The sequence below is a fragment of the Carcharodon carcharias genome, chromosome 5, assembly GCF_017639515.1.
Source record: "Carcharodon carcharias isolate sCarCar2 chromosome 5, sCarCar2.pri, whole genome shotgun sequence".
In the NCBI taxonomy this organism is placed as follows: domain Eukaryota; kingdom Metazoa; phylum Chordata; class Chondrichthyes; order Lamniformes; family Lamnidae; genus Carcharodon; species Carcharodon carcharias.
This window is the reverse complement of record NC_054471.1, coordinates 168,322,021-168,565,813: the sequence shown is the minus strand read 5'-3', so window position 1 is coordinate 168,565,813 and position 243,793 is coordinate 168,322,021. Positions and strand designations below refer to the sequence as shown.

Sequence of the window (243,793 nt, the reverse complement as noted above, 5' to 3'; positions counted from 1 at the left end):
CCACAACCAGTTATTGGCCAGCTCCCCAACTGGCTGGATACTAATTGGCTCCATAGTGGAAACTCCCGCCAACACTCATGGTTTTGGGACATTGATTCTTATGCCCACTTCCCAAATCAGTTGCAATGGCATCCATTAATGATACAAGAAATCAGATATCAAGTTACATAACTCAAGGTGCAAGGAAACATGGCCCATAAGAGCCCATCTTAATAACTATTCATTCAACAGAATAAACCCCAACTCCCAAACTTTATTCAAGTTTTTAAGAGATACAATTTTTAGCAATTATTTTAATCAAATTTTGATAATCACAAATGAAACACCACTTATATGAAGTTACAATCACTTGAACAGTCACAAACAGCTGGCATCATGTATCAAAACAAAAATAACTGCCACACTATACAAAGATGATTCTTTGAAATGACATCAGTGCAGAACTTTACTAAAGTTTCTTTTTTCTGTAGTTTACAAGTACAAAATATTTTACACATATCAAACAAAAAATAGTCCAAAATATCGTAATATAATTTTACTATAAGGATTAAAAACAGACATTGTGAAAATTGGAAAGGCATATTTTGGTGATTATAATTCAGTTTAAGCATGTCATAAGATTAAAAGCACACAGCCACTGAACATTTCTTTCAAAGGGAACAAGAAACTATAATTCCTATCTAATGTGATATTAATAGAAAAATAAAATTGCCTACAAAGTCAGTATTTGAAAAGGTTTTTCTCCTTGTTTAAACCATTTCTGAAACCAATCCAAATGCATTTGAAGTGGTCAAATCCAATAAGCAAATTACAACAGACCCAGAGTTGTTTTCTTTTTTTTTTAAAGAAATGACTATCAATAGGAATTTAATATCTCATCTTCCTACACTGGTTCAAAAACACTTTCGGCATTTTCCTCTACTGATTTGCACAGGTATGAATTTTAAATTCAGTGCATTATCTTGTTGAAAAGCTTAATATAAATATGTGTAACTTGTAAACTTCATACACCCAGTACACCATTACAGTGTAATGGTACACCTAGATGGAATAAAAATTCTCCCAATGCTCTGCCTTAAATAGTCTTAATAATCATATCATCCATGCCCAGTACATTGAAATCAAGGCTAACTAAAAATTATGAAACAAGGAACTCAGATTGAGTTTGGCCTTCTTAGTAGCCTCCCTTGAAGCCAACGCTGAACATACAAAGAATGAATCAGATACATCACAAGTCCATGTGATAGTGTATGCTCCTTTTTAAAATCTACCTTTAGTGAAACATAATTCTTGGCTTTGTCATAATTTGTCTTACTCCATTCGTAACTTCTACTTTGAACCAATCATTTACTATGGTCAACAGCTGTGGTAAAGCTCAATGTATAGGTGCTCAATAATAACAAACTTCTGGATCTCTGGTTAAAATGGGATTTGAAGGGATATATATTCAACAAGATTGTATTGTACAATACCTGAATGAATAGATCATAATTGAGCAATTGTCGTCATATTGTTTCAGAATAAACTACAGAAATTTTTTTTTTTAAAAAACAGCTGTGATCTGATTTAGGGCCTGACATTATTCATTTCTTAAACATATACATATTCTGTGCTTAGTAGTGTTGCATTAAAATTTTATATACATCACTTATCTTAGTGAAGGAGCTCAGAGGAAAACTGGTCAAAAAGGTTCTTGGTTCCCCCTCAACTACAAAAACCCACTTCATTAAAGACTACCTATGGTTGTCAAAAATACTTCGATGACATTTGTAAGAGGAACCTTAATTATTCAGGACCTGCACAGTATCAAGAGGTCAAGTTTTAGTAGTGTTAATGTTAGCAATATCAATTTAGAAATGAATTACCCATTTATTCCTCGCAACAATTTCAAGTACTTAAGTTTTTTGTTGACCAATTTCAAATTTGACACCAGAAATTATTTAAAATCACAAGGATTCAATGAAAATGTTTATTTCCCAATATTTCCATATATCATTAAATGCTGTAAAGCATTCACAGTATTTGATACAAATGCTCTGCTCCACTTAACAGCAGTTGATGCAAAACCCAACTACAATTCGAATGTATGGGGAGGGCAAGAGCCTATAATATGAACCATCTATTCAAAAAGATTATAGCAACTAACTGTGACATATGTTTGATGTGGGACTTAAGTTTTCATGCTGTAACTCCACTACATGGTACAAATCGAATTTACATGACATTTCCCAAACAAAAATTAAGGTGACTACAAAAAAAAAGCCCAGAAGTCCAAGGTAATTTTTCTTAAGTGCTGAAACTTATAAAAATGAAATTTCTCAATCAACCTAAGAAACAAAAATATCTCAAACATTTTAAGCCATGATGACTGATAACCCTCCAAAAAAAAGGGAAAAAAGCTTTCAATGTTTGGAAACCACATGTGCTCAAGCAGTCATTGTTTCCACATGTGCAGTTTTGGAAGTTTTTCTTTACAAAACCTTTTTTTCAAGCCAACTTCCCCTATAGCTGAACAAGTTAAAAATACAGGTAACTGACAATGAAACCATTTTCCTTCCTGTATAGAGAATAGATCCCTCCTGTCACACAGCCTGGCAACAATCATATTAGCTGTTTATCCCTGATGTCCACTGCAAACAGATCACATCTGTTTACAGTGGGACCATCAAAAGGCTGTGGTGTATTGAAATCAGCACTTCAGATGGGTCAGCAAGCTGTAGGTTACAGGAAACGATTGCAGCTGTGTTAATAGTTTGAAATGTTGCTATCCTGCGCTCCACTTATATTACACATCTGCCGCTAATGCACTTCAATTACAGATTACTGAACTAATGACACAGAAGCCACTTTATTATGGGCATGGATTCAGGAGTAGGTTCATGATTTGAAAATTGCATTGTACATCCACTATCACACAATCTACAATATCACTAATTTCAGGACTCTATTGGACATGGATGCATGCCAGAGGGTCAGTGATTGGCCAAGTTAACAGGCATTTAAGAAAGGAGACGGGGCTACTATAGACCAGTTAACGTAACATCTGTGGTAGGGACTTGAGAGTCTTTAGGAAGAAATTACTTAACTGGATAAAAAGTAGTTGAATTGGCTTGCATGGATTTCAAAAGGAATATTAGCGCTTGACAAAATTCAGACTTCTGAGATAACAGACATGGTATTTGGGAGAAAATGTTAATATATATTTTTTAATGCCTTTGTCAAAGTACCATATGTGAACTTACTAAATAAGATTTAGAAGTATTGAGTTATGGAGAGGATAACATGCCAGATTAAATATTGCTTTGGGGTCGGGGTGGGGGGGGGGAGAGAAAACAGAGGGCAGGAGTTTTGGAGTAATGAGATGGAGATAGTGATATCTCTCTGGGCACAGTTGTGGGCCACTTCTATTCAAAGTATATATTAACGATTTGATATCAGCTTAGAGGGAGCAATGTCAAAATTTGAAAATGATACCACAATAAGAGAGAGAGTCAATTCTTTAGAATGCCAAATGAAGCTGCATAGAGATGATAAAGTGGAGAGAAGAACGAAATGGATTAAAGCAGATAGAATTTAATGTCACTGAGTGTGAAGTGATGCATTTCAGTGAAAGAAACTTCAGTAATTACACTTTGAATGGAAGTAGGCACAGTGCTGTGGAAGAGATGACGTGGGGGTACAGGTTCACAGTATGTTGAAGATAGCATAGCAGGCCAATAAGGCATCCAAAAAAAAGTGTTAATGGAATAAAGCCAAGGTAATGCTGAGCTTATACAAAATCATAAGATCTCAGAGTACATGAACAGAATATGTATCCTCCCTATAGCATAAAGTCTAAGGCTCGAGAAGGTATAGCACAAATTCACTAGGATACTAGCCTGCCATGAGGAAATACAAAGACAGATTTGAAAATTGGGCTTTTTCCTCGCTGAAACAACACAGATTACAAGGCTATACAATAGAAGCATTTGAAATTCTTGAAAGATGGGAAAGGATAGTGAATCAGGCTCTCAAATGGCGGAGTCTAGATGAGGAGTTAGAAATACAGGATTAAACATGACAGCTTTAGAACAGGAGAATCTATAAAGAGCTAATAGACAGTGGAATTTAGTTCCAGGATTAGTGGTTGTGGCAGAAACTATAATGCACGTTCAGGATTAGATTGGATAGATTAATAGAGGAAGTTGGGGAGGGGGGGTGGTGGAAGGAGAAGGGGCATTGGAAGAGGAGGGGATGAATGAATGGCTATGAATATAAACATGATCAGAACTATTTGCTCACAGAGTGTAAACACTGGTGCAGATTGGTGGGGCCGTGGCCTTTTCATGCACATATCCCAGACAGAACATTTTAAAAAAAACTGCCACTCAACACATTTCCAGTTGAAACATGCCTTTAATAAAGTTACTAAGGACAATATTGGGGGTGAGGGGGAGGGGGAAGAGAGATTATTACATGCAAGGAAGTGCTTTATGAGGGAACCAATTTCCAGGCCTTCTGTTTGAAAATGTATTTAAAAATTAAAAGCTGTAATGACAGCTACAGATCATCTTCATGAAGAGCATCAAATCACATGGGCAGAACAATGTGCAGCCAAGTGAAAAAAAACCGATTAGACCCAGTGCAACCTACAGAGTCTGGAATAATCGGAGAAATGTAAATTTCTGTGACTGCAGTGTGATATTTTAGATGTGAGAATCAAATTAATACACATATGCTAAATAGTGGACAGTGCAACAATAACAGCAAACTTTGCAATACTCATCTTTAATAAAATAAGAATTTTACTTAGATTATTTAATACAAGCTGGACTTTTAAAGATAGTTGTTTTTGGAATTATTAGTCTTGGAGCAGGAAGTTACTCTTCCAGAAAGTGGTTTTACAAAGAAAGGCAGCATTACAATGTAATTGTAGAGTATTGATATGAATCTAGTTAAAATGAATGAAAAAAAAATGGCTGCGCTAACACTGCAAGTTGAGGAGTTGCTTCCTGCAGAAAGTGCACCTGCAAAAACATTCCACACACAGGTCAACCAACCAATTAAATACAAAGGGATTTTCCGTTTTGGAGTCAAACCCTTCAATTCCCAACTTCTAAGCACACATGGAATATATAATTTAGATATTAAATGCAGAAAAACAAAATATGTCCCACCAAAAAAAACTAAATCACACAATTAAAATATCAAGTTATGAAATTAAATTCCAAATATATATCTTGGCAATTAAAAATTCAATGTCTCCATGTATTTTATTATATTGTCATTTTTCTGTGCCTTAGTGCAGAGCTTAGTGCTTCATTGAATGTTTTATATTGAAAAAAATAATTTCTTTCACTTCTCCTATCTGCCACATCCCCAAACATAATACATAGCCTCAATAGCCAATGACACTTTTGTAATTAGAGCAAATGGAATACAGTTCCCCTGAACTGGAATCAACATTTTATTCTCCTTGTATTCTACCTCATTCAACACAACAACTGACATACAACTGTAATTCTGTTTTTTTTTCAACCAATACCATCTGGTCAGGAAAGCTATGCTGTCAACTTTTAACCTGCTGGGTGCCAATGAACACAAATCTTTGCCAACTAGTGTATTTACCTGCAGCCTATTTCAATATAAGTCCTGAATGCTGCATATCACATGGTGCTGCATTCTGTCAGGTTCTAAATCACTTTATGCTACATAAGTTCAGACCACACACTGAAAAAAAATTTTAAAACCTTGTTTTCAGATTCACAATAGATTATCTCATAACAGTTAGCTGGTAATAAGTAATGAGGCTAACTCCCTGAAAGAGACAATCTTGCACCCTTTGCTCTGGAGTCAGCTCAGGCCCCGGCTTTGGATTTGTACATCACCATCACAGGTACAGATGGAGTGTAAACACATGTAGCTTAACTTACACGTGGTTTTCCAAATCTCACCAAAAAAAAAACTGGATGAAGAAAAAAGGGGAGAGGAAATAAGTATCTTTATTTAAGGAACTAACTAACCTTACCAAATGTAACTTTTTTTTTAAAATCACATAGTACACAAAAAGATGTTGAAGTCAGTTGATTCATTAAAAAAAAAGCAGAACAGGATCAATCAAGTTAACTTGCAAATTTCTAAGTTTAAAAAAAGTATGAAGCAAGTTATTTGATCACCCAATTACATTTAAGTTGGGTTAATTTTCACAAATCAACGGCAGCTCTTTGGGATGAGTCATTGTGAGCAAGACTTATCCACCTCTAGTTAGTTTAATTGGACAAAGCCATATCTGGGATCACATACAATTTTGGTTTTGTACAGAAGATCCTAATTGGACTGGCTGTACATGACCTCATATCACAACTACATGGCTTATCTAAAAGTGCGGTTATAACAACCTCAAAGGCAACATTTTAAGAGGGTAAGAAAACTGGTAATCTCTGGACTGGAGTAGTGTGCATAGTAGAGATCAATTCTAACCAGCTAACTTATGGTCAGCATGGTACACTGATCATGTATTTTTTTCGTTTCTCCTCACTTTTAGTTAAATATAAATGAGTTTTTGCTTCTGTGCGGCATTTCAAAAAATTTATTGTAGTATTTTGTGATTTCAGAATACTTTGCAAAGTCCAACAGCAGAGTACCCTCTTTAATATGCCCTCAGTAGTTAAAGAAGGTAATGAAGTTAATTGCAGTCCTAACTTCCCATTCAAATGCACTTGGTGTTCACGATGGTCTTGGTATCTGGGTTAAGTTGTTATTTGTAGCAGAATAACTGTTCATGGTCAACACATTTTCTTCTTCTAGCTGTTTTTGCTCTGAGTGATTCTGTTCATTTTCCTTTCTTCTTGGCTTCATTGGCAAAACTAATATGATCAACAGGGCAACAATGTGGAGAGAATAATACCAAGACCTAGGAAAGAAAAAGTTAGTTAAATATGGTTAGTGCAAGTACTAAACATTCATTTCCATCTAAATAATGATTGTTATACAGTCCATTGCAGGGTCAAATTAGACAGTGTAATGAGATAATGTAATCTAGGGCATCAAACATATCCCTTCAAAAATACTCTGTCATACAATTAACGTTGGTAGGAACAATGGACTTAAAAAAAAACTGCTTTACCAAGAAAGGTGGATGGTATACCAAATGTCCTATGTTTTACATAACAGGACATTTGCCGATACCCTGGGGATTATGAACTTCTATATTCAGTAGATGCATGAAATATCCTTATGAACATACGAAATAGTAGAAGTAGGTCATTTGGTCTCACGAGCCTGCTCTGCTATTCAATAAGATCATGGCTGATTTGTTTGTGTTGAGCTTTACATTCCCATCTATCCCTGATAATCTTTCATTCTCTTGCCTAACAAGAATCCAGTTACCTCTGCCTTAAAAATATTCAGTGACCCCACTACCACTGCCGTCTGAGGCAGAGTGTTCCAAAGTTGCACTACCCTTAGAAAAATTTTTTCCTCATCTCTGTCCTATAAGGGTGACCCCTAATTTTAAAACAGTGCCCCCTAATTCTGGACTCACCCAAAAGAGGAAACATCCTTTCCACGTCCACCTATCAAGATCATTCAGAGTCTTATATACGTCAATCTAGTCACCCCTCTCTTCTAAATTCCAGTGGAAGCAAGCCCAGACCGTGCAACCTATACTCATAAGAGTCTATGCTCATTCCAAGTGTCAATCTAGTAAACCTTCTCGGAACCACCTCCAACACACTTACATCCTTCTTTAAATAAGGAGACCAAAACTGCACAGTCTTCGAGATGTAGTCTCACCAATGCCCTGTATAATTGAAGCATAACATCCTTACTTTTATGTTCAATTCCTTTCGTAATAGAGGTTAACATTCCATTAACCTTCTTGATTACTTGCTGTACCTGCACGCTAACTTTGTGACTCATGCACAAGAATACCTAGATCCCGCTGAACCTCTGAATTCTTCAGCTGTTTTCTGTTTAAGTAACACTCTGCTTTTTTATTCTTCCTGCCAAAGTGAGCAACTTCACATTTTCCCACGTTATACTCCTGCTAGATTTTTGCTCACTCATTCTACTTACCTATATCTGTCTCCTTCAGTCTTCTTCACAACATACTTTCCTAACTATCATTGTGTTGTCTGCAAATATAGTTACTATGCCTTGCACTCCCCTCATCTAAGTCATTGATATAAATTGTAAAAAGTTGAGGCTCCAGCACAGACCCCTGCGGGACCTCAAAAGTCACATCAGATAAAGCTTTACTCATTTATGTATACTGTTTCCTGCCAGCCAGCCAATCCTCTATCCAGGCTAATGTTACTCCGTACACCACGGCCATTAATTTTCCACAATAATCTTTGATATGGCACCTTATCAAATGCCATCTGGAAATCCAAGTACAGTGTGTTTGCAGGCTCCCCTTTATTCAGAGCACAGATTACTCCTTCAAATAAATTGGTCAAATATGATTTCCCTATCACAAAACCATGCTGACTCTTCGAGTACCTTGTGTTTAAGTGCCCAGTTTATAATCTCCTTAATGGTCGATTCTAACATGTTCCCCACGACAGACACCAAGCAAACTTGCTTATATTTTCCTGTTTTTTGCCTCTCTCCCTTCTCAAGTAGAGGGGCTATATTTGCTACTATCCAGCCTGATGGGACCTTTGTAGAATCTAGGGAATTTTGGAAAATTAACATAAAAGCATCTACTATCTCATGAGTCACCTCTTTTAAGACCCTAGGGTGAACTCCATCTGGACCCTGAGACTTGTCAGCCCGCAGCTCCATCAGTTTACTTGGTACTGCTTCCCTAGTGATTGCAATTTCACCAAGTTCCAATCTCCCCTCCACCACCTGATTTACAACTATTACTGGAATGTTTTTTGTATCCTCTGTAGTGAAGACAGAAGCAAAATATTTGTTCATTTCAACCGCCATTTCCTTATTATCTATTAACTTCCCATTCTCTAGAGGGCCAACATTCACTTTACCTGCTCTTTTCCTCTTTAAATACATGGAGAAACTCTTGTTATCCATTTTTACATTTTCAGCTAGCTTCCTCTCAATTTCTTTCCTCTAATTAATCTTTTAGTAATTCTCTGCTATTCTATATATTCTGAACAATCATCTGACCTGCCACTCATCTTTGCACAGTTATATGCTTTTTCCTTAAGTCTGATGCTTTCCCTAACTTCTTTAGTTAACAATGGATGGTGGGTCCTCCCTTTAGAATTTCTCTTTATATAGGAATATATTTATTCTGTGTATTCTGAAACATTCCCTTAAATATCTGCCACTGCTTTTCTATTGATCTATCCCCTAGCCTAGTATCCCAGTTCTCTTCAGCTACCTCAGCTTTCATGCCCACGTAGTTGCCTTAAGTTTAAAATACTAGTCTTGGACCCACTCTTCTCCCTTTCATACTGGGTATAAAATTCAATCAAATTGTGGTCACTGCCACCTAGGGGTGCATTTACCTGGAGGCAATAATTAATTCCGTCACAATACACAATACCAAGTCTAATAAAACCTGCTTTCTGGTTGGTTCCAGAACGTGCTGCTCCAAAAAACTATCTCCAAAGCATTCTATGAACTCCTCATCCAGGCTATTACTGCCAAACTGATTTTGCCAGTTTATATTAAGATTTATATATAGATTAAAGTCACCCGTGATTCGTGCCATCCCTTATATTTCTTTACCCAATATTTATTTTTGTATAATCATCCTAGTGTCATTACTGTTAGGGGGAACTGTAATCCACTCCCACTAATGACATTTTTCGCCTACTATTCTTCATCTCTATCCAAACTGATTCTACATCCTGATCTCTTGAACCAAGGTCATCTCTAACTATTGCGCAAACACCATTCTTGATTAAAAGTGTTACCCCTTCACCTTTACCTAGCTTCCTATTCTTCTTGAAGGTCATAAACCCCTCAATGTTCAGGACCCAATCCTTCTTATCCTGCAGCCACATCTTCGTAATGGCTCAGGTCACATTTATTTACTTCAATGTGTGTTATCAATTCAGTTATTTTGTTATGAATGCTACGCACAGATACAGAGCCTTTAGTTTTGTCGTTATCTTTGTGACATCTAGTCCTGATTCTTGGTGCATTCTTAGGCTCTGTCCCTTCCTGCAATTCTCCGATCCTCATTTCCCATATTACTTTTCTCCTCTTTTGTCTCTATTCTTTGATATACCACATCTTTCTACATTCGATCCCTTGCCTTACTATTTAGTTTAAACCCCTCTCCGCTTCCCTTGTTATGTGGTTCGCAAAATCACTGGGCCCAGCATGGCTCAGGTGTAGACCATCCCAACATTACAGCCCCCACTTTCCCCAGTACTGGTGCCAGTGCCACACAAACTAGAACCCACTTCTCCTACACCAGCCTTTGAGCCACGTGTTCATCTCTCTAAATTTATGTACCCTATGCCAATTTGCACGCAGCTCAGGTAATAACCCAGAGATTATAACCTTTGAGGTTCTGCTTTTTAATTTAGTACCTAGCTCCTCACACTCTCTATGCAGAACCTCTTTCCTAGTTCTACCTATGTCATTGGTACATGCATGGACCACAACAACTGGGTCTTCCCCCTCCCACTGCAATTCTCTCTCCAACTCTGAGCAGATGTCCTGAACCCTGGCACTGGGCAGGCAACATAGTTGCCTGGACTCTCACTCTTTGCTGCAGAGAAATGTGTCAATCACCCTCACTGTACTGTCCCCTATTACCACTACATTCCTTTTTGCTCCCCCCACTTGAACGGATTCCTGTACCATGGTCAGTTTGCTCATCCACCCTGCAGCCCCCACTCTCATCCAAACAAACTGAGAACGCCTCAAATCTACTGGACAATTGCAGACGCTCACACTCCTGCCCTCTGGGTCCCCTTACCCTGCCTCACATGCAGTCACAGCCTCCTGTCACTGACCACTGACCAAATCAGAAGACCCTATCTTAAGTGATGTGACTGCCTCCTGGTATAAAGCATCCAGGTAACTTTCCCCCTCCCTGATGTGTCGCAGTCTGCAGCCCAACCTCCAGCTCAATGGCTCTGAGCCGAAGTTCCTCGAGTCGCAAACCCTAACTGCAGACGTGTTTGCCCTGGATCACAATGTTATCCAGGAGCTCCCACATGCTGCAGCCTTGACACATCACCCATCTTGCCACTCTTAATTTGTCTTAAATAATTAGTTATATTATTCATATATTTATGTTGCTTTTTTATATATTTTATTAACTTTACCACCAATTTGTAAACCATTTTAAACCCTAGGAATAGTGTGGACCTTAGCCACTCACCAGATACTCAAACAGTTTGTTCCTTTCCCTGTAGCAGAGCAAGAACCAATTCCTACAGGGGGAGGAAGATAGGAGGAGGAAACTAACACCTTGTCCAAACTCCATGTCTGCACTCAGTTTCCTCAGCTGTCTTCTGTTGCCAAGGCTGCACTAAAGAGGCCTGTATTTATAGCCAACAGAACTGAGGTTAGAGTAACCAGATTCAACCAGTTAGCTAATTAACTATTCAGCTCTCAACATTACATTTAGCCTTTTTGTCAAGCACCCTGTGTGATTTTTATTCCTCCTCTCCTGCACCATTTCATATTTATAGGACAAAGGAAATTCAGTGACATACCTCACTCACTTAAAATGCACCACGACTAAAACCCTAAAAATGGATTAAGCTTCGAACCTTGTATTACACTGAGGCTTGATAATTCCAAAATAGTCAGATTACGAACGAACAGCAAAGACCCAAGGGAAGATGCGAGGTACACTAAATATAGATGGCATCTTCATTTGGTGAATGGGGGGGCGATTAACCAGAGTGAATAATTTTCTTTTTCTTTTAGTTGCCTTACATACACTAGCTCACAACTCAAACGATCATTTCTAAGATGGTGGAAAATCCATTTGCCCAAGGTGACTTTTCCAAAGAATGAAGCTTTATTGAATTAATTGGACAATGAATTACGACATCTGAAAGTCAATCCCTGTTTTTCGCTACATGGCATTCTGATGATATTAATTATTTCAGATCAAATTCATTGATTGTCTAATTTTTGTGAAAATTGTAAATATATTTAAAACTGTTTGCGACAGCTGCTTTATAGATGTTAGCAATAAGAACTTGCTTTAAACCAGTCTAAATTAAGTTATTGCTTTTACTGGGCCAATGGTGTTATAAGGGCCATACTAAATAAATCACTGAAATTTAAAATGTTCAGGTCTGTAGGAATTATCTTTTTCTCATTTCGCTTCTTCCATCCGCCCTTCATTTCTACTCGTTATTTGATAAAGAAAGGAAGGAGGAAGCGCCATTTCTTTTTTGAGTCTTCAGGGGTTGGCATTTTATATCAACATTTGTAATTAAGTAAATGCACACATAGGTACTCTTTAGAACTGCTGCAAGAATACTGCCTAACTGTTAAAACTGTGGACACTTATTCTCAGCCTAGCTACAAATAAGTAAACCAGGCTGCATGATTAGGTCTACATAGGAGAGCTGACAGCATTGTCTGGTAATCTAATCTTGTTTAGAACAATAAGGGCAGAATTCTCCCAGAATCGCACTTTGCGCACTGATAAAATGGAGTCCTACCAGCTGATGAAAATGGCGGGTTTTCATGCTGTATCTTCTGGAACCCGCCTCATTATTTATGCATTCCTGGGAAACATCCCAGTTCCATGGTAGGTGGGCTCTCATTTGCCCGCTTGCCATTACCCCATGTTGCATCAAGCTGGCTACCATCTTTAAAAGGCAGCCACCTCATCACCTCAAGTGCTGATCACCACTGTCCAGGTGACATGGCCAGCAAAGGCAAAAAGAGTGCAGCCCCCCCTCCCAGCTCTTACACACTCAAACCCATCACACATCGCCAGTGCAAGGAACATCACCATTCACTCTTTTGCACACACACCATCATTACCTTCATCCCATCCATGGGACCACTCACCACCCACACAAGCCAGGCATAATCATCTGACCCTGCAGGAGTCCTGATTCCCTTCTGTTATGAGCCAGTTTGTCCTGCATAGATAAAGATGGGGAGTGTAAAGTTGCAGACAGGTGTAGGGATGCCCAAAATTAAAGTTCTGACAGAAATCGAAAACAGAGTCAGCTGGTTGGCAATGATCGGGGCCGTTCCCGTGCTGACGGTGAGGTCAGTGCTGCTCTACCAAGTGAAGATCCAGCAGTGCAACATCCATCAGACAACTATGCCGTGAATGATGTGCTCTCTTTCACAGGGTACTGGCATGCACTAATTGTCACCCCCTTGCTTTTGCACATCTGCCAAACAGCCGACAGAGTCCATGACCCAGGGCCTCCAAACAAACTCCGAAGAAACCTCTGAAGAAGAATTTGAAGGCACCCTCCCTGAAATCCCATCACAGTGCTCACCTACAACATCCAACAAAGAGACACAAACCTTGGTGGGACCTAGCTTTAGAGTAGCCTTGGGATCACAATCTGGTGAGCACATCGCACTTTCTGATCCACAGCAGGCAGAGGCAGGGACTTCCCAGGTCCCCAGCCCTCGGAGGACTACTGGAGGCCAGGACGTTGCTGAGTCCGAGTCAGATGACAAGCCTCTGGACTCGGTCATGTCACAGTTGTTGGAGCTGCAAAGGAAAGCTAGGGAACATCAGGAACGGATATCCACTCCACTCCTCAGATTGTAAGATGCCTTAGAGGAGTTCATCCGTCTTCAGGCTGAAGTGATAGCGCCGGCATTGCAATGCACCGAGGTCAACTAGCAGGATGGCATCCTCCATGGAGACCTTGGTCCAGGACATCATTCCTGCACTGCTGCATGGACTTAACTCCATCGCCTCCAACAGTTACACAAGAGGGGTGCTGGGCAGCTTGATCTCACTCCAGATACCCTTTCTGCTCAGTCAGCCAGGGACCCTCGGGCACCTATAGGAGGGGGATCAGCAGGAGTACATTCCGGGGCCATCCACCTAGGTAACTCTGGGAGTGACGGGCCCATCCAAATTCTATTTGCCTGTGACCTCTGGAGATCCAGTTTCACAGGCTGAGAAGGGTACCACTGCCACACAGCAAGACCCCAAAAGCAGGCTGGGGCCCTCCAAGTCTTGGCCTTCCAGAGGATGCCCACCAAAGTCACCGCAGACAGGGTGTCACAATCAGCCTCCACCTCTGCTGTGGATGACTGGGAAGCACCAAGACATAATGGCAGGGTTAGGAAAGTTAGGTAAAAGTAGTTGCGTAGCCTGACCACGGGGGTTGATCACTTGTACACACTGTTCACTATTGTCAATAAACTCCTACGAATGTCACCATGCCTGTAGCTCTTTGTTCTGATGAGCAGTGTTCTTGTCACTCAGATGTGAAACCTTTCTGCACAAGATAAAAGGCAGGTGTCTCAGTCCAGGGCCTCTTTCCAGTGCTCTGTGCAACCTTCAGGCCAGTGATGGTTCAGCCTCACACTCCCTGGAAATATTACTGATGCCTGCACCTTGGCAATGCTGGTCATTGCTGCCAGAATGTAGTGGGCAAGCACCACAGAGTTCTCATATACTCTGTGTGCTCCCAGCACCTTTAAGGTGGGGCTGGCCCCCATCACATCAGCATCAGTGACCAGTGATGCTGTGCACCAGCTCCTGAAGGGCTGAGGTGCTGAAGGTGGACACAGCATCAGATGCCGCTAAAGTTTCATGGCTGCATCTCTGAGATGGCCCTGATCACAGAGCGCAAGCGAGCTGCCCTCGGCCAGACAGGAGTCAGACATTTTCAGAGGCTATGTGAAGATCTATGGAGAGTCCTCATCACCCTCCTGCAATGGAGCAATTATTAGGGCCTCCACTGCATCTCCATGACTGGAGCATTCTCAGAGGGTATTGGCACTGCAATAAACCAGACTGGAGTCAAACATTCACAACGGTGAAGTGAGGATCTACAGGTCACCTCACTGCATGTCGTCATCATCCTCCACAAATCTGGCAGCTATGAGGGCCTCCTGAGTGCGTCTGCCTCATCTGCCAGTACGAAGAGCCTCACCCCCGTCGTCGTCACCACCGAGGACCCCCTCACCCTCATCGGCATCATCAATGGAGGAGACGTGCAGCTCCTCCATGTTCTCCTCAGCCAGCTCCTCTCCCTGTTGCAGCGCCAGGTTGTAAACGGCACAGCAGACAACAATGTGTGACACCCTCTGCGGACTGTATTGCAGGGCTCCACCAGACCAGTCTAGGTACTGGAACCACATCCTCAGCATCCTGATGGTTTGCTCCAAGTTGTGAGCTGCCACATGAGCCTTGTTATATCTTCGCTCTACTGCAGTCTGAGGCCGCTGCACGGGTGTCATCAGCCATGGCCTCCGCAGGTTGCCCTTGTCCCCAAGGAGCCAACCCTGCAGCCTCTGTGGATCATGGAAGACTGCAGTGATCTGTGAGCAAGTCAGGGTGTAGGCATCGTGCACAATCCCTGGAAACCATGCGCATACCTGTGGGATGCATTGCTGGTGGTCGCATACCAGTTGCACGTTCAGTAAGTGGAAGCCCTTGTGGTTGATGAAGTCCACTGAGTGTAGCAATGGAGACCTGAGTGCCACGAGTGCAGTCAATCGCACCCAGCAGCTGTGGGAACTCTGAGATTAGGGCAAATCCAATGGCCTTGCATCCTGGCTGTCACTGTCCAGAGCGAAATGCACAAAGCTGTGTGCCATCTGTGGCTTCATGGATGCATTTGTAGGTGGTGGATTGTGAAATCCCAGAGGTCACCTGTGGAGCCCTGAAAGGAGCCACTGCCAGAGAAATTAAGTACCACCGTCACTTTTACAGCCACTGGCAGTGAATGTCCTCCATGTCCCCTTGGCGCCAAGTCCTGCATTAATAGATGTGAACCACTGCGTCCCGAGACATAAGCACTGGTTGTCGTCGGTGGCACTGGTTCTCAGTCATCTGCAGGAATGGCAGGCAGCATCTATAGACCTTGGGTGTCACTAGGCGCCGATCAGGCTTGCTGTTGGTCCTGGGCAGCGTGTGCGGGAGCCCCTGCTGCCGCTTCATGAGGTTGCAGCTCCGGCCTTTGCACTGCTAGGTGCCTCAGTTGCTCTCTTCTCAATCTTCTACGGCCATGAGGCATACGAGCTAGGTCACCAGGATCCATGATCCTGATGTGGTCCTCCTGCAGCATGAAAGCTAGAGACGTGATTATCATGGCCGTACTTAGCACCTCTCCTGGCTCTGTGTGACTGCCCCTTAATGCTTCCCGGAGAGTACTGGTCATCCCTCGGAAGGCCAGAGATGAGTGCACTGCATGGCTGCCCAGTCAACCTCCGACATAGGGGACACTGGTCCAAACCAGATGCTGAGATTGCAAGAGGCTGTGAGCACCTCCAGCAGTGACTGCTACATGGCCAACATTGGCGAGGAGATTGTACAACGTGTGCAGTCCAACTGCTTCGCAGTCCAATAAAGTGGTGGTGGACTCAAAATCTGTGCCCTGGGCGGGGTAGGTAAGGCATGGAGCGCTTGTTGGCCCTTTGGTGCCTCCACGTTGCTTGTGTCTGTGGGCTAGAGGCCTGACCCCAATCATATCACTGTGGCCGCGCCTGATCTGTCTTAGTTGCAGAGGCATGGTCAGTTTCTACAGGTGTCACTAACCCGTGACCACTCCCCTCGCTCCCCCCCCCAGCCACCCACCTCAGCAGTGGTCTCCAGAGTCAGGCATCAGTTGCCCCCGCCCCAAGGTCTGTAAACAACAGGCAAGCTGTAGAGAAAGCTGCTGCTCACTCACCTCAGTTTCCCCAAAGTGAAGGCTGCCAAGTGCATGTCACCTGCATGCTGTTGTGAAACACGTCAGTGTGCTTTCCCGCCGAAGTAGACGGACAATATGGCAGGGTTCCAAGTGCCTGGCAGGATGGCCTCTTAATTATATGCTAATGTATCACAATTAACTCCTCACTTACCGATGGCATGAAATGTGGCCCACCATTGGCGAGCCATAGTGAAGCAGGTCGCGCCATACTTTCTGCGCACGCCACCTATCACACCCACCGCCAGTGGGCTCGGAATATTCTGCCCTAAGTCCCCGTGTAACATTGCCCTGATTTATATTGATTCACTTTAACATCAGTCAGTTTATGGAGCTTGTATTCTCGTTTACCTTTGCAGGTTTCATTTTAAAGTTGTTTCATGCCATCTGACCGAGAGCCCCACAACCCGGTCACCATCATTTTGGAAAGGCCTCTCCTGCATTTGGACACTTTCTCTTGCTGCTGTTCCTCCGACACGTGACCTATTCCAATCCCTGACTCGCTGATCCTTGCTTTTACTGAACATCCTGCCCCCGTCATGAACCCTTGCTATAAGCGAGGACTCTGGCGACAGGCAGGAGGAGAAGCTTCAAATTGCAGAAGCTAAGTTCTCCTCAAGTGGGTTTGTGATAAGCCTCACCCCTTTTTGATCAGAAATCTTCCTTTCCATCCCTGCCCAGGTTTTACAGCCACCTGGAGCAGGTTCCATGTCCATTGCATGGGTGGAGTAAGTGAGATCGCTACCCTGCTGGCTGTACTGCGGCAGAGAGGAGTCACGTCCAGACTCAATGTCTCAAACATATTCAAACCCTTGTTCAGCAAATTGTCTTCTTGTTGGGATCAAGGATCTGTTACCAGGAGATTTCTGATCAAAAAGGGAAGTCGATCACAAACCCACTTGAAGAGAACTTACCTTCTGCAAGTCAAAGCTGCTCCTGTCTCTTGTTGCTCATTTTCAGAGCCCTTGCTCAAAGCAAGGATGAAGGAGAGGGAAGTGACGAGCAGGAGAGTCAGGGGTTGGAAGTTTTCGCCGAAAGGATGGGTTAGGAAGCAAGACAGGCTGTAAGTTGGAAGGTTGGCAACAAGAGGGTGGGGTTAGGGAGTGGGAGAGGCGGCGAACCAGAGGGTCATTGAGAGGAAGTGTCTGCAGTGACGAGGAAGGTCAGAAAGGGAGATGTGTGGCGAGTGGAAGGTACAAAAAGCAGGTTTGGCGGCCAGCCGAATTGACAGCAAACAGCAGGTAAGTACAAAGTTATCACGCTGTATTTTTTTAAAAGATTTTTCAATGCATTTTAAAAACTATTTCACTTACCAACATAGAAGTACTTTACATAGCTAAATTCCAACTTGCAGGGTATAACTTTTTAATTTTTTTTTCTGATGAGCAAGGTCCCGCAGAACCTAACTACAACTTTTACATTGGCTTTAATGGGAAAATGTGACTAGCTTAAAATAGTTTCACTTAAAGTTGCACCATACAGGAATGCAACCACAACTTTAAGTGAGGACTTACTATACTATCACTCTCCAGAGAAGAGCATCTGTAATTCAAATAGACTGACTAAAGCCACTACTCATTAGCTATAAAATGACAAGTAAATTAAATTGAGTTGTTTTACTGCCTTTATAATATGATCTTATTTGAGTCGACAGACAAGGTTCAGAGAGGAATAATAAGAGAACTGCTGCAAGGATACTGCATTAGTTTTAAATCCATGGTCATTTATTCTCAGCCTAGCATTGTTAGGGCTATTCTGCAGAGCTGACAGCATTCCCTAGTAAACTATTATTGTTTGGTTTAAGTTTTCTTGGCTGCGGGCTCACAATGCCCATGATAGTAGCTGTGCTGTTCATTCAGAGTCCAAATTGTATCTGCTTAGGTAGACAAAGCCTGAGACTTTGGTATGCGTGACAGATATTTGCAGTTTCTTTGCAAATGTATGCAAGCACGCCTTATACAAGATGAAAAAAAACAGACTCAGTGTTATTGTAAAAGAGGAGTTTTGCCTAGTATGATCACAAAGGCTGCCATTTATATCCTTCAGGGAAGGAACCCGACAGACATCCCTACCTGGGTCTGGCTAGCATATGAATTCAGCCACGCATTGCCCAAGGTTTAAATGGCCTATTCCTGTTCCAATGTTCCCATAATTGACTCAATGCTCTCAGGACAAGTAGGAATGGACAATAGATACATTAAAAATTACCTTGCCAGTATTGCCAACATCAACTACAAAAAAAATTATGTACTAGTGCTTCAGTAAACTCAATGCAAATGACTGCAACCAAACAGCTTCCAACCTTAATTTTATATGCCTATTCTGCCATTAGCTGACAAAAAAGGGGCTCCCAAATCCTCTGTTAACACATTAATATTACAAATTCCTATGATCTCCTATTACAGGTCGAATATCTTTTATCTGTAATTCCAAAAACTGAACACATTCAGAAACCACACTTTTTTTAAAAAAAAACCTCTGACCTTTGGCGAAGGTTTCCAATTGTTTGTCTCCACTGTTTACCTTGTGATTTTTAAGGTGAACAGGTCAAAAAGAAGCATATTACCTGTATTTATTATTCAGGTGAAAGATCTTACTTTTCTAGCCATTTCATTTACTTTAGACTATAGGTAGCCTCGGCTTAGGCCATGGTAATGTAAGTTTACATGCAGTATTTGAAACCTGAAATGCAATTGGCCCCGAGGGTTTCGAATAAAGGATACCTGTCCTGTGTAATGAAGCTATTAATGTATAATGTTACTGGAATTTTTTTTTTAATTGAGGTTTAGTTTGTGGGTATGTGTTTTAATTGGATTAAAGCCAGCAAGTCTGGGTGCTTTGATGTATAGTAATTTTGAGATGTAAACAGTAAGGTAGAGTGCATTTGCATTTTGTTGAATATAGCATTCAAGAGTGGGAGTGAAATCTTGCATCTAGCTAGGAGACACCAAGCAATATGTTTAAATACTAATAAAATTGGTACTATGAAAGGGGTCTTATTGTTAGAAGAGGTGGAGTTCAAAGGGCCTGGTGATACAATGAGAAGTTACATTTAAAGAGAAGTGCTGGGTATAATAGAAAGCAGTTGTGTGTGTGCAGGCCAAAGGCATGTAACATCAAACCTGCTGTAAGCCTACAACTGTCTGCAAAGGAACCAAAGATAAAGGAACCTCATTTTGAATTTATAAAATGAAAATGCTTTGCCTGGAGTCTGCTATGGGTTGTTGTCTTAGTGGAGATTCATTTGGGAATTTGTTAAAAGTTATGATGGAAGCAATTTGTAGCCATATGTATATGTTTAACTTGTGTAAATTAATAAATGTCTCAGAAAGTTTGATATGAAAACCCCATCGAGAACTGGTGGTTTTATTCCCGATTTTAGAGCTGCATCTCAAACATACCACTTGAAAATATAAGTTATGACAGTTGTTTCCCTCTGGGATTTTAAATAACAGCCTTTACCAAGTGCTGTGTCATAACAATTGGGGGCTCTTGCAGGATCAAAATATTTCTGATTGGTTTGGAATTGGTCAATCTTAAGGTTACGAGTATGAGAAACACTTTGAATTCAGGAGTTGGTGAGTTTTTTTTTTAAGAAGTGGTGAGACTGCAAGATGGCTTTGGCAGGTGCTAAGACTTGTCTGGGAGTAGAAGAGATAACTCTAATTGGGTTGGAGAAAAGAATGAAAAGTAAGTAACAGAGTTGGAAGTTAAAATTGGAATCACCTGAGGGTGCTAGGAAATCAGATATAATTAAAAGTATAGCACAGCATCTACCATTGGAAGTGAAACCAGACACTAGTAAGTCACAGCTGGAGGTAGTGAGACTTCAGTTACAAATGAAGACGCTTGAATTTGAACAAGCAAAGGAACTGAAAAAACGTGAATTAGAAGCAAAAGACAGAAATGGCTTTTAAAAGGGAACAGGTAGAAAGGCAGGAGGGGTAGAAAACAGGACAGGGAATTAAAAATTGTGAAGATTGGGAAGGAGGAAAATGAGGGGGGTAAGAGTGAGCATGAGAGAATGAGCGAGCGAGCGAGGGAGCGAGGGAGGGAGGGAGAATCAGAGGGAGAGAGAGAGGGAGAATCAGAGGGAGGGAGAGACCAGTAGGTGAGGATGGACTTCTCCAGAGTGCAGCCCAGTGGGGAGATATTTCAATTGGTACAAGCTCCTCCAAAGTTTGAGAAAAAGGAAATGGAAGCATTTATTTAATTTGAGAAGCTAGCTTAACAGATGAAATGGCCACAGGAAAACTGGACATTTTTATTACAGTCTAAGTTAGTGGGTAGCGTGCATGAGGTATACACTCTACAATCAGAAGAAATGTCAGTCAATTATGATGTGGTGAAAAAGTCTATCTTGAGTGCATATGAATTGGTTCTTGAAGTATACAGGTAGGAATTTAGGAATGAGAAAACAGCCTGGGCAAACTTATATTAAGTTTGAAAGAGTAAAACAAAGTAATTTTGACTGGTGGATACGGGTGTTAAAAATAGAGACAACGTATGCAGCTCTTAGGGAAGTGGGAAGGTGAAAGGAAGGCAGGTAGTCAGGGAAGAGAAGTAGCTGAAGTTCCCAGGAAGTTTCTTCTCAGAATAAAAAGGAAGGTGCTGAAGGTAGAAGTGACATTCGAAAATTGAGGTGTTTTTATTGAAATGAAGTGGGGCATGCAAAGTCAATGTGTTGGAAATTGCAGGAAAAATCTGTGGGAATTGTTGGGGTACAGAAAAGTTCTGGAAGTAAAAGTGGGGGTTTTGAGGCTGAGGCACAGGAGAAACTGGTGGTTTGTATACAAGTGAAACAGGGAGAAACAGGTGAAGAACTGTGAATGTATTTCACAGTTTACTCAAGAGAATTCGGAGGAGCAGGTTGCAGAAATGTTTAAAGACTGTGTGAAGGGAAAGTCTTTCCATGTGTACAGGATGAAGAGGTATAAAGATGTTAAAATTTTGAGAGACACAGGGGCTAGTCAATCCTTCATGTTGTGGGATAGTGATATTTGTTATTCAGAGGGTATTGCAGGAGCAGGTAATAATAAGTGGGGTTCATGGAGGTGCTAAATCTATCCCGTTGTGGAAGGTAAATTTAAAGAGCAAATGGAAGATGGGCAAAGTTATAGTTGGAGTGGTGGAAAAATTGCCCATTGCAGGGGTTCAATTTATTCTGGGTTATGATATGGCTGGATCGCAATATGGGTGAAGCCTATGGTAGTTGAACAGCCTGTAGAAATGTTTTCCAGAAGTGTTACAGAAGGAACACCCTGGATTGTTTCCTGATTGTGTTATAACGAGATCAAAGGGTCAAAGGAAAGAACAAGAAAAACGAGAAAGGCAGACAGTTCAAAAGGCAAGGAGGTGTCAAAATCCAATTAGCTGGCACTGTGTTTGATAATATTGTTCAGGAGGGAAGAATACAGGACAATTCAGCTGAAGTGTTTAACTCAAAGAAGTTAGTGGAGTTACAGAAAAATGATTTGCAATTAAAGCAGTTATATCAGAAGCTTATTCAGAAAGAGGAGCAATGATTTCCAGTATTTATTATCTTTGGTGAGATATTTTAATGAGGAAGGGGAGGTCGGATCATGTCTCAGCAAATCAAAGCTGGAGGGAGGTGCATCAGATTGTTATTCCAGTTGGGTGTACAAATGATATACTGAGGATTGCTCAAGAAATTCCAATGGGGGGGGACATTTAGGAATTAGGAAAACTCAGGAAAAGAGAGAGGTTTTTTTTGGGCCAGGGTTGCATAGGGACATAGTCAAATTCTGTAGAACCTGTCATACACGTCAAGTAACAGGAAAATCACAAGCAGTGATTAAACCGGCACCTTTAATCCCAATACCGGCATTCAAAGAACCTTTCACCAGGTTCATGATTGATTGTGTCGGACCCCACCCTAAAACTACAAGTGGAAATCAATATTTACTGATAATAATGGATGTGTCTACCAGGTTTCCTGAAGTGATGCCTTTAAGAAATATTACAGTTGTGGAGGAATTAATTCAATGTTTTACAAGGTATGGTTTACTTAAGGAAATACAATCAGATCAGGGGTCAAATTTCATGTCACAGCTATTTAAAGTAGTAATGAACAGTTTGGGGATAAGGTAGTTTAAATCAACAGCTTAAGAGTCACAAGGAGCTTGGGAAGGATGGCACCAAACTTTAAAAACTATGATGACAGCCTACCGTCAGGATTATGCATAGGATTGGGATATATGCATTCCATTTTTGCTATTTGCTATTAGAGACAACAAGATACTCAGAAAAATGCTTTTCACCAAAGTAATCACATCCAGCTGCACTTGGAACCTGCCTTTTCTGAATCAGATAGGGAATATTCCTTCTTGCATCCCAGGGAAGCTGGAAAACCTACATTTCCACCCAATAGTATTTTTAAAATGTATCCAGCAAAGCCAGCATTTGTTGCCCATCCCCTCATGTCCTTGAATTGAGTGGCTTGCTAGGCCATTTCAGAGGACAGTTAAGAGGCAACCCCTGGAGGGTCTGGAGTTGTGTGTGGGCCTGACCAGGTAAGGATGACAGATTTCCTGCCCTAAAGGTCATTATCGAATCAAATGGGTCTTTATGACAATTGAAGATAGTTTCATGGTCACCATTAATGAGACTAGTTTTCAATTCCAGATGTCTTAATTTAATTCTAATTCCACCAGCTGCTGTGGTGGGATTTGAATCCATGTTCCCAGAGCATCAGCCTGGGCCTCTGCTAGTCCAGTGACATTATCACTACACTATGCCCTGGGTGACCTTTAGTTGTCACAGCAGATTGAAGTCACACCCTTGCTCTTTCCTATGCAGTTGTTCCAGGACAAACATCTTTAGTTGAATCTCAGTTTACTTTTAAACAGACTATTTAGAACTAAATGCAGTATCCCAAACCTCCCTTCCCTTTTAACTAAACTGACCCACACAGATTAATTTGAGCAATAAGTGCTTGAGCTTTCTGAAATGAAGACGACCATAAGACAGAGGAGTAGAAATTAGGCCATTCGGCCCATCGAGTCTGCTCTGCCATTCAATCATGGCTGCTAAGTTTCTCAACCCCATTCTCCTGCCTTCTCCCCATAGCCTTTGATCCCCTTACCAATCAAGAACCTATCTATCTCGGTCTTAAATACACTCAATGACCTGGCCTCCATTGAATCCCATAGATTCACCACTCTCTGGCTAAAGACGTTTCTCCTCATCTCTGTTCTAAAAGGTCTTCCCTTTAATCTGAGGCTGTGCCCTCGGATCCTAGTCTCTCCTACTAATGGAAACATCTTTCCCATGTCCACTCTATCCAGGCCTCTCAGTATTCTGTAAGTTTCAATCAGATGCCCCCCTCATCGTTCTAAACTCCATCGAGTATAGACCCAGAGTCCTCAAACGTTCCTCAGATATTAAGCCTTTCATTCCTGGGATCATTCTCGTGAACCTCCTCTGGACCCTCTCCAGGGCCAGCACATCCTTCCTGAGATATGGGGCCTAAAATTGCTCACAATATTCTAAATGTGGTCTGACCAGAGACTTATAAAGCCTCAGCAGCACATCCCTGCTTTTATATTCTAGTCCTCTCGAAATAAATGCCAACATCGCATTTGCCTTCCTAACTACCGACTCAACCTGCAAGTTAACCTTAAGAGAATTCTGGACTAGGACTCCCAAGTCCCTTTGCACTCCAGACTTCTGAATTCTCTCCCCATTTAGAAAATAGTCTATGCCTCTATTCTTCCTACCGAAGTGCACGACCTCACACTTCCCCACGTTGTATTCCATCTGCCACTTCTTTGCCCATTCTCCTAATCTGTCCAAATCCTTCTGAAGCCTCCCGCGCCTCCTCAATACTACCTGTCCCTCCACCTATCTTTGTATCATCTGCAAACTTAGCCAAGATGTCCTCAGTTCCTTCATCTAGATCATTAATGTATAAAGTGAAAAGTTGTGGTCCCAACACTGACCTCTGCGGAACTCCACTAGTCACCGGCCGCCATCCTGAGAAGGACCCCCTTATCCCCACTCTCTGCCTCCTGCCAGACAGCCAATCTTCTGCCCATGCTAGTAACTTGCCTCTCACACCATGGGTTCTTATCTTACTGAGCAGCCTCTTGTGCGGCACCTTGTCAAAGGCCTTCTGGAAGTCCAAGTAGATAACATCCATTGGCTCTCCTTTGCCTAACCTACTCGTTACCTCCTCAAAGAATTCTAACAGATTTGTCAGGTTTGACCTCCCCTTGATGAAACCATGCTGACTTTGCCCGATTTTACCATGCACTTCCAAGTATTCTGAAATCTCATCCTTAATAATGGACTCTAAAATCTTACCAATGACCGAGGTCAGGCTAATCGGCCTGTAATTTCCAATCTTTTGCCTCACTCCCTTCTTAAACAGGGGGGTTACATTAGCGATTTTCCAGTCCTCTGGGACCCTCTCTGACTCCAGTGATTCCTGAAAGATCACCACTAATGCCTCCACTATCCTTCAGCTATCTCCTTCAGAACTCTGCAATGTAATCCATCTGGTCTAGGTGATTTATCCACCTTCAGACCTTTCAGCTTTTCTAGCACCTTCTCCTTCGTAATGGCCACCATACTCACCTCTGCCCCCTGACTCTCTTGAACTTTGGGGATGTCACTCGTGTCTTCCACTGTGAAGACTGACGCAAAGTACCTATTCAGTTCCTCTGCCATTTCTTTGTTCCCCACTACTACTTCTCCAGTGTCATTTTCCAGCGGCCCAATGTCCACTTTTGCCTCTCTCTTACCCTTTATATATCTAAAAAAAACTCTTGCAATCTTCTTTTATATTACTGGTTAGTTTACCCTCATATTCAATCTTCTCCCCCCTTATTTCTTTTTTAGTTGCCCTCTGTTGATCTTTGTAGGCTTCCCAATCCCCTGGTTTACCACTGCTCTGCGCTGCATTATATGCTTTCTCTTTAGCTTTTATGTTATCCCTGACTTCCCTTGTCATATAAAGTGGCTGTATAATAAGCAAATGCATACAATCAGGGTAAATATCTCTGGCAGTACAGAATACTTACCCATGTAGGAGTAAAGTCTCTGTTTTGTGCACAATCAGCGATCCAGATGCAAATTGCACTTGTTTTGAGAAGTTCTTTTGCACCCCCCCCCGCACCCCTCAGGTTTCCGCATAAACTCATTTGCAAAATCACCAAACGCAATATCTGTCATGAAGCAGTGCAACTGGGCATGACTTTAAAACTTTTATTTTGAAAATGCATTTTAAAATATTTCTAGATAGTTAATACTTTTAATAACAAGTGTATTTTGGTTATCGGTGTAAATGGATTTACCACAAAAAAATGTCAATCCACCACCCGAGTAACAATTTTAAAATGACAGAAAATGACTTTTATAAATTATACAGAACTCTCTGCTGGTTATATTGGGGTAGAGAAGTCAATAAGTAAAAAAAAGTTAAAAAATTTCATTCAAAAGCTTTTAAAATGTTTCCATTAGTGTCCTTGCACCAAAAGGAACTGGTTAAATTTTAAGCCTCCTTAAAGGCCTGCAAATTAGTGGAAGCCTAATGGTGATTAGCTCAGTTTGGGGGCGCGATCAGTTCTGTGGGCAGGACCGGATTTTAGCATTGTGCTTACAGTGCTAAAGATCACAAACTTATTTTGTGCTGAACATAATTTGGGCTTAAAATTCCAAGATTTTTTTTGCGCAGGTTACAATTTTGGGCGAATAGCACCAAAAAAAAAAAAGCACAGTCAATTGGAAACTCTACCACATTATGTTCAAATGTCCCAAAATGTTTCATGCTGAACTGTTTGCTTTTGAAATGAAGTAACTTATCACAAGTACTCTGCATCAGCATTGTTCTACAAAACAGCATCTCAAATCAAAGCAGGATTACTAAATGCTGCTTTGGGCTTCAGCCTGGATAAGGTGTTGAACTTACTAGCTTCTGCCAAGAAGTGAACGCTCTACAAACTAAGCTAAGCTGACAAAGTACACAGCAATTGCTGTTTATCGATTGAACTACAGTGCATGGTATCACAATAGATTTATTTTGTATAAGCAAATCAGAAAGTTCTTGTTCAGTCTCATATACCGTACAATCAGCAGAAACAGATTTGTTTGAAAAAGCAACAATGCTTGCAAAGTATACTGCTTATACAAGAGCCAGAATGATTGGCAGTATGATGCTCAAAATAATCATATATATGCAAGAAAATTAAAATTTCCATGTACTTTTATACAGCAAACACTCATACAGCACAGAGGAAGGCCATTTAGTGTTTCTTTGAAAGAGCTCTCAAAATAATCTCCTTCCCCTCTTTTTCCCCATAGCCCTGCAAATTTTTCCTTTTCACGTATACATCCAATTCCCTTTTGAAAATTACTACTGAAACTCCTCCTTCCACCCTTTCAGTTGATGCATTTAAGATCATAACAAATTGCTGCAAAGAAGAATTTCTCATTGGCCCACTGGATCTTTTGCCAATTACCTTAAATCTATCCCTTCTGGTTACCCACCCTCCCAACAGTAGTAGAAACAGTTTCTGCCTATTTATTCCATCAATCCCTTAACCTTCGCTGCTCGAAGAAGTTTATAAACTACCATGGGCTTCTTCAGGTTATTCACTTTCTCAGCTTACCTGTAAAATTTTAGAGATGACTCCACTGACAGCAAAACGAATGGCACAACTGTGTAGCTTATTGCTATCATTGTTGCAATCCAGGTTATAACATCATAAAATAATTTGACAGCTGATGACTTGATAAAACACGATCGGAAGTTGTTTCTAATCTAGAAAAACAGGATAGTTGAGAGTAATACTTCAGATAACAATGTCTTAGAAGTAGTACTATAATTTGTTGTTCATGCTGGGAGATGCCACTGGCAGGAAAGTCACAGGCATGCACCTCACTATTTCTTATCCATTCACAGTAATGGAGAGAAAAGTACAGCTCCCAAGATGACATGTCTTGTTAAAGTGTAGAATTGACCCCATAATACTATTACACCTTGAGCGATAAGTGTGTGCTTATTCTACAAAGTTAGAAGAGCTGTGAAAAACTTGCATAGTTTTGATTGTGTGGGGAGATACTGGTTACCTACAAATAAAGGAATTTTTTTCATGAGCACAAGTCACTCCTGGCCTAGAATTTGAACAAAAACAAAATGGAATTTTTCCTATCTGACTCACATAGAAAATAGAAGGAGTAGGCCATTCAGCCCTTCGAGCCTGCTCCGCCAGTCATCATGGTCATAGCTGATCATCCAACTCAATAGTCTACTCCCGCTTTCTCCCCATATCCTTTGATCCCTTTCACCCCAAGAGCTTTTTCTAAGTCCTTCTTGAAAACATAAAATGTTTTGGCCTCAACTACTTTGTGGTAGCGAATTCCACAGGCTCACCACTCTCTGGGTGAAGAAATTTCTCCTCTTCTCAGTAATAAATGGTCTAGCCTATATCCTCAGACTGTGACCCCTGGTTCTGGACGACCCCACCATCAGGAACATCCTTCCTGCATCTACCCTGTCTAGTCCTGTTAGAATTTTATAGGTTTCTATGAAATCCCCCCTCATTCTTCTGAACTCCAGCGAATATAATCCTAATCGACTCTATTTCTTCTCATATGTCAGTCCCGCCATCCCAGGAATCAATCTGGTAAACTTTTGCTGCACTCCCTTTATAGCAAGAATATCCTTCCTCAGATAAGGAAACCAAAACTGCACACAATATTCCAGGTGTGGTCTCACCAAGGCCCTGTATAATTGCAGCAAGACATCCCTGTTCCTGCACTTGAATCCCTCTGGCTCTGAAGGCCAACATACCCATTGCCTTCTTTGCCGCCTACTGCACCTGCATGCTTACCTTCAGCGACTGGTGTACGAGGACACCCAGGTCTTGTTGTACATTCCCCTCTCTCAATTTACAGCTATTCAGATAATAATCTGCCTTCCTGTTTTTGCTACCAAAGTGGATAACCTCACATTTATCCACATTATACTATGTCTGCCAGGCATTTGCCCACTCACTCAGCTTGTCCAAATCACCCTGAAGCATCTCTGCATCCTCCTCACAGCTCACCCTCCCACCCAGCTTTGTGTCATCTGCAAATCTGGAGATATTACATTTAGTTCCCTCATCTAAGTCATTAATATTTACTGTGAATAGCTGGGGTCCCAGCACCGATCCCTGTGCTACCCCACTAGTCACTGCCTGCCATTCAGAAAAAGACCCGTTTATTCCTACTCTTTGTTTCCTGTCTACCAACCAGTTTTCTATCCATCTCAATACACTACCCCCAATGCCACGTGCTTTAATTTTACACGCCAATCTCTTCTGTGGGACATTGTCGAAAGCCTTCTGAAAGTCCAAATAAACCACATCCACTGGTTCTCCCTCAGCAACTGTGCTAGTTACATCCCTGAAAAATTCCAGTAGATTTGTCAAGCATGATTTCCCAAGCATGATTTCCCTTTCACAAATCCATGCTGACTCTGTCCAATTCTGCCACTGTTTTCCAAGTGCTCAGCTTTTAAGTGTTTTATAATGGACTCTAGAATTTTCCCTACTACCGACGTCAGGCTGACTGGTCTATAATTCCGTTTTCTCTCTGCCTCCCTTTTTAAATAGTGGGGTTACATTAGCTACCCTCCAATCTGTAAGAACTGTTCCAGAGTCTATAGAATCTCAGGTGACCACCACCAATGCATCCACTATTTCTAGGGTCACTTCCTTAAGTGTTCTGCGATGTAGATTATCAGGCCCTGGGGATTTATCAGCCTTCAATCCTGTCAATTTCTCCAACACCATTTCCCTATTAATACTGATTTCTTTCAGTTCCTCCCTCTCACTAAACCCTGTGTTCCCCTGGTATGTTATTTGTGTCCTTCTTTGTGAAGGCAGAACCAAAGTTATGTATTTAGTTGGTCAGCCATTTCTTTGTTCCCCATTATAAATTCCCCTGTTTCTGACTAAGGAACCTACATTTGTTTCCACCAATCTTTTTCTCTTCTCATACCTATATACCTATTCACATACCATAAAAATACATTCTGCCTATTCGTAAGTCATTTACGTTCATCAATTGTGACTATGAATCAGATCAATTAAATAAATTTGACAACAGAACAAATGTAATCTTTTTAATGAAGGGAATATCATTACAGACTTTCAAATCTCCATTTTTACAAGAAAAACAATTTCCCACTTAGAGTTTAGCCTCTTGGAAGCAAGAGAGAAACACTTAAAATACTATAGGTAGAAAGTTGCATTCATAAATATGAAATGATAACTTACTGCACGTGCTGCTAATGTCATTGGTATTGCTGTTAAAAATGTCATGTAATAGCCTGGATAAACTCCATGCCACATTGCAGAGAGCACAAATGTTGCTGCTGTTGGATAGTAAAGGCAGCGATCATAGCAAACTCTGAAACAAAGGTCAGTTAAATAAACTCAGTTCAGATAATGAATTAATGTAAACAACTTCTGATTAACTTAAGGAATCTCCATTAGACCAACTTCTTTATCACAAGATTTAAACAGCAAGTTCTCAAGAGGGAAAGCACGGGGCTCAACAATAGCAATGAAGACATTCAACAGTGATGACTGTTGTGCTAGCAGTTCTCTTATCTATATTGGCCCCAATCACTAATTCTAATCACCGGGTATTGGTGAAAGTTCAACAGAGTCAATATTTTTTTATTGGTTAAGTTGCATAGAAACAATTTCCCAAATTGGAAACCACCAAACTAATGTAGTAAAGGTGAATGGCTAGGCTGAAGTTGTAAATGGTTTAAACATTGACAATGACCCTGAGAACCAAGCTATTAACATGAATGCTGAGCAATACCTGTACCTGTTTATCGTATACATCAGTAGCTGTAGAAAATTGCAATAGTGAGCAAGTTAGCAAAGCTTTCCTGTTGTAAATAAAAGGATTAATTCAAAATAGTTTTTAGTTTCAGACTTTAAACTAACAATCACTAATTTAAAAGAAAAGTATTCAATTATGTAGAAAACCTGGGAAGAGCTGTGATGAATTCAACTGGAAAAAAGGAAACATTTGTTTAATTCACAGGTGCCAATTACAAACCTCCCTCCCATGTTGATTCTATGAAGTGAGCTGCTGATTTAGCAACACTTCACCACATTTAATTTTGCAACAAGCCACTGGAAACAAAGCTCTTAGAACCCCTGTGGATGGGCAACAATTTCCATCAAAACTTTTGGACCAAGGAATGTCTAACAAGATAAAAACATAGAATTTCTCACATGACAAAGGTAAGACAGCCAGGTTTTTAAAAAGTCACATTTCATTCTTCCTGCCGCCCCAAGTCAACCTGCAATCTTTCATACTTTGTAAATGTTAAAATCACATAGTAATTAATATAGTTGGCTCACAGGCACTGTTGAACAGGGATAAAATGAAGGCAGGATATAAGGTCCCAGCACACCAAAACCACAAAGCATTAGAATGTGGGATTGAATTCTGTACTTTTCCCATACATGTTCCCTATCATGACCGACTCTTCAGATCGTAGAAAAAAGATGCACAAAAGTAATTAAGTCGGCACTTGGATATCCATCTCTTTCCTAAAAGAACAGCTTTTTAGCTTGCTCGGCCATGTGCAGTGTGAAAAAAATTATAGTACCTGCACCTCATCATGTTGTTACACTTTGCTTCCTCTAAAATAGCAGTTTAGGCACAGCATTTAGAACAGTGATTACACAGTCCCAATTTGAAGGAGACAAATGTGCTTTTGTAATCTGACATGTTAAATGTTTTAATTATAATCCCATCAGAACAAGCTGCAGGAATGCCAGCAGCTTTCATCCAATTAGAAAAAAATCAATTGAGTGAGTGATACTTTGAATTGGGTGTTCTTGTTGACATTGTAGCAAATTAATAAACTTGGGCCATGATATTTGCAACATCCACTAAGAAGTAGTTACCTTTTGCCTGTGTCTATAGGTTGTAAAGTTGGCATTGTTCAGCCCATTCTTACCTGACAGAACAAGGTTCAAAGCTGGTGCCTGTTTTTCAAATTGACAGAGAATTTGCAGAAAAGCACATTTCCTATGTTGATTTTGGTTTCCTTAATTTTGAGTAGAGTAAGTTAAGCCCAATAAACTTGCACACTCATTATTCATATAAAAACTACAGGCTACTTATTTCATTGGGGAATATCTCATCTCTTTCTCTATAATATTCAAAGGCTCTATAATATTCAGTTGATGATTGCTCTGTTCAATTAACTTCTCGCTTCCAAGCTTTGAGCGCTATATTGGAACATTCAATATTTCACCTATGCTAGCTGCTTCTGCAAATAATTCTATTTTATGAATAAACTAATAATTTAGCCAATTGCAAATAATTCTATTTTATGAATAAACTAATAATTTAGCCAATTACATAGAGCATCTGGTTTGATTGCAGACCAGGCTATGGAAGCTGCTTTATTTGGTGAATATAGGTAAAAGATATTGGAAACACACTCAAATCACAATACCAGTGCCTACTTCTGCAGAAGGAAACATCATAACCAGCATCCTACCGCTGCAGCATATGGGTACAACATAATCTGCATCATATCAATATAGTACAAGAACCTATATCTAGAACTACAGAAATCTTTTAGTTATTCCTTAAAAATAGGCCATACCATTACCTTTTAAACCAGTGCGCTGTCTGTATGTTCCAGTTGTCAATGAACATTTTAAAGCTTGTCGCAAACTGTGGGAAAAAAAATGAAATGTAAATTATATAGATTACTTTTATACGCATAGAATAAATTTAAGAAAGCTCCAATGGAGTGGGTAGGGCTATTTATTTATTTGCAAAAATTTACATTTTTCAATCTTGGTGGGGAAATTTCATTGTTCGATCTCATCTAAACAAAATCTCGGTTAATTTCAATAATGAAGCATCAGCATGCTATGTCTCAAGAAAGTGCACCTTTTTGTCACAGAAGGAAGCAAGTGGAGGCCACAAGGGGATGTACAAGCATCCTACATTACTCATGCACACTTGCCAGTTTCAGATCTTGTACCCATCCCTTGGTTTATGTATCTCAGCAGTACTGAAAGGGCAGAGGGTAGGATGGGATCACTGAACCTTTACAGTGCAGGAGGCCTTCAGCCCATCGAGTCTGCACTGGCTTGCTGAAAGAGCAATCTACTTAATTCCACTTCCCTGCCTTATCCCCATAACCTAGTGCATTCATTATTTCCAGATAGCACTTCAATTCCCCTCTGAATACTTCAATTGAACCTGCCTTCACCACTCTTTCAGGAAGTTTGTTCCAGACTCCAACCACCCTCTGGGTGAAAAGATTTTTTCTCACATGACTCCTTTTTGCCCATTAATTTGAATTTGTGCCCTCTAGTTCTTGATGTACTCGAGAGGGAACAGTTTCTCATTACCTAAACTATCCATACGCCTCAGGATCTTGAATACCTCTATCAAGTCTACTCTCAGTCTTTTCTCCAAGGAAAACAACCTCTGCAATCTATCCTCATAACTACAGTTGTTCACCCCTGGATTCATTCTTGTGAATTTGCTCTGTACTCTTTCCAATGCCTTCACATCCCTCCTCAAGTATCACGTCAAGAACGGGATGCAGTACTCCAGATGAGGCCTAACTAGTGCCTTATACAAGTTCAACATGACCTCCTTGCTCTTGTACTCAATGCCCCTATTAATAAAGCCTAAGATATTATATGCTTTATGAACTGCTCTCTCAGCATGCCCTGCCACCTTCAATGACTATGTACATATTCACCGAGGTTGCTTTGTTCCTGCACTTCCGTTAGAGTTTTTCTTTATTTTATACTGTCTCGCCACATTCTTCCTGCCAAAATGAATCCCCTCACTTCTCTGCATTGAACTTCATCTGCCATTTGTCTGCCCAATCCACCAAATGTCTTTGTCCTTTTGAAATTCCAGACTTTCCTCATCACAGTTGACATTTCCAATCTCCATAGCATCTGCAAATTTTGAAATCATGCCCTGCACTCCACAGTCTAGGTCATTAATATATATCAAGAGCAGCAAGGGTCCCAACACTAACCCCTGAAGAACTCCACTACAGACCTTCCTCCAATCTGATAAACAACTATTTATCATAAACCTTTAGGTTACAGGCACAGCAAGGCCTGGAGAATTAGAGGAAAGAAATTGGGGGTGGGGCTACAAATGAGCAATTGCCCTAGTTAAAAGGCAACAAAAGTGCCAAACCAAACTGAAGTGAACCATGAGCGCCAGCTATGACCAAACCATCGCCATCTTCTCCCCGGACGGGCACCTCTTCCAGGTGGAGTATGCCCAGGAGGCGGTGAAGAAGGGCTTGGCGGCAGTTAGTGTTCGAGGAAAAGAAATGTTATCCTTGCAGTGGGAAAGAAATCTGTATATTGGATGACAATGTTTGCATGGCTTTTGCAGGCCTTACAGCTGATGCCTGGATAGCTATAAATAGGGCTCATGTAGAGAGTGTCAGAGAGCCATTGACACTCAGTGCGACTCCAGTCACAGTCGAGTACGTCACACGCTACATTGCTAGCTTGAAACAGTGTTACACTCAAAAGTAATGGGCACAGACCATTTGGCATTTCTGCACTGATTTTAGGTTTTGACTTTGATGGAACTCCAAGACTGGACCAAGCTGATTCATCAGGCACCTACCATGAATTAAAAGGTCAATGCCATAGGAAGAAGTGCAAAGGTTGTCAGGGAATTCCTGGAGAAAAACTAGTGAAGAAGCCACTGCTATGGACAGTGGTATGATAAAGCTTGCCAACCAAGTTTTGCTGGAGGTTGTACAGTTGGGTGGAAAACACATTGAACTAACAGTGATGAAGCATGAACAACTCGAGGATCTTAAATCCTGAGGAAATTGAGAATTACGTTTCAGAAATTGAAAAAAGTTGAAAAGGCGGCGGCACCAAAGACCTAAAGCGCTATTAATTAGACATAAAATATGGTCGTGTTCCCTGTTTATCATTGGTAGAAGCTGAGCATTCCACATTTTAATAATTGTTAATCTACTTGAATAAATTGAAGAATTTTACATTGTGAAACTAGAAAAAAAAATTCTCACCTCAATGTTAACAATATTTAAATTTGAAATCAAATCCCAACGAGCATTGCCTTTCTCATCATAACCATTGAAGCCAAATCCTGCAGCATTGTTGATAGCATCAGCTGTTCAAAATAAAATTGAATGCTACAATGACACTTATTATTAAAGTACTGTTCTATGAATACATTCAAAAGCTTTACTTTACTTTATACACATTAGATACAAAAATTAAAGTAAGATATAATTCTCTAATTCAGTTTTATAAATGTCAGTGTTAAGATTGCTTTTTGTTATATTATAACTTAAAGCAGAAGTTTTGATTTATCTTGAAATGTGAACTTCCAGGTCAACATCCAAGTTCAGACCTCAACTATGTACCATCCACTAAAAGCAGGACAAATCCAACCCAGTCAATTACCACTTAGTCAGTCCACTTTTGATCAAATTGATCCAAGGTGTCGTCAACAGTGCTATTAAGTGGCACTTACTCAACAATAACCTGCTCACCGATGCTGGGTAGGGCCACTCAGCTCCTTACCTCATTACAACCTTGGTTCAAAGATGAACAAGAGCTGAACTCAAGAGGTGAGGTGAGAGTGACTGCCCCTGACATCAAAACAGTCCTTGAGTGAGTGTGGCATCAAGGAGCCCTAGCAAAACTAGAGTCAATGGAAATCAGGGGAAAACTCTCCACTGGTTGGAGTCATACCTAGCATAAAGGAAGATAGTTGCGGCTGTTCAAGGTCAATCACCTCAGTTCCAGGACATCACTGCAGCAGTTCCTCAAGGTCTTGAACCACCTTCAGCTGCTTCATCAATGACCTTCCCTCCATCATAAGGTCAGAAGTGGGGGTGTTCACTGATTATTGCATAATGTTCAGATACTGAAATAGTCTGTGCCCATAAGCAGCAAGACCTGGGCAACATTCAGGCTTGGGCTGACAAGTAACATTCATGGCACACAAGTGTCAGGCAATGACCAGCCCAACACGAGAGAATGCAACCATCTCCCCTTGATTTTCAATGACATTACCATTGCTGAAGCCCCCACTAACATCCTGGGTGTTACCATTGATTGGAAACTGAACTGGACCAGCCATATAAATACTGTGGCTACAAGAACAGGTCAAAGGCTGGGAATTCTGCAGACAGTAAATCACCTCCTGACTCCCCAAAGCCTGTCCACCATCCACACGTCACAAGTCAGGAGTGTGATGAAATACTCTCCACTTGCCTGGAAGAGTGCAGCTCCAACAACACTCAAGAAGCTCAACACCATCCTGGGCAAAGCAGCTCACTTGACTGACACCCCATCCACTACCTTCAACATTCACTCCCTCCACTACCAACACACAGTGACAGCAGTGTGTGGCATCTACAAGATGCACTGCAGCAATTCACCAAGGCTCCTTTGACAGCACCTTCTAAACCCACAACCTCTACCACTTCGAAGGACAAGGGCAGCAGATGCATGGGAACATCACCACCTGGAAGTCCCCTTCTAGGCCACTCACCATCCTGACTTGGATATATATTGTCATTCCTTCACTGTTACCCGGTCCAAATCCTGGAATTCCCTTCCTAGTAGCACTGTGGATGTACCTGCACCACATGGACTGTAGCAGTTTAAGGTGACTCACCACCATCTTCTCAAGGGCAATTAATGATAGGCAATAAAGGCTTGCCTAGCCAAGAATGCCCACATCCCATGTAAGAATAAAAAACAGCTAAATCATATATTTAACTACTACTACTATCATTGGGCTGCTACACATAGCTCTTCATTGTTGCAGATTGTGTCATCTGTGTCTATATTAAAAAATGTCTCAAATGAGGACAAAGTCAGATACCACCAGACAAGCCCATCGAACACACTGAACTTCCCAGTCTTTCCCGAGCCTCAAAAGGCTGAATAATGCAGGCGCGGCTGGAGGGTGGGGGGGGGGGGGGGGGGGGGGGGGGGGGGGGGGGGGGGGGGGGGGGGGGGGGGAAGAGAGAGAGAGAGAGAGAGAGAGAGAGAGAGAGAGAGAGAGAGAGAGAGAAGAGGATTGGGACGGCTCACACCACCCTCTCGTCCCTCCCCGCAGGAGCAAAGTAGACATTGTCGCGGGGCAACTAAATTTGGGCCAAGTAGGACTTACGCCCTTCAGCTGGCTAATAGCTCCAACAGCACCAATAGCATGTCAGTGGCAGCTGCTGGGGCTGCAGGAGGAGGAGGAAGGCGGCCCATGGATTCCTGAAGCAGATAAGTCTGGGGCCTTGGACAATGAGGGTCTGGGTAAGTCAGGGGTGGGGTTTAAGATTGAAGGCAGGTAGGAAGACGGGGATCATTCTTGAGGTGGCCACCCCGCGATTGGCATAGCATAGCCCTGAAAGAGCCAACCCCCCATTCCTTCCCACCTTTTGAATAATTTAAATATAATAAAATAAAATTGGACTGCCCACACCGAACGTTTTATGGCAGGGGCAGCGTATTATCAGGGTTTAGTGGCTGGATAACAAGCCTAATTGACCCTTGGTTATTTATTTGAAAACGGTGGGTTGGCTGCTGATTTTGGTGTCCGCCCTCATCATGCATTATGGGGGTGAGCACCCCCTATTTTACATGCCACTGCCCCCACCTAAAACAAAACTGGAGGGGCATATAAAATTCAGCCATTACTCAGAATTCATCTTATCCACAAGACCCATATCCTTATCTCCCAACTCCATTGCCACTAAACTGCTGACCATCCAACTTCCCTTCCTGGCCCCTTGTTAGCTGACATTACAAATCAGATACTGACCCATCTCTTTCAAACTTGCCATCAAACTATCACCCCCATCTCCAAGATCCCTTTCCTCTCCAGTATGTTATCCCTTCCTAAAACTATGCATGAATCTCATGTTTCTGCCCATCACAAAACTGAAGTGACATTAATCAAAGTCACAGAGGACACCCAAGGTAACTGTGACCTTGCAAACTATCCCTCGTCTTCCTTCTCCACCCCCCTACCTTTTCCCACTAATGGCCATATGATCCTCCTCCAAAAGTCTCTTCTGTTGTTCAGCTCATTAGTGGGAGTACGGTCTCTTGGTTTCATTTTACCTACCCAATTCAGAGCATCTCCAGCAATGGATTTTCTTTATCATCACCTCCTGCAGCCATTTGGTACCACTGGAGCCATCTTATTTCCCTTAAAATTGTCAGATTTTTTTAAAAATTGCATTGTTTTAGACTATTGAATTTTGATGGGTGACTAATCATTACTTTTATATCATTGAAGGAAAATGAATGGCGTGTGGTGATTGGGAGGAGGTATCCGGTGGGCAGGAGAGAGGGGGGGCGGGGGGGGAAGAAGAAGGCAAAGGGTTTTTTTTAAAGATAGGTTTCTTTGTATGGATACACAATTGAGATGCATAAAATTTACTGTAACTAGATTTCTTGATAAACTTGCAGTTATATCATGATTGTTAATATTGCTATGCATAGAGCCCAGGTATCAATTTGTACTATAGTATTGTTTAAAATATACCCAATTAAGCTCCAATGTAAGAAAAACAGGGAGGAATTTCAAAAATGCTTTTGATATTTACGAATTCACCAAGGCTCCTCAAACAGAACCTTCCAAACCCATGACCACAACCATCTGGAAGGACAAGGGCAGCAGATGCATGGGAACACCATCACCTGCAAGTTCCCCTCCAAGCCACTCACTATCTGACTTGGAAATGTATTGCCATTCCTTCACTGTCCCTGGGTCAAAATTCTGGAACTCTCTCCCTAACAGCAGTGTGGGTGTACCCACACCACATGGACTGCAACGGTTCAAGGCGGCAGCTCACCACTACCTTCTCAAGGGCAATTAAGGATGGCTGATGCTGACCTCCCATGAGTGAATATAAAAAGATAAAACTCAAGCTTTTCTCACCCAAATGATGGACTGGGCTTCCCCATTGTTTTAAAGATCAGATTTTGAAGAAAAGTTCTCATCCACTCATGAATAATTAAGTTTCAGCTAGCTAATTTGTTATACATGAAATCAGATGAAAATTTTTTACAAAGCTTCTATTTATCTATTCATAGTTTTAACCACTTGAGGTCACCATTACACTGTTCTAGCCCTGGAGAGTTATTACATTAAAATGCATTTTTCAGAATTCTACGAATAGAAAAAATGCAGTCTCAAATATTTAAAATATTTGGCTCATGCCAGTCAAAAGCATTTGAAATGCTCACCAAGATTCCAAGCAAAATAGTATTTTGGCCTGGCAGCCAATAATGAAAAATACAGGTAGAACACTCGGCTAGTTAAGGATGCCGTATTCACAAAGGTTTCATCAATATTGTGTTCCACTGGGAACACCTTAGTGACTGTCAGATGAAATGACAAAGAAATTCCACAAACAAGGAGCTTGAACAGTACAGGTGTCTGAAAGAAAGCACAGAAGGAAGATAAACATCAAAATTAGTTTATAAAATAAAAACATTAAATGTACTCAGGTTTTCTAAAAATGTGTTTCTGGCATGGTTGCTCATTATTGCAATGCATGCTATAGTCAATTTTGCTTAATTCAAAGTATTTGATAATTCAACCCTTCTTTAGCACAAAAAATCCCAATTTGCTGTTTTACCCATGTTGCTCAATTCAAACTTCTGGTGCAAGAAAAGACTGAATCATTAAAAGTAGATTGTGGTCATATCAACCAAGTAATTGCCCTTAAAACTGGAAAGCATTTTTTTTAAAACAGCAGAAACAAGGAAAAAAGTGCAAATGTTGGAAATCAAAGATATTGGCAGCATTTTCTTTTCATTTCAAAACAGAAAGGATACTTGCCAGAATTTGCCTTGAGTTGTTCTAGATTTTTATGGGTGTTCTATCTGCTGTCTTCCTTGCTGTAAAACTCTCTTGCACACACTCAACCAAAAGAGAATAGGGAAGACTTATTTTTAAAAGTACATAACTCTGCAATTCTTGATCTTTTCCATATTTCTGCTATCTGCTCAAAATAATTTTATCATTCTTTTCTTTAATTTCTGCAGTCTCCTTTCTTAGCTGTCATTATCCAGTGGACTGCTTGGAAATTCTGCCCTAAAAACCCTAGAAACAACTTATTTGAACATAGCACTTAGGAGCAGCACTAGGCCAAGACTGCTTCACCATCTGATAAGATCATGGCTGATCTGATTGTAGTCTCAATTCCATCTTCCTGTCTGCCACATACCGCACCCCCCATAACCCTCGGCTCCCTCATCTATCAAAAATCTAACCAACACAGCCTTGAATAAAATGAATGACCCAGCCTCCAGTGCTTTCTAGGAAAGACTAATGACCCTCTGGGAAAAAAAAATTCTCATCTTCATCTTAAAAGGGAAGCTTCTTATTCTTAAACTGTGTTCCCTAGTTCTAGTCTCCCCACAAAAGGAAACATGCTATCTTTATCCACTCTATCAAGTCCCTTCAGGATCTTATATATTTCAATAAGATTGCCTCTCATTCTTTGCAACTCCAATGGGTGAAGACCCAATCTGTTGAATCTTTCTTCGTAAGATAAGCACATTCATTCCAGGAATGAGTCAGGTGAACTTTTTCTGAGCTGCTCTAACACAATTATATCCTTTTTCAACTAAGGAGAGCAGTACTCCAGATGTGGTCTCACCAAAGTCCCGTACAGCTGCAGTAAAACCTCCCTACTTTTATACTCCATTCCCTTTGCAATTAATGCCAGCATTCCATTTGCCTTCCTAATCACTTACTTTTTTTGAGATTCATGTACCAGGACACCCAGATCCCTCTGTAACTCAGGAGTTCTACAATCTCTTTCCATTTAGATAGTTTCCTATTTTTCTATTCTTCCTGGCAAAGGGGACAACTATATAAACAGATATAATAAAACTACTCCACACAGCAGCACAGAGTTTCATGCTATTCCAGTCACTTTTGTGATCCAAAATAAATCAATCTGACAAGGTACATGAAAAGATTTTTTTCCCCATTAAGGTAACCTTGAATTTTCCTCCACTTAAAGGTTCAAGCATGATTTTGTCAGTTATCTAACAACGAACCAAAAGTAATTCTCCTTAGTTCTTGGGGGGTTGAAGAAGAGGGCCAATCAGCTGGCTGTTCAAATGGCCTCAAACTGAAATGTCTAACAGTCTAAGTTTCGAATTAAGTCATTTGTGGTGGAATCTTCAATCTGAACCAATCAGGTTCCCAGCTGAGGGGCTGAGGAATTTGACCCAAACTTCTGGGAATGGGTCGGGGGTGCACACTAACATTACCAAAGAAAAATAGAGGGGGGAGGGGGGCAAAACAAATTGAGTACTGAAAGAAATCTTAAAGCTTTATTGATTGCAGTGTGGAACAATATCGGCAATTTTGTAACATATTTGCATGCTTGTTTAGCATGTGGTTTCCCTACAACTAGATAAGCTACACTACTGTGTCTAAAGGATACTGAAAGAAGAATTAGCTTGCAGCAAATTAAATCATGTGATTCAAAACAGACCTTCTAAAATGTCAACTAAATTTACCAGTTTGCTGTTTTACAAGAGAGTGAAAGTTTAAGATAAAACAAGAGTACCATTTAAAAACTTACCACAGGTGAAGGTTCACTTTTTCCACATTGTCCATTTCCTTTTCCATTTACTTCAGCACATTTCATGTGTAATGTCCTGCCTTCAATGAAAGCCATATAATCTTTGTACGTATATAACGGCCCTGCTAAGATACCCATGAAGTTACAGTTGTAGCTTAAATATTCCAATAGACTTGGCATGGTTCTGAAATTCAAATCACAGGAGGAAAAAAGAATTTAATTGCAGTGAGCACACCCCTAATTATCCTTACACAATACCTTTAACAATGCGAGTAAAGAGACCTAATATTTTCATGAAGCTGTGGATTATATATAAAAAAAACTTAAAATAAAAACAAGTGGGTGGAAAGAAGCACGCTGAGTAAAAAGGTTCAAAACAACCGACTGTTGAGAATCTTAGTGAAAAATGTTTAAAAGGTACAAGATTTGCACCTTTGTATTTCTAAAAATTTCAGAAATTTTCATGACTAATTTCAACTCCAACCTCCTATTTCTTCTGCACATCACATTGAGGTATAGCAATTAGTGCAGATAGACTTTGGTCTGAAACTTTGCATTTTGGGTTTTCAAAACAAGCAAATGGTATCAGCACCTACAAACTGAGGAGATTAAAGCAGTAAGTCGTAAAAGTTTAATTAAAATTTCTCCTGATTTAAAAAAAATTAAAGATATAATTGGGGATTATTTTAATCTTCTTCCAGTAGAGTTTACTATAGTTTGCTATTGCTTGATATCTCAGTCAATGGAAAGCGGGGCAAGGGGAAGAAAGGGAAATGGACAGCCCACACTGCAAATATTAACATTCAACAAAATTACCAGAGGTCTAACATTGTCAATTCTACCACACACAAAATTATTAAATTCTCAGGCATACTACTCCAAACTTATTCTACCTAATGTAAGTAAAATTTTAAGTACTCATTTCAAAACTTTCCACAGCGACCACCTCTCTTCCCTCTATAGCCATTACTTGGTAGCTCATATGAAAACCAATGGGATTTCAGGGCTATGTTTGAAGCTAGGTATTTTGTCTTGGAATTAAAAACCAACATACTTTACTGACTTCCTGCGTTGATATTAGGACTGGTTGTACAAACTGTGGACCAACTCATTCTTCCCCAGGGCCTCTCAGGCATTCCTTTCTTATAAAATCAAACTCAAAACTCAGACGCAATCCAAATCTACCAGTTCCCTTTCCTACTCTTAAGAATCATATCCCTTAATAAATAATGCACCAGGCTTTTCTCCTTTGTATGACAGTTTGTTTACAGCATCTTATTTCCCATTTCTTCTTGTTTCTTTCCCCAACAGCACCACCCCCACCCTGTCCATTTTGAAAACTGTAATCTTGAATCATTGGAGACTCATCAGTTTCTCAATTGTTATCTACTAGTAAAAGAGCATCAGTGAAAACAATTTTTTTCCATTATGCTGACTACTGAAATTCAAACAGGAAAAATCAGAACTCGAAACAAGGGCTGAGACACAGAGCCACCTGTTGCTCCTTTTCATGAAAAATTCATGATCCTCAAGCTTGAAACCAATTCAATTTCAAGGAAACTGTAACCAATATTGGAGCACATGCCAATCTTGAATTTTTAAACTCTCAACATTAAAAATTGACAAACTGATGCAGATTCACAGAATGACCAAACTTGAAATTAAGTTTGAAGACTGAGGGCGCAATTTTCCCAGATTTGCACTAAGTGCAGTAGCAGGTCTTCACACCGTCTCATCCCAAACCCGCCACATTATTTATGCGCACCAGGGAAACACGACATTTCCATAATGAGCAGGCTTTCACTCACCCGCCCGACCATCACCCTGCTGCTACATCATGCCGGGCGCCATGTTTAAAGTCCAGCTGCAAGCACACATCTCAGTGTTTCCAGACCACCACTGCTGCACGGAAGACATGGCCCTGAAACTAAAGGAGACTGCAGCCCGAGGTTCAGTGACACATTCCTCGAGCGCCTTTTGGATGCCGTGGAGGCCCAGCGGGATGTCCTCTATCCCCACACTGGCCACAGGATGGGCAGCAACAGCACTAACCCAGTTTGGGTGGTGGTGGCAGCGGTGGTCAGTACCAACATCTTTCAGAAGAGGACATCCAGCCAGTGCCGCAAGAGGATGAATGATCTCCTCTACATTGGAGAGACCAAACATAAACTGGGCGACCGCTTTGCAGAACACCTGCGGTCTGTCCGCAAGAATGACCCAAACCTCCCTGTCGCTTGCCATTTTAACACTCCACCCTGCTCTCTTGCCCACATGTCTGTCCTTGGCTTGCTGCATTGTTCCAGTGAAGCCCAACGCAAACTGGAGGAACAACACCTCATCTTCCGACTAGGGACTTTACAGCCTTCCGGACTGAATATTGAATTCAACAACTTTAGGTCGTGAGCTCCCTCCCCCATCCCCACCCCCTTTCTGTTTCCCCCTTCCTTTTTTTTTTCCAATAAATTATAAAGAGTTTCCTTTTCCCACCTATTTCCATTATTTTTAAAAAAAAACACCCCCACTAGAGCTATACCTTGAGTGCCCTACCATCCATTCTTAATTAGCACATTCGTTTAGATAATATCACCAACTTTAACTTTAACACCTATGTGTTCTTTTGTACCATTGTTGTTGACATCTTTTGATGATCTGCTTCTATCACTGCTTGTTTGTCCCTACAACCACAACGCCCCCCTCCACCTCTCTCTCTCTCTGCCCCCCACACACACACCTTAAACCAGCTTATATTTCAACTCTTTCTTGGACTCGAACTCAAGTTCTGTCGAAGGGTCATGAGGACTCGAAACGTCAACTCTTTTCTTCTCCGCCGATGCTGCTAGACCTGCTGAGGTTTTCCAGGTAATTCTGTTTTTGTTTTTGTTTTGGATTTCCAGCATCCGCAGTTTTTTTGTTTTTATTTTTGTTTTTATATTTATATGAATGATCTCCTCGTTCTGTTCGTGTAAGTCACTCTTCTCATCATTTTCAAATCAACCCCATCACACAACCACAGTGATCTCACTCACTGCCAGTTTAAGGGGCATCACCGTTCACACTCACACACGCACCATCATTGTCCTCATCCCATCTATGGGACCACTCAGCACCCACAAAGGCAAGACATACTTATCATCTGGCCTGGCTGGCATCCAGTGTACACTTTCTCCATCTCTATTCACGCAGGACAAGCTGGCACACAAGAGGGAGAGGTCGCTGACTGGTGGCAGAGTGCCCGAAATCAAAGGTCCTCATGAGCTTTGAAAACAGAGCCATCTGGCTAGGATCTGGACTGTTCTTGTGCTGACGGAGAGGTCGGCGGTGCTTAACCAAGTGAGGGTCCAGCAGTGCAGCATATGTCAGACAACCATGCTGTGAGTAATGTGTCCTGTTTCACAGGCCACTGCCACGCACTAATTATCTCCTCTTACTTCTGGAGACACATATGGGAAACAGCTGATGAATTCCATGATCCAGGGCCTCCAATCAAGCCCTGAAGAAACCTCCAAAGAGGAATCTGGAGGCAGCCCCGTTGAAGTCCCGTCACATCGCTCAACCACACCTTCCACCAGCACACAGACACACACCTCAGTGGGACCTGACTTTAGAATAGCCTCAGGATAACAATCTGGTAAGCACATTGCACCGTCTAATTCACAGCAGGCGGTGGTAGGGACCTCCCTGGCGTCCGGCACTTGGAGGACAGAAATTTGCTGTGTCCAAGTCAGATGACAAGCCTCTGGACTTGGTCATGTCACAGTTGCTGGAGCTGCAAAGGCAAGCTTGGGAACATCCGGAGCAGATGTCTGCTGCACTCCTCAGATTGCAAGGTACGGAGGAGCCAGTCTGCCTTCACAGAGGTGATAGCGCCAGTATGCCAACGCACTGAGCTAAAGGCTAGTAGGATGGCAGCCACCATAGAGACCTTGGTCCAGGACTTTGCTCCTGCACTGCTGCGCGAGCTAAACTCCCACCACTGAAGCCATAGTTGGCCTCTAACAGTGCGTATGCAAGAGGGGTGTCAGGCAGTTCGATCTCCAATTACCCCTAGGTAGCTGGAGATTGAACTGCCTGAGGCGCTATCACCTCAAGGAGTCAGCCTAGATTCCCCGGGCACCCATAGGGGAGGAGGATCAGCAGGCACACATTCCAGGCCCGTTCATCCAGGTGACTCCGAATGTGATCAGCACATCCGACCCCTCTTCCTGTGACCTCAGCAGCTCCAGCTCCACAGGCCAAGGAGGATGCCACTGCCACCTAGCAGGACCCCGAAAGCAGGCCGGGGCCCTCCAAGTCTTGGCCCTCCAGAGGACACCTGCCAAGATCATCACAGACAGGATGTCACAGTCAGCAGGCTGCCTCCACCTCCGCTGTGGCTGTCCGGGGAGCAACAACACTTAGCGGCAGGGTTAGGAAAGAGAGAATTAGTTGCACAGCCTGGCCACGGGTGTTAATCACTTGTACGTACTGTTCATTATTGTCAATAAACTCCTACGATTGTCTCCCTGCCTATGGCTCTTTGTTCTGATGAGTGGTGTTCTTGTCACTCAGATGTGAAACCTTTCTGCACAAGATAAAGGCAGGTGTCTCAGTCCAGGGCCAAAGTGATTGTCTGGCCTCTCATTCCCTGGAAACATTACTGATGCCTGCACCTCGGCGGTGCTCGTCACTGCTGCTAGAATGTAGTGGGCAGGTGCCAGAGTGTTCTCATTCTTTGTGTGTGCTCTCAGCACCTTTTAAAAGAAGGTGCTGGTCCCCATCTCTTCAGCATGTGACCAGTGATGCTGTGCTCCTGAAGAGCCCAGGTGCTGAAGGCAGACAAAGGATCAGATGCTTCTGAAGTTTCATGGCTGCGTCTCTATGATATGACCCAGATCACAGAGCGCAAGCAAGCAAGCTGTCTCCGGCCAAACAGGAGTCAGATATTCTCAGAGGCTAAGTGAAGATCCAAGGAGTGTCCTCACTGCATGTTGTCATCATCTTCCTGCAATCGATCAGCTATTAAGGCATCTATTGCATCTCCATGACAGGAGCATTATCACAGAGGATGTGTGCGCTGCCATAAGCCAGACTGGAGTTTACAGATGCGATGTGAGGAGCTATAGGGTCACCTCACTTTATGCCGTCATCATCCTCCACAAATCTAGCCACTATGAGGGCCTGAGTGCACCTGCCTCGTCTAGCCAGTGCGAGGACCTATTCCCTGTCATCGTCTCCTCTGAGGGCCTCCTCACCCTCATCCCTGTCGGCATCCTCCTCATTGGAGGAGAACTCCAGCTCCTCTATCTCCTCCTCAGCCAACTCATCTTCCCATTGCAGCGCCAGATTGTAAAGGGCACAGCAGACGATGATGATGCGTGACACCCTCTGTGGACTATATTGCAGGGCTCCAGGTCAGTCCAGGTACCAGAACCTCACTTTCAGCATCCCAATGGTCTGCTCCACCAAGTTGCAAGCTGCAGCATGAGCCTCATGATACTGTTGCTCTGCTGCAGTCTCAGGTCACCGCACAGGCATCATCAGCCACAGCCTCTGCAGGTAGCCCATGTCCCCGAGGAGCCAGCGCTGCAGCCTCTGTGGACCCTGGAAGACCATAGGGATTTGTGACTGACCGAGAATGTAGACATCATGTACACGCCCTGGAAACTGTGCACAACCTGCAGGATGTGTTTCTGATGGCCGCACACCAACTGCATATTGTGAAATGGAAGCCTTACGGTTGATGTAGTACGCGTGTTGCAACCAAGATCTGAGCACCGCAAGTGCAGCCGATCACACCCTGAACCTGTGGGAATCCCGAGATCTGGACAAATCAAGTCGCTTTTGCACCTGGCTGTCCTGGTCCAGGGTGAAATGCACAAAGATGGCATCCATGATCTCATGGATGCATTTGTGGGTGGAGGCTTGTGATATCCCACAAGAGTTCACCTGTGGAGCCCTGAAAGTAGCCACTGGCATAGAAATTGAGCACCGCTTCACAGCCACTGGCAATGAATGCCCTTCCATGTCCATGTGGTGCCAAATCCTGCAGATGTAACCGACCCGTTCACTAGGAACACGCAGTCTCCGGTGACACTGGTTCTCGGTCATCTGCAGGAATGACAGGCGGCCTGCGACGGCTCACTGTGGCTCTTGGGTAGCATGTGAGGAGCCCCAGCCACACCTTCTTCAGGAGGTTGCTGCTCCTACCTCTGAGCAGCCAGGAGCCTCAGTCACTCTCCTCTGTCGTCTTCGCTCTCTGTAGGCCATCAGACATCCAGCTGGTTCACCAGGCTCCATGATCCTGATGTGCTCCTCCTGCCGGATGAAAGAGAGATGTGGTTAATATGGGCGTACTGAAAACCTGTCCTGGTTAAGTGTGAAGGCCCCTTAATGATTCCCAGAGTGTGCTGGCCACCACTTGGATGGCCAGAGATTAGTGCGCTGCGTGGCTGCCTGAAACCCCATCCACCTCTGCCCCACTCCACCTGACCGATTGGTTGCAGCTTTGCCCATTGGAGTGCATGCTGTGTTCTCAGATAAGGCATTCTCCTAACCCATGCTGCAAAGCTGCACTGTTTGCTTGAACCACAGGGGAGACGGTCCAAACCAGGATGCTGACATTGCAAGGGGCTGTGAGCACCTCCAGCAGTGACTGCTCCATGGCCAGCTTTAGCAAGGAGATTGTACAACGCGTAGTCATCCAACTGTTCTGCAGTCCACTAAAATGCTAACAACTTTGCAGTCTGTGCTGGGAGTGGGGTTGGGGGGGTGCTTTGGAGCACTTGGTCACACTTTGATGTCACTACATTGCTTGAGTGGGCAGATAAACTAGAAGCCCAACTCCAATCATACCAATGTGGCCACACCTGAACTGTCTCAGTTGCAGAGGAATGGTCACTTTATATAGGTTTCCCTAATGTGTGGCCACTTCCCTCACCCACACTATCCCCCACCCCTAATGCTAGCACGCTATATTCAATGGCAGGCCCTTGGCAACCCCGCCAAGTTGCTTCATTGGCAGGACTGCCCTTAAGCCCAACCCCCAGTGCCCCTCAAGCTTGTAGTCTAACAGGCAACCCTGGTGAGCGCTGCACAACATTACTGTGTACTCACCTCCGAGTTTCCCTCGAAGTGCAGGCTGCCAAGTGCATGTTGCTTGTGTACTGTTATGAAACACTTCAACATGCTTTCCCACTGATGTGGATGGACAATTCAGCAAGGGGGTGGGAGGATTCTGGCAGGCTGGCCTGATAACAATATGCCAATGTATGACAACGAGGTTCCTGATGTCGGATGGTTGCAAACGTGGCCTGTCATGGGCATGCTGAGTGGATGATGGCGAACTGGTTTCACACCGTCGTAAAACCAATTGCACCATATTGTCCGCTCAGGCTCTTGCTCATCCTTCGAAGCAAAGATGACCATATTCATTATCTGGGGTGTTTGGTAGGGTTCCGGTGAGTACGTAGGTGATTGCTATGGCTGATTTTGGCTGAAAATAGAACAGCATACTGCAGACAGATGAGTTGCTGGTTTGGGTTTCCTGTGTCTCTGATATACACTTGCTTTTGAAGGAGGATGCACTGTTTTTTCCCCTCAGGTGCAGCAATCTTGAACTTATCCCAGGGCTCAAAGTCGATATTAAAACTCTCAAGTGAAGCCTTCAGAGTGTCCTTGTAAGATTTCCTTTAACCACCATGAGAGCACACCCCAGACTTGAGCTCTTCATTGAAAATTTGCTTTGGTCAGTGCGTGTCAGGCATTCTAGCTACATGACCAGCCCAACTCAGTTGTGGCCATCTGAATATGGTGTGGATGCTTGGCATTCCAAGTCAGGTCAGCACGTCTGTCTGGTATTTTGTCCTGCCACCTGATCTTCTGAAGCTTCTGAAGACAGCACAAGTGCAATTTCAGTGAACAGACAGAAAACAAGTCCCAAAGCTTTTGTTGGTTGCATGAATGGGAGGAATGAGAGAAGAAAGAAAAAAAACAGAAGAGATAAGCACTGTAGCAATATCTTAACACTGCTCTAAAAGTGTGTATTATGCTTACAGTGATGCAAGCTTACTTATATGTATTATGATGCAGTGAAACAGAACTCCACGTAACATACTTAAATGTACACACACCATAAACTTGTCTCCAACTGCAAGTTCTCCCCAAGTGACTCAACTCTATTTTTTCTTGACTAGGACAGCTGCAATGGTACAGCAGTGAACTCAATTTAAAGCCCCCTATGTGACTGATCAAATCTAAATTTCAAAGGCTGGAAAGAGGCTTTAAGGAGGCTTAAGCAAACATGGCCAGTTGGCCTAGGCCTGATAAGGCCATGATACCAGAGCTTTTCTTCTTTCCCTGCATTGTTTTCACACGAATCATTGTTGATTCATCGTGCCACAAGAGAAAATAATGGCCAGATATAGCTTATGCAACAGGTTTTGCAAAAGTTTATGTTGCAATACACAATAATTATTCTAGGATAAGGAATCTCACGTATTTGAAAATTAAGTCAACAATGGCTGCCCAAGCCTGGTGTTATTTCAAAATTAGTTCTCTAGCTACTTACCGAATAGCTAAGGATTTTTGTACTGGGGTCAGATGCTCTTCTTTTTGTGCCATACCTGAAATAAGCATAGATGTAAATTAAAGAAAAAATACTTGTGCACATTAAATGTCACAGTATCACTACCACAGACAAAAACATTCCATGACTTAACAGCTCTGATACATTAAAGTAGTACAAGCACACACAACCAGAATTTCCCAGATTGTGCCTACACAGAAATGACACTATTACACCAACTTCTAAACTGACTTACTGACAAGAACTTGCAGCCAAATTCCTGCAAATAGTATTGGCATATTCAAGAACATGAAAACTAATTTAAAACAAACTAAAATCAGCATCTTGGGGCCCAAGGAAAGCACAGAACGTTGTCACCCAGCTTCTTAAGTCCCTCTATCATATTAATATTATGACAATTAAAATTTGAAGCCATCATACCATAATTTAGACACAAAAAGCAGAGTTTTCAATTTGGGTGTGACCAAGAAATTGGGTACAATTTGGACTGATAAAGGTTACAGTTCAAATTTCTGCTAAAATTAATTTGCATAATCACAAATCTTCCATAAACCAGCACAACTGCGCTGCTAAATAGATTTTCCTTCTATGCATGAAAGAAGTACTTGTTATATTTAAGAGTGGTAATCCAGTGCAATTTTATTAACACGGTTGAATCATTTTTAAGCATGTCTGGTCTAGTCCATCAGTGAGTAACCAGATTTAAGTCACTGAAAATGACTTTAAAAATGCTGATCTAGTTACTGGTTTCATTGATATGGAGTAGTCAATATCTTAGTAATTAAATTTTTATTTTAAAACATACAGAAACTTCTAAAATGTCCCTACCAGCACTTATTTGCCTATGAAAACATGCGCAATTTGAAGACCATCCTCAATTAGTAGAAACTCTCACATCTCACTATTTCAATCTAGGGTTGTGGCAAGTTTTGTGGTTTTGATAAAGATGATTATTTAAATAAGTGACGGAGTTAGTGGAAATTTTATGTATGAAACTTGACATTACTAATGTTTAAATTTCCACAATCTTTTACAATGGCTCAGCCAATTTCACCTGGATTGCTCTGATAAAATTAGTGAAAATTCTACAGTAACAGCTTTCAATGGCTTCTGTAGATGCTCAAGAGATTCCAAGGTTCCAGGTGAGGTCTTGAAATGAAGTGTCGGCTGTGTGTTCAATCAACCCTTGAATGCTAAACGTGCAGATGTCTGTAGCAGTAGCACCTGGCAAGTTCAAATTTTGGGAATCAATAATACCAAAACTGCATGCTAAAAAATCAGACTTTCAAACAGGTGCATCTTATTAGCACAGTATATACTTAGACATTATTTTAACCCCTTCACCAAAATAGCAGCCACCCACTACATTAAGAAAACTCAACAGTGCAAGGCTTTTTTTTTTAAAAAGCCAACAGATTCTAATACTGAAAAGGGAGTCAGGTTGCTAAGCTTTTTGTCTTGCACTCATGAAGACAAATGCAAGAATGCCAAATTTCAAATGATCACAATTTATACTACAGGAGAAAAGGGCACCGATTGATTGGCCAAGGCGTTGCCATGGTGAAAGCAACAAGAAAATATAAACTCCCTAAGCTCCCAGATAATTTATAAAAGTTGCAAGGCTGGAAAATATTTCTTTCATTTGCAGAATTTAGGTCCCTGCATATGAATGTATGTTGCTCCTGGCAAGTGTAAATGAGCCACATTATGAGTTTGAGAGATTATCTTTAATTGGTTGGTAGTACAGCTATTAGCACATTCAGCATGCATCAGTAGGTGCTGCCCAATCCGGAATCACATTCAACAGGAAACATTTTGTTTTGGATTTTGCAAGTACAGACTCATGTCTTTTGCATTTTTTTGAATTACCCAGGAGCTTGGTGAGCCTACAGTTCCCCGTTGCTTTCTCCATGGCAACACCTCGGCTAGTCAGAGTCGACTTGCCAACCAATCAGCGCCCTTTCCACCTGAAGTATAAATTGTCATTGTTTGAAATTTGGCTTTCTTGCGTTTGTCCTGATGAGTGAAAGACAAAAAGCTTCAGCACCATGTCTCTCCTTGCAGTAATATTCAGATTTTGATGCCATAGAAAAACAAAATGAAAAAGATATAGAAAACACAGCACGGGCATTAGGCAGGATAGCAAAATAAAAGGCGGATATAATAATTATTTGCTGCAAAATACCAGAAATTTTGGGTCCTGGTGCAGGTGAGATTCAGGGAATTCATTTACACCTGTTCAGAAGTGACATAAATGCAGGGAACTTAGGTTCTCTGTATTTTTGCCCTTAGATGACAGTGGTTCGGGTGCGACATTAAATTGGTCAAATGTTTTGTCAAACAACGTGGAAGCAACATAAATGGTTGAGGAAATTAGTGTGTAATGACATGTTGGTATAAAACTGGTGTCAATCACTATGTGCGAATTCCCGTGGAATAACACACAGCTGCCCTGATCTTATGTCCAAGTTGCATCAAAATTTTCCAGGAAATGCCAGGCCATTGTTTAGAATCTTAGTGTCACTCTTCATCATTATACTTGTGGTGAGGGTGGGGAGAAGGAGGATCAAAAGAAAAAAAATTCACTTCGAGCAATCATTCTGCAGAAGAGTGATGAACAGCATTATTACCTACTCAATGAAACCTGGAAAAAGTTAATTTTTCAGTTTCTAACTGGCGCTTGAAAATAATTATACACTACAATGTTTTAACTTGTCAAGTACAGCAGTAGGATGCTATAACTGCTCTAAGTATTAGGGGAAGATGGTGGTGTAGTGACAATGTCACTAGATTTAGTAATCCAGAGGCCCAGGCTAATGCTTTGGGGATAGAGGTTCAAATCCCACCATGGCAGCTGGTGTTATTTAAAATTCAGTTAATAACACTGGAATGAAAAGCTGGTTTCAGTAATGGTGCCATGAAATGATCATCGATTGTTATATAAACCCACCCGATCACTCGTGTCCTTTAGGGAAGGAAATTTGCCATTCTTACCTGGACTCCAGGCCCACAGCTAAGTAGTTGTCTCCTACCTGCCCTATGAAATGGTCTAGCAAGCCACTCGGTTAAAGGGCAATTAGGGATGGGAAACAAATACTGGTATTGTCAGCAACACCTGCATCCCATGAAAGAATAAAGGAAAAAAGTACACAGTTGGATGGGGCTAAAAAGCCCTTGAAGTCCTAAGATTTGCTGCCATGCTGTGGGTCGGGGAGGAGAACAGAAAAGAGCAAAAGCTTTTTCTGGAAATAGCATCCTTGGGTGCAGTTGTCAAATAGTTTCTTGCTGCTCACAAATTAAGCTAGGGAATGAACAATAAACTGTCTGGCAGGGCACCAGAGTGTTAATGGCAACTGGAAGACTCAGTGGGAATCATTGACTTTTGGGGAGAAAACTCCACCCCACCATGGGCTCCACAGACAAAATTCAAACAGTGCTATACAAAGGCCACCTGCATTTCATAACCCAGGCTGGCCAACAGGTGTCTGCTCATCTCATCTGCTACAACAAAGGGCCCCACAACCTTCCTTCCCATTCTTACTGGCTGAGACATTTTTCAGTCTTAGGAACCCAGGCAAGGGAAACACAGTCCTTGTCAAAGACAGTATGCAGCATGGACCTCTAGCTGGTGGAACTAATAATATTGCCTTGATGAACTACAAAGCGGTGGGATTTATCATTTAACTAGTAGTCTCATAGATAAGGAGCTCTGGCCCAGGTTGGACACCTGGCCCCATCTACAATCTTCTGCTGGAAAGTCTGTACCATCGCCTACAAGACTGATCCATCTCTACATGTCCCTCTCATCCTGTGAAATCAATGCCACTGGAAAAGTGAATTATCTAGCACTGGTTTGCAGCTCACTGACCTCAGTGAAAGAATACCTCACCCAATTTTGATTCTGGACTCTGGAACCCACATGAAACTATTTTGTAAATCTTTTTTCCCTCTTTTACTGTACGAATGTAAAAGAGGCAACATTGCAACCCTCCTCCTGCGTTCGGAGTTTACGCAAATAAACTAACCCTTTGCATTCATTCTATCATGAGTTTGTTGTGGGGTTACTAATATAAATTGGATCACACCAAAACTGAGGGGTTTGGAAATACACCACCACTTATAAAAGGGGGAAGCAAATCAAAAACACCTTTCTGTTTATGGACAGGTGATGGGAGGAAAACTTAGTGCCATTTAAATTAACCCCCTTTCTGTTTGCAACACAAGAAAAAGGACTTCATCATCTGGGACAAACTCCTGTAATAACTAGACAATTTCTTATGTTAGTGCTCACAAACCACCTGGGACAAAGCATAGGCATGAGAGTGAAGCAGACACATAGAAAATAGAACATAAGGGGAATGGAGCAGTTGCCTGAAGTATAATGGATGTATGCCAGATGGAATACAGGTTTAAATAACCCCATCCAAAAAAGGTCTGTTTGGTTTTAAAACACTTATTTATATGCAAAAACCTTACAGCTAGTATAAATGAAGTTTTCTGAAATAATTAGATTTTATGAATGATTAGTCAAAATGCAAGTGCTTGCCTCCAATTACACAGTTACTGAAATAATTAAAAACTAGGAAAAGAATTATGGCAGAATAAGAGGATGAATTTGGAAATTGTCTCAACATGGGCATTAGTGCTAATCATAATTTTGTAAGTTTTGCTTCTTCATTCTCACAAATTATGTAACACAACCCCTTAAATGTTAAAAACTACAGTTCACCAGTCCTTCCTAACACCTCAAACAATATGGGAGATTAATCTTGCATTTAATTTCCTAGCAATTCCTACTAAAAACTGTCAGAATGTCAGAAGTGAACATGGCTGCAATGTACCCATTTTCTAAAATCCCAAAGGCAATGTGCAGAAGCCAAAGAAATGACACACCGATTCACCGAGGGATGATAAAAAAAACTTCATTCAAAAATAGATTGAAAAAGGTTCTTCAAGGTAGAGAGAAAAGTGAAGAGGAAAAATAATGGTTTAGGGAGGGAGTTCCAGAAAGTAGGGAAGAAGCAGCTGAACATTTTGCCACTGGCAGCAGGACAAAGGCAGATTTACATGTATACAACAATGAAAAACAACAACTTGCATTTATTTAGCCCTTTTAACATAGCAAAACATTCAAAGACACTTAACAAGTGTGTCATCAATAAAAAATAAATAACCACAGCAGGAGTTTATCAGGAAAGATGACTAAAAGCTTGGTCAAGAGTTTGGTTTTAAGGAGCACCTTAAAAGGAGGGGAGAGGTGTAAATAGGCAGAGGAGTTTAGAGCTCAGTGTCAAGGCACCTAAAAGCATGGCCAACAATGTGCTTCCCTGATTTCTATCACTGCAACAAGATACTAGAATTGAAGCACTGCAGAGATCTCAATGACTTGTACAAAAGAAGTTACAGAGGTGGGGAGCAGCAAGGCCATGGAAGATGCTGATCATAAAACTGAGGTGTTGTTAGACCAAGGTCCAGTGGAGGCCAGCAAGCACATGGGTGGATGAGTCTTGGAGTTAAGATGCAGGCAGAATTTTGAATTACCACAAATTTGTAGGATGGAAGACAGCAGGTTAGCCAGGCATGTACTGGAACAGTCATCTAGATCTAACAAAGGCCAAGTGATGAGGGTTACAGAAGCAAGTGTACTGAGACAGGGTTGATGTTACGGAGGTGTAAAGAAAGCAGTCTTGATGGTGAAAGATGTGTAGTTGGAACCTCAGCCCGGGTTTCCGGCTCCACCACGGCAGGACCTGCTACAGGGGATGCGGCAGATCCGCCAAAAGTCCATTGCCTTTCGACAGGACCGGACAATCCCAGCAGGAGGCAAGGCTGGAAAATCCCGTCCCTCGTCTCGGAGTCAAACACAACAAGATTGTGAAGGCCAGACTAAATTTTGGACAGCTGCCAGGGAGAAGGATGGAAATGGTGGTCAGGAAATTTGTGATGGGAATAAAAGAAAACTGCTTTTGCAACCTCAGGTTGTCCCCAAGTGCTTTACAGCCAATCAAGTACTTTTCAAGTGTTTATTTATGCAATGTACAAAATGTGGCAAACAACCTGCGTGCAAAGTCCAACAGCAATTTGATAATGATCAGGTAATTTGTTGAAGTGATGTTGGGTAGAGGGGTAAATACTGGTAATGGCAGGAGGGTAAATTCCCCTTCTTTTCTTGGAAAAACTCAGCAGGTCCACCCTCATGCCTTCTCCTCCCTCCCAGAAACATGATAGGGTGCCCCTTGTCCTCACTTATCACCCCACCAGCCTCCGCATTCAAAGGATCATCCTCTGCCATTTCCGCCAACTCCAGCATGATGCCACCACCAAACACATCTTCCCTTCACCCCCCCGGCGGCATTCCATAGGGACTGCTCCCTCCGTGACACCCTGGTCCACTCCTCCATCACCCCCAACTCCTCAACCCCCACCTACAGCACCTCCCCATGCAAATGCAAAATATACAACACCTGCCCCTTCACTTCCTCTCTCCTCACCGTCCAAGGGCCCAAACACTCCTTTCAAGTGAAGCAGCATTTCACTTGCATTTCCCCAACTTAGTCTACTGTATTCGTTGCTCCCAATGTGGTCTCCTCTATATTGGAGAGACCAAATGCAGACTGGGTGACCGCTTTGTAGAACACCTTCGGTCTGTCCGCAAGCATGACCCAGACCTCCCTGTCGCTTGCCCACATGTCCGTCCTTGGCTAGCTGCATTGTCCCAGTGAAGCTCAACGCAAACTGGAGGAGCAGCACCTCATCTTCCGACTAGACACTTTACAGCCTTCCGGACTGAATATTGAATTCCACAACTTTAGATCTTGAACTCCCTCCTCCATCCCCACCCCCTTTCCGTTTCTTCCCCCTCCCTTTTGTTTTTTCCAATAATTTATATAGATTTTTCTTTTCCCGCCTATTTCCATTATTTTTAAATGTATTCCACCAATGGTTTATTTCACCCCACCCCCCACTAGAGCTACCTTGCTTGTCCTGCTCTCCACTCTTAATTAGCATATTCTTTTAGATAATATCATCACCTTCAACATCCCTTTGTTCTTTTGTCTGTGACATCTTTTGGTTATCTCCTCCTATCACTGCTTGCTTGTCCTAACACCCTCCCCCACCCCCACCAAAACCAGCTTATATTTCACCCCTTTCCTATTTCTACTTAGTTCTATTGAAGGGTCATGAGGACTCGAAATGTCAACTTTGCTCTTCTCCGGCGATGCTGCCAGACCTGCTGAGTTTCTCCAGGTATTTTTGTTTTTGTTTTGGATTTCCAGCATCCGCAGTTTTTTGTTTTTACCCCTTCTTTTCTTCACTGGCCTACACCAGTTCTGAGTCTGACAACACCTCAATTTTAAAATCTTCATCCTTGTTGCAAACCTTTTTGTGGTCTTGCTGCTCCCATCTCTAACATCCCTGATATTCAAGTTTTTTGAGATCTCTGCACTTCAAAATAGTGTGTAGCTCACACCCACTTGAGGGCAGGCAGAGCCTTTATTTCACATTTTATCCAAAAGATGGCACCTTCAACTGGATCTCCGTTGATGCTTTCAATCCATAAACTCATTTCCTCTCTCCACATCTTTCCACTGTCTAGTACGTCCTCAGTACTACACAGCGGTGTCCCCTGTCAGCCTATGTTTTGTGCTCACATCTCTGGGGCTGGAACTTAAACTTACAACCTGCCAAGTTCAAGGCAAGTCGCACTTGACATCTGAATCAGGTCTGCAAAGTGTGGGAGGAGATACCAGGCTTAATGAGGTTGCAGAGAAAGGTTGGGGTGAGACAACAGAGGGGTTTGGAGAGAGGAAATTAGTACAGAGACAGAGTGTATGCGTCATTCAAGGACCTTAAACTGAAACAGGTGGATAGTGATCATGGGGTATAGTTAGAATGAAAAGAAAGGTTGAGATTGTCAAGCTTTTATTGAGAGAGACACACAACTGCAGTTTAAAGTAGAGTAAAACAGTGCTACAGGAAATGGAGTGATTATAATAGCATGGAGTCAGAAGGAATAATTGAACAGCTGGAGTAAAATGCTCACCTCTACTTGCAGTTCAGAGTCACACTTAAAGAACGACATTTTTAAGGCAGCAGAAGATGGTCAGCTGCTGTGATAGCACCAGCCCAGCACAAGTCGTCATCTCATATAAAAAAAAGTGTTTTCTTTCGCCCTTAAGTTAGCTTGTATGCACAAGAAAACCAATGCTTCAAATCACTATCAGTAAGTTACAGGACATAAAATTTGACATATGTTTAAATATAGTTAAGTACTCAAGGCATTTCGTGCCATGCATTGTTTTAATCTATAGCCAGAATTTTTAAACAGCTGATTTTACAGGAGTTGCACAGTCAGGCATCAAATAAAGCCAATGTTCCAATGGTATCTGACAAGTAGTCCTGGACTGGACTACTCTGGGCAGTTTGGGAAGAAGAAGTCAATCTTGCTAAAAATGAAACAAAAGTTCTTGAATACTTAATGAAAATGGGACCACCATACCAACAATCCTCTCTTCATAAACATGGAAAAGTCCTTAAGTAAACAGAATTCAGTCAGTCTATATGGCTTCCAAGTTTAAAATTTGTTTTGCATTCTACTTAATACACCTTGGTCATCTTCCCACTGCTTACATGATAAAAATTCTAGAATAACAATGAAATTTGAACTATTGGCAGCAGTCCAAAATACTGAAATAATATGCTCAACTGTTTAACATTTGCATGAAGGCCACCCAAATGAAACATGTGCAATGGGGACCTTTCAATAGAAAATTCCACCTGATTTTTGCTGAAATATTACGCTGGCAATCTCTATCATATGTCATTCAAAGAAGGAATCTAGTGTTGGATGACTATAGTTTAAGGATTTTAGCTAATCTATCAATTTATACAAAGGTTTTTTAGTCACAAAGAATGTTTTGAGTATTATAGCATATATTTGCAATCACTGATTTACAATATTGCCTCCTTTGCAAGAAGCAATAAACAAATGTCCACCTTTGACAAATATCTGGCAGAATTGTTTTTAAAAGCTACTGAAGTAGCAAAATGATGCATGTGATAAGAGGTTACTGTTATACAAGTTCTTTCAATTGCATTGGGAACTACAATTTATGTTGAAGGAAATCGCTGAAACATGAATTAAGGCAACCCAGAAGCTTCAGAGTTATGTAACCGTGACTGAATATCCCAAATGAAATATTAAAGAAGTAAAAAATAAAGTTAAACAAGCGCCATTGGTACTTTAACCTAATTGAATTAAGATTTGCAAAAGCAGAAAAGGAGTGCAATAGGATGGTCAAGTTTCTAGAAAAGTAAAGTTCCATTTGTGGATCAGGCATGAGTAACTATTCAAGTATTTATATATTTTAAACCTTGGACAGAGAGAAGAAACAAATGAAGTAAATCAAAGTGTTAAAAGGTGCATCATAAATGTCAGCTCATTTGTCGATTTAAGAAAGAAAATCACATCTTCAACACTTAAGTAACTAATGGAAAATTATAATTTATAATGATAGCTTTTGCTTTGAACACGTGCTCTTAATCTTGCCACACGCAAGGTGAAGTCAATCTGTCTACTGGTACTCCACATCAGGACTGACCAGAGGCTTTTTTAAAAAAAATATAAAATGCTGCATTAGCAAAATGGCTCCCATCAATAACAAGTATATTTCGTCTGTAAGTTGAAGATGAGGTTCAGATTTATTTGACGAATATCTAGTTCATGCTAATACTTTAATCTTTTCAGAACTAAACATTACTTTTAAAGTTTAACTGTATTAAGTGGGATAAATGCAACTAATGCAGCTTGGAGTCTATTACACTTAAAAGGTTGGGGCCATGCTGATTTAAGGGGTTACAGCTAGAAAGGCAAGGTCCTAAACAGAAGATGGGCTTACTTAGCTGCAGGCCTGAAGTCTACACTGTTTGCAAAGAAGTGCAGTCCAGAGAAATGTTTTATTTTAGGAGTTAGAGCTCAACTAGTTCAAAAGCATTGTGAACTCTGAAAGACTACACTGTCATGCAGATGGGTGGAGCTTAAGAAGTTTCTTTGGTTTCAATTTACAAGTATTCTGCAGCAGAGGAAGAGGCATCATACTGAAACGATGCTGCTGTTAGAAGGCTCCAGGAAGTTAGGGCTCAGAGAAGTCCTGGGGAGCTGAGAAAGTGACGGATGGTCACTAGTTCCATGTCAGGCAGTTAGGGCTCAGGGAAGCCCTCTGAGCCATGTATAGCTTGGTGCAGCCAGGAAACTGGAGTTCAGAGAAATCCAGGGGCACTGCAAGTTTAGTGAAGCTAGCGGTCTGCGAAGGGTCGAAATTGTGCTGATAATTAAAGGCAGGAGTACAGCTTTTTGAAACCTATGGAACCCAGTCTAAGGAGAAGAGATTGAACCAACTGGAGGTGAGCAGCCATTGAGGCAGTCTTTGTAAGAATGGCTTTTGAAGTAATTCAGAAGCTAGCTCTTCGAAAATGAAGAGTTGAAATCCCTCATGAGGGCAACATAATTTTAATGAGATTTTGTGATTCTCAGTCACAAAATGCAGGATCATCAGGGGAAGTTAAGCCATCTTCCGCTCCCTTTTTCTGGCATTAGCTGCTATATTTTGTTTAGTCTTCACTCACTAACAGAGTAAAAAGCTTTGGGACATTTAAATAGCATTTCACTGTTAGCAAATGGGTGTAAGTGAGGTAGTAGGTGGCAGGGGGTGGGGTGCCAGGGTGTTCACTGACATCTGGGTGGGTTGCTGAGAAATCCGTGGAACCTGGCTTGGTCGCACCTGACATTTAATGTACAGTGTGGTGCGTTGGACCAATTTGTCTGTTAATTCATATTTACCTCAGTAATTCTGAACGCTAGAGTATAAGATAGATATTATAATTGTTTACTTTGCCAGCCTTGTACAGTAAAAAGTTCATTTTGTCTGTTTAAAACCATGGAATCTTGTGGCTTTATTCTCTTGGTGGGTAACTGGGATTTAAAATTTTCGGCTGAAACTTCCAAGGAGTGGCAATCACTAGATTGCCACTAGAAAATTGCCACTCCACTCCCATTTACTTGCCTTCCATCGGTGCTCCATATTCCTCGCCTAGACTTCTGAATCAGGCCTTTTCAGAAACATGAAGCGTACTTGGCCCAGGAGTCTTTCCTCATGGTGCAGGATCATCAGGGGAAGCTAAGTTACATCCCTCTCCCTTTTTACGGCATTAGCTGCTATATTTTGTTTAGTCTTCACTCACTAACAGAGCAAAAAGCTTTGGGACATTTAAATAGCTTTTCACTGTTAGCAAATGAATGTAAGTGAGGTAGTGGGTGGCAGAGGGCAGAGTGCCAGCTAGGTAGGGTGGCAGGGGCAGATGGGGGTGGGGGGGGGGGGGGGGGGGGGGGGGTAGTTTTTTGGAAATCAATTCTGAAGAGAGCAACACAATAGTTAGATCCTGTGGGAATTCTGTAACACAATTGTCCAATTCAAATATTCATGGCACAGCAGGAGTCCAGCAAGTAGCAAAATTTCAGGAGAATTCTATAGAAACAATGTCTGGAGATGACTCCGATTTCTCAGATCTGGAGTTCTGAAGGTGTTGGCCACAATGAAAATCACATGGATATCAATCCTAAACATGTTTCTGTAGCAAATGCACCTCAATGGAGTTACATAGATATCAGACTCAATGAGACTCCTAGTCCCATGGAACTCAAACCTAAAGGTAGTCCTAAAGGTGGAACATGAGGGTCAGGGGTGGGGGTCAATGAGAGTGATTGGGGTCAGTTGTATTACCCAGAATTAGAACTGGTTTTAATTCTTCCAATTTTTCCTGGGTAACTATTTGGTAAGTAAGTTGGAAGCCTCAAAAGTCTCTGACTCTAACTCAGAGGTGCAGACTTTTTGGACGGTCTCAGGGAATTACCCATTGCAAGTCCAAACTTCCCAGGAAATTCCTGCATAGTCAGTACATTGGGATTTCCAAGGGGTCTGGTAGTGCATCTTGGTGATGGGGCAGAGGGGTGGGGTAAGGTGTGGTACCTCTAGGGAACAGCTTTCTGGAGATCAGATGTTCTGGTCCTTTGTCTACTTTAAACAAAAAAGGTTACTGGTCCCTAACCAGATCATAATATATATAAGAAGCCATAGATATATAAAACCTAGAATATTGTATGAAATTAACTCTTTTCATGATTGGAAGGCTCCTTCACAGCAAAAAATAAATTTAGACTCTGATATTAATTTATCAAATTTTATGTCAAACAAATATGAGCATTTGATTTGATTAAAAATTATGCATTTAAACTAAGCCACCTAAAGCTCCCACTTGTGCTAATTTTCTTAACTTCAGCCAGGAATGGTCATACTTGAATATATATGCATGAATGTTGCCAGCAATGAAATTAAAATCAGTCATGCAAGCTTCATTTTCCAATTAACTCAGCATAGTTTCTTGTGCACAAGTACTACAGAATGCTTCCATTAGGAGTATAACCGTCAGATAATGCTTCTCAATCATATATAACTATCTTTATAAGTGAATTAAAGTTGGACTGAAATCATGCACCATTCCATTTTGGCATGCGCCAACAACCAGCATACCATGCATACATATGAAAAATATAGCATACACTATTTGGTAAATAAATTTAATCTAGGGACAAAAAAATTGTATCCATAGACTATGAATTACCACATTGCGAACTAATTCCAAATAGTTCATAAAGAGATATTATCCCTCTGCTTTGACCTTCTGTCGGCCTATATTGGAAACTACAGAAAATAAGAAAGTATGTTACCACCTGAACAAAACCAATTATGTAACTACATATCCAATTTAAAGTGATCCCATATTTAATTCAATAAATTCTTATTAATTCAGCTACAAGGAAAATTAACTAGTGGGCTGTTGCTCATTATTCAAGGTGGTCAGCCTCCACAAAATATTAAACCAGTTTAGGGCTGCTAAATGAAGACAATTGTCAAAAGTATTCTCTGTAAGACATGCAAAATGTCTTACAGTGAATACTTTGACAGTTATACCATCCAGGCAAATCTATTCCCATTGTCAATTCCAGTAAATACATTTTCCAAGACTGAATACTTTTACACAGTAAAGCATTTTTTAAAAAAATGCGTATTTTTAAAAATTACAAGTCTGAAAAAGATCCAAGGGGCTGCTTCAGAATGTGTGAGGATGAGCTGTTTGAAATAAAAAATTGCTTACAAGGGCAGGCAATTTTGTTTTCTTCACAGGCTTGTCTTAATGATTCAGCGTTTACTGTTACTCTACAGGAGACAAAGTATTTTGTGGATTAGAGACCTACCAAAAAATATTCCCAATAATCAAAACAATGATCTTTCAAACTAATCAGGAATGCTTTAAGAAGCAACTTCAGTGATTCAACCTGCCACAAAAATAAATTAAATTTACTCTTGATTTGTAATTACATTGAGGAATCAGTGGGACTCTGGCTTCTTTCTGCAACTGAGTCCACCCACTGCTAGTTCCTAATGTTTCAGGAGTTCTGCTTCAATTGAGAGATGTTTGGATTTAGCAGCTGAGAGGTATTATTGAACGGAGGACTAGTCTTGTAACTCTTTTGAGTACAAACCCGTTTCCATCTGTTTCAGATGAAGTTACATGGTTTCATAGTCCACCATTGTGAGATCTGAACTCTTGATACTCTTTTGAGTAAACCTGTTTCCATCTGTTTCAGATGAAGTTACATTGTTTCATAGTTTTGCCACTGTGAGATTTGAACTCTTGATCTTGGGGTTACAAACCCAGTACCATAACCACTTGGCTATTTAAGCCAAGCTTGAAACGCAGCATTGGTTCTACTGAGGATCGAACCCAAGACCTTCTGCGTATAAAGCAGACGTGATAACCACTACACTATGGATCCGGGCGTAAAGCTTTTATTTGCAGAGATACAAGCATGCACCTCCAAATCCAACCACCACAATTTCAGTCTGCTCCTATAACTCTTTTGAGTACAAACACGTTTCCATCTGTTCCTATTCAGATGAAGTTACATTGTTTCATAGTTTGCCATGGTGAGATTTGAACTCTTGATCTTGGGGTTATAAGCCCAGTACCATAACCACTTGGCTATTTAGGCCAAGCATCCTAACTCCTGCAGGTCTGGCAGCATCTGTAACTCTTTCGAGTACAAACCCGTTTCCATCTGTTTCAGATGAAGTTACTTTGTTTCATAGTTTGCCATTGTGAGATTTGAACTCTTGATACTCTTTTGAGTAAACCTGTTTCCATCTGTTTCAGATGAAGTTACATTGTTTCATTGTTTGCCATTGTGAGATTTGAACTCTTGATCTTGGGGTTACAAACCCAGTACCATAATCACTTGGCTATTTAGGCCAAGCAAGACTAGTCTTGTAGACCCATCATTTGCTCTCCCATTAAATTACTTCATTGAAAGGGATCATGAACAGTTTAGCTGAAGGCTTGCTGGGAAACTCAATCTTACTAGGGACAGGTAATTAGTTTTTTCATGCAAAGTGAGTGTTGCATTATTGCTCATTCTTAATTGCCCTTGAAGTGGTGGTGAGCTGCCTTCCTGAACTGCTACAGTTCATGTGGTGCAGGCATACCCATAGTGCTGTTAAGGGAAGGGGTTCCACAATTTTGACCCAGTGACAGAAGGAGCGGCGATATATTTCCAAGTCAGGATGGTGAGTGCCTTGGAGGGGAACCTTCAGGTGACGGTGTTCCCATGTGTCTGCTGCCCTTGTTCATCTAGATGGCAGTGGTTGTGGGTTTGAAAGGTGCTGTCTAAAGAGGCTTGGTAAGTTCCTGCAGTGCAGCTTGTAGATAGTACTCACTGCTGCCACTCTGCATTGATGGTGGAGGGAATGTATGTTTCTGGATGTGGTGCCAATCAAGTGGGCTGCTTTGTCCTGGCTGGTGTCAAGTTTCATGAGTGTTGTTAGAGCTGCACTCATCTAGGCAAGTGCAGATTATTCCATCACACTCCTGACTTATGCCTTGTTGATGGTGGACAGGCTTTGGGGAGTCAGGTAGTGAGTTACATACAAACATACGAATTAGAAGCAGTAGGCCACTCAGCCCCTCGAGCCTGCTCCACCATTCAATAACATGGCTGATCTAAATGTAACCTCAACCTCACATTCTGCCTACCCAGATAACCTTTCACCCCATTGTTAATCAAGAATCTATCTAGTTCTGCCTTAAAAATATTCAAAGGCTCTGCTTCCACTGCCTTTTGAGGAAGAGAGTTCCAAAGACTCAGAACCCGAGTTGCTTGCTTCTGACCTGCTCTTGTAGCACAGTATTTATATGGCTAGTCAAGTTCAGTTTCTGGGCAATGGTAACCCCCAGGATGTTGATAGCAGGGGATTCAGTGATGGCAATACCATTGAATATCAAGGGGCGATGGTCAGATTCTCTCTTTTTGGAGATGGTCATTGCCTGGCACTTGTGTGGCGTAAATGTTACTTGCCACTTGTCAGCCCAAGCCTGGATATTGTCCAGGTCTTGCTGTATTTGGACATGGAATGCTTCAGTATCTGAGGAGTCGCGAATGGTGCTGAACATTGTGCAAATATCAGCAAACATCCCCATTTCTGACCTTATGATGGAAGGAAGGTCTTGGGGAAGCAGTTGAAGATGGTTGGGCCTAGGACACTACCCCAGGGAACTCCTGCAGTGATATCCTAGAACTGAGATGATTAGGTCAGTTTCTTAGTATATTAAGGATAGCAAGTTATACATCTGATTATGTAAAATGTAGATTAGAAAGAAAACTGTAAAAAGGTAAATCATCCTATATTCATAGAATAAGATGCTTGAGACAACATAATTCATTTAATTAACCTGTCACTCCAAAATTGCAGTTGGATGGCAAGAGGACTCTTCTGTCAAAACGCATAATCCAGATGAACAGAATTATACCTATTTGGCCCTCACACGTCCTAAATCAGCATGTGGTATATTTTTCACCCCTTAGAGGAAACATGATATTCCATGCTTATGTCAGATTGCAAAAGGTTTATCAAACAGTGAGGTATGTGAATCACCAAAACAGGTCTCTTGAAGGGACGCACAAAGGTAAAAGAAAACCCATAAAATCTCTGGCTGAAATTCTGGTGAGATTTCAAAATCCTCCCTGCAAAGCACAGTGAAGATGGCAGCAGCAATTCAACCCTCCTATTGGTTGGAGTAAAAAAATATGGAGAACACAGACACACGGGCCCACGCACATGATATAAATTGAGAGATTTCCCAACCTCTAAAAGAAATGACTAAATGATTATCCCAACAACTTTACAGAACGAATCAAAAGTATTAGGAGGAGGAACTTAATAACACAAATATCAGCAGCATTATAGGAAGTTGGGGGGTATTTATTATCAATTTAGCAGTGTGACTACACCAAGAATGTACATAAATTGACTTTGTTATAGGTTAAATATTAGCTAGAAAGTCATTCAAATAGTTTTAAATCAAGCTTGGAAGCTCTAATTGATCAAACGAACATACAAATTCAGAGCGGTAGGCCACTTGGCCCTGTGAGCCTGCTCTACCATTCAATAAGATCTGATTGTAACCTCAACTCCACATTCCCATCTACCCCCGATAGCCTTTCACTCCTTTGCTTATTCAAGAATCTACACAGGACTTAAAAATATCCAAAATCTTTGCTTTCACTGCCTTTTGAGGAAGAGAGTTCCAAAGACTCTCAACCCTCAGAAGAAATTTTTCCTCATCTCTGTCTTAACTGGGCAGCCTCTTATTTTTAAAGAGTGGCCCCTAGTACTAGATTCTCCCACAAGAGGAAACATTCTCTCCACGTCGACCATGTCAAGACCCCTCAAGATCTTAAAGGTTTCAATCAAGTCACCTCTTATCCTAAAATCCAGTGGATACAAACCTAGCCTGTCCAATCTTCTCTCTAAGGCAACCTGCCTAAACCAGGTATTAGTTTAGTAAACCTTCTCTGAACTGCCTCAATACATTTACATCCTTCCTTAAATAAGGAGACCAATACCGTATAGTGGTCTCACATAAATCTCAAGGAGCAACTAGTAGTTCTCTACTGCTTCCAACAACATAATGTCAGTTAATTTGGTGCATCCATCAGTGCTTCACCAATTAAGAATGAAACTTAAGCAAAAACAAACTTTAATCAAATTGAGATTTAATTTAGGGAGTGCGTTGTGTAGTATATAGTTAAAATTTGGCATCAGAATATGCTTTCACCATTCTCAATTAATCACACAGTCAGAGGCATTTAAGGCACAAAAGGAGGCCATTCGGCCCCACAAATCTATGGCGGCCCTCCATGCAGCAATTCAGTCTGCCACATTCACCCACTATATCTTCGTAGCCCTGCAAGTTTATTTCCCTCAAGTGCCCATCCAATTTCCTTTTGAAATCATTGATTGTCTGCTTCTACCACCTTCATGGGCAGCAAGTTCAAAATCATTACTACTTGCTGCATTAAACAAGTTCTTCCTTACATTTCCCCTGCATCTCTTGTCCAAAACCTTAAATCTGCACCCCCTAGTCCTTGTACTATGTAATGGGAACAGTTTTTCCTTGTCTACCTTATTCAAACTTGTCATAATCTTGTATACCTCTACCAAATCTCCAGGCAATCTCCTTTGCTCCAAGGAGAACAGCTACAGCTTTACCAATCTAACCTCATAGCTAAAATCCCATCTCTGGAACCATTCTGGTAAGTCTCCTCTGCACCCTCTCGAGGACCCTCATGTCTTTCCTAAAATGTGGTGACTAGAACTGGATACATTACTCCAGTCATGGCCCAACCAAAGTTTTAGAAAGGTTCCAGGCAACTTCCATGCTTTTGTACTCAATGCTTTTATACATGAAGGCCAAGGTTCCAAATGCTGTGCTACCCACTCTATCAGTATATCCTCTTACCTTCAAAAGATCTCTGCACATGCAATCCAGGCACCCCCCCCCCCCCCGTCCTTGCACACCCTTGAGAACTGTGCCATTAAGTTTATATTTCTTCTCCATATCCCTTCTGCCAAAATGCATCACCTTACTATATTAAATTCCATCTGCCACTTGTCTGCCAATTCTGCTAGCCTATTGATGTCCTGTTTCAGTCAATAAGCATCACTGTCATTGTTTGCCACTCCTCCAAGTTTGGTATCAGTGGAAAATTTTGAAATTTTACTCTGTATTCATTTATACATACACAGCAAAAAAAAAATCAGTGGTCCTAGCACTGACCCTTGGGGGAATACCACTGTCTACCATCCTGCAGTCTGAAAAATAATCATGTGCCATGACACTGTTTTTTTGTCCTGAAGCCTATTTTTAAAAATCCAGGTTGACGCTAACCCTCCTATTTCATGAGCCACAATGTTTTTAAACCAGCCTTCATATGGTACTCTGTCAACACTTTATTAAAATACATACAGACAACACCCATTGCATTCTCATCGTCAACCTTTTCTGTTACTTCAAAACATTAAATTACATTAGCCAAGCTTTAGTGCCTTTTATAAATCCATGTTGGTTGTCCTTAACTAACTCAAATCTCTAAGTGTTTGTTTTTTCCCCTTGATTATTCTTTCCAAAACCTCACCACCACTGATGTTAGACTAACTGGCCTTTAGTTTCCAAGACTGTCCTTCCACCCTTTCTTAAATAAGAGAGTGTCACGCTTGCCACTCGGGCACTCTGCCCACCTAGGGAAGTTTGGAAGATTATGGCAAGTCCTGCTATCCCCAAACTATTTCCTTCAGCAACCTGGGATACAAGCCATCCGGTCAAGGCGACTTATCCACTCAAAAGCACAGCCAGCCTTTCTAGTACCTCTGACCCCTCAATTTCCACTCCATCCATTATTTCCACTTTCTTGATATTTTGTCAGATTCCTTTTCCTTAACAAACGTATTTTGCCCACAAATTCCAAAGTGATATTGTGCCCTTAGAATAACAAACCAGAGACAAACCCAGCAGTATAGCTTTCCTATACCAGATGCAAGTTGGCCCACTGTTCTAGATTTCTCACCCATGCATTGCCACTGGGCAGAAAATCTAGCTCCTGAATATTCACAGTTATAAGATATTTAGATGTAACCACTCATTAAGATTGTGGAATGATGACTAAATAATCCTTAAAATACAAATTTAAAGTCTATGTAATGCCATGGCACAACTGATAATTACTGAATAATTGTACTGTCAAGGTTGAATTGCTTCACTGTTAAAAACCAGTCATCTCAAACTGGGCCAATATAATTAATGCACAATCACACCAAATGCTAAAATCTGGTTTTAATGTGCAATTGTCCTAAAAAATAAAAAAACTTACTGGAGATCATAATCAGAAAATGAAATACTTAAAAAAACGAATTATGCAATTTCAGTATCTTCTAAAAGCTTCCACATGCGCCCATACGCACACACCCTGCAATTAGTGCATGTGTGTGGGGTCACTGGTGTACACAAGTATGGCGATAACGGATACTGGGCCAGTAATGAGCACAGTATACATAATGGGATCATTCCTGGATAGATTGTATCCAGAAGCATCACATACATGTATGAAGTGTCAAAAGGTTGCATTATTTGAGCAAAGAAATGCTGCACCAGTTCACGACATTCCACAATTTACAAAGGGAAGGGGAAGGTTGCCTTAATCTGTCTGTGTCCCTTTGCAACTTCCTGTTCCCATCTATACAACAGAGTGCCTCCTAACTTAATGCCATCCATAAAAATGGATGTACAACTCTCTGAACCATACTTATTAATGACTCAAATGAAGGAATAAAGTAGAGGCTCCAGTATAAATCCCCGAGGAATACGACTTGTCACATCTCATGAATCAGAACATCCTCTATGTCCCTATGGTCACCCACCTCCAAGCCAATTACCAACCCATGTCACAAGATTACTTCCAATTCTATGCCATCTCATTTTGGTAATAGTCTATGTGTGGAGGCTCATGAAATGCCTTTTCAATGTCTATAAGACAACTCCCTATTGGCCACGTTCGTGACCACCTCAAAAAAATTTAACTAGAATAGTTAGACATGATCGACCCTTCAGAAGTTCATGCTCACTTTGGTCAGCTCATACTAGTCCAAATGCTCAGTCAAATTAAGCTAAAAGACTAAGAAACACGACAAAAGCAAAGCTGAAAAGATCAGTGAAAAATACTGTAATTAATGATAAAACTAAAGGTGGGGAGTGAAAAGGCTGTATGAAAAAATACAGCCAATATACAAGTCAAATAGCAACTTTTTTTATAAACACGTGGAGAAAGTGAATTATAGAGGAGGAGGAGCCACTCAAATGGGGTTGGTAATATTATAGTTGATTTAAAAATACATTAGGCAACTCAGCCCATTAAAAAAAGTGGAGGCTGACTTAATTGGCATTGGATAATGCAATAGGGAGTGATGTTATGTATGTGTGGAAAAATGAAAAGAAACAAACAATGCTATAAATTGATGAGTCCAGGGCCAGACAGCAAGCACCCAGAAAATCAGACATTAGAATGCATCAGAAACGAAACACAATTTTACAAAAGTATCCAAGACAAGAGCGATGCAGAAGGACCGGAGAACACCACATCTTAAACTTCTATTCAGAAAGCGAAAGACAGAACCAAATGGCCTTATACTATCAGGAAAACTACTAGAGACCATAATCATAAATAAATGAATACTTCGAAAGGAACATACTGATCAGATGGCAAACAAGGATGTGAATGCAAGACAGGTTTGGTTATTTTTCAAAAATTCTGTCAAGTTAATGTGTCAAGATCCTGTGGTGTTTCATACATGAAATGAAGACCAAGTGTAGTCTTCAGATGAAGTTTCAATAGAGGACAGAGGATAATTGAGTCAAAGCAGATACATACAAGTCATTGAATGAAAGCAAAATATTGAGGATGCTGGAAATCGGAAACAAAATCAGAAAATACTAGAATACTCAGCAGGTCTGACAGGATCTGTGTAGGGAGAACAAAGTTAACGTGTCAAGTTGAATATGACTCTTCAGAAACGAAGAATAGAAATATGATGGGTTATATGCTGTCGGGGCAGCCGGGGGGGGGCTTGTAGGGCAGAAAGTGGAAGAGATTTTGACGGCATATAATCGATCATGTTTCTATCCTCCTTCAGTTCTGAAGAGTCATATTTGGCATGAAAAGTTAACTCTGTTCCTCTTGCCACAGATGCTGCCAGACTTCAGTATTTCCAACACCGATTTATTAGATATAATTCAGTTCCTCATTTTGAAGTTATGCATTTTAAAAATATTTTACTTTATAAATGCCTATTTCCACATTCGCTTTTAAATGCAAACTGCCTAAGTAAACTTGTAAACAATCTCCCACTAATGAAAGCACTTCAGCCTCACCCCTGGCAGAAGGGTATAATTACCACATGAAAAGTTTATTCAGACAGTTTTCATTGTATTTATAAATGTCATCAGAGGAATTTATAAACAGTTGGCTGGAAACTTGCACAGGTTTCAGTTTTAAGACATTATTAGTTCATTTCTCAAGGCAGTGCACCTGGACAGTCAAGAACAAGTGCAGTCTTATGCCAAATAGGGCTGGAAAGTAGAAAATAGTTGAACTGGAATTTAGGTAGAACTGCTAATAAGGTACGGTGGACTGGGGAGAGTAGAGAATCTGGGAAGGGGAAAGAGCTGAGGGGACAAGAAGACAGAGGAGATGAAGACATCAAGCAGGGATTTTGAGGAAAAGAGGTTTGGTCAAATCATAAGGATAAAAACAATAGAAAAGTTACAGCACAGAAGGGGGCCATTCAGCCCATCTTGTCTGCACCAGCTGAAACAACTACCCACCCATTCTAATCCCACCAAAGGTCCATTGCCTTGCAGGTTACAATACTTCAGGTGTTGATCCAGGTACCTTTCAGAGGAGTTGAGGGTTTCTGCCTCAACCAGTCTGGGTTGTGAATTCCAGAAACCTACCAATTTCTAGTTGAAAAAGTTTTACCTAACATCCCCTCTAATCCTTATACCAATCATCTTAAATCTGTGCCCCCGGTAAATGACCTCGCCTCTAGGGGAAACAAGTCTTTCCTGTCTACTCTATCTAGGCCCCTCAATTTTGTACATCACAATCAGGTCACCTCTCAGCCTCCTCTGGTCTAAGGCAAACAACCCTAGCCGAGCCACAGAAAGCAGACCTGCGTGAGAAGGGCAGCAGTGGTGGGAGATAGAAACCGGCAGCAGAAACGGAGGTCCAGCACATGGAGAGTGGATCTGCTCACGAAGGGCAGAGGGAGATAAAAACTGGCAGCAGAAAGGGAGGCCCAGCACATGGAGAGTGGATCTGCTCACGAAGGGCAGAGGGAGATAAAAACTGGCAGCAGAAAGGGAGGCCCAGCACACGGAGAGTGGACCTGCATGAGAAGGGCAGTGGAAGATAAAAAGCTGGCACTTCAGACAGCCACTTCAACCAGTTTCTACCTGTCAGGGCCAAAGTGTGACATCAAAGGAAAACTGGTAGGTGTTTGGTGGGTCTCTTCTGTGTCTCTTGTGATTGGCCAAGTGGTTTAAATCAGGAGATATTATTACAGCTGAAAAGTACAGGTAAAAAATTCACTTCTAAAATATTTAACATCCAAATTAATTAATTAAATAGAATAGAGATGGCTAGGCAGGCGGTGTGTTGCAGCTGTAGTATGTAGGATCTGGTGGATGCCGGTGCGATCCACAGTGACCGCACCTGCATTAAGTGTTGGCTGCTCAAGGAATTTCGGCTCAGAGTTGATGAGCTGGAGTCAGAGTTGCGGACACTGCAACACATCAGGGAGGGAGTGTGTTATCTGGACACTGTTTCAAGAGACAGTCACACCCCTTAGTTTAATTACATCAAATATGGACCGTGGTCAGTGACAGGAGGCTGTGACTGCAAGTGAGGCAGGGAATCCAGAATTTAGCTTTGAAGGAGCCTCAGCCAGTGCCCTTGTCCAACAGGTATGAGATTCTTGTTCCCGGTGTGGATGAGGGCACAGACTGCAGGGAGGATGAGCGAACTGACCACAGCCCATGGTACAGAGTGCCATTCAAGCGGGGGGGGGAGGGGGGGGGGGAGAAAAGAGAATTGCAAAAGCAAAAGGGGATAGTATAGTTAGGGGAATAGATACTGTTCTCTGCAGCAAAGAGTGTCCCAAAGGCTGTGTTGCCCACCTGGTGCCAAGGTTAAGGACATCTCTTCCAGGCTGGAGAGGAACTTGGAGTGGGAGAGGAAGGATCCAGTTGTCATGGTTCACATAGTCCTACCTATATTATTGGTACCTATGAAAGAGCTTCTGCTGAGGGACAACAAGCAGCTCGGAGCTCATTTTAAAAGCAGAACCACAAAGGTAATAATCTCCGGATTACTACCTGAGCCATGTGGGGTAATAAAAAATTGGCGTAGGGTAAATAAGTTTAGAGGTAAATGCGTGGCTCAAAGATTGGTCTGCAGAAATGGGTTCTAATTCATGGGGCACTGGCATCAGTACTGGGGAAGGAGAACTGTTCCATTGGGATAGACTTCATTTGAACCATGCTGGGACCAGTGTTCTGGCGAATCATATAACTAGAGTTGTAGATAGGACTTTAAACTAATTAGTGGGGGGGTTTCAATCAAAGGGAAGTTTAAAAAAATCAAAAAGAAACGAGAGCAGAAGTACAGGATAGTGAAGAGGTGAACGATAATTAAAGTGTGACAGGAAGGGGCAGAAAATATAAGCAGAAGAGTGCAGCAGAAACTAGAACCAGAATGAGTATAAATGGTAAAAAGTCAAAGCTGAAGGCTCTTTATCTGAATGCACACAGCATTTGTAACAAGATAGAGGTGGCGGCACAAACAGAAATAAATTAATATGACTTGATAGCTATAACAGAGATGCGGTTGCAGGGAGACCAAGACTGGGAACTCAATATTCAAGGGTATTTGACATTCTGGAAAAAAAGGCAAAAAGAAAAAGGAGGTGGGGTAGCTTTGTTAATAAAGGAAAATATCAATGCTGTGGAGAGTAGCGATTTGGTGCAATAGATCATGTGGAATCAGTTTGGGTGGAAATGAGGAATAGCAAGGGGAAGAAGTCAGGGGTGGGAGTGATCTATAGGCCCCCGAAGTGTTGCCTCACAGTAGGGAAAAGTATAAATCAGGAAATAATGGAGGTGTGTAAGAAGGGCACGACAATTGTCATGGATGGTTTTAATCTGCATATTGACTGGACAAATCAGACTGGCAAGGATAACATGGAAGACGAATTTGTAGAGTGCATTAGGGACTGTTTCTCAGAATACATTGCAGAACCTACTTGGGAACAAACTATTTTATATCTAGTAATGTGTAATAAACCGGGATTAATAAGAGATATCTTACTTAAGGAACTTCTAGGGGGTAGCAATCACAATATGGTAGAATTTCAAATTCAGTTTGGGGGCGAGCAACTTGGGTCTCAAACCAATGAGCTCAACTTAATTTCAATTACAGAGGTATGAAGAAAAAGTTGCCTAAAGCGGGCTGGGAAAATAGACTAAGACAAAAGGTCAGTAGATGAGCAGTGGCAGACATTTAAGCAGGTATTTCATAAAATTCAGCAAAAATTTATCCCAGTCAAAAAGAAGGACTCGACGAGGAGGATGAACCGCCCTTGGTTAACAAAGGTGGTAAAGGGGAGCATCCCATCAAAAACTAAGGCATACAAAGCAGCGAAAACTAGTGGTAGGCCAGAGGATTAGGAATTCTTTTTTTTTTTTAAAAGGAACCAGCAGCAGTTGACTGAAAAGCTAATAAAAAGGGAGAAAATTGTTTATGAAAGTAAATTGGCAAGAAATATAAAAACAAACAGCAAGAGCTTCTACGGATATATGAAAAGAAAGAGTGGCTAAAGTGAACGTGGGACCCTTGGAGGAGGTGAATGGAGAATTGATAACAGGGAACAGAGAAATGGCAAATAATTTAAACCAATATTTTGCATCGGCCTTCACAATGGAGGACACAATAAACATCCCAAAGATATCAGATAAGCAAGGAGCTAACAGGAGAAAGATCTTGTAACAGTCTCTATCAATTGGGACAAAGTATTTGACAAACTAATGGGACTAAGGCAGACAAGTTGCCAGGGCTTGATGGCCTGCATCCAAGGGTTTTAAAGGAAGTGGCTGCAGAGATAGTGGAGGCACTGGTCAAAATATTCCAGAACTCACTGGATTCTGGGAGAATGCCAGCAGATTGGAAAAATCATTAATATGATGCCCCTGTTCAAGAAGGGAGGGAGACAAAAAGCAGGAAACTATAGGCCAGTCAGCCTAACATCTGTCGTTGGGAAAATGCTAGACTCCATTATTAAGGAATGAATAGCAGGACATTTAGAAAAGCAATCAGAGTCAACATGATTTTGTAAAAGGGAAATCATGTTTGCCAAATTTGCTAAAGTTCTTTAAGGATATGACAAGCAGAGTTGATAAAAGGGAACCAGTAGAAGTAGTGCGTTTGGATTTCCAGATGGCATTTGATAAGGTGCCACATAAAAGGATAGAGCACAAGATAGGAGCTCACGGTATTAGGGGTAATATATTAGCATGGGTTGAGGGTTGGTTAACTCACAGAAGACAGTCAGGATTAAAGGTCTTTTTCAGGTTGGAAAGACCTAACTAGTGGAATACCACAAGGGTCAGTCCTAGGACCTCAATTATTTACTATCCATTTAATGACTTGGAGGAGGGAGCAGAGTGTAATGTATCCACATTTGCTGATGGTACAAAAATAGGCGAGAGGACATGTTGTGATGAGGACATAAGGAATCTACAAGGCAACATAGATAGGTTGAGTGGGCAAAAACTTGGCAGATGGAGTTTAATGTAGGAAAGTGAGGGGTCATGCACTTTGCTAGGAAGAATCAAAAGGCAGACTATTATTTAAATGAAGAGAAGCTCCAAAAAGTGCAGCACAGAGGGATCTGGTGTTCTTGTGCATGAAACACAGGTGTAGCAAGTAATTAAGAAGGCAAATGGAATTTTGGCCTGCATTGCTAGGGGGTTGGAGTTTAAAAATAAGGAAGTCTTGTTACAATCATACAGGGTGTTGGTGAGGCCACACCTGGAGTATTATGTACAGTTTTGGTCTCTGTATTTAAGAAAGGGTATACTGGCATTGGAGAGAGTTTAAAAGAGATTCACTAGGCTGACTTATCAAGAATGGCTAAACAGGCCTTTATTCGTTAGTTTAGAAGAATGAGGGGTGGTCTTATTGAAACGTACAGGATTCTGAGGGGGCTTGACAGGGTAGATGTTGAGATGATGTTTCCACTGGGGGGGTGGGGGGGGGGGGGGGGGGGGGTGACTAGAGGACAGAGTTACTGAATAAGGGGGCACATTTAAAACTGAGATGCAAAGGAATTTCTTCTCTCAAAGGGCAGCAAATGTCTGGAATTCTCTACCCAAGAGAGTTATGGACAATAAATCAGAGTATTTAAAGAGGAGGTGGATAGATGTTTGAAATATCGGGGAGTTGAGGGCTATGAGGAGCTGGCATGAAAGAAGAGTTGAGGCCTGGGGCAGATCAGCCATGATCTTATTGAATGGCAGGGCAAGCATGAGAGGCTGAATGGCCTATTCCTGCTTCTATTTCTTATGTTATGTTCTTACCCAATCTGTCCTCATAGCTACAATTTTCTAGCCCTAGCAACATTCTTGTACTCTACCCAGGGCAATTATGTCTTTTCTATAATGTTGAAAGCAGAACTGAATGCAAAGTCCCAGCTGTGGCCTAACCAGCGATTTATACAGTTCCAGCATTACATCCCTGTTTTTGTATTCGATACCTTGTTCAATGAAGGAAAACATTCTATATGTCTTCTTTACCACCTTATCTACCTGTCCTGCCACCTTCAGCGACCTGTGGACACGCACTCCAAGGTGTGGGAGGCTGTTCAGGATAGGGGATGAGGAGAGGGAATAGAGGATGGGACAATCCAAAATCAAAAACATGGGAAGGAAAATGAAGATCAATGATTCATGAAGTTAAAAGGAGACTCAAACAGAAACACCACCAAATAAACTGAAAAAAATTGGCAATGGTGGGAATAAATTAAGACTAAATAAGTTAGGTAGAAATTTGGCAACGTGAATCAACAATGTGAGGTTAATAAACTGATGGGCACTAACACTTCCCCCCCACCCCCACCCCATTCCAGTATTAAAAATACCCATACAAAAATCCAATGGATCATTCTGCTTAATTAATCTTTGCAGCACAATCAGCTCAATGAAATCATCTCAGTGGCAAAGGAGAGAGGTAAGGCAAAGGAAGAGTGCCAGAGCACACAATGGGATGAGAAAAAGGGAAGAGCATGAAGAGCATGACAGAGGAAAGTGAAGAGAAACAGGAAGAGGAGAAACTGAGGAAAAAAGTAAAGAATGTTAACGTACTACACAAAACAATTTTGAGTAGCCACACTCATATTTGAAAAGCCAAGATTCTTAACACCCCAATATACTGGCTCTTCTATCACCATCATGAGGGCAGGAGTGGAATATAAGCCTCTGCAATTGTCCAATAGATTTGAGGTTCTCTGAGCATGCTTGGATGAGAGAGGGGGCTGCAGAGTAGATGAGCAAACTGACCATGGCACCGTGGTACAGGAAGCCATCCCAGTAGGGGGAGCAAAATGGAATGTAGTGGTAGGAGGGGACAGTATAGGAAGGGGGATTGACACTGTTCTCTGTAACAAAGAGAGGGAGTCCAGATGGCTTTGTTGCATATCCAGTGCCAGGGTTCAGAACATTTGCTCAGGGCTGGAGAGGAACTTGCAGTGGAAGGAGGATGATCCAGTGGTCGTGGTCTATGTAGGTACCAAAGACATAGGCAGGATGAGGAAGGAGGCTCTGCATTGTCAGTATAACGGGCTAGGCACCAAATTAAGAAGCAGAACCTCAAAATGTAAATTGGCATAAGACAAATAAGATTAGAGGAATGAATGTGTGGCTCAAACACTGGTGTGGGAGAAGTGGGTTCTAGTTTGTGGGGCACTGACACCAGTATTGGGGAAAATGGGATCTGTACCGTTGGGATGGTCTACACCTGAACCGTGCTGGAGCTGGTGCCCTCGTTAGCTACCTAATTAGGGAAGTAGAGGGGGCTTTAAACTGAATAGTGGGGGCAAAGGATCAAATTTGGGAAGATGCGATAAACCAAAGAATAGACACAAGGCAATTGAGACAGGTATTAATGTGGGAAATAATAGGCTGAGACAGGAAGGGACAGAAAATACAAATCTAAGAGTAAATTAGGAGAAAAGGCGAGATGCTACAAAAATAATAAAAGGAAAAAAACTAAAGCTCTATAACTAAACGCGCACACCATTCGAAACAAAACAGATGAACTGATAGCACAAATAGAAAGTAATACGATCTGATAGCCATTACAGAGACATGGCCACAAGGTGACAGATTGGGACCTGAATATTGAAAGGTATGTGACATTTAGAAAGGACAGGAAGTTAGGATAAGGAGGGGTGGCTCTGTTAATTAATGATGGTATCAGCACATTAGAGGGGGATGACTTAAGTTCAGAAAACCAGGGTGTAGAAGTGTTTTGGGTTGAGATAAGGAACAATAAAGGCAAGAAGTTAATTGTGGGAGTGGTGTAAAGGCCCCCTAATTGTAACTACACAGTAAGACAGAGTATAAAAAAAAAGAGATAATGGGAGCTTGCCAGAAAGGTACAGCAAAAACCATAGGGGGATTTTAATCTATGTATAGCCTGGAAAAACAAGATGGGAAAAGTTAGCCTAGATGAGAAGTTCACAGAATGTTTTTGGGATAGTTTATTTTAGAACAGCACGTTCTGGAGCCAACCAGAGACTATACAGAGATAAAAACAAAAAAACTGCGGATGCTGGAAATCCAAAACAAAAACAGAATTACCTGGAAAAACTCAGCAGGTCTGGCAGCATCGGCAGAGAAAAAAAGAGTTGACGTTTCGAGTCCTCATGACCCTTTGACAGAGGGGTCGAAGGGTCATGAGGACTCGAAACGTCAACTCTTTTCTTCTCCGCCGATGCTGCCAGACCTGCTGAGTTTTTCCAGGTAATTCTGTTTTTGTTTCAGAGACTATACAGGCCTGGTATTGAGCAATAAAATAGGATTAGTTGATAACCTCTTAATGAAGGCACCCACAGGTAGCAGCAATCATAATATGATTGAATTGGACATCCATTTTGAGGGAAAAATGTGCATATAAATACACAAAGGCAGGTGGCAGGTCAGGTGATTAGAAAGAATATAAAGAACAGCAAAGAAAGACAAAGACTAATAAGGAGCGAAAAATTAGTACGACAGAAAGCTAGCTAGTAATACAAAGACCAATAGTAAGAGTTTCTATAGATAATTAAATAAGAAAAGGGTTAACAAAGTGAGCTTTGGTCCTATGGAGACTGTGTCTGGGCAGTTGATAATGAAAAGTAGGGAGGATGAATTTAACAGGTATTTTGCTTTGGTCTTCACTATAGAGAACACAAGTAACATCCCGGAAATAGCTGTAAATCAGGAAACGGAAGGGAGGGAGGAACTAGGGAAAATTATAATCACCAGGGAAGTGGTATTGAGCAAATTGTTGAGCTGCGAGCTGACAAATCTCCAGGTTCAGATGAACTTCACCCTAAGGTCTTGAAAGAAGTGGCTAGTGAGATAGTTGATGCACTGGTTTTAACTTTCCAAACTTCCCTAGATTCGGGGAAGGTTCTATTAAAATGGAAAATAGCAAATATAACTCCTTTATTCAAAAAGGGAGACAGACAGAAAGCAGGAAGCTATGGGCCAGTTAGTCCAACGCCTGTCACAGGGAAAATGTTAGGAGCTAATGTTAAAGATGTTACAGCAGGGCACTTAGGAAAATTCAAGGCAATCATGTAGAGTCAATAATGTGGAAAATTGACCAGGTATGCCCTGTACACAAAAAGCAGGACAAATCCAACCCGGCCAATTATCGCCCCATCCGTCTCCCCTCGATCATCAGTAAAGTGAAGGAAGGGGTCATCAACAGTGCTATCAATCAGCGTTTGCTTAGCAATAGTTTGCTCACTAACGCACAGTTGGGTTCCACTAAGGCCACTCAGCTCCTGACCTCATGATAGCCTTGGTTCAAACATGGACAAAAGAGCTAAACCCCCAAGGTGAGGTGAGAGTGACTGCTCTTGACATCAAGGCAGCATTTGGCAGAGTATGGCATCAAGAAGCCATAGCAAAATTGGAGTCAATGGGAATCAGGGAAAACTCTCCAATGGTTGGAGTCATACCTAGCACAAAGAAAGACGGTTGTGGTTGTTGGAGGTCAGTCATTTCAGCTCCAGGAAATCACTGCAGGAGTTTCTCAGAGTAGTGTCCTCAGCCTAACCATCTTCAGCTGCTTCATCAACGACCTTCCTTCCATTATAAAGGTTAGGATGTTCGCTGAAGATTGCACAACGTTCAGCACCACTGAAGCAGTCCATGCCCAAATGCAGCAAGACGTGGACAATATCCAGGCTTGGGCTGACAAGTGGCAAGTAACAATCGTGCCACACGAGTGTTAGGCAATGGCCATCTCCAAAGAGAGAATATCCAACCATCGCCCCTTGATGTTCAATAGCATTGCCATCATCAAATCCCCCACTATCAACATCCTAGGGGTTACCATTGACCAGAAACTAAACTGGACTAGCCATATAAATACTGTGGCTACAAGTACAGGTCAGAGGCTAGGAATCCTGCAATGAGTAACTCACCTCCTGACTCCCAAAAACCTATCCATCATCTACAAGGCACAAGTCAGGAGTGTGATGGAATATCCCCACTTGCCTGGATGAGTGCAGCTCCCACAATGCTCAAGAAGCTTGACACCATCCAGGACAAAGCAGCCCGCTTGATTGGCACCACATCCACAAACATTCACTCCCCCCACCACCGACACACAGTAGCAGCAGTTGGTGCCATCTACAAGAAGCACTGTAGGAATTCACCAAGGCTCCTTCTAGAGCACCTTCCAAATCCACTATCATTACTGTCTAGAAGGACAAGGGCAAAAGAAAGATGGGGACACCACCACCTGGTAGTTCCCCTCCAAATCACTCACCATCCTGAATTGGAAATATATCCTTCACTATCACTGGGACAAAATCCTGGAACTCCTTTCCTAACAGCACTGTGGATGTACCTACACCACATGGACTGCAGCAGTTCGGCAGCAGCTCACCACCACCTTCTCAAGGGCAATTAGGGATGGGCAACAAATGCTGGCCCAGCCAGCAAAGCCCACATCCCAAGAATGAATTAAAAATAGAGAAATCACGTTTAACCAATTAATTGAAGTTCTTTGAAGGAGTCACATGTGTTGTGGATAAAGGGGAACCAGTGGATGTATTGAACTTAGATCTCCAGAAAGCATTTGGTAAAGTGCCACATCAAAGGTCATTGCAGAAAACAAAAGCTCATGGTGTAGGGGGCAACATATTGGCATGGATAGAAGGTTGGCTAGCTAACAGGAAGCAGAGAGTTGACACAAATGGGTCTTTTCTGGTTGACAGGATGTGACAAGTGATGTGTCACAGGGATCAGTGTTGGGGCCTCAACTTTTTATAATTTATATAAATGACTTGGATGTAGGGGCCAAAGGAATGGTTGCTAAATTTGCTGATGACAATATACATTCCTACCTATCTTTGTCAAGAGGACATAAGAGGCTACTAAGTGACACAGATAGGTTAAGTGAGTGGGCAAAGATATGACAAATGAAGTATACTGTGGGCAAATGTGAAATCATTCATTTTGGCAGGAAGAATAAAAAAGATCTTAAAGAAAGACGTAAACCGTAGTTCAGAAAAAGTTTGCTAGACTAATACCAGGAATGGGCGGGTTGTCTTACAAGGACAGGCTGGACAGGTTAGGCTTGTATCCACTGGAATTTAGAAGAATAAGAGGTGACTTAATTGAAACTTTTAAGATCATGAAGGATCTTGACAAGGTGGATTTGGAGAGGATGTTTCCTCTTGTGGGAGAACCTAGAACTAGGGGTCACTGTTTAAAAAAAGGGGTCATTCATTTAAGACAGAGATGAGAATTTTTTCTTCTCAGTGGGTTGAGGGTCTTTGGAATTCTCTTCTTCAAAAGGCAGTGGAAGCAGAGTCTTTGAATATTTTTTAAGGCAGACCTAGATAGATTCTTGATTAACGAGGGGGTGAAAGGTTTTTGGGGCAGGCAGGAATGTAGGGTTGAGGTTACATTCAGATCAGCCATGATCTTATTGAATGGCGGAGCAGGCCCGAGGGGCTGAGTGGCCTACTCCTGCTCCTAATTCGTAAGTTCCTATGTATCAGGAACTTAGACATCTTTGAAAGTCCATGTCTGTTCACCTATTCTATGTCACTGTTCAAGGGAAACCCCATCTCTTCCTCCTGGATTCAATGCAAGATGCAAAGATCAAGTGACCCAGGCCAGACAGCATACGGTCTAACATCAAAGAAACACTCTATTTACTGGAAAACAGTGGAAGCTAGACCCTGATATTTCTACCAGGTACAAAGAGGGATGCTGTAACCCTACCATGAAATTTTGTACAAATCTAAATATTATATACACAATGTCCATAGTAGAGGAGACTTCATCCACAATCAGTCGACAAACTCGCTGCTGGCTGAAATCATATCTAGCACAAAGAAAGTTGGCTGTGGTTGTTGGAGGTTAATCATCTGAGTCCCAGGACATCACTACAGGAGTTCCTCAAGGTACTGTCCTAGGCTCAACCATCTTCAGCTGCTTCATCAATGACCTTATTTCCATAAGGTCATAAATGGGGATATTCACTGACGATTGTATTATGTTCAGCACCATTCACGACTCCCTAGATACTGAAGCAGTCTGTGCCTATACGCAGCAAGATCTGGACAACATTCAGGCTTGGGCTGATAAACAGCAAGTAATATTTATGAAACACAAGTGCCTGGTAAAGACCATCTCCAACAAGATAGAATCCAACCATCTCCCTGTGACAGTCAATGGAATAATCATCACTGAATCCCCCACTATCGACAGCCTGGAGGTTATCTTTGACCAAAAACTGAACCAGCCATATAAATACTGTGGCTACATGAGCAGGTCAGAGACTGTGAATTCTGCAGAGAGTAACACACCTCCTGACTCCCCAAAGCTGTCCACCATTTACAAGGCACAAGTGAGGAGTGTGATGGAATACTCCCAATTTGCCTGGATGAGTGCAGCTCCACCAATACTCAACAAGCTCAACACCATCCAGGACAAAGCAGCTGCTTGATTGGCACCCCATCCACAAACATACACTCTCTCCGTCACTGATGCACAGTTGCAGCTACAGGATGCATTGCAGAAACTCCCCACAGCTTCTTCGACAACACGCTCCAAACCAAGGACCTCTCCTCCCTAGAAAGACAAGGCAGCAGATGCATGGGAACACCACCACATGCAAGCTCCCCTCCAAGTCACACACAATCCTGCCTTGGAAGTATATTGCCGTCCCTTCGCTGTCGCTGGGTCAAAATCCAGGAACTCCCTTCCTACCAGCACTGGGGGTGTACCTACCTGACATGGACCGCAGGAGTTCAACCACCACCTTCCCGAGGGCAATTAGGAATGAATGCTGGGCTAGCCAGCAACACCCACATCCCATGAAAGATTCAAACAAGATGATATCACTTAAAATTTTGCCCTTTATATGAAAACACAAGAGCTAATCATCCCTTAAGGTAGGGATGTCCAATATTTTCTAACTGTGGTCCAGATATACTTGGCAAAGCCAGCAAGTATTTTGCAAATGATTACATAAAATTGCAAGGACCCTAAGTGTACGTGCACCAACTGCTAGGGTGCTGCCAACTGTGTCCTTGCACATCAAATGTAACAGAGGCACAAAAGCAGTACGTGAACTCGAGGGGGCAAAACGGGCCTTAGTTTGACACCTCATCTGAAAGCCGGCATCTCTGACAATACAGCACCAAAAGGAAAGAAAGACTTGCATCCATAAAGCACCTTTCGAGGCACACTTTACAGCCAATGCAGCAATGTCCCACTAACAGCAATGCGATAATGACCATATAATGTGTTTTAGTGTTGTTGGCTGAGGGATAATATTTGACCAGGATACAACAGAGAACACTGCTCTTCTTTGAATATTGCCATGGGATCTTTTACGTGAACCTGAGGGGCAAAACGGGCCTCAGTTTGACGCCTCATCTGAAAGGCGGCATCCCTGAAAATACAGCACTCCCTTACTATTATATCGAGTGTCAGCTTGGATTATATTACAATTAGGTTTACAAGAATGTTGCCAAGGTTTGAAAGTGTAGCTATGAGGAGAGATTGGATAGGTTGGGGTTATTTTCCTTAGAACAAAGAAGGCTGAGAGGTGACTTGATTGAGGTGTACAAAATTATGAGGGGAATAGATAGAGTAGACAAGGTAAAACTGTTTCCCTTAGTGGAGCATTCTAGAACCAGGGGACATAGATTCAAGATAAGTGGCAGAAGGTGTAGGGGGGGACATGAGGAAGAACTTTTTTTATGCAAAGGGTAGTGGGTGTCTTGAATTCGCTGCCCAAGTTGGTGGTAGAGGCAGAAACTCTAAACTCTTTTAAAAAGTACCTGGATCTGCACTTTAATGCTGTAAACTACAGGTAAAAGGGCCGGATACAGGAAGGTGGGATTAGAAAGGGGACCTGGGTGTCCTCGGGCTGGCATGGACAAGATGGGCCAAATGGTCTCCTTCTGTACTGTAGCTTTTTTATGGTTCTATGGTATGTTCAGTTTCTGAAGTGGGCTTGAACTCAACTCATTAACACAGTGTTTACCAACCAAGCTCAAGACTGGCAACCAAAATCAAGACAGCAATTCCATTCCAGGCAATTCAAGGCCAAAGAAAAGAAAGTTTCCTTTGCTAAGTCTGTAGTCAGATGTAAAAAAAAACCCAAGCATCAGCAATCAAAAATGAAACAGTACAATTAACTCAATTCTTACATAAATAAGCTCAAAATTTCAAGATAGACATGGATAAGAACACTTCATGCCATGTTCACCCATCCATCCAGAATGCACAATCTTTTCTTCTTCCACCCCCTTTTCATAATAGTAATAAACTAATTTTAAATGATTCACAAGTTGTCAATATCAGCCTGCCTAGAGGTCTAACCCACTAGGTGATAAAACTGAAAACCTTCTTTCCTGTTGCAAATTTACCTTCTACCTTCTTAGTTTAAATCTTTGTCCCTCAATGTTGTGCGGTAAATTTACCTTTTCTATACTATTTATTTCCCTCTTATAATGAAGTCACCTCTTAACTGCCTCCTTTAATAAATTCACAAGTCTCTCCATATTTCGCAGTTGTGACCCGAGGAATCAGTCTCCTATCTCTTCTTTAAAGCCTCCATGGCTTAAATGCATGCCTTATATCTCGATAACCAGAGTTGGGCAATGCTTAGTGTGTGGATTCATTAGACCAATGTACAACTTACATACAACTTCCTGACTTGCACTCTATGGTGTTGGCCAAATAGTTCAATGATTTATTTATGTTGTTGATTATAGTAATTGGAAACAGTCGAGCACAAATTCTAAAAAAAAAACTTTTACACGCCTTATCTTCTCCCTTAGTCATTTTGACATCATTCATGGAGTACTTCCAATGATTTTTTTTTATAGTGGAAAGCATACCATTATAATCCATTTCATTTCCTTCTCTTGCCCTTCCACCAGCAGGGATGGTTTGATACTCAAACTGAGTCCTTGGGCAAGGAAAGGATAAAGAGGAGAAGAAAGAGAAGGAAAACTTTTAAAAGAGAAGTCCGGTCCAGTATACGTGCATCTGATCGTGATTATCAACACATTTTCATAGAAAGTTTAATATTTGCTTACCATCATGAATTTCAAAGGCCAGACTGGTTATCTTCTGTGTAATTATCATCATTGGACTACAGAACAGGAAATGGCAGAGAGGAAGAAAAAGTTGTCATTTTTTAAAAAACGGCTCAGAAGATAATCTGCAGGCAGGTTAAAATAGCATCTATTGAGGGACTGGGTGATGCAATCTGCAAAACAATGTCCCTTTTTCTCTGACCAAATGCAAATTCAGCAGTCTTCTTTGTCTGTTGTCAAATATAATCGGCACTTGCCACACGTGGCTAATTGGAAATTTAGAATAGGTGACTTGCATTTCTGATTAGTAAATAAAAAACAAGCAAAAGACAACAGAGTCTTGAAATCACATGCTCATTTACACAGTACATGCAAATGTAATTTAATCTTCCTGTAGATTTGTTGGTAAAATGGCAAGACAAAGCCGAGGGAAATCAATTTTTGTTCATATTGAATACAATATATCCCTGGTTACTGAGTGGTGATAGAGATATGTTTACTTAATTTTAAAAAATATATTTACCTATATCGCAAATGGGATCAAAGTGTTTCCTACCAAAATTAGTGCATGTATCTAATTTGGCATTATCGTAGCCAAGGTATTTCAGACTTGACCAAATCTATCCTGTAACCTGATGAATTTAAAGTACCAGCATGCCTTGAGAAGCCGAAGGCGGTGCTGCAAACTTTCATCAAATGGGATTGCTATAGTTTCAAGCTATTCTTGCTAAGAGATTTGAGTTGTGTGAGCAACCATCATTGTGACAAGCTACAAGTTGGTTCAAAAATCGACAATGGAATTAGACTTGAAAACCTCACCATGATGGTTGGGATATATGCACCCCAGATGAGGGAGTTGACTTAGAAAAATTGTGTAAGACAAAATGACTTTAAGTCTTTGCAAAACTAGGGGCTCCTGCAACACCTTGCAGAGATGCCGTCAAGGCCCACTGGCTATAGGTGAGGTATACCGGCAACAGACAATTGTTAACTAGATCTTGGACATGTACACATTGGGAGGCTGGCCAACTTCTGAGGTTTAAAAGCAGCAGTCCAAAGGCACACGCGGCTGCTACAGTGAATTGGACAACTTGATGGGTTGCACAGAAAGAACCCACTAATCATCGCCAAACTGATCACTCGCTGGTGTTAAGTGTTTGTATGCTTATGTTTGTTTGTAATCATTATTGATTTTAAGGAAGGAAACAGTTACCCTGAAATCTAGTTCTCTGTTCCACCAAGTACTGTTAAACTGAAGTAAAAGTATTTAGGAGTCTTACAGTGACTAGTGAACAATTTCTATTGAACAATCCTGATTTTTGGAAACATTAAAAGGAATTTGGGCAGCCCGAATTCAGCACCTTGTGGTATTAGTTATCAGCACTAAACTTTATAAATATAAAACTGTTGGTTGAAAATTTCACGTCCAATATCAATAGCTCTAGAATTCAGAAGTTCGAAAGCAGATTTTTATGTCAAAAGTTTACCATAATAGGCAGGCTTCCAAAAGATCACAATTCTAGTAGTGACTGCCTTTCCCTAAAACTTTATATGAAACCACATTAAATTAAATAAGAGCAATACACTTACCCAGTAAAGTCAGCTGAATACTGCCCATAATCAAAGAGGTATACTCTGCTAACTTGGCACAAAGTGAGGTATCCAAAAGCAATGACAAAACAAAACCTAAAAAAAAAGTAGTACTTATCACTGAATGCACAATATTAATTATTGAAAGTTATCTGCCTGCAACATGACTAGCTTTATAAGTTTCAGCTTTGTTTCCTAACGTACCCATTTCTCCAAGAGAAAGACAATCTCCAAATATTGTTCCAGGAACATCAGTTAACGTGATTCTCATATCACACTCTTAACGTGATTTCTAATTAGTTTTTCATACCAACTCTTGAGCCAATTCATTCTCCATGGAATCCAGACCAGAAGTGTGACATAGAAGAGGCTAGGTACTAAGAATGTCTTAACCCTTGTCTTAAAGACTCAAATTAAAATCTCAAATGGTAGCCATTGCCATGATTTAGTATTTCACTAGTTTCAGTCAGATTAAATGGGGATCTACAAGAAGAAAAACATCTTTGGGGTAAACTATAACAATTTCTCCAGTTAAGCAAATTTGATCTAATTGAATACTGAAGACTCAGTGAAGAAGCGGGTTTGCACAGTGTTAATATTTTCTCCCCCTTCATTGTAAAGACATTAGTGGAAGCACAAATTAGTTAACATCTCATGTGCAGGTAAATAAGATTTTTGTACTATGGCAAAAGCAGATAATAATTCGTCAATATGAATCTACATAAAGGAACTCAGGGATTCTCTCCAGCTATCCTGGCTAATTAGCCTGGAATGTGGCCAGACAACAGAGCCTTATTGTGTCAAGTTTGATGTAGCCTCTGTTCACTTTGCAGAAACTTGCTCTGCTGGTTTTAAAAGTTTTCAATGTTTGCAGTCTTTTTTGTAAAAAGGCACTGAAAGCTCACTGCTGTGAAAAACCAACAAACATTAACTCCAAAATTCTTTCCATGAAGCAAAAAAATTAAAAATACTAAAACTTGACAGGTTAAACACAGCTTGCCAAGACCATCTTCACAACAATATCCGGACAGCTGAAAAGTATCCGTTTGGATTCAGAGGCTCTCCAATGTCCCCGCTGGAAAAGATAGTTTGTAACCTGAACTATGCAAACTAGAAAGTCCTACATTTGGTTCCCATTGTGCATAATCAGAGGTGCTACAGTTGGCTCCACTGCCCCCCAAGGCCAACTGTAGTACGCAGACTGTTAACTAGCAAGTCTGTTCTTGAATGAAATCCAGTGACTGCTGTTGAAAAGTATTATTCTGTCTGCGTAAGCGTCCAGTGCAGTCAATTAATATTTGTGTGCATTATTGTAACTATGTATGATAATGGCCATTTGGACACAGTATTAGAGCAGCATCAGCACTCATGGAATTATATCGCAGCATGAATCGGTACTTCCAAGAGAGTTGGTGAGCTAGGGTTTCTAACTCTCTCGGATTGCCAGGAGCTTCCTGTAATGGGGCACAGAATTCCCAGGCATTACTGAATGCAATTATTTGAAGAGGACAAATATAAAAAGATCAGGGGGTGCAGCAGGTAATAAAATGGTGTTACAGGAGAGAATACTAGCAAAATGGACTATGCATGTGCTGTAAATTCTATTATTCTACAAAACTGCCTTTGAGTGAGAGTGCAGGAATTATTTTAAGAAATTTTGGTGTTGATTTTAGGATGATGGGTCTTGCAAGAACTGCCTCAAACACTGAGACCAATCCTTGATTTAGGCTAGTTTACTCCAGCTGGTTTTGCTGTGTGAAATCCAAGTACAGATCCACTTTGAGGCTTTCAGCTCAGAACCGTCAGCCTTCACAAAGAACCAGTGTGTTCTGGGCTTTCAATGACCGGTGGATAGCACAGGAAAAAGTGTATCTAATAGATACGTACAATATTCACACAAGGACAGTTTTAAATCATAAAGAAATGCTGTTTTAGCATTCTTCACAAAAATATATAGCCAGATTGGAGAGAGGTGGTGGCGTAGTGGTTTTGTCACTGGAATGGCAATCCAAAGACTTAGGGTAATGTTCTGGGGATTTAGGTTCGAATCCCACCAAGGCAGATGGTGGAATTTGAATTCAATAAATATCAATGAAACCATTGTCATAAAAAGCCATCTGGTTCACAAACATACTTTAGAGAAGGAAATCTGCTGTCCTCACCTGGTCTGGCCCACATGTGACTCCAGACCCACAGCAATGCCCTCTGAAGGGCAATTAGGGATGGGCAATAAATGCTGACCCAGCCAGCGACACCCACATCCCATGAACAAATAAAAAAAAATCTCAGTTGCTCATCAAGAACTTATTAATGCTACATGTCACTGAAGTAGCAAAGACAAGTCATTCTAGTAGGTTAGAAGACCATTATTTAATATCCATTATCAAAGGAGAAGCCATTTCTGCACCTTGAAAATTAAGTTAATGGCTTTCTAGTAAATGAAAATACTAGAAAATAAACAGCATTACATCAGCCATTACTGCAGTTCATGAAAAGTCACTGAACTGAAACAATAAATCTGTTTCTCTCTCCATAGACATTGTTTGGTCCAGTTTTTTCCAGTATGTTTGTTTTTATTTCATTAGTATTATATCGCTTTTCAATGAGACTTTGTGCCACAGCTAAAAATAATTATGCCATTATTAGGAGAGGCAGTCGTAATGCCGGCCAAATCAATTTATTTTGAACTAATGGAAATAGCAGTACATATTCATAACTTTTCTTGTCCATTTATGGAAAAGCTGCCCAATTAAAAATTACATCTTCATCTAAGATCCACTTATCCTAAATCTCTACAAATATAGAAATAACTGGAAAGGAAACGAAGAAGAGGGGGAAAAAACAATCAGAAAAGGGCCAACATGACAGACAAGGAGCAGAATAAGAAACACTGCAACTTTTCTTCCCTCACCCCTATAGCTTCCTGTAACAAACCAAGTTCTATTATCCACATATCAAAACTAATAGATTAAAATATATGTCGGGTACCAAGATATGGAGCTACAATTCAAGGACTTGAATATTAACTAGAGATGTATGCCACTTCTGGCATATTTGAGACTAGCAACCAATAAAACATCATGAGCAATGCAAGGAATTTACCAAACAGAACTGAAGGAAAGAAGCCAGTCCTGGATAAATCATTTTACTTCCTCTGGCATACACCAAAAGCTTCAACACAGAACTTTGGCATGTCTCCAAAGGCTGTCAGTATTAGTTATCCTGAACACTCAAACAAGATATTAAGAAGTCAGTCCAAAAAAAACATTGGAAACCAGTTCATGGGCTAAACAGGCAAAGCAGCCAGAAATCTTTGAAGGTTTTCCTGCAGAACTTGAGGGTGAAATAAATGTTTCAAAAGAAAGTTAATTGCCTATTTCTTCAGAAACAAATGGATATTGTCCCTATAAATACATGGTATAAACAGGGTATAAACCATCCCACTCACATGCAGAGGGCATACAGAAACATTTAAGAAAGCTGAAAATTGTTTATGAATGCTAAGACACTTAAACAGCCAAATGCTCAGTAATATCGAAAATCACTTGGCACTGCAAAACCCAAAATGCAGGTCATATGAAGTGTATTTTACAACAAGGCCAATATCACTGCAATGGTCCATGCACTTTTGGGAAAAAAACTAGGAGCCTTAACTTCTGAGCTCCCCAGCATTGGTTTGGGGGGGGGGGGGGGGGGGGGTACCCCAAAGGTGTGCCGGGAAGCCCCCTTTAGAACTTCACAGGTAAGCATTTACATGGCAAATGCCAAGAGGTGCAAACTTCCTCTGGACAATTTGCCTGCGCTGTCAACCATCCGAAAATGAGATTTAAAATGCAAACTTTGGATGGTTCCAACAGGGTTACACCAATACTCAGAAAAAGTTAGCAGAATTAAAACCTCTTCTAACTTCAGTGTAACTACTATAAAGACCCAGATTGATCCCCCAGAAGGACTCCCCCACCTGAGTATTCCCTCCTCACCCCAATGGGATTCCTCCCCGCTCTGCCTGCAAGGGAGTTCTCACCCGGCCCCAGCACCCAGTGGGTCCGGCTCTCAGCACCCCAGCCGCCTCCCCAGATCTGCACCTCAGCACTCTCCCCAGACCTATGCCTCTTCTCTCCCCCCACCCTCCCGGACCTCTGCCTCCCCCAACACACCCCGATGCCCAGCTCCCCCTCCCACCTCCCAAATCCTATCCATTTACTTTCAGCACTTACCTTCTCCCTGGCCTGTCAATTTCAATCAGACCTTTAAAAACTTACCTGGTTTATGACAGCCAGCCCGTAAAAAAAAGGGGCGTGTCTTCCTTCAATTCGACTCTGCTGGACTGCATCACTGGACTTCGGAGACAGCTGTGCTGACTGGATTTCGCCTAGCCTGAGTCGGTAGGTCAGGCAAGACTGGCACAGAATAAATTAGGCGTAGTGAAGTACGCATGGAGGGGCAATCTGACACTGATTGCCACTCTGAGGAAGTTACAGCCCTATGTTTTATGTTTTGATAATGGTCCCTTTAAGTGCTAGGTTTCTTATAATACAACTGGCTTACAGTAACTGATCGTGTGACCAAGTTGCCTGGGAGATAGATAACAGAAAAAAGGTCAACAAGTTAGTTAGTTATAGGTGGGAGTAGATTGTGGGGGTGTGGCCCTGATCTCTGGTCTTCAGGAAAAAATCTCTTTCATGCAGAGCTCAGTTTTCATTGTGGGTGCTGGCTAACAGAGTTAACTGAAGAACTTGCAAGAGCGAGTTTGATTTCTGGGGAGCGGGAGGAGGAGACTCCAGAGTTAAGGAATATTAGAACTAGGTGAGCTCTCATCTGAGGTTGTTATACTCAAGACATTAGCGATGCCAGTATTGAGCCGGGAGTCTATAACCATTGAGGAAATTTAAAGTAATCAGAAGGCCCAAGAAATCTCATCCCTTAGTAAGAGTGTTCATTGTACTTTTAATATCTTTAACTTAGCTGACTATTTCAGATATTAGTTCTTTGAATGTCTTTTGTTTTAAATAGTAAACCTTGTGGCTTCATTCTTTTAGTAAATACCTGGATTTTCAGATTCTAAAAAATACTTACTGGTCTCTACTAAGATTATAACGTCATTAAAATGTCAGGGCTCAATCATCAAACACCAAGTCAAAATTCTAACTTTTAGCTATACATTTACAATGTTATGAAAATGTCAGACCACATTATTAGTTTCAAGTTACCACTTAAGTCTAGTAGTTTTAATAATCACACTGAGCTTCAAAAGCAGATAATACAGGACTATCATTTTGAAAATCAGGATCATATTTTACTCCAAAAGTTTATTTAAACAAACATTTTAAAATTGCGCCAATCTGGCTCACAAGAACACAAGAATTAGGAGCAGGAATAGGCAATTTGGCTCCTCGAGCCAAACCATTCAATAAGATCATGATCAGATTGTGGCCTCAACTCCACTTTCCTGTCTCCTAGATTTCTCTGTGCGTCTGCAAGCTAGTGTCTATGTCACTTAAAAGTTGCTAACGCCTTGCAGTCTGTTTTCATATGTTTTCAATCAGTTAGCTGTTCAATATGTTTCAAAAGTTGTAATGTTGAGACAGAATGTGAGAGAGATAAAGATTTTGTGTGGATGAGTATGTTTTAAAATTTCTCCTGAAACTGATATCTATCTTAAAAGGGAAATGTAAATAGTGAAGTAAAATCTTCCATATTTGAACCTGCAGTCGATTACTGGCCAGAATCGTGATTCCAGGATATTTTGACAAACATATGGGAATTTTAATCTGGATACAAATTCACACAAGAGAGCGCCAGGTAGTTTTAATGTTTGGTAGGGTTGATTGGAATCTGGGATATTTGGAGAGATCATGGCTAATCCTAATTGGATTGGTTTTGGGTTAGAAACTTATTACAAAGTTTTGGGAATTTTGGCCCTAGAAAAAGGGAAAATTTTGAGATTGGATACTGTTAACTGGAACTCGAGTTCAAACTGCCAAAAGTAGGGGAAATATAAAAAAGAGAGCTTGGAATTTTAAACAATTGGAAGGGCAATTTAAAATACTGTGAGGAGAACGTTACGAAATTTGAGCAAGTGTGTAAACGATATCATGAGAATTCAAAATGTAGAAACAGTTCCTTTTTTTAAAAAAAAAAAATTATTTGTATTGGGCATTACAAAATTTTTAAGTTTCTCAATTGTCAAATATGTTTGGATAAATTAACCCAATTTGCCCCAAACAAAATGGATCTTTTTTGTTTTTCTTACAAGTAAACTGCAAGTAACAAGATCTGCTGTAGCTTCGAAAAAATAATCATGGACTAATGACCAAAGGAAAACTTAGAGGAATTTGGCCTTATCCCATTCAGGCCATTGGTTATTTCCCAAACAAAGTGCTTGAGTATGAGAAAACTGATGGAAACACATTGACTAATGAGCGTCAGACTTTTCTAAATCAGTACATCTGGGCACAAGAAATTGGAATTGATGAATTAGTTTTAATTCATATGGATTGGTACTCTAAACATTTTGAGGGAAAATTATCTGAAAATCAAAGGGACACTAGGAAAACAAAAAGGCAGACACAGACCATCTAGGTGATTTCTATGGATATGAAAAAGGGGTATCTTTTGAAAAAGAAATGAATTAAATATTACAAGAAATCTCTCTGCCCAACAACACTGTTATTTGGATTTAGGACAATTTTGAGTTGTGAAAAGCACAGGAATTGCAATACCCTTGAGTGGGAACCCACAAGATGGGTGAGCAACCTCTGAGTGGGAAAACCATAAGATGGATACAGATGAAGGGAGAGCCATGCATGGTCTTAATGATATTGAGTGAGGTGATCTGCAGGTTGGGAGTGTCATACCAAAAGGGGTATCAACCTAAGCTGATTTTATTCAGAGATCACATTCAAGTTACAATGGATAAGCTCTTTCACCCCAGAGAGATCAGTGATATGAGGGGTGGGTTTTGGCACTGATATTCAAATCCATCCCTGGGTCTGTATTACTCCTCATTTTTTGTTATTGCGCAATTCATCATTGTATTATATTTACTGCGTGATTTGAGAAGACACAGACGTAAGAAAGCCAGATATCTGTATGAGTATATGCAATTGCAAAGAAAGAGAAGGGATGGTATAAAATGGGTAACTGCTCAGATAAATATGTATGTAACTTAGTTAGTTAAGGGGGAGGAAACAATTGCAATTACCCATGGTTGGCAAAAGACGTGGCCGAGCAGTAACATCGCATTTTGGGTATGATATCCTGCCATTACCCGAGTGTTTAACAAAACTAAGAGGTGGAGCTTTCACAAAAACATTATTATACTCTCCAAAAGGAGAATAGTAAAATGAGATGAGGTCAGGGAGATAACTACCCCAACCTTGGTGGGATATTGGTCTCAATATCGAAGCCCCCCCTTGGAGATGAATTTGAATCTATCTTGTGGGTTCCCACAACTAAGTAATTGTACAGTTAGTTATGGTGTTATATCTACTTATACTATGTAAATTAAAACATTAGGCAAAACAGGTGAAATTGGAAGGGTTATTTAAAGGGGGGATTTGGGTTGATGGATTTAAATGTATAGATTCTGTAAAAAAAAAATGTAAGGTTTGACTGGGACTTGCAATACCTCATCCCGGCAGAAGATTCATCAGCAGTAATATCTCATTTCAGGTATTAAAGAGATATTTGCTGGGTGGATGGGGGGGGAATCCCCTCCAACTGGGAAATTTATAGAACATAATTTCAAACCCACAGACATGTTTTGACCTCATGATTGGGACTTTAAATTTCAAAAAAGGTAAGCTGCAGTCAGCAATACAGGGCTGGGCATTTAGTAAAAACAGTGACTCATCAAAAGGGTTTGGACATTGATTAATGCAATCAAGCAGTCTGATTACCCAATGCAATGGTACAAAGGACATATCATAAATACAATACATTTAAGGAATTACTCAACCAACACGCAATAGTACTGCAACAGAGTCATTCAAACCCTAATTAACTTTGGGGAGCCAGGTGCTGTTACTTTGTCACCTCAAACAGCAGGAGAATTGCTCATACAGTGAGAACTGATAATATTCGTCTGGATACATCTTCTGTGGAAAACCCTGTATTGTTTCAACTAGCAGGAGCTAATGACATTTGTCTGGACTTTGCATGGACTAAATGGACATTGGGACAACAGGAAATATGTTTTGACATGTCAGAGTTAAATTATTATAAAAAGCAGAGCAGATCTGAGCATCTGGGCTGCAATTGGAAGAAGGCTAGAGTCTGGTCACCTTGATTCAGGCCTATAGTCAACACCAGACAGACCAGACGTGTTGGGGATTTTAAGTTTCAACCAAATCGAAGTGCTATTGGTCTGAGGGTTTTGTGAAAGTTTCGAGTGAAAGATTGGTGCTTTTTTGTCAGTACCTTGTGATTTGTTTCAGCTATGTCTTGGTGATGTTGGTCCAAGGGGTTTTTTTTGTAAGTTTTAACCGAGTCGTGGTGACTGTGCTGGGTACTGCAAATAGGTTGTTTTAAATTTTGGGTCTTGTACTGAGGTTGTGGTTGATTCAATAAAGCAATTGTGAATTATAAGAAACTTGTCTCGCTGGTCATTCTGTTTAAGCCATACACTTGTGAATCTGGTGTCACAAACTTGTGTGCGGAGGGTCTCTCAGGGAAAAGTGGAACCCCTACAGATGGTAGGATGTTTACAACTAACAAGATAAATAGGGCAAGGTAATTATGTTTATTTTTCCCAAAAGGTACTGACCATATTGGCAACATGAAAGATTTTTATATTATAGGAAAAGTAAAGCTCCAAAGACATATGGAACAATAGAATTTACAGATGAGAGAAAAACGTGTATTAAGGAAGGAGGTGATGTTGTGGGGTCATATAAGAACTAAATGGAGTGTGTGAAACAGCCTCAGGGAGGCCTCCAGCCATGTATGCAGAAGTCTTCTGTGTCCAGTAACTAAAATTGGAAAAAAAGCCTTTGGAACTCCACTGTCGAGTGGGTGCTGTGGTTAATTGGCTGGCTTGTATTTAAATTTAAAATCTATTTTGGACTGTTTAAAAGGGGTATGTAGGGATGTATAATTGGGAGTCAGTTTAATTAGGAATTCTGGAATTTGTTATAATATTAAGTAACTCTAATCTTATGTATGTGGTTGAAATGTTTCTTTTTGTTAATATATGTTTTACTTTAGTTTTTAAAATCTCCAAAGGTGTTAGTGGACTTATTGCTACTGAAGTCAATGCACAATTCTTCTTGTAATAAATACAAAATGCAAAACCATTATATTAGCATGGCCAAGTTTCCTTTGTGGATTTGGCCTGCCTGGCACCTATCACCTGCCACGTCATAAAATGTAATCTCACCAACTCCCTGTACAACTGTAGCATTACTTCCTTACTTTTATACTCTATTCCCCTTGCAATAAACACCAACATTCAATTTGCTTTCCTAATCATTTGCTGTGCCTGCATACTAACTTATGATTCATGTACCTGGAGCCCAGGTCTCTCTGTACAGTAGAGGCTCAGCACACAATAGGCCAGGAACCTGCCTTTGGGCATAGCATATATGAATGAATGAATGAATTATTTCACATGACACTGTAGCTAAGGTATCAGAGATGAACTGGTGGCTCACAAACTTGACTCTGACAGTTGCTGAAAATTAATCTCCAGGAATTGGAGATAGGCCATCAAAAATATTACAAACCCACCAGCTCCCACAGCTACCTCAACTACTCTTGCTCAACACCCTACATCCTGGAAAGACTCCATTCCATCCTGAGTTTCTCCATTTGGTTGCATTTGCTCTGATGATATATCAGAAGTTTTGCTATGGAAGGTGCCTTCCATTTTCTTCAGCTGAGGATTTCCCTGCCACCGTGGTTGACAGGGCCCTCCATGTCTGCTCAATTCCTGCAGTTCCCTCCCGAAACCACATTAAGGTTTTCCCTTGTCCTCATCTTCACCCCATCAGCCTCTATATTCAACAGGTCATCCTCTGCCATTTCCACCAGCTCCAGCATGATGCCACCACCAAACACATCTTCCCCTCCCTTTTCAGAATTCTGACTGATTCATTCCCTCCACGACAGCCTGGTCCACTCCTCATTCACCCTCAACAGCCCATCCCCTTCACATGTAAGACCAGGTGTTAACATCTGCCCTTTTACCTTCTCTCTCCTCACAATTCAAGGCCCCAAACACTTCTTCCAGGTGAAAGTGGTGTGTACTTCTTTCAATTTAGTACACTGTATTTTCTGCTCATAATACAATCTGTTCTACATTGGGGTGACCAAGTGCAGACTGGATGACCACTTTGCAGAATGCCTTCGTTCAGTCTGTAAGGATAACAGTTTCCGGTGGCCTGCCATTTTAATTCACCACCTTGCTCTCAAGCTGACCTCTCTGTCCTTAACCTACTGCAGCGTTCTAATGAATCTCAATGCAAGCTCCAGGAAGACAGTCATCTTTCAATTCAGCATTCTATAGCTTTCTAGGCTCAAAATGGAGTTCCAGTTCAAGGTGAGGGGCAGAAGGTTTAGGGGGGAATGTGAGGAAAAACCTTTTTACCCAGTGGGTGGTGAAGGCAGGTTACCTCACATCCTTTAAAAAGTACCCGGATGGGCACTTGGCACGTCATAACATTCAAGGTTATGGGCCAAGTGCAAGTAAATGGGATTAGGTAGGTAGGTAGGTAGGTCAGGTGTTTCTCACATGTCGGTGCAGACTCGATGGCCGAAGGGCCTCTTCTGCACTCTGTGATTCAACAATTTCAGACCATCACCTCTGCCCCCATTTTGTTTCTTTCTCTTTGCATGTTTAAGTTTTGCTCGTTTTTGCTTTTGAATGGCAACTGTTCATTTTTCTGCCAGTCATGCCTCCTCTGAACACACCCATTCCCCCCCATTTCATCTGCTTAAAACCTATTACATCTCTAACTTTTCCCAGTTCTGGTAAAAAAGTGACTGACCTGAAATATTAACTCCATTTCTCTCTGTAGATGCTGCTTTGCCTGAGTATTTCCAGCATTTTCTATTTTTATGACAGAAATTGTGCTATGGTCACAGACTTCCCAATGCTAGAAACTGATCCAAAATCCTGGTTCAACAACTGATGGTTAGCTCTACACTTGAACTCATGAATACGAGAAAAAAAATTCACATGACACTATGTTTGAAGGCCTTAGGTGCAAATATTTAAAATAGTGAACACTATGAGGCTATGCAGTAAGCTGGCTCAAAAAGGGCTGCAGGAAATTGGGAACATCAACAGAAAAAACAACTTGGCTGTTTATATATTTTGGCAACTACTCGATAGACAACTAACAAATATACAAGAATGATCAATGATGCAGCGCAGGGAGTGAGAAAATGAGGCTGATGCTTCCATAATATATTGTCTCCATTCAGGGACATTCTTGGGCTCTAATTAGTAGGGATTGGGAACACGTAACAAGGAAGTGAAAAATTGCAAATGCTTACAAACAGTAGGCTCTAAAAAAATAAAACACTAGAGCACACTCTTATTTAAAAGAAAAGCTACTGTAATGGTATCAAGTAGAACACTGGGCAGAATTTTAACCTGCAACAAGGTGTAGGTAGAGTCACTGGGTCAAAAACCTGGAACTTCCTCCCTGACAGCAATGCAAGTGTACCCACACCAGATGGGCTGTTGTGGTTGAAGAAGACAGCTCATCAGTACCTTCTCAAGGGCAATTAGGAATTTCCAACAAATGCTGGCTTTGCTAGCAGCACTCATATCCCAGGAACAAAAAAAAAGCTAAAATAGTTTTTAAAACCATGACCAGAATTCGATCCGGTGTGTCCGCTTCTGAATTTAATGATGGAACATCTGGATGCCTGTGAGCAACTTATTGTCCCAGTGGGGACATGAATTAGTGCAGGCAGGCAGATCACAGTAATCACAGCAATTAATATCCTTGTGACAAATTAATATCATTTGGCATCGACGTTTACTTACCTTTAAATTTAACATCTCCAGCACAGGTTTCCCAGGGCTTGGAAACCCAGCAGTTTAAAGGAAACGAGAAGGTCCGGATCTAGAACGCAAGAGCAGCAATATTTGTAGGCCAGGAGGAGCAGGCATGCCCCATCCCTCAGGCAATCATGCTTCCCTTTCCATGATCAGCTTTCCTCTCCCAACTGCATGACCCCATCTCGCCCAAACTTCCATCCATCTCTTCCTCACCCACCCCCCACTCTGAACATCCATCATCTCTCCACCCTCCCACCTGATCTTTCAGTCACCATCTCTCTACCACTCGCCATCTCAACTTGCAATCCACTCGCCAACTCAACTTGCCACCCTGGCCTTCCATCTATGATCTTCTGCTCACCACCCCAACCTTCCATTGTGATCTCCTGTCCCTACACTCCAAACTTCTATCCACAATACCTGGGGCCCACCTCTCTGCATACCAGTACATGCTTTCCTGCTGGTTATCTGGCCAGCCCCTCAAATCTGGCTGGTTCCCAGGCAGGAAACTAGCAAAAATTAAATGAGGTCCTGCAGTCAATTTTGGCAGGACCTCTACACTACCAACATTTCCACAGCCACTGTCTTAGGTTAAAGCAGACCGTTTGCAACCTCAGCATCCCCTGACACTTCAGATTTACAACCTATTCTCTTTCCATCACAAAAAGTCCTAATTTCACCTATTAATTACCTCCTCCTGCTCCTACTTCAGCCTCTTCACTGCTGATGCTGTCACTCATGCCTTTCGTTGTTCCAGACTAGATTATTCCAGTGCTTGCTAGCCAGTTTCCTATACTTCACCCTTCATAAACTGCAACTAACCAAAAGCTCTGCTGCCCATATAACAAGTCACAATCAGTCCTGATCATCCATTGCCTCTGCTCAATGACGTACACTTGTACCTGGTTTCCCAATGCCTTAGAATCATAGAGAAGATGGTCATTCAGCAAGTTGTACCTTTGAAAGAGCTAACCAATTAATCCCGCTCCCATTTCCTTCCACATAGCCTTACAAATTATACCCTTTCAAATATTTATCCTGATTCCTTTTAAAAATTAATATTGAATCTTCTTCCACCAGCCTTTCAGGCATTGCCTGCTAGATCATCATAATTCATTTGGTAAACTTTTCTTCCTTCATGTTACCTGAGGTTGTTTTGGCAATTTTCTTAAATATTCATCTTCTGCCACTGGAAACATTTATTTACTCTATCAAAACCCTTCACAATTTGTACACCTTTATTAAATCTCTCTTTAATCTTCTCCATTCCAAGAACAGCGGCCCCAGCTTCTCTAATCTTTCACGTAACTCAATTATTTCATCCCTGGTACCACTGGAGTAAATCTCTGCTGCACCCTCTCTAAATCCTAATTTAGCCAAAGTTTAAATTATATTTCAAGTGTTCATCTCTTCCATCTATGCAGCCCATATCCAGCCCGACAACCCTCAGAACACTCCAAATGTGGCTGCTTGTGTATTCCTCAGTCCCTTCTCTTGTGCCAAGCCTAGGCCCTACACTCTAGAATTATTTCCTGAAACCTTGCTGCCTGGACACCTTCCTCACCTCTTAAAATCAGTCTTAAAACCCAGCTCTTTGACTAAGCTACTTGTCACCCCTCCCAATATCTTTTCCTTTGTCTCCATTGATTTTTGCCTCGATTACATTTCTATGGAGCACCTTGGGATTTTTTCTACATTAAGTTATAAAAGTTTTTATTTATGAAATATTTTCTATTGGCTTCTTCCAAATTATACCACTCCTTTCTACATTAAATTCTATGCCCTACAATTTGCTAACCTACATTGTCTTGAAGTTACTTGTTTTTCTTCAGTTACCCATAGTCCCCATTTTTGTGTCATCTTTAAATTTTTAAATGCTGCATATGCCCAAATCTAGATTATTTGTATAGACACAGCAAGGCCATAACACTTGGCTCCACTGCTTAAATCCTTCCAGCCATTTACCCAACGGTTTTCCATCTTTTGACCAACTTACCTACGATGTCACATTCTGTATCTTCATGTGTCTCAATTTAACATTAACCTGCTTCCTAAATAACAACTTATGAAAATCCATGTCATATCTACTGTGTTTCCATTATTTGTCAGACACAATGGGCTGAATTTTTCTGTTGGCGAGCTGCGGGCAGGGCCCGCTTGCTGACGCGAAAACGACGCGGAATGATGTCGGGGGGAATCCTCGATGACATCCCGTCCCATTTAAATCTTCAGGAAAGCGGGGGCACAGCTCGATCAGCTGTCAGCCCGCTGACCTCTCAATGGCCAATTAAAACAATTAAAAGACCTGCCCGTCCAACCTTAAGATTGGTGGGCAGGCCAGAAGCCCCTGCGGGGTTCTGAAAAAACATGAAACCTCATCCACTAGCAGGATGATGTTTCATGTCGGTTTTTATAAAGTTTTTGTGAAATTTATTAACATGTCCCATCTCATGTGACATTGTCGCATGAGGGGGACATGTTAATGATATTTCTATTTTTAAAGTTTGAAAACCTTTCAGCAATCTCCCCGAGGTAGCACTTTGCCTCAGGGAGATGTGCGCTCTATCGTGCACATTCGCGAAAGAGCGCACTCCCGCATTTGAGGAATCCCCCCCCAACACACACAGGAAGCACACAGTGCTTCCCAGCAGACATCATGTTGGGCGGGCCTTAATTGGCCCGCCCACTTAAAATGGTGGCGAGGTCCACTTTTCCGGTGGGGATTGGCTCCCCGCCCGCTGGAGATTTAGTTGGGCCCACTCGCCCGACAGGCAAAAAATTCAGCCGAATGGGCTTTCTACAAATCTGTGGTTATCTCTAGCTAAACAAAAAGCACAATACTGCAGGTGCCCATAAGTTTACCTCAACTGTGACTGTCAGCTTCTCATTGATCAATGAGAAGGGGATGGGAAAAGGGGAGTCTGCAGAAAGTCTCACCCTCTCACCCCAAATTTGTGTCCTTGTTGCATCAGCAAGGTGATATTCAAGTTTTGAAAAACTGGACCAGTTATGAGAAGGTGAAAGAATTAATAAGTTTCATCTTTATAGTCTTTCCAATCAAGGATATTGGGAAGTTGTACTCATTGAAATCTAGGAAACCAATCTGACAAAAAAAAGTCTTTACAAACTCTGGGTGAGTGGAGGGGTGCAGAGGAATTGCAAAAGGGGAAACTAAGTAGAGTGGGTTAATTTTATGAGGGGGAACTGCAACATCCCATTTCTTTTAAAATATATGGTTAAAAATGGAAAAAGGAAAATGAAAACAATGCTGCAAAAAAGAGCACAAATACAGAGAAAATGAGGGAGAAATGTTTTTCAGTTATTTACATTAGACTATAAAATAGTCCTGATGTTTTGGGAAAAAACTGAAAAATATTAAACCCGCTTATAATATCCCATTGATCAAAATGAAAAGCTTTCTTTTACTTACAATAACCACCAGCTACCCCCCCCCCAACCCATCACATACAGACTCTGGTAACAATGTTTACAAGAGAGCATGTACCTTCCCTTAATCAATATGTGCATGCTGACTATCTCCACAATGTAATTTTTTTCATTTTCCCCCCCTCTGCTTAATTTTGGTTTACTGTTTGTCTGTGTTTGGTGGGAGGAGGGGGTGGATATTCAATGTCTGTATGATCTAATAGGATTTACTAAGAAGAATATTAGTACTTCATGAGGTATAAAATGCACACACTCTACACCTTTGGCATTGCAGCCAAACCCAGCCCAGTCGAGTCTTGATAACATTTTCCACTTGCCAATAGCTTTAATAGCTACTATAATAAATACACTTCAGTTTTTCAGGAAATTAGTAACTCTTGCCCATTTTACTTTATTTTAGAAATTAATCCAAATTAGATCTGTTAGGTCTAAATCCTGTTCCTCCAATGATGTAATTTGTTGATTGATATGCCCCCCCCCCCAATTTAGACAGGAATACAATACCAACAAGAGTTTACGGATTTAAAAAAAGACAAGTTTTAAAAGCATTGTGTTTCCCTGATGGCTGGGGGACGGCGGTGGTGTTGGAAGGCACCATACACTGTAGCACAAAATCACAAAGGCCAGGAGTTTCCAGGATCATCACATTAGCTGGTTTACAGAGGACCAGCAGATGGGATGCTATAAATAGCCTCAAAACCCGTAGGCTAAGGAGGAAGTTTTTAAAATGAAGCCGAAGTACCACACCTGATTGTTGTTTAGTGATCTTTGCCCTTGAGATCCAAGGCAATTCGGCAAATTGGATTTAGAATTGGCTGAGTGGCAGGAAGCAGAGGGTGATGGTCGAGAGGTGTTTTTGTGACTGGATGCCTATGTCCAGTGGCGTTTCACAGGGGTCGGTGTTGCGTCCCTTGCTGTTTGTGGTATATATAAACGATTTAGACTTGAATATAGGAGGGTTTATCAGTACGTTCGCGGATGACACAAAAATTGGTGGGGTGGTAAATAGAGGTGGATAGCCTTAGATTACAGGAGGATATAGATGAGCTGGTCAGATGGGCTGATCAGTGGCAAATCGAATTTAATCCGGATAAGCGTGAGGTGATGCACTCGGGCAGAACAAACAAGGCATGGGAATACACGATGAATGGTAGGACCCTGGGAAGTACCGAGGATCAGAGGAACCTTGGTGTGCATGTCCACCATTCCCTTAAGGTATCAGGACAGGTAGATAAGGTGGTTAAGAGGGCATATGGGATACTTGCCTTTATTAGCTGAGGCATAGAATAGAAGAGCAGGGAGGTAATGCTGGAACTGTATAAAACGTTGGTTAGACCACAGCTAGAGTATTGTGTGCTGTTCTGGAATCTGCATTATAGGAAGAATGTTATTCCGCTAGAGAGTGCAGAGGAGATTTACCGGGATGTTGCCTGGAATGGAGAGTTTTAGTTATGAGGAGAGATGGGGTAGACAGGTTATTTTCCGTGGAGCAGAGGAGATTGAAGCAGGACATGATTGAGGTGTATAAAATTATGTGGGGCATAGATAGGGTAGACAGGAAGGAACATTTCCCCTTGGTGGAGGGACCAATAACCAGGAGGCAGAGATTTAAGGTAAGGGGCAAGAGGTTGGAGGGGATGTGAGGGAGAATTTTTTCACCCAGAGGGTTTTGGGAATCTGGAACTCACTGCCTGAAAGGGTGGTAGAGGCAGAAGCCCTCATAACATTTAAATAGTATTTAGATGTGCATTTGTGATGCCATGGCATACAAGGTTATGGGCCTAGTGCTAGAAAATGGTATTAGAATAGCTAGGTACTTGTTTGACTGCCACAGACTTGATGGGCCAAAGGGCCTTTTTCTGTGCCGTCGACCTCTATGACTCTATGCTGGAAACGGCATAGAAGTAGAAGTCAATGACAGTGCCTTCAAAATCAAATAACCTGAACCAGTCTAATGAAATGTCATAGACTTGGAACATCAACTTTGTTTCTCTTGCCACTGATGCCACCAGATCTGCTGCGTAGTTCAAGCTTTTTTTCCAATAAACCCCTGAACCACTTACTTCAAGGATCAAAAATAAGGCAATAGAGAGCTGCCATAACCAGTGGAACACTACCCCATCAAGGTGTTCGGACTTTCAACAAGGAACAATAGGAAAAAGTTACTATTGTAAGCTAATGGAATTTGAACTGGAGCTAAACAATTATCAACGTAAAGCATGAAATTAGAAATGTTACCGAAGAGACAAAGAAGAGTAGCAAATGTGCATTTATTCAACATACATCAAAATTAAAAGACAAATTACACAAGAACAGGGGTTCCTAAACTGTGGATTGTGAACCTCATTGGGATCATAGAACGAACAATTTGGGTCAAGATCTCTACAGGCAGCTGTGGACAGTGACACCTGTGTGGCCCCTTTAAATGTGCCCAACTTTTTTAGTGGTGGGCATGGTACAATTTAATGAGCTCTGAAGCCTGATTGCTGACAGCAACAAAGCCAAAATGGTACGTGCCCAGTTTTTCTGTGCATCTGTAACCCAGGTCATTGAATCCACGCCCCCAACCAACAATTCTTTCCTCCCGCCAAACTTTTCACTTTGGGTGTTTTTTTCCCCATTCATTCATGGGATGTGGGCTTTTCTGGCTGGGCCAGCATTTATTGCCCATCCCTAATTGCCCTTGAGAAGGTGGTGGTGAGCTGCCTTCTTGAACCACTGCAGTCCATGTGGTGTAGGTACACCCACAGTGCTGTTCTGAAGGGTTCCAGGATTTTGACCCAGCAACAGTGAAGAAATGGCATTATATTTCCAAGTCAGGGTGGTGAGTGACTTGTAGGGGAACTTCCAGGTGGTGACGTTCCCATCTATCTGCTGACCTTGTCCTTCTAAATGGTAGTGGTCATGGGTTTGGAAGGTGCTGTCTAAGGAGCTTTGGTGAATTCCTGCAGTGCATCTTGTAGATGGTACACACTGCTGCTACTGTGGTGGTGGTGGTGGTGGTGGTGGTGGGCAAAGTGAATGTTTGTGGATGCGGTGCTAATCAAGCGGGCTGCTTTGTCCTGGATGGTGTCAAGCTTCTTGAATGTTGTGGCAGCTGCACTCATCCAGAAAAGTGGGGAGTATTCAATCACACTCTTGACTTTTGCCTTGTAGATGGTGGACAGACTTTGGGGTGTCAGGTGGTGAGTTACTTGTCACAGGATTCTTAGCCTCTGATCTGCTCTTGCAGTCACAGTATTTATATGGCTAGTCCAGTTTAGTTTCTGGTCAATGGTAATCCCCAGGATGTTGATCATGCGGGATTCAGAGATGGTAATGCCACTGAAAATCAGGGGCGATGGTTAGACCCTCTCATGTTGGAGATGGTCATTGCCTGGCACTTGTGTGACACAAATGTTGCTTGCCACTTGTCAGCCCAAGCCTGGATATTGTCCAGGTCATGCTGCAATTGGACATGGACTGCTTGAATATCTGAGGAGTCAGGAATGGTGATGAACATTGTGCAGTGAACATCCCGAATTCTGATCTTATGATGGAAGGAAGGTCATTGATGAAGCAGCTGAAGATGGTTGGGCCAAGGACACTACCCTGAGGAACTCCTGCAGTGATGTCCTGGAACTGAGATGACTGACCTCCAACAACCAGAGCCATCTTCCTTTGTACTAGGTATGACCTCAACCAGTGGAGAGTTTCCCCCCGATTCCCAATGATCTAGTTTTGCTAGGGCTTCTTGATGCCACACTGAGTCACATGTGGCCTTGATGACAAGGGCAGTCACTCTCACCACACCTTGAGCGTTCAGCTCTTTTGTCCACGTGTGAACCAAGGCCGTGATGACGTCAGGAGCTGAGTGGCCCTGGCAGAACCCAAACTGGATGTCAGTGAGCAGGTTATTGCTAAGCAAGTGCCGCTTGATAGCGTTGATGATGACCCCTTCCATTACTTTACTGATGATCAAGAGTAGACAGATGGGGCAGTAATTGGCCAGGTTGAATTAGTTCTGCTTTGTGTACAGGACATACTTGGGCAATTTTCCACATAGCCAAGTAGATGCCAATGTTGTAGCTGTACTGGAACAGCTTGGCTAATGGCTTGGCAAGTTCTGGAGCACAAGTCTTCAGTATTATTGCTGGAATATTGTCAGGGCCCATAGTTTTTGCACGATCCAGTGCCTTCAACTGCTTCTTGATATCACATGGGGTGAATTGAATTGGCTGAAGACTGCCATTTGCGATACTGGGGACCTCCAGAGGAGGCTGAGATGGATCATCCACTCTGTACTTCTGGATGAAAATTGTAGCAAATGCTTCAGCCTTATCTTTTGCACTGTATGTGCTGGGCTCCCCCACCACAGGGGATGGAGATATTTGTGGAGCCCCCTCCTCCAGTGAGTTGTTTAATTGTCCACCACCATTCACAACTGGATGTGGCAGGACTGTGGAGCTCAGATCTGATCCACTGGTTGTAGGATCGCTTAGCTCTGTCACTTACTGTTTATGCTGTTTGGCACACTAGTCCTGTATTATAGCTTCACCAGATTGACACATTTTTAGGTATGCCTGGTGCTGCTCCTGTCATGCCCTCCTTCACACTTCATTGAACCAGGCTTGATTCCCTGGCTCGATGGCGATGGTAGGGTTGGGGGATAAGCCATGCCTTGAGGTTACAGATTGTGTTTCAGTATAATTCTGCTGCTGCTGATGATTCACAGTGCCTTATAGATGCCCAGTCTTGAGATGATCTGTTCAAAATCTCTCATTTAGCATGGCGGTAGTGCCACACAACATGGAGGGTATCCTCAATGTGAAGGCGGGACTTCATCTCCACAACAAATATGCGGTGGTCACTCCGACTGACAGTGTCATGGACAGATGCATCTGCAGCAGGCAGGTCCTGAGGATGAGGTAAGTACATTTTTCCCTCGCCACCTGCCGCAGACCCAGTCTAGCAGCTATGGCCTTTAGGACTTGGCCAGCTTGGTCAGTAGTGGTGCTACCGAGCCACTCTTGGTGATGGACTTTGAAGTTCCCCATCCAAAGTACATTCTGCGCCCTTGCCACCCTCAGTGCTTCCTCCAAGTGGTGTTCAACATGGAGGAGCGCAGATTCAAAAGCAGCAGGAAGGCGGTATGTGGTAATCAACAGGTGGTTTCCTTGCCCATGTTTGACCTGATGCCATGAGACTTCATGGGGTTTGGCATCGATGCTGAGGACTGCCAGGGAAACTCCCTCCCGACTGTATACCACTGTGCCGCCACCTCTGCTAGGTCTGTACTGCCGGTGGGACAGGACATGCCCAGGGATGTAGACTGTGGTGTCAGGGACATTACCTGCCAAATATGATTCCGTGAGGATGACTATGTCAAGCTGTTGTTGACTTGTCTGTGAAACAGCTCTCCCAATTTTGGCACTAGGTCTCAGATGTGAGTAAGGAAGACGTTGCAGGGTTGACAGGGCTGAGTTTGCCATTGTTGGTTCCGGGGCCTAGGTCGATGCTGGGTGGTCCGCCTGGTTTCATTCCTTTTTGAGGCTTTATAGAGGTTTGATACAACTGAGTGGCTTACCAGGGCACTTAAGAATCAACCACATTACTGAGAGTCTGGAGTCAATTGTAGGCAAGACCAGCAGATTTCCTTCCCTAAAGGATATTCGTGAACTAGATGCATTTTTAGAACAATCGACAATGGTTTCATGGTCATCATTAAACTTTTAATTCCAGATTTTTATTGAATTCAAATTCCATCATTTGCCATGGCGGAATTCAAACCTAGGGCCCCAGAGCATCACCCTGGGTCTCTGCATTACTGGTCCAGCGACAATACCACTACACCATCACCTCCATTAAAATGGGGTCACAGCAGGAAAAAGTTTCCGAATTGTCGCCAAAAACTAATCAGTTCTTCCTTGGGCCATGCCCTGTGTACTGTTTCACTGAAATTTGCCCATTAGTTTTGAAGAAATATTAACATAAATGGACTAAATGGAGCAAAAACATTATCTCTGTCCACCTTCAGAGGCAGGGGTAATAACAGTCAATGGATAGCACTCAGAAGTAAAAGGGTGTTATGTACCCATCCCTATTCCAAGGGTGCTGAGGCCAGTCCTGACTGCTCCCCAGTTGAGACAATAACATACCACTACACCTATGACTTGGTTTTATACATCTCAATACAGCAAAAGGTGCTTCCATTCACGAAAACTTATGCGGAACTACATCTTATTTTTCTAATCAATGCGTAGTCTTACATTTGTTTCTGGAGGGGTGAGGGCAAATACCTCATTAGGTTTTGCACTTATCACCCCACCCCTAGAGCCACTGTATTAGTCAAAAATAGGGTGGCAGTACTGGCAAATCTCAGAATACAACCTAGCATTTCACCTCCCTCAACCTCTAAAAAGTACTCCTCAGTCAAGTCATACCAATTTTAGCTAATTAAGTCTTCATTTAATGTCTCTGCCAATAACCATCCTTGAATGTGCAAAAGCAGTTGGTGAATCTTTCACTCCCTTCCTTCAAGTGAGCAAATACAAGCCCATCAATTTAGAAATGGATCTCTGTTTCACTATCAAAGGCATTTATTTGAGATGAAAACACTTGTCTAAAAGTTAAGTTTTACTTTTTCTTTCCCTTGGCACTGCTATTCAAAGCAATCTTTGTTACTTTAATTCATTTTACAGGATGTGGGCTTCACTGGCTAGGCCAGAATTTATTACCCATCCCTAATTGCCCTTGAGAAGGTGGTGGTGAGCTACCTTCTTGAACTGCTGCAGACCTGATGGTGTAGGCACACCCACAGTGCTGTTAGGGATGGAGTTCCAGGATTTTGACCCAGTGACAATGAAGGAACAGCAATATATTTTCAAGTAGGGACAGCAAGTGGCTTGGAGGGGAGCTTCCAGGTGGTGGGTTAGGAAGGTGCTTTCTAAGGGGCCTTAGTGAGTTTCCACAGTGCATCTTGTAGGTGCTACGCACTGCTGCCACTGTTCGTCAGTGGTGGAGGGAGTGCCAATAAAGCTGTATCTGAGGGTGGTGACTGGTACCGCACATGTAATTATATAACAATGATATTTTGCTCAAGAAACATGTTCACAGTTCAAAAGCTGAATCACAGTGTGGCTTACATCAAAAAATCCACATATAGCCTAAGTAATCAAGTTGTTACAATCCAGTTAGGGACCGATAACATTTGCTCGAACATCTTGTTTTAACCAATAGAACCATGCACAAGGTTTCACTTTTTCAAAAAAAACCAATGAACTTTATTGTATTTGGAACAGATTAAACAAAGCAAACATAATTAAGTTAACACCATAGCTTATACCCACATATGGTATGCAGGTTATATTAGATTTGGTACTGTGCAACGTCACAGGATTAATTTATGACCTCAGAGTAAAGGTACCCCTCGGTAGCAGTGATCACAATTTGACTGAATTTTACATTCAGTTTGAAAGAGAGAAGAGTGGGTCTAAGACTAGTATCTTAACTTAAATAAGGGCAACTATGTGGGGATGAAAGCTGAGCTAGCTGAAGTGAACTGGGATACAAGGCTACAGGTTAGATCAATAAAGCAGCAGCAGACATTAAAGGGGACATTTCAGAGTATTCAAAATAAGTACATTTCTACTATAAAGAAAAATTCAAATGGGAGGATCTACCATCTGTGGTTAACTAGATATGTTAAGGAAAGCATCAAACTTAAGGAAAAAGCATACAACTCCAGAAAGTTGAGTAGCAGGACAGATGATTGGACAGAATATAAAGAACAGCAGAGAATGACTGAAAGGTTAATCAGGAGAAAGAAATTAGAGGTTGAGAGGAAGCTAGCTATAAATGTAAAAACAGATAGCAAGAGTTTCTACAGGTACTTAAAAAGGAAAAGAGTAAGTAAAGTGAGTGTTTGTCCTCTAGAGAGTGACAGTGGGGAGTTAATGGTAGATAATAAGGAAATGGTGGAAGAGATGAACAAATATTTTGCTTCTGTGTTCACTATAGAAGATACAAAAAGCATTCCAGTAGTAGCTGAGAATCAGGAGGTGAACGGGAGAAAGGAACTTGGTGAAATTGAAATCACTTGAGAAACGGTACTGAGCAAATTGATGGAGATGCAGGCTGGGAAGTCTCCGGGTCCCGATGGACTACATCCTAGGGTTGTAAAAGAGGTGGCTATTGAGGTAGTCAATGTGCTGGTTTTAAATGTTCCAAAATTTGCTAGATTCTGGAAAAGGTTCCAACCGATTGGAAAGTAGCAAAAATAACACCTAAATTCAAGGGAGGGATGCAGAAAACAGAAAGCTATAGGCCAGTTAGCTTAACATCTATCATGGGGAAGTTGTTAGAATCGATTATTAAGGAGGTTATAACTGGGCACTTCGAAGAGCTCAAGGCAATTGGGAAGAGTCAGCATGGTTTTGTGAAAGGAAAATCATGTTTAACCGATTTATTGGAGTTTTTCTGAAGGAGTAACATGCACAGTGGATGAAGGGGAACCTGTGGACAGACTGTACTTGGATTTCCAGAGGCATTTGATAAGGTTCCACAAAGATTATTATAGAAAATAAAAGCACATGGTGTAGTGGGTAACATATTAGCATGGATAAAAGATTGGCTGGCTGGCAGAAAGCAGAGAGTATGCGTAAATAGGTCTTTGCTGATTGGCAAAACATGACGAGTGACCTCCCATAAGGGTCTGAACTTAGGCCTCAACTTCTTACAATTTACATCCAGGACTTAGATGAGGGGAGTGAAGACATGGTAACAAAATTTGCAGATGATAAAGATAGGTAGGAAAGTATGTGGTAAAGAGGACATGAGGAGGTTGCAGATGGATATAGTAAGTTAAATGAGTGGGCAAAGATCTGACAAATGGGGTTTAATGTGGCAAAGAGTGAATTGTTCACTTCGGCAGGAAGAACAAAGAAAGCAGAGTACTACTTAAATGGGGAGTGCTGCATAATTCTGAGGTGCCGAGGGATCTAGGTGTTCTAGTACAAGACTCACAAAAAGTTAGTATGCAGGTATAGCAAGTAATTAAGGCGACTAGTGGAATGTTATCCTTTATTACGAGAGGAATTGAACATAAGAATAAAGGATGTTGTACTTCAGTTATATGAGATCGCACCTCAAATAGTGTGCGCAGTTTTGGCCTTCTTATTTAAGGATGGATGTAAATGCATTGGAGGTGGTTTCAAAGGAGGTTCACTAGATTGATACCTGGAATGAGCGTACAGTCTTATGAAGAAAGATTGGACGGGCTGGGTCTGTTTCCACTGGAATTTAGAAGAGTCAGGGGTGATTTGATTGAAGTATACAAGATCTTGAACGGCCTTGACAAGGTGGACGTCAAAAGAATGTTCTCTTTTGTGGGAGAGTCCAGAACTAGGGGGCACAGTTTAAAGTTAGGGGTCACCCTGTTAGGACAGAAGAATTTTTCTCTCTCAAAGTGGTGCGACTTTGGAACACTCAGCCTCAGAAGGCAGGAAGTGGGGGTCATTGAATATTTTTAAGGCAGAGGTAGATAAGAGGTAGTTAGACAAGGGAATCAAAAATTAGAGGTTAGATGGGAATGTGAAAATTGAAACGATCAGCCATGGTCTTATTGAATGGCGGAGCAGGCTCGAGGGGTCAAATGGTCTACTCCTGTTCCTATTTCTTATGTTATGTTTACTTCTTACTTCCCCAAGAATTCTCTTTCAGACACATCAATCTTAAAAGGTATTTACTTCTGTAGGGACTACCCATAAGAGTGCCACTGTCCTCTGAAGAATTTTCCTCATCTCTAGCTATTCTCAGAGGCTAAACTTTATCTCTTGACTGTGGTTGCTCCGGGCCCTTGTTCTGGTTACTTTTCAATACTTCCAGGCTAATTCAGCTGATTACTCTCTCTTGCAATTAGGCACCGAGGCCCACTGTAGATTCTCCCACTAACTTCAAACTAGGCAATCTTCGAGCTTCTGTTCCCTTAAGAGTCCCTGAGATTAGGCCTCACCCACATGCCACATGGCTAGTAAAGCTAGTGTTTTACTCTGATTACATTGCAGGTCTATCTAACTGTCATTTCCTTTGGCTATCTTCTCTCAGTGAGCTGCAAGCCACACGAGGTCCAAACTGCACCCCACTCAGCAACCACTCAGAAATTGCAATCAGAGAACCTTCCTAGGTTCTACCCATCACCATGACAATGCAGCCTGCCTTGGGCTGTCCTCAAACTGACCTTTCAGTTAATTACTTTTTCAATCTGATGAAGCAAACGGGTTTTATAACCTTTCAGGGTTTACTGAATGCTTTTAGCTCTCCATCCCAAAACAAAAACACCTCTCTGCACTGCCTTTGCTCTTGCAAGCATGGTAGACATCAGATCGCCTGCTCCCATGGTGCTCCAATGAATCTCCTACCCTTAACGTTCTTTGTGGTAGAGGTTGCAAGCTTGGAAGGTGCTGTCAAAGGAGCTTTGGTGAGTTGCTATAGTGCATCTTGTAGATGGTACTGCAACCACTGTGTCAGTGGTGGAGAGTGTGAAATGTTTAAGGTGGTGGATGGGGTGAAAAGCAGGTTGTTTTGTCCTGGATGGTGTCAAGCTTCTTGAAGGTTGTGGCAGCTGCACTCATCCAAGCAAGCGGGGAGTATTCCATCACACTCCCGACCTGTGCCTGATAGATGGTGGACAGGCTTTGGGGTGTCAGGAGGGGAGTTACTTGTCGCACGATTCCTAGCCCCTGGCTGCTCTTGTAGCCACAGTATTTATATGGCTAGTCCAGTTCAGTTTCTGGTCAATGGTAATCCCCAGGATGTTGATTGTGGGGGATTCAGTGATGGTAATGGAATTGAACATCAAGGGGCGATGGTTGGACCTCTCTCTTCTTGGAGATGGTCATTGCCTGGCGCTTGTGTGGCACCGTTATTTGCCACTTGTCAGCCCAAGCCTGAATGTTGTCCAGGTCTTGCTGCACATGGGCACAGACTGCTGCATTATCTGAGTTGTTGAGAATGGTGCTGAACATGTGCAAAAACGTCCCCACTTCTGACCTTACAATAGAGGGAAGGTCATTGATGTAGCAGCTGAAGATGGCCGAGCCAAGGACACTACCCTGCGGAACTCCTGCAGTGATGTTCTGGGGCTAAGATGATTGACCTCCAACAATCACAACCATCTTCCTTTTTGCAAGCGTGACTCTAACCAGAGTAGAGCTCCACCACCCACCCCAGATTACCATTTACTTCAGTTTTGCTTGGGCTCTTTGATGTTAAGGGCAATCACTCTCATCTCACCTCTAGAGTTCAGCTCTTTAGTCCATGTTTGGACCAAGGCTGTAATGAAGTCAGGATCTGAATGGCCCTGGTGGAACCCAAACTGAGCACCAATGAGCAGATTATTGCTGTCCAAGTATTGCTTGATAGCACTGTGAACGACCCTTTCTATCACTTTGCTGATGATTGAGAGTAGACTGATTGGGCAGTAATTGGCTGAGTTGGATTTGTCCAACTTTTTGTGGACAGAACATACCTGGACAATTTTCCACAATGTTGTGTATAAGCCAGTGTTGTAGCTGCACCCCTTTCACTGACAGCATTGAGTGTTTCCTGAACCTCGCTGATAGCACAAGGCAGTCATCATATCGTCCACATATTTCCAGTATTCAAGGCCAGAAGAAGCGAGCAGCATTAATGTGCGTTAGGAAAAGAATCAGCCCTAGCTAAATGCCCTAAGGCATAGCTGCTGTTAATTGAACATTTTAAGATAGGCAGCCATAGTAACCAACAAAGTGTGGTCAGATAGCAATCCACTGGTCAAGAATCTCGTGTAACTTAACTTTAACAACTTCCTAACCAAAACCATAAAGGTCAACCCTGTCATACGCCTTTGGAAAATCAGTTGTAATATTGATTGCAATTATTCACATCAAGGGATGACTCTTTTTGAAAAGAAAAAATTTCAGCTCTCCTTGTGGAACTTACAAGAAACTTTGGATACAGTTAAATTAAAATGCAAAAAAGATGGTTTTTGCTGAAAATACTCACTTGTGCATGTGCCCCGCCCCAACAACAATCATTATGTAGTAAGAAATTCCACTCTGCACAACAAAATGCAGGGTATACCTGAAAGAAAAATAATTCAACACTACAGTTAATGAAATTCTAATTGAAATGCAGTCAATCAGCACTAAACTACAAGCTGCTGGTATAATTATAAATGACAGCCAGATACATGAGTTTCTTTTATACGCATCCTAAAAACATGGCATTTTAATAGTAAAATAGAATTCAATGAAGTTGGGGGGGGGGGGACAAGGGTTAGAATGATGGGCAGGGAATAAGAGGTTGCTTTAGGGCCAGTGTTTTCCTAACAGACTAACAACCTTTTCCTCTCAGAAACATACTGAGTATGACTTGAAGCTTACTCAATCTCTGACCACTTGCTTTAAAAAACAATTTTTAAAAAATCACTTTCAGTTAGAAAAACTGCTCAAATAACCACGATTTTGTTATATACGGGAACCTTTGTTTCTCTATAGAACCATTATTATTAATTCTTCCACCTCCTTCTGGTCTTGTTGGCGGACAAGTTCACATCTACCTAGACTGTTTTATACAGCTGGCATTGAAAGTGGCCCATAATATTTCAGATACAAGAGGTCATGGTTTATATGCTATTTCAAATCAACAGTTGAATAATGCATTTTTGAAACCATTCTAGCTAAGTGGCAGATAATTTTGTCCTCCCCCACCAGAAGATAATGCACATCGCTTTGGGAGCAATTGTTATGAGAATCACTTCAAGGTTCTATTGAACAGCTTTCACAGGCAACATGTACATGAATTTTAGTGCTCCTTTCCAATATATAATGCTGCGAGAAGACTAGAGCATGTCAAATGCTTACACTATTTAAGTCACGTACTAATCCTGGCATTGCCTTTAGCTCACTCATAACTTTCAAAACACATCATAGGGCTTTAGCAATCTCTTCCAGTTACACTATTCAATTAGTTGACAGCACTCAAAGGTCATATGAGTGTGTTATCCTTAGGCAGGGTGGGGGGCAGAGAATATTCAAGTACTGAAAGTTGTTCTATATACTCTATTAGTTTTATCTTTGCTCATTAGATTGATTGTGGAAAAAAGCACAATATTTCACTTTGTTAACATTAAATTCATTTCAACAACAGCATTGCAAAAATGCAGGACTCTTTTTCCAAGTAATTGTTCGACAATAAAATGTATTTATTTAATATGTAAATTTATTTAACTACAACGCACCTTTTTAATAAGATACAAACCTTTAGAATCCAGTTAAAACTTACACTGCAACTACAACTGAAGTGTTTAAAAGAAAAATCAATTCTCTTCTCCAAATTTCTTTCCTGAAGATACTCCTTCTGCACAGAGTAGTCCTTTCCTCTTTTTCTCCAGGCCTGCATCTCCCACCCAAAACCAAATGACTGCTTACTGGAATATGTTTCTATAAACTCCCCAGCACTCCAGTAAGCAACTCGTAGCTGGAGAACTCCCAAGAGAGATTTAGAAGATCATTCAACTACAAGGGTATTAAAGCCAAGCCTGCCCAGAAGGGACACCAGATGAGTGATCGAAGCTTCAGGGTGACCAATATTTTCTTCAACTTTTTTTGTACTTTTGTCCATCACCAATCTATCTGAAATCAGCAAACCAAAGATTGAACTTGAACTCGAAATCTTGTCCACACAGGTCAACTATTCACTACATGATTGAAAATCAAGTAGCCTTTCTTCAAGTGAGTGTTGATATTAGTCATCAAGCTATCCTACCAACTTTTGAGGGCTTTGCACAGAGCCAGAACATGTAGGTATGTATTCAGTCCAAAATGGAGCAAGCAGTCAGCTTTGTGGACACAGTGGCACTGCCATTATAAAACTTCCACTGCTCATCAATAGTCAAATAAGCTGTAGGTGAAGCTCAGATAGCTGTCAACTTAGCTCTGGGGGCCAGCATTGACTGCAGCTTCCAGAGCACTGCATCACTCCTGTGCTCTGTTTTCATGCAGAGCCATAGGAATCTTGAGGTGCAATCCATGGAGAGTGGCCTTGACTCCACAGAAGAGGCACCAATAGTCTCTCAAGATGGACAAGATACCTTCTCCTCTGTCAGTGCCACACTGCTGGCTGGGCTAGATTGCAAGTCCTGAGCAGCTTACTGTCACCCAGCATAGCCATCAAAAGGGTCCTCAAAAGGTGTTTTACTTTGACAGGAAGTACTTCTTTTTTAAAATGGCAAGATGCTGAGATGGATTGGTGTATCCTTCTATAAGAAACATAAAATTAGCAGATAGGTACAGCAAATAATTCGGAAGGCAAATGGCAAGTTGGCCTTAATTACGAGGGGGCTGAAGTACAGGAATAAGAGGGCTTGCTACAATGTACAAGGCTTTGGTGCGGCCACACAGAGTACCATGTAGAGTTTTGGTCATCTCATCAAAAAGGAAGGATATACTTGCCTTGAAGGCAGTGTAGCTAAGATTCAAAGATTGATTCCTTAGATAAAAGGATAGTCCTATGATGTTGAGTAGAATGGGCCGATACTCACTGCAGTTTAGAAGAACGAGAGGTGGTCTCATTCAAGCTTACAAGATTCTGAGGGGTCTTCACAGGATAGATAATGGGAGGCTGTTTCCCCTGGCTGGAATGAGGGGTGCATAATCTCAGGATAAAGGGTTAATCATTTGAGGCAGAGATGGAAAGAAATTTTCCACTCAGAGTTGAAAACTTTTGGAATTCTTTATAACAGAGGGTGGTGGATGGTCAGGACAAGATACAAATTTTTGGACTCTAGTGGAATCAAGATATATGGGATCAGGTGGTAAAGTGGAGTTGAGATCAAAGATCAGCCTTGATCTTAGTGACAAGCAGAGCAAGATTGAGAGACCATATAGCCTACTCCATATCCTTATGGATGAGGAGACAGCAGGAATACTTTGAGCAGAATTAAGAAAGAGCAAAGGATACAAAACTCTGGGAAGAGTTGGCAACAGACCTCTTAACAGTAGTGACATAGTAGCTGGATGCATGATGCAGAGATCAGAGGAGCATGTAACATAAGGGAAGTGGTTATAATGGGGGATTTTAATTTTGACAGGCTGGGAGAAGCACAACAGCATTCCATAAAGGCAGTAAACGCCTAGGCTGCAACTTGTCAGTTTTCTGGAACAGTACATTTTAGAACAAATAACAGACTTCACAACAGCCTCGGTCCAAACATGGATGAAAGAGCTGAATTCCAGAGGTGAGGGCACAGTGACTGCCCTTGACATCAAGGCAGCATTTGACCAAGTGTGGCATCAAGGAGCCCTTGCAAATTAGAAGTCAATGGGAATCAGGGTCCAGCAGCACCGCCGTACCCTTTTTCAAAGCTGCGCGTGCCCCCAGTTTCATTTTATCCTTCAGCTCATCCGACGCCTCAACAATAAACTTTTTCTCTTTCTCTCAAGTACTAAGGAACGCAAGCTCCAACAACTCATCGACACCAACACCCATCTAGGACCCTCCACCCCGGCCTGTCCCTCCGTCCCCACCCCATCTTCCAATCCCAACCCCAGCCGTGTATTCACTATACCCCCTGACCTTCCCCTCTCCGATGCTGAACGTTCAGTGCTCAGCAAAGGACTTAGTTTCATACCCTTACGCCCTCACCTCAATGAATTTCGGGCTCAGCATGATGCTGAACTCTTCTTCCGCAGTCTTCGTCTCCGGGCTCACTTCTTTGGGCAGGAGTCCTCTCCCAGTTCAACGGATCCTTTTACCCAACTCCAATATTCTCCCTCCACCTGGACACCTCCCTCTGGATTCTTACCTTCTCTCGATCTTTTCATTGAGAACTGTCGGCGTGACATTAGTCGTCTCAATTTCTCTGCTCCTCTCACCCATTCTAACCTGTCTCTCTCTCAACTTACTGCACTCCATTCTCTCAGGTCCAACCCTGACATTGTCATCAAACCCGCTGACAAGGGTGGTGCTGTTGTTGTGTGGTGCACTGACCTCTACCTCACGGAGGCTGAGCATCAACTCACAGACACTTCCTCCTACCTCTCCCTGGACCAAGACCCCACCACTGAACATCAAGCCATTGTTTCCAGGACTGTCACTGACCTCATCTCCTCTGGGGATCTCCCACCCACAGCTTCCAACCTGATAGTCGCCCAACCTCGGACGGCCCGCTTCTATCTCCTACCCAAAATCCACAAACACAATTGCCCCGGTAGACCGATCGTCTCAGCTTGCTCCTGCCCCACAGAACTCATTTTTCGTTATCTTGACTCCCTTCTCTCTCCCCTTGTCCAGTCCCTTCCCACCTACATCCGTGATTCCTCTGACACCTTACGTCACATCAACAATTTCCAATTCCCTGGCCCCAACCGCTTCCTCTTCACCATGGACGTCCAATCCCTCTACACCTCCATCCCCCACCAGGATGGTCTGAGGGCCCTTAGCTTCTTCCTCGAACAGAGGCCCGAACAATCCCCATCCACCACTACTCTCCTCCATCTGGCTGAACTTGTTCTCACGCTGAACAATTTCTCCTTCAACTCCTCTCACTTCCTCCAAATAAAAGGTGTGGCTATGGGTACCCGCATGGGCCCCAGCTATGCCTGTCTCTTTACGGGTATGTGGAACATTCCTTGTTCCAGTCCTACTCCGGCCCCCTTCCACAACTCTTTCTCCGGTACATCAATGATTACGTCGGTGCCGCTTCACGCTCTCGTCGGGACTTGGAAAAATTTATTAATTTTGCTTCCAATCTCCACCCCTCCATCATTTTCACGTGGTCCATCTCTGACACTTCCCTTCCCTTCCTTGACCTCTCTGTCTCAATCTCTGGTGATAGACTGTCCACCAATATCCATTACAAACTCACCGACTCCCACAGCTATCTCGACTACAGCTCCTCACACCCCGCTTCCTGTAAGGACTCCATCGCATTCTCTCAGTTCCTTCGCCTCCGTCGCATCTGTTCCGATGATGCTACATTCAAAAACAGTTCCTCTGACATGTCCTCCTTCTTCCTTAACTGAGGTTTTCCACCCACGGTCGTTGACAGGGCCCTCAACCGTGTCCGGCCCATCTCCCGCGCATCCGCCCTCACGCCTTCTCCTCCCTCCCAGAAACATGATAGGGTCCCCCTTGTCCTCACTTATCACCCCACCAGCCTCCGCATTCAAAGGATCATCCTCCGCCATTTCCGCCAACTCCAGCATGATGCCACCACCAAACACATCTTCCCTTCACCACCCCCCCATCGGCATTCCGTAGGGATCGCTCCCTCCGGGACACCCTGGTCCACTCCTCCATCACCCCCTACTCCTCAACCCCCTCCTATGGCACCACCCCATGCCCATGCAAAAGATGCAATACCTGTCCCTTCAGTTCCTCTCTCCTCACCGTCCAAGGACCCAAACACTCCTTTCAAGTGAAGCAGCATTTCACTTGCATTTCCCCCAACTTAGTCTACTGCATTCGTTGCTCCCAATGTGGTCTCCTCTACATTGGACAGACCAAATGTAAACTGGACAATCGCTTTGCAGAACACCTGCGGTCTGTCCGAAAGAATGACCCAAACCTCCCTGTCGCTTGCCATTTTAACACTCCACCCTGCTCTCTTGCCCACATGTCTGTCCTTGGCTTGCTGCATTGTTCCAGTGATGCCCAACGCAAACTGGAGGAACAACACCTCATCTTCCGACTAGGCACTTTACAGCCATCCGGACTGAATATTGAATTCAACAACTTTAGGTCGTGAGCTCCCTCCCCCATCCCCACCCCCTTTCTGTTTCCCCCTTCCATTTCTTTTTTTTTCCAATAAATTATATATTTTCCTTTTCCCACCTATTTCCATTATAAAAAGAGAAAAAAAAATATTTATTTAATTTTTTTTTTACATCTTTTATGCTCTCCCCACCCCCACTAGAGCTATACCTTGAGTGCCCTACCATCCATTCTTAATTAGCACATTCGTTTAGATAATATCACCAACCTTTAACTTTAACACCTATGTGTTCTTTTGTATTATTGTTGTTGACATCTTTTGATGATCTGCTTCTATCACTGCTTGTTTGTCCCTACAACCACACCCCCACTCCACCTCTCTCTCTCTCTCTCCGCTACCCCCCCCTCACCACACACCTTAAACCAGCTTATATTTCAGCTCTTTCCTGGACTCGAACTCAAGTTCTGTCGAAGGGTCATGAGGACTCGAAACGTTAACTCTTTTCTTCTCCGCTGATGCTGCCAGACCTGCTGAGTTTTTCCAGGTAATTCTGTTTTTGTTTTGGATTTCCAGCATCCGCAGTTTTTTTGTTTTTATTATTATTATATATAGGGGAAAACTCTTCATGGGTTGGAGTCATGCCTAACACAAAGGAAAATGGTTGAGATGATTGGCCTCCAACAAGCACAAGGTCGAAAGTGGAGATGTTTTCTGATGACTGCACACTGTGCAGTGCCATTTGCAACTCCTCAGATACTGAAGCACTCCATGTACACATGCAGCAAGACCAGGACAATATTCAAGCTTAGTCTGATAAGTAACATTTGCATCACAAAAGTGCCAGACAATGGAATTAGCCAACAAGAGAGAATCTAACCATCTCCACTTGATGTTCAATGACACTAGTATTGCAACTTCCTGGGGGTTACCACTGACCAAAAACTTAAATGGACCAGTCATATAAACATTGCATCTAGAATAGCAGATGAGAGAATGGGAATTCAGCAGTAAGTAACTCACTTCCAGACTCCCCAAAGTCTATCCGCCATCTACAGAGCACACATCAGGAGTGTGATGGATTACTTGCTACTTGACTGGAATAGTGCAGCTCCTATAACCCTCAAGAAGCTCGACACCATCCAAGCAGTTTGCCTGACTGACACCACATCCACCACCTTAAACATTCACTCCATCCACCATTGGTGCACAGTGGCAGCAGTGTACACCATCTACAAGATGCACCGCAGCAACTCACCAAGGATCTTTCAACAGTACCTTGCAAACCCCTGACCTCTACCTAATAGAAGGACAAAGGCAGCAGATGCATGGAGACAAGGACTGCAGCAGTTCAAGGCAGCAACTCACCATCACCTTCCCGAGGACAATTAGGGATGGGAATGAATGCTGGCCTTGCTAACAATGATCACATTCCAAGAACAAATTTAAAAAAAATACAAATAAACAGACCATACTAGATTTAGTATGGAGTAATGCCCCAGAGTTAGTTTACAAAGCAACAAGAAAAGGATAAATGGTTTAGCTGTAATCACCATGGTTACACGCTGATCAAGGTTGGGAAATAAATATTTCAGCTTACACATTTCAAAAAGACAGGCACAATGGAAAAGGAGGAGGAACCCTGAAAGAAGATGACCAAAGGGCAGTAGTGAGAATGGAACATAGCTCAGATGATCAAGAAATATAATCAGTATGGGTGGAGATTAGGAATAACAAGGATCAGAAAACACTGGTAGGAATAATAATAGGCCCCCTAATGGTAGTTATACCATTGGACAGAGCATTAAGCAAGAAATAACTGGAGTTTGTAACAAAGATAACATAAGTTGGTGGGGGAGGGTGGAAACTTTAATCTTCATATGGACTGGACCAATCAAATTGGCAAAGGTAGCTTGGAAGATGAGCTTTCACAACAGTTTCCTGGAACAATATGTTGTAGAACTAAATAGGGATAAAGCTATTTTAGATCTTGTATTGCGCAATGAGGCAGGTTTTATTAGCAGTCATCGTAAAAGATCCGAGGAAAAAAATGATCCTAGTACAGTTGAGTTCCATGTTAAGTTGGAAAGTGATATACTGCAGTACCAAACAGGAATCTTAAACTTAAACAACAGTTACATACGTGAGAGCAGAGAGCTGGCTAAGGTTGATTGCGTAAACAGGTTCAAAGGTATGGCATTAAATAAATACTGGGAAACATTTAAGAAACAATTCAAAATGTTCAATAAAATTCCTCCTCCTTCAGGTATCTTGCCCTAAGAGGGTGTTGGGGACTATGGACTTCCATTGGATTGGTCCATGATTATGTTTGGCAAAGTGCTGCAGTGCCTTCTGTGGTATGGATGACCAGGAAACTCACACACTCTTACTGCCTATCAGGCATACTGGAAGGATTCACAGGCTGATAATCAACCTGTTTTGCCACATTATGAACACACCTTCCATGGCCATCAAGTCCTGGAGTGGGACTTGAATCTGGAGCTTCTGGCCCAAAGGTTGGGGCGCCACCACTACACCACAAGACCTCCTTCAACAAAATTATATTCCATTAAAAAAATCTTAGCAAGAAAGGTCCAATCTTAGCTTACTAGGGAGGTTCAGGATAGTATTAGATTAAAAGAGGCTTATAAAGTTGCAAAGAATAGTAGCAAGCCTGAGGATTGGATGTGTTTTAGAAACCAGCAAAAGGCAACCAAATCGTTGATTAAAAAGGGAACAAAATACCATAGAATAAACCAACCAGGAAGAAAGGGCTGGATTGTCATATGGAGTTGGGGAGACTCTGGAGCGGTGGAAATGGCAGCTGGGACCCAATTCCAGATTCCCAACCCCATTCCCAGGATTTCTGATATTTAAGTGTTGATTTCTGATTTTTAATAGCGCTGTTTAAGAATATGGGCTGGTTCAGAAAGCAAGCCTGCACCGTGCACTCCCCGCCTAGCTGGCTCTATTATGGGGATAAGCACATCCTAGCTCTCATGCAGTTGGGGCCAGTTGATGCAGTGTAGCACCTCAGAGGTATCATAAACCATAGTCCGGATGAGAGAACCTTTTAAAAGGCAAGTTCAAAAACTCTTACCCATGCCACCTCATGTTCCTCCACCCAACCCCCATGACCCTTCATACCAAGCTATGTCCCCTATGCCACACTATGGCACTTCAATGCCTGTTTACACATTGGATAGAACCAATGAACCCTACAGTGACAACAACATGTCAAAAAAAAAGTCATTCATTCATAGCTTTCAACTTTAAAAACTCCTTTCACTATGGGCCAATAGTAGTGTCAATCACCCAGACCCTTTAAAGTATCTGCAAGCACTTGAAATTTGTGTAGATAAACACGTTAAGGGGTCAGAGTGCCAGAGCTGTCAATCAAGCAGTTTCCCTGTGGCTCAGTTATTTGGACAGTCCAATGAATGGTTGGGCTCTCAGCCAAGAATACATAATGAGGTTTGGTGCAGAGCCTAGACATCCATTAGGCTGCTGAAACAGCTGAGCCCTGGGAAAAACATTTCTTGATTGACAGCTCTGGCTTCTGATCTCTTTTGTCAATTTCACAATGTTTAATTACACAAGATAAAGAGATTTCAGGTGCTTACAGTTTCCACTATTGATATTTTAAAGGGTCTGTATGATTTACACTTTTATTGGCCTGTAATGAAAGATTTTTTTAAGAAAGTGGAAAGTTATGAATAATATTTAAAAAAAAACGACACATGCTATTGTCATTATAAGGTTCATTAATTCTATTGAGTGGATGAATAGGCATTGAAGTGCCATAGCTTGACATGGGGTATGGGGGACCATACCCCATACCAAGCTAAGGGAGGGGTGTGGGTGGGGGGGCTTAGATTGACATGGATGAGGCATGGGGAGTGAGTGGGTGAGTGTGGTGAGAGCTAGAGGGCCTTACTGTTTTTATTGTAACTGGGATGAAGTACCACTGAGCCAGGCCTTTCTCAAAACCCACCTCAACACCAAGCAGCCCTCATGATAGCCTCCAAGCTCTTTCCAGGGTCAGTTAGCCTGACTGTAGCCCACATCCGCCCCCAACACAATGAAAGTTCTGTCTTTACAGGCTCTCTCTCCTATGGCAGGCCTGCCAAGTAAGGAAATTTTCCGACTCCCACAACCTGCCTCAAAGATGAAAATCCAGCCCATAAAAACAGATTGTAAGAGCTTTTACAAATATATAAAAAGGAGCACAGCTAAAGCAAATGTTGGTCCCTTATGAAGCAATGACAAGAGAAATTATCACCGAGAATAAGGAAAGAGATGTTGAACAAATATTTTGTACCTGTCTTCACAGTAGAAGACAAGTTATATTTATATAAATATTATATTTTTTATATATAATTATATTATAAATAAATATAATATATGAGGGACTTATGAAAATGACCATCAGCAGAGAAAAATTATCAGAGAAACTTATGGGACAAAGCCAACAAATCCTCAGGACTTGATGGCCTACATCCTATGCTTCCAAAAGAGGTATCTACAGAGATAAGAGGATGAGCTGGTTACGGTTTTCCAAAGTTCCCTCGATTCTAGAATAATCCCAGCAGATTGGAAATTAACAAATGTAACAGCACTATTAAGAAAATAATTAGAGAGAAAACAGAACTACAGGCTAGTTAGCCTGACAGTCGTCAGGAAAATGCTGGATTCTATTATTAAAGAAGGCTTAACAATGCACTAAGAAAATCATAGAATAATCAGAGTCAACATGGTTTTGAGAAAGGAAAATGGTGTTTGACAAATTTGTTAGTTTTTTTTGGGGATGTAACTAGCAGAGCAGATCAAAGGGGCACAGCAAATGTAGCAAGCTTGGGTTTCCAAAGGGCATTTGATAAAGGTACCACACAAAGGCTTAATAAGCAAGATAAGGGCTCATGCAGTTGGGGGTAATATGTTAGCATGGATAGAAGATTGGCTAACAAGAAGCAAAGAGCAGGGATAAATGGAACATTGTGAAGTTGGCAGGCTGTAACTACTTCAAAGTTTCAGCTACGTACAATCTATATTAATGACTTAGACAAAGATAGTACATATAAGTTTGCTGATGATACAAAGCTAGGTGGGAATGTAACCTTTGAGGATGCAAAGAGATGTAGACAGATTAAGGGAATGGGAAACAAGGTGGCAGATTGTATAATGCAGCAAAGTGTATTTACCTTGGGAGTAAGAAAAGCAGAATACTTTTAAAGGCATGAAGCTTGTGATGTCCAGGGGCACTTGGGTATTCGAATGCAAGGAACAAAGTTAGTATTTAGGTACAGCAGCAATTAGGAAAGCAATTGGCTTTACTGCAAGGGGATTAGGGTAGAAGAATAAGGAAATGTCTCTACAATTGTATAGGGCTTTAGTGAGACTGTATCTGGAGTACTGTGTACAGTTTTGATCTTGTTATGATCCAGGTAGGATTGTAATGAGAAATTAAAGAGAAATTCAAACATCCAGTGATTAACTGAAATAAATTACGCCATAAGATTCCATAGTTTAAGACAATGAATTTTACCATTCAAGAAATAAGCAAAGCAAACACTACCAAATAAGATAAAAGCAAAATACATGGATGCTGGAAATCTGAAATAAAAACAGATGCTCTGAAGAGGAGTCATACGGACTCAAAACATTAACTCATTCTTGTTCCACAGGTGGTGCCAGACTTGCTGAGCTTTCCCAGCATTATCTGTTTTTATTTCACTACCAACTAAGCACTTGGTTGAATACTTATACTTTACATTGAAAAACATAAAACATAATGACATATACTTTAGACTTAAATTCTCAACTGAGCCTCACCTTTTCACCTTGAGTACACCATGGAAGTCCAACTGCTTTTCCTGAAGGATCCTAACTTCCTGGGACCAAGCCGAAGTGCCACAGCTCTCAGGAATTCACTGCAATTCACCTGAGTGTTCCTGCTATCCTCTGAAGTATGAGTATTCTTGGGGTCCTTCCACTAGCTTCAGCTAAATGACGCTTCAGCACTCCTTAAGCACCTCACATTTGTGGACACTTAAGAGTAGACTTCAATGCACTCCAGCTCAGCAATACCAGATTTCTAACAGACCTTTTGCTTTTGGTCTATGCTGCTTTTCTTCTCTTAGCAGACTTTTTCTTTCTCTGTCTGTTAAACTCAGGGCTAACATCCATCAGCTTCGGTGCTTTCAACTTTAACCCCAAAGACCTTCTGGAAAAATCCCACAGAACTCCAGAATTCCAACCAAGGCTCCACCCTGAATTACTCATCTTTATGGTAACAGTGGTTAGTTGAGATGTCCAATAAATTTTTAGATTAATTAACTTTTAGCTTCAAAGTAATTTTTTTTGGCTCTGGGACCCATCTGAATAATTTAAATTTCTAGTGAAGTCAGGGCAATTTTTCTCTCTTGCTGTCTGCAGTTCCCCAGCTAAATGAAGACCATCTGTATTTTTATAGCTTTCACCCTCCTAACTCTGACCTCATAAGTACACATGGAAACCTTTGAGCTGCCATTATTTGAGGTGTTAGCATTTTAATTACCTTACCCTAAAAAAAAGTAATCTTCCCAAAACTAAACATCACCTCTAAAATATTAATATGTATCATGAACTAGATGATTATAACAGCATCCATTCTTAAAAAAAGGAGACAGTATTGTATGGGAGATGGTGCTGTGAAGATTCATTAGATTGGTTCCAGGGATTAGAGGGGTTGTCCAATGATGAGATGGAGCGAACTGGGTCTAAATTCTCTGAAGTTTAATAGAATGAGAGGTGATCTCATTGAAACATACAAAATCCTGAAGGGGCTTGGTAGAGTAGACACTGAGGCTGCTTCCCCTGGCTAGGAAATCTAGAACACAGTGATACGGTGATCCTTTCTCAGGATAAGGGGTTAATCATTTAGGACTGAGATGAGGAGGAATTTCTTTACTGAAAAGGTTGTGAATCTTTGGAATTTCCTACTTCAAGGTGGTTGTAGATCCTCCATTGTTAAATATATTGAAGGGTGAGAAAGACAGATTTTTGGTCTCAGGAAATCAAGGGATATGGGAAGTGGGTGGGAAACTGGAGTTGAGGCACAAGATCAGTTATGATTGCATAGAATAGCAAAGCAGGCTCAACAGGGCGTAGGGTCTGTTCCTGCCCCAATATCTTACATTGTGATGGAGAAGTGAGAGTCACAAACTATGGTTTTAAATTCAAGTGAGGCTGACTTAAGAGGGATGAGACAAAAGCTGACCACAGTAAACTAGGCTATATGGATACTTGATGAATCTACAAACAGTGGTAGGTATTGAAAGGAATAGTTGGCACGATACCAGTGCATCCCTCTTTTTTAAAAGAAGCAAAAGCTCTAGTTGTGTAAAGCAACTGAGAGCAACAAATGAAGCAGCATATGGTATCAAGGGAAAAAAAGATGCTTACACAAATACAAAAAGTCGAAATCCTGTGGTGCCATCAGGTTCTGATCTGCAATTTTAGCTAGGGACCAGTGACAGCTTTTCTGTCAGGGGTGGGGTGTTGCCTTTCAATAGTTTTCATATAAAAAGGTGTCTTTGCAGGCCAAACAGAGGAATCCTTGGGCCTCCTATTACTCCTCCTGCTTCAAAGCTCACGTGCTTTTTAAAACTGAGGTCCAAAATATTCTTTAGTGCCTCATTAAAAGTAAGATAATTCATGTAAATTGCGATTGCTCAGATTCACATGTCTTTGGGTGTTTCTCAACCAGCATAAAACAGAAAATTTATGTTGAAATGAATTGTTGCAAATGATTATGGTTGTTGCTTGGATCTGTCACAAAGCATTGTCTCACTGTAATCACTTAGTCAATTAATATATTTACACAATGCCACTCATATGCACAATACATTTGGAATCATGAGCAGTTTTAAATAAATAGATAATTTCACAGATCTCCCGTGGTGTTCTTCACCGAGTCAGTGATTAGACAGTTTCGTCAGTCTTGTGTTTTACAATGATGTTGCCAGGTATGGTCAATTTTATCTATGAGGAAAGATTGGATAGACTGGGGTTTTGTTCTTTGAAACAGGAGGCCGAGAGGAGATTTAATTAAAGTGTACAAAAATATCAGGGGCCTAGGAAGGAGCAATTTCTGTTCGCAGAGAAGTCAATAACTGGGAGTATAGATTTAAAGTAACTGGTAGAAGGATAGGAGAGGAGCTGAATATTTTTCTACACCTGGGAGAGTGAAGCAAGTCTGGAACTCACTAACTGAAAAGATGGTAAAGGCGAAAACTCTCATCGTATTTAAAAATACACTGGATATACACTTAGGTGCCACAAGCCAAGGGCTACAAACCAAGAACTGGAAGGCGAGGTCAAGCTGGATAACTCTTTCAGCTGATGCAGACCGGCTTCCTTTGTTGCCATAAAATTTTCTGATGTTTCTATGAATGGTCTAGTTTAGCTTCAGATGGTTGCTGGCTAGGGAATGATGTTTGCAGCTAGAACCAAAGACACAAACTTGGCGTGGAAGAAATAAGTTCTGGGACTCAGTTGTCTAGAGTACTAAGACTGGAGAAGAATTTTGTGTCTTGCCATAAATAGGTGCCACCAAGCTTGCTGCACATCAAGATCACATGATGTGGCATTTTATCATATAGATCAGTGAAATCCCAAGTTTAATTATTAACCTGCAGTAAATTGGCCAATCTCAAAGCAGTAATGCACTACATTAGGTTCTCAGCATCCAATAAAGGAAAAAACAAAATTCTTACCCCTGCTCAAAGTACACATGCGGGGGTGTTGAATAAAAACAGGATCAGGCTGTGCTGTAATGGCCATCTAAGTCTGAAACGCATCAAATTCTGTCCAGTTTAATACAAACAACTGTCCTTTGGATAACCATGGAATTATACCCAGCTTAAGAGGTCAATGTGGCAAAATAATACCCCACAAACACCTGGCATTTAGGTGGAGTTTTATTAAAACCTCTAAATTTAAAAGCAATACTTACCACCCAAAGCAGAACAATGCAAGGTAAAGCCCCAGAAGCGTGGCAACAGCATGCCTGACATAGCTGCTAGTTTTACTTGGGTGAAGATAAAGTCGAAACCATACACTTGCTAGCAAAGCAAACAACTGGCACACTACAAAATTCACCTGGAAAGAGAAAATGGAGCTGTTTTAGTGCCAAACATTAGAATCAGAAATTACATTAAAATATTAATAATTTCAAAATGCATTAATAAAAATCTGGTTATTAGCCAATTTAACCACATATGCATATTGTCAACCTGGGCAAACCTCAGGTTATAGTCAATGATCATGCCCCTCCTCTCTCTTGCAGCTTTTCCCGTTTAACATGGGGTCAACACAATTCTGGTCGATCACCCTTCATAACAGCCATAATTTTTTAGATTTGGGCAGTGGTTTTACAGCTGGATGCCCTTCCTGCTGCTAATCCTCCCCATTTATCTGAGCTGGGGGCTGGCACAAATGCACACTGGGTTGCCTGCATCTGTGGCTAGTTTATAAGTCAATGTTCATATGTATGGATATTTCCGATATTTGTTGGCTTACTATTTCTATATAGTAATGAAAAATATTCTCGGCAATAATAGTCATCTTGCTTCGATATAGTCTTTGCAACATAGAGGATCCTGGAGGTGAAAGGTGTGCCCATGCAGAAAAGTTGGAAAACCATTGTTTAAGCAAGTAAAAACAAACAGTCATTAGCAGCAATATAGGAAGTTTCACAGTGCAGTAGTTCAAGGTTGTCTGGTTGAATCACAGCAGAAACATCTGCACTGCAGGAATTCAATGTCATTACCAAACAACAGTCAAGTACCATGCATAGATTTCTTTCTGTATCAAGTCGTGTGTGATAACTATTCAGGTCCACATTTCTACTAGCACTTAAATTAGCTGATTCTGATTAATTTATTGGAATTAATAACATCCTTCATGCAGTAGGGCCTGGAAGCCTGCTGCACAAGATCCATAATTTGGCACAGGAGGAACAATCTCACTCAGTCAGCACTAGATATTATTGGGTGGCGGTGGGGTGGAAAAACAGAATTCATGTCATTGAAACCTATACTGCTGAGATAGAAACCATACTCCCATTTCTAATCCAGGTCCTCCACCTGAATGAATGCCTCCTGCCAGTTTATTTTTTGAAGAAGGGAATAAGCCTTTATGCTCAGCTCTGACAGCTTCATCTTGGAAACAGATTCAAAATAAGAGTTCTTTTCTTACACTTCAATGTTTATCTTAACTATGCAATACAAAACAAATACAGAAGCAAAAATAAAAATACATAGTATTCCATTTAATATAAATTATCCAAAGATGCCTTGCTCAAATTAAAACATTTTGCCCAGTTCCCTGATAGCCTTGTGGATAAAAAGCAGACAAAGGTGCGGTACTAAGTTCTAATGACTAAAGATTTCAGGTTTGATGCCTACTCAATGCTGGCCAAATTGCTACCAACCCTGGCAACAGTAGTTTTGCTAGAATTTGCCTCTGTATCATAGACTGGAAAATAAGTCTGGGGCAGATGATTGCAAGTTTATAAAAACAAGAACAGCCCCCTGAAGATGCAATTTTTTGGCTCCTGCGTAAGAGTGCAAGTGCCAAATTCAAAACAGGCTACCTTCAGGGGTCTATGGATATGCACAACAAGGTCCTTCTGATCATCAGTACTTTCCAAGGTCCTATCATTCATAGTGTAATCCCTTGCCTTGCTACCCCTCCCCAAGTGCATTTCTTCACACTTTTCCGGGATGAATTCCATTCGCCACTGCTCTGCCCACCTGACCAGTCCATTGATATCCTCCTGCAGTTCACAGCTATCCTCCTCGCTATTTACCACCCTACCAATTTTCGTGTCATTTGCAAACTTCTTGATCATTACCCGCTATGTTTAAATCCAAATCATTTATGTACATCACAAACAGCAAGGGCCCCAGCACAGAGCCCTGCAGAACCCCACTGGAAACAGACTTCCAGTCAAAGAAACATCCCTCTACCATCACCCTCTGCTTCCTGCCTCTCAGCCAATTTTGGATCCAATGTGCCACTTTGCCTTGGATCCCATGGGCTCTTACTTTCTTGACGAGTCTGCCATGAGGGACCTTATCAAAAGCCTTGCTAAAATCCATGTAGACCACATTAAATGCATTACCGTCAATACACCTGGTTACTTCCTCAAAAAATTTGATCAAATTTGTCAAACACGATCTTCCCTTAAATTCATGCTGACTATCCTTGACTAATCTGTGTTTCTCCAAGTGCAGATAGAATTCGGAGGGACCGAATATTTCTAGTAATTTCCCTACCGAGGTTAGACTTACCGGCCTGTAATTCCCTGGTCTATCCCTTCTTTCTTGTTTTAATAATGGGACAATGTTAGCAGTACTCCAGTCCTCTGGCATCTCACCTGTGGCCAGAGAGGATTTGAAAATTACTGCCAGGACTCCTGATATCTCTTCCCTTGCCTCCTTCAACAGCCTGGGATTCATCTCATCCAGGCCTACGAATTTATCCACTTTTAAGGCCACTAAGCCCACTAGTACCTACTCCCTCTCTGTTAATTTCCTCTAATATATCACAGCCCTTCACCCTGATGTCTATACCCGCATTGCCCTTTTTCATTGTGAAGACCGATGCTAAGCTCAATAATACTCCAAGCTAATTCAAATTCATCCCACACGGAACTTCAATGTGTACCCTGCCCTATTGTCTCCTTCTTATTTTTACAATGACATATCTATCTTAATCTGGCTATATTACCACACATATAACTCGTGTTGCAGTGTCCATTCACAACTGCATTTTGGCTGCCACTCTGGGTCTTAGCCTATCACTTCTATTTCCCATTTTTTTGGTCTTATCCCTCAAAAGGCCCTTCCTTCCTGTTGCCATTACTCTTTTCATTTTTCTTTTTGAATACTCTGCTACTTCCCACCAAATCCCAACCACAGCCCTTCCTACTGTCCTACCGTGATCCTATGCTTGACTCCTTCTTGGCCGAAGTTAAGCTTTTCTCTGTACCTCTTTTGGCATCCACCAATAGGCCTTTTGAGGCACCCACTTATCTCTACCTTATGAGCAGCAACCCTAACTGCCCCAGCCTATACTCTCACCAAGCTGCTCATACCAGTTGGAGCCAATCTTTCCACCTTTGTCCCATTCACCTAGACCCCAAGGACTCTGCCAGCAGATCAACTATCACTGTCCCAATCTGTACACTCCCATCAAAATGTCGATTCACGTGAACAACCCCCTTGTCAACTATGATATTTTTTGGATGGTTGCATCAACATCATGGCTTTGATGGATTGAAACATCCTTGGTGCTCTCCTACTTCTCAAGTACAAGCTGCTCCTTAGTGGTATCATCTGGAAGCAAAGACAGGTTTCACATGTTCACTACTGGCACCCAGCTCTACTTCACCATCACCTGTCTCAATCATTGCCCAGCCTCCCATTTTTCACACTACTGTGACATCCAGCAATGGATGAACAGAAATTTCTATCAACTGAACATTTGGGAAGATCAGACCAGTGGACTGGATTTTGCTGAAGAAAAGCATTTAACACCACTTGCAGTTAGGTAGACTTCCCCCTGCACCCTTCGATGTTAAACAGCATTGTAAAAAGCTACTCAAAGTGTGAGCTGATAAAGATACAACAGGAGAATTAGAGCATATTGCACTCAAGTGAACAGGAGAATCAACAGGAAATCTCATTGGTTAAGGAGATACAAGAATTGGGAAATAAATAAATGGACTGAGAAAGCAGGTAAATTAAATGTCATATCAGGTACAGAAAAGGGGGAAAAAGGTTGGATTGAGAGAAACCACATATGAATGAAATTCTTTAAAATTTCCTTAAATTCCATCCCTTTGAGTAAGCTTTCAATTGCCTATTAAAGGTCTACTGCTTTGCCTCGATATCCATTGTGTCTCTGAAGTGCTTTTTGTTGCTTTTCTATATTAATGACTAGGTAAAAGCAAGTTGCTATTTAAGCTAATGAAAATATAATAGCTGTAAAGTAATTGAGGAAGTGTGAAAAAGCCATTATGAAGCAGAAATATTCAAGTGCACAATATTCAGAAAAAGAAGTTAAATGGGACTAAAAGTAGAAAAGTTTTCAGATGATGATTGCCCAGAATATTGAAGGAGGTTGGGGAAACAAGTCCAGAGACTCTGTTGGGAATCAAGATTGAAATACAGTTAAGAAATCCATTTTACATGATATTGTATTCAGTTTTAGATTACCCAATTGAAAGATTGCAAATAAAAAAAGTCTATAAAGATGTGTAGCATATTTTTAATTTAGTGGACACATATTTGAATTTAGATTCACTTCAAATTCAAATCACTAGAAAACTCAATTCTATTCTCAGGCCTTTCAAATGCAAACAATATGTGTGCGCGCACAATATGGGAGCATACAGGCCTAGCATATTTTGATAGAGGATGGCAATAAAAGTGAGTTATCTACACAAAAGGCTTTGGATTTGCACATCTTAGAAATAGCCTAAAATTAGCAAGGTTAGGGCCACAAGGGGGTTTAAAAAAATCAGAAGCAGAAAGTTGAGCTCAGCTGGCTGCAATCAAATTTTTGAAGATGTACCATACAGGGTGTTTGGTCACGAACGTGTGCAACATTTATATCTTTAATAAATCTGTAAATGGTTTTGGTGCTGTGCTTGAACTTACTATTAATGTATTAATGTAGACATACTGATGCAAAATCTTAATGTAACACCACCCTGTTACAAATTTGATATCTTTACATTAATAGTCTTTTGACAGTACAAAACTGCAGTATTGCTAAAAAAGAGACATGTCTAAGCTTTTCATCTTGCACTCATCAGGACACTTGCAAGGATACCAATATAAGGGGCAAAACAACATTTATACTGTATGTCAAGAGAGCACTGAATGGTTGGCAAGTGGCACTGCCTTGCAGAATTTTTCAACAATCTTTACAATTATGTCTTTGGTTTCATCATCACTACTATAAAAGATCCTTTACAACTTGCCATGCAACTTTACTGAGCTAAAAGTTGAGCAATAGCATGACCTGGGAATCGTAATAAGCCCCTCATTGTGTCTGTTTGATTCTATTTTCTCACACATGCATTCTCTTAACTTTTTCAGAAGACAGGCTGAGTGCTTGATTGAGGACATGCCCAGTTGTCAACCAACAAATACTGGTAGTTTTATTTTACAAACAGAATACAATTTTCCAGTGAGATACAGCTATTTTCCACCAGTCCTCATTTTAAAAAAAATCCACAGACACATTATTCTCAACTGGACTGCCTTTATCCCAGTACCCAACATGGCTTTGCAGACTGTCTTCTGTTCTCAAATATTACACTATGCCAAGTCAGCTCTGACCCATCTTAACTCTAATCCACTGATGCTGCTATCCATTCGCTTCCTGTGGTCATCGTCACCACTCTACTTGCCCTTCAGAACTCAATCACACTTCACACTAGGTTCGGCCAGCTCCATAAGCTACTGCTGCTTCTCCCAATCTTGTGTTGTCTTCGCCACCAGTCCACCCCTACAGCTGTTCCCTCATCAGTACTGATGCCCATCCTCCTCATTCTTCACTGTTCTTGATATCCAGGCTGCTTCGTACTCCTCTGGTATTAGAAGGCACCATTGGATTCAATTTACTAAGAGGTCACAACAAAACATGCTAAACCTCTGGAACAACCACTGCTGACTCCTCCAATCTGCCTTAGCCCTGAGTCAGGAGAACCATGTTCAGCAGCAACCTGTTGAAACTTCACTGCTTAACTGTCTCCTGGATTCACTTCCTCTCCACAACACTCTTTAAACCTTGACACTCCAAGCTATCTGCAAGTTGACTTCATCCACCACAAAGCCTTAAATATTAACTTTGAATTATTTCAAACCTTCTGCTCCCTATTCTCTTGATAACCAAGGCATGTCCCTAATTTCTGCCAACACTGCAGAACATGGATTCCCTCTGTGCAAAATATTTCCTTAAAGTCATTTACAATTCCCAAATGCCAAGCCTTTGGGGCTTCATTAAACACAACACTAACATTCAATTTATTCAACCACTCCTTTACCTCCACTTGATTCACATGTCTGCAGAAAAATCCTTTACTTTCGCAGTCTGGTCCCCATTTATGCTCCAGCAAGACCAAGGGGTGGAAACTTAAGTCTATTTGGCTCAATTTGTTAGCTAGCCATTTACCAGGTCTTGTGGATCCATCCAGCCTTACTCACCTTTGCCAAAACAATCACTCCAGGATCAGCATAGAGAGCAAGATACTCATGGCGTCTTTGCCCTTATCAGCTTAAAAGCTCCAACATGTGTAAAGTCTGGGATTTCTCTGGCTTTAACCTCTAATTTTCCCACCCTACCACTTTGCATGGCCAGCCTGACTTAGAAGTGTGACATTCCAGCTTAGATTCACAAATCATGGGTTCAAACACAATTCCAGATACTTCAACGCAAGCTAGGCTGACATTTGGGTGCAGCTCAGGTGGATACAAAACGTACTATGGAACTATTAAGAGAAGACATCTATTCCAGTGTCCTGGCTAACATTTATCCCTCAAACATTATATTGTAAACTTACCCCTATGCTATTTCTAAACCTTTGTTTGCACAAACTGGCTGCTACAGTTCATTACATTACAACAGTGATTATACTGATTGACTGTGAAGCATCTTGGAACCTCTGAAGGACGTGAAAGGCTTGACAGTTGCAAGTTCTTTCTAACCAAAGCCAAATCTCCTGCCCTTGTCCTGAAAATGTCTCTCTCATTTCTCTTCAAGCTTATTAAATGTTCAAGACAGACCTCTTACTCACCGTTTACAATAAATCACTGGCCACTCATGTCACTTCCTAGCCACAATGACAGTTAACATTGCAAATGATTCCCTCCACTCAGGTCCTGCCCTTCTCAACTTCAGAACTCTCACCTTGGAAAAGAAACAATGTTATTGCCAACCTCTTTCCTATATGAAATCCTCACAAAGTTACAGAGCAAATGCCTATTTATTTTTTCCTAATTAACACCAACTAGCCTTGACCAAAATCACAAATAATATTTGCTGTAACTACAGTGCCTTATCCATCCTCAATCTCCTGTCAGTCTTAGGAAATGGTCAACCACACCACTCCTCTCAAGAGTCCAGCTCAGTGGTACTGCTCTTATTTGGTTTAATTTCTGCATGTCCAATTGTAGCCAAAAGCTACTCTTCCCAGATCATTCCCATCAGTCCCCAAAGGATCCATCCATGGCTCCCTTTAATTAATCTACACATTTTTCCTTGAATGCATCATCTAAAGACAAAAGGTCAGCTTCCACATGTACACAGCTGACCTGTTCTACCTCTCCATCAGCTTTCTCAACTTTGATGCCTCATGCCACTGGCAGCATGAGCAGACTGCTTGTCTGACATCTAGTCTTGGAGCAGCCTCAATTTTCTCCAATTAAACATTGGAAAAACAGAAGCCATCATTCTGGCCTCCTCCACAAACTCTGCAACCTTGCATAATTCCAGTGCCTTCCTCATCTGTTGTCTCAGTCTGAACCAGATAGTCAACCTTGACACCCTATTTGAGCCAAAACTATGTTTTTGCAATGGACAGTGCATTGCATCAGATGCTTATTTCAAATTCAAATATGAGATCAAGGTTGCAAACAGTCTATTCCATATAGAGAGAGTGCAGCCAAGGAGAGGAAAGTGAATTGATGGTAAGCATATGGGATTTGTGACAAGCGCCAATGTTTACAGCTGCCATATTCTCTGTTTAGCTGGAGGAAATGGCAACTCAAGCAAGACTGGATGTCAGACAAGCAGATTATGACAGTGTAGGGGGTTGAGATAAGTGGTCAAGAGTTAGAGCTCAGCATCATCATTTTACATGTAGAAGCAAATCCTGGGATTTCACATAACATTGCCAGGAAGCAGCACATAGATAAAAAAAGGGGACCAAGGGCAGTTCTTTGGGTACCATCAAGCCTAGGTGCAGGGGTGGAAAGAGAAGCCACTGATAGAGATCTCTACCAATAATTTAATCAGCAAGGTAGTGGAACCGAGCAAGACAGTCTTACCAATTTGGGCAAGAGAGAAAAAGGCATTAGAGGATGATGGGGGGAGGGAAGGGGGCTGCAGGAGGATGAAAGGTGCTGAAGGGTGCAGGAAGATTGAGATTCAACTCTACTTGGGTAATACTCCTACTGAGGGTGCCAGTGACCAAAAGTATCAGCCAGCTGTCAGCAAATGTGGAGAAGAGAGTGGATACAAGGGGGATGGCAAGGGGGTGGGAAAGTGTGTTGCAGGGGGTTATATAGAGGCTGGTGAAGCTGTGCAAAAAAGTATTGAAAGTACCTGAAACAGTACACTATACTGGTTAAGTCACCATCCATTGAGACACCCTGCCCACCTTGTGGATTTGCCCCCATTTTTTGTAAACTGGTTTGGAACCTACAAATAGATGGAGGCCATTTAGTTCCTTCAGTCTGTTCCACCATTCATGACTGATCTTAGTCCGAACCTCATATCCCTCTATACCTTTGGTTAACAAAAATCTACCAGTCTCAAATTTAAAATTAACAATTAGCAGAACCTCAATTACCATTTGTCAAGAGTATTCCAAACTTTTACCACCTTTTGCACGTAGAAACGTTTCCTAACTTCAATCCAAAAGGTATGGCTCTTTCGTTTTGTAGGCCATGTTCCCTGGTCTTAGGCCAGCCAACCAGTAGAAATAGTTTCTCTAACTACCTTATCTGTTCCTCTTAATATCTTGAAAACATGGATTAATCACCCCTTAACCTTCAAAATTCCAGGGAACACAACCCTAGTTCGTTTTTTAATAGTTAGGCCACTCACCTCCTTTCCCATCACCCAAACCCCATAGCAAGATCAGAGACTGAAGCAAAGCGTTGTAAACATACCTGGCCCAATGAAATAAAATTTCCGCATCCTGGAAATGATAGACAAGATGATATTCTATAATATTATCACTGTGGAGGTTGTGTTTCAGCCTTTGTTCCCTGTCACAACCACCACGCACCCTTTACCCCATATCTCTCTCTACCCCCTTCCAAACAGTTATTCAGCTGCCCTAGTCTAAACATCCTGCATGCAACACCACTAGAGACTGAGTATACATTTTAAACCACTTCAGTGTTTCAGTAAATTATTAAGTACCAGAACAGAAAGACAGGAATTGGTAGCAATGGAAATTTAACTCCCCCCTCAATTCAGATAAATTAACTGTAATTATCAAAGAAATGGTATCTTATTTGAAAATGCACCAAACAGAAATAATGAGCTGTACCCATAAAGCTTAAATCACCTTAGGTCAAGGTTCACACAAGTACTGAAAACAGTATTGTTTCCATTAAGATACACCTTGGACAAGGTAACACAGGGTGCTGAAACAAAACTGTTTCCCAGCATCAACTGCCACCTTCAGTAAACCATTATGTCATTTTACAAAACTGAACAACCCAATCAGTTGATTCCACTTAGTGCAGTCAAGAGTGTGATTTGCAGTCTTAAACTGATATTTAAATTTTTACTCTGTTACTTAATGAACATCATTTGTTCTTATCCAAGCCAAGACACAAACCAAGGAGGACCATGCCATCACAGGAAGTGAAACTATAGGCCGATATGTCCACCCAACCAAGATAAAATTCTAATAGTGCAAGTTACCACTCTCTTTCCTTCCTTTCTTGGATGAGGTGTGTACAGGTGTGCAGCCTTACAAAAAAGGAATTGGTAGACAAACGAAGGCTTTAACTAGAAAATTTTAGTAACACCCCATGTCCTTGGCATTTGTCAAAGATTATAAAAATTCAGTGAGACTTCTCCATGGCCCCAACTGTACACCTGCACATAGCAATGTACATTGTTAACCCATTGAAACCTCTCCAGTCCAGAATGCTGGGGACCAAGGCATTTCTGGATTTTGGAATTTTCTGGATTACAGAATAAGCAATAGAATGCCTAACCACAAGTGTGTGAGCCAGATATAAGTATATATCTGAGACATAAAACAGTCACAAAACATTATAAAGCATTAATTAACTTTTATTTATCCAAAAACTGTACCTTCCACATTTCCAAAGTATTGTCCTGTACTAGAACAATGATGTTGAGGGAATAGGTGGATTCCAGGTGACCCAGAATTAGCATTACCAATAGGCCCTGTCTGGTGAAATTAGGGTACCTCATTGTTTACTACTATATAAAAAAACCTGAATTTATTTTCCTACAAGTGTGAAAGGCTTTGATTTTTAATTTCTACCCAATTAGCTGACTTTTCTTTCTTTGTCACCCACCTTGACTCTCTCCCTCCCCACAGCCTTCCCAAGAGCTGTTACTATTATCTTTAGTAGAAAGACAATTAGAATAACTATAAAGGCCATCACATTCACTATTTTGCCATTTGTTGCTGTGTCACATATGACGAGTCAGACAGTTGCATGCGCCTGCTCAAAAAAATTTGAGACAACAGGTGTTTCTGGATTTCAGACCGGAGAGGTCACAGTGTACTGATGGTTGAATTTAGGATAGATAATAACACTGACTGTACTCATTTTGCTGAGAAAGAACTAGGTTTTCTCATCTATTAATAAAGTATTATAGTTGAGAACAGACTTTCATTGATATTTTCAACAGTCAACAGAGAATAAAAGGAAACTTACAACAGCCTCCATTCAGCCTCAGTTATGAGATCATAGTTTTAGTTGAATAAATAGTTTGTTATGCAAATTTAAAGACCATGGATTTTTTTGTCACTAAGATTGAGGTCAGTCATTTAGCTGTCCCTGCTGCTTCCCTCCCTTCACCTAGCCCACTAGGCCAAACCCGCTGCAAAAGGTTCCTCCCCTTCCATATCCTTGAACGCACAAATTTTAATTTCACACCCATCTCCAAGTTCATCCTGGCCCTAAAATTCATCTCCTGTTCCCTCAATCCTTTCCTACTAAACTGCTTACCATCCAACTTCCCTTCCTTGACCACCTTAGCTGATATTTTCAGGGTATTTCTCTTCAAATCTGCCATCATCACACTAAAAAACCCTTTCACCTCTCTAACCTTGCAAACTACTGTCCTATCTTTAACCTCCATTTCCTCTCCAAAGTCCTCAAGCGTGCTGTCACCTCTCAAAACAATAATCCCCCGAGGCTACACAGCTATGCAGAAGTTGGAAATGGTGCCATGCAGAGGACAAACAATCGTCCCTTTAAGATAGCTACATGCATTGTAATAAACAGGATCACACACAGAGAAATTAGAGGGAGCATTACTCTCAAATCAGTGCCCATCTTTCCCCCCACCCAAGTCCAATATTTGAATTCCTCCCATTATGTTTCATTCCTGTACACAGTACTAAAACTGATCTTATGAAAATTACAAATGACATCCCATGTAACTCTGATAATGGCAAACTATTCATTCGCATCCTTTGAGACCTGGTCTGCAGCCTTTAACAGTTTCACCAGGTCAACCTGCTCCAATGGCACTCCACCAGCAGGATGGCACTGGTTCCATTCTTATCTATCCAGTCATAGCCAGAGAATCACCTGCAATGCCTTTCTTCTCACTTCTGTGCGGTTATCTATGGCGTTCCTCAAGGATTTCTCTTCGGTACCCTCTTATTTACCATGTACATGCTACTCTTGGCAACATCATCCGAAAGCACAGTGACAGTTTCCACACCACTACCACCTATCTTGATTCATCCGCTGTCTCAAAAATCAGAGTACTTATCCAACATCCAGCAATGGGTGAGTGGAATTTTTTTCCAATTAAATAAATTGGGAAGATTGAAGCTATTGTCTTTGATCACCGCCATAAACTCCATTCCTGAGCCACCTACTCCAACCTTCTGCCTGGCAAAAGTCTGAGACTAAATAAGACTATTCACTGTCTTGGTGTCAACTTTGACCTCGAGATGAGTTGCAACCACATGTCCACGACATCACTAAAACCGCCTTTTCTACTTCCGTATCATCCAACTCTGCCCCGCTTCAGCTCGTTTTCTGCTGTAACCCTTATTCATACCTTAGTTATTTCTAGACTCAACAATTCCAACGTGCTCATAGTCGGTCTCACATTTTCCACCCTTCGTAAATGTGAGGCCATCCAAAACTCATCTGCCCATGTTCTAACCTGCATAAAGTGCCATTCACCAACCATCCCTGTATTTGTTGACCTACAATGGCTCCCAGTTAAGCAATACCCAATTTTAAAATTCCCTCAGTTTTAAAATCCCTGCATGATATCACCACTCCCAACTCTAACCTCCTTTAGCCCTACAATCTTTTGATAGACGTATGGTCCTCCAATTCTTGCCTCTTGGGGTACAGTAGCACAGTGGTTATGTTATAGGCCTAGCAATCCAGAGGTCTAATGATCCAGAGACATAAATAGAAAGCTGACCATGGCAGCTAGCAAATTTAAATTCAGTTAATTAGGTAAAAATCTGGATTAAAAGCTTGAAACCACTGGGACTGTCATAAAAGCATTTGGTACACTAATCTCATTCTGGGAAGAAAACATGCTGTTTTATCTGGCCTGGTCTATGTGACTCCAGATCTACAGCAATGTGGTTGACCCACCACCACCTTCGCTAAGGAAATTCCGGATGGGCAATAAATGCTGGCCTACTCAATTACTCTGACTGAATAACCAGTGACAATTTTTTTTTTAAAAATTTCTCATTTGAATTGCGCCATTAGCTGCCAAGCCCTCCCTAAACCTCTCCCCTCCTTTAGGACACTCCTTAAAACCTACACATTTGACCCATTTTTTGGTCATCTGCCAATATCTCCTTATGTGGATGCGTCAAATATTGTTTCACATCAATTCTGTGAAGCACCTGGGTACGCTTTACTACACTGAAGTCACTATTCAAGTTGTTAACGCAAATGCGTTGCCTCATTTTATCTTCTCCTTCCCTTCCCAAACTATATATTGATGGCAACAAAAACAAAGGTAGCTGGAAAAATTCAGCAAGTCTGACAGCATCTGCGGAGAGGAAGACCGTTAATGTTTCGAGTCCATATGACTCTTCATCAGAACTAAAGAAAAATAGAAATGAGGTGAAATATAACCTGTTTGAGGGGGGTGGGGCAGGTAGAGCTGGATAGAGGGCCAGTGATAGGTGGAGATTGCCAAAAGATGTCATAGACAAAAGGACAAAGAGGTGTTGACAGGGATGATATTAGCTAAGGAATGTGCTAATGGTGACATTAAGGGTAGAAAGCAGGGTGGGCAAATGACAGATGGCCCTAGTGGGGGTGGGGTAGGGGAAAGGGATCGAAATAGGCTAAAATGTGGAAATAAAAACAATGGATGGAAATAAATTTATAAATAATAGAAATAGGCAGGAGAATAAAAATATATTTAATTTTTTTTAATTATTAAAAAAAAGGGGTGGGAATGGAGAAAAGAGCTCATGATCTGAACTTTCTACCCTTAATGTCACCTATTAGCACATTCCTAGCTAATATCACCACGGTCAACACCCCTTTGTCCTTTTGTCCCGGACATCTTTGGCAATCTCTTCTTTGCCTCCACCTATCACTGGCCCTCTATCCAGCTCTACCTGCCCCACCCCCCTCAAACAGATTATATTTCACCTCATTTCTATTTTTCTTTAGTTCTGATGAAGAGTCATACGGACTCGAAACGTTAACGGTATTCCTCTCTGCAGATGCTGTCAGACCTGCTGAGTTTTTCCAGCTATTTTTGTTTTTGTTTCAGATTTCCAGCATCCGCAGTATTTTGCTTTTATCGATGGCAGTAGTTAAACTTAAAACCTCTAACTGGATTTTCCAAATGATATCTTGCATTTCACAAGGGCACTTAAATTACAAATATATACACACTGAAATCCACTGCACAATTCCAAAACAAAATATTGAAAAAAAAGATACTTAGGAGGTAAAAATTCTAGTCAATTCAAGTTCCAACTGGTGGTGGTGAGAGATGTTACCTATATTTCAGCATGTTTCAATGCCCCACTTTTAAATCTAAAGTATTTTTTTTATTAGAGCTAAGGACAACATTTGAGATGACAGCAGAGCATGTCCACCTCTAATAACTTCCTTATAAACATAGGTAAAGTGAAAATCACATCATTTTGGACAAGAGGCATACATTAAAAAAAAAGCGCTTGGTTTGGCACGCCATGTTTTAAAAGATAGGGCTACCATTATTTGAAATGCAGTATTCCAAATGCTTGACAATGTTTCATCAACCAGCAAGCATCATTCTAGAGAATGACCATTCGCATGTCCTCTTGCACACAGCTTTTACAAGCAATGTCCTTGTATCCGCAGTTTGTATTTTTGAAATGAATACAAAAACACGAGCAAGAGTCTGGATTTGTACATCTGCAACATTTTATGAAGCTAAACACAAGGAATTCATGTAGTGAAGTTACTCAAAATACAAACCAGTCAGTGAAGCAACAGTTAAATTTTACAATAAGCAAATAACCCATCATAAACACTTTTGCCATACTGAAGCACCATTATTAAGTGAGTGCTTACAGTAATTCTTGAAATAGAAAATATTTGGATAAATGTAATGCAACAAAAACGGAATTTCTGTCTGTGGTTTCACTTACTCTAGTTTAGTTTTAAATTACAGTTTTGAAAATCACATGACATAGCAGTGACAGTATTTTGTGTCAACAAGTTTATTCAGCTGTAATACCTGGTTTACTGTGGTACAACATATTTTGACAACTCTGACAAGAACACCTTGAGTAATCTCATTTGGGCAGGCTGCAATAAGGCATATGCTGGATTTTGATCAGAAAAATCCATCAAGTTAAAAGGTGCGTTGAACCCAGCTAAAAATGGAAAAATGCCTGTCTATTGTAGGCTGAAATGGTATCAAATTTCTCAAATAAAATGTATATTTACAGTCCTCTCAGCACCCTCTTCAAAAAGCATGCTTTTTAAAAATATCCTTATTATTTCTATGTTAGCAATCCAATTTGTCTCAACATGGAGAATGGGGGCAATTTACTTAAGAACAGGATATCAGAGAAATGGTGGATGGGAACTGCACTCTGTCCAAATTAATCAGCACAAAAATGTACATCCTATAGATAACCTGTTGATTAGGAGAGCAGGAAATCCAACATTTCCTCTTTGGAAATAACACACACATGCACATCAAGTATCACAACCAAATGGTGCACTGGACTAACATTCATCAGCAACTGTTCATCTTTGCTAGCCGTGTTCTTTCTCCTTCTTTCCTAGATCTGGATGACTTGCAATCAGATGGACTGAGACAGGGTATCTTCAGAAGGTACATTCTCACTCACACGCTTTTGAAAAATCACTAGCACAGAAAGCGGAACTTTGCATTATATAGGTGGTGTTAGAGGGGTCTGCACTGGGTGGTTTACTGAGCACAAGTGAGTTGGAGCAGGTACAAACGGAAGCCTGGAAAAAGCACAGCAGAAGGCCAGCCTTCATCCTAGCCCTGCTAAATAGAACAAAGGTGCAGAATTTAGGGGCCTAGTCTTTGATAGAAGGATGCTTTCTGCATATCAGCAACTGATCAATGCACTGAACTTTGGGTCAGAGGACTTCTGCAGCATGTTAGAGTGTGGAGAAATTCACTACCAATTTGTGTGGTGTTTTGGCACATGGGATTGACACTTTGCCATTAATCCCAGAGCTGGTGGTCATTTCAATGGATGCTGCATGCTGGGCTATTCACGTAGGAATCCTGAACACTAATAATATCATTTCTCAGAATGATCATACTGGGTCCATGCAGCCTCTGACTTCAACCATATTCTTCTCTTTGGGCAAACTGGGAGATTTAAGGGATAGGGTATCTTGGCCAGATCAATGATGTCCTAAGGTCAGCTCTCCACAGATCAATTTTAGTGCGGAGTTGCTTCATGAAATGGAAATGGGACTAGGACATTAGCTACTTCAGCATGACAGCATATTGGATCTTCATAAACCTTCCCCAACTAACCCATTTTCACAGATAAATGGGGTAGTAGGGAAAATCATCCCCATAAATACTGCATTGTTTTAACCAAGGAAACAAACTTCCTTTTAAACAAAAGAACTTGAGTTATCCTATGCAAATATACATTGGTAATGATTTAGAAGAGCATTCATTAGTATAACAGAAGTAATGCTATTGTGCAGAAGACAGTGCAATGTTGAAGTTTTAGACAAAAGTTATATGTCCAATTGGAACATATTGGCAGCTGTAATTGTTAGACAAGAACACACAAACCTTGCATCTTTCACTTCCCTTACAAAATGGCTATAGTCACTAAAAAATGTTTTTACGTCGCTTGTGGCATTGCTCAGACAAAGCAAAATAAATTGTGTGCCTTTCTTCCTATATGTCTCTGCTGATCCCAATTGTTGTTGGCTTCCCATATAACCCTCATTATTTTATGCCATTCTCTGCATTTCGCCACCTCTTCTATTTAAGATGTCTTTCTCCAACTTTCTTCCCCCTTCTGTATGCCTCTCTATATGTTTTCCATTCTCTTTAATTCTCCTTCATTCTGCAAGACTCCATAAAGTGCATAGTGCCAGGGGTGGATCCCAAACTATTTTACTGATACAGAAGCAGTACTATTAGAGAGAGATAGTGAACTGCTAGGCAGCCACAAGCTGACAAATAGCAATACAGGAGGGGTGACGGGGAGGTGGAGGGTTGTGGGGGGTGTGGTGGTGGTGGTGGTCCAGAGAAAGAGGCTCCAGCAGCAGCCTGAAGCAATGATAGTGGTTAATACAAACTAAAGTCAGATCTGAGACCATAACATTTGCAATCTTTTTATTTACAATCAGTGGCTTCCCCCTGCCATGGTTTTGCATATATTTATTCAGGGGATATAGGCTCACTCTTACCAGTTATCTTCATGTTGATGTTGCTCTCAACCATTCATCCCTTCTGTTTCACAAAGAAACTTTCAACTACACAGGGTTTTTGGACTTAATAAATGCCTCAAAGTAATTCACTAGAGCATTATCAAACAAAATTTGGCATCAAACCACAAAGCAGTATTAGGTCAGGTTACCAAATGCTTGTTCAAAGAAGTGGGTTTTAAAGGAGCATCTTAAAATGAAGGTAGAGGGAAAAGGGAAAGATAGAGGTAGAGAATTCAGACAAGAAATCCTAGAGGTTAAGGTCTAGATGGTTGAAGGTACAGCGGTCAATGGAAATTAAAGGAAATTAATGTTAATCAAAGGAAACCAGGGTGCACAAGAAGCCAGAATTTGAGGATTTAAGAGATCTCACAGGTTTGCTAGGCTGGAGAGACAAGAGGCAGGGAGAGACAAGACCATGGAAGATGCAAATTTTCAACTTGAGGTATTGCTGGATCAGGAAACAATTTGGTCAGCAAACACTGGGGCGATAGGTGAACAGGATTTGGAACAAGTCAGGATACAGCAAAGGTAGAAGATGGGAAGCCAGCCAGAGCATTGGAATAAGCCAAGTCTGGAGTTAAGAAAGGAAGGATGAGGATTTTAAACAGCAGAGAGGGCAAGGCAGGAGTGGGGACAGGCAAAATCAGAGGTGGAAATAAACAGTCTTGGGTGGCAGACAGGATATGGGCCAGATTTGCTCTACCTACCCCAGTCTTTTTAGGTAGAGCTCCTGGGTGGTACTGCACAATGTGGCTTAGAAAGTGTTGTTAATCAATGCAGACTTTTTTTTTTAAAGAAGTGGTAAGTGGAAAGAAAAATAACCTCCGTGATTGATAATATAACTACCTATACCCACTGCATTTAGTATCCCCCTCCACTTTCTACCACAATCACACTCCCATTGCCCCTACCCCTCCTCTCCATCATCTCTACTTGCCCTCTACCCACAGTCCCTTCATTCCCCCGCTACACTTTCTCAAGGGGAATTAGAGATGAGCAATAAATGCTGACTTAGCCAAACAACACCTACATTCCCTGAATGAATAAAACAAAATTCAAGGGTGAACAGACAGACATCTTCATCGCATCTTCATTTTGTACCCTACCAATCCCAACTGCATTCACTTTGGACCCCTTCCCCATCCTGCCCCGCTGCTGTCCCAAGTACCCTGATTATTGCTTCTACACACTCCTATAACCACATCTAAGACCAACTCCTTACACCCTCCACAAAAATTGGCAGAATGCCCTCCCCATCTCAGTTGCATAGCTTCATCTTAACTCATGCATTCATAAGTTGGAATAGTTCATTGGGTGCAAATATAAATAGACAAGTTTAAATACAATAGTCAGGAGAGCCAGAAATAACACGATGGAAAGTATTGAGGGAAGTATATAAGGAGACTTATAAAAAGCATATAATAGACAAGTTTATAAAGTGCCTTAACATAATGAAATATCCCAAGGCACTTCACAGGAGCATTATAAAACAAAGTATGACACAGAGTCAGAAAAGGAGATATTAGCTCATAAACAAAAAAGCTTGGCCAAAGAGGCAGGTTTTAAGGAGTGTCTTAAGGAGGAAAGCGAGGTAGAGAGGCTGAGGGGGAATTCCAGAGCTTGGGGCCTAGACAACTGAAGGCATGGCCAACAATGATGTAGCAATTGTAATTTGGAATGCACAAGAGGCCAGAATTAAAACAGGGCAGATTTCTTGGAGGTTTATGGGGCTGGAGGAGATTACAGAGATAAAGAGGGGCAAGAAAACAAGGATGAGAATTTTAACTTCGAAATGTTGCTTGACTGGAAGCCAATGTAGGAACGGACTTTGAGTTAAAACATAGGTCGCAGAGTTTTGGATGCCCTCAAGTTTACAAGAGTAAGTGTGCGAGACCAGCCCAGAATGCAATTGGAATAGTCGAGTCTAGAGGTGATGAAGGCTTGGATGAAGGTTTCAGCAGCAGGTGAGCTGAGACAGTGGCAAAGTCATGGAGGTGGAAACAGGCAGTCTTAACAATGGCACGAAGATAAGATAAAAGCTCATCACAGGATCAGACATGATACCAAAGTTGTGAACAGACTGGCTTAATCTCAGACTGTTGCCAGGAAGAGGAATAGTATCAGCAGCTAGGGGATGGAATTTAGAATGGGAACCAAAAACAATGGCTTCAGTCTTCCCAAATATTTCATAAGGAAAAATTCCTTCTCAACCAATGCACAGTATAGTTTTGAATCACTCATGCTTTAATTGTTAAAAATATAATTAAAAATACTACATGAGAAAGAGCAATAAAGGTGACCATTTCACACTAGTTTCTTTTGACCTGAAACTAAGAAATAAGTATGTACCAATCTATAAACTTCCCTCAACAATAATTAACATCTAATTGGCCCAAGAACCTTGCTGTTGGGCAATTATGGACCTAAAAAGAAGAACCCAGGTTACTTTTCAATTTCTGTCATGTAACGCTGCAGTTTTAGCACAAAAAAAGGAGTGAATTATTTTTAAAGGAACGCTTTTTAAATATAAAGTCTAATCACGAAGATTGTAAATTCTAAGCAGTGGGCACTGTGCACTGATGTTTCAAATCTGTTAAGTAGCAGTACATTGTGACTTCTCAGTCATGTAGAGGTCAACTACTTTTTCAAAAGGAAGAGGAAAGACTACTTTTTGCAGTATAAGGTTCAACTGCTTTACATATTAAGTGTTATTCCCCATTGAACACCTTAAGGATAGATCTCACAAAACAATCTTCAGTTAAATTGTAACTTGGAACACAGATACTCAAACACAAACTATAGCTCACCTACTAATTTAATTGCATTTATTCTGTTGGTGAAGTTTAACAATAATTCATAATACACAAGAGAGGTAGCGTTCAAACATGAACTTATGAAATAAGAAGTGTTAAATACAGTAAAACCTCTCAATAAAGTTTTCACTTTCCTCAGATTTATTCAGAAAGAAACACTAAAAACCTTTAAAATATTTCAGGTTATTGTTTTGCTGATTGTCTGTAGGACAGCAATGAACTTTATATAACATTAACCACCAATAAATATTTGGCTGTTATGAAGGACTTATACCCATACTGCAAGATACTACAAATGGGATTTGGTGGGGGGGGGAAAAAGAGAGAGAGAAATGAAAGGTTTACTGTTTCTACTTCTAGCAGTTCTGTCAAGTTATTCCAGACAGCCACAAAATCAGTTTGTGCAAAGAGATCAAGCTCTTGTGCACATGAAGTTCAATGAATTCTAATGGAAACTGCACAACTGTGAATGTTGTACAAATGAGGCACTGCCTTTTCCTAGCCAGCATATGGGAAGTTAAGAAATCTGTGTGTTACATCTTCTATTTCAAAGAAAGCATAATGTGTACATTTTGTTCTAACCTTTTAAAAGTGATCAGTTAAATGATGTTTCTTTTGGCCATTCAAAAGGCTGAGTGTAAGACAGCATTGAAGTTGTAGGGCCAAATGTTTTCCTCAAAGACAGGAACGTCCATTTGAGCCATTTCTTGATGTTGTGTCCTCGATTTCAGGAAGTCAGCCCATTCACAAGGAATTTTCACACCAAGGAGGTGGGTGGGCAGGAGTTGCGCAAGTTAGAAGGCCTGCCTCCAGTCTGAGAATATCAGCCCAGTTCTATTGATGGTTGTTAGGTCCCCTTACTCTCAACACCCATACCCCATCCAGCCTTCCCCTCCCCTTTGTACTCCTAAGTCCCCTGCACATCCTCATAACCCCTTCACCCCCAATGCCTCTCTTCCAGTATCCACTAGGTCAGAACTAATGGATTACATAATAACACTGCTAAGTCTTTGGAATGCTCATGAAACTATCAAAATAAGCTAACATGCATTCAAAATTCCCTTGAAAGAAGCTTCTCCTTTTACAAGATCATAAAACTGTCAAAATATCTAGCATTGAGGCACAGGTGGAGTCATGCAATCTTAATTAGGAAACAGGTTCACAAAAATATCAATTATAACTCGTAAAAATTGCATAATTTTAATATTGAAAATATTTAACCATTATAAAAAAAATTGCTTTTAGTTTCAAAGGCTGAGTTGCATTGCACTCCAAAAAATGATGGAAAATGCACCTAGTTTAAAAAAAAAGCAATGCTTCTGAAGGTGGAATCATGCTTGCAGATCATCCCCCAAGGAAAAAAATATTTTGCATCTTTAATGATCGTATCCCTTCCACAAGTTCACGCTAGATCCACCTCTGAAAATGCAACTTTAAGTACTTGCAATACAACTATTGGATACTTGATGTGTTACACAGCTTAAGTTGACCCTCTGCTGTACTCCCAGCATTACCACTTGTTTTTACATTGTGAAGGACCTTTTAAAAGTTTGATTTTCGGAGACGAAAAAAAACAGTCCAACTTCTGTAAGGTAACCCCAAGTCACTGCTGAAATTCCTGGAATTCCACAGCAGTAGGATAGAATTTACTTTAATCAGTTGCTAAAGCAGTGACGCTAATCATAGGTATGTATTGAGGCCTATGTTGAATTTGTTTAGATTTTTGAGAGATTCCTAGTTTGGTATAAAAACATTTGGTGTTTATGGTTATATAGAAGGCAACATAAATCAGAAAGTAATAATTGAGTGATACCAAACTGATTTTTCAATTCTTAAGATTGAAATAGGAGGGAAATGCTAAACAGCTAATAAATTTGCAGATTTGACTTTCAAGGAAAGAAAGAGTTAAAGCAAAAGACTGGGTGAATATTCTCAATTTCAATACTGACAGCACATGAAGTAAGGACATATATTGAGAATTTAGGGAGAGAATGCAGCCAAGTTTAAAAGAGCACTATACGGTTGCTTTAACAATAGGCAAAGAATATTTCGGAGGCTAAATGCAAGGGAATCATCCATACAAAAGCTCGTTCACAATAAATTTGGCTTAGGTGTATTTAGCATTGAAACATTGAGAATAGCAGGGCACATACGAAAGGCTGCTCAACTTAACCTCTCCCATCCAGGTATATGAAAGTGTCATTTGAGAACAAAGGAGCAGAACTAGGCCAATCAGTCCTATTGACCTGGTCCTGGGGACTTGTCAGTCTTTAGGTCTAATAGTTTTCCCAGCACGTTTTCCCTAGTGATAGTGATCGTTTTAAGTTCCTGTCTCCTGTTCATTCCTTGATTTTTAAGTATGGTTGGGAAGTTTTCGAAGTCTTCCACAGAAAAGACAGACACAAAATACCTGTTCAATGCCTCTGCCATTTCCTTGTTTTCCATTATCAATTCTCCAGGCTCACTATTTAGAGGACCAACACAAGGTTTAGTTACTCTTTCCTTATTTATATATTGCAGAAACTCTTACTATCTGCTTTTATATTAATAGTTAGCTTTCTCTCAGACTCTTTCTCCCTCATTTATTGAACTTATTCATTGCTGGTTCTTAAAATTTGACCAATCTTCTGACCTATCACTAATCTCTGTAGGTTTGTGTGTTTCTTTCAATTTGATGCTATCCTCAACTTCCTTATTCAGCCATGGATGATCCTTCTCAGAGTATTTTCTCACTGGGATAAATCTTTGCTGAGAGTTATTAAATATTTCCTTAAAAGTCTACCACTAATCTCTACTGTCCCATCTTTTAACCTAGTTTCCCAATTCACTTTGGCAAGATCTGTCTTCATATCTTTATAATTACCTTTATTCAGGTTTAAAACACTAGTCTTAGACTCAAACCTCCCCTTCAAACTGAGCATGAAATTCTATCATTCTACCCTGGTGCCAGGGTCAAGGGTGTCTGAGAGGCTGCAGGGCATTCTGAAGGGGAAGGGCGAAGTGGTTGTGGTACATATTGGTACCAACAACATATGTAAAAATAGGGATGAGGTCCTACAAGCTAAATATAGGGAGTTGGGACATAAATTAAAATACATGACCCCAAAAGGTAGTAATCTCAGGATTACTACCAGTGCCACGTGCTAGCGAGAGTAGAACTAACAGGATATATCAGATGAACACGTGGCTGTACAAATGGTGTAGGGGAAGGGATTCAGATTCCTGGGGCATTGGGACCAGTACAAACAGGATGGGGTGCATCTGGGCAGAACCGGGACCAATGTCCTCAGTTGCAGGGGGTGGGGGTGGGGTGTGGTGTGTGTGTTGCTAGTGCGGTCGGGGAGGGTTTAAACTAGAATGGCAGAACCTCAGCAGGGAGACAGAGGAGGGGGAAACAAGGATTGAAACAAAAGACAAAAGCAAGCAGCAAAAATGGAAGGCAGAGAGAACAAGAGCGAAAAACAAATGAGGTCATAGTCATCTTGTCTTTCTAACCTTGCTAACACAAAATAAAGCCAAGTCTAAAGTCTAAATCTTAATGCGCGGAGCATTCACAATAAGGTAGATGAATGAACAGCACAAATAGGTGAACAGTTATGATATAGTTGCAAGTATGGAGGCATGGCTGTAGGGTGACCAAGGCTGGAACTGAACATCCAGGGATATTCAATATTTAGGAAGGACAGACAAGTAGGGAAAGGAGGTGGGATAGCATTGTTAGTAAAGGAGGAAATCAATGCAATAGTGAGGAAGGATATTGGCTCAGAAAATTGTGATGTGGAATCTGTTTGGGTGGTGATAGGGGCAGAAAACATTGGTGGGAGTTGTCTATGGCCCTCAAACAATAATGGAGATGTAAGGGAAGGGATTAAGCAGGAAATTAGAGCCACGTGCAAAATGGATACAACTGTAATCATGGGTGACTTTAATCTACATTTGATTGAACAAACCAAACTAGCAATAATACTGTGAAGGAAGATGTCCTGGAGTGTGTACATGATGGTTTTTTTAGACCAATACATTGAGGAACCAACTAGAGAGCAGGTTATCCTAAACTGGGTATTATGCAATGAGAAAGGATTAATTAAAAATCTTGTTATGCGCGATCCCTTGGGGAAGAGAGACCATAAGATGACAAAATTGTTCATTAGGATGGAGTGTGAAGGAGCTGAATCCGAAACTAGGGTCCTGAATCCAAAAAGGGAACTACGAGGATTTGAGGCACAAGTTGGCAATGGTGGATTGGGGAACCTTACTAAAAAGGTTGACGTTGGATAGGCAATGGCTCATATTTAAGGAACGTATGCATGAATTATACCAATTATTCATTCCTGTCTGGTGCAAAAATAAAACAGGAAAGGTGGCTCAACTATGGCTTACAAAAGAAATTGGGGATAGTATTAGATCCAAAGAGAAGACACATAAAATTGCCAGAAAAAGCAGCAAGCCTGAGGATTGGGAATAGTTCAGAATTCAGCAAAAGTGGACAAAAGGATTGATCAAGATGGGGAAAATGGAGAAAGAGAGTAAACTGGCTAGGAACATAAAAACTGACTGGAAAAGCTTCTATAAATATATGTGAAAAGAAAAAGATTAGCGAAGACAAACATAGGTCCTTTACAGTCAGAAATGGGGGGGAAATTATAATGTGGAACAAAGGAATGGCAGAAGAATTGAATACAAATTGGTTCTCTCTTCGCAAAAGGGGACAAATAATTTGCCAGAAATGTTAGGGAACTAAGGGTCAAGTGAGAGGGAGGAATTGAAGAACATCAGTATTAGTAAAAAAAATGCTAGAGAAATTAATGCGGTTAAAGACTGAAAAATCCCCAGGGCCTGATAACCTACATCCCAGAGTACTAAAGGAAGTGGCCCTGGAAATATTGGTGGTCATCTTCCAAAATTCTATAGACTCTGGAGCAGTTCCTACAGATTGGAGGGTAGCAAATGTAACCCCACTAATTAAAAAAAAGAGAATAAACATAATTACAGACCAGTTAGCCTAACATCAGTAGTGGGGAAAATGCTAGAGATAAATATAAAAGACCTGGTAACAGAACACTTGGAAAGCAGGATTAGGCAGTCAGCATGAGTTTATGAGAGAGAAATCATGCTTAACTAATCTACTGGAGTTTTTTTTTGAGGATGTAACTAGTAGAATAGGTAAGGGAGAACCAGTGGATGTGGTGTATTTAGATTTCAAGAAGGCTTTTGATAAGGTCCCACATAAGAGGCTAGTGGGCAAAATTAAAACACATGGGATCAGGGGTAATATACCGGCATGGATTGAGAGTTAGTTGACAGGGCGGAAAGAGAGTGGGAATAAATGGGTCTTTTTCTGGGTGGCAGGCAGTGACTAGTGCTGTAAAGTAGGGATGTCTTACTTATGCAGGGCCTTGGTGAGACCACACCTGGAGTATTGCACGCAGTTTTGGTCGCCTTACTTAAGAAAGGGTATACTTGCCATAGAGAGAGTGCAGCGAAGGTTCACTAGGCTGATACCAGGGATGGCAGGACTGTCATATGAGGAGAGGTTGGTTCAACTGGGCCTGTATTCACTAGAGTTTAGAAGAGAGGGGATCTGATTGAAATGTATAAAATTCTAACCGGGCTAGACAGATTGGATGCAGGGAGGATGTTTCCCCTGGTTGGGGAATCTAGAACCAGGGGCCACAATCTCAGGATACAGGGCAGACCATTTAGGACTGAGATGAGGAAAATGTCTTCACTCAGAGGGTGGTCAACCTGTGGAATTCTCTGTCACAGAGGCTGTGAAGGTTAGGTCACTGGGTATATTCAAGAAATAAATTGATAAATTTTTGGATATTAGGGGCATCAAGGGATACGGAGAGAAAGCGTTGAGATAGAGGATTAGCCATGATCATATTGAATGGCAGAACAGGCTCAAAGGGCCGAATGGTCTTCTCCTGTTTCTAGTTTACATGATCACTGTCACCTAGAGGCTCCTTTACAATGAGATTATTGATTAATCCTCTCATCACCAGGTCCAGAACAGCCTGCTCCCAGGTTGGCTCTAGGGTGTGCTGCTCCAAGAGTGTATTCAGGTCAATTTCTTTGAGCTCATGTTCCAGGCTACATTTGCCAATCTGATTTGACCAATCTACATGTAAATTGGTGTCATCCATGATTATAGCTGTATCTTTCTTACATGCCCAATTTATTTCTTCCTGTACGCCCGGTCCTGCCATGCAACTACTATTTGGGGGCCTATAAACTACACCCTACAAGTTACCTCTTAGCTTTATTATTTCTCTATGCAAACTGATTCTACCTCTTGCTCTCTCGAGTCAAGGCCAACGCATGCCACTGTCCAATGGCATTCTTAATTAATGGAGCTGCCCCACCTTTTCCTAGCTTCCTACCCTTTTGAAATGTCAAATAACCTTCAATATTTAATCTCAGCTTTGGTCACCCTGCAATCATGTCTCTCTAATGGCTATCAGGTCATACATACTTATTTCTATCGTGCTAACAATTCATTCATTTTGCATGCATTCAGATACAGAGCCTATAACTCTGTCTTTTTACCATTTTTGCACTCTACAGCCTGATCTGCTGGCACATTAAGTTTGTACTGTCTGACCCTTCCTGCCACACCCTGGTTTCATTATCCAAATCACTACCCTGACATATTACCTCGGTGAATCCCTTTGATTTACATCATCTCCTCTCGCATGATCTCTTCCCCCAACTTTTTGCTTTAAAGCCTTCTCTACCATCCTAGTTATGCAACTCAACAGAACATCGGTTCAGCACGGTTCAGGTTCAACCATACAGCTCCCACTATGGATTATTACCTGAGCCAGAGATTATTACCTTTGAGGTTCTGCTTTTTAAATTTAGCCCCTAGGTAATCAATCCCCAAGCAAAATCTCATTCCTAGTCCTATCTAAGCAATTGGTATCAACAAGGGCCATGACAACTGGGTCCTCCCTTTCCTACTGCAAGTTCATCTCCAACCCCGAGCAGATATCTCAAACCCTGGCACTGGGCAGGCAACACAGCCATCAGGACTCCGTTCTTGGCTGCAGAGAACTGTATCTATTCCTCTGACGATACTGTCCCAACTACCACTACATTCCTATTAACTCACCCCTCTGTTTGAATGGCTTCCTGTACCACAGTACCATGGTTAGTTTGCTCATCCACCATGCAGCTCTTGCTTTAATCCATACAGACTTCAAGAACCTCAAACACGAGGCTCGTCCACTTTTACCTTCTGGGCCCCCATACCTACCTCACTCACAGGCACACCTTCTTGTCCCTGACCAAATCAGAAGGCCCTATCCTCAGGGATGTGACTGCCTCCTGGAACAAAGTGTCCAGGCAACTTTCCCCCTCCCTGATTCACCAGTGTCTGCAGCTCAGCCTCCAGCTCAATGACTCCAAGCCAAAGCTCCTCAAGTCACAGACACTTGCTGCAGCCATGTTTGCCCTGTATCACACTGGAATCCAGGGGCTCCCATATTCTGCAGTCACAGCACATCACCTGCCCTGTCATATTTAGTACGTGTCAATTCATTTATTTTCTAAATTCAATATACCCTTATTTTTGCAAACCCTTCCCCAAATTACTTCTGAAACCCAATCAACACAAACACTGTCAAACTGAAAAAAAAACTAAAAATGCAGGTACATTCAAAGGTAACTATTTAGCTAAAGCTGTGAACTGCAATCCAAAGAGCCAGCAGCAGTGGATCAATTTTTAAATGCCCTTCATTTCTCCCCCCTCCCCATGAGCCAACCTACAAAATTGTCCCTCCTAAAATTAGCTTTTACGTTCATGCACCATCCCACAAGCTGAATTTCTAATTTAAGATGCAGATGTACATAACACATCCCACACTTGTACTGCAAGGACAAGTTAAAGCACATAAAGAGGCCATTTCTTTAAATAAAAGAGGGATGGATCTAGAAAATTTTGAGTTGCTGCTAACTGGGAGACAGAAAATGAACTTGGAAAGGGGTCATGCATATATGGGCATTTAATTCTTCTGTTCCTGTCAGAGAATGTAAGTAAATAAATCATCTAACTGGAGAAAATCAAGCAGAATCTTTTATTGTCCACAGTTCCCCGGCACCTTAACCCCATCATCACCAAGGAGACACAGCTCACTCCACAACCTGCAAAGAAACTTATTCCCTCACCCACATCCTGGATCTCTCCTAACACTGCTTAATTTGAATAATGTACCTGAGTCAAAGAAGATATTTGAAAAGGAAAAAAAGGTCAGTTAAGAAGTGTCTTAGAGGGAGACAAAGAGGTTTATGAAGGGAATTTCAGAGCTTAGGGCCTAGACAATTGAAAGAGCAGCAACCAATGCTGAAGCGAAGAAAGTTAGGGATGGACAAGAGGCCAGAACTAAAGGTTGTAGGACTGGAAGAGGTTATAGAGATACGGTGTTTGCTATGGTTTTGTGTGTGTGTGTGTTGGGGGAGGGGGGTGCATTTAGGGAAAACTCAGAAAAAAGGGCTCTAGCGTTAAAATTTCTAAAATCAAGGCACTGGTGGACAAGTGATTAAATTAAACAAGCAGTAAGTAAACAGTTTCAGCAGTAAATGAGGAATTCCATAGAGATGGAAAACAAAAACAGAAATACCTGGAAAAACTCCGCATGTCTGGCAGCAATCGGCGGAGAAGAGCAAAGTTGACGTTTCGAGTCCTCATGACCCTTCAACAGAACTAAGTAGAAATGGGAAAGGGGTGAAATATAAGCTGGTTTAAGGTGGTGGTGGTGGTGGGAGTTGTTGGGACAAGCTAGCAGTGATAGGAGGAGATAACCAAAAGATGTCACAGACAAAAGAACAAAGGAGGTGTTGAAGGTGGTGATATTATCTAAAAGAATGTGCTGATTAAAGTGGAGAGCAGGACAAGCAAGGTCGCTCTAGTGGGGTTGGGGTAAAATAACCGATGGGTGGAATACATTTAAAAATAATGGAAATAGGGTGGGAAGAGAAAAATCTATATAAATTATTGGAAAAAACAAAAGGAAGGGGGAAGAAACGGAAAGGGGGTGGGGATGGAGGAAGCAGTTTAAGATCTAAAGTTGTTGAACTCAATATTCAGTCAGGAAGGCTGTGAAGTGCCTAGTCGGAAGATGAGGTGCTGTTCCTCCAGTTTACGTTGAGCTTCACTGGAACAATGCAGCTAGCCAAGGACAGACATGTGGGCAAGACAGTAGGGTGGAGTGTTAAAATGGCAAGCGACAGGGAGGTCTGGGTAATGGTTGCGGACAGACCGAAGGTGTTCTGCAAAGCAGTCACCCAGTCTGCGTTTGGTCTCTCCAATGTAGAGGAAACCACATTGGGAGCAATGAATGCAGTAGGCTAAGTTGGGGGAAATGCAAGTGAAATGCTGCTTCACTTGAAAGGAGTGTTTGGGCCCTTGGATGGTGAGGGGAGAGGAAGTGAAGGGGCAGGTGTTGCATCTTTTGCGTTTGCATGGGGAGGTGCCGTAGGTAGGGGTTGAGGAGTAGGGGGTGATGGAGGAGTGGACCAGGGTGTCACGGAGGGAACGATCCCTACGGAATGCCGCTGGGGGGGTGAAGGGAAGATGTGTTTGGTGGTGGCATCATGCTGGAGTTGGTGGAAATGGTGGAGGATGATCCTTTGAATGCGGAGGCTGGTGGGGTGATAAGTGAGGACAAGGGGGACCCTATCATGTTTCTGGGAGGAAGGAGAAGGCATGAGGGCGGATGCGCGGGAGATGGGCTGAACACTACCCTGTCAACTACCACGGGTGGAAAACCTCGGTTAAGGAAGGAGGAGGACATGTCAGAGGAACTGTTTTTGAAGGTAGCATCCTCGGAATAGATGCGATGGAGGCGAAGGAACTGAGAGAATGGGATGGAATCCTTACAGGAAGCGGGGTGTGAGGAGCTGTAGTCGAGGTAGCTGTGGGAGTCGGTAGGCTTGTAATGGATATTGGTGGACAGTCTATCACCAGAAATTGAGACAGAGGTCGAGGAAGGGAAGGGAAGTGTCAGAGATGGACCATGTGAAAATGATGGGAGGGGTGGAGATTGGAAGCAAAATTAATAAATTTTTCCAGGTCCCAACGAGAGCATGAAGCAGCACCAAAGTAATCATTGATGTACCGGAGAAAGAGTTGTGGGAAGGGGCCAGAGTAGGACTGGAACAAGGAATGTTCCACATATCCCATAAAGAGACAGGCATAGCTGGGACCCATGCGGGTACCCATTGCCACACCTTTTATTTGGAGGAAGTGAGAGGAGTTGAAGGAGAAATTGTTCAGTGTGAAAACAAATTCAGCCAGACAGAGGAGAGTAGCGGTAGATGGGGATTGTTCGGGCCTCTGTTCAAGGAAGAAACTGAGAGCCCTCAGACCATCCTGGTGGGGGATGGAGGTGGCTTGTCCCAACAAGCCCACCACCCCCAACCTTAAACCAGCTTATATTTCACCCCTTTCCCATTTCTACTTAGTCCTCATGACCCTTCAACAGAACTCGAAACGTCAACTTTGCTCTTCTCCGCCGATGCTGCCAGATCTGCTAAGTTTTTCCAGGTATTTCTATTTTTGTTTTGGATTTCCAGCATCTGCAGTTTTTGTTTTTATCTATCGAGATGGAAGTAGACTGTTTTGTAATGGAGAGAATATGGAGTTGAAAGCTCAGGTCATTGTCAACTAGAATGCAAAGGCCTGGTTCAACCTTAGACAGTTGCCAGGGTGGAGGATAGAACTGGTAGGCAGAAAAAGAGAGTTGATGTTGAGGATAAAGACAATGTTGTCAGTCTTCCCAGTACTTAAGTGGAGGAAATTTCTGCGCATCCAATGCTGCATGATGGATAAGCAAACTGATAACACGTGGTAGTGGAGGGGGTCAAGAGAGGTAATGAAGAGGTAGAATTGAGTGCAGTCAACATTTTTAAAAAATTATTTCAGGAGATATGAGCATAGCTGGGAAGGCCAGCATTTACTGCCCATCCTAATTCCCCTGGAGGTGTTGATGGTTAAACACAGTAGTCCACCTGCTGCAGGCACACCCACAGTGGTATTTTAGGATGGGAGTTTCCAGTTTTAGACCAAGTAAAGAATTGGAAATATTAGTTCCAAATCAGGATGGTGAGAGGAGCGGAGGGGAACTTGAAGGGGGGGCAGTGGCATTCCAATGTGTCTGCTGCCCTTGTCCTTCAAGCTGGTAGAGGTCTCGGTTTTGGAAGTTGCTATTGAAGGAGGTTTAGCAAATTGCTGCAGTGCATCTTGCAGATGATACACACTGCTGTCACTGTGCAACACAGAGGGAGTAAATACTTAAGGTGGTGGGATGGGGCGCCATCCCAAGCAGCAGGGCTGCTGTCTTGGATGCCGTCAAGCTTCTTGAATGTTGTTGGAGCTGCATTCATTGAGGTAAATGGAGAGTACTCCATCATACTCCTATAGGCAGTGGTCATGCTTTAGAGAGTCAGGAGGTGAGTTCCTCACTACAGAATACCCAGCCTCTGACCCACTCTTGTAACCACAGTATTTATATAGCTGGTCCAGTTCAGTTTCTGGTTAATGGTAGCCATCCTTGAATAATGTTGTGGTTGGTGGGTGAATTCTGTGATGGTAATATCACTGAATGTCAAGCACACAGACTGTTTCAGTATCTGAGAAGTCACAAGTGGGACTGAACATTGCAATCATCAGTCAACATTTCTGCTTCTGACCTTATGATGTAGAGGAGGTCATTGTTGAAGCAGCTGAAGTTAGTTGGGGCAAGGTCACTACCCTGAGGAACTCATGCAGCAATGTCCTGGAACTGAGATGATTGGACGCCCCCCCCCACCCCCAGAAGATGGTGATGGTCTGGAATGCGCTGCCTGGGGAAGCGGGTTGCCTCACATCCTTTAAAAAGTACCTGGATGAGCACTTGGCATGTCATAACATTCAAGGATATGGGCCAAGTGCTGGTAAAAGGGATTAGGTAGGTACGTCAGGTGTTTCTCATGTGTCAGTGCAGGCTCGATGGGCCAGAGGGCCTCTTCTGCACTGTGAGATTCTGTGAAGTGCACCTGTCCTTATTTGGCATTCAATCATCTCCTTAATTATACTCACAGCTGGTGAATAACTAATTGAGATTTACTGTGCAACCATGACTACAAAAATGGGTATTCCTTGAGGGAACAGATAGTAACTAAAACCCAAAGTACCCCAGTATGTGTGGCTATATTTTAGAAACTAGAAAGGTCTGAGGAAAATTAAGAGTGTGGTGGAAGTAAGGGATTAAAAAGGAATAAGGAATTCAAAAACAAAATCATTTGCTGCTGACAATGCATTGCAACAACCCTGGGATAGGGATCTCCCTGTGAAAACCACAAAACAATGGACGTAGACATCTAAGATTTACTTTCTTTTCTGTCCTTTATATATTTGGATCAACAAGAGTGGATGAAAGTGAAGGCCATACACATGTTCAGAGACAAATTAAGCCAATTAATTTTTATTTTTCAACTACAGTATAGTATATCTAGCATGCACTTGACAATGGTATTTTAAACAGAGTTTAACTAGATATTGTGCAAAACATATCATTCAACAGATGCCACCTACACAAAATGCAACTGGCTTACTAGATGTACACCTGAAAGATCAAGCTGTTCAAGCTGAGAATTAAAGAGTGTTGATGCTGTGCCACCAACATGATTGGCATGATGGAAAGAGAGTAAAACATGACTACATGTTGAATTATATTATCAAGTATTGGGCTCTTGACAATTTGATGTAAGAGTTTGAAGAGATTCCCAGATGAAAATGTTACATTCACCAAAAAGAATACATAAACCACAAGAACCTACTTCGTGACTCAAGTGAATTGACTGCCGCTGTTCTGAAGCACAAAACAGTGAAACACAGAAACTAAGATTTTCCTCCTGCATTCATTCAGGTTTTCCAAACAAAGCATTTCCTTTTCCTGTTTACTTCTTTAGCGGGAAAATCCAATATGCTTCATACCAATGAATTACTTTAGAAGTACAGTCAATTTTGTGTGTTCATCCTTCATTGTCAAAGACAACCATGACACAAATTAGAATTCAAAGATTCAGATGCAAGGTGTTCAAAGATGACTCATCAGTCCAATTTGAGCACAAAAAGATCCATTGTATGTCAGACACACATGCATTGTTGTTACAGAAGAGGCGCTTGCAGCTCTGGACTTGCAAAGCTCACGTTTCCAGTTGGTTTGTGCTGTTCATAGTAAGTGGAGCTATTGCTGATGAGACTGTATCATACAGAGCAATCCTGTACAAGGTTCTCCTATGTCTCAGGGTGATGTTGAAACCCTTCAGTGAGACCTTCAAGGTGTCCTTGAAGAACTTTCCTGGCCTCCAAGTGAGAGTTGCCTTTCAATTAACTCGCCATCAAAAAGCTTTTTTTTTTGCAAGCACTCATCAGGTATTCTGGCAACATGTCCTATGGACAGTCAATATTATGTAAGAAACCAAAGGGCAAAAAGTTTATTAAAAAAGGGGAAAAAAATAAAAGCAAAGTAACCAGGAATGTAAAAACAGATTGCAAAGGCTTTCACAAGTATATAAAAAACCAAGTAGCCAAAGTAAGCATTGATCCTTTAGGGGCTGGCTGATGGCATGAGGTATGAGTAAATAGCAGAGATGTTGAACAAATATTTCTTGTCTGTCTTCACAGAAGATGACAAAACTTCCATACCAGAAAGAGGGAAACCAAGGGGCAAGTAAGATTGAGGAACTTAAAAGGTAATTAATATCAGCAAAGAAATAGAGAAATTTATGGGACTAAAAGCCAACAAATCCCCAGGATCTAAAGGCCTACATCCTAGGATTCTAAAAGAGGTAGATGCAGAGACAGTGGATGTAGTTTTGATTTTCCAAAATTTCCTAGATTCTAAAACGGCCCCAGCGACTGGAAGGAAATGTAACAACACTTTCCAAGAAACGAGGAAAAAAGAAAACAGGGAACTACAGGGCAGTTAGTCTGACATCAGTCATCAGGAAAATGCTGGGATCTATTAGGAAGTCTTAACAAGGCACTTATCAATCATGATATGATCAGACAAAGTCAACATGTTTACCCCACCACCTCCCCGCCCACCCTGAAAGGAAAAACATGCTTGGTAAATTTGAGTTTTTTGAGGATGTACCTGGTAAGGTAGATAAAGGGGAGCCAATAGATGTAGTATACCTGGGTTTCCAAAAAGCATTCAATAAGGCGCTACACAAACAGGTTAATATGCTAGATGAGGGCTCAATGAGTTGGAGGTAATAGGATAGCATGAAAAAAGAACTGGTTAACTGACAGGAAGCAGAGAGTAGGAATAAAAGAGACAAGAAAAAGTTGACGGACTGATCCTTTGTGGTACTCCACTTGTTACAACGATGGGGCCTTAGCTACTCTCAATCTGTATAAATGGCTTAGATACATTGCCATCGGCCTCTAAGTTTGCCAGTGATACAAAGCTAGGTGGAAATGTAAACTATGAGGAGGGTGCAAAGAAGCTGCAAGGAGATATAGACAGGTTAAGTAAAGGGTAACAAGGTGGTAGATGGAGTATGATATGGGGAGGTGTGAGTTATTCATTTTGGCAGCAAGAACAGAAAAGTTTTTTTTTTCCAAGAAAGATGTGGAACTTTAAAACATAAATGCTCAGGTAGGCTTGAGTGTACACATAAAAAGAATGCAGAAAGTTAGCAAAAAGGTACAGCAAGCAAATAGGAAGAAAAATGGGGCTTGACAGGGTAGATGCTGAGAGGTTGTTTCCCCTTGTGGGGGGCTCTAGGACCAGAAGGCATAATCTCAGAGTAAGGGGTCACCCCTTTAAAATAGATGAGGAGGAATTTCTCCTCTCAGAGGGCAGTTAATCTGTAGAATTCTTTACCGCAGAGGGCTGTAGAAGCAGAATCGTTAAGTATATTCAAGGCAGAGAAAGACAGATTTTTAATCAGTAAAGGAATCAAGGGTTATGGGGAAGGCAGGAAAGTGGAGTTGAGGATTATCAGATTAGCCATGATCTCATTGAATGGCAGACCAGACTCGATGGGCCAAATGGCTTACTTCTGCTCTTACACCTTATGGTAATTTAGCCTTTATTACAAATGGTTGGAGTACAAGAGTAAGGAAGCCTTTCTACAAACGTACAGGGCTTTGGTGAGACTACACCTGGAGCACTGTGTAGTTCTGATCTCTATATTTAAGGAAAGATATACTTGCCATGGGGGTGGTACAGCAAAGGTTCACAAAATTGGTTCCTAGGTTGAGAGGGTTGTCCTATGATGAGAGGCCAAGTAAAGTAGGCCTCTACTCTGGAGTTTAGAATGAGAAGTGATCACATTGAAATATAGCTGAAGAGGTTTGACAGAATAGACAGAGGTTGTTTCCCCTGACTGGAGCATCTATAAAACAGTATTAGGATAAGAGGTTAATCATTTATAACTGTGATGAGGAGTTTTTTTCCACTGAGGTTTAGAATTCTCTACCCTAGAGGGTTGCAGATGCTCAGAGCATATTCGAGGTTGAGATGGGCAGATTTTTGGTCTCTCAGGAAACAAGGGATATGGGGAGCAGAGGTTGAGGCATATGATCAACCATGATTGTACTGAATGATGGAGCAGGCTCAAATGGCACAATGTCTGCTCCTGCTCCTTTTTCTTATGTCCTTTTGAAAACTAAAAGCTTCTGCCAACCATAAAACCATACCCTATCACAAGCCGGTGTCATCCTGTAAGGAAGGGAAAAACACCAGAGCATTTTCTGAAGGCAATTCCAGTGGCTGACAAAGTGGAAAATGCAATCATACAACCTTGAATAAAATTTTACTTCTCTGCAGTGTGATTCGAAAGCTGAAACCAAAATCAGAGGTTACTGTATTCCCACTTAAACCTCCTGTTGACCCCTCTTTTGTTTCTTTACTTGGCTCATTACCATCGCTTTTTGCCTTGCACCAATCTTGTCATTTAATCTCTCTGCCTTCCACCCAATCAAAGACCTCATCTTTTGTTCCCACCCCAACTGAACCCTTTCCTTACTTCCATATTTATTTCAAACCAGTTACATCTCCAACTTCTTCCTGTTCTAAAGATGTCATTAACCTGAAATGTTTCACTCTCCACAAATGCTGCCTGATCTGAGTGTTTCTCTTTTTATTTCAGAGTTCCAGCATTCACAGTATTTTGGTTTTTGCATTCAGCTAGAATACCTTGATAGTCACATGCACTACATGCAAATGGGTCAATAGATAGCCAAAATGGTTTAACAAGATAAGCTATCTTCTCCTAAAACTGACTATAATTTTTTTTTAATCTAATACATGCATACAGGGACAGAGTTGCGCAAGCTGAACACATTAAAAATTGAACCAAAAATGAACATACATTATTCAGTCATGTATCAACAAACATCATGCAATATCCATATAGCCTATTTACACTTTGGGTGTAAAAATTACTTCTCTTTATTTATTACCTCCAAAAATTAATTATAAACTAAATTTAGGAAGAACAATGTAGGAAGAATCAGATACAGTAAACCAGTATTTCATTCTTCAGAGTGTAATCCAAGTCACTTGAGTTAGGTCATCTGCCACAGATAACCACCAGGTGCTATTTTTCCTTTCTCCTTTCAGCTCAATTTCTGAAGATACCACATAACTTTATCTGAGGAAAAATCAAACTATTAAGCTAACTTCCCCACTCCAGATTGCAAATGATAGCAATCCCCTTCCCTTCTGCTTCTATTCCTTACACTTTTTAAGCTTTCATTGCATACTTTGTCTTATCAGCTGATGTGTTGAACGCAAGCACTGTCTGCCTGTTCAGGTGGACGTATAAACATACACAGTAACATTCGAAAAGCAGAGGCCTGTGTATTCTCGCCAGTGGTTATCATTCAACTAACGTCTCCAACACAAAGTAACTGGTCATTTGGTATTTATTGTAATTTCCTGGGCTACTTAATTATTGTGTTTCTCTCAGCTCCTGGACCTCATTGCACAAGTTCCTCAGAGTAGTGTCTTTGATCCAACTTCAAAGACCTTCCCTCCATCATGTGGTAAGAAACAGGGATGTTTGCTGATGACTGCAGTGCTCAATTCCATTCACAATTCTTCAAATAATGAAGCAGACTGTGCCTGCATACAGCAAAACTTGAACGATATCCAGGTTTGGGCTGCTAAGCAACAATTAACTAGTGCCAGACAAGACCATCTCCAATAAGAGAGTTTAACAACCTCCCCATGACATTCAATGACATGACCATTGTCAAATCCCCACCATCAGAGCCCTGCTGGTCCCAATGGCCAGAACCTTAATTGGACCAGCACCAAATACTATGGTTACAAGCGCTGGTCAGAGGCTGGATATTCAGCAACAAGTGATTCACCTCCAGACCCCCTGAAGCCTTTCCACCATCAATTTGGCACAAGCCAGGAGTGTGACGGTGCCTAGACAAGTACAGGTTCAAAAACACTCAAGAAATACAACATCCTGCTTGGATTAGGAACCTGGCTCACTACATTTAAACTATCATACTGCTTGTCCGACATCAAGTGCTGGATGAGCAGATATTTCCTCCAACCAAACATTGGGAAAACCAAAGTCACTGTATTTGGTCCCTGCTACAAACTCTGTTCCCTAGTGACTGTCTCCAACCCTATACCCAGTAATAGTCTGTGGCTGAACCAGAATGTTCACAACCTTGGTGTCGTATTTGAACCTGAGGAACTTCCAACCACGTATCCTCCATCACTAATAACGTGTATTTCCATCTCCCTATCTCTGCAATCTCCTCCAACTCCACAGCCCTCCAGCATAGAACTCATCTAATTCTGGCCTTGGGTATCCCTAGTTTTCACTCTTCCTCTGGCAGCCATATCTTCAGCTACCTAGGCGCTAAACTCGAATTCCTGCATAAATCTCTTCCGTTTATCTTCCTTTCCTTCCTTAAGATGCCCCTTAAAAGCTACATTTTTGGCCATCTACCCTATCAGCTTATGTGACCAACTTTGCTTTATAATGCTCCTATGAAGTGCCTTATGTTAAAGGCAATATATAAATACAAGTTGTTGTTGCTAAACATTCACTCCCTCCCCCATCAGCACATCATGACAGCTGTGTGCACCATCAACAAGTTGTACTACAGTAACTCTCCAAGGGAACACCATCACCTCTAAGTTCCCCTCCAAGTCACACACCAACCTGATCTGGAAATACTTCACCTTTCCTTTGTTGTCACTGGTTCATAAACCTGGAACTCCCTGTCTAACACCACTATGGGTGAAACTTCACTACATGGACTGCAGCAATTCCAGAAGGTCGATCACCACCACCTTCTCAAAGGCAATAAAAGGACAGGCAACAAATTCTGGCCTTGCAAGTAATGCCCACATCCCATGAATGAAAGAAAACCTTTATTACAAGGTGCTCTTAATGAGCACAAGTTTACCTAACCCACTCCCAGCAAAAAATTGTAATATCAGATGACCATTTAATCAAAAAACTTATTACTGCCAATATAAAAGCTAATTTTAAAATAAAGCTCCATCTAGTTTTTAAAAAAGGCAGAGTTGTATTTGTGTTACTTAGGTTACAATGACTACCATTTCATCTCAATCAGTATATCATGTAGGTACAGGTGTGATCAACTTGCTTCTACTACTGAGCCTTACCACCCTCCAAAAATAGCTATGTTAAAACACTGTGGAGTGGGGGCAGGGGGTCAGTGACAAAGGAGGAAAGAATACAGTTGGCAAACTTGTTAAAGTCATTGTTTCTCATCTAAAACACAGTTTGTCACTTTGTGAAATATATTAACACCTGCGATGAGAGATTTTTTTTTAAAATGGTACAACAGTAAATATTACAAAACACTACTGACTCTTTAGGCACAAGGCCAACTGAGTAGTGGAGAAAACTAAGCCACACCTGCCCTTGGAATGTTTAATAGCAATTCTGGGTGGAGGGATCAAAAAGTTACTCACGTTGAACCTTCCAGCAGCTTGAAATCATAAATATCCAAGGTGCCTTGGACATGCACAAATAAAGTACATTATCTTTTGTTGACCTAATGTTAATATGTACGTTTGCGTATAAGATCGCTCTCTCACACACACAAAATAAATTAGTACAACTTGGGAGGGAGAGAGAATGCCTCGTATTTCGAAATGGGCTAGCAAACAGTAGTGGTAGGCATTTCGAGTATGTAGTTTAGTTCAAAATACACCATCATTCTTATATTCTCGGGAACACTGAGATAATAATACTCGTCCAACCTAATTCGATAGGCTGGTGGATAAACCCGAACACTGGACATTTTTCTAAACACGTCGTCCTTCTTGAAGCTTCTTTACCAGCAAGTTTAGCAGCTAGGTGTTAAAAGATATCCTGTGAGCTATGTTACATCAACCATTGATCAGATTATCCGAGGCGGGGAATTCTCATTGCTAGGAAAACAGAACATTACACAAATCAACAACAAAAACAAAAAAAAAACCAAATAAATACAAACCTGCCTGTGGGACTGCTATAGAACCACGACAGGACCGAATACTTAACTTGCGAGGCGATTTCCATGTATTTCCATTACAGGCAGGCGTAACTACTCTGATTTAAAAACTGACTGGGAGGCACTGACGCTCAAAAAGATCCAGGGAGAGAAGAAGAAAAAAAACACAAAAGAGTTTGACAAATCTGTTCATGAAACGGGGATTTTCCAAACGAAAATTGGTCAATAAGTGTTTATGAGGAAAAGCCGGGGCAGAGGCGGCGGCGGCGGCCCTGAGCTCGTCAAAAATTTAAAAACAAATCTCCCACCCTCACAAGGGAGGGGGCTGTCTAAGACATCGTCTGGCATTTATTTGGGGCAATTGGCCATGGAAGAGACATCAATGCAGTGAGATATTTGACACTCGGGGTTTAACAGCCCAGCCACGGGAACTGTTGCTGTGAAAATATTCCAGGAGCCGGCGACTGCTGCTTCGCGCCCCCCCACCCCCCTCTCCCCGGGGCCGAGGGGGGGCCGTGAGGGGGAAGACTTCGGCCGCAATTCAAACTTTAACATGGCGGCGGGGGAGAAACGGCGGCCGTGAAACGAGCCACGTACCTGATCGATGGAAAGGTTTATCGCCTCGCTGAGGGGCAGCAGGAGAGTAGAGCCGGTGGTGCCGCTGTTGCTGCCACTCGAAGCCATGTTGAACAGGGAGACGCTGCCTTCTCACAGCCATAACAACAGGGAGCAATCCCCGCCTCCCCGGCCCGCCCCAGCTCACACCGGCGGCCAATCACGACGCCCGTCTCCGCAGCAGCCCCCCCAGCCACCCCTACAACCCGCGCCCCGGCTGCAGCCCCCATTGGTCCGCGCCGCGTGTGAGGGGCGAGGCCCACAGAGGATCTCGCTTCGCTATTGGCAAATCGCGCTGTCAGTCATAATACGTCACGCAATTTTGTTGTGGATATTTTAAACCAGTGGGCTATTTATGGGCATCAGGATTGAATGAATGAAAATAGGGTGGGCATTATGTGGCATTGGAGGGCTGGTGCACCTTAATGGGCTGTTGGATAAACTGCAGCCATCCTCTAATCAAGCTAATTTCAACACTCACTTACTCTTTTCATTAGACTTTTACTGTTCTTCCTTTTAAATATTTGTATTGTGCTGAACTTTTTAACTGAGATTGGGGTGCCATTTACAAGAAGCAAAAGCAATGGCTATTTAATTTAAACGTTTCACTCCATGCTGATGAGTTTGGGTTTTTATGGCTGTTCACATCACATCTGTTCCATAGAAGAATTTTCACCTTTTAAGCTGCGTTTTTTAATCAGACTTTTGGCCTAGAATTTGCTCGACTGAGGTATCTTGTGGTGTGCCTTATTTGTTAGTTTTTCTTCCCTCTCACTTCAGGTGAAAAAATCTGGCTCTGCAAATTGCTAAAAGTGCGAGACAACAGAGCATCTGGTACCTTGGTGAATTACTTATCTCCTATTCCTTAAGGATGGAGAATTAAATGGAAAATGACAGAAGGAAGTTAGGTAAATTAGAGACAGGTTGGACACAGAGAGAGAAACAGAGGGAAAGAAAGGTTAGACTAAGAACAGGAGAGCACAGGGACAGGAAGAAAAGGTAAGAAAACCATTTTAAAATGTTAAATATTAATTTTTTAAAACCTCTAGGACCAATTTACCACCAGCGGGAATGAGTCTCCATGCAGTTTCAATTACTCCCTTTCTGGGCTAGAGAGGGTGAGTGGCATTTCAGGAACATACTCCAGTGTATTACAGAGAGAGTGCTGCACTATCAGAGGTGTGGTCTTTTAGATGAGATGTTACATCAAGGCTCCACTTCCACTTTCAGGTTGATGTAAAATATTCCATGGAGCTACTTTGAAGAAGAGCATGGCAGTTATCCCCGGTGATATGGCAAACGTTTATCCCTTAACCAACATAAAAAAACAGGATAATCTAGCCATTATCACAATGCTGTTGGTGCAGCTTACTGTGTGGAAATCAACTGCCATGTTTCCAACATTACAACAGTGGATGCACTTCAAAAAAGGACTTTATTGACTGTAAGGTGGTCTGAGACAATGTGATGTCATGAAAGGTGCTATATAAATGCAGGTTTTCCCTTCTTCCATAAATCTCATTATTAAAGGAGTGCTTAGTTACATAATTGCCCTTACTGCAAGAAGCTTATTTGTGTTCACAGCACAAATACAGTCATTTCTTGAAGCTCATGCAACTTGCTAATTGTCACGTAAAATGGCAGCATGTCCCCAATTAGGGGCACCGATTGGGAACCCGCCCACCCGCGCCCGCTCCCGCACCCGCACATCTTCCCCGATGGGGGTAAGATGTTGCCCCTGAAAACTTTGATGTTATTTTTAATTAACATTGGCAACCTTGTCCTGCCCATGGATGAGGTTTCCTCAAAAACTAAAAGGCCGCTTGACCTATTCACCTGCCTGCCAACCATAAGGTTGAAAAGGCAGGGAAAAATTCATGGGTTTAACAGCCCTCTTAATTGTCAGCGGGCACACTGCCGACTCCTGTGTGCGCCTGCCGACCAAAATATTGTGCGAGTGCGCGATGATGTCGAGATGCTTGGCCAACATCATCGCACATTATTTCACACTCGTGCATGTCGGGCGAACGCCCACAGGCCAAGCTGAAAATTCACCCAACAGTATGTGAGATGTTTGGCATCAAGTCAATTTTTATTCCACTGTTGGCAGACCTGAGTTTTAAGTATGTTTTAGCATTATCATGCCATCTCACTTGTTTGCTACTTTGCCTTTATTATTGTCGCTAGTACAGGGGGTGACAAAGTGGTCAGATGTCCATTTGTCTATCTTCGTTTGAAGTATTCATTGTCATTTGACAAGTCTTCTACTTTTCCTACCCAAAAGATGCAAGCAAATATTAAGCTATAAATATGCAGGTACTATTAGTCAATGGTCAGGTTACAGACACCCCCTTCATAAATTCCTGATTGTTAATTCATAAATGTTTCCTTATTTATTAGACTAGATGTCTTATGCACAGCGTGTATTGGAGGGTATAAATGGGCATCTGTCAGTTGCCCATTTTTGGTTATACTGGCAAAAACATGCCCATTTCTTTGAGCTAAACAGTGCCGCATACAGTTATCAAACCCATGTAGGCCTTTGCCCACCCTGACTCATATGTAAGCCTTGTTGCTACTCTTATGAACCGTTTGAGTGCATCGGTATGCTGTGGATGGTGATTCACAGGTGATCAGGAATTCCCACAAATGAGATGCAGCTCATTCAAAACCTACTTTTATAGTAGCAACAAGTGAAATTTTGTAGGAGACAACAATTGGGTTGGGGAGAGAGAGTAGCAAGGAGTTCCTGGGAAAGGTGAGTGCTGTGCCAGCATGGATTGGTATAGGTGAGTGGTTGTCAGTGACAGAAAGGGAACAATGAACATTTTACAGTATTTGATGCATTTTGAAGCATTTTTGGAGTACGCATTTACACAAGGATATGGCCAGTTTATTGGGTTCTGGATTAAATTGAGGAATTACTGCTAGAAATTAGGCTTGTACCATAATAAAAGCAGAAAAATTACAACATTTTCAAGAAGAAATTTAGTTAACACTAATCGAATTATTTACTGTTAAAATGACTGCAACAATGTTTTCCATTGGAGGATTGTGCATACATAAAAAGCATTAGACTGGAGTTACCTGCCCCTGCCATCCCCTACACCTGCCCCTACAGCCTTGCAGCAGTATAATCTTTGATTAACAGTGAACCATGTCATAGAAGAACTGCTGACCATTTCTTGATGAGACGTTTCTCAGTAAAATATTCTTTTCATAAGTGATTGAAGCACAAAATATGCTGTAGGAATTTAGGAAGCACATAAAACGTAATGAAAAAATGATTTTCCATAACTGAAATATCTGTTATGAGCTATTTTCATTAATACTTTCCCGCTAATTTATTTTAATCCATCGCTCAATTTTTTGAACTGGAACTATGCCTCTATTGAAGTCACGTGTCTTTGACCTGGCCATTATTGATGCATATTGTCAGTTAATCTTAAATTTAATCATATTGTGGTCACTAATCCCCAAAGGCTCTACTACTTGTAGATTATGAATGTAATCACTTATAAAATAGGCCTAGATGGGAATTAAACATGGCTCCACAACTAGGTCAAAAAGCAATCCAATAGTAAGAAATTATTTGTTCATCAAGAGATATAGTTATTGAAATAATTTAGAGATTCAATTTTTCCAATCTTTGCTAAAATTAGCACGAAAAGACACATGTTTAACCTACTTTCTCATTAAAATGGTCAAACACCAAACTTTACGCCTCCCCCACCCAATGTGTCATGATGAAGGGAGGGAAGCATTTTATTGTTAATCAACAGTTGCTAAGAAATATGACACATAGTTGTTTGTTTAAGGGCTATCCTTTAAACACTAGAGATTTAATGAACCTTAGTCTGTTTTTTTTAGCATTACTCAGTAGTCCAAAGAGTAACTGACATTTAATACAGTGCCACAGAATTTTAATCCCTGGGAAAAGGACAAATAACACAGTGACAGTGTTCCAACATTTTACACTGAAAGGTTGGAGCAGAAGTTGACCTGTACACGTCATAAACAGAATTATATCAATCGCTAAACTCTACAATTTAAATTACTGAAATTGGCTTTTGGAACTCATTTTCAGCCAATCAGAGGTAGTTTGTATGATTTGGTCCACTTCCAAATTGAATAACAGAACCCTCAATATATAATTTTACATTTGAAAGCATTGGGATCTCAGAGATTGAACATTGAAGCAATAAAGGGAGGGGTTTTTTCACAAAAATCAACGTTATAATTTTTAAAAAGCGAGCCAAAAAGTCAGCTTTCATTTTAGAGAACTAGCAGATAAACCGTTATGATGGAGAAAAAGGGGAAAGAGGATTTAGGTAATCTTTGCAGCAACAACTTGTATATGTGGAATGTCTCTAACATAATAAAACATCTCAAAGCACTTCACATGGACATTGTAAACAAATACAATGTCGTGTAACATAAGGAGATATTAGGACAAATGACTAAAAGCTTGGTCAAAGAGGTAGATTTTAAGGAGTGTTTTAAAGCAGGAAAAAGCAGGAGGAGCAAAGGGATTTAGGGAAGGAAGTCTTTGGCTTAGGGGCTATGCAGCTGACAACATGGCGGCCAATGGTGAAATAATTAAAATTGGGAAAGTCAAGGACCAGAATTAATGGAGTGCAGTTGGAATCATAGAATCAGAGAATGGTTGCAGTGCAGAAGAAGGCCAATCAACCAGTTGAGTCAATGCCCATGCTGGCTTTCTGCAAGAAGAGCTCTGCTCGTCCAATTCCTGCCCTTCCCTGGTAGTGCTATGATTTTTTCTCTTCAGCTCCTTTTGAAAACCATGATTAAATCTTCTCCACCACTCTCTGAGGCAATGTATTTTAGATCCTAACCATTGGCTCTGTAGAGAAAAGATTTTCCTCATGTTGTTGGTGATTCTTTTGCTTTTCACTTTATGCATGTGTTCTTTGGTTCTCAACCTTTTAACTATGGGAAAAGTTTTTCTTTATTTACTCTGTATAGACCTTCATGATTTTAAACACCTACCTCTATCAAATCTCATCTTCACCCTAGCTTCTCCAATCTGTGAGGTTGGAGAACATTGCAAAGATAGGATGGAACAAGACCATGGAGGGATTTGAAAACAAGATGGAGAATTTTAAAATCGAGGCACAGCTTAACCAGAAGCCAATGTAGATTAGTGTGTCCGTGGTAAAAGGTGAACAGGACTTGATGTGAGTTAGGACATAGGCAGCAGAGGTTTGGATGACATCAAGTTTACATAGAGTAGAATGTGGTAGACCAGCCAGGAATGCATTATAACAGCCAAGTTTTGAAGTGACAAAGACATGACGAGGGTTTCAGAAGTGGATGAGCTGAGGCAGGATTTAGTAAGAAGCCATAACAAATGATGGCTCCACTCTTGTGAACTCATCTTCTTAGAACTCTTCTAAGGGGCATTCCCATTTAGCACAACAAATGGCTAATTATTTCTCTAGCTGTATGATCATTCTTGGGGTGAAGAGTGTGGAAACTGGACTGAAGGGATTTGTGAGGGAAGCTAGGCACAAATCTAAGAGATGATGACAGGTCAAGGACTTTAGAGAAGAAAGGGAGCTCAAGGATGGTGCAGTAGCTAGAGAGAGTAGACTTTATGAGGTTATGATGATTGTGCTTTTGAAAGAGAAATGGGCAGTGTTTAATTAAAAAGACTCATCAACCAATTTGATGAGCATAAGTTGAGGAAGCAAAAGTCATTTGCACTTAAATAATATATTTGACATAGTAAATGTCCCAAAATGCTTCACAAAAAAATCGATGTTAAGCGAAAGAAGGAGCTACTTGGAGAGATGACTAGGGTTGCAATGCCTCCCAGATTGTACAGAAGCTTCCAGGAATGGAAGATTGATTGAAGATCTTCTTATATGTAAAAGTTTGTGAAACTTTAAGGTTTTTACTCAATGATAAAATTTGATTGCCTGCACCCTAAAGCCTTAGTGCTTGAGCTACCAACACTAAAAGATAACATTGCCATCCCAGCTTCAGGATCTTTGTTATGTTATGAAATATTAAGCACACCTACTGCATGCAATCTATGGGAAAATTGGTAACTTTAATGACCTATTTTGCATAATTTGTTGGGTTTATTAAGAAACACAACTCTCCCTCATTGCTGAGCCCAGGACAGCTGGAGCTATGAAAGGGATTCTTCCACCCTATAACCTTCCTCCTTCCCTCCTTTTTTTCTCCCTTTCTTGTTATTTGGTCTTCCTGCTTATTGCTATTGTAATCCTAGGATTGCAAGAAAGGGAGCAGACCATGCTCATTCCCATTCTAAGGGATTGGTAGTCATTCCTTTCACCTCGCTGCCTTTCTGTGCAGCCAGAAGCTGTCATTGAACTGGGGCTTAGGGATCGGTGTGGCTCACTTGACCCCAATGGCAACTTCACCTTCGCCAGTGGCAAGATCTGCAAAAACTGGCTGTCTCTGCTACTCACACTGCTCCTGCAGCCCTGTCACCATTTAATCTGAAAACCAAAAGGCATGGGATGAAGAGCTACACCCACCCCAACATGACAATTAAGGCATGTGTGAAAGCCATGGCTGAGGTTGTCATCCCCTCAGCCATCATTGCTGTTTCAAAAACATTGAGAATGCAGTGTTCTTTTTGAAGACCGAGAGGTTGGTACACTTAGCCCTCAAGAGGGAGCTCACTGTGAGCTGGACATTCCTGTTGGTGGATGCTTTACAGGCCACCACGCTCTGGGTCATCATTTCCAATGCCCTGCCATTTTCCTTGGTGAGCTCCTCCTTCGTTAACTGGGGTAGTGCCAATCTTGGGTGGCTTTAGGGAGGGAGGCAAGCATCTGGCACATGTTCTCCTTCTGGTGCCAGGTTTTCATTGGAAATGTTGGGGGGGGAAGTATTCTCCAATGAGCACCAGGAGCTCACTGACTGACTCTTCAGAGTGTATGGTGCCACTCATGTAAGAAGGTGGGGCATGTTTGAAAAATATTCCCTGCCTTCCAGGTTGCCAAAACTATCCAGGTGGCTGAGACTGGCACTGTCACACTTCTCCATGTCAACCCTTGGGTGTGAAGTCAGTGACAGCAGCCAACATTACCACAGCTGCCAGTGGGGAGAGGGGAATGTCCATGAAGAAGGAAGACATGATGAAAATCCAAAAACATTGAGGCGAGCCCCTCAGAAAATATGAGCCGGGCCACGAATGAGCCCATGTGAGCTGTAGGTGGGGTTGTACATCTCAGGAGCACGAGACTGATCTATCTGTCTAACCTGTAACTTCCAGGGTCGCCTGCTTGATGTTGGAGTGGAGGCTCCACCCAGATTGAGGCTGTCATTATAACCAGATCATGTGTCCGGGACGCTGATGTGATGAGGTCCTTGAGGCTGAGCCTGTCTAGCCTCAAGGACCTACTCGGCCTGACTAAAGACCATAGTGACACTGCCTGTACATGCTGGGTCACTGAGCAGTGGTTGGGGAGGGGAGAGCCCCCTCTCTCTGTCTCTGACTTTGGTAATGGTGCAATGGTATTGGGGATGATACTCTTCCCCCAGACATCTTCTGACCCAATGCTTGAGGCAGAGGGAGACTTCAAACTGCTGTGGTGCTCTGGCAGCCAGTTGCACTCAGTGTGCTGTGTGTTTTGGACTCAGATGGCGAAGGCATGGAGCAGGATGGTGGTGTAGTGGAGGGCACTGGAGACGATTTGGAGTTCTTTGCCAGCGAGGCAATGGATAACCTTGCGCCCCCTACCAAATCTCCCCAATCCCTCTCAGGAAACTCTGGGAATTCCTGGCTCATAAAGTTCAGCTGGCCATCGATCCTTGATTGGAGCTGATGCCGCTCATCAGTTTCACCCACTCTGCCCTAAAGGCCAGGGGCATGAGTAAGGACATGAACTGAAATGAGCAGCAACGGCTCAAAACATTCCTCACTAGGCTGCTGAGGGTGTCGAGGATCCCTTGTCTTCATACCCTTCTCACTGTAAAGTGTCGGTGATGGTAGAACTATGCTCTTGCCATGAAGACAACCATAGCCAGCCTCAAAATCAAGGCAGCAGAGAGCAGAGATTCCTCAACTTCTTGAGGGGAAGTTTGTGGTGTGCTTCCTGCAGGAAACTCACACCACTCTGGAAGTCAAAGCTATGTGATTCCTGAACAACATGAGTCCATTTCAATGAAAGCCTGCCCCAGTGCTAAATTCACACGATTCTGCTGAAGTTATTGATCCTGTTTCATCGATGATAAACGCAATGGAGCGGAGCGCAAATTTCTGCATATCTATTTGCAAATAGCACTCCCTTGCGTTCATTACCAATAAAACACCTGCAGTACTTAGTTTTTTCCAGTACAATAAAACGACTGAGCAGCAGAGAGCAGTATCACCAATATGTTTGAAAGTCTTGTATCTGTCAATTCTTCAAACACATCTCAGCAATTTTTGACATATACAAGAAAATCCAACATTAAGAAAATCCAACATTGCAAGCAATGGAAGTACACCGAGAAGCGAAAGAAGGCTTTAATTCTACATATATTTTCCTAAGGATCTTTTTGTATTTATAGAGGATGCAAGTTCTGTAAATCTGCAATTTGTCTGGTTGTAACTGGCTGTAATGTTAAAGTGATGGTAATTCTCTTGAGAATTATAGCAGGAAATTTAAAAAGTTTTTTTTTTAAAAAGACTATGTTTCACTGTGTTAACCAGGCTGCACTGCAACGTCTATTCACAGGCGCGATCCGACTACTGATGGGCACGGGGGCTTTGACCTGCTCCGTTTCCGACCTGGGCCGATTCACCCCTCTTTACGCGACCTGGTGATCCCGGATTCCTCCAGGGACACCATATCGATGCCCAGCTTAGTGAGGACACCTGATCGGCATAGTCCGCAACAGCCCAGAACTCCTGGCCTCAAGCAATCCGATAGCCTCAGCCTCCGAGTCGCCGGATTACAGGCGCGCGCCACCGCGCCCGGCGAGAATTCTCCTCTCTAAAAGGCTACTTCAACCTAACGTCACAAGGTGGTGCGTATGACGTAAATATGTCTGCTTGAGCGTCACTGAAGGGGGCGGGGCTCTTCCGCGTTCGACTTATCAATATTAATCACAGAGATAAAAACAAAAAAATTGCGGATGCTGGAAATCCAGAACAAAAACAGAATTACCTGGAAAAACTCAGCAGGTCTGGCAGCATCGGCGGAGAAGAAAAGAGTTGACGTTTCGAGTCCTCATGACCCTTCGACAGAACTTGAGTTCGAGTCCAAGAAAGAGTTGAAATATAAGCTGGTTTAAGGTGTGTGTGTGGGGGGCAGAGAGATAGAGACAGAGAGGTGGAGGGGGGGCGGTGGTGTGGTTGTAGGGACAAACAAGCAGTGCTAGAAGCAGATCATCAAAAGATGTCAATGACAATAGTACAATAGAACACATAGGTGTTAAAGTTAAAGTTGGTGATATTATCTAAACGAATGTGCTAATTAAGAATGGATGGTAGGGCACTCAAGGTATAGCTCTCGTGGGGTTTTTTATTTATTTTTTTTATAATGGAAATAGGTGGGAAAAGGAAAATCTTTATAATTTATTGGAAAAAAAAAGGAAGGGGGAAACAGAAAGGGGGTGGGGATGGGGGAGGGAGCTCACGACCTAAAGTTGTTGAATTCAATATTCAGTCCGGAAGGCTGTAAAGTCCCTAGTCGGAAGATGAGGTGTTGTTCCTCCAGTTTGCGTTGGGCTTCACTGGAACAATGCAGCAAGCCAAGGACAGACATGTGGGCAAGAGAGCAGGGTGGAGTGTTAAAATGGCAAGCGACAGGGAGGTTTGGGTCATTCTTGCGGACAGACCGCAGGTGTTCTGCAAAGCGGTCGCCCAGTTTACGTTTGGTCTCTCCAATGTAGAGGAGACCACATTGGGAGCAACGAAGGCAGGAGTCCTCTCCCAGTTCAACGGATCCTTTTACCCATCTCCAATATTCTCCCTCCACCTGGACCCCTCCCTCTAGATTCTTACCTTCTCTCGATCTTTTCATTGAGAACTGTCGGCGCGACATTAGTCGTCTCAATTTCTCTGCTCCTCTCACCCATTCTAACCTGTCTCTCTCTCAACTTACTGCACTCCATTCTCTCAGGTCCAACCCTGACATTGTCATCAAACCTGCTGACAAGGGTGGTGCTGTTGTTGTCTGGCGCACTGACCTCTACCTCACGGAGGCTGAGCGTCAACTCGCAGACACTTCCTCCTACCTCTCCCTGGACCATGACCCCACCACTGAACATCAAGCCATTGTTTCCAGGACTGTCACTGACCTCATCTCCTCTGGGGATCTCCCTCCCACAGCTTCCAACCTGATAGTCGCCCAACCTCGGACGGCCCGCTTCTATCTCCTACCCAAAATCCACAAACAGAACTGCCCCGGTAGACCGATCGTCTCAGCTTGCTCCTGCCCCACAGAACTCATTTCTCGTTATCTTGACTCCCTTCTCTCTCCCCTTGTCCAGTCCCTTCCCACCTACATCCGTGATTCCTCTGACACCTTACGTCACATCAACAATTTCCAGTTCCCTGGCCCCAACCGCTTCCTCTTCACCATGGACGTCCAATCCCTCTACACCTCCATCCCCCACCAGGATGGTCTGAGGGCCCTTAGCTTCTTCCTCGAACAGAGGCCCGAACAATCCCCATTCACCACTACTCTCCTCCGTCTGGCTGAACTTGTTCTCACGCTGAACAATTTCTCCTTCAACTCCTCTCACTTCCTCCAAATAAAAGGTGTGGCTATGGGTACCCGCATGGGCCCCAGCTATGCCTGTCTCTTTATGGGGTATGTGGAACATTCCTTGTTGCAGTCCTACTCCGGCCCCCTTCCACATCTCTTTCTCCGGTACATCGATGATTACTTTGGTGCCGCTTCATGCTCTCGTCGGGACTTGGAAAAATTTATTAATTTTGCTTCCAATCTCCACTCCTCCATCATTTTCATGTGGTCCATCTCTGACACTTCCCTTCCCTTCCTTGACCTCTCTGTCTCAATCTCTGGTGATAGACTGTCCACCAATATCCATTACAAACCCACCGACTCCCACAGCTATCTCGACTACAGCTCCTCACACCCCGCTTCCTGTAAGGACTCCATCCCATTCTCTCAGTTCCTTCACCTCCGTCGCATCTGTTCCGATGATGCTACATTCAAAAACAGTTCCTCTGACATGTCCTCCTTCTTCCTTAACCGAGGTTTTCCACCCACGGTCGTTGACAGGGCCCTCAACCGTGTCCGGCCCATGTCCCGCGCATCCGCCCTCACGCCTTCTCCTCCCTCCCAGAAACATGATAGGGTCCCCCTTGTCCTCACTTATCACCCCACCAGCCTCCGCATTCAAAGGATCATCCTCCGCCATTTCCACCAACTCCAGCATGATGCCACCACCAAACACATCTTCCCTTCACCCCCCTTATCGTCATTCCGTAGAGATCGCTCCCTCCGGGACACCCTGGTCCACTCCTCCATCACCCCCTACTCCTCAACCCCCTCCTATGGCACCACCCCATGCCCACGCAAAAGATGCAACACCTGCCCCTTCACTTCCTCTCTCCTCACCGTCCAAGGACCCAAACACTCCTTTCAAGTGAAGCAGCATTTCACTTGCATTTCCCCCAACTTAGTCTACTGCATTCGTTGCTCCCAATGTGGTCTCCTCTACATTGGAGAGACCAAACGTAAACTGGGCGACCGCTTTGCAGAACACCTGCGGTCTGTCCGCAAGAATGACCCAAACCTCCCTGTCGCTTGCCATTTTAACACTCCACCCTGCTCTCTTGCCCACATGTCTGTCCTTGGCTTGCTGCATTGTTCCAGTGAAGCCCAACGCAAACTGGAGGAACAACACCTCATCTTCCGACTAGGGACTTTACAGCCTTCCGGACTGAATATTGAATTCAACAACTTTAGGTCGTGAGCTCCCTCCCCCATCCCCACCCCCTTTCTGTTTCCCCCTTCCTTTTTTTTTCCAATAAATTATAAAGATTTTCCTTTTCCCACCTATTTCCATTATAAAAAAAAATAAAAAACCCCACTGGAGCTATACCTTGAGTGCCCTACCATCCATTCTTAATTAGCACATTCGTTTAGATAATATCACCAACTTTAACTTTAACACCTATGTGTTCTATTGTACTATTGTCGTTGACATCTTTTGATGATCTGCTTCTATCACTGCTTGTTTGTCCCTACAACCACCCCCGCCCCCCCTCCACCTCTCTGTCTCTCTATCTCTCTGCCCCCCACACACACACCTTAAACCAGCTTATATTTCAACTCTTTCTTGGACTCGAACTCAAGTTCTGTCGAAGGGTCATGAGGACTCGAAACGTCAACTCTTTTCTTCTCCGTCGATGCTGCCAGACCTGCTGAGTTTTTCCAGGTAATTCTGTTTTTGTTATCAATATTAATATTGAGGCGGGGCGGGAAAGAAAAGTTTCTCAAACCTACAAACTTCTTCCCCTCAGTTCTCGTGGGATGGGAGGAGGAGCGAATGTTTTAATTTATCGCCAACATTTCTTTACAGATTTAAAATATTCACTGTAGTAAAATGAATGTCTTATATTGAAAGAACAATGCAATTATTTCAAATTGTGTAACTAACTTGTCCTGTTACTGCCTTTCCCTGTGGAACAAAGGGGGAGCTTTGTTGGTAGATTCACGTTGGTAGCTCAAAATAGGCAGTTATCACTAATGTGCATCAGCTTTTGGGATGATTTCAGATGTCATCCATGCAGCACTTGAAAGTTCATGTTGCTGCCAATGTGGCAGTTCCAAAAACCCAGCCAGCTCACCTATACCCAGAATTAAGCTGTAGAAAATCTGACATAAAGACAAAACATGCTTAAATACTCAGTAGGTCAGGCAGCACCTCTGGAGAGGAAACCAGAGTTTCAGATCTGTGTTTCAAGTTCTGATAAAAGGTAACTTTAAAAATTCTGGAAAAACTCAGCAGTTCAAGCAGCATCTGTGGAGAGAAACAGAGTTAAAGTTGCAGGTCGGTGGCCTTTCATCAGGATCCCTGAAAGCTCATCAAACCTGAAAGTTTAACTCTTTCTCTTCTCATGATTTTGAGAGGTAATAAGGCTCAAATGTTGAATTGATGGTACTTTCTCTACATGCTCTAATTCTCTGGACTCCACCAGATTTTGAAATTGAGAATCATTTTTAGTAACTTACTTTGATACTTCATAAAAGAAAGTGCCTTTATAAGGTTAATGAGGTTTGTTTTTAAATTTACACTTGAGAAAACAAATGACCAGAATTCCGCCATGGTCCTCGTCGGTTCCATTCACTTATGAGGTTTAGGTTTGCTGTCAAGAAAATAGGTTTTGTACCCATGTGCTTCATTAATTTATTAGTGGTCTGGTGCCGGCATTCCCTTTCTCTAACCACACTGTGAGACAAAGTTTGGCAGGATTATATTGAAAGTTTCCATTAATGTTTGATATCTCGGGTATGACTGTACTAAACATTTTTTAGTTCATGCCGAAGCTGTTAGACATCCAGATGTTGCTTAAATTACTGGTCATGCCCCTTGGTAATCTAATCTAATCTGGACTTTGTTCTTGATGACAAACACTGAAGTTACATTCGAGCAAAGGTACTAGAACTACTTTCCCTTTTACTCCCCCCACTTGAATGTCGCCCTGCACTACAGTGCCGAGGTCAGTTTGCTCATCCATCCAGTGGTTCCTGTTCATGTCCACACAAGCTGCAAGAACATTGAATTTGTTGGTCAATTGCAAAGGATGAGGCACCTCTATTGCTACCTTCTGGATACCGCATACCTGTTTCACTTGCAGTCACACCCTCCTGTCCCTGACTATAGATCAAATCTGTAGTACCTAGCCTAAGGAATGTGACTGCCTCCTGGAACAAAGTGTACAGGTGGCTTTCTCTCTCCCTGATGCATTGCAGTGGCTGGAGCTCGGACTCCAGCTCATCAAATCTGAGGCAAAGTTCCTCCAGCTGCAGACACCTATTTTAGATGTGGTAGCCATGGATCACATAGGTGTCCATCACCTCCCACTGCCATAGCTACAACTCATCACCTGCTCTACCATCTTTATTTGTTTTAATTAACTAATTAAGTTTGAAGTTTAGTAGTATTACCCAACAATATCCTATGGTTATATGGCGATTAAGTGGTTATGCTAAGAATTTAATAAACTACTTAAATGTAGTTTACCAATTTAAACTACTTTCCCAGTTTAGAGAGAGAAAAAACTTAAAACTCATCAATTACCTATCTGCTCACCTAAACAATTCCTCTGGGCGTAAGCTGTCAGGTCATGCTGTCTTCAGCTCTCTCTCAGACCACCCCTTTTTTGTAAAAACCAGACAGCACCTCATCCCTCACTGCACCAAATTCCCTCACTTGCCAAATTCCCAGAGTTAAGCACTTGGCTTCACTGCACTCAGACAAAGCTTCACCTTTGTGACCATTGGATCCTGAGTTTAAATTCTGACAACTTTAACTTCAGCTTTTATCCTTTAAAGGAGGATAACATGAATACTGCATCTTGCCATGTGCGAGGCAGTTGAGCGCAGAGTATTTACCACATTATTGTAAGTACTTGGTGATACAGAAATAGAAAAGATACCCCCTCTTACTTTCTCCTTCATATTGCAGTTCTAGTTTCAGGAGGGCAGTCTAAGTGTTCCTCTCTTCTCATATTTACATCTAGCTGCAAAGTGATCCCTGGTAGATTGCACCTGTGCTGTTTGGCTCTGATAGTTTGGGCAATGTCATGACATCAGGAAAAGGTGGCATCATGATATCATTATGTTTGTGTACATGTGATGACACCATGTTGTCTAATGATATCACTTACCGGATCTCAGTGTCGCCATCAAAACAATGTGTTCATTCGTCTTAGGAAGAAATCTGGCAGTTGGAAGATCTCTTAAAAAATGGATCTTCTTGACTTTTGGTTTTGATTGCAACTGGCTGCACAAGAACAGCTTGGTGAAGTGTCTTGATACTATTTGTCTCAGCTAGGGTCTAGAAGGAATTTTTAAGACAAATTAGCATACTTTTAATAAGGAGAACCTGTTTAGTCAACCTTTAAAGAATTGTGGAGAACTACTTATAATTGTAGTAAAGAGAATTCTGGCATTTACAGTGCATTGTCTTTGTTGTGAGTTTGAATATTGATGTCTGGATGAGAGCCTAGTGCTTTGAGTCTCAATGGCTCAACTTCAATTTGGAGGACTGGCATAAAAAATCAGAGCAGCCTTTACTTTCACAACCACCGGCAATGGAGGCCTGCCCAGTCCCCATGGTGCCAATTCCTGAAGAATGTGGCAAATGTGAGTCATCAGATCCCTGGTCATGTGGAGCCATTAGTGGCACTGGTTCTCGCTTATTTGCGGATAAGACATGCAAGTTCTGTAGAGCCTGGGTCTTGCGAGCCCTCATGGCCAGTCCTGACCCTTGTCAAGTCCAAAATGCACATATACCATGAAACCCTCAAGGGCATGTGTCATTGCAAATAAAAGACACACTTCAGCTTCAGCACATCCTTGTTCCTATCCCATTGCTCCCTTACACATTGTCCAGAGCCTGTTCAAAGCCTCGATTACTTGCCAGAAATCACCATTTGTAATTAGCATCAGTGACCTCAGCAAGAGCTCAGGCAAGGGGATGCACAGCACTGCATTTCTAGTTTGTGATGAGAGCTTTGTCCCTACAAATAACTACAGGGTGAGAGACGCACAAGGTTGGATGTTCGAGACCCAGGGCAATAACATGGCTGAGAGGGGCCAACCCTCTTGACTTTGAAGTGGCAATGTGCCCCACTTATTAGTGAGCTTCACAGGTGTATACTCTGTTGGCTAACAGCAGTGCACATGAACTAATGGGGTCATAGTATGAAAACCCTGCCAAGAGACATAGAGCACATGGAGTTAGAGTTGCACAATTTATGATACTTCTCCATGAGTGAGCACATCTCTCCTTATACATTGCACCTTCACCTTTCAAGAATGCAGACGAGATAGGAGGACACCTCTGCCTCAATTCTACACAGCCATGAATAAACATGACATGACATTGCAAAGCATGTGAACAAAGTTCGTTCCACAAGCACACTTAACATTAAGGTCGAAAAGTCACTGATGTCAAGAATGATCTGGAAAAGGGCCACACCCTCTGATGATACGGAAGCACACTACTTTGACGAGGGGCCCATGATAGCGACATGTGCGACGTCGGGGAGGGATCATGGTGTGTCACCTGAGTGACTGCAACACAGCCCATTATAACAAGAAGACATACACAAGGGATGCGGAATGGGAGTGATTCTATTTACATTTGTGAACATTGCATACATGTTGTGAACACCCATGCCACTGTTGTGCTCTGATTATTTTCTTGACATCTAAACCTGCTGCTTCACTGGGTGCATCTCCGACATCCACAGTGGAGGTGGAGGCAGCCTGCTGACTGATATGCCCTGTTGTCTGTGATGACTTCGGCGGGTATTCTCCAGAAGGCCAAGACCTGGAGGGCCTTGGCCTGCTTTAGGCCTCTTGCTGTGGGGCAGGCGCACTCTCTTCGGCCTATGGAGCTGGAGATGATGGGGTCACAGCAAGAGGGAATTGGGATCGGCTGGGTGTTCCTGCAGTCAACTGAATGGATAGCCCTGGAGTGTCCAGCTGCTCGTCCTCCCCACTAAGGGTACCCAAGGACCACTGACTGACTCCTTGCGAGGAAGGGGCAGCTGGAGTGAGATTGAGATGCTTATACCCCTCTTGTGTTGACACTGATGGATGCCACCAATGCCTACACCAATGAAGTGCAGCTCCTGCAGCAGTGCAGGACCAATGTCCTGGACCAAGGTCTCCATAGCAATCGCCATCCTACCAGTGTTGGCTTTGGTGTATTGGCATAACGGCGCGATCACCTCAGACTGAAGGCAGATGGACTCTTCCATTGCCCATTGCAATCTGATGAATGCAGCTGACATCGCTTCCTGATATTCCCATGCTTGTCTTTGCAGCTCCAGCAACTCATTAAGGACCGAATCCAGAGGCTCGTCTTCTGACTCAGACTCACTGAATTGTGGTCTCCAGCAGTCCCCCGGCTGCCGGTGACCTTGGATGTCCCTGCCTCAGTCTGTTGTGGAACGGATTGTGTGCTGTGCTCACCAGATCATGATCCCGAGCCTGCTCCAGATCTAGGTCCCACCGTGGTGTGAGTCTCTGCATTGGTAGAGGGTATGGGTGAGCACTGTGACAAGTCTTCAAGGCTGCTGTGCTCTGGTTCCTCATCCGAGGTGTACCTCGGGGCTGAAATTGAAGATCTGGCTGGCTGAGGGCTGAGGGCACTTGGCAGAGGTGCCTATGAAATAAAATAGAGATAATTAATGCTTGGCAACCAAGTTAAAAACAGGAGATTGCCTTCACAGTAGTGTGGATTGATGGATGACCTGGGGCAGGATCCTCAAGTGGGTGTTTCCTGCCGACCTTACTGTCTCAGTTGGCATGGTTTATAATGAGACACTGTTCAGGGCAAAGTTCCCTGAAGCATTCTATTTATGTGGACTTCTTTTATCCTGTCACTTCTTTTAACTTCTCATACTTTGCTCCGGGTAAGAAGGTCTTAGTAAATCTGGCAGATTTGCTTCAGTGTTGTCACTGGCTGCACAAGATATGCATGTCAGGAGCTGACGCTGCTATCACAGCCAATGACCCAATATAAAAACAGCTTCTAAAATTTTTTGTACTTCATAGAATCCAACTATAGGTCATTCATCACTGAAATGATGAGTATTCCATCTTACGATATAGTCCTGACTGCTGAGTGATCTAGTATGTTTTCAACAGTACAGTAGGGAACCATTTTGATTTACTGTTAATATACCTTACTTTGTTATAACTCCGATATTCACAGGGTCTATATAACAGTACATTGCGTCCAGGAGCCAAACAGTACTATAAAGGGAATTTGTTACAGTTTGTCCCAACAATATGCTGAAGGGGTAGCTAGAAGGGTAGATGTCCTTTTAGATCTGTGTCAATGAGCATCTAGAGATGGAGCTTGCAGACAGTTGGTAGCATGATTAAAGGTTGCTTTCAGGCATGAGGTGGGAATTTCCCACAATGGGTTTTTCAGCCTTTCTAGCAGGAGACAAGAGTCACTTATCCCATCATCTAAATTAAAATCAACACCTCTGAAATCTCATCATGGAACTTTGCTTTACCCATATAGCTTCTGTATTTTTCTACAAAACAGAGAGTACATGAAAAATAATTTATTGGTTAAGAATGAAAGGAGAAGTACACACATACACATACAGTTGTAACATTGCAGGATCAGGGTTTTATTGAAACATTACATTCACAACTCCTGTATGCGTGTTGCTATATAGTACCTTGCTCATACTTTGACCATTACACTTAACAATAAATCATAGCAAAGCAAAGAAAAATGAAGGTGCCATTAATTGTAGTTAATCAAATATGCATACACTTAAATAAAATATGTTTTCTCTTCTTAATCCCTCAGTTATCCCATTACCATGGTTTGTTGCCTTAATTAGCTCAATACAATTCCCCATAAGCACAAATAGTGACGCACATTTCAGATAGTTATAGGCATAGATCAGTGGTTACTTTAGGCTTTGCAATATCCTCTTTCTGTGGAGATGCTTGTGTCTTGCATACCCTTACACAGCACATAATTTACAGTCCCATATTCAGCAGAAAGTTTTTAATTGTAAAGCAGAAAATTTTAATTCATCCTTGGGGTCAAAATTAATGTGTGCTGGTTCTATAGAACATTGAGGTATTCAATTAGTGTTCACTCTCGTTCCCACAGAAGAAAGGGCAGTGGAGACGTAGAGTGATTTAGGTAGGGAATTGCAGAGGGCCTGAAATGGATGCATAACTGTCAATGTTGGGGCAAAGCAGGAGGCCAGAGTGAGAGGAATGCAGAATTCTTGGAGGGTTTTAGGACTGGAGGAGGTTACAGAGATAGAACGGAATGAAGCCATGAAGAGATTTAAAGTTTTGGGTGAGCTACTGTTCACAAAGGGTGAAGTGTGGGAGACAAATAAAAGAGCATTAGAATAATTGAGTCTGGAGGTGTTGAAGACATGAATGAAGGTTTTGCAGATGGATTCAGATGGACACAGCAGCAGGCACACTTATGGAGGTGGAAAAAAACGGTCTTTGTGATGAACAGGATATGGGATTGTAGGTACAGCTCGGCATCAAGTGGGATGGCGAGGTTGTCGAAATCTGGTTCAAATTGAGACACCAGCTGGGAGGGATTTGGAGCCAGTGGCAAGGATACTGACTTTGTGACTGAGGCTGAAGACGGTAGCTTCTATCTCCTCAGTGTTTGACAGGATGAAATTGATGCACATCCTGGAATGACTGATCAACCAAGATCCTGACAGCATGGAGCAGTAGAGGGGTGGTAGAGAGATAGTGCTGAGTGTTGTTAGTGTCCAAGTTGAACGTGACTTCATGGATTGAATTTTACCCTTGATGGGCAGGTGCGATCGGCGGGCCCGTGACTGGTCAGAAAATGGGCCACCACCTGCAATTGCCCCCTGCCTGCGATTTCACACTGGCTGGTCAATTAGGGCCTGTCCAGCATGAAACTCATCTTCCCAATGGTCAGGAAAGGGCGGGCAGGAGCCTGTCGGCTGCCAGGTCTAATGGTTTAAAAACACCACTAGCAGATTCTTGAAAGCTGCCAGGGAAGAACATATTTGCAGCGTTGTGAAGACCCAAATTGTGGCCACAAGTATGATTGCAGATGCGAAGTGGGAGGGCAGGTTGGGTGGGTACTCAACTCCCCCAGTTTTTGGATGAGTGCCTCGTGGTCCTCTTGGAGGACGTGGCTGCCAGGAGGTAAACACTTGTCCCCAGAAATGGAAGGAGGAGGTCACCGCATCTAATAAAAAGAGCTCGGGAGGAGGTGGCTGTGCAGGTCAGCAGCCATGATTTTGTGCGGCACACATGGGTGCAGTGCTGCAAAAGGTTTAACGAGCTGCTGTGCTCAGGAAGGGTGAGTACCGTGTTGACATGGATCAGTGTGTTGAAGTATTAAGGTCTGGCCATCCCCGCCGTGGAACTCAGGGATGTTGGAGTCTGAGTGCCAACTGGCAATGATGCCGGAGCTGGCCAAGACGGTGAACCCTGGCTGCCTGGACTGAGTGCCTTGTGGCTCGAGTGCCACAACTCGGATGTGTCCTGCCTCAGGTGGGTTGGCCAGGCTGCAATGACGCTGCAGGTAGAGAGCGGACTAATCTATGCTCCTCTGTCCTTTCAGGAGAAGACAACCCATAACAACATTGACAGATCATGGACAGGCAGAAGCCCCTAAACCTCCTAATTGTATCCAGATTCGAGGAGGAATTCTTGGAGATGGAGAGCCGGCACGCACCTTGGTCAACCGGCCATGGAGAGGCTGGGGTGTCAGATGAAGGTAAGAGTGCAGTGCACAGAGGTGAGAGTTTCAGATGGTGCAAACATTTTTGTGCAGTGTCTTCATTGATGGGAGCCTCAAAACTGGATTCCCCATTGATCATTGAAAGATGATGGTGCCATGATGCATAAATCCGTTATCTCATCAGGGTGCCTGGCATGCACAGTGACAGTTTGATGACTTAAGCTAATGAAATTTTGTTGTTCTCCCTCAGATTCGCCAGCACGCACTCAATCACAAGACCCCGAAGAACCATCCCTGACACCAGAGGACTGCCAGGCTTCACATGTACCTGCACCCCACCCACTCTCTCAATCAGGCACCAGTGCAGATACCAGCACTTCAATGGGCATTAGATCGTCAGCTAGAGTGTCGGAGCACAGCAGTGAGGGCACTTTACACTGGCTTGAGGAGCAGGTGGGGGCAGAGAGTGCCTAAGGAGCTGGCAGTTGGAGGACTGCTGGAGACCAGGACGATGCTAAGTTGAAGGCAGATGATGAGCCTCTGGAATCGTCTATTAGGCGGCTGATGCTGGACGTCCAGCAGGGTGTGTGGAGCATTTTGCGGAAATCCATGAGGGTCTGCGTGCCATGGTCTCTGTTGTGGAGGAGTCCATGTGGAGCATGAGCACTGCGTTGACCCTCAAGGCCGAGCCCACTGCCTTCCCCATTGAGAGAGAGGTGACTTCCACGGACAGGTAGCTCCATGAACAGAGTCAGTGGTTCCTGGGGTTGCGCTTGGACCTGCAAGCCCTCACACAGGCAATGACCTCAGGTGGTCAGTGCCAGTGTGGGAGGTGGATGAGGCACCCAGTATCCCAGCTAGGTGCCCGTCCATCAATGGTGAGCTGGGAGGACCAGAGCGACCTCGCTTTGACGCTTGAGCTGCTTGTCGTCTCTGTGGGCCCCTCTCAAGGTGCTCTGGATGATGGCAGGCAGCAGCTTCTCCACCCCTGTGCTAGTGACTGTGACATCTGATGAATCTGAAATGACTGGGGAGATGCCAGCTGTGGCACTGGACGCTCCCTCCCAGGCAGGGCCAGCAAAGGCTTCACTGGCTAGAGAATGATGGCCAAGGTCATCAAGGCCAACAAGACACCAGAGTCAGCAGGCTGTCTCCAATGCCAGTGACAGCGAGGGATGGCACCAAGACATAGCACTCGCAACTAGGTACCACGAGCACAAGCGGGACTGATCATGGGTGATCTTCTGTTGTGTAATGTTTTTTTTATGTTTGCTGGTCTGGGAATGAAGTCCAGAGAAGGTTATGTTAATTGTTTTGGATTGTCAAAATGAGATAAATGTTGTTTTTGTTGTAATGGCCTGAAATGTTTCACCTTTGTATTTTTGTCGTGCAGGGTGCGCCAGTATGTAATGCTGTACATGAGTGGCTCTAAATTTTATTGCACAGGCACTGAGTGGACTTTGGGCTCAAATGAAAGGGTCATTTCAGACATCCTGGATCGAAGCGGCAGCCCTGGCATGAGATGGAAGCAGATTTTTGGCAGCCTAGCTGAAGGAGCATTGGATCAAGACATCCCTGGTGTCCCTGCCTCCCTGAAGGTTACAGTATTAAGCTGCACCCCCCCCACCCAACCGTGGAGCTCAGGGGTGTTAGAGTCTGAATGCCAACTGGAGCTGGCCAGGCCCTTTCGCCTTGGACAACGAGCTGATCTTGTGCCCCTTGTGCCTGCACCTCTCCTCCCACAAGTCGCTCTGCTGGAAGCTGCACTGATATGTAATAGGCTGTCTGATACATGGGGGTCTGCCTCCACGCCCTCAACATTCTCCTCACTGTGCTCCTCTTCTGACTTACCACTGGATTCATCCTCTGTGGCCTGTGGAGCTGCGTCAAGATCCTTTTCCTCCAGTGGGTACCCCTCTTGCCAGTGCCAGATTGTGGAGAGCGCAGCATGCAACCACTATCATTGACACCCGCCCTGGGGTGTATTATAGTGCTCCCCTGAACAGTCCAGGCATCAGAAGCGCATCTCCAGAAGACCTATGGTCCTCTCTATCACTGCCCTTGTGGAGGCATGTCTTCAATTACAATGCTGATCTGCCTCTGTTCTTGGCAGAGAGGCGTCATAAGCCACCTAATCAATGCATAACCCTTGTCAACCAGCAGCCATCCATGCAGCCAGGGTACCTTGCACAGACTTGCAGAATCTGCGTCCTGTGGTCACACACTATCTGGATATTCATCAAGTGGAAGCCCTTCCTGTTGACGAAGGCACCCGGCTGACCCACTGGCACCTTGATGACCACATGTGTGCAGTCGATTGCAGCCTGGATGCGAGGGAACCCAGCAATCACTGCAAAGCCTGGCTGGCCTCGTCTGTACAGAAATGAATAAATGTCATTACCCACCTGAACAGAGCTTCTGTTACCAGCTTGACGCAACTGTGGACAACTGATTGGGACACTCCACACAGATCCCCCACTGACCCCTGGAAAGAGCTGGAGGCATAGAAGTTGAGGGCCACTGTGACCTTCAGAGCCACTGGCATGGGGTTTCGACCCACACAGCTTGTGGTGATCTCAGGCCCAATCATCTGACAGATGGGGGTCACAGTCTCCCTGGAGAGGCGGAGCCTCCTTGGGCATTGCACCTTGGACATGTTGAGGTAGCTGCATCGCTGCCTGTAAACCCTGGCAGCTGGATAGTGGTGTCTTCTGCGGCCCCTTTCACCCTGGACAACCGGCTTACCCTGTGCCCTGGGCCCCTTGTGCCTTTCCTTGTACCTCTCCTTCTACATGTTGCTCTGCTGGAAGCTACATTGGGACACCTGGCCTCCTCCCCCTTCTGACCCTCTCCTCCTGCTCATGGGAGGTGCCACCAGCGGAGACCACAATCCCTATAACCATGGTTACAGAAGGCTATCTGATACCTGGAAGGGTCGGCATTGTTAAAATTCTCCAGGGGCCTTGGAGACACCAATGAGTCCTGGAATGAAGCTTAGAAATGCTAAGAATGAAGCTCAGAACTGAGATGAAGCTGTCAAGTTCAAATAAGCAACCAGCAGCAGCCCATCTCCTAAACTCTTCACTACTCACACTGCCAATGCTGCTGACCCTTTTTATCCTGCCTTTGAATGAAGTTTTGCAAAATGTGGGCTGACCGCCTGCCTGTTTTGCCTGTGTGACGAACGCAAAATCGCACGGGCAATGTAAAATCAGGTTCAATCAGGTTTTTAATGGCCTTAAGTGGCCTCTTAATTGATGGCGGGTGCGGCTCCAACACCTCGTGCCCACTGAGGCCTCTCCGATAACAGTGAGATAAATGAAAAGGTAATCTGTTTAGTGATGGTGGTTGGGGGATAAATGCTGTTTGCGGCACTGGGACCAATGCCTTGCTTTTTTTGATTACTACTAAGGGGTCTTTCGACTTGAAGATTGCGCACGTGTGGGATGATGTCGGGACGTTCGCTCGATGTCTTCTCGTGCTATTTTACGCCCGATCGGGTCGGGCGCACGCCCGCCCGCCCATGAGGCATAAAATTCTGCCCCATGTTTTAGGATGGTGACATGCAGAGGCAGTAGAAAGAACTTCTGTTCATTTAGCTTCAACTTCAGGGCTTCACAGGTACTTTGGGATGTCTTGTGTAAATAAGACTCCTTTTGAAATGTGGTACTGTTATAATGAGGGAAATGACAGTAGCCAATTTATGCCCCTGATCGGGTCCACGCCACCATTTTATGTGACTCCCAACTGGAAGCGCTGAGCACTCGCTCCCTGTGTGGGTAGGGGGTGGGGAGGTGGGGTGGAGGTGGGATTCCCTGAGCTGGGGCCTGCGCCAATTCACGCATGCGCTCGAAAGAGTGAAGAAATCTCCCTGAGGCATGGAGGTGCCTCAGGGAGATCAGTTTAAGGTTTTAACATTTAAATAATGGAAAAAAATACTTTTAAAACACGTCCCTTCATGTGACAGTGTCACATGAGCTGGGACATGTCAATGAATTTTAAATATAGTTTTTGTTGAATTTTAAAACACTTCATGAAACCTCATTCTGACCGTGGATAAAAATGCGAAGTCCCCTGGCCTATTCACCTGCCCGCCAACCTTAAGGTTGGATAAGCCGCTCATTTAACTGTTTTAATTAGTTTTTAACAGGCGTTAATAGGCCTTTGACAGCTCAGCGGATGCACAGCCGAGTTGACTGCGTGCCCGCTGAACCGAAATCTAAATGACGCATGGTGATGTTGGGACGCCTGCGCGTCATTTTACACGTCAGCGAGCAGGCCCCGCCCCCGCTCGCTGACCGCAAAATTTTTCCCACAATTATAATTGTTAAAATTTAATTGAGCAGACTTGATCCGATTAACAATTAATCATGATTTTGTAATGATCTGATTTCATCCTGCTTTTAAACAGGCAGGAAAGTCTATTTGAAAAAATAACTCAACATTTAATAACAAGTCAAATATTTATAGAAACTCTGTGAATAAATTTTCTACACTGTCTTACCCCTGTTACACTTGTTTCCAGCTTGTGACTGAACAAAATGGAGAAGGCTCATTTGGGAAGGCACCAAGCACAATGAAAGACCTTGTTGGGAACATGTAGAGGCAAAGTTGAGGCATTGGGGGAGCGCACAAACCTCCAAACAACTCAACCCTTCAAGCACCACCTGACCTGCATGTGGCAGCGTCTATAGGTCTCACATTGGACTTATCAGCCATCTCAGAACTCATTGAACTGGAGTGAAAGCAAGTCATCCTCGATCCTGAGGGACTGTCTCAAAGAAAAGAACACCACTGCCTCACTCACTTCGTTCATTTGAAGTCTATCCCAATCTATAGTGCTCTCTCTGGTTTCTTCTGAAATCTGCAGTTGCACTTCACCTGCACTTACGTTTTGTGTATGTCTGCACAGGGCTTTTAATGAAGCTAGTAAACCAAATATAAATAGGACATTTCACTCACCTGAATCATTCCGTCACCAATCCAATGCAGGTCCACAAATCATGGCAAGGTCAAATTAGGTTGAGTGCTGCCTTTGTGAAAATCCTCCCTATCCATCTGCAGAACATATTATGGCCGAAGTTTGATATGGTAGCCCCACTTTGCATTCTACAAGTATTAATCTAACAACTATAATTCAGCAGATTTGAATAGATAATAATTAATAATGGTTTTATAATTTTGCAGAGGCATAGGAACTCTGGTAATTGTTAAAAATGGCTGGTGCGATCTGGACCAAGAAATCTTGCCCCCTTTCTGTCAGATCCTATTTTTGCTGGGTGGAGTAATGGGGACAGATTGTGAATCACACAGGAAGGAAACCAGAACTCAGAAAGGCCATTTGAAATCAGCACTGATTTCAAATGGACCCATTTTTGCTGGTGCAAGAGCCTTATCCCACAGCATGGGAGTTACGAGTTTTTAAAGTAGACATAAATGCTTATGAAGGGTGGATAAGGTCTGCAAAACTGTCAAGCTGTCAAGTTATTTAAATAGCCTACCCTTTAAAAATTAAAAAAAAACTGCCTGCCCGTGTCTGTGAGTTGAAAAAAATCTGTGCTAGCAGTTTCACAGCTGTTGTCAAAAGCAGCTGGGAATCCCATGTCAGATCCTTCTGCTCTCCAACTTGTCAGGGGAAGTTTCTCAGCCACTCAGAAACTGATGCCGGGTCTCTTCCATGATTAAGTGGGCCCAGCCATGCTTCCTGCTGCACTGGGTTAGATTAAGTTCTGCCCAGTGAGGGAAGCACAATAGATTTGGCCATTGGGCCTTCCTCGGGCTTGAGGACCCTAGGGGCAGAAACCCCAACCCCTGAGAGTTGCTGGCTATTCAGAGACTGGCAACTCTTCATTGCCATCAGCGCCACCAGGACCAGTGGCAGCTGCCATCAAAGCACCCACCAGAGGTCTAGGATCAACAAGGGTGAGCAAGGGTGGGATGGGGCCTTAGGGCGGGGATTGCAGTAGAGGGGCATGTGGTCCAGAGGCAAGGGCAAGGGGTTAGCTTTCAGCACACACACCACCTGATGCTGGATCCCTCAATCATGCACTGAGTGCCTGACTTGAGGGACCCTCCCCAGGGAGGCTGCTAGCAAACCCAACAGGGAGGCACAGGAGAGCAGTGTGGCTCCCATTTAATCCCTGAGCCACCACTAATTTGTGGTGTGCTCAGGGATAATTGGTGTTAAGTGGCTCATTAACGAGCCTAATTGATATTCTGCCACAGTTGGGTGGGATTCCCAACCTCAACTTAATTGGGGACAGTTTTCCCAATGCTGGGAATCCAATGCGGGTAGTCCCACTCAATTTTCCTGCCCCCCCCCCCAAGCCATCATGTTCACTCTGGTGATTCAGTTAAATTCCGCCCAATGTCCCTCTGGATTCACGATCAACCCAACAGTGTTTTGGGGCAATAAGTTGTAATGAATTATTGCTCTTATTGCTCATTTTATGTGGATGTAAATAACATGAAAAACTGAGGAAGAAATAGATATTGTGAATTATACAGAGCATGTAAGCCAGAGAATTGTCAGTGGGAAGAATCAAAAAAGCCCATCATTATTCTAATATAGTGTTGCATCATTTAGTTATTAGGGGAAGCTACGTGCATTTTGGTGCATTACTTGTTATTTTCTCCTTCTGTTGATTTTTGTGACCATTGTACCAACTACAGCAACTGCTTCTGACCCCACCTCCAGCTTTTGACCCCACCTCTGAGAGATGAGTAAAAGTAACCCAGAATGTGAATTGTGCTCTAGTGCATCAAGATCATGACTTGATATTATTGACATTTAACACTAAAGTTGCATCCATTCTGTTGGTATGAAACAAGGTGCATAAAATCAACTTTTCTGTGTGAATGTGAAAAATTCTTCCATACGAATAGCTAATATTTTTTGATATTGGTCAAAGGATGCTGGCACGCTTGTTTTGGCCCAGTTACTCCAGCTATATAGTCTATAGAGAACTGGTAGTAGTTGGGAAATGATCATTTTAAATGTTAAACCATTACAAAGACTTTTTCGAGTGGTTGGCTTAATCTTTGGAAACACTGACAGTCAAAACTGAAGGAGGAATAAAATTGGAAGGGCTACATTTGACAGTGAATCAGGGGTTGGTGTAGAGACAGAGGTAAATAGTCGTTTTATTTGTTGTAGGCCTTTGATGAACAATGGCGGACAAAGTTACTTTGACAATTAAGTGGGGGGGGAGGAAAGTGCAGTCGGAGGTGGGAGAAAAACTAGCTGCCAATGGTGGGAAAGGGTTAAAAAAAAAGATTATAAATGAAAACCTACTGACCAGCTAGATTTAATACTAACTGTTGCTTTAATCTCCCATAACATCCGAGAAGTCTTAAATAGTAATTTTAAAATGCAGCACCAAGGGAAGTTGTAGAAAGTCTAACAACAAAGATAGGGGGCTCGGAGCCATTGTCTGAGTCTGGACATGCACGTACTGGGCCTATGATTCGGTAGAAGAAGACATATAGAAGACACATGATTGGATGAATTTTGGCGCCATTTCATTTTGAATTGTAACTGTCAGGCCTTGGGCCACTCCCAGCTGACAGTGTGACGACAGGGTGTGGAAGGGAACCAAGTCACAGGCCTAGCAAAGAAACAGTGGAATAATTGTTCCTTGTAAAGTGCTGCTCAAATACTGAGCTGAATTTTACCCCGTCGAGGCGAAGTTGAATGGCGGGCGCGCACAGGCACACTTCCGATTGGCACCCCCGATCTGCAGCGTGGTGCCATTTTACGTGGGCAGGCCAATTACGGCCTGCCCAGCATGATATCCACACAAAAGCGTTATGCGCGCTCTGTGTGAGAGTGCGCTCTATTGCGCATGCGCACGAAAGAGCGCACTCATCTCCCTGAGGCTAAGTGCTGCCTCAGGGCGATTGGCTGTAAATGTCAAAAAGATAAAAATAGAAAAATAAAATTTCCCTAACATGTCCCCTCATGTCACATGAGTTGGGACATGTCCACAATTTTCACAAAAAGTTTATTAAAATTTTTTAAAAGCTACATGAAACCTCATCCCGCCCGTGGATGGGGTTTCATGCTTTTTCTAATTCGTGCCAGGGCTCCTGGCTTGCCCGCCAACCTTAAAGTTGGATGGCCAGGTCCTTTAATTACTTAATAGCCTCTGTCAATGTTCTCAATTGGCCATTGACAGGTCGGCGGGCGCACAGCTGATTTTGCTGTGCCCCCATCTTCCTGAAAATTTAAATGGGGCAGGGTGAGGTCGGGAGTTCCCCCCGACGTCACCGCGCATCATTTTACGCATCAGCGAGCCAGCCCCGCCCCCGCTCGTTGACATGTAAAATCCTGCCCACTGGGTTTAATCATACAAAAGCAACATATTGTGGGAGATTTGAAATAAAAACAGGAAATGTTGGAAATATTCTGATTCAGTGGAGAAAGAAAAATAGTAAACATTTTAGGTTGATTTTTTTATCAGAATTCTGTTTTTACTGAGTGCCTTTGGTCTTACTTATACTTAAAATAAATCATAACTGTTACAAATATGGAGACAGCTTTGAAATATGAGACACAATCAATCTATAAGGATGACTAATGATTACAGTAATGAGCTTCTGCTTAATGTGAATTTGAATTGCTCTCACAATACATTAAAGCTACAGACAACGTAATGTAATCAAGCTGTATTTAGGCTATTTTATTTTCATTGTCTTAAAACACAGACAATGTTCACCCAGCATAATAGTGAACTTAACTGAAATACTGAGGTAATGTGAATTAACAGAATTTGGCTGTAAAAGTGATTTTGTTAATATACTGAACCTCTTTATACAAATTTGTTTGCATAAAAGAAAATGCCATGAGTGAGGTACAGTGATGCACTTTTCATCAAGATTATGTCATCCCATTGTCAGTTGTGTCATCATATTTACCTCTGCTTACTTAACAAATAGATTGTTTGGCAAGGCAGTTTATCAAATGAGAAGACTTTTTTTTCAATATACATATATTAGAGTAAATGTAGTTGAGGTATAAAATGGTATTTCTGTTGAATCAAACATCTTCCCATTTCACTCACGTTGTCGCCATCAAGTAACCCCAGGTCAGGTATATTATAACTCTAACCCAAAAATATTGCTTCGGGAGAGCGCTACTTAAATTATCTTTCCATTTCTGACATCATTATGGTTTCACTGAGATAGATGGCCAGTTTATTAACCAAAAATTATGTTAAGATGGTTCAGATTTGCATTATGGAAAACACCGACAACCAGCAGAGTGAAGACCTTTATCCTATCGTCTGAGCCAGCTTCAAGCCAAGTGTTCCAATTTAAGTCATATACTTTTCAAGAAAGAATGGATTTTCATCTAAAACAAAATTAGAAGTTAAATTCAAATCTCCTATTTGATTTAATTATGCATGCCAAAGTAAGATTTTTTAAAAAAAGCTTACTGTATTCCTTTTTTGATAATTATCTTGGACATGGAACATGGCATGATTTGCGTGTGTATACATTTATACACATATACTGTATTTTTCCTTTATGGCATCAGGAAAAAAACATATGATGTTATAACCCAGAAACACGCTGGGATCTTCTCCATAAGGCAACTCCTTAACCTAAACCCACACTTCTGTCTGTTTCCCATGCTGTTTAATATTTTTGTCAAATTGCTGTTAAATTATTTTTTAGAAGAATTTATGGGCTCTGCTTTGACAGTGGTGTTTGGTAGAGAATTTACATTTCAAACTTTTTGGTACAAAAGACTAACTGTCCCTTTAATTCTTTTTGCAGTTGTACTAGTTCTTTTTTGCTAAGATGTACTTTAACCTTTTTTGTACTATTACTACAATAGAAAATGGATGGTTTAGTTCATAGGCTACTCTACTCTTTATGTTGAACTCAAGCACTGCACAGCAAATGTTTTTAGATAATTAACTTTCTATACAAAATTAATTGTGAATAACGCTAATGCTTCAACTACTAAATATATAGTGTGAAGAATGTCATCTTATAATTCTTTAAAATTTTCATAATAGGTCCAATCCAAAAGACCAGCCAAGAAGTAAATGGAATGGGGCTGCCTGTTTCTCACAGTACTCAACCTGTAAGCAACCTATTACCATCGTAGATGCATAACTGCTGTCCTGGATATAATGCAGCTGGTAATGGTGATTTTGCTGATAAATGACTATTGCCCTGTTATCTGATCCAGTTACTTAACCACAATTAATTCAGTTTGTGTTTGTGAAGTGACTTTTTTTACAGTGGGGATCCTTTACACCTACTTTTTCTGAGCACAATCCTGAAGCTCAAACAACATTGAATTAAATGTATTAATCTCACCTTCATTTCTGACATGCTCATGACCACATTCATTTTTGATATTGGATGAATTTCAGTAAAAAGCAAACGTTTATGCCTTTTTCACAGAATACCCTGGATCTGTGTTTCCTGCTATTTCTCCAACCTCTAATTTTAAAACTTGATGAAAATGATCAAGATTTGTGTTGCTTTGAATTCAGTTAAAACTTACTAATATGACAACAAATATTATCTACTATGGGAAGAATTTTCCTCCTGTTGGGTGGGGGGAAGTGCAGGAGTGGGTGTGGGCGGGTGCGCCTCTGACCAGTGCCCCCAGTTGGGGGCGCGCCGCCATTTTACGTGGGCAGGCCAATTAAGGCCCGCCCAGCGTGACGTCCGCCAGGGAACGCTATGTGCTCCCTGTGCAGGCAGGGAGGGGATTCCCTCAGTTGGCAGTGCGCTCTTTCGCACATGCACGCAAAAGAATGCACTGATCTCCCTGAGGCTAAGTGCTGCCTCAGGGAGAACGGTTCACAATTAAAACTTTTAACATAAATGTTTAAAAAAATTTCTCTGACATGCCCCCTCATGTGACACTGTCACATGAGTTGGGACATGTCCATCACTTAAACTCAAATCTTTATTAAAAATTTAAGACCCTCATGAAACCTCATCCCGCCTGTGGATGAGGTTCCATGCTTTTTCTAAAGCCCGCCAGGGTTCCTGGCCTGCCCGCCAACCCTAAGATTGGACAGGCAGGTCCATTAATTAAGTTAATGACTTTTTAAATGGTCTCAATAGGCTGTCGACAGGTTGGTGGGCACACAGCTGATTAGGCTGCGCCCCCGCTGACCTGAAAACGGAGATGACATGGGGTAACATCAGGAATTCCACCCGATGTCATCCCGCGTCATTTCACACGTCGGTGAGCAGGCCCCCCCCCCGCTCGCTGACCTAAGGATCCTGCCCTATATATCAAAACTGGTGAATTGTTGTAGCATTCTAATGATATAATAATGTGTCAGTCGGTGGTGCTGTGAACCTTGTGTATGTCAGTTAACCTTGTGTAATTCAATCAATTGAATTTAAGCCCTTCATGTCAATTCTAACATCAGAAGCTTAACGTTTGGCACAGGGTGATCTTGTAACAGTGGGCAGAAATTTTCGCTCGGTGGGTGGGCACGTGCCTGACTTGCTCGAGTGTGAAATGACGCAAATTGATGTCTGCCGAGTGTGCCGACGTCAACCCATAGTCGCGCGCGATAATCTGGTTGGCGGGCACGTGCCAGAGCCGGCAGTGAGCCCGCTGACAATTAAAAGGCCCGCTAAGGTCATTAATTAATCAATTAAATTAATTTTTTTGCTGCCTGTCCAACCTAACAGTTGGTGGGCAGGTGAAAAGGAAATCTTGTCCACGGGCGGGATGAGGTTTCCAAAAGCAAACAAAAATAAAATAAAAACTTTGAATTTTTCATTAATAACATGTCCCTGCTCATGTGACAGAGTCACATGAGGGGACATATTTCATTAGGTTTTTATTTTCTTTATATTTTTTTTCATATCTCTCCATCTCCTGAGGCAGCTCTGTGCCTCAGGGAGATTATGAAGCGCTCACTTGCGCACATACGTGAAGTTCACTCTTGGCCCGTTCGCTCTCCTTCCCCCCTTCACAGGCAGTGCTGAGCGCTGCCACTTGCGTTTCACGCTGGGCAGGCCTTAATTGGCCCACCAGTGTGAAGTCGCAGTCCAGCGCCAATTGCAGGTGGCGATTGGCTTCCCGACTACCCCCACCGAGCACCCTTCCAAGGGCAAAATTCTGCCCAGTATATTTCCCAGAAAACAACAGTCATAGTCAAGGCAGGTCTGTTGTACAAGGACTTGGAAGTGCACAGAAATGCTATTCCTCCTCCCCAACTTTTGTTTTTTGCTTTAAATGAAAACAGAACATTTTTCTGATCCTTTTTGTTTATCAGCAGTTCTGTGCATCTCTTTCTACCAGCAATTGTTAAATAGCTTCTTCAGCCATTGGACCATTCTGTGTACCACTGTTTAGCAGTGCTTGCTGGTTGGCTAGTCTGCTTACTTGACAGCCCAGCCACCGTCTGCGATAGGCCTAAACTAACAAGAGGCAAAAGCCAATTGTTAGTTCCTCTTCTCTCCTTCTCAATAATTGACCTCTTGATGGGCCAATTTTTATTTTTGCCTAGTGAAGCTTCAAATCTTAATTAATGATGCTGAAGTGGAAGAATTCTTCCAATTTATTAAGTGCACATTTTTTTTAAGCTAATTTCTTGTCAAATCTTCTGAGTTTATTATTATGCTCACTTTTCTTTTTTGGTGCATTTTTCCAAGTTATATATCTGGTTGCTTTATATTCATGAATATTTCTCAATTTAATTTAGTTTTCTTAGATCCCTTTTCTATTTTTGACTACTCTATCCATCCCTCTCTCTTCTCTTCCTCCCCTTTTTTGTCACTGGTTCCATCGGAGAAGATGCTTCTTATCTCCAAACCAGATTTAACATCCATCCTATGATGAGGCTTCAATGGTCTCTTTCCTTCCACTCTATAAAACATCTAATTCTGACTCTCTGGCCTCTCGACATTTTCAATCTGTTAGATCTGCTCCTCCTTTTATTCTCACCATGTCAGCATCTACCTTGCTCCACCTCACTCTACCTTCCTGACCCTGGTGCACCTTTCCTATTCTAACTTTCTATTTACACAATCTCATCTCAACCCTGGTCCAATTATTTCCCACTTTCTTGCTCTATCTAGCTTGCCAACAACATTTATTCTTGTTCCTCTGTGTGCAACAGCAGGAGAGACTGTCTAGCATTAAAAAAAAGTGCCATTCCTATGAAGTTTAAGTTTCCCTAGCATGCTGCAAAATGAAATATTTGGCTAAATCAAATCTTTTGTCTGTGAATAAATAGTCTAAGGAGCAGAATGATTTCCTTTGATCACTAGCATTTGCCTCCCCATTATAAGCTATCCCAGACCTCTTACAAGAGTGACTGATTCCCATTAACCTCAGAAAATCTTTGGCACACAATAAGTTGAAATGAATATCACCCCATACTTGTGATAATTAATTTTAGTAATTACAAAAGCTCTAAATATTTTTGTTCCTGCTAATAGCAATGAAAATGCATATGAACAAATGCATTCACTTGTTGCTATTTTGTAGATTACAGTCTGAAGGGTTAAACTGCAAAGCTTGGCTGATAGAACATTGTATTATAACACCTACATGACCTGCTGAAATGTTCGATGCCAGAAATTGTGAGTTATAATGAAATAGATTAAGTTGTAACAATTAAAGGCTAATGTTGTACCTTAGAAAGGTTAAAGCTGAACCAAATGAATATGCACTGATTTCAAGATTAATGAAAATAAGCCATATTTGTGCATCATGAATCCCAAATATTGAAAATTATAGCCTTTTTAGTACTTTTTTATTTTGTAAATAATTTAAGCAGTACTTTAAACAATGTCCACTAGGGGGTGGTGTAGGACTGATTCTGTGCCACAACTGCACTGTTTTAAACGGCTTCAACATTTTTGGCCCCTCATCCTTCTTCAGCAAATCAAAATCTGAGGTTGATGGGATGGGTCATTGATCTGAGCAGCCATTACAGGGACAGGAATGATTGAAGTTATGTCGTCTTCCTCCAATTTAATGTCAGCTGTCCCACTATAATCTGGGATGCTTGTAGTGCATTCAAGACTCAATAGCAGAAGTGATCAATAGTTCTTTGTGGTTAACATCTGGACAACACTGCTCTATTAAAGGAGAGCAATGGGGGTCAAAGTCTTTCAATCCTTAAACTCTGATATTGTTGAACTTGTGAATTATAAATTAAGAATAAGATTAAATTCAGGAATATATACATACAGAAAGATATACATTGATAAAACACTTGACAACAATTTTGTTTATGTTCATTCTATTAGTTGTCTTTCAGTGACAGCCACATGATTCTTTTGAAGGAGAAAAGTAGGGAAGAGTGGAGGAGAGAGGGAATTCCACAGTTTAGGACCTAGGCAACTGAAGGTGCAGCTAACAGTGGTGGAGCAATTAAAATTGGGGATGCTCAAGAGGCCAGTTGAGTACAGATATCTTGGAGGGTTGTGGGCTGAAAGTGATTACAGAGACAGGAAGGGACGAGCTCATGGAGTGTTTTGAAAACAAGGACTCAAATTTTAACATCAAGGTCTCGCTTGACAGGGAGCCAATGTTGGTCAGTGAATAAAGGTAGTAGATAAATGGGACTCGGTGTGAATTAAGACATGGGAAACAACATTTTGGATGACCTCAAGGTTATGAAGAGTAGGATGCCGGAAGTCAGCCAGGATTGCATTGGAATAGGATAAAAGCAAAATACTCTGGATGCTGGAAATCTGAAACAAAAACAGAAAATGCTGGAAAATCTCAGCGGGTCTAACAACATCTGTATGACTCTTCTTCACAGCTAAGTCAGAGCTAAGAAGAGTCATTCGGACTCAAAATGTTAACTCTGTTTTTTTGCTCTCCACAGATGCTGTTAGACCTGCTGAGTTTTTCCAACATTTGCTATTTTTGTTGCATTGGAATAATCAAATTTGGAAGTAATAAAGGCAGAATGTGGATTTCAGCAGCAATTTAGCTGAGATAGGGACAAAGTCAGGCAATGTTATGGAGGTGGAAATAGGCAGTCTTAGTGATGGCACAAATATAAGGTTGGAAGCTCATCTTGGGATCACATGTGATACCAAGGTTGTGAACAGACTGGCTTAATCTCAGACTGATGCCAGGGAGCAGGATCGAGCCAGTAGCTAAGGGATGGAGTTTTGAGCAGGGACCGAAAACAATGGCTTCAATCTTCCCAATATTTAATTGGAGGAAATTTCTGCTCATCCAGTACTAGATGTCAGATAAGCAGTCTGATAATTTAACAACAGTGGAAGAGTTGAGGGAGGTGGTGGTGAGGTAGAGCTGGGCGTCATCAGTGTACGAAAACTAACACTGTGTTTTTGGATGATGTCACCGAGGGGCAGCATGTGGATGAAAAATAGGAAGAGGCCAAGGATAGATCCTTGGGGAAACACCAGATGTAATGGTGTAGGAGCAGGAAGAGAGGTCATTGCAAGTGATACTCTGGATGTGATTGGATAGATAAGAAAGGGACCAGAAGACAGCATTCCCACTCAGTTGGATGACAGCGGAGAGGCAATGGAGGAGGATGGTGTGATCAACCATGTCAAAGGCTGCAGACAAGTCAAGAAAGATGAGGAGGCAAAGTTTACATTTGTGACCTTGATAAGAGCCATTTTAGTACTGTGGTAGGGGTTCAAACATGGAGTTCCGGGAAAGATGAGCATGGATTTGGGAGGTGACAACGCCTTCAAAGTCCTTGGCGAGGAAAGGGAGATTGGTGGTGGGGCAGCAGTCTGCAAGAACAGTGGAGTTTAGAGTTTTATTTTTGAGGAAGGACTGTGATGTCAGCAGATTTAAAGGAACGAGGTACAACACCTGAAGAGAGAGAACTGTTTATGATACAATTTAGCGCGAATAGGGTCGCGAGAGCAGGAGGTGGAGATCATATACAAGATGAGTTCAGAGAGGGCATGAGGGGGGATAGGAGAGAAACTAGAGCGAGATGCGAGTTCAGTGCTGGAGCAGGGAGGAGATTTAGAAGAGATTTTCCCAGTGGGTGAGTGGAATGGAAAAATGCCAGAGGCAGCTGATTGGATGGCCTAAATCCTACTGATAAAGAAGCCCATGAGCTCTTCACACTTATTATTGGAGGTGAGGGTAGAGAAAACAGTGGTGAGGAGTTTAAGAAGACAGTTTGCAGTAGAGAAAATAAGCCAGGGTTATCTTTGTATTCCAGGATGACCCTGAATAATGATCTGTTTTAGCAGATGAGAGCAAGACCCGATAGCATTTTAGATGGTCCAGCCAGATATGGCAATCGATGGCTAAACCTGTCATTGCCACCTTGACAACCACAGGCAATGCTGTCCTTTCCTGTTTTGAGGCTGCAGCTGTTAAAAAAATTCAGTCAGGGCCTTTTTTGTGAAGGGGAGATTTCTCATACTTTGTTCCTTTCTGAAGTAGAGGTAAGTGAATTGCTCCTTAAAGACCCCGAGTGAATATGGCCTCCTGTTGAGAACCATTCTCCTCCAACCCACACCCCTCAGCAATTGCACTCTCCCCCAACCCCAACCTACTGTCCTGCATATGTAGACTCTCTTCTTTTTCCCAGTCATGCTGAATTTCTAGAGGAGACTTCCACTGGGCCACTCATGTCTGGAAGCAATTTGTTTCCGAAGATTTTAAACAACGAAAAAGCTACTTTAACACAGAAAAGCTCCAGCATCAGCAACCAGAAAAAAAAAATCCAGCAACTAATCTGAAAGTACTTCATCATCCCTTTATGTAGTGTGGGCGGGAGCTCTTCATTCTGCTTAACTTTGTGTTCAGCTGTACAAAGTGAAGGTGACATAGGCTTAAGGGTGGCATTAAAAATGGAAGCACTGACATCAAATGTGCGATGTACACTGATTTGGGTATCATCTTGCTATTCTACATGTTTCCAGCAGGCATTAGGTGTGGGCCCATAAATGACTTTACCATAGTGAGGTCCTGTACACTTCCTGTCGGAACCACCTTGGATCCCAATTTCAATCCTTGCTTGGCGCCTAATAATGGGTGCAACATGGCCTAATTTAGCAGCCCCCAACCCCACCACCCCAGTGCACCTAATATGTAGGAATTATGATTTCAAAATAATTTTTGTGCACAAAGAGGTATTTAAAGAACGAATATGGTTTTCCTCAGCCCCGATTGTTTACGTTGATTTCCACCTGTTTTCCCACTCTGGCTTATTCTAATGAGATTCTCGAGAAATTTTGGTGTAACTCACCAATTAAGTTGTTTCAGAAAATGTCGGGCCAATGTAGAATCTCATAGCAATGAATTTTCAGAGAGTGAAAGAAGACACATCAGGGAATCAGTACAGATTTATCAGCATAAAACTCTTCTTGAATTGGTTTATTTGAAAGTTGGTTTTATTCTGTTTGCAGGCATTGCTGTGCAGCTGAAATATTTCCAATGTTTCTTCCAATATCACTTAATATCAAAGTGACTATGATTTGCTGTCTTTTTTTTTCCTTTTAGGAAAACTTTAAAGCTGACCTAAACCTCCTGCCCAGTTTACACTCTCAGCCATTGCTTTCACTTGGGGCTAATTTTGAGGATCTCTTCACCCCAGTGCAGTTCAGAAGGTGGAAGGTAAAGAATGTGAACCAAAGGAAGAGATGCTGACAGAAGAAATGCCTGTGCAGGTAAGCTGGAGTGCATTGTGTGTGTGCAGCCAGTGTTATGATTAGGATCAGATTCTGGTACATGGGTTTTGAACTGAGGGTGTGACTGCAGAATGGTGAAGGACAGAATAAAGAATCCTGGTTGTTTCAAAGCCTTCAATATTGAAGCTACCTGCACTTTCTGTGGCTTCTTCCAGTATGTTCCCATACCTTGGAAAGAGTCATTAGGGCCCAGTGCTAAACCTGTGTTAAACCTGTAAATGAGAGGAACTGTAACAGGGTGTTCAATAGGACTTGCAACAGGTGTATCTTTTCCCCCAGGTGTCCTTCTTTCCATAATGGCTATTCCATGTACAGTAAATGCTCTCATAAGCACAGTATTTATGTGTCGGGTTCAGTTAAGTTTCTGGTCAATGGTAAGTCCCAGGATGTTGACGATGGGGTTTTGACAAGAGAACACCAACACCTCCAAGTTACACTCAACCCTGACTTGGAAATTTATCGCTGTTCTTATCAGTCACTCAAAATCCTGGAACTCCCCGTTTAACAGTATTGTGGACATACCTAGACTACACGGCTGCAGTGGTTCAAGAAGGCAGCCCATAACCACTATCTCAAGGGAAATTAGGGATGGAAAATAGATTACGTGGGCAGAATTTATACAGCTCATGGGCGGGCGCGTGCCCAACCCAATCGGGCATAAAATCGCACGAGATGACATCTGGCGAGTCTCCTGACATCATCCTGCACGCACGCAATCTTCAGGTTGGCAGACGCACACGGGAGTCGGAGCCAGGCCCGCCACCAATTAAAAGGCCACTTAAGGCCATTAAAAACCCAACTGATCCAGATTTTATGTTGCCCATGTGATTTCATGCTCATCGCATGGGTAAAACAGGCAAGCGGGTAGCCTAGTTTTTGCAACACCTCATCCAAGGGCAGGATAAAAAGCGTCAGCAGCACTGCCATTGTGAGTATTGAGGAGGTTAGGAGATAGTTTGCTGCTGGTTGCTTATTTGAACTTGACAGCTTCATCTCTGTTCTGAGCTTCAATCTTAGCCTTTCCAGGCTTCATTTCTGGACTCATTGGTGTCTGCAAGGCCCGCGGAGGATTTTGAGTGTTTGGACCCTTCCAGGTATCAGACAGCCTTCTGTGACCCTGGTAATGGGGATCGTGGTCTCCGTTGGAGGCACCTCCTCTGTAGAGGAGAGGGTCAGAATGGAGAGGAGGCCAGATGTCCCAATACAGCTTCCAGGGAGCAACCTGTGAGAGGGGAGATGCAGGCACAAGGGGCGCAGGGCCAGCAGGGAGTCCAAGGCAGAAGGGGCCGCAGAATACGCCACTATCCTGCTACCAGGGTTTACAGGCAGTGAAGCAGCTACCTCAATATGTCTGAGGTGCAATGCCAAAGGAGGCTCCGCCCACCAGGGAGACAGTGACATCCATTTGTCAGATGATTGGGCCTGAGATCACCTCCAACTATGTGGGTGCACACCCCATGCCAGTGGCTCTGAAGGTCACAGTGACCCTCAAATTCTATGCCTCTGGCTCTTTCCAGGGATCAGTTGGGGATCTTTGTGGAGTTTCCCAATCAGTTGTCCACAGTTTGGTCAAGCTGGTGACAGAAGCTCTGGTCAGGTGGGTATTGACTTTCATTCATTTCCATATAGACGAGGCCAGCCAGGTTGAATGAGCCATTGGGTTGCAGTGATTGCTGGGTACCCCTGCATCCAGGGTGCAATCAACAGCACATATGTGGCCATCAAAGCGCCAGCTGGTCGGACGGGTGCCTTCATCAATAGGTCGGGATTTCGCTCCATGAACGTGCAGATAGTGTGAAACCATAGGATACAGATTCTGCAAGTCTGTGCAAGGTACCCTGGCAACTCCCATGATGCTTATATCCTGAGATACTCCCATGTGTCGAGGCTCTTCAGTGCTCCAGCCTAACTGGATGGATGTCTGCTGGGTGATAGGGGCTATCCGTTGAAAAGATGCCTCACTGCCACCCAAGAACAATGGCAGAGCAGTGTTATAATAGGAGTCATGTCTCACAAGGGCGGTGATAGAGAGGACCATAGGTCTTCTGAAGATGCGCTTCCACTGCCTGGACCATTCGGAGGGAGTACTACAATACCCTCCATAGCGGGTGTCACTGATAGTGGTTGCATGCTGCAGAAGAGGAGCACAGTGAGGGGAACGCTGAGGGCATTGAGGCAGAGCTCTGTATCCTTCAGGGAAGCAGGGACACCAGGGATGCCTTAATCCAAAGCTCCTTCAGCTAGGCTGCCAAAGATCTGCTTCCATCTCATGCCAGGGCTGCTGCCTCCATCCCGGATGTCTGAGATGACCCTTTCATTTGAACCCAAAGTGCATTCAGTGCCTGTGCAATAAAGTTTAGAGCCACTCACATCCAGCATTACATACTGGCGTACACTGCACGAAAAAAAAAAGGTAAAGCATACTCAGGCCATTGCAACAAAAACAAATAAAACACATAAACAAATTATTACAGAACAGAAGATCATGCATGAATGGTCCGTCTTGTGCTCATGGTGCCTTAAACTTACATTTACAAGTGCTACTTCTTGGTGCCCCCTCGCTGGCAGCGGCATTGGAGACAGCCTGCTGATTCTGCTGTCTTGTTGGCCTTGATGACCTTGGAGGTCGTACACTGGCCAGTGGAGCTTGTGCTGGCCCTGCCTGGGAGGGAGCAGCCAGTGCCATGGCTGGCATCTCCCCAGTTATTACAGCCTCATCAGATGGCACAGTCACTGGAAGAGGGACAGAGGAGCTGCTGTCATCATCCAGAGCACCCTGAGAGGAGCCCGCAGAGATGACGAGCAGCTTGTGTGCCAACGTGAGGTTGCTCTGGACCTCCTTGCTCACTGTTGATGGATGGGCACCTAGCTGGGATACTGGGTGCCTCATCCATCTCCCACGTGGACACTAACCACCTGAGGTCAGTGCCTGTGTGAGGGCTTGCAGGTCTGAGCGCAACCCCAGGAAACCCTGATTCTGTCCCTGGAGCTGCCTTTCCATGAGAGTCACCATTCATGGTGCACTCGGCCATGAGGTCAATGCAGTGCTCATGATCTGCATGGACTCCTCCACAACAGAGACCATGGTGCATGTACACTCATGGATCTCCACAAGATCCCGCTGGACATCCCGCATTTGCCGCCTAATGGATGACTTTAGAGGCTGATCATCTGCCTTCAACTCAGCATCTTCCTGGTCGCCAGCACTCTGCCAGCACCTTGGGCAATCTCTGCCTCCTTCTGCATCTCAAGCGAGTGTGAAATGCCCTCACTGCTGTGCACCGACATTCTAGCTGAAGATCTAATGCCCACCGAGATGCTGGTATCTGCACTGGTGCCTGGTTCAGAGAGCAGGTGTGATGCAGGTGCAGCTGAAGCCTGGCGGTCCTCTAGCGTCAGGGGTGGCTCTTTGGGGTCCTGCGAATGAGTGCCTGCTGGCGAGTCTAAGGGAGAACGACGACATGTCATTAGTTTAAGTCATCACCCTGTCACTGTGCATGCCAGGCACCCTGGTGAGACAATGGAGACCTACATCATGGTGCCATCATCTTTCAATGATCAATGGGGAATCCAGTTTTGAGGCTCCCATCAAATAAGAGACTACATAAGAATATTTGCACAATCCGAAACTCTCACTTCTGTGCACTGCACTCCTACCTTCATCTTCCCCAGGACCACTTGAACGAGGAGCATGGCGCCTCTCCAGCTCCAAGGCGTCCTGCTCAAATCTCATCAATATTAGGAGATTTGGGGGGCCTCCGCCTGTCCTTGACCAGTCAATGTTATGGCTTGTCTTCTGAAAGGACAGAGGAGCATTGATTAGTCCACTCTGTATCTGCAGTGCCATTGCAGCCTGGCCAACCCAACCTGAGGAACACCTTCCAGGCACATCTGAGTCATGGCCCTCAAGCCGCAAGGCACTCAGGCCAAGCAGCCAGGGCTCACCCACTTGGCCAGCTCCGGCATCATTGACAATTGACACTGAGACTCTAGCACCCCTCAGCTCCTCAGGGGATGGCTAGCCTTAATACTTATCCACACTGATCCATGACAACACAGTCCTCTCCCTTGTTGAGTGCTGCATCCCATGACCACCACCATCTAGAAGGGCAAGGGCAGCAGATAGATGGGTACACTGCCACTTGAAAGTTCCCCTCCAAGTGACTCACCACCCTGACTTTGAAATATGTTGCCGTTCCTTTACTGTCACTGAGTCAAAATCCTGGCACTCTCTTCCTAACTGCACTGTGGGTGTACCTACTCCACATGGACTGCAGCGGTTCAAGAAGGCAGCTCACCACCACCTTCTCAAGGGCAACTAGGGATGGGCAATAAATGCTGGCCCAGCCAGCGAAGCCCATATCCCATGAATGAATTTTTAAAAAAAAACCTTTTGCAGCACTGCATCCATGTGCGCTGCAAAATGCCGTGGCTGCTGACCTCGGCTGCCACCTCCTCCCAGGCTTTTTTAGTCTGGTGCGGTGGCCTTCTCCTGCCATCTCTGGGAACGAAGGTGTCCTTCCTAGCAACCACTGCCTCCAAGAACACTACGAGGCATTCATCCGAAAAACTGAGTGCCCATCCAACCCGCCCCCCACCTGGCGTCTCCAGCCACTGTTGAGGCCATAGCTTCAGTCTCCAGACCGATGATTCTTCCCTGGCAGCCTTCAAGGAGCTGCCTCTGCTGTTTTTAAATCGCCTGCCAAGTTGCCATTGGACCCGAAGCCCGACAGGCCTCTGCCCCCGCCCGGCCCTTCCCGACCATTGGGAGGACATGTTTCACACTGGGTGGGACTTAATTGGCCAGCCAGCGTGAAATCGCGGTCGTGGGCCATTTGCAGTCAGGGGCCTGTTTCCTGACCGCTCCTGGGTCCTCCAACCGCATGTGCCTGCCAAGAGCAAAATTCACATCCATGTCTTGTAGCAATGCCCACATCCCGCGACTTAAAAAAAACAGATGATTCAAATATCGTGCTGTATCTTCAGCACTTTGTTTTTTTCATCCCTCATCGGGAGCCTGACAGTGAGATATGGCTTCACTTCACTTTTTGTTTGTTGAATTTTCTGGCTTGTTGCCTTCCCTGGATTCTTTTCCATTGAGAGAGGGATTTCTTGATCCTCGGATCTGCTGCACCAGCAGCTTGCAGTGGGTGAGGTGGCTGCTGTTGAATCATAGTGCCTGGGAAAGCCTAACCCAATTGGAGGGATTAGTGTCCTGCAGATCCCTGTCCACGAACACCCCACCATTTGTTGCAGGGGCTTATTAACAGCCCATCAATACCTAACATATTAGTGAGTGAGATGTGCTGTTAGTTGGTGTAGTTCTCAGCTCTTGTCTAATAGGGAGTTCTTTACCCAACATCCATAGTGGCAGGGAAACTGCTTTATTCCAGAGATAGAGAGGTATCTCTGTCACTAAGGATGCTGGGAAAAGAGTTTGCCATTTCTTTCATCTGCTGCCGCCTCAAGTTAACCCCTGTGCCTTATGTTTTAAGGGATAAAGAGATTTGGTGCATTTAAGGGTGATAATGGTTTGTAATTTGAGTGTTAATAAACAGTCAATAAACTCCCATTTTTTGCAGGTATCTGTTTGTACAGGTCTCTATATTTGCCGTCTTTATTTCTGTCAAGAAAAATTCAAAGCTCACCAAGTTTACGCTCCCAGCCATTGCTTTCACTAGGTGCTCAATTTCAAGACCTATCAATCCCAATGACCCATGCAGCTCAGCAGATGGTGGAAGTTAAAGAATGTGAACCACAAAAAGAGGCCCTGACAAAGGAAATGCCTGTGCAGGTAAGCTGGAGTAGGCTCTGTGAAAGCCAAAGTTAGAGTCAGGTTCCGGTACAAGGGATTTGAAGTTTGGGAATGATGGCATGATATGATACACGACAGGATGAAGCATCTTGGTTGTTTGAAAGACTTCAATGTCGAGACAACTTGCATTTTCTGGGGATTCCTCCAATTCATTCCCATACCTCAGAAATGCTCCTTAAGGCACTGGGTGACAGGGCTTGTGTAAAAATATTGGGTCTGATTCTTATCTCTTTACTGACCATATTTCAGGGAAAAACAGGCTGGAGCAGAGCCAAAATAGCATAACAAACCAAGCCAGCTTGTCATTCAAATTCCGTCCATTCCAAATTTTCTCAGGATCTCAATTTAAGCAGGAATGGGCGGATGTCTCATTTATATGTGCAAATTGGGGTCCAAGGTCGTTGTCAGGACCTCAGTGCCATTTTCATCCTTGTCTGCATTGCTACCACTGATTCCTCAACCCACCCATAAACTCTGGATGCTATAAGTCTAGAGAATAAACCTCAGCTTCAGTTAGGGAAAGCTGGAAGTCAGTCTGTTATTTGTCAGCGCCGCTAGGGCTATCTGTACTTTGCTTGTCCTGCTTTCCAACCTTAATTAGCACATTCCTCAGATAATATCACCACCTTCAACACCTCCTTGTCCTTTTGTCTGTGACATCTTTTGGTTATCTCCACCTATCACTGGCCCTCTATCCAGCTCTACTTGTCCCACCCCCCACCCACCCCCCCCCTTAAACTAGCTTATATTTCACCTCTCTTCTATTTTTACTTAATTCTGTTGAAGGGTCATTTGGACTTGAAACGTTAACTGTGCTCCTGTCCGCAGATGTTGCCAGACCTGCTGAGTTTTTCCAGGTATTTTTGTTTTTGTGTTGGATTTCCAGCATCTGCAGTTTTTTGCTTGTATGCTATTTATTTTTACTGTGGTCACTTACATGGTTTGAATTTCAACAGTTTCCAGTATGTCACCTCCTTGCTGTTGGCAGTATTGGAAACATTTTCCAGCTGCTGTAAACTGCTGCTTCATTTCACTTCCCTGCACTTCCACCTGTCCCCTTTGAGGTGCTGCACTCGGCTGATTTATGATCAGCTGCCCCATTCAGATTTCCCACCCTCCCAATCATCGAGCTGCTGATAAACACTGTGACTCGCGCTGGCAGCTCACCTATTCAATGTAAATAAATGGAGCCCAATCACAAAAATTGATTGGGTGGAGCAGATGGACCTGCCCACAGCCCACCCAATGTACACTCATTTTTGAAATGGTCCCCATTATCACTTTACCTCTGAGCTTTGTGTTTTAACCCAGTTTAGACTGATGGGATGGGAAGCTTCTTATGCTGCCTCCTGCCTGCAAATCATTTACGCAGTCTCAACATAATTCCTGGGGAATGAGAGCCCAGAGCATCAAGTTGGCCATCTTGGAAACCTCAGGGATATCGGGCCAGGTTTTCTAAGTGGGACTGGGAACCCGATGTCTGGATAAATTCCAGGTTTTGACCCCGCACCTCAGCTGCGTCGCTAACGTGAACCTATTTTGAAATGCAAATACTCTAATTGGACAGGAGGTGAGCTCAGCACCCAATTAGTAGTGCCAAGCCTCTCCAGCGGACGAAAGCTCCCAGCGTGGCCCCAGCCGCAAAGGCAGGCAGCGACCATAATGCGGCTGGCGGCTGCCTTGCCACTGAGAGCAGGCAGCTCCTTAGAGGGCCAGCAGTGTTAACTGGAAAAAGTGACCACAAGGCCGAAATGAAGGTAGTGCACACATGCCAGCTCAAGATTGCCATCAACAGGCACTTTTTATCCATTAAATAAAAGCTTTCAGATCTCCACACTTTGAATCTGACAGCTGAGCACTAAAGTGTGCCAGACTGTCAGGTTCACCGGAATCCCTTTTGAAAATTGCCCTTCATGGCCCCTTTACAAGCACTTAAAGGAGATTAATGGGCAGCTGATTGGAGGTGAAGGGGTTCCTTGTTCCCTCCCCCCTGCAGCTCTTTGAAATTTGTGGACTGGCTCAGAGGCATTTGGATCCAGAGATGACCTAGGAAGAAAAGAAGATAGGAAGAAAGTAGTTAAAGTAAATTAAATAACAAAAGTTAGAATGGCAAGGCATGTGCTATGTTGCAGCTGTGGGATGTGAGAACTTTTGGATGCCAAGGCAATCCATGAAAAACATGTCTGCAGGAAGTGTAAAACAAAAACAGAATTACCTGGAAAAACTCAGCAGGTCTGGCAGCATTGGCGAAGAAGAAAAGAGTTGACGTTTCAAGTCCTCATGACCCTTCGACAGAAGTGTAAGCAGCTTGAGGAAATCCAGATCATTGATTATTGATATGGAAGTCGAAATGCAGGCAATGCGCAACATAATGGAGGGGGAGAAATACCTGGATACTTTGTTCCAGAAGATGGTCAGACCTCTTAGAAAAGGGTAATCTGTTTTGGTCAGCAGTGAGAGACAGGAGGATGTGACTGTGAGTGAGGCAGGTAATGGGACCCAGCAGACAGTAGTGGAGGAGCCTCAGACTTTGCAAATGTCAAACAGGTTTGAGGTGTTCACAACCTGTGTGGATGAAAGCGAGATCTGCAAGGTGGATGAGCAGGCTGGCCATGGCACTGTGGTACAGGAAGCTGTTAAACGGGGGATCAAGAAGGAATGTAGTGGTAGTAGGGGATAGTATAGTGAGGGGGATTGACGCTGTTCTCTGCAGCAAAGAGCGAGAGTCCAGACGGCTATGTTCCCTGCCCTGTGCCAGGGTTCGGGACATCTGCTCAGGACTGGAGAGGAACTTGCAGCGGGAAGGAGAAGGATCCAGTTGTTGTGGTCCATGTAGGTATCAACGACATAGGTAGAACTAGGAAAGACGTTCTGCAAAGTTGGTATGAGGAGCTAGGTACCAAATTAAGAAGCAGAGCCTCAAAGGTAATAATCTCTGGATTATTACCTGAGCCACGTGCAAATTGGCACAGGGCAAATAAGATTAGAGAGACAAATGCGTGGCTTAAAGACTGGTGTGGGAGAAGTGGGTTCCGGTTTGTGGGGCACTGGCATCAGCACTGGGTAAAGTGGGATCTGTACCGTTGGGACATTCTACACCTGAAGCATGCTGGGATGTGTGTCCTCACAAATCACATAACTAGGGAAGTAGAGAGTGCTTTAAACTAAACAAGAGGGATGAAGGATCAAGTTTGGGTAGAGGTAGCAATTTAAGGTGTAAATTCAAGACAGGAGAGCAAAATAGTAATATGAGAAATGAGGGTTAGAGAATAACAAGAAGGGACAGAGAGAAAAAACTTAAGAATACATCAACAGTCAAGACCAGATGTTACGAAGGTAACAAAAAGACAATACTGAAGGCTCCCTATCTGAATGCACATAGCATTCATAACAAAGTAAATGAATTGATGGCCCACATTGAAGTAAATAAATATGATCTGATAGCAATTACGGAGACGTGGCTAGGATCCTCCTTGTCCTCACTTATCACCCTACCAGCCTCCGCATTCAAAGGATCATCCTCCGCCATTTCCGCCAACTCCATCATGATGCCACTACCAAACACATCTTCCCTTCACCCCCACTGTTGGCATTCCGTAGGGATCGTTCCCTCCGGGACACCCTGGTCCACTCCTCCATCACCCCCTACTCCCCAACCCCCACCTATGGCACCACCCCATGCCCATGCAAAAGATGTAACACCTGTCCCTTCACTTCCTCTCTCCTCACCGTCCAAAGGCCCAAACACTCCTTTCAAGTGAAGCAACATTTCACTTGCATTTCCCCCAGCTTAGTCTACTGCATTCGTTGCTCCCAATGCGGTCTCCTCTACATTGGAGAGACCAAACGTAAACTGGGTGACCGCTTTGTAGAACACCTGCGGTCTGTCCCTGTCGCTTGCCATTTCAACACTCCACCCTGCTCTCTTGCCCACATGTCTGTCCTCAGCTTGCTGCATTGTTCCAGTGAAACCCAACGCAAACTGGAGGAACAACACCTCATCTTCCGACTAGGCACTTTACAGCCTTCCGGACTGAATATTGAATTCAACAACTTTAGGTCTTGACCTCCCTCCTCCATCCCCACCCCCTTTCTGTTTCTTCCCCTTTCCTTTTGTTTTTTTTCCAATAAATTATATAGATTTTTCTTTTTCCCTCCTATTTCCATTAGTTTTAAATATTTTTAAATCTTTTATGCTCCCCCACCCCCACTAGAGCTATACCTTGAGTGCCCTACCATCCATTCTTAATTAGCACATTCGTTTAGATAATATCACCAACTTCGACACCTATGTGTTCTTTTGTTCTGCTGTCTGTGACATCTTTGATGATCTGCTTCTATCACTGCTTTTGCCTACAACCACACCACCCCCCTCCACTTCTCTCCACCCATCCAACCCCTCCCCCCCACCCCCCACCACCACCACCACCTTAAACTAACTTATATTTCACCCCTTCCTGGGATTTACCTAGTTCTGTCGAAGGGTCATGAGGACTCGAAACGTCAACTCTTTTTTTCTCTGCCGATGCTTCCAGACCTGCTGAGTTTTTCCAGGTAATTCTGTTTTTGTTTTTATAAAATTAAGGATGTTATGCTTCAGTTATACAGGGCATTGGTGAGACCACATCTCGAATACTGTGTGCAGTTTTGGTCTTCTTATTTAAGGAAGGATGTAAATGCATTGGAGGCGGTTCAAAGGAGGTTTACTAGATTGATACCTGGAATGAGTGGGTTATCTTATGAAGAAAGGTTAGACAGACTGGGCTTGTTTCCACTGGAGTTTAGAAGAGTGAGGGGTGATTTGATTGAAGTATACAAGACCCTGAATGACCTTGACAAGGTGGACGTGGAAAGGATGTTTCCTCTTGTGGGTGAGTCCAGAACAAGGGGACACTGTTTTAAAATTAGGGGTCGCCCTTTTAGGACAGGGATGAGGAGAAATTTTTTCTCTTAGAGGGTTGAGCGACTTTGGAATTCTCTGCCTCAGAAGGTGGTGGAGGCGGGGTCATTGAATATTCTTAAGGCAGAGGTAGATAGATTCTTGTTAGGTAAGGGAATCAAAGGTTATCAGGGTTTGATGGGAATGTGGAAATCGAAACACAAGATGATCGGCCGATCTTATTGAATGGCGGAGCAGGCTCGATGGGTCAAATGGCCTACTCCTGTTCATATTTCTTATGTCCTTATGTGTGTTCTTATGACCTCTGGAGTTGCAATTTTTAAGTCCCTCCTGCACTGGGCCCCAACCCCATCGTTATTTGAAAAGCTAGTCCATAGAATGAGATAAAAATGCTGCACTTGCACAAACTGGGGTACTGTTCTCAAGTTCAGGGTTAAAATTGTCAGTGAAGAGCCGGGGAACCATTGTTCCCTTAGCTTTTTCGTATCGGGTCTGTAAGCGTTTCATGTGGAGACTGGTTCAGTGATAACATATTCCATCTCGCACCAATAGAGGGATCTTCCTTCCAACTTATTTTGCCTTAGGAAGGCAATAACCTCAGTCTTCCTGTGGCACTGTATAGGGATATTCCTCTCAAATACATTCTGAAACCCTGACATAGTCATGCAAGAAACATAAATACTCTGCCACGTGAGAGCTTGTTAAAAGCCTCACTAAAAACTATATAGACAATATCAATCGCGCTACCCTCGTTATCTTGTCAAAACGTTCATCCAAGTTAGTCAGACGTGACCTTTCCTTAACACATCTGTGCTGACTTTCTTTGATTAACCTGTGCCTTTCTATAAAATGATTTATAATACCTCTCAGAAATTTTTCCAATAATTTGTCTGCCACTGAGATTAGGCTGACTGGGCTATAATTACTCGGGCTATCCCTTCCTCCCTCTTTAAACAACAGTACAACATTAGCAGTCCTCCTGGAACATGGGCCAGGATTTTTCCATTGTCGGGTGGGCTCGGTGGGAGCAGTCGGGAAGCCGACCACTGCCCGCGATCGGGGCCAGATCGTGATTTCACGCTGGTAGGCCAATTAAGGAGTTGGGGGTGAGGAGGAGGAGGGCAAGCACAAGTTCACACATGTGTGCGAGTGCGCGCTGGAAAAGATCCCTGAAGCACAGAGCAGCCTCAAGGAGGTGAAGAGTTTAAGAATTAAAAATAAACAATTTTACATTGTTAAAAAAACATGTCCCCTCATGTGACTCTTCACATGAGCAGAGACGTGTTCTTAGTGAAATGTTAAAATTTATGTTTTATTTTTAATTGCTGTTGGAAACCTCATCCAGCACATGGATGATGTTTCCTAAAAAGTGTAAAGGCCGCTTGGCCTTTCCGCCTGCCTGCCAACGGTAAGGTTGGACGGGCAGTGAAAATTTTCATTTAATTACTTTGTCTATGGCCTTAGTAGGCCTTTTAATTGTCCGGCGGGTGCACTGCTGACCCCTGCCCGCGCCCGCCAACTGAAATATCGCGAGTGAGCGATGACATCGGGGTGCTTGCCCGATGTCATCATGCGTCATTTTATGCTCGAGTGGGTCGGGTGCGTGACTGCCCGCTCAGCGAAAAATCCTGCCCGGGATGATCAGAGCTTTTGCTTTTTCTTCCCTTGCAGCCTGGAATACTTTTCATCCAGACTTGGTAACCTATCTGCTTTCAACGATGCTAAACAACTTAACATTTCCTCCCTCACTTTGTTTATCACATCCAATATTTCACACTCCTCCTCCTAAACTACAATGTTTGCTTCATTCCCCACTTCGTGAAAATAGCCACAAAATATTCCTTAAGGGCCATGCTCACACCTTCTGTCCCCACAAATTAGTTACCTTTTTAGTCTCTAATTGTTTGTACTCTAAGTTATCCTCTTGCTCTTTGGGTTTCCCTTACTTTCATTTGCTGGTTATGTTTTGTTGGACTAGAAATCCCATAGCATTTCAGAGAGATTCAAATTAACTCTACATCTATTTTTTTGCAGGATCCAACGCCCACCACTTGTGTTTCAACTAACGAAGTACAGCGCAAGCGTTTGGCTGAAACACCAATCAATGAAATCGCGCCTAAAAGGTTTGGTACTACATTTCAATTCTCATTTTGAATAAAATTAATTATTGATAACTGCTAAAGATAAAGCTAATAAAAGGTATGTTCATTTGCCAACAAGAATTGGAGCCATTGCATTAGTAGCTTGTTAAGAGTATTTATTTTAATTATGTCCAATGACATTGTTTTACTTTTATATTACTATGGCTGGAATTTTCTGCTCCTGTTGGTGGTGGGGGGTCATGGCGGGTGGGGGGTGGAATTTGGTGGGAAGGACAGAAATTGGTTTCACACTGGCGTGAAATCACAGCGGGGTCATCTGATGTGTCGCGAATCCTGCTGGAGGCCGGCGTGAACAGGATTTGCACACTGCTAATGGGATGCAAAGTAAGGCCTGACCAGAATCGTCCCCCCATGCCTGAATTACAGTTACACCAGGGGGAAAACACACCGGCCCAGAACATGTCTGGACAAGCGTGATGTGCAGAAACCGAAGTTACCGTGAAGGCCCTGCTCAGATCGCAGCTGTCCGAGGAGAAGAAGATGCTGGAGCCCTACAGTTACCAGACCCTGGAGGAACAGGTGCATCGCATGGTGGGCGGATCTTCATGCACACGGCTCCGCCGCAGAGCAGCTCTCCGAAGGCTGTAGGTATCCATGCAGCAGCTTCGACTCCACTGAGGCTTTGGAGCTTCATGGGCTTCACCATATGCTCGCACCATCTCCCATGGGCAGAATTTTACAGCCCCATTTCGGCAGGGATGGGGCCGTAAAGTGCGGCGAGACATTCTAAACCCCATTGACGACAGTGGGAACGTCAAATCCCGGTGTTGTAAAATTCTGCCCATGGTCTCCATTCATGCTTTGGACCTGCTTCCGAACTTCATGGACATCCCTGTGGGCTGGTACGGATGTTTGGCGAAGCGGAGTGGAGGAGGGGAAGGTTTATGCGTGAGTGAGAGAGGAAGGTGTACCGGGGCTGGGGATGAGGTTGGAAGGTGTATGGGGTGTGAGGTTGAGGTGTGCAAAGATATTGGGGGGGTGAGGTTGGGGGTTGGGGGGGCAAAGGTGTCAGTGGGGGTGAGGTTGGGAGGGGGAAGGAGGGTGTCTTGGGGGAGGATGGAGTACGGGGAGGCGTGGAGGGTGTAACAGGAGAATGGTGCAAGTGGGGAGATAGGTGTAAGTGGGGAGGAAAGTGTAAGGGAGGGAATTCGGCGGGGGTAAAGTGTCCAGGGAGAGGGGTGAGTTCAGAGAGGGGAGGGTGTCTAGGGGGAGGAGGAAGTTCAGATGGGGCAAGTTGTTCGGGGGAGGAGGGAGTTCAAAGGGGTAGGGCGTATGGGGGGAGGAGGGGGTAAGAATGGAGGAAGGAGTAAGGGTGGAAGATGGAATAAGGGGGGTGGGTGGAATATCTAGGTGAATGTGCAAGGGAGGGGTCTGTGGAGTCAATGACTGCTTCCTGGGGAGTGAACTGAGGGTGGGCTTGGCAGGATGGGGGATGGTGAATGTGAGAGGGGGCAGAGGGAGCTAATCGGGTGGAGGGTGAGGGTGCGTTGGTACCAGTAGAAGGGATGGCGAAGGTGGTTGGTAGGAACATGGAGGCAAACATGGAATTTGGGGGTAGTAAGAAGGAGGTTGGGGAGGCCAATGTGGATGGGGGTGGGATTTTCAGGAAGGTAGGGAACGTGCACTTTCACCTGGACATCCTGGCATGACAAAGGTTCGGGCAGTAGGGTATCAGTGGGGAGGTGGAAGGTGATGCTGTGGGGTCAACAGTGATGGGCGAAAGGACATGGATGACTGGGGAAGGGAAACGAATGGGGGCACTGATCAAAAACTTAACAAATACCATTCTGTGCAAATTGAAAGTGGGTGGAGCCTCGTGCTGGACGGGCACAGGTGCTGCATGGGAGTGTGATCATTGGGTGAATGGAGATGCAGGTCAGCTCAGATGGACAACTGAAAGAGAACTTCAGCAGGCAGCATTGAAAATGCTCAGGACAGTGAATTGAGTGTGACGGATGAAGGCTCCGTGTGCGTGGGAGAGGCTTGCACGAGGCTCTGAAAGGTCCTGCCACTCACACACTTTTCCATCCAGAACCACTCATGGTCTGGCTACGTGCAGCTGAACTGCTTGTGGGGGAGTGGGATTCAGTGGGAGGATTCGCAAAGCCTGTAAATGAAGTTGAAAGCCTGCATTACACATTATTCAGTGAAAGTGAATATATTTTCAGATTATAAAATGACAAAAGGTGTTCACCCATGCAACCATTTGTGATCAGAAATTCTTAACTTTTCTAGGCCTATCAATTCTTCTAGGCACTGCCCAGACATCCACAGCAGGGGTGAAGACAGCCCATGCAATGGTTGACCCTGTTGCCTCTGATAACTTTGACGTGCATCCCCTGGACAGCCGAGACCTTGAGGCCCCAGTTTGCTTTGGCTCCTCCTGTGGGCCAACTGCTCCCTCTGTGGGGATAGAGGATGAGGTTGAAGGATTCATAGGTAAATGGGACTCGGAGGGAATGGACAGCCTCTAAGATTCCTGAGTGGATGACCAGGGGTGTCCAGCTGCCGCTCCTCCTCTCTTTGGGCGCCTGAGGCCCCCAGCCAGACCCCTTGAGGGGAAGGAGCATCCGGAAGGACATCGAGGTGCCCCATTTCCCTCTCGCATTGCCATTGCTGGAATTCACCCATGGCTACTGTGATGGAATGCAGGTCTATGCGCAACTTGTCGTTCTGTTGGACCAGAGTGTCCATAACATCCGCCATCCTTCCCATGGAGACCTCCATGCATGCACATGTGGGCACCACTTCATCAGAGAGCGGGTGGATGCAATCCTTTGACTCATGTGCCAATCTGTTGGGGGTTTCCAACAGCTCTGTGTGATGTTCCCCTGCCTTCTGCTGACTCTCCATGATGAGTTAGAATGCCAAATCCAGAGGCTTGTTATCAGACTTGGACCTCACAGATGCCTCTTTTCCAGCTGTCCTCTGAGTACAGGGAACTCAGCTGAACCCGCCTTCTCATGCTGCAGACATGTGTCTATGCAATGACCACCAGATTGCGAACCTGAGCCTGCTCTAGGTCTAGGTCCCAACGAGGTGTGTGTCTCTGCGCTGGTGGGGGTGCGGGTAAGCACTGTGACAGGTCTTCCAGGCTGCTTATTTCCAGCTGTTCATGGTTGGTGGTGAGGACCTGGATGGAGCTGAGTAACTGGCTGGCTGAGGGTGTCGGTCACTTGGTGGACCTCCTGTGGCTAGAGCAGGGGTAGTGGAGTTTCCGGCGGCCTTCCACTGCATCCAGCAAGTGCCCCAGAGAGGCGTCACTAAATTTGGGGGCTGCCCTCACCTTTGAATTTGGATACATCTATCGTCTGCAGCAATCCCAGTCTGTAGACATGAAGTAGGCCGTGTTTTGGTGTGCTTTAAATATGGCGTCTGGAGCGAGGAAGTACTGAGATCATGTATGGCTGGCAAATCCGAGCCCACCTGCCAGCGGTCCTGCGTGCTTCCTATGAATGCATTCCTAATGAGGCGGGATGCGCTGGGAAGGGGACGATATGGCGTGAAAATCTGCCATCGAGCCTGCTGGGTAAAATGTCATTTTTCACACCTGCTACCGCACTTAGTGAAAATCTGGAACAATTTTGCCCATAAATCTATTTATTTCATCAGAATGTGGTGAACTGCTGAATAATAAGGATGCTGTGTACATGAGTATAAGTCAGCTTTATACTCTACCTGATGGTAGGTCACCCCGGAATTAATAACAGCATTGTAATAGAATTGGAAAATGACACTTGCCCCCTCTCTGTGTCCTGGTATTCACTGCGTTCACTGCACAATTTTGTACATGCATGGTATGTCAACTACTGATGAAGCTGTCATTGTTCAATTCTGTTTAATGTCACTTCCTCTACTTTTAAATTCATAGTTATTGTAAAGTATATTAATGTCCTAAATCTAATAGTAATAATTTGAATTTTATTACTGCAGAAAGGTTTTTTGCAGCTCATTTTATGAGATTAAGTGTCAACTATTAACATTTCTCGTCATTCACTATTGCCAAATTATAAATGTATAGAGATTGCAGACTTGTGTAAATGAATGTGCTCTAAAAGTTTCAAAAGCTTTCTGATAAACTATGATAATTATACTAATTTTGGCTGTTACTATTTTACAGGGGACTAAATTGTTCAACCTCTTGTTCCAAAGTACCATCAGTACACACTCCCAGTACAGGCTGTACAGACAAGATAAAAAGGAGCTTTGTACCAAATCGGATAAGTGCTGGGCACTTCTCAGCATGGGGTGTTGAAGATGATGAAGTCCTATACAACATGCAGGTATGCTAGATGTTGGCAGTTGAATCAGCAATTGACTGTGACACATCTCATGTGTTAAACGCCTTAATTTAATAGAAGTTTTTGTTTTCTATGTGCCTGTGCTCCAAACCACAAACTGATAATTGATTTTTGCAAAACATGTATTTCAATTAGAAAAACTAGTTCCTCACCACATATTGCTGACGATACAAAGATAGGTAGGAAATAAGTTGTGAAGAGGGCATAAGGAGCCTGCAAAGGGATATCAGGAGGTTAAGTGAGTGGGCAGAATTTTGGCAGATGGAGTATAATGTAGGAAAACATGAACTTGTTCACTTTGGCGGGAAGAATAGAAAAGCAGCATATTATTTAAATGGAGAGAGATTGCAGAACTTCAAGTTTTTAAAAATTCATACAGCGATATGGGGGTTGCTGGCTGTACAGGTGAGCATTTATTGCCCATCCCTAATTGCCCTTGAGAAGGTGGTGGTGCGCTGCCTTCTTGAACTGCTGCAGTCCATGTGCTGGAGTACACCCACAGTGCTGTTAAGGAGGGAGTTCCAGGATTTTGACCCTGCGACAGTGAAGGAGAAGTGATATATTTCCAAATTAAGGTGGTGAGTGACTTGGAGGGGAACTTCCAGGTGGTGGTGTTCCCATCTATCTGCTGCTCTTGTCCTTGTAGATGGTAGTGGTCATGGGTTTGGAAGGTGCTGTCGAAGGAGCCTTGGTGAATTCCTGCAGTGAATTGTAGATGGTACACACTGCTGCTACTGTGCATCGGTGGTGGAGGGAGTGAATGTTTGTGGATGTGGTGCCAATCAAGCAGGCTGTATTATCTTGGATGGTGTCAAGCTTCTTGAATGTTGTTGGAGTTGCACTCATTCAGGCAAGTGGAGAGCATTCCATCATACTCCTGACCTGTGCCTTGTAGATGGTGGACAGGCTTTGGGGAGTCAAGAGGTGAGTTACTTGCTGCAGGATTCCTAGCCTTTTGTAGCCACAGTATTTATATGGCCAGTCCAGTTCAGTTCTGGTCAATGATAACCCCCAGGATGTTGATAGTACAGAGGGATCTTTGATGTCCTGCCAAATGAATCACAGAAAGTTAGTTTGCAGGTACATCAAGTGATTAGGAGGGCACATGTTGTCATTTGTTGCAAGGGGAATGAATATAGAAGTAGAGATGTTTTGCTACAGTTGTATGGGGCCTTGGTGAGACCATATCTGGTCTACTGTGTACAGTTTTGGTTTCCTTATTTAAGAAATGACATAATTGCATTAGAACCAATTCGGAGAAGGTTCACTTGGTTGATTGTTGAGCTGAGGTGATTGTCTTATGAGGAAAGGTTGGGCCTATATCTACTGGAGTTTGAAAGCATGAGAGGTGATCTTATTGAAATCTTTAACATCCAGAGGGGTCTTGACAGAGTGGATACTGACAGGATGTGTCCTCCTGTGGGAGAGACCAGAATTAAGGGACTCAGTTTAAAAATTAGGTGCCTCCCATTTAAGATGGAAATGAGGAGAACTTCTTTCTCTTGGTGGGTCATGAGTGTGTAGAACTGTCTTCCCCAGATAGTGGTAGAGGTAGTGTCATTGAATATTTTTAAGGCAGGGGTAGATAGATTCTTGACAAACAAGGGAATCAAAGATTACTGGGGGTAGGTGGGAATATGGAGTTGAGACCACAGTCAGATTAACCTCGATCTTACTGAATGGCAGAGCAGGCTCAAGGGGCCAAATAGCCTACCCCTGCTCCTAATTCGTTTGTTTGTATGTATGTTCATATTGAAGAGCATATTAATTATTATCCTGCTTGGCTTAATGATTCAAAATAAGCATTCTGTTTCTGAGAAAGAAGGACTGGAGAGGTCTCAGATTAAGTCAATGTCTGCGCTGAGTTAACTAATCTGAACAAGTACAGCGGTAATGCAACCACAATTGGCCACAACAAGAAAGCAAGTCAGCATCCCCACTTCTAATCATGGGACAAAAAACACAAAGGAATGTGGATGCTGAGGAATGTCAAGTGAGTACTGGATCAGGCAGGACTAAGCTTTCCTCTACAATTCCATAGCTAGCTGATGTTTGATGCTGAGCTTGGTGTTGTACAGGAATAATGTGTAGTTGAGCAAAGTATTGGAGAGTCACCATTGGCCATGAAACGTACACCATGGAGGGTTTAGGAATATTGATATATATATATATTTTAAAAGTTGCAAACCTTCTTTCAATTTACATAAAGCTTTGTCTCTTAACTTTCAAATTCTAGTTTGAGTACAGATGTTTCAAATTCCATACTGTTTAAATATTCATTCATTCAAATTCTTGTTGTCCATTCAGAAATTCATTGCAATCACATTGCTTGTTCATTAAAAATCACATATAAATGAATAATTAACAATGAAAAAGAAAAATAACATCATCACAAAAATCTGCCTCTGATTAAATCTATGTTAAAAACTATTTCAGAGTATTTACAATAACCAATGAGGCAATAAAGCCATAAAAATCACATAAATTGAACCAATGCTCCTTAAAATTTCCAAAGATCCCTAGAATTAAAGCCCCCTTTCCATAAATCATTACACCGTCTACCCCATTCCCCTTACCAGAATTCACAAAGAACATCACACCCAAGAAAAAGAATGAACATGTTCCATAAGAAATGTTGCCATGGGAAAATAAGAGAGAAAAAGTGAGAAAGAGTGCTAGAGAGCAACAGACATGGATAGAAAAGGAAGACCAAGGCATGAAGCTGCTACATTTTCAGTAGTACAGCTGCATACCATCTTACTTATGAGGATTTTATATAACACATTCATAAAAGTTACAGTTTACCCTAATGGACTAAAGATCAAAAACACAAAACTTCTTTCAGTTCTGTTGTAATTGAGAGTAAACTGAACAATTTCACTGGACCAGCTATGTAAATGCTGTGACTATTAAAGCTAGTCAGAGACTGTCTATTTTGTAACAAGTGTCTCACCTCCTGTCTCCTCAAAACCACTTCCTACATATAATTCAGGAGTGTGATGTAATATTCTTTATTTTACTGGATGGTTGCAAGTGGAAAAACACTTAAGCTCAACACCATCCAATAGTAAGTACTCCTCTTGATAGGTATCCCATCCATCAGATAACAGTCCATTCCCTCCACTATTGATTGGCTGTCAACCCTTGTAAATCCAGCAGCATCAGAACTCAGTAGTGGGCACTATTGGGACTGCAAGCAGTTCCATGTAGAAAACGGTTTGAATGCCAGGGTGAGGTGAGCCTGGGCCCTTTGGGTGGGGAAGGATTGAGCACTTTAGGGAGAGGTAGGATGGGGGTGGGTGTGATGTTTTGGAGGCTGGGAGAAAGGCAAAAAGGGGGGCTACCATCTAAAGGAGGGGGATGATTCTCCCACTCTGCACAGAGCACTCCCCCCCCACCGCCCCAGAAAGGAGATACCCTCTTCCTTTTCCTTCCTGCTTTTTCACCTCTCGTCTTCCCTCCACTGCCCAGAGTATTATGGCAATTGAGGTGAATGAGACCCTTAATTGCCACTTAATTGGACAGTTACAGGCCTCAATGGGCCTAAGAGCAGGTGGCCTAGTGGGTGTCTTACCCACCACCGTATAATGGGCAACAGGTCAGGGTTGGGTGGAAAGGTGGTGGGCTAGCCACCCCTGTCATAATTTACGTGCCCCTCGCTGAAAACATGCCCAGCACAGGGGTCGTAAAATTCCTCACTGGATACCCCTATAGAAAGCCAGCATGGATTTGATGGGCTGAGGGGCCATCTTCTGTGTCGTAATACTCCATAACAAAGACTAATATGTTTTTATCAACGGTATTTTTAAACAATAGCAGCTTTCACTTAAATATTTCTTCTGGCATAAACTTTAATTTAATTGTTCACATATTGAGTCAAATGTTAAAATGAAATCCTATTCTAGAGATGTACTTGGTGAAGTGAGCAGGAATCTGATTGGTATTGGACTAAATGTTTGATGTCATGAAATATTGGTCAGATGTATCCTCTGCCTGAAGACAGATTGTTGTCTGCTGATACTTCATTCCGAGCTGTTTTCTATGTCAGCTTTGCCAGTGTCTTCCACTCTCATGGGCAGGCTGAGGAGGCAGGTCCCAAGTCTACCTCAGCTGGAACAGGAATTGAATCTAGGCTGCTGATGTTGTTCTGAACCACATGTTGGCTATCTAGTCAACTGAGCTAACTGGTCCCCCCTGTGAAGAATACAACGGGATCTTTCACAATGATGTGCTGAAGCTGACTATTGACAGCTGAGCTAGCCTGGATCTGACCAAAGGCCAATCATTTCATTCTGTCTCTTCTTCTTTAACAGAAAGATGGCCAATCAGTGGGTACTGTACTTATTCCAACATCTTACCATGAAGGTAAAGTTTACTAAATGACCTTGTGAAAAGTCAGAGTATTTATGAGCTGCATATTATTCCTTAAACTTAATGGAGATAATGGTATGGAATTGATTTGCATATGCTTATCCTGGACCACAGATGAACTGCTTTGAGTTGTTGTCTGCATCATTGTAAATTTATTACAAGGTTAATTGCTTTGTAAATTGTCTTGAGGTGTGGGCTGGTCAGCAGGGTCAGTGATGGTATAGCTTTATCAATTTGTCTGCAACTCCATTGTTGCCTTTTAAAATGTAACATCTGGTAATTGTTGCTAGTGTTATGGGACCGATGAAAATGCTCTGGCTGGGTTCAGAATATGGACCTCATTGCACCAAGCTAGGCACACTGTATAGCATTCATCACACCATTCCTTTCAGTTTTATTCTTTTCCAAGGAATTTATTAATCCATCCATCTTCTTCAGTTGCCTGCCTGAAGGGAGGTCTGACCCACAGCACCATGACCTCCACCACAGCTAGACAAGGAGGCAGATCCCAAATCCATTCCAGCCTGAAGAGGGATTGAACTTCATGCTGGTGATACCAACATGATACCAACATGGCACTCTGGAAAGAACAAAATGAACAAGTGACAGATGGCTCTTGTGGGAGTTGGATGGGGGGAGGGGACAGTGGTGAGAAGAAAGATTGAAAATGGACTACAAGGTGGGGATAAAACGATGAATGAAAATGAAAATAAATAAAAATAAGTGGATAAAAAATAAAAATGAAAATTAATATTGAAAAAAGGGGGTAAAAATGGGGGTGAGGATGGAGGAAAGAGTTCATGGTCTGAAGTTGTTGAACTCAATGTTAAGTCCGGAAGGCTGTAAAGTGCCTAATCGGAAGATGAGGTGCTGTTCCTCCAGTTTGCGTTGGGTTTCACTGCAACATTGCAGCAAGCCAAGGATGGACATGTGGCCATGAGAGCAGGATGGGTTGTTGAAATGGCAAGCGACAGGGAGGTCTGGATCATGCTTGCAGACAGACAGAAGGTGTTCCACAAAGCAGTCAGCCTATCTGCGTTTGGTCTCTCTAATGTAGAGGAGACTGCATTGGGAGCAGTGAATACAGTAGACCAAACTGAAGGAGGTGCAAGTGAAACGCTGCTTTACCTGAAAGGAGTATTTGGGCCCTTGGATGGTAAGGACGGAGGAGGTAAAGTGGCATGCGATAGCATGGGAAGGTTCCGTGGGAGGGGGACGAGGTGTTGGGGTGATGGAGGGGTGGACCAGGCTGTCCCAGAGGGAACGATCCCTAGAAATGCAGACAGGGGTGGCAAAGGGAAGATGTGTTTGGTGGTGGCATCATGCTGTAGTTGGCGGAAAAGGCGGAGGATGATCCTTTGAATGCGGAGGCTGGTGCGGTGAAAAGTGAGGACAACGGGGACCCTATCATGGTTCTAGGTGTGATAGGAAGGCAAGAGGGCAGAGGGGTGGGAGATGGGTCGGATATAGTTAAGGGCCCTGTCAACCACAGTGGGTGGGGAACCTCAGTTGAGGAAGAAGGAAGACATGTCAGAAGCACTGTTTTGGAAAATGGCATAATCTCCATCCCATTCTCTCAGTTCCTTTGCCTCCATCACATATGTTCCGATGATGCCACTTTCCAAAACGGTGCTTCTGACATGTCTTCCTTCTTCCTTAACTGAGGTTTCTCACCTCCTCTAGCCAGTACCACTATCATTAACACCACTATGTCCTTTTGTCCATGACATCTCTAACGATCTCTCCTTTGCCTCCAACTATCACTGGCCTTCTATCCAGCTTCACCTGCTCCACCCCCCTTAAACAGTATAAATTTAATCACATCTTTACTTCTCTTTAGCTCTGAGGAGTCACACGAACTCAAAACGTTAACTGTTTTTTTTCTCTCCTCAGATGCTGTTAGACCTGGTGAGTTTTTCCAGCATTTTCTGAAATTTATAGACATATTGCAGATGAAATTTAATGCCAAAAGGTGTGAAGTGATACATTCTAATAGGAAGAAAGAGGAGAGGCAATATGAACTAACTGGTACAATGTTCAAGCAGGTGCAAGAACAGAGGCACCTGGGTTTCAGAACACAAGAGCACAAGAGATAGGAGCAGGAGTAGATCATTCAACTTGTTGAGTCTGCTCCGCCATTCATTACAATTGTGGCTGATCTTGGATTTCAACTCTACTTTCTTGCCCAATATCCCTTAATTCCCTGAGAAACCAAAAACTTGTCTATCCCAGCCTTAAATATAATTAATGATGAAGCACCCACAACCCTCTGGGGCAGAGCATTCTGGAGATTCACAGCTCTTTGAGGGAAGAAATTTGTCCTCATCTCAGTCCTAAATGACCGAATCCTAATCCTGAGACTGTGCCCTTGTGACATAAATCTTTGAAGGTGTCAGGACAGGTTGAGAAGGCTGTTAGAAAAGCACATGGGATCCCTGGCTTTACTAATACAGGAATAAAGTACAAAAGCAGGGACACTATGCTAAACATTTCTGAAACCCAGGTTAGGCCTCAGCTGGGGTGTTGTGTTCAGCTCTAGGCACCACACTTTAGCAAGGATGCCAGGCCTTGGAGAATGTGCAGACGAGATTTACTGGAATGGTACCAGCAATGAGGGACTTTCATTATGTGTGGAGTGACTGGAGAAGTTGGGGCTGTTGTCCTTAGAGCAGAGAAGGTTGAGGGGAAATTTAACAGAGATGTTCAGAATCATGAATGGTTTTGATAGGGTAAATAAGGAGGAACTGTTTCCAATGGCAGATGTATTAGTAACTTGAGTACTCAGATTTAAGATAATTGTATGGTAAACAAACCATACCCTGCATGAAAGGGTGGTGGAGCAGATTCAGTTGTAACTTTCAGAAGAGAATTGGATAACAATTTAAAGGGAGAAAAATTACAGGAAGATGGGGAAAGAGCAGGAGTGTGGGATCTACTGAAGAGTTGACACAGGCGTGATGGGGCAGGCGGCTTCCATCCATGATAGTCCATTTTATGATTTTATAAGCTTGGCAAGACCTCCAAATGCCCAGCCCTGCCTGTTCATAAATGTCAGAACCATTGTTATGGTTTAAAATTATTTGTGTGTTTTGTCTCCATGTCCTTGAGCTCAGTTAGAGTTGAGAACAATCTTGATTAGTTTTTTGATTTGTACTCAGCCTAATGAGGTGTTTTGGGAGTCCCCATTTTGCTTTACTTTTCTAACAGCTTTTAAAAGTTTTGTGTAGTTCGCACTGTGGCACTTGAATCTGCTGTAAAGCACTTTGGGACGTCCTGAGGTTGTGGAAGGTGCAATAAAAATAATGACCATATTAAAATGGTAAAACTAACATATGTGATTGACCACTGCAACTTGTTTTGAATAGATGATGTTTTGACGCCCATCATTTCCTGTTCATTTTTTAGCACCCAAGTCCTCACGAAGATTCCAGAATTACAATAACAACTGTGCGAATCGGGAGGACAGATATACCATCTCCCCACTTAGAGCGATCCAAACCAGCAGAAAGCATAGGCACTTTGCGACTTGGATGATTTCTGACTCAAAAACAAACCCAAGGACTTTGTTTTATTCTCACTTCAGTAAGAGCTCAGTCAACAAGCCGGTGACCAGCTTGCCTGAGGCATCCAATAACTGTGTTGAGAAAATCTCTCCCAATTCGTTAGAGATATGGATTTGCGACACTTGTTCAATATTAAATAAAGCTCCAGCAGTGAGATGTAGAGGTTGTGATGTACTGAAATATGGAGTAGCACTGCAAAGACAGTGGATTCCAGCAGCTTATGTGAGCAGAGCTACAAATTGTAAAGGGATCCAAACAAATGGTAAATACAAAGAATTTGTTGTTCTATAGGTACAAATATGTTTTCTCAACATAGTAGAGTTTATAGAGATGCCCCACTTTAATGTTGCTAATTAGTCAACCTTGTAAATTTTAGTGTCTAAGTTGGACCATGTTGTGCACATTTTTATGAATTATGCAGCTCAATAAGACTCAAATGGGGTTCAAGATGCATGCGCACACTTCTGACAGGAATGCGCAGGACACCACCTTGGTGAAGGGGTTTGCATGTTGTGCCTAATGACCACTAATAACATAGAGTGTTGAGGTGATGGCATGAAATTTGAAATCACCACTTCCATTTTCGAAATTCAGATTACAACCTATATTAACCTTGTACAGATGAACACAGTTTCAAAATATGCGATCATCACATCAGCAGTGCTACTTCAAGGTACTATGAGATACTTTCAGGTTATTGTTGGATTATGTCTTCTGGTTGTTGGTGCAATTGCATGCATTTTTGGAGGTTTTCCTACTCGGTCAAATGCAACCTTGGGGCTGAATTTTATAGGGGGTGGTGGGGCTGGGGGGTTGCGTTTGCTCACAAACCGACCAACTTTAAAAAAGTGATATTACGTTGTGAGTAGTCTTGAGCCTTAAGAAGCAGGGAGTGGGATTTCTGCCCCTCAGTGGAAGGAAGCCTTGTCCTCAGTCAAGTTGGCCAGCAGCTCTTGCACTCCCAGCAGCACCAGAAGAGATAGTGGCCCCTGTTGGGATTGCAAGGAGTCCATGAAGAAGATCGATAGCAACCAGACCCAGGTAAGTCCCAGGCCTTTTGGGTGGGGAGGGATTGGGCACTTGAGGGAGGAGGTAAATGGGGTGGGGTCGTGTTTTGGAGGCTAGCTGGGGAGGCACAAAGCGATAGGGGGGTATGATCTTAGTGGGGCACCCCACAAGGGATGTACCTCTCTCCTTCCCTCCTGCCCATCTTGGTGAAAAATGGTTTCCCGACTCTTGACCACTTGCCACTAACTAGTGTATTATGGCAGTGGAGGTGAAATGATGTCTTTAAGGCCACTTACGGGCCTCAATAGGCATAAGGATGGCGGGCTACTAGGCACCCTATTCTACCCCGTCACAGCTGGATTATGGGAACTGGGCTGGGGCTAGGTTGGAATGTGGTGGGCTAGGAACTGACCTATTTTACCAACCCCCGCCCCCCCACTCCATCCCTGCTGGAAACACACGCAGCAGGGTGTGGGAAAAATCTGGTGTCAAGTGCAGTCACTTTCAACTCACTTCTGGAATTCAGTCTTTTGCTCAGGTTTGAACCAACGCTGTAATAAGGTCTGCAGCTGGTGGCCCTGAAGAACCATAATTGCTGAGTATGCCTGGCTTAATAGGGCTGTTGATAACGCCTCCCATTACTTTGCTGATGGTTGAGAGTAGACTGGAAGGGGTGATGATTGGATTCATCCCACTTTTTGTGTGCAGGACATACCTGGGCAATTTTCCATTCTGTCAGGTAGATGCCAGTTTGCAGAGCACTGCTGTAGGTCATAAAGGCTCTTTATACACAGAGAAACAGTTTAATCTCATTCCCTCTTGCTGGGGAGCGAGCACAAGGATTTGCTTGGATTACTGGCTTCCGCTGGTGCATGGTGCTATTGAATGCACACACATTTCCTTGCATGTCATGCTAACTTGGCCATTTTCATGTAGCGAGAGGGATTCTGTTCCCTTAAAGTGCAGTTGGTGTGTGGCCACAGGGAGCACATCATAAGGGTGACTGCCTGTTTTCAAAGCAGCAGTCATCAATGGGTGCAGGGTAATTGCATACTGCAATCCCTTTGCTCATTCTGAGGTTATCCAATTTAACATTTCATATGGCTATAGCTGGAGTATTGTGCACAATTCTGTTCACTGAACTACAGCAAGACAACACAGAAAAGGGCAATCAAATGATGCCTGGTTAAAGATATGAGACGTGAGAAGCATTTGAAGAGTCTGTGATTGTTTAGAGGAAAGAAGCCCCATCCTTAAGGACATGGATAAATTGAACTCCAGCAAGAGGATTAAGGTTTCTGCAACTCCTTGAACTGTGAACTTGGGCTCAAACCTAGAAGAGGGAAGGTGCCTGAACATTTTAGATTTAACTACTTCATGTAAAAGGCAAATTGAAGCTTAAGAGTGATTTGATTGTGTTTATTGTGCTGATCAATAAAATAGATGGTAATTTTTATGTTTGGATCAATAATTAGTATCTAAGTGCTGTGGTTAAATCAGTGTTCTTGCATCTTCCCTCAGAAACACCAAACTCTAGGAATAAGTGGGAAATGGCTTGACATATTGGAATTGTCTACTTAACTGAAATTGACAATTTATTTTAAGGATGCACCAAGTAAATATCTAAGTTACACATGTGTCACCTATTGTGTATACAAGTGGCAAAGCTCATGCACTTCATCTAAGATCAGAGTAATTAATTTTACATTATTACTTCAGACATCACTTAGAGCCATACAGGTGCACCTTTCTCACACCTTGCAATGTAATTTTACACAACATCTGTGCATCTACATTTTAATACACAATTCTTCCACGGTGTAACTTGGCGAGATGGATCCTCACAGCTACATTCAAGTGTAGTTAAAGGTATGCTTTGAAAGACAGAGTGTTTGTAACTTCTACGTATACAGTGTTTGACCAAGGAGTGAATGATAAAGAATAATAGGATCCAGTCCTAAAATCAGGACAAATTCTTTTTATTCATTCACAGGATGTAGGCTTCACTGGCTGGGCCAGCATTTATTGTCCATCCCTAGTTGCCTTTGAGAAGGTGGTGGTGAGCTGCCTTCTTGAACTGCTGCAGTCCATGTAGTGTGCCCACAGTGCTGTTAGGAAGGGAGTTCCAGAATTTTGACCCAGCAACAGTGAAGGAACGGCAATATATTTCCAAGTCAGGATGGTGAGTGACTTGGAGGGGAACTTCCAGGTGGTGGTGTTCCCATCTATCTGCTGCCTTTGTCCTTCTAAATGGTAGTAGTCGTGGGTTTGGAAGGTACTGTCGAAGGAGCCTTGGTGAATTCCTGCAGTATGTCTTCTAGACGGTACACACTGCTGTTACTGTGCGTCGGTGGTGGAGGGAGTGAATGTTTGTGGATGTGGTGCCAATCAAGTGGGATGCTTTGTCCTGGACTATGTCAAGCTTCTTGAGTGTTGTGGGAGCTGCACTCATCCAGGGAAGTGGAGAGTATTCCAGCACACTCCTGACTTGTGCTTTGTAGATGGTGCAAATCATGGTCACCTTTCTGAGAAAACCCATTGAATCCATGGCTTCTTATTTACAGAAATGAGCACCCGGACACAAAGTACCAACACATGCACGGAAATTGCTACAGTAACAACCCCTCAGGTTCCCGGCGTAACAGAGATGCCTCCGTCCTTGGCGACCTCCTCCTCTTCTCACATGACTGAAGTAATTTGTTCTGTCCCACAAATGGACTCTTCGGCTAGCACTTCAAGCACCAGTATAATTGATCTTATTCCAACTGGCACAGAATGTTCAAACGCTTTCCTACCCACTGAAATAAACCATACTGCTTGCTCGCACTCTGTGTCTTTTGGAACTGGGCATGATGAAAATGTCCCTCCAGGAGAGTGGAAACAATGGAAAAGTGTGAAAGAGGATATTCCAGGTCTGTGATCTTCTATTTCATGGTTCAGTTTGATTTCAATTTTTTAAATTCTTTGATAGGACGTGGGCATCGCTGACAAGACCAGCATTTGTTGCTCATCCTGAATTGCCCTTGAACTGAGCAGCTTGCTAGGCCATTTCAGAGGGCAGTTCAGAGTTGACCACACTATCGGAGATCGGGAGTTACATGTAGGCCAGACCAGGTAAAAATGGCAGATTTCATGCTTTAAGGAGATTAGTGAAACAGGTGGTTTTTTTATAGTTTCTTGGTCACTATTACTGAGACTAGCTTTCAATTCTACATTTTTTTTAATTAATTGAATTTAAATTCCACCAGTTGCCATGGTGGGATTTGAACCCGTTCCCCTGAGCTTTTGCCTGGGACCTCTGGATTACTAGTCCAGTCACATCACCACTATGCCACCATCTCCCAATTGGTGATTAAGAGTATAATTAATTTGGTCATTTTTGTAAGAGTTTTCCATTAAACAATAATCCAGCAGTTCCCCTTAAAGCATTATTGTTGGCCTACTGGATAAAGTGAAAGTGCAGAAGGGTAAGAGTTAGAGATGACTTGCATCAATCTTTCCAAGATATAACTAACTGCATGTCCATTGGAACATTTCATTAATTTTCATTTCATAATTGAAATTCTACTGTATTCACTTGAAACATGCCTGTTTGTTGTCTAAACCATCAAAACATCTTTGTTGACTGGTCTCAGTGACTTCTACCAGCTGCCATTTTAGCGATGAACAATTTGTCTAAATATTGCAGTTCTGTTTTGGATTATAAGTTATAAATCCTCTCAACATTTGCAATCTGTACTCCCAATTTTAACACCACCTCAAACCCAGCAGAATTGGGGCATGTGGGGAGTTTAAAAGGGGGAAGACTATTTGTTCCTCCTGCTTATGCTGCAATCGCCCAACCCCCACCATTACCACAGGTTATCTCCTGAGTTTTGGGAGATGATGTAGGTGCTCGCTACAGCTAGCTACACATTTAATAAAATTGCAAAAGGTGGGATCCTATGAAGCAAATAGGACACTGATACTATTACCAAAACCTGCAATTAAACCTGGCAGCAAAGAGGGTTTGTGGTGAAAAGAAGTCCAGGAATTAATTTTCCTTTTGTTATATTCAATAATGGTTTCCTTGTAGAGCAGGAGAGCTCCTCGATACAGATTCTACCACTGTGCTGACGCATCACCTTCTGAGTAATTCCATGGAATTTTTATCACTCACGCAATATAATGGGCAGATAACTTTCAAGCTCCCCAGTGCTGTGTTTGGGGTGTAGCCCAAAGAAGTGCTGGGGAATGCCCTTTGGAAGTTCCCTGGTAAGGGTTTGCATCACAATTGCCCAGAAACGCAAACTTCCTCTTGGCAATTGCCTTGCACTGGGAACCACCCGAAAATGTGATTTAAATCGTAAATTTTGGATGGTTTTGATTGTGTTACATTAATAGTTACTCAGAGAAAGTTAGAAGAATTAAAACCTCTTCTAGCTTCTAGGTAACTATTGAAAAACCCAGACTGCCCCAGCTCCCAACAGGACTCCCCCACACCCACAACCTCAAAGGGACTGCCCCCACTCCCTGAGGAACCCCTTCATGGGACTCTCCCCAATCCTGACTAAAGACTCCGTCATGGTATTCCCTAACCCCCCACCCCAAACTGACGCCCGGCTCCAATATCAGACCTGTCTCGATCCCACCCTCCACAGGCCCGACACCCCCTGCCAACCTGACCTCCTGCCACCTCCCACAGGCCTGGCCTCTCCCGACCCCACACTCCCACTCCCCCGCAGGCTTGACCCATCCCAAACCACCCAACATGACCCCCCCAACCTTTGCAGGCCCGAACCCCTCCACCCCGACCATACCTGTCCTGACACCCCCAACCCGAATTCCCCTGCCGCAGGTCCGGCTTCCCATCACCAGACCCAACCCCAGCCCCCAACCAGACCCGTCCTAATCCCCAGCTCCCCTGAACTGACCGGAACACCCCATGACTTGACCCAACCCCACTCACCCCGAGCTTTGTCTCCAATCCCCCATCCCAAGGTCTGTCCCATGCCTCCACCTCTCCGAGGTCCAACCACCACCCCCCAAGTTCTGACCCCCTCACCCCCCCAACTTTGCTGAGTCCCCATCACCCTTGACTTCTGAACTTCTTCACCCAGACCAATTCCAACACAACCCCCACCCGCCGAAGCCTGACTGCTCCCCTCCCCCCCAGGGGCTCCAATCCCAACCCCTCGAAGCTCAGCCCCCACCTGATCTCTGATCCACCCTCGACCGGGGATTCGTCCCCACCTTCCAAATCCTATCCACTTACTTTACACACTTACCTTCTCCCTGGCCTGTCAAGGACCTTTAAATTCCAATGGGACCTTTAACTTACCTGGTTTACAGCAGCCAGTGCTATAAAAAAAGGGGGCAAGTCCTCCTTCACTTTGTCAAGAGCTGGATGTCGACGCTGGGCCTCAGTGACGAGCTGCGCTGCTTGAATCTCACCCAGCCTGAGTTGGAAGGTCAGGCGAGACAGACTTGGTAGAAAACTCAAGTAAGTAATTGGGCACGGAGTGGCAATCCGACACTGATTGCCACTCCGAGGAAGTTATGGCCCAATAATTCAAAATCTACAGGGAAGCCTTGGGCCTCCCCTGCCTTAAGCTGACCTACACCCACAGACTACAACATCCTCCCAAGTCAAAACTACCCTGCTGGCACTCACTGCCTTGTCTCTCAAATGAGCAGCTGATTGAGTGAAGTGTTGGCATTAGTAGGACAATAATGTAACCAGGAGTCAATGCTAGCAGAAGATAATTGGCGGGAATAAGATTTGAAAAATAAACTAAGGCCTGAATCTTCTGGTCGGCGTGTGGGGGGGCTGGCCCTGGGGGGGCAGGCCCTGCTCACCGACGTGTAAAATGATGTGTGGTGACCTTGGGCATGCATCTTGACGTCACCATGTATCATTCCCATCTTCAGTTCAGCAGGCGCAGGAGTCGGCTGCACACCCGCCGAACTGTCAAAGGCATATCAAGGCCATATAAAAACTAATTAAAAGGAATAACAGAACTGCCCATCCAACCTTAAGGTTGGCGGGCAGGCAAAGTGCCCAGGCGGCCTTCGCATTCATCATGAAACCTTATCCAAGGGTGGGTGAGGTTTCATGAAGGATTTACAAATCAAATAAATTTTTAAATTAAAATTCATTGATCCAGCTCATGTGACACTGTCACATAAGGGAACATGTCTGAATTTTTTTTTTCTCTTTATTTAAATTTTTCATAATGAAATTAAACTCCCTGAGAAAGCTCCTTGTCTCAGGGAGATTCCTGCACTCTTTTGCCGCATGCGCGAAAGAGTGCAGGTCCTGACTCAGTCTTTTCCCCACCACCCGCACAGGGAGCACTCGGCACTTCCGGGTGCGTGACACACTGGGCGGGCCCACGTAATATGGCGGTGTGCAGCTGATTGTGGGCGATGATCGGTTGTGCTCCCGCCCGAGCTCACTCCCGCTCAGCCCCACCCCGACGGGGAGGAAATTCTCCCCTAAAAATTTCTACATGCTACACGTTGAATTAAGACAGTTTGGAAGTGTGTGTTACATACTGCAGATTAAAATAAAGGTAGAATTTTACCTTTCAAGCTCCGGTGCAGCTTCATGCAATGAGAGTGCTTGTCAATGATTTCCACCCACTAATTTAAGTGTTCAAGTCACTGAGACTCTTTGGCTCAGATTTTTGTGATGACGGAGAGCAGCTGTCATGGCAAAATTTCCAGAAATAGCCAGAAATTCTAAGTCCTGCCCCAAACAAGGCATGTTCCATTTTGTGGGTGCGTGAGTGGCATTGGGCCAGGGTTCACACATATGCGGTTTACAGAGGCAAGCTGTCCATTTAAATCACCAGCTGCCTCCACTGAATTGGAATTTTGGTAGGCCAGGAGTGTGAAACCCAGAGTGTACCGATCAGACTAGGTAAGAGGAAGTCTGAACTTGGTAGAGGAGCATAGGATTGGCATAGGGGGTATGAGGGCCATGCAGGGTGGGTGGAGGGCATGAGGCCTTAGGCTGACCTATACCCACAGATACAACATCCTCTCAAGTCAAAAATACCCTGCTGGCACTCACTGCCTTGTCTCTCAAATTAGCAGCTGATTGAGTGAAGTGTTGGCATTAGTAGGACTATAATGTAACCAGCAGTCAATGCTAGCAGAAGATAATTGGCGGGAATAATGTTTGAAAAATAAACTAAGTGGGGAATGTGTGGGTGGGTGGGAGGGCAAGGGGTGTGGGGGGAGTGAGGGCTGGAGGGCTTTTTAAAAATTTTTTTCTTTATTAAAATTATTATTTTTTTAACTCAACACAGTGCTGGAGTACAGGGCAGGCCTTCTGCCCAGCCTGACAGGCTGGCGACCATTTTTTAAAGGTTGGGTTTGCAGAGCCGGGAATCCTCCTGTCTCTGCGCACATGACCCGGGAGCCAAAATCTGGGCCTTTCTAAAGTACAAACCTGTTAACCTGTTGTGCATCTACCTTTGCATTGGTTAAGCAGATCAGAAAAGAATTAGACACCTTTTTAAAGAAAGATGTGGAGTCAATGAGAATCAAATCAATATCTCTGACTAAAATAAAAATTATAATTTTTGGACACAAGCTACTAAATGAGAAAATAAGTAGCGTGATAATTCACTGATCAGATTGGAACTGAGGCAACATTGTGAAGCAATTAGAATCTAAATTTACGATGTCATCATCCTCCCTTATTTTGTAATTCTTGACAAGCTGAATCTAGACTCTGAAAATAGGTATTTTCTGTCCATGAGTAATTTATCAGTTTATTGAAATAATATGAACTTTTCTATTTATGTGCAGATAAACCTGTAGCAAGGTCCTGCAGCATCCAAGATTCATCGATCTCCATATCTTTCCCGTGTGTTTTTGGCCCACCTCCCATCTACAGGACAAACCGCTCTACAGTATTATCTATGATTAATATCCCTGCATCAGCAGTTGCCAGCACATCATTTCAGGTCCCACCTTTCCTCTTTGGATGCTCTAATGAAACAGGCAACAACCATGTTTGTGCTAGAATGTTTGGTTCCTCTGTTGCCTTCCATTCTGTCTTAGGACAGACAGGCTCAACTTTGATGAGTACCCCTTTTAACACTGGAGTGGCTAACGATGGCATCACTGGCAATCCTTCATCATTTCAATCTACTGGTATGCACTGTAATGAGCAGGTTTTGAAGTTTTTGTGTCAATTAGCTTTTCTAAAGACTTTTGTGTAAATATTTTGTGGGGGCTTCTTCAAATTTGCTTTCTCAATTTTGGCATAAAATTAAAAGAAAACAGAACACTTGAAAGAATATTCAAGGTTAGAGACTTAAATTTAACAAAATGTAATTCCTTAACCACAGTAGGATTACAGATGATTAACAACACCTAAAACAGATTATCTGGTCATTATCACATTATTGGGGTTGTGGGAACTTGCTGTATACAAAGTGTCTGCGCTTGGCCTAAATAGCCAAGTGGTTATGGTTCTGGGTTTGTAACCCCAAGATCGAGAGTTCAAATCTTACAACGGCAAACTATGAAACAATGTAACTTCATCTGAAACAGATAGAAATGGGTTTGTACTCGAAAGAGTTACAAAAGAAAGAGATGCTAAGCCACGAAAATCGCATTTTATGGGCTTGGCCTAAATAGCCAAGTGGTTATGGTACTGGGTTTGTAACCCTAAGCTCAAGAGTTCAAATCTCACAATGGCAAACTATGAAACAATGTAACTTCATCTGAAACAGATGGAAACGTGTTTGTACTCGAAAGAGTTACAAAGTGTCTGCAAGCTTGGCCTAAATAGCCAAGTGGTTATGGTACTGGGTTTGTAACCCCAAGATTAAGAGTTCAAATCTCACAATGGCAAACTATGAAACAATGTAACTTCATCAAGAGATCAAATCTCACAACGGCAAACTATGAAACAATGTAATTTCATCTGAAACAGATAGAAACGGGTTTGTACTCAAAAGAGTTACAGCCATCATACATTTTGCTTGGCCTAAATGGCCAAGTGGTTATGGTACTGGGCTTGTAACCCTAAGATCAAGAGTTCAAATTTCACAATGGCAAACTATGAAACAATGTAACTTCATCTGAAACAGATGGAAACAGGTTTACTCAAAAGAGTATCAAGAGATCAAATCTCACAACGGCAAACTATGAAACAATGTAACTTCATCTGAAAACAGATGGAAATGTGTTTGTACTCAAAAGAGTTACAAATTGTCTGCAAGCTTGGCCTAAATCGCCAAGTGGTTATGGTACTGGGTTTGTAACCCCAAGATCAAGAGATCAAATCTCACAATGGCAAACTATGAAATAATGTAACTTCATCTGAAACAGATGGAAATGTGTTTGTACTCGAAAGAGTTACTTTGCTTGGCTTAAATAGCCAAGTGGTTATGGTACTGGGTTTGTAACCCCAAGATCAAGAGTTCAAATCTTACAACGGCAAACTATGAAACAATGTAACTTCATCTGAAACAGATGGAAACGGGTTTGTACTCGAAAGAGTTACAAAAGAAAGAGATGCTAAGCCACGAAAATCGCATTTGCAAGCTTGGCCTAAATAGCCAAGTGGTTATGGTACTGGGTTTGTAACCCCAAGATTAAGAGTTCAAATCTCACAATGGCAAACTATGAAACAATGTAACTTCATCAAGAGATCAAATCTCACAACGGCAAACTATGAAACAATGTAATTTTTTTTGCCATTGTGAGATTTGAACTCTTGATAATTTAAAAGATTATCAAGAGTTCAAATCTCACAATGGCAAAACTATGAAACAATATAACTTCATCTGAAACAGATGGAAACGGGTTTGTACTCGAAAGAGTTACCTCTGCATCATTTCACTAACTGCTTAATGCAAACAATCTGCTATTGCAATTAGTTGGTCTGTGAAGAAGCTTGGCCTAAATGGCCAAGTGGTTATGGTACTGGGCTTGTAACCCTAAGATCAAGAGTTCAAATTTCACAATGGCAAACTATGAAACAATGTAACTTCATCTGAAACAGATGGAAACAGGTTTACTCAAAAGAGTATCAAGAGATCAAATCTCACAACGGCAA

The 243,793-nt window shown here is 42.6% G+C and overlaps 1 protein-coding gene and 1 pseudogene across 6 annotated transcripts; one reads left to right on the top strand and one right to left on the bottom strand.

Moving 5' to 3' along the window:
- Positions 1-235: 235 nt before the first annotated feature.
- mboat2b (membrane bound O-acyltransferase domain containing 2b) lies at positions 236-169,672 on the bottom strand. Of its 6 annotated transcripts, XM_041187539.1 has the most exons (14): positions 169,520-169,669; positions 168,690-168,860; positions 129,667-129,812; positions 114,962-115,039; positions 87,481-87,576; positions 85,891-85,946; positions 49,970-50,024; positions 41,425-41,608; positions 39,065-39,257; positions 34,864-34,967; positions 32,437-32,501; positions 30,062-30,194; positions 27,407-27,558; positions 236-6,892 (listed from the first exon to the last, which is right to left on the bottom strand). In XM_041187539.1, exons 4-14 carry the CDS (start codon positions 114,991-114,993, stop codon positions 6,706-6,708), a joined length of 1,257 nt encoding a protein of 418 aa, XP_041043473.1. In that variant the 5' UTR covers positions 114,994-115,039; positions 129,667-129,812; positions 168,690-168,860; positions 169,520-169,669; the 3' UTR covers positions 236-6,705. The 6 variants fall into 6 exon arrangements, with proteins under 6 accessions (XP_041043473.1, XP_041043471.1, XP_041043474.1 ...); XM_041187537.1 differs by lacking the exon at positions 168,690-168,860 and having other exon boundaries at positions 169,520-169,672; XM_041187540.1 differs by lacking the exons at positions 168,690-168,860; positions 169,520-169,669 and adding an exon at positions 168,926-169,356.
- On the top strand, positions 34,021-34,694 carry LOC121278071 (annotated as a pseudogene).
- Positions 169,673-243,793: the final 74,121 nt, after the last annotated feature.

Excerpts from the sequence above, each read along its gene's own strand:
- mboat2b (XM_041187537.1), bottom strand. The coding sequence starts at position 169,606 with ATGGCTTCGAGTGGCAGCAACAGCGGCACCACCGGCTCTACTCTCCTG. Across the intron at positions 85,947-87,480 it reads TATTCAGCTGACTTTACTGG|TCCAATGATGATAATTACAC; the intron begins GTAAGTGTATTG and ends CCTGTTCTGTAG. Across the intron at positions 6,893-27,406 it reads TCATCTCTAAAATTTTACAG|GTCTTGGTATTATTCTCTCC; the intron begins GTAAGCTGAGAA and ends TTTCTTTCCTAG.